The sequence below is a fragment of the Wyeomyia smithii genome, chromosome 2, assembly GCF_029784165.1.
Source record: "Wyeomyia smithii strain HCP4-BCI-WySm-NY-G18 chromosome 2, ASM2978416v1, whole genome shotgun sequence".
NCBI classification, from domain to species: Eukaryota; Metazoa; Arthropoda; class Insecta; order Diptera; family Culicidae; genus Wyeomyia; species Wyeomyia smithii.
Genome location: NC_073695.1, coordinates 270,527,786 through 270,768,823, shown reverse-complemented (window position 1 = coordinate 270,768,823; position 241,038 = coordinate 270,527,786). Strand labels below are relative to the sequence as shown.

The window sequence follows — 241,038 nt, the reverse complement described above, 5'->3', positions numbered from 1 at the left end:
ATGACATTCGCGAAGAAATAATAGTTATCTGATAACTGAAAATAGAGATATTATTCACCAAACTAAGTAAAACATGAAAAAAACTGTGTAAAAACTAGGTATGTTTGAAGATGTTTTTCTGCATACAGAAAAATACATTAAAATACTCTTTTTGAAATTTATATATTATACATATACTACATGCAAAATTTTGACTTTTTGAGCATGAGCTCAATTCGCCTGTAAATTGAATTATTTTTTCAATAAAATGTTCGTTGTTCCTCCAACATCTGCAAATATTTTCTTGCAGAAGAACTTATGTTTTAATTTGGTGCGAGACGAGCACAAAAAAATTACATTTCTGATGTTTTCGTAGTTTTGTGAATAGTAACACATTACGGGATTCGAAATACTTTTTTACTTTTACCAAAACTAGATCTTGGGACATTTGGCTGGAGGAAAGGCCACATTTCATTGGTTTATTCTTTTTTTTTAATTTCTACGTAGTTATGTGAATTAAAACGTTAACTTCTTCTCAGACGTGTTCCTTGGACACCCACAAACATTTTCGTTATAAAAAATTCACATGTTATCTCTTTAGATATGATTATAGAGGAGAACTAAGCATGAATGGTCACGCTAAATTCTTCTTACATTGATTTCTTTCTTCTAAAAGTTACATAAAAAGAGGTTTTACTGTGAACGATCGACGAATATCCGGTTATCACCCGAGTGTGGTATATTCGGAACTGGGATGACCCCACATAACATTTCCCAAAATAACGACTTCTGGTTTCAGAAAAATAATCTAAAGTGGTATTTGGCCAACCATTTCAATACTTTCAAAACTTCCGAACTCCATACGTCATTTTGAAATCCGAAATGGCAACTTCCAGTTTCTGTAAAACATCCTCAAATCACAAAATGCAATCCAATATGGGTATTTCCGTTTTGTGCGTTCTCAGAATGTTAAAGTACTTAAAGTGATGATGGACGTATAAGATGTGAAATACTTTTGAAGTGAGTTGTGTTAATAATGCAATGAATCATAAAAAATGATTCCTAATATTGAAACTTTTGATCCCGAGCATCGCCGGGAACGTTCAACTAGTATTATATGAAAAAAAAAAACAAAACTTGACAGCAGAAAGCCAAAACCAAGTTATATTTGTTCTTTTAGGGGCCCCGAACAATCCTAAATTCATCGGAAGTCGATTGGAGATTGGAGAGACAACTCTGCTTGGCGCATTACATTTCAAATTTGTATGAAGATTTGTATAAAAAAAAACAATTTTTTGCATTCTCCATTCTAAAGAGTTCAAAACAGCTTAAACAATACGTTTCATGACTTCAAATGGAAAATTTTTTATACCTTACAACTTTGCTGAAGACACTAAAGAGCTAGGATGCTATAGAAAATGCTATAGCTGTTCAAAGTTTAGTATGTCGAATTAACTAACTGCTGAAAATCATTTTTTCTGCCAACACAACCAGTGTATCGGCGTTAGTCAGATTTCCATCAGAGGGAATCTCTGAAACACGTTGTAGATCCTACCTACGCCAAGAAAATTGACCTAAATTTATTTGCTTGATCTAGCTGAGTGTATAAACTTGTTACGACAAGCACTTGTTTCGACATACTCAATTTTGAACAGCTATAGCTATTCTTAGGGACACCCTAGCTCTTTAGTGTCTTCGACAAAGTTGTTAGGCATCTAAAATACTACTTAACACAATGTAGTGTAATAATAGACCATTATTGAGCTCTCTATAATGTTAAATGCAAAAAGAAGGTTTTCCTATACAAATTTTCATCCAAATTTGAAATGCAATGCGCTAAGCGAGACAAAACCGATCGACTTCCGGTAAGTTTAGGATTGTTTGGGGCCCAAAACGAACCAAAAAACTTGGTTCTGGAAAATCGATCATTTTGCCTCACCCTAATATTTATATATGGCGCTAATAAAACTTTATCCGGAAGGTTAAACCACAGAGAACAGACTAACAAGCAAACGATAAAAGTGTGTAAAACAGTCTGTGTGCGCAAAAATATACCCTCCGACATCCCTCGTCATGCTGAATGGTAAAGTAAAGTGTGATGTCGCTACCGTCGCCGTGGAGCGAACGGTATAGCAAATATATATATAGCATTATTTATTTGAAATTTTACAGCATTCAGCACAAAAAAGTGCAACGTATATGAACGCAACTCATCTAAATAAAAAAAGTATTCAATCGGACATGAAACCGAACCATAGAGGTTCCGAAATGGCCTTTTATGCTACAAAAATCAGTTTTTGCGCTGAAGAGTCGTTCAAAAGAGAATCGCGTCTCGGATAACATTTTTTCCCTGAATATTTTTCTGTTTTCCCTGATATTCCCTGATCGAGAATGGATCCTCTAACTATCCAGGTTGCCACTTTAAGAAAACTTTAACTTCAAGAAAAAGACTTTTTTTTATTTTGATTCGCGCATGCCCATTGGTTTTTTGAAGTTGCTATGCTAAGTTACGACCATGATGAGTAGAACATGGTGCAACGGTTTGACCCAAGAGTAGGCGCGGGGAGAGGAAGCGTTTTTTCACTTTGGAGGGTTGGAGACGAAGCATCACTATGCAACAGCGAGTAACTTTTTCGTGTTTGTTGATACATCCTTACTAACTAGGCAATTGAATACCGCAAATTCAGGTGTTTTTAGTTGAAAATTGTTTCTTAAATTGATGAATATTGGTAGCAAGGTATGTAGCATTGCCATATTTCTGATTTAAATGCATCCAAATGAGATATTATGAGATGCGATAATTTTTATGCTTTAGTTGTTTATAAACAAACCTACTCGCTGGCAATTTTTTTCCAATATGACCGATTCTGCTTTTGACATATCGTTACACCATGTCTTTATACATCTTGGTTACGACGTTGTTGTATAGGGGCCGTTCCTAAACCACGTGGTCATAAGAAGGGGGACGGGGGGGTTCGTCAAAAGACCACGAAAGACCACGCACGGGGATGGGGGGGTTGACGAAATGACCACGTGGTCTTTTGCCTGATTTATAATTTATAGTTGCCATCAAGTCAAGAATGAAGCTTTTGCATTTTAGAAAACACACTGTGGCGAAGCTAGACCGACGAAAATAGAGAGAATAAACCATCTTCAAAATCCGATGAATTGGGTCCTAAAGGCTTTTTCGAATGATATATAAAAACTGGTATAGCTTTAGGACCCAATTCACCAACGAAAAAGATGAGATTTTCTTTTTTTTGCAGCTAAGTGTGTTAGGGGCTTTCGCAACCATTTCACAAAGAATAGCAATCTCACTCGAGCCGGAACTTGAACATAAGACTACTGACTTGTTAGGCCAGTATCGAACCTCAAGAGCTACTAGGAGAAACTTCCGGTCATTAGGACAATCATCAAATAACACGGAATAAAAACGGTTGATTTTTTTCAATTGAGAAGGGGGGTTGCCGTGACGTGACGTACTTCTTCTGGAGGGTCATCAATGTGTTACAAAACGTGACAAGTGGGGAGTAGGGAGTAAAATTTGATCACAATTTGCTTGACGTATTTAATGAATGTCGCCTTATCTGTCTCAATGTTCAGTAATCTATTAAACTAGTTACCTTGCTGCTTTTGTTTGTCCGCCATGAATTAATAAGGGTACTGGCTCATTAAAAAAAATAAATTGATAAATTAAAAACTACTTTTGCAAATATTTTTCTTCTGTACGATCCAAAATCATTACACAAAAGTTTAGTAAACATTTATATGTTCCATATTGTATAGAAAAAAATATATTAAACGATGAACGATATTACAATTCCGAAAAATACTCTGATAAAAGCTTAAAAACAGCTGTCTGTGTACATGAGTATACCACAGACAAACAGACGTGCCACTCGATGACAATTTCATCGACCAGAAAATAACGATAATTCTGAAATTTCGCTTAGTGGGCAAAAATGCCGCTAGTGTCGCTATAAGTTAGCGTGCACACCCATTTGCAAAGACAAAAACCGTTCTACGAAAATAAGTTAGTAGGTAAGAAGCTTACATGGTGGCGCATGAGTGTAACGTTTTGTAAAAGACGAACATTTTTCAGGATTTTTGTTCGAAGAGGCACGTCTGTTTGTTTGTAGTTACACCATAATTTAACAATGTTTACAACAAATTCACATCAAATATTATTGTCTAGAACATTGCACTTTTCATTTGTACAACATTATGGTTCTTAACAATTATTATTTCAGCCACCGACATTTTTCTGGGAAAATTTTCGGTGGTGGATTCAACAACAAAAAACGTTGTTAAAACATGGTGATGTTAGTCATCACCAAGCTCTCAATAAAATACCATATTTTTTATGGTTACAACGAAAGATATTGTCCATTCTCTTATCTCACCGCAAAATATATGGTGCATTTTTTTTTTCAGACCTTAAATTTGTATCTGTGTTGACAATTTGTGCTGCATAGGTTGACAATTGAAAATAGGGAACAAATCAACACGACGACAACCCTGGCGATTTAATCAAACTCTCGCACACACACTGTATTTAAAAGCCCGTTCTGGTGGTGTCGATAACAAATGCGGACTACAAAGCGAGAGAGCATTCAAACATCACGCAGCGAACGTTTCTATCGCCACTGCTCACGCCAACGCGAGAGCAGTCGTTCGTGACGTCGTCCATATCCGAAAAAACTGTACATGCCGCCAGGCAGCAACACACACACACCCATGGTCCACTTACAACGAAGGGAAATTTTTGTTCCCCTCTTGAATCGGAACGGGACAGCGAAGAAAAGAAATCCATCAATCGCGATCTGAAAATGGTAAGTGGCTTCGTCGTTAAGCCAACGGTGGTGAGTTTTGTGAAAAATTTAGGACTAAATCCGGCGTTAAAGTGAAATCTGGATCCGGAAAGTGTGGTGCAAGGTGAGACACAATCGATTTCGATAGTTTTACACCCCGAAAAAGTGCGATTAGAGTGTCAAATGTGGTTTTCAAGTTGAGGTTTCTCTAGCTGGTGCGATGCAGCGAAATGCCAGCCAGCATGCTAAAATGGGGGGTTTCCAATGGTGCTCACTGTGAAGAAGTTCTTCGCTAGTGTTGAATTTTGAAAATCGAATCAGAAGAAATAATTTGGTATGAATAGATTGTTTTGCGTGAAAACGAATGTTTCAGCAAAATTGAAATCGGATCATTTTGCGAGGTGCCTGTATTGTGAATGAAAACTGGCTTGAATGGAAATTTTTGCAAGGCGTCACCATTTTCATGCGTAATTGGGGCATGACAAGAGCAAAAAAGCATACCTTCTAAAGATCAAGATACCTACAGTTGAACCTGTGTAATCCGATCGACCAGGGTCGAATAGTTTAAATGTTTTCTGATTCGTTAATGTTGTGAAACTATTTGATCGTACCACTGTTTTTGCTTCGAGTAAATTTTCAGCGTAATTTCTTGTGTCGTGGTAGCTCTTAGACTTATTAATGGCATTAGCGGACATACTGTTGATATGCACTGTACCTACCTGTCGTGTTTTTGTTTTGACATAAGGTAACTTAAGGGTGTGTAAGGGTTCGAGATAACTGTATTAAAATTAATTGTGCTTTTAAGGAAAACATGTAAATTTGTATATTGACACTTTTTGTGAAAATCATTTGATTTTATTCGCATTTCTGTTTGCGAAAAGAATTCAACTGAGAGTTTCTTTCACTAAAATGTAGTAAATATTAAAATAGCTATAAATTTTTAATTGTTACCAAAACTTTCCTGGTGATATATTTTTGAGATCGTATGAATTTAGCTTAGATATTTGACCGCGAACATTTGCTATAAAAAATAATATCTAACGAACTTGATATGGTTTATGATTGTAAAGCATCTACTTAAATTTTGTTTATATAGACAATTTCAAAAATCTTATCAATCTTAAAGCAAATGTATTATTTTCACCAGCCACAGTCTTTCAAGTATGCGGTTTTTCTCATCACCTTGTGAAAACAAAAAAAAAAGATAATATACGGAATAAAGTACTAATCTTTGTTTATCTGCTTTTTTACAGTTCAATGCACTAATTCATCGCCACCAGGAAAGAAAGCAATTGGAAAAGTGTTGTGCTTTTGTCGTCGTAGAAGATTCCAGTGATTGTTTGAGTAGTGCGTGTGGAATTGTTTAGAAAAAAGGAAACAATTCTGGGACACTAGCGGGAGTATTTCCGAAAAAAAAAACAGAAGGAAAGTTTACCGCAGGCAATGCAGAGTGCTGAAGACACTACAAATCTTATGGACACCGAACACAATAATGCGTCGTTGTCCGCGTCGTCGCCACCTTTGAGTAACGCCGCCGTTGCTGCATCCCCTGTTACTGGATCTGGTACTGTCGGTTCCGGCTCCGGTACCGCAACCGGATCCGGTTCGGCGCCGACCGGCCGTACCGGCGAATCGCTGGAATATCACTGCCGTATGCTGGAAGGTACCCACCGTCGAGCCTTCTAACAGAGACTCGCACAATTCTCTATCTTTCTCATAAGTCTTGACTAAAACAACAAAGCAAAAACCACTCGTCTCACGACCGACTTTTTAACAGCAGGAAGAAAACGATTCTTAGTTACATTGTTGATTCTGTATTGATTAAGTTCAGAGCTTTAACTTTATCCGAATTTCACTTTTATTCTGTAGACATACTGAAAATAGTTTCTGTGGTTTCGTTTTGTATCTATCCTTGAGATTAGTTTCTACGAACAGTGTTCGATATTGTTTTTGAATGCAGGCAACCTTCCCAACCAGAGTGTGAATCGAGTGACGGTCGCATATGCTAATGAAATTTTATTACCCAACAGCAGCGTACAACGAGCGATGTGAGTGTAGATATTGCTAAGCGGTAGTACATGCGTGGACACAGTTTGAACTCTAGTTTGCAGCTGGCGGTACTTTGGACTGTATAGATATTTATTATGTAATTATGCCGGTCATATCATGAATATAACGTGCATTTCTTATTTGCAATATTATTCAATACTCGCGTGAGAGGTAGTCTACCAAATTGAGAAACAAAACTTGTATTTAACCTTAGCCCGGAATGCACATTAAAGAGAAATGTCACGTGAGAAAAAGACATAATTGAAAAGGTGTCATGATATATTGCAACCTGTGTTAAATTTAAAAGATAATTTTTGATATTGATCTGGTTCAAAGCTCGTGTTATAGATTTCAGTTGGCATCGCATCACTAGGATCGATAGTTTTCGTTGTCTGGTTCGCCATTCGACATCATCATCTGCATCCTGCCTGTAAGGAAACTACATCCTGGTCACTTTGGCTTCAATTCGATTTCCGTTGCAGCGACAGTGTTGAGAAGACGAACTTTGTCATCTGCTAGTGTTTATCTCATCTACAACAAAATGTGAATCGATCGAATGTAGTTCCGGTTCGTCCTTCTGCTTTTAAATTATTAATGCAAACAGTGCCGTGTGTTCGTATGCCAGCCGATCGAGTCAATTTGAGCTGGTTTACCAAGTATAGTGATAACTGGACGTGTTGAAAAGCAATCGTTTGTAGCATGAGATATATCAGAAGAAAAAATAGGTATTTATTAATCCAGCTAACATCGCTGCAATCGTCTTCGACAACAAAAAGAAAAAAAGATAAATAAATGGTGAAGCAAGAACTGTGTTTGAGGGAGGAAAAAATATGGCCAAAAAAATCATTAAAGTATAGTGAAATCGAAAAGCCAATGAACTGTGAAATTGTTACACCAAAAAAAAAATGGGTTATATCGGGTGATTCACAACAAGCAGTCGTGTGGTGATGATGCCCAACCACCCTCAATTTGAAAATATGAGCAAGTGAATGTGCATAAAAAAGATGCAAAAAAGCAATTAGCATCGGCATCTATTGCAATTATTTCCAAGTGTTGAGTGTCTCTTGATTTCAGCATTACCGCGGTATTTGTATGCCAAAAAAGCATCCGATGTTTGTAGATTGCAAAAAATAATGAAAAAAAAAATCAGTGCACCGTTCATGCGCGAATCAGAGTTTCAAACAGTGTCTACAGTGTATAACCGGGAATGACTGGGAATGCTATAGTGCTCTAGATCAGTGGAAGCCGCAGAAAACCTCACCAGCCAAAAGGGCTGGCAAAAGGATTCCCTGATCTCGTCTATGCTGTCTCAGATCTTCGGAAAGCAGAAAGTGGCTTACATGCTTTGTGCGTTGGTTCGGTTGAAAGTTTTGTGCATACACCAAAAAATTGTTCCAAATCTGGCGTCACTCGTCGTCGTTGACAAACGTGTGAGCTCCACGTGTGTGGGTGGTTTTATTTGGTATGATTTATAACAATTATTTGATATAATGAAAAAAGGACAAAACCACTTAAAAGCAGCTAGCTGCTGTGCCAATAGACGTTACATTTTAGCATTCGATTTCAGATCCCCAAACCCTCTCAGAATAGTTGTTATATGTACTATGTCCCCATAGTTATACCGAAACATACAGGCTTTCCTTCATAAACCAGCTTCTCTATCGTATCGAATACTTTTTGTTAATTCATCAACGCTTAAGGTCCACTACACAACATTGGTAAAAAAAATGAAAATATAAAAATGTGCTCATACCACAACTCAACGACAACATAATGCGCAACTATTATTTACATTTTAAACACGAGAAATATGATGCAAGGTTTGAAAAAAATGTGAAATTATTTTGTTCCTCATTCAAACGTTACTTGAATATCGGTGCCAAAATATTATTCAAAATCTGTTTGATCGGGTGCGTGATAGTTTTAAGCCTCATTTTAGACCTAGAGATATTCCTTGCGGAACTTTGGGAAACTCTCTTCGATTTATAACGAAGTTTTTTTTACATTTTTCATGATATTCTTTGATTGTGAGCTAGACAATTTTTTGAGCTCTCGATTTGTACCAAACTATAAAAACTTTTATAGGCCCCTGTTACTGAAGACGAGGCGAGCGGCGAGTAACTCATCTGACTAAATTTGGTATTGCAGATGGCGTGTCGGCTCTTTTTTTTAATATTTCCCGCGCAAGAAAAAAATGGTAATAGTAATTATCATGTCATAAAATTTGTATACATTATCTTAGTATTTACAATTCACATCCAAGAATCAGGGTGGTCAGCGAACCTGGAAAAACCCCTAATACGTAACGCTAAACAACTTGACCCCCTTCAAATTTGCAATTTCGAGCTAACATCGCAGTTACGTAACTGTCTCTGCTACCCTCCTCCCCTTATGTAACAAACAATAAGTAAGGCCTCTACCAGGCTGAACGCCAACGCGAGTGATCGAGCGAGATTTTTGCCGTAGGTTAATGAACAGCTCTACTTACGGCTGTTTATTTACCTACGGCAAGACTCTCGCCCGATCGCTCGCGTTGGCATTCAGCATGCATGTGTACGACAGCCATTTAGCCGAACTTTCTGAGAGACGTAGTTCTACGCCAAAATAATTTAATTATAAATGTAATAAATTCTTACTATTGCAGATAAAATTACGTTAGAAAACCACGAAACAAGTTTCTTATTGAAACTACGACATTTTCTGCAGGTTACATGGAACCAGAGGTGACTCGTGGCTCTTGAACCTACCTTTTCAACTACAGATTCAGAAAACCACAGTTAGGAGAAGTAATCAAAACCATATCGCGAAAAAACGCAATTCATTGTCTTCGGTACTAGTGAAAATAAAATTGAAAATTATTAAATTATAAATATGAATTTGGGTTTGAAACTTATTTTTCGCCTGACGTCCCCGTGTACAATGCACAGGTTGCACCTATGGACTAGTCGCTCCTATATGGAGCCCTGTGCCCTTTGTGTCTGGGGTCGAGCTACATTCCGCAGCCATACTAATACTAATTTGTTCCTTTCCAGTTTAAAAATAACTAAATCTAAAATCTTATACAAGTGTTTATTATTATTAATTTTTTGCGTTTCAAATCCGTGAAAAACATTTACTATCAACCGGGGATTTAAATTGAAAATCCACTGGCCACCCTGAAGAATCCTCAATTCCATAATCTCTGGTCAAGCTGTGTTTTTTAATACACCAGTAGACGCGATTCCAAGCATATTTCTTCCATGTTCTACGCAAGCCTTATGGATGCTAACCACTCCTTAGGGTTGCCACTTCGCCGAGCAAACGCGTAGTTTCCAGACTAGCAGAATTATTTTCTACTCACTCTTGAAACGGAATAAGCTCAAAACATGAACGAAAACCTGCAATCAACTTAGATGGACAAAGTGTTTTTAAACCCTACGCACCCCCTGCAATTTAGCGAAGTATTTCTGCTTAGCAGATTCGTATCCGAAGGGTTACAGAGTCCGCTTTGGCAAGCAGGTGGTCATGTGGTCGAGTTTTAGTAGAATCAAACCATTCAATGTCAAAGGACTTTAATGAAGGGATTTTTTCTCAGCTCCTCCACACAATATCATAGCTTCACGTCAGACTAAAAAACTCTGATCTGAAGCTTCGGAAGTTTCATTGATTAATAGCATGCTTATACGCTGCAGTCGCTTACTTGAGGCGATGACAATATCGATAGAAATGATAAGAGATAACAAATTCGAAGGGAAAACAAGCACCATAACTCGAAGCAGCTTACTTCTCAATAAATGACACTGCATGAAGAGAAGCAAAAAAAATGCGAACAATGAAAACGTTCGGACATACCACAAAAGATCAAAAAGTACTAATCGCGTGGGATCCATACAAAAAATCGTTCTCGGCTGTAGTTTTGAGAATTTCGCCAAAGGTGATTTTAAGGCTTTCGGATACCCAGCAAATCTGTACAATCTACTGGATTTCATTGAAATATTCAACTGGCATTATCACAAAAATCGCCGAACTCGATCAATTTTGTGGAACAATTTTGCGCAAATATATTTTTCCTCCTGCAGGGCAAAGGACTGCTCTGTTACTCGGATAGTTGCTACAAGAATTGTTCGCTACCTGAACACGCTTTAGTTGAGCTTCCTTTAAACTGGGCGCACGCTAACTGAGACGATTCCCAGTTAAAAAGACAACAAACGTCTACACACTCAAATGGTATAACCTGGAGGGACGTTAATACTTCTAAAACAAATAGAGCGGCCAGTAAACCAGTATAGCCGAATAAAGCAATTATTCTCTATAAAACTTCAATGTTTGAAATAAAAATGTTTAAAAACATATTTTCTGTTTTTTTATTGCAGAGTATTGCTTACTTTTTTGCATAAAATCTCAGGTGTTTTCTTGATTTACCATACTAAAAATAATGTGAATCAACAATCAAAAATTATAAAGGGTACAGTTGATTCAGAAAATATAGCCAAGGGGTACGCGGACGAAAATAGGTCGAGAACCGCTGAATTAGAGTATCCTTTCGGGACATCCTAAAATGGAATTTCCCGGGAAATATCAAATTGCCGAGATTCCTGATTCCCGGAAGGTATTTTCTGTAATAAGAATCTAATAACATAACTCTAAGTGTTAATAGAGTGTATTGAAAAATTTTGACTTTTGCCTCTATCGGATTTCGGAAAGTGGAGCCTTAAAGTAAGGGGTTTCAGCTTTTAACCGATAAAAAATGCAAAGGAATTAGTTAATGAAAATGTCGAAATCGAAACCCTGTTTTTTGGTGCCAATTGTTTCAGAAATGAAACGTCGAGATCTGGTATTCTCGAAAAAATTTTAAATCGACTTTCCAAGACCAAATAAAAATTCGAACTGGAAGAGTCCTCCAGTCATAAACCCAAGGTATTGATTCAAACAAGTTCTTTTTTGAGTTAAAACGTCGTTTCATGCATTCCTGAGACATTTTGCACAAAAAAATCAATTTCAAAAATATCATGAACTTTTTTTTCAATTTTGCATGAAACTTTTCCCGAGAAGACGAATTATTTGAAACCTACCCCTGAACGAAATTCGAATAAAAGATAAAGAATAGACCTAAATGCTTCTATTCGTAAATGACTATCCATTATCGCTCGCTCTTTTTGACATTGAAAATAATTATCAGTTGTTTTCAAAAATTGATCGATTTTTTTTTTGTAAAAATGTTTTTTTTATGAATCCGAATCATGTTTTTATTCTCTACTCCCATATGATAAAAAATCCAAGTTAACCCGAATCAACCGAATCATGCCCTATAGCATCATTTAACACATTGAACATTTCTCGACCAAAAAAGAAATTCAACGATATTTCCATCTTTCGGCGATACTTTATTAAATTCCAAATGATGCCGATCGACAGAAAAAATCACATCAAATTAGATTGGTCTTGTACGTAAACACAGTAGCTAAAGCAAAGCAAAGCCTTGGTGCTACATTCCGTATCGGAACTCGACCTTCTGTTTATTATATACACAGACTTTGCAGCCAACTGTGAAGTGTACAGGACAATTGCGGGTCTAGCGCTACGATCCTACTGACACTAGCAGTCTCTCCGGAGCCGAGACTCGAACCTACGACGACTGGTTCGTTAGGCCAGCATCGTACCTCAAGACCAGCTGGAAGAGAAACTCTGTAGCTATCCAAAGTTAAAAAAAAAAAAAAAATATTCACGGGGAATTGTGGGCTGATTCGAGTTGAACAAATCGTTACTTTTCTACTTTTCTTCGCAATTTTTCTTTTTTTTTTCGGAATCCCGGGATTTCCCGGAAATTGAATTTTTGTTTCCTTGGATCCCGGGAAACTGGAAACTGTCGGGAAATGGATGCTCTTGTCTTAATCCCATTTACAGAAAAAGAAAGAATAATTTGGCAACTTTCAAGTTGGGAGAAGCACAGATGAAGCTGTCCGAGCGAACTAAGTACCTAGGTGTTATGCTTGTCCTTAAGCTCAATTTTTTTTTCCTTGTAGAAGAAGAACGCAGTGCAGTGACCATTGTTTGATCTATTGTGGTATGCTTCACCTTACTCTAAGTGCTTACGAGCAGGTACATCACTATTTGGCGAGTTGATGTCCTTGCTACATTGCACATTTATCCCAGTTGAGTAACGCACTTCGTATGAAGTTTATTACCTCACCAGGACTTTCCCTCCAAATTTCGGTAGGTTCTATGTGTCCCTTACCAAAGATACGCAATCTGCGTTGTATTGATACTCGGCATTCGCAGAGTATATGTTCTGAAGTTTCGCTTTCGATGCCACACAGGCGACATTTATCATCATCAAGTTTGCCTATCTTTTTGAGATCTGTGAATGTTCTCAAGTCTTTCTTATTTAGCCTAAGCAGCACGAGGCTCTTCTCGCGATTTGGCTCTATGAATCTTTTCGATTGTCGTAATCCGCTTATGACATCCCAGTTTGCTTTCATGGTCGCTTTCTCCCATTCACCGAGTTCAGATTTTAGAGCGCTCGGGGAGACTCCACAGAAAGGTTCTGGGACGACAAAGTTAGTAGATGACCCTTGCCTGGCTAGTAAGTCGGCCTTCTCGTTTCCTTCGATTCCACAATGACCAGGAACCCAGTATAAGTTAACCTGGTTTTTCATAGCTAACTTTCGGAGCGACAGGATGCATTCCCACACTAGTTTAGAGTGGCAGAAAGGAGAATTCAGGGCTTTAAGTGCTGCCTGATTATCACAGAAAATGCAAATATTTGCGTGTCGATAATTTCTTTTCAGACACGTATTCGTGCATTCCATTATCGCGTATATTTCCGCCTGGAATACTGTTGGCCAGTGTCCCATGGGAAAAAATTTTTTAATTGCTGGTCCTGTGAATCCCGCACCCGCGGAACCATTCATTTTAGAAAAATTTGGGTTTGCAGCAATACATTTGGCAAAAATGGGGATTCTAACCGAGGATGATTTTCTAATCAAGGATGATACTCGGCAATGGTGAGACTTAGGCCGTTTACATACTGGCGTGTTCTGCGTTGCGGAGACGATTCGCCTTGCCGTGGGTTAATGTATAACGCTAAGTAGAGCTGTACATTAACCCACGGCAAGGCGAACCGTCTCCGCAACGCAGAAAGCGCCAGTATGTAAGCGGCCTTAAAGTAACATATGCTTCGTTAATGTGGTAGCCTATAACTTCACAATTATCAGCTCAAAAAAAACCTAGATAAGCTATAATGTGTGACATGCCTATCTACAACTGGAGCAATGACCAGTGCACCATCTAAAGCCTTAGAAGCTATTTTATTCTACCTTTGCATCAAAATGCAAAACTTGAAGCGGTAAAAGGTGCTCTCAGGCTCAAACGTGTTAAACTTCTTAGAAAGGGGTGAAACGCTATTGAAGCCACAAATGGCCGACTTCGAGTCGAATTTTCAGAAGCACAAGACTTGGTAACATTTAATGCGTCACTTGTAAAAACGCTATTTTATGTTCGCTTCACTGCAGCAAACATAAAATAGCGTCTTTACAAGTGACGCATTAAATGTTACCGAGTCTTGTGCTTTTGAAAATTCGTAGCGGTAGCTCCAAATAGGCAATTTGTGGATTCAATACCGTTTGCCCTTATAGTTTTCCAACTAAACAACTTAGTAAACATGAATAGAAACTGGATGAAGTCTAAGACTAATTCAATGTTCCCTTCAAAGTGATTGAATATAATCGCAGCGTATGGGACGAAGGAGGTCCTAAAACTCGTCCAGAATCCCTCTTTTTATATACAGATGGCTCTAAAATTGGTGGATCCAGAAATCCACGTATAAAAGAACTGCGTTAATTCAAAAATTTACGTAATGTAACCACCTAGAAAGGTTTAGGAAAAAAAAAACGAGACGCTCTACGACCAGTATTCAAAATTGTCCTTTTTGACGGTCATTTCGGATCTTTCGAAGGGCGGAGGGTTTTTTTTTACTAAATCTTTCACTCAATAAACACTAAGATGTTGTCGGTTCCCAACCCGCGTTAACTCGAGAATCCGCCTTTTTTGAATGCGGTATCGCGTGAAAAAATCGCGTTAATTAAAAAATCCGCAATTTAAACAATCTTGTAAAAAAACCTGACTACATGTCAGTCGAAGTTAGTATTCGGCCATTTGGGTTTGTTTTCAGAAACCGGAAGTCGCCATTTTTGGACATCTTGGGTGGTTCTCCGGTCTCTAGATATCATTCGAATTCTTAAAATACCGTTATTGGATGGTTTTCGACCTTGTAATATTTAATTTTTGCTATGGCCACTGAAGTCTGTTCCAGAGGGACCCTTTTGATAGCATATGACCATTACATACAAAACCATGAAAATGGCATGTAGGAAGCATTAGATGAACCAATAATTGTAAAATTTTGTTCAAATATTCATTAAATTGCTCAATTTCGGAACATATCCCCGGAAAACCGGACTTCCAGCAATAAGAAAATTCTGATACTGATTTCAAAGTAGAAAATTCACTGAATCCTTTGGTGCTAAAACTATCGAAATGTAAGGAAAATTGCAAAAGTTACAAGAATTTCAATCGTCGGGCATGTTAGGTAGTTTGTTTTGTGGAGTTTTTTTTTAAGTAAGAGCTTTAGTTTTCTGATTGACGAAATCGTCATCTAGTGACACGTCTGTTTGTCTGTGCTCTTACAATTGCTCACACAGTCAGATTTTGTTAGGCGAGTTGCTTTCTTCAATAACTCAAAAACGGTACAAGATATCGACCTCATTCCAATCACGTTTTCCGCTTTAGGACTGAAGTAATATATCAGTTTTAAAAAAACATTTTCGGTATAAATACATACTAAAAATGTACAATACAGGTCGGACTCGATTATCTGGGATTCGATTATCCGGAATTCCGTCCATATGAACAGATTCTTAGAAAAGAGCGAAAGAACAAACGGCTCACAAAAAACAACCACGGTTCTTTGAGCACACCAGAGCTGTTTGGTTCGCGCGAACCCGAAGTTTACCGAGACAACACGAACTGTCAACGCTCGGGAATCATTGTGAACCATGAGCCGTTAATATGAGTCGGTTAGGAACAGTGAGTGAGCGGTTCAGAGCCGCTCGCTCTAATAAAAGAGCCTTTTCGCCACCCCTAGAATAAAGTGAAGTCAATCAATGTTTGATTTTTGACGTTGACTAACGTCTATATCAAAGTTAAGCCCCTGAATTTGAAAATCTAGTAATTCAACCAGGGAAAACCAGAGAAAAGTGGTCAGGTTTTGAGCGCTTATTTTGCAGTCATCTATAATCAGGTTTTCGAGGTTTTGGCATCAATCGATCAGAAATTGTTTTACGGTTAAATTTATGTAACAAAAACAAACCATTGTTTGAGATACACTATTGAAAAATTGGTAATTAATATCGATTGTCTCAATCATACCGCGCAGTCAATCACTACCTCTCTTCCCAAGCACAGTCGACACTAACGGATACAATCGATCTGACTTTGTTGTTATTGTTGTTGTCACTTTCTGTTTCCGATGTTTATGCTGCTGCTAGCGGAAAAAACCTTGCAAATATGCATCTTTTTGTTGATGTTAATTTTACGACAGCGGCCGGCGGCCCATCATTTTAATTCCAAAACCGCACCAGTGACATGCGGACGCTAGGTGATAGCAGCTGAAAGGAAGAAAGACAAAAGAGTACCGGTCATCTCGTGCCGGTTTCACCCGTAATGCTGGTGGCTTTTAGTAGTAAATGGCTACTGCAAAACACCTAAATGGCCGGAATTCTGGACGGACTAACCAAAAAACAACAATATAATCGGCAACTGGCACCTTTTGGTGCCTCAAAATTGTAGTACAGAAGCGGCTAATTGAATTTTCTGTTTTACCAAATGCTGCTGCTAGCGGAAAAAACCTTGCAAAAATGCATGTTTGTGTTGGTGTTAATATTACCACAGCGGCCGGCGCAGCTTTCAAGAAACATTTGTCTCTACCATTCCATCATCTATGTAGCCCCTCCTTCTTTCTAATTATCTGACGAAGCCTTGGTATAAAACGTATCGTTCGAACATTTCACCCCATCAGTTTCATTATTAAACCGTACCGGATACATACGGACGCTCGGTGTTAGCAGCTAAAAGGAGGAAAAACAAAATAGTACCGGTCATCTCGTGCCGGTTTCACCTGTTATGTATGCTGGTGGCTGTTAGTAATAAATGGCTACTGCAAAATACTAAAATGGCTGGAATTCTGGACGGACTAACCAGTAAACGAGAATAATCGGCAACTGGTACCTTTTGGTGCCTCGAAATTTTATTACAGAAGTTTTGTAAAAGAAGCGTTGCAATTCCCTCTACTATTTGCTTCAATGGAATATATATTTTTTTTTTATAAGAATACGGTAGTCAACGTCATGCGGTCGTGTCTTGAACACCACCCTCCTACTTTATTTTTCTTCTCGAGACATCATTATTTTCCATATTGCAATAATTTCTGGCTACGCCACTGCATCATACAAGTAAAATAAAAAGAGAACAATTGTTTTAGGTTCGTTGATTACAATTTTTTTGTGATTCGATTATCCGGAGAGAACATTCACTCCTTATAATTGGCAATGTTAGGTAAGAGGAACGAGGCTCGGTATAGTAGAGCAGTAATCGTGTAAAGGGGGAGGGATAAAATCAAATTACTCACAAGCACGAATAAATAATAAGCATGCCACTTCTTAATAGCGGTATTTGCTAATAATAGAAGTGCGAGATAAAGCACCCGGGCATATCTCACAATAGATGGAATGTCAGGGAATTCAATTTTCGACCAGGGAAATCAGGGGATATCAAGGAAAAACTTTTTACCGAAACGCGATTTTTTTCAAACGACCTCTGCACTAAAACGGATTTTTTTTTCAGGATAAAAGTGCAATACGGAACCTCTACTGTATGATTTCGTATCCGATCGAATACTTTTTTCCACAGTTGCATTTTTTTGTTTTGAATTCTAAAAAATATCAGGGAAATTAGAATATAGTTCAGGGAATTTAATCAGAGCTGTCATTTTTACTATCAGCAACAAAATATCAGTTGAAATTGAAGGCTGTGAATATCGATTTCAGCACGAATGAGCTGGAAATGAAATTACTTTCAGGTTCAATCGGTTGACAGTGGTAATACTGACTACTGCGATTTCGCGCGCGTTGTGTGGTTTTAGCAATGCTTATGTGTTTGAGAATGTAGATGCTGATTTACTTCATCGGCTTTATGCATTGGATTGGCTCAGATCAAATATATTTAACATGTATCCTATAGAAACATATCATATTTTTCACTGATATGATTTTCCCTCCCAGCTGGTCTGGAAGTACGATGAAGGCCTAATAAGCCAGTCGTCGTAGGTTCGAGTCTCGGCTCGGGAGAGCCTGTTAGTGTCAATAGGATCGTAGCGCTAGCCCCGCAATTGTCCTGTACATTTTACAGTTGGCTGCGAAGTCTGTGTATAATAAAACAAAAAGACGAGTTCCGAATTAGAATTTAGCACACCAAGATTTTATGATTTTAAATGAGAATTGACACGGATGGCACTCAGTATCAGTCTAAATCTGAAAGAATGAAATTGCTGTTGTGTGATATTCATTTTAAAGTTTCTAAATTTCGCAGCTCTGAATTTGATTTTGAAAACTTTTTTCGCAACCCTGGTGGTCGCAGTGAGCAAGTCCATACAGAAAAAATCACCTATTTTTATAAAAGTGGGCTACTAAGCTTAAATATTAAGAACAAAATATAAATTTATTAATAATTTTGTGTGGTTAATCACAACTGGTAACTTCCCAACACTATTGGAAATGTGTGATAAAAATGATGAGGATTTATCATTCGTAGGGATTTTATGGAAAACACCTAATCTAACCTAATTGTTTTCTAATTGGCTATAAAGAGAGCTCATCGTAGCGATTGAGGATTGCAACGATTTTTGTCGAAAATTGGTAATTATTTTATTTTACATACCGTGGTAGCTTTTAATGTTTCAACAACAGTAAGCCTACGTAATTCCTGTGCTTCCATACTATTTATACCAAAGAGGGCGCATCAAAATCATTTTCAGAATTTTAATCTAAACCCTTTAGAGCGTTTGTTAAACAACGATTTGATCCGATCGGGACAGCATAAAGAATTGGTGGTCCAAAGATTTCTTCGTAAATCAAAAGTTTATTCTTTAAACAAAGTTTAAAATTTTTGTTAATAAGAGGATATAGCATTTTATATTTCTAATGCACTTTGCCTGTTTGCTTTCGATTTTTTATCGTAAGTAGTCCAAAAACCTTGCCATACCAACTCAAAACAACCCCAGTCAACTTGATAACGTGATTATTGCATGGCTTGAGAGTTCTAGGTTTATGAGGAAAAATGATCAATTGAATTTTATAAGCATTGGGAGAAATTTTCCGCTTTTGCAAGTAGAAAAAGACAATATGTGAGCTTTTATGCAATCGACTACATACCTATATTCTACTACATATATTCGAAGACTTTTGCCTTTTATGGAAATGCTTGTGCCATCACAGAACAATGACTTTGTGCATCCGGAATATAAATCAGTAATATCTGGAGATCCCAAAACTGAACAATAAGACAGGAAATTTATCGAATTTCGAATGTTGGTCAGACTTGGATCAATTAAGCATTATTTTGAAATTTTGATTATGAAGCAGCTTTAGTAGAAAAATAATATAGTCTAGATATACGAAGCTGTAAAATCAAGAAAAGTCAGGGAATTTAGTTTTCGATCAGGGGAAAACATATTTAAAAATTTTTCACTGGGATTTCAGATCTAGATCACTCATCTACGTTGCGCTTTTTTGTGCTGTATGTCGAAAAATATCAGGAAAATTATTATATATATCAGGGAAAATCAGGGACTTTGAATTTAAAAACCTTTTCGCCAGTCTGCAGTCGTCATAAGATCAAATCCCGGCTTAGGAAGGATTATTAGCATCAGTAGAATCGCAGCGCAAGCCTCGCAATTATCTTGTCGACGTCCAATAGAAAGGCAAACAATCATACATTGGCCTTTACAACAAACATCACTTAACTTTCACCGTAAAGTTCAAGTTGATCTGCACATGTGTCCGATTTTGTCTTCAGAAAGTAGAAGACAGGTACACAAATCTTGCATCATGTTCCTCTACATTCTTTTCCATAATCATTACCGCTCTCCACAGTTTGTTATCTTCGTCTGGTTGTTAACATAATTTTGCAGAAAACAACAACAACTAATCATCTCTTTTCTTTGTGTGTTTCAAAATTCACAGAAGAGCTTCAAACGATAAAGGATTCGGAAGCAAAACTTAAGCAACAGTATGCCGAATCTCAGCGCCGCGAACGTATTCTGGCACGGCGACTTGCCGTCAAGGAGCAGGAAATGCAAGATTTTGCCGTAAGTGTTCTCGACTTTCATCTAGTACCAACCGAATGGTTTCTAAACAAAACAATTCTTTTAAATCCACAGAGTCAGATTGCCGAGCTCAAAACCGCCCAAGCACCGGGCCAAGCTGCCCTCCGGTCTGCCCTGCTCGATCCTGCCGTTAACATACTCTTTCAAAAGCTCAAAAACGAACTTCAGCAGACAAAGGCAAAACTGGAGGAGACACAAAATGAACTGTCCGCGTGGAAGTTCACACCCGATTCCAATACAGGAAAACGGTTGATGGCCAAGTGTCGCCTGCTGTACCAAGAGAATGAAGAGCTGGGCAAGATGACATCCAACGGACGGTTGGCCAAGCTGGAGCACGAACTGGGCCTGCAGAAAAAATACAACGAGGAAGTTAAGAAATCCCAACTGGGTAGGTTATCAGCTTTGAAAATGATTGATAGAAATTGCATTTAAATAATTTGAATTTTCTAAATTTCATTGCAGAATTGGATGATTTTCTGCAGGAAATGGATGAAGATGTCGAAGGTATGCAGAGTACGATTGTGTTCCTCCAGCAAGAGCTCAAGAACACTAAGGAGGAGAAAGAGGTTCTCGAAAAGGAAGTGCTCCAGTTGCGCTCGTACGTCAATGGCGGTGCGATCATCAGCGGCAGTGGTGGTGACGATTCCACTCCGATGGAAACGGATCCGGATCCGGCGTCCTCGCTGTATCTAGTGAACGGAAATAATAATGCAAAGTTGAAGCAAAGTTCAAGTGAGCAATCAGAATCGTTGTTGGTGTATCAAAATCGGACGCACTGTAGTGGCAATAGCAATTCGGGGTTACAGTTACAGAACGGTGGTGATGAGTTAGTTAATGAGCAAGATCAAACGAGCGGCGCCGGCGGTAACAATAACAGCAGACTTAGCGGTAATAGTAACTCTAGTACTGTTAGTAGCAATAAGAAAACAAACAACAGGACTGCTAAAACGGTTGGTGGTAAAAAGCGAAACTACAATGAAGATCAGGATGACGAGGGTGCAGCGGGTAGTGAAGATGAGGAGGATAGTGGTCACTACGAGGAGGGATCCAACAATGGTAAGATGTTGGCTCCTGACAGTGTCGAGCCCTCGCAGAATCACCAGCAGCCGCACGAGGAAGAACAGATCATTGCCAGTAGCAATAAGCGCATGACACGATCAGGTAAAGGTAAAGCTCCGCCCAAAACGACGGTGAGTGTGAAAAAGTTACGTCGGGCATCGGTACTTTCGGCAGAGCCGGCTGACGATGACGACACTGCCGAGGGGTTTGCGTCCAACGGGGCGAATTGAATTTCTTAACCACCATTTTTAACGATCCACCAGGCGCCACTGAGCGAGTGCGCGCATAACGACGAGAGACTTCCGTTCTTTCCGGGCAATGAAAATGGCATACTGTTGATTTTTTTAAAGCCGAAAGCACGCTGTCCCGCGATGAATCGAAAAACAGGATAGAATTAGGAGCTGGGATGAGAATCCTTCTAAAGTTATATGCGAACACTCAAACACAGATTGAAATTAGAGCTCTAAGATTACCTTATACAATAATAGTTATTGTACATTTGTGGATGCGATGCGGACAAGCAATCATATTGTGCCGCCCTACTGTCATCTTCGGTTAGTAAGTAAAGTAGAGAAAAAGAAACACGGAATCATAGAGAGAAGATAGTGACATAAAATACGTTTCGTACGACCATAAACACAGTGGAAGTTTTATTTTCGTTTCGTGAATGAACATTTCTAAACAGCTAAGAAAGTATAATTTAAACATACAATGGTAAACCGAGAAAAAAAAAACAAAACAAACTTAAAAAACAACATGTAATTTAAATTATTTCGAAAAGAATAGAGATAAATTATTCGTACAATCAGTGTTTTGTTGAAATAAGGGCTTTCTTCCGAAGAGAATAACTTTTTTATTACCGAACAAATCCTTATCTTTATTGGCAACAGAAATAAAAGCACGCCTAATCAACAACGGTATTCTCAATGATAAAGGCCCGTGCCAAGTTGCGAGCACACGCCAACCGCAGCAGCTTCACCAAATCGTCCGTGCAATTGTTCAGCAAATTTGAAGAAAACTTCGCGATCAATGCCTGTTGGTCGTTGCCCTCGTCGTCACCGTCTACGTGCATCTTTTTACTGTCCGTGGCCTTCAGCTGCTCCTTGCGTTTCTCGATCATCGGCACCAGGTCCCACTCCAGATGGTGCAGGATGGTATATGTTTCCTTGGTCGGAATGACGGGCTCCTTGAACTCCAGCAGCGGAATGGTGTCCGCTAGCAACGATGGCCAGAAACTAGAATGGAACGAGTATACGGATTAGGGTTGGATCATCGCATAAATAAATATTTTTCTATCTGGTGCTGTAGAGATTTTGTCGAAGTATATTAAAAATCGGTCAAAGGATCGCCAAATTTAAATTGAAACAATCGGGTTAAATACTTCTGCATATTGATTACAGGATGTAATGGCTTTGATCAATCAACAATTCAAAAAAAGATGATCTGAAATATTTCCCTATTTTTTTACGACGAAGAGAAATTTAAAAATACGTTGGGAAAATTATTCCCAGGATCATTTTGGTATTTGGTTTGACATTCAAAGGAACGAATAAAAAATTATAGTAAATTTTGACATGAAACTGTCACGAAAAAAAACCTTTTTAAAACCATTGCAATCACAAGAAAGTGGAGATCAGAATAATATACTGAAATAATACTCACTAGTTCGGTGTAATCTTCGAATCCAGCAGATTTATAAGCAGCTCAGCTGCCTGCGCGAAGGATCGCTCCCGATAAAACTGACGAAAGTCGTAATATTTTACCAGAAAAATCAACCGTGGCGAAACGAACATCTTCGCGCCAATGTTAGCGATAACATCCTCGCACATAATCTCTCCATGGTTACAGTAGTGTTCCAGAAATATATTAGCTACCGCCGTCACGTAAAAACTGTCCCTCGAACGAATCGCCCACTCCATAGCGTTACCGTACAACCGATTTGCCAGGTTTCTTTTGACAAGCACCTTGCAAATCTCACTCTCAACCGAGGTGAACCCGTACTTCTTCGCCGCACTGATCAGCTTCATTGCCTGTCGTTCGTTCTTAATTGGTATTCTGGCCAAAAGGGCTTCCCTAGCTCCCAGGCCTTCCGTGCTGGAAAATTCCAAATAATCAAGTCCCGCTTCCCACAGGAAAGCTTTCCGAGACATCAACAGGCAGCCAAAATCATACAGCAGCGATTCGCGGAATTTCTTCTCCGCATCCTGTTCGTCATTGCTACCGGTTGAAAGTGTCAGATGGCCACAGTGATACAGCAAATCCACCAAGTGTGTAACAAACCATTTGTTGTCACAGATGTTCTGAATATTATGCAGAACTTGGGGAAGATTATTCTCCATTACTGAGAGTATAATTTTGTCCAAATATTTATACGTCGGATTTGACCCTCCGGTACTGATCCACTGCGAAAGCCAACTATTCGCAAATGTTCCAAGTTCATAATACTTGCATGTTGATTCCGTATAAAACAGATATCCTGGAAAGAACTCATACCAGCAGGATGCATAGCGACACTGTTCTGTCCAAGTTTTACGATCGCCAATAACAAGCTAGAAATAATCAACGTAAATATTATTACAAATCTCCACCACTCAAACCTACCTTAATAATCTCCTCCAGCTCGGGTTCCGAGGCTAAGATACCGGCATCAATTTTCGACCGTGCATTCGCTGTCCAATACTGCCACTGAGATTTAAACTTCTGAACCGATAACCCTCCGTACACACTATAAACCGGCATCGTTTGCAAAATCTGTTCAGCCACCTCGAAACCTATACTCTCCGAGTTGGTGTGCAGCTTGAGCAGCGCTCTAGCCACATTCAACTGACCCTGAACGATCAAACCCTTAACCACCGGCCAGTAGTCATCGCTGGAATCAACTTCCCGTCCCTGCTGGAGCAGCTCGGTTGCTAACCGCTCCGCAGTGGGAAAATGAAAACGAACCCAGTCCAGCAGGTTAGCGACCACGGCATTAACCGAGCTTGCATCGATGATAAGGATCTCCACTAAATGCCAAATACATTCTACGGAGTAGAAAATAGTTACGTAGTTCTGGTACTGCTCGGGATCTCTAAGCTTAGTGGTGGTCAGTAAGTCCTGCAATTTCTCCAAGCAAGCTCGGATTGCGCTCCGGTAAGAACGCGATATCTTCAGATAGTCAATTGAAGCAGCAGGCGTGCTATTCTTCACAAGCTGCAAATTCAGGAATACGTTACTGCATTCCGAAACTAAACTGCGTAAGATAGGTTCATCCAGAATAAAATTCGACGTCAGATGGTGTACATTGACGGGTAACGTGTTCGCGGGACGCTTGTTGATGGATTGCAATAATTGATTGCTGTAGGCAGTAACCGAAATTTTGTCCTCTGTAATCCAAGCTGCCGTTAGTCCGTGTCGCGCCCCGAGATTGCAAGGAATGGTCTATTGACACGAAGCATCTTAGGAAAAATACTGAAATTTTCAAAAAAAATACTTACGAATGTGGAAAAAGGTTCTCTAGATGCCATTGTAGAAAGGTTCACGACGTGAAATTCGAGTAAGCAATCCGGAATGATATAGAAGCCGAGCGGTAGCGGATATTTTCTATTTGATATTTACGCTTGTGATTGTTAATTCACAACGTTCACAACGAGGTTATGTTTACATGGATCTGAAAGCTACGGGGAACTGACTGCCGGGAAAAAACACACAGCATACACGGAAAAATTTTGCCTACGAAATTTTCTACATAGATACGTGCATCTTCAGGCTAACCAATTGAACAGCGCATTATTTTACATATTTGTTTTTCTCCATGACTCGCTAGCCACTGTGCCTTTCGAAAGTGGCATGTATGTCATAATAGTTGTAATATTCATGAAAATTACAAAAGAAAAGGTGAGAAAAAATAACGCTTAGTTATAGACCATTCTACGAACAGATAGGTGTCACGGATACGTGCGTTATGTCAGCGGTTCCGAGCATTCTGTCGAAATTTCATTCGAGAAATCAAGAATATTTTAGGGATATGACTATTGTTTTATAACTTGATAGGAAGTGTCAAAAGCAATACATATTCCATTGACTTATTTTTAATTTAAACAGAAGAACCCTTCGAAAAAAATTGATTTTGACATCGACCAACTGTAAGTGAATTTAATAGCGAATTTTGTTATTCCACGGGGTTAGTGCCAACTTTCGGGTGGAATAAAAAAACTATCTCGATCTACGATCTAAAGCCTTGCGTTGGTGTGCGTGAGATCATGTGCAATGTAAACATAAATAAGGCAATCCACGAGACAGTTGCGATCAGCTGATTTCAGTCTGTTTTCAACTTATGACAGCTTTACGTATATTCGATCGGTCGCAACTTGGATGCAACTCGGATCCAGAAGCGTGAAAAACAAATGTTATCCGATCGGTAACTTTTGTATTGCGGATGCCAATCCTAAATACAACAATAACAAATCATTTTTGATATTATTGCCGACATTAAAAGATTTCTGTTTTGGTCATGTTTTGGTTTTGCAGCTTGAAAAACAGCAACAATAATAAACGTACAAGCATTGATAAACCACCCGTGGACTGCCTTATGCTGTCAAAATACTTTTTTCCATCCCGCCATCTCTGCTGCATCCCGCCAATACCTTTGCCGCAGCAATTATTTCTTCTCTGCGTTCCACGATTTCACTGCACAGGCGACAACACATTTTTCTTTTGTTTTCAGCATCACCCGCGTATTTTGACCGTTTTGACAGATACGATGTAATAGTATTGGTGAACCCACTCGCAAAACTGACAAAAATCACAGTGCGAACCTGTCTGTTTTGCAGGCACTCCCAGGTCAAAACTGGGTCAATATCGAGCGAATAAAGAAGGGTTTTGACAGCAGTTAGTACGCTTCCAGGTCAAAACGAGGTGAGCTGGTGGAATAAAGAAATTCGCTATAAGACAACCCTGTCGTTAAGCAATATCATGACCCAGCAGGGTTGATATTTGTTGACACTCTTGAGTGAAAGTGAAAAAAAGCATCCATAAACGTTATTTTATTACAATCCTTTCAGAGTTCTCCCTTCCCGCTTTTTGCGTGGAAGTGAACTGTCAAAACACCTCATTATATTTCATGCGATGAAAGCATGATAACAAAATCAGTTTATCAGTTAACGGAGATTGTCAAGTCATCGGTCAGTGTCAGTGAAAAAGTGTTTCGGTGAGGTTCATTTTGGTGGAGTGGACTGTTTGTTTTTCTTTTTCGCTTTGAAGTGAAGATCATTTGGTTGGATTTGTCGTCAAATTTTATTCCGTAACCGTGAACGATGCGCGCGATCTATTTCATCTGAGTATAACAGCACGTTACTATGACGAAAATCTAGTGTATCTGAAAGAGTGTAGCGATCATTGGACGTGAAAATTGAAAATGATTGGCTGTAATTTCCGAAGAATTTTGCTGGCGAAAATGACTTTTATCAGCACTGCCCAGGAATGTCAGATCATTTTTCAAATGTCTTCACACTTCACGAAAAAATGTCTTCACACATCACAAATCTAAAAACACAGTCGCCAGTGAAAGCTAGAAAAATTCCCAGCGAATACATGAAATCGGGTGCGGTTAATCAACCGACTTCCTCACACGATATCTGCGAAATTGAGACATATTTTGACATTTGGCATCCCTGTCATAACACGTGAATCAAGGTTATATTTTCCACAAACCATAAGAATACATGTTACTTTGTGCCCTACTTACCAGTTCATAAAAATTTAAAAATATCTACCTTCAATTTAAAAATCAAAGAAAATCGTAGAGATCTACGAAAAATTACGTACACTCAAAATATTTTTCACATTATTGTTACGGGAAATTTCTGTCATTTTGGTTGATTTATGTGGCAAACATAACATCTACGTGAAAATCACATGCATACTATGTTTTATCACGTAGCATGTACGTGAACTTGGCAACGTCAAACCGAATGTCATTAGAAAAAGTACTGCGTGAACTCTCTGTGCGAAGATATATAGCAATGTTGTCTGATTCAGTCTTTGAACATAAAATCGAATTTCCCGATGGCTTGCAAATAGATAAGCTTTTGAAAAACCATAAGAATTTGACATCGAGTCTTGAGCTTACAGATCTCACACAGACTTAGTTCAAAGGTCGAGGAGTTACCTATACATAAACAGCTTACAGTAGCTGTCGTCGGCCAATGTCGTAATATCAGTTTTTATATCGTTTAATTCATTTACGAATTGACGATTATGCATGCCAGTGCGATTTATCGAGCAACATATTTTTGAAAACATATTAGGGATTTTCGGCTCATATTTTGTCTTTATCACCGTTTATGAAGACAAAATAAATTCTCGAAACGTTGGAGAAGAAATAGCGACACTTTCGTTTTCCCAATGCTTGCTGACTGATGAGCCGAAAACCCCTTATACATTAAACATTAGTCACAGTCGAGAGCATTTTCCGATATTTCTAAAAAATATTTTCTGTCTCTTAAGATTTGGGAAAACCACATTAAAAAATTATTCGTTGTATGAAACGTAGTAGCTATCAGATAATCAAATGCTTTTCATTTTACCGGTAGTTGAATTTTACGTGAAACTCACATGAAATCGCGCATGAAATGCATATGTCTGGTGTATAAGATTCACAGGATAAATCATCTCACCAATTCATGATGAAATCAAATGACAATCACGTAAAGTCTACGTGAAAATGACAGTGGAAAATACTCACATAACTTTTTCGGTAATTATAACATGAAATATATTTTGAGTGTATAACGTGAAAGATATTGTGAGTGTAGTGTCTACAGAAAGATCGGTTATCAAACCCCCTCTTGAGTTCGGAAACGCCTTGTAAAATTGTAGACTGTCGAAGAAACCAACAGAACAGTCAGTTTTTTTACGCGAATTCTTGAATCACCGCCGTTTGTTACACGGTTTTTAGAGTTAACGCGTGTTTGTAACCAAGAACGTCGAAGTGTTTTTTTGAGTAAAAAAAAATCTCCGCCAATTTTAAAACAACATTAAATACTGGTCGTGGAGCGTCATTAGTTTTTTCCTTCTGAATCCTTTCTTGGTGGTTTACTTAACGCAGAAAACGAGTAAATAACGAGTATTTTTATGTGGATTTTTTATTTAACGCGATTTTTTACATGGTTTTCGAATTGACGCGTTTTTTACTGCCGTAAAATGCATATCAGTCCCATCTGCGAAATTACGTACAGAAAAATCAGTGATAGAAGAACTAAATTGAACTAAACTAAAACGAATTCACAGGAATGGTTGAATTAATAACTATAGTCTTTCATTTTTTGCCGGTTTTGGAGTTTTTTTCCGGAGCTTTTGGAGTGCACCTGTGTTGACCATTGTAATCTGCAGACGGTAAACTCTTCTGTTTTATGCTGTCTGTTCCGTAACTTCGTAACATTCGGCAACACTGCAAGTGAGTTTTGACCGTTTTGACGTTACGACGACTGCGTTATGTTTATATTAAGGCTGTCGAACAAAACAAAATAGCAGCAAAAAATACAACGACCAAGTTTTTATTTCATTTTACAAGAAAAATCAAATTGCTAATGACGACAGTTAAAGAAAAATCCGAGAGTGAAGGCTTCGAGTGGTCACCGGAAGATGAGGTGCAACTGTTCTTCGCCATGGATGGCCTCAAACCGGTCGGAATCAATCGACACTTTATCATAGTATGTATAATGGACCGGCTTTCAAAGGCACTCAACAGGGAAATCAGCAGTGAAACTATCTGGTCCCATCTAAGAACAATGTACAACCTAAAGGCACTGGACGACCTTGAGCAGCTTCCGTTCCCAAACGAGGAAAGTGATTTTTGCCTCCCGGAAACAGATTTCTCTTCCATAATGAAACGTAAATCGATCGAAGAAACGAGCGCAGAGGACACTAAGAAATCAGATCCAACTCCAAAAATATGTAATTATACCTTTATTACAAAGTTAAATAAATAACTGAAAAATACAATTTTACCTCTACCATTCTAGCCAAAGACAAAGAGCAGTCGGACAAGGAAAAGGATAAACTAACCGATAAGGAGAAGGATAGCAAGTCAGCAAAGAACAAACCCGAAATTGTTGACAATACACCGAAACGTCCGCAGAAGCGCACCCGTGGCTCGATGTCACTGGAGCCAAATGTTGGCAGCCCCGCAAGTACACCACCGAATGTACAAAGCACCAAAAGGAGACGCATTTAAATTGCCATAATAGCTGTAGATGAATGTTTACTTTTATTTCACTGAAGATCTAACTAAATCTTACTAACAACACAAGTATCATACGCTATTATCTGTTAGAATAGACGAGAATGAATATACATTGCGAGCACAGGGTTAGATATGAAATTATCACTATACTGTTTAATTGTACAGCTTTATTTGTATTTGAATACTAACAAGTGCAACGAAAATTCGATTGCACTCAAACAATATTGTTTTTCTCTTGTTTTACGTCGATTGAGTTAAGATTTCATTTTTGCTTTCATATTTGGGTTCAAGTTATTCATCTTAAGAGAAATCAATCTGCTATTATTCATAGATATTTATCGTATTTTGGATTACTCAAATTTATTATGAAACAGCAAATTGCAAATATTCTTCATTTGATATAAACTCATTAATAGGTTACATGTGGCGTAGAGATGATGTAATATTTCTTCCAACAGAGGATATTGGGAGAATGGTAAGTTGCTAAGTTATTGAGAGTGGGGAAGTGTTAGATATTTTCTCTCCTCCCAAAATTGAGGGCGTTGACTATCTACTCATGTTTTGGGGGAACAGGTAAACCGAACAAAATGATTATCGTTCCCAAATTCAAGTAAATTAGGTTGGAATACATGCTGCTAGTTGGAAAACTAGTAATAAATGTTTTACGGAAGTATGTTATACTTGATCACGAAATTCATGATCCATGTGTAATCGAAAACCAAACTTTCGAGTAAAGTGCCTTTACTTGTATTTGCCAATTGCGTGACGGATGTGACTTCTGTATAGTTACTGGTTATTCATACACAATATCAAAAACTGACTGGAGTGAAATACGGCTTCATACCGGCCTACGAGCGGAAGTAAAATACGAAATTTATTCCTAATCGAAACCCGCTAGAATAATCGTACAGGCGGCAAACGAAGCAACAGAGAAGGGTGAAGTGTAGGCCGTATTTTAATTAATCGGCGCTTTTAATGTATGCGACACAACAAATCAAGAGTACAGATTGCGACATTTCTGAACCGTCCCGGCCGATTCTAGCGTCAATGAACGTAACAGAGGAAGAGGATTGACTTCCTTAGCCGAACGACGGTGGGGTTCTTGGACTGCAGGGTCCGGCCAACAACGGTGCAGAACATTCGCGCTGTTTTGCGTATTTCGTTATAAGTAATCGATAATGATTAATTCACAACGCAATATAGGGTTGCAACTTATTCAAACTTTTGAGGCTCCATATTGGTTCTATTGCTTGAAATTATCAGATTCAATAAGGTGAAGTTTGATCAAATATTTTTATGGGATTCTATCAAACAGCTTGCTACATCAATTTGAGTAACACAAACAAAACTACCAAAAACTTCATTGTAATGTTATGAGCCAATTTGTCTAGAGAAAGACTCTGTCCATGTACTTAAGCGATATTCGAATTAATTAACTGATAATAGGGGAGAGAATAAATTGATCGGTGAGTTGGTAATGGTAATGGTCTGTAGGGGTTTGACCGTCTCAGCGCGGTTAAGAATAATTGTTAATGGACCTCAAAAGTGGTGTTACCTAATTATATATACAAATATTTGAGCTAGCGCTTTTTTACACGCATTAAATGACCAAGTTAAATTTTACTCCTGTATCCATTGGATGAAGAGGATGAAAGTAATGTTTCCTAATTAGGCTAGTCTCCGAATCAAAGCAATAAGTTTCTCTACTGTTTGATTTTTTCTTAATTTATTTCAAATTAATCTAAACATTTCTGTGAAATCAGATACGTCCTAATAATTTGAACGACATACCGGAATAATGCAAAATAAGTTTGATTATGCGCACTCATGTTCACCGCCCAGAGCCGCACTCTCGCGCGATTCGCTCCGGCCGAGCTCGCGCCTTTGCGTTGTATGGCGTAGCGTAGCTCTGGCATGAAGCCGATAGCGTCCATAACAACTACGCGGAAGGAAAGGGGATTCTCTCTTCTCGCGAGCGCCGCTGCTGTGCCGTTTTACCAGTGATATTCATTTGACATTGAGAAACCTAGGTACCTACTAAGCAAGCAAAAATTGCCTCGCACGAAGGTGCTTCATTCCATCGCGTTTCTGGATACTCTAGTGCTGCTAGTCCTTAATCTTGTGCCAACTCGGAACGGAATCCTTGTGCCAACCAGTCAGTCGTTGGACAGCGCTTCAAGGATTCGTACTCTACCGGCTTTCCATTTTTCGCTTAGTAAAACTGTGTTCGGTGTCGCTGATTGTAGTGCTAACAAGTGCTGATAATTACTGCTTGTCTGTTCCACTCAACGTTCTACTTACGTTCTACTCAAACAGTCGTGGTTTAGTGCATCGAGATGTCCAGTAAGGTGCTCTTATCCAAGGATCCTATCTACCAACAGATCCAGGAATATTACAAGAAGCATGGCGCTTCCATTAATATCAAAAAAATGTTTCAAGAAGATGACATTCGCTTCGATAAGTTCAGGTGAGTCTGATTGAACCAGATTTAGGTAATGTGAGAGTCAAGGCGAACATCTAGATACATGCCTACACGCAATAGCTGGTACGTTTGTCACATTTGACCCTCTCATGGCCTTTTAAATAAAACATAATGGACTGTCTTGTCTGTCGATAGGCGCTAAAAATAGATTTCGTTTTTCTGTGTGATTGATTTCAGTTTGAAACTATCGACTCCGGCCGATGGAGAAATTCTGCTGGACTACTCCAAGAACCGTATCACCGATGATGCTTGGAACATGTTGCTGGAGCTGGCGGAGTCACGTGACGTGGTCAAAACCCGTGACGATATGTTCAGTGGTGAACGAATTAACATTACTGAGAACCGTGCGGTGCTACATATTGCACTGCGAAATCGGTCAAATCAACCGATCTATGTTGATGGTAAGGATGTAATGCCCGAGGTGAATGCCGTACTGGCGCACATGAAGGAGTTTACCGAGCAAGTACTTAATGGTGTTTGGCGCGGTTATACTAACAGGAAAATTAGCGATGTTGTCAACATCGGTATTGGTGGTTCGGATCTAGGTCCGTTGATGGTGTCGGAAGCTCTGAAGGCGTACAACACCGGCATTCGTTCCCACTTTGTGTCGAACGTTGATGGTACGCATATAGCGGAAACGTTGAAGAAGCTTGACCCAGAAACCACACTGTTTATCATCGCATCGAAGACCTTTACTACACAGGAAACCATCACCAATGCGACCGCCGCCAAGAGATGGTTCTTAGAACGTTGCAGTGAGAAGGAAAACGTCGCCAAGCACTTTGTCGCTTTGTCCACCAACAAAGAAAAAGTCGCGGCTTTCGGCATTGATACCAAGAACATGTTCGAATTCTGGGACTGGGTTGGGGGCCGCTACTCTCTGTGGTCTGCCATTGGTCTCTCTATCTCGTTGGCGATCGGTTTCGATAACTTTGAGAATCTATTGGAAGGTGCTCATTACATGGATCAACACTTTTTGTCGGCTCCACTGAACGAAAATGTAAGCATCCGGGGATTGATTGTTGATAACAAATCTTGACGAAATTATTGTTCACTACACACAGGCTCCGGTTATACTGGCGCTAATGGGTATCTGGTATTCAAACTTTTACGGTGCCGAGACGCACGCTCTGCTGCCGTACGACCAGTATTTGCACCGATTTGCTGCCTACTTCCAGCAGGGCGACATGGAGAGCAACGGCAAGGGTGTCACCAAGGCCGGTGAACGGGTCAACTTCAACACCGGTCCGATTGTGTGGGGCGAACCGGGAACTAACGGGCAGCATGCATTTTACCAACTGATTCATCAGGTGAGTTCGATGAGTTTAAAACCCGGTTTTGAGAAAGAACTTGAACCCTCATGAAGAATTTCGCAGTTGAAGTTAATAACATCATCATCACATCATATATGGCGCGATTCCGAAACGCAACTTTGAAATTGAACAACCGTTGCTTGCAAATATTTAAGAAAACAAACTTGATTCTGATATGGAAATGTGCACTGTCATGAAGCATATTGCTTTCTAGTTCGATAATCATGACTAGATTTCTCACGCACGTTAACGATAAGATGATATCAAGACTGTCGTAATTGAAGGTCAGATCTTGAATCAAATTTTTGGGAATGGAATCGCTAAAATTAAACTTCGAAAAATAGGATATGAAAACAAATTTTTGCAGTTTGGTATCCATTTTTTTGCAGAATAAATAATTGGCACCAACCGCGTTGAACTTCAATATGATAATTGTAATACGGAAGCTCTATGCATGAATATCTACTAATTTTACTTTTAATTGAGTTTTTATTTGTTTTCTTACGATTCTATCGTTTTTCCGATTGATATTTTCTGTCTTATTTTGTATTAAATCAAGAATGTGTCATCTTTAGAGTTGTTACATCCATTCAAAATTACATTAGTAACATTTTGAAAAATTCCTCACGAAAACCTTTCAGACTTTTGTAACACAGTTTTAGTACAAGGTTAATGTTAAATTTTTGCTAACGATTCGATAGATTCTTCGGAAAATTCCAAAAAAATATATTCTAAACGCTAAAATTCAGTTAGCGATTTAGCGATTTCGCTAATTTTTGAGCTGGTTAGCGAAACTGTTAGCGTCGCTAAAATTTTGGCCTTCGAAACGCTAATCGCTAATTCGCTAAATTTTGTAGAGTAGCGACAATAGAAATATATAGAAAAACTGTGAATTGCTGATGGCGTACGTAATTGCTTCGAAAGATGAACATACTTTAATGCGAAAGTTATTTTTGTGAGTTTTTTACCCTAGAATGGAGTTCCAGTTATCGTACAAGCCACAGGAGCATTTTGAAGAACAAGCACAAGGTCTAGATTGAATTTTCGGCACATTAAAAACTTTGGTAAATTGCAATGCGCTTGAAATTATGACAACTTTGGTTCTACTTTTCCGATTCAGATAATAATTGAATTTTTATGAAAACATTCCTAAGAGTATCTATTTTCAATGCAAGCTAAATAACTTTTGTTATTCTTGTTTTTACAAAATCAAATATGAATACCGTTTCGTGAACCTCTTACTGTAAATAGCTTTAAAAAGTAATTGTTTCGTTTGTTTAACCAAAACAGATCAAAGTGGTCCAAATCTGACAAAACACGAGCAATAAATATAACGATTTGACTTTTTACATATTAAAAAGTTAGCGATTAGCGAAAGTTCCGCTAATGTGGGTTTAGCGTTTAGCGATTATCGAGCTAAATTTTCCGGTTAGCGACTTAGCGATTAGCGTCGCTAAATTTTCGGTTAGCGGTGCCCACCACTGGTGAACAATGACATACGGTCCCGGTCCGTGACTGGTCATGCAACGTAGTGTAGTCATGACGTTGAAACATGACCGTTGTATGGAAGCCACATAGATTTTCCGGATGCAGTGGATAATCCTGTTGATGAGTTGCTTTGTGTTCTCGGTTTTCCAATTATGTTTGTAATGAAGCTCAGTAAAACGAAAGAATTTTCGATTGGATAACACTGCAAAAGATTTGTCGTGCTCGGGCCTTCTGACAAATCTGGTATATCCTGGCTCTCCAGAAACATTAGCATTTTCTTGGCGTAGTGCGATGATGCTTTCTTCGACCAAAACACGTATTCTCCATACGAGAAATGCATTCGAAAAAAGGAAATCAGTATTTCTGCGAACACTCTTGCTGATATACTTCCTGATTAATGGCCAAGCCACTTGGTTTGACCTACAGCTTCGAAACTCCCTTATCGGATTTCGGAAATTTGATCTGGAGGTCTGGTTTTCTTTCTACACACTATTCCCTCCTTCTTCAAGGTCATGCAGATGTATTACTTCGAACAACGCTGCTTCTGTAAACGAAAATGCGTTGTCCGGTTATATTTTGTACAAATTGCTAACGACATTTAGTAACAATTTTATTTAAAAAAATTAACCCACGGTGTCAGATTTGAGTTATATTTTGCAATGCGTTTGCATTAAAAAATGGAAATTTTTTTCGGATGATGATAAAAAAAACTAAGGCAGATGATTGCGTTTGACAAACTTCCCATGGAGGGTAATCACATTTGCTTACTTGCAAAAAAAATCCACACACTTGTGAGCAGCATTCCGGCAGTTAACCGGAACAATCGCCATGGCGAACGAAAACCTGCGTATAGACAAGTTTTTGAGTTTTTTCTGCGTTTTATTTATCAATTCCTTCTCATTTTGGGCGATAAATTGTTGGAGGTAATCTTAAGCTTCGGGTTTGCCCAGAAATTCTCGATGAGACGCAGCTGGGAGACGTTGGGCGGGTTCGCCGACATGGGAACCACATCGATATTCAGTCCTCATGGTATTTCTTGATGAACGACGCAACTTTTGGCAGGCACTCCATACTATAAACTTCCCCGTTCACGGCTAGTCCTGAGTGAGTCTGGGAACCACAGCAACACCTTCTTGGAAAACTTGGTGTGTGAAATGAACTCAACCTCGGAGCTCACTTTCTTCGTAAGGGAAGTAAAATGCGGAGCGCCCTGCCAGTCGTTGCCATCCAAGGTGAGATAGGTCTCGTTGTCCATCACCACCACCACGTTGCTATTCGCCGGGAAAATCGACTTGACCAGCCAGTTCAGCCAGTGGACAGGACTGCCGCTTCCTGACATGTATGTCCATGTTCGACAAGTATTTTTTCACTGTTTGGCCGGTTGCACCGACTTCACGTTCGAGCGCACGCACCGATGAAGCCACCTTTCCCTCGGTCCTCCTCTTCAGCATCTTTTGAAGCTACTTGTCCGTTATCGGCTGGCTGCTAATCTCTGGGACACCGAGTACTCTCCGCCAGATCTCGCTCCACCTGGTCTACGCTCCTGCGCCCCTGCTCGTCTTCTTCCTTCCGCAAACACCATCTTCGCAGGGTAATTGTCCGGTATTCTTGCAACGTGCCCTGCTCAGCGTATCCGTCCAGTTTTGGACACCAGTATTTACTGGGTTCGCCGTAGAGTTGCGCGAGCTCATGGTTCATCCTTCGCCTCCATATTCTGTTCTCCTGCACGCCACCAAAGATCGTCCTGAGTACCCGTCGTTCGAAAACTCCGAGCACTCGCAGGTCCTTCTCGAGTATTGTCCACTTTTCATGCCCGTAGGGAACAACCGGTCACATGAACGTTTTGTACAGGTTACACTTCGTACGGGGGCTTAGTCTGCTCGACCGCAATTGCCCATAGTAAGCACGACTTCCGCTGATAATACGCCTCCGGATCTCACGGCTGGTATCATTGTCCTCGATTACCAGTGAGCCAAGATAGACAAACTCGTCGACTACCTCGAACTCATCTCCGTCGATCGTAATGCTTGGTGTACTGTTTTGCCACCGCCGCAGTTGTTCTATCGACAATATCCATTTCATCAGCAAAGCAAACGAATTGACTGGATTTGTTGAAAATCGTTCCCCGTGTGTTGATGTCCGCTCGATTCATTACACGCTGTAGCGCAATATTGAATAGCAGGCACAAGAGACCATCGAAGCCCCCTGCGGGATTCAAATGGACCCGACAGCCCGCACACAGCACTGCGTCCAATCTACCGTAACCTTTATTAGTCTAATTATCTTCCGCGGAAAGCCGTTTTCGTCCATGACCTTCCATAGCTCTTTTCGGTCGATAGTGTCATACGCGGCTTTGAAGTCGATGAATAGGTGGTGCGTGGGGGTTCTGCATTCACGGTACTTCTGGAGGATTTGCCGCATGGTGAAGGTTTAGTCCGTCGTAGACCGTCATTCTACGAGGCCGGCCTGATAACTTGCCACAAATCTGTTGTCTAGGGGTGAGAGGCGGCGGAAAATGATTTGGGAAAGCACCTTGTAGGCGGCATTTAGGACGGTGATCGCACGAGAGTTCCCAAAGTCCAATTTGTCACCTTTCTCATAGATGGGACAGATAACCCCATCCTTCCAAAGCTCCGGTAGCTGTTCTGTATCCCAAATTCTTGCAATCAGCCGGTGAAAGGCCTGCTTTTCCTGACCCATCTTTATAAGCTCCACTCCGAGACCATCTTTGCCAGCCGATTTATTGTTTTTAGCTACTTGATAGCATCCTTAACTTCGCCTATCGCTGGGGCTGGTACGTCTTCTACGTTTGTCCGACGGGATCGCTCTCTCCGCCGCCATGGTCTTCTGCCTGGGGGCCATTCAGGTGTTCGTCAAAGTGCGGCTCGCGGAACAAAGCCTTTGCGGGATGCGTTGAGCTTCTGATAAAACTTTTGCGTTTCGCGAGAATTTTGCAGCTGTTCCAGCTCTGCAAACTCCTCCTCCTCCAAGCGGCGCTTTTTATCTTGGAAGATTTGGTTTCGCTCCATCTTCTGCTGTCTATGACTTTCAACGTTCTGACGAGTGGCACTGCGCATCAGCCAAGCTGTTGTAGATGCCAGAACGGGTATATCCGGCGTCCACAAAGTGCCGCACGATGTCCGTTTTCAACGCGACGGGGTATCGTTCTTTGAACGCGCACACTTCTGAACGTAGTAACTTCACTGTTTTCGCTATGAAGGTTAGAGTTCAACATATAAAGCAAAGCAAAGCCTTGGTGCTACATTCCGATTCGGAACACGACCTTCTGTTTATTATATACAGACTTCCCAGCCAACTGTTAAGTGTACAGGACAATTGCGGGGCTAGCGCTACGATCTTATCGACACTTACAGTCGAGCCGAGACTCGAACCTACGACAACCAGCTTGTTAGGCCAACATCGTTCGAGGCCATCTGGGAGATGTCTAAAATATTCATCCTATTTTTTTATGCCTATCGGTGTATTGTTTGATGTTGGTCAAGAATTACGAGTATTTCAAGAAAAAGGAATAATTTCATAAAGAACAGAAAAAAGAACAAAACTAAGGGGCGTAAATTCTACATAACACATTTCATTTAACATCATTAGAATAGATTATGTTTTATACATGTTGAAATCCAGGAAATGCTCCAAGCCTTAACTCACAAGATTAAATTCAATCCTGAAGTCTCTACCAAAAGTTCCATACAAACAATTTGAAGCAAATTTTAATATTTTCATTGAAAACATTAGTTAATAAAATAAATTATTTTAAAATTTATGAATTTTAACGTTTTTGGAGTACAAAATTTAAAGTATTTTTCAATAGTTCATAGTTCGGTTTGAGTTTGAATTTATACGTAGATTTTTTTTAAGTTTAGGATTTTTTTTCTCTGCTTGGATTAACCCGACTCTTTAAAATTTCGAAAAATATCATCACAGTAAAATTCGTCTGCAAGGAGAACCTGTCAATGAAATGTTCAGATACTTCCAAGCACGTGCACGTGCCACTTTTTAGCCGTTTCGAGCAGTTGTGTTGAAATGATCCTGCATTTTTCCACAACCTCTGCGGATTCCTGCTCTCAACTGTACATGTCAAAGTCACACATTTCAATTCGCTGTGACTATTCATTTCCTGTGGATGACTTCTTAAAAGATATAACCCTTTGATAACCGAAACAAAATTAACATAAATTCTGTGAAAATATCCTCACCCGCTGACGAAATGTATAGCCATAATCAGAATATTATAACACGCAACCCCCGTCAACAGCAATGCGTTATGGGAAGCAAATCCAGGGCCGAGAAGTTACCATTTCGCGCTATTTTATTGCCAAGAGTTAATCAGTAACCACGTTCGTTTGCACCATGGTGTGATTTTTGGACCAGTTGTACGATACACTTCCAGTAATGGATCACACCTTCACACCACCCCAACCACAATTCGCCTCAAGTGGCCTGCGGTCAACGTCTATGTCAAGTGAAAGTTACAACAATTCTCCCTCGCCAGTACGACGAACCAAAGGTAGACCACTTCAGACTGCTTTCCACTCCACTCTCGCATGGAAGAAACCCATAAAAACTAATCAAAAATTTACTTATTGCGTTCACTTTGCTGTAGCAAAAAAAAAATAAAACCTTCGGTGGTAAAGTTTGGCGCCTTCTACCAAATAACCTCCTGATTGCCAACATCGATTTATCGTTCTTTATCGTCCTTTATTGCCAGGTTTTTTTATAGCAATACAACATGTTAACGACGCTTTTTTTCCAGGGCACTCGTCTTATTCCGTGCGACTTCATCGCTCCGGTCATCACCCACAATCCGGTAGAGGACGGTGCGATGCACAAGATATTGCTCGCTAATTATCTGGCCCAAACGGAAGCCCTAATGATGGGCAAAACCGAAGACCAGGCCCGTGCCGAACTGGAAAAGGCTGGAATGTCCGGCGAGAAGCTCGAAAAACTCCTACCGCACAAGGTTTTCACCGGCAATCGTCCGACCAATTCGATCCTGGTGAAGAAAGTTACCCCGTTCATCCTGGGTGCCCTCATTGCCATGTACGAGCACAAGATCTTCACCCAGGGTGTCATCTGGGATGTGAACTCCTTCGATCAGTGGGGCGTCGAGCTGGGCAAAGCGTTGGCCAAAGCGATCGAAGTGGACTTAGCGGACAGCAACTTAACTACCTCGCATGATTCATCCACCAACGGACTTATCAATTTTATCAAAATCTACTGGGAGTAGAATGCTTTTTGTTGCTTGTTGTCACATGGTTTTCGAATAATAAAAGTAGTTTTTTTTTGTTTTTGCGTAACACTTAAAGTATGTCTACATATTGCATGGTAGAACTGTTTTGTTTGGGTTTTCTGCGAAAATGACGGCGCTAAGATTTGTAGTAATCTCAAAATTTGTGACCTGCACACCTGCTAATCGTGCAATTATTCACAGGCAAAATTATCGCTTGAAAAATAAATACAATACACATGTTAAATGAACCAGTTTAAAGAAAAACAATCTTTGTTAAAATTTATGGTGATGATATCACTAACCCAATGTCTAACTTCTTGAAAGAATCGTGTTGATGACCAATTTAAAAAGATTTGCATTACTGCAGTGCTCGCGTGTTATGGAACAGTTGTTTCTCCAAATAAATGCATCTTTTGTTGTGATACCTTAGCTACCATTTCGACACTTTTTGCTGTTACCGATTGACAACATAACTGCACCTCGAAGTGAGTCTGAGTTAATTAAAAATAAAAACTTGTTTCATTTGAATATGTAATTAGGACAGTAAAATGGGTTTCTTGTATGTTGTTGTTGTAATTTCATTCCTTCACATTTTCAAAATAACAGTAAAGTCAACATGAATGTCGTCTCTTATATTTTCAATATTTCTTTCATGACATTAACATAACATCGTAAACATTGGTTCAACTTCCCACACCATTCCAATACGTCCTGAATAATCCGATGGAAATTAGGACCAATGAAATGGGGCGATGAATTGTTACAGTACCAGTCTACAGTGAGGCAGCTTCATGAAAATGCTGGCCAAGCAAAAAATGTGATGTTGAAATGTGAGAATAGACTCGTGCGGCTGTCAAACTCCATACATTTTCCATCTACCATTCATTGATTCTGGTACCAGCGTTTCTGGTACCCACTTTTTGGTTGGTTTGCCCTAAAACAAATGGAATAGAGTAAACGTCCCATAATTGTCGGTAGACTTATTCTCGAATAAATATCGTTTTAGGTGGAAAAAACAAGAACTCAACGTTTGTTTTCAGTACAATGTGCACTTTTAATGAAAAATATAGGTTTTGTAAGCATTTGAAATGAAATATTGACGCCGTGATGAATTTATGATTGGTAGGCAAAATATTGACGCCCCCTGTTGTTTTATAAGTACTTCTTTTGTACAAGAAAAATTTTCCGCCGATTTTACAGCTTCAAGATATTTTGATCGTAATTGTTCTGCCTAGGCGTTGTCGTTCGGCTTCGGTTCCGCAGGCTAATACCCCACGTGTTGATGTCAACTCGATTCATTGCACCCTGCGGGATTCAAATGAACATGACGATCCACCCGGAATCCGCACACGGCACTACCGGCCTGATAGCTATCCACTATTCTGTTGACTGCTGGTGAGAGTCGGCGGAAAATGATTTGGGAAAGCACTTTGTATGCGGCATTCGGGACGCAAGATAATTCCCACATTCCAATTTGTCACCTTTCTTATCGATAGAGAAGATAACCCCATCCTTCCACTTCTCCGGTAGCTGTTCTGCAATAAGCCGGTGCAAACAGGTCACAGGTGTCCGGGCCAAGCTCTTAAACTCCGCTCCGAGGCCATCCTTCCTAGTCGATTTATTGTTTTTCAGCTGTTTGATGACATTCTTAACTTCGCCTATCGTTGGGGCTGACTCGTCTTCTATGTTTGTCGCACCGACGGGATCACATCCTCCCCAGCCATGGTCCTTTGCCTGGGCGCCATTCAAGTGTTCGTCGAAGAGCTGCCTCCACCGTTTGGTCACTTCACGATCGTCCGTCAGAATACTACCATCTTTATCCCGGCACATTTCGGCTCGCGGCACAAACCCTCTGCGGGATGCGTTGAGTTTCTGGTAGAACTTCCGCATTCCCTGAGAATGATGAAGCTTTTCCAGCTCTGCATACTCCTCCTCCTTCAGGTGGCACTTTTTTTTCTGTTCTTTTTTTTTGCTGTTGATGACTGTTAGGATGGTGGAGGAGTTTTCTCCAGCTAGTCCTAGTCCTCTCCCGGTGGCGCAGCTTCGAGCGGATGCGCGTACTTTTCGGTGACGCTAGACTACTTCAGTCGCGCGAGATCTAAGCGGGGCGGGCGTCGCTACGAATGTTTTTAACATCAGAGAGTTTTGGGCGCATCTTAACCATCACCATGTAGTAGTCCGAGTTGACGTTAGCGCTTACTCAAACCAGTTTTATTATATTAGGGACTTATTTTTATTTGAAGAAGATTCAACAGGGGTACTGTAGAATTCAGATTGAAGGAAGGGTATGTGGTGGGGAGCCTGAGAATAAACCCATGCTGAAATCCTTTAACAACCAAATGGCCTGATTCTACTAAGATTCGAATCCACGACCACCCACTTACTAAAGCGGACTCTGTAACCTTGCAACTACGGAGCTCCCCTGTGATCACTTTTATCTGTCCAGCTACTCCTATCCCAACCTCCTCGAGGTGCGACCAGGATACGAGTAACCGTGGTAATCGGTACCTGGGAAGGAGGGTCGTACGCAGTTGTGTCCCCATGTTAGGGGCCTCTAGTACCTAAATCTTTTGCTCGACGCAGCACGTTTTCAAGACAACATATTTGTTGGCGTACCTGCAATTGTGACTCAATGGTTCAAAAATGCAGGTTGGTTTAGTAAATTTTGACATTAGTCTTTATCGAGGACCTGCTGCGACCTGTCACTTCTAGCGAGAACGTCCCTATTTCAACCTCCTCGAGTTGCTAAATGGGATACGAGTAACCTCAGTGATTTAACCAGAGAACAGCGATGGAAGTCGCAGCCACTCAAGAAGTGCAATCACCGGAGACGAGATATCGTTAGTTCCAAGTGGTGGACTGCCCATAGGTAAACGCATAAGAGTCACACTGCCAAAAACGTACAACTGAGTAAAACGTAGTAGACGCAGGTAAACCATAGCATTTTTCCTTCCTATGGATTCAATCAAAGAAACAAAAATTTAAAATAAGCATTCATCCGAGGTAAATATATTTGTGCAGAATACTTTTATATGCAATAAGGTTATTGTTGTTCCGATCAGTACACTTTATTTAGTCTTTTAATAAAAGTTACCAGATTTTCTGCTAATTGGTTTTAGCTCTGAGCCTGTTATGCGTTTATTCGTAACGTGGGACTGACCAAAATCACTATTTTTTCATCATTTTAGCAACAAACCTAACTTTTGTTGTAAATTTTCGAGAGCACACGAAATGTAAAGCAGTTTCTAAGGTTTATCTCAAAAGTGATGAAAACTCACATGGGACTGTTATGCATTTATGGGCAGTGAATGTGGTGTCGATTTCGTCATGTAAGGGAAACCGATCAAGCGTTATTATCATTAGTTAAAAGCTGAGGCCTCACCAGTTACTACTTATGCGTGTTAAGAATCAAGGGTAGATTTTTCAATTGCAGCCTGATCAATTTATGCACACAGAAAATCGACAAACCCGATGATTTAACATTTTATTATATTGTGCTGGTCAAATAAATGTTGTGTGAACAAAAAAAACGATGATTTGAAAGAGGAGTTCAAAGATCTCTTCGATTGAGCAGTATCCAAAACATAATATAAATATCGTCACCAGGGACGCAAAAGCACATGTTGAATAGGATTAGCTCTTCCGGTTCGTGTTCGCACGATGGTAGCAGCAATTTGTATAACACCTACATGCCAGATGAGGAAGACTTATCGGGAGGCTGGAGCATCCGAAAAGAGTCTCTAACAACGCAAGAAACACGAGCACTGCTAACGATCTTTTGCGGAACCTGGGGTTTGGCTCTCAGGCACGACACTAGGAGGTTTTATGAGGTAGTCAACAAAATCCGGAAATAAAGAGAGAAATTGAGGAAGATGGACAAACTGTATGAGAATGAGGTCAAGAAAGCTTGTGGAGAGCTTAAAAGCCACAAAACAGCTGAAAAGGACGGAATTTTAGCCGAAATATCCAAAGTCGGTTGGGAGCAGCTGTTGCATTGCCGCAGATAGAACTTTTTACAGAAGTTTCTGTCCTTGAATAAAGAACACAAGTGCTCCGCAAATCTATTGAACTGAAAAGTACTTCGTCGATGTGGAAAGCTGACAGAAAAAAACATATCTTTATTTCTGCGGTTGGTTTTAATTTTGATCATAAACACCGCGGAGTACTTGCGAATGCTTCACGGAGCACAAATTGGGAATGCCTGACCTCTCCGTTGTCCGATCTCTCAATGAACCGGCGCGAGCTGGTTTGCTGGCTTAAAAACCACAGCGACATAAGGGACCATACTTAAATGACGTAGCATTTATGGGGGGAAGGGGGGATATCATCATCTTGTGACAAGGGGGAAGGGGGGGTTGTAGTGAAATCGACGTAGCATTTTTTTCAAAGACTGATTTTTTTTGGGGGAAAAATGTATACTAAAACATTTCACAAAGTATTGCAGCGAGATCTGCCGAAATGTTTTTATCTGTGCCATACTGAAATCTTCTAAAAGCTCTGCTACATAAACAATCACTTGGATTTCCAAACACACAATCTGTTTTGAATACAAAAATCGTTGTTTTTTTGTGGCTTCAAATGTGTGTCTGTGTTTTCTGCAGACATGTATCATACTACACACTTAGATATTATCACCGAGTACGGTAAAATAAATTACCGAGTTTTCAACAGCTGAGATCTCTGTAAAAATCTTTGTATTTATTTATTTATATATTTATCTCGGTAATACATCAAAACACCGAGATTCTGTAAAAGCAAAAATCAAAAATCTGTCAAACTTTAACGAGATTCTCGGTAAAGTTTCGCCGAGCTACTCTGGAATTCGAACTGTCAAATTATTACGAGAACTTCGGTAAAATTCACTGAGGTACATATTTTGCGATTTTTTTTAGATAACCCAGGATATGATTAAAACGATTAAATATACAAATTAATTTAATAATTACTAAGTCAACTGATTCAATTAAATACAGCATTGTTGAAAACTGGAGAGTTTTATTGCTTCCAAGAAATAAACAAACATCTATCACTCTGCAACTTCCATCCTGCGAAGAGTTGATAACCTGGAAATTGAGTGAAGAAAGAACTAATCGTTTTCTTCGAATTTTCTTTGCAGCAAAAAAACAAGCTCTGAGAAGAAATAGTGTATACTCACTCAATATTTTAGTTAATCAGATCATTGCAGATTTTTTTTTTAATCAGCCGCAAAATCTGCTCCTTTTTTTCTAAATCCGGACACGAAAAAACTGTTAGTATGTGTCCTGAAACACGCGTTATTCTGACAGCTCAGTTTTAAGGAATCTCGTTAAGAGCGTTTTTGTTCGACGAAATCTCGGTTAAATAATGTCAGGTGTCCGAGATTCGGTATTTTAGTTTACTGAACTCGGAAGTTTTCGGGTTTACAGATTTTTTCGGTAAACAAATTTACGATATTGCGGTAAACACGTTGAGTTTTCGATTTCTCTGTAATTTTTTTACCGAACAACGGTAAACTAAAATATTTTTAAGTAGTTCGGCATTTTACTTTACCGAGAAAGCATTACGCAGTTAAGTGTGTAAGTTGTTTAAACATTTTTACTCCTTATACCAAAACAAGCCCTTGGAAGCAGAAGATGCAGTCACGAGTCTATAAGTTGTGAATAAATTGAATTGGACACAGTTTTTTTCAAGTATTTTTTTGTATGCATGTTACTACAGTCAGGTTTTTATTACGCGGGAGATACGTACCTCGTAAAAAAAACCGCGTAAAAAACCGCGTTAAGAAAAGGCGCTAATTCAAAAATCCTCGTAAAAAAACCGAGTTAATTCATGAATCCGCGTTAATTCTAAAATTTGCGTAAAGTTCACCAGCAAGAAGGGCTTTGAAAAAACCTGAGACGCTCTAAAACTAGTTTTTAAAATAGTCCTCTTTGACGGTCATTATGGATCTTACGGAGGACGGTGTTTTTTTTTTTTTTTTGGACTAAGTCTTCTACTAGATAAACACTGGTTCCAAACCCACGTTGTTTCGAAAATTCGCGAAAAAGTTTTTGAATTAGCGTGGTATCGCTTAAAAAAACCGCGTTAGTGCAAAAATCCGCGTAAAAAAACCTAGTAAAAAAGACCGCGTATAAAAAAACGCGTAAAAAACCTGACTACTTGTATTTTTGTACGTTTTTTCAGAAGCGCAGAGGGGGGGGGGTAATCGAATGCTACGTTTTTTTTCAGGGGGGGGTTTAGTTTTTGTGACCAAATGCTACGAGGGGGTAGGGGGGGGCTTGAAAATCATGAAAAAATGCTACGTCATTTAAGTATATTCCCTAAGTCGAAATCGCTACGATTCAGGAGGTTCGGTAGCCAAATTCCGGAGAAAGGAAATTCCGTGCAGTAGATCCTATTGCACACTTTTTTCAAGTACCACATCATCAACTACAGTTTAATCAACTCTTACGCACCGACAAATGACAAATTCGATGACGTCAAAGATGACCTTCGTCCGGTCGTTGGAAGGCATAGCCTTCACTCATCAACCAATAAAAACAGCCTGAAGCAGATTAACGCGGCCTGAGAAATGGCCATATGTAGCTCCTATTTTCCACGTTTGAATATTCGAAAACACACCTGAAGGCATCTAAATCAAGAAGCCTGCTTCTAGATCGATCATGTACTGATCGACGGTCGGACTTTTCGGATCTTACTGTTGTTGGGTCTTTTCGGGGACCAAACATTAACACTGACCATTTTTTCGTCGTTTGAAGAATCCGCGCTGGGTTGTCGAACGTGCTGAAATCTCGCACAGAGAGCACGATTCGCTTCAGCACACAGCAGTTGAAAGCTGATGTACTGGCACTCTGGCAGAAGAATACGCCAGAGAACTAGATCAATGGATCGCGGAACAGCAGTAGGAACGAGCGCAAGACCTTGATGGACTGTGAAGTAGTATTCACGGTGTCATTGAAACGACTGCGAGACAGGTGGTAGGTACGACGCGTGCAAGACAGCGTTACGGCTGGTTTGATGCTGGGTGGCAGAAAGCAGAATCCTAGCTGCTCACTGCGGCTACGCTTCAGAACAAAGAGAAATACAGGGAGGCAAGAGCTGCCGAGGAGCAGGTGCTTGCCAGCGCAGGAGACAACTGTGCTAGAGACAACGTTCGGAGCTTCTATAGAACAGTCATGTTTAATGGCATGGACGGTAACCTGCTTACTGATAAACCAACGGTTGCAACCAGGTGTAATAAGCATTTTCGGGCGCTAATGAACCTCCTTACCGAGATGAGTAAAACAGGAACAGGCATGGTATCCCGGCCGAACTTTTAAAAACGGGAAGCGAGCTGCACTATGCGACCTACCAGGTCATGCTGATGATCTGGGTCAGCGGTTTTCAACCTGGGGTACGCGTACCCCTGGGGGTACTTGAGAGCCTTCAGGGGGTACGCGAAAAAAAAATCAGTAATGGCGGACAAAGCAATTTTTCTTTAAAATACTTCATATGTCGTTCAATCTTACTCTTAAAACATGACTGTAGTAAGCAAACAAACCAAAGTTCAATTTGTAACCTGAAGTAGACTACCACAACATGATCTACCACTACTCTCTCCCACTCTGCGAGAACATTCCAAGCGAGGGGGTACAATCGATATGAAAAATATCGCTAAGGGAAACGCGGACGAAAAAAGGTTGAGAACCGCTGATCTGGGTGAATGAACAAATGCCTAACGACAGGTTTGAGGGCCTCATATGCCCAAAATACGAGAAGGGCCATCGATTGGGTTGTTGCAACTATCGAGGCAATACGTTACTCAACTCCGCATACACTCTCCCGTATCCTGTTCTTCGGATTGAGACCCTCCGTCGGCGAATACCAGGCTGGCTTTCAACAGGGGCGTTCCACGACGAATCAAATGTTCACCCTGCAGATCCAAAAAGTTCCGGGAGTATAATTTGCAGACTCACCATCTGTTTGTAGACTTTAGGGCGGCGTACAACTCAGTGAAAAGATATGAGCTGTGACAGATTTACCCTTGAGGGATCGGAACCATGCGTACGGATAGCTCCACAACTTGTTATTCAACATCGCCTTTGAAAATGCGGTACGAAGAACCAAACGTGCAATCACTTAATCTCACATGGTTCTTGGTTTTTGGGCGTAAAGTCCTGTGATCGACACTTGGCGGTAAATTGGTGGGGCACAGACACAAGAATCACGAGTTGTACCAGTATACAAACATGCTAATATAGTGAAGGTAACACAGCGTGGCAGGCTTCAGAGGGCTGGACGTGTGGACAGAATGCCTGACGAGAGAACCGCCAAACTATCTTCTGCAGAGAACCAAGAAAAGGCCGTCGACTCCGTAGTAGACCTCGCACGGTGGAAGAAGATGCACGTGTATGAGGTGGCTGGAGAACGACCGCTCAAGACATGAGAAGCTGGTCATCTTTTTCTCGTTCGGCCCTAAATCGGTGAACGGTCTGTCTGCCAACAAAGTAAAGTAAGGAAGTACACTAAAGTCGAAACAGCGTAAAAAACCGCGTAAATTCCGGGATCCGCGTAAAATCCGAAATTCGCGTAAATTCCGGAATCCGCGAAAAACACCCGTAAAAGTGACCTTAGTGTACTGTTTTACACATCTTTTTCGAATCATTTCTCGAATAGTACAATTCTGGGTTTGACTCGTCGAATTGCTATCACGTACTTATTTATCAGTCTCTTGTAATATGTCGAATCGCTTAGATGTTTTATTCTCCCAAATTTTGCATGTGCATTACTTCCTTCATCCTTAATGTTTTCAATTCTTCGGAGTACCACGTACAGCCTTCTTTAATTTAGAAACTTCTTTATTTTACCATCTTCGCCACCGATGCTTCGAAGGTATTACTGACTATGGTATTTGTTCCATGATGAGATAGCTGCCCTTCAAACTATATAAAACGATTTTTTTTTCGTTTTAAAAAAAATGCGAATTTGAACTTTGACGAAGATTGAATTTATAACGTTCAAAGAAAACGATTTCCCACTGTGCGCTTACGGCAAGGATTAGATTTTGTGAGATTATATTTATTAGCACCGCACGAAATAAAGCCAGAATTAAACCCCCACACGAAAGCCATTCAACGGTTTGAGAGGTTTGATATAATCAATATAGAACTGGGAGACGGGCAACCAATTGTGAGTAGAATTTAAAAGAACCTGCTTTTCACGATGGTAACCGACCTTGACCGTACACTCCGGTCAATTGAAAGCAATGAACAAAAGGAACTTAAAAGCTCCTGGAAATAATTAGTCCTTATAGCGGGCACATTTCAAACTCACGGTCACATTGGCCGCTTATCTTAGGTTTTCTTTGTTCCCGTAGAAGCCATTTCATAAGTCGCAAGTCGTCAAAGGAAAAGTGGATATTTGCATGTGTACTTTTGATGGATAGCGACATACCAATGTGCCACACACTAATTGCTTTTGATAAACTTTTATAAATAAAGCTTTGTGCTTTGTACAGTAAAATGAAAATTGTGTTTGCACTCCCCCTCCTATTTAGGAGGTCCTTAACAGTTGAAAATTTCTCAAGTGAGTCATTTCAAATAAGTAGCAAAATTGAAATTGGCGAATATCAAAGAAAGTCAATTTTCGTACAGGGGTGTAAAAAGAAAATTAAAAACCGTAAAATGGGATCAAATTTGTCCCTAATGCTACTAAAAAGTTGGTTAGATTTTCCAAGCCAAGGGCCAAGAGTCAAATTCCGAATGTGATTACATTACATTTCGCGAAATTATGGTGCAGCCGGGCTGAGTGGTATGCTAATGCTGAATCGATTGTCTGCTAAATGTTGCTGTTGCTGTGAGGTCGTTTTGTTACATTTCTAGTTGTCTTATACTCTATAAATCTGTCGTGAAATACGATTATGAATAATATTTACCTATTCCGATTCAAACCATGTTTCGGAAAACACATACCGTTGAGCTCTGATCTAGCATTATTATCACATTATGCCTCGCGAGACTAACCAAAACGTTATCTCCGAGTATATATGAAAAAGGGAAGTGATATTGTGGGCTACGAAAACGGATGCCATAGAGCAAACAAAAAAAAAAGAAACCACTTTCGTTTGAACAAGTTGAGCACAAAACTGACTTTAATCGTTTTAGCTTTATGCCATAACGCATCTGATTCTACATACTGACTGGTTGATTCTACCGATTCTATCCGGTTTACAGGCGTTGTGTTTTATCATGTTGGTTGAACTTTGTTTCGATTGTAAATAGTACTGTTTGGAGCTTTTTTTCTGGCGTGTTTTTCCACTACTTGGCTATGGCTTTCGGTGCTAGTTATGCACTAGAGTTTTGGCGGTTGTTTTTTAGGTAGCCAAAAAAAAAAGGAAATTTTTTATAACATAGCTAAAATACTAAAAATATAATGCCTGTGTTGCGAAATAAATGCATGATCTGACCGCCCAGGAAGTTACGTTATTACTTGCTAACTCTGGCAGTTGACGCAGGATAACAAACCGTATATCTAAGCAATTTCTTGGTGTCATTAAGCAAGGCTGTGCTGTACGAAATATATTTTTATGCGATTAGTTCAACGATTCCAGATTACAAAATTGATGATTTTGTTTTGTTTGGGTACGCATTGTTTTGAAAATTAAAATAAAAATATTCAAAACCAAGCTAAGGAGCATGACAAATACAGCAAGCAATGTTTTAGATTTTCGGTTTCAGTATTAACGTAAAGATCATCATGCCTGCCAGAATAATATTGTAGAGTTTGTATTCTATGTTTTAAAAATGTAGCACTTCTGGATATACAATTTCCGTTTAATTATATTCATATATAAGGTTCTTATTGCTGTTCGAAGCTGATACTCGCTCTGATGGTTAAACAGTTCACAGATTGCGAAGTTTCACGCATAAGCATACCATTACTACTTTTGTCTGACACATTACTAATAAGCTGAATAAAATTTCACAGAGCCAAATTTTAAATAACTGTATCCAAGCGGACACCACAATAGAGGGCAATAATCGTAATACCATTTTAATAATACCATGTCTATACGTCGCACAAAAAAACTTCATTGAACTGATTCGCGCATTTATATATAGTAAACAGATTATCGCAGCAATACAGAGACGAATTATTAAACAGCCACACGTTCTCAGGGTTTATTTACTTAACAATCGCTGGCCGCTTAAGGTAGCATTTTTATTCACTTTTTTCGCTTACTATAATGGGCTTACCAGCTTCAGTATGGAAATATTGTATACTTGGCTATGATTTAAAGCAATAAAATTTCCTTCATGAAATATCCCTCACATATTCCGGCACTATGTGCTCCCATGTGACCGGTTCCGGTTCTGCATCAATCTCGACTTCACATTATTCTTTTACATTGTAGTATCATTTTTTGTATATAATATAAACTTGTTAATAGGTGAATTTTTATACACCGTGCTTTTACCCGGAATAAATTCTTTACTGCCAGTCTTTTTTAATCTCGAAACTCCAGTCCCATTTTAGGTGCTCGTTTTTGTCATCGTCGGTGAACAGTGAAGTGACAGAGTAGGTGCCCCGAGCCATCATCCCGGAGGGGGCCTCCTCGAAGGGGGTAGTGTAACTTTGTATTTCCTTTTTCGGCGGATAGGAACCAACCATCTGCGTCATTTTGTCCACTGTGGAATGATGAATGAATCCAACGAGTCAAAATTAAGAATCGCATACAATGGTTTTATGTAGGTGCAAGAAGCTAAGTGACGAGCAATTTCGAATATTCGTTGACTAATAAAAAGCAAAACATTTTTTAAGACTGAAAACATGTATACCAATTTCGGTTTGCCTTGAAATAAATGTTTAAGAGCTGAAATATGAATCATACCGAGTAATTTGGTTTGATAGACAAATGAAAATATGTCCTTATCATTATTTATCAATATTACAGAACCGCGATTCGCTTGATAAAAGTTAATCGTGTGCTAAGTCGAATGCACACATAAAAGCGAAAAAACAGAGATAAGAAAACAAAGTACCACTCGTGTACAGAAACCTCAACTGGTGCCAGTTTATACTAAAGTCATGCGTTCATTAACGATATCTTACCATGAACCGCTAGGCGTTAAAGTTTCCCGAACAAGCATGTGGGAGGAGAAGTATGAATTGTTTCAAAATGGACAAACATTGAAAGGAATTAAAACTTCGATGAAATAACCCATTCAGGGAAGCTGCTACCGAGCTTCCGATTAATAAGTTCAATATTCCATCAATAGGATAGAAGCTGTAGCAAGCACTTACCGGGCACAGCCATTCGGTAGGTTTTCTGAACGTATTTCAGTCCATGAACAATCTCTCGCTGAACGATAAAGTCGATCCTAATTTTATACTGAATACCCTCCTTGATAACAAACACCTAAAATAGTTAGTTATAATATATCACATTTTCCCATAATCACTGGCAATAATCTTACATTCTTTTTCAACTTAGATATATCACCAGACAAATCAAGTTCCATCGGATCTCGATCGGCAACCAGAAGTGATAGTTTTTTCACGATAACCTTTCGCGGATCGGAAGCATCTAAAACACGAATCGAGAAAACTTTTCAGTACGAGAAAGCATTTCATTCATGTTAAAAAGTACCGTAGATAATCTTCTCCGCTTGAGCTTCACCCAGCAGAGCTTCTTTGTATTTTCGTAAGCTTTCGTCTTCTGCATCGGCGGCCAAAATTTCCTCGATCGTTTTTTGTGGAGGCGGCTGATAGTTGGCATCATGTTCCTCACCTTCCACGTCCACCGCATCCACTACTGGCTTCTCTGCTGACATGCTGTAAAAGCGAAACAAATCTTGTTATCAGTATGTTTCTATCCATTTGCACCTTAATTTTCTTGTTTTCTAACAAATCAATTTCAAAAAAACGGTAGCTCTTATTGAACATCAACTACACCCGATAGGATCTGTTATGTGTAATTAGCAAAGTAAATTCAAACGGCAAACACCCGCTCATGGAATGTCTGTTTTCCTCAAGCCGACAGATCTAATTTAGGATAATGACGTCTCGACCTCTCGTGTGTTTTGCATCCAGACCTCCTGCCCGATCCCACCCATTCTTCCCAGACACTGCTGTTGCTTTGCCTTCTCATTCCCAACCCCCCACGGAACAATCGCTATCGATGAGTAATCACTTAGGGATCATAGGAAATTAGGATTCCGCAATTATATCGTACTTACATTATACGTTAGCGACTTCGAACTGTCACCCGCTGGAGTCCGGTTGAATCGGAGGTCCACTTCCGGTCACTTGTTCACTGCTTTGGAATTTTTTCGCTCACTTTTTTCAAAGCAAGTAGAGCGTGATTAATCATACAATAATTTCAGTTCAGTCCCCTGCTGCTGCAGTAGTACCTCCGGCGATGATGGTAGCGAGAATGAAAAACACAAAACACGTTGACTCTGAACGGATGAACCGCAAATCAACAGTCGTACAATCAAACAGAATAGTCCGAAGTAATCGGTGCAAACGCGAAATAGAAATTAGACAACAGAATACACGCAATAAATTTGAAAATAAAGATGCACCGTCGGCTTTCAGAACTGACTTTAGAGATCTTTGCGAAAAATATGGAGGATGAAAAAACGTTTGACAGACCGCGCGAGCGAGAAGACGAAAGAGCGAACGAGCAAAATATTGTCATCGAGCGAACACGGCGGGCAAGTTTTTTTGAGTCTTTTTCAAAGTATATTTCAATTTCTGTGGTAACAATTTAGCTTTTGACAACGAACGTGCGCATGAATAGACTATTTTACGAGACGTTTCCAAACTCAATTAATGAATGAAATTTTGACAGAAAGCTCGGAACCGCTGACACAACACACGTAAAAGCAACATCAATATCTGTATAGTCCGAACTGTCTGGGTTATCGTTAATCCATATATATTATCGTCCGTTCATGGTTCATATTTATTAAGGATGTCAGTTCGTTAAATGGTCTATCGAATATTTTTATATTATTACAGTTGAAAATCGAAATAACGACTCGCAACTTTCGATTTTTTTGCCTTAGGGATCGTTCATATAATGCATAACGCGCACAAGAGTGGAAGGGCGATATGCAGCGAAGCATTACACTGCGGGTAGCAAACATGTGAAATTGCGTTAAGCCTGTAGTACACTCTTTGTCTAATAGTCAAATGTTTGACCTTCTGACATAATAATGGTCAAATTTATTTGACACCATGGTTGTTGTTTGCCCGTGTTTGCCCCATGTTAAAATTTGAGAGTGACAAACAATTATATTTGACCAAATTTTTATCTGTCAAAAAGTACCAAATATTTGACGCTTGGTCAAAGAGTGTACAGGCTTTAAGCCTGTATTACACTCTTTGACCAAGCGTCAAATATTTGTCACTTTGTGACAGATAAAAGTTTGGTCAAACATAATTGTTTTTCACTCTCCAATTTTAACATGAGGCAAACACGGGCAAACAACAACCGTGATGTCGAATAAATTTGACCATTATGTCAGAAGGTCAAATATTTGACCATTAGACAAATAGCGAATTTCTTTATTCCACCAGCTCACCTCGTTTTGACCTGGAAGCGCACTAACTGCTGTCAAAACCCTTCTTTATTCGCGATATTGACCCAGTTTTGACCTGGCGTGCTGCCCGAAGCGCACTGTGAAATTTGTCAGCTTCAACCCACCACCGCACGTGCTAAGTTCGTAAACAATTATCTGGCATCTCTTTCTTACTTGTGTCTTAAATGGCGATGACGTTTCATTATTCCTCGGCAGTTTTGCCCGCACACAGTGGAATAAAGAAATTCGCTAAAAGAGTGTACTACAGGCTTTACGTTGAGGTGGGTGAATATTGATAATTGTCAAATTCCGCGGCATGTAATATTTGAATGGTTCCTAATGAACAATGCGCATAATGTCGCATCTTGTGTGCGCATACTGGCAGAGTTTTTTCTGTGTGAAGATCAGCGCTGGCAGATTGGAAGACATGTCTTCATTTGTAAGACATTCATTCTACGATGAAGACATCCTCTTTTGCGAAGAGAAAACAAAGTGAAGACATTGGAAAACGTGTGATAGTGACCCGCTTTTCGCACAAGTGGCGACCTTTTTTTTTGCTCGACAGTTTTCGGTTTGCCGGTAATTTTTGTAACCTTTGAGCGGTTTTCACCTGACGCCTCGGGCGGGAAGACATGTGAAGACATGTTTTCGCGGAGCGTGAAGACTTTTGAAAAAATGGCATCCCTGGTGAAGATCCTCAATCAGTATGGTTTCCACAACACACACGATTACTCCATCAGAAAGAAGCAGAGTCCAAAACGTAGATGAGGTTAGCTGTCGAGAAAGTGAGTTTCAAAAGAAACGGTGCGATGGCCTATACACCCAACTTCAATGTGCCACCATTTTTGACAACTCCACCTTCGCAGTTGATAAAAAACGGTAAGATCAATCCGGTTGAGACTCATAGTAGATCAGTAGCATTTGCCACTGATCTGCGATAGCCCTTCTATCTTTAATTGTTCAACACTGCAAAAGGGCAGTAACCCGCAGTTTAAATGGACAATCGACGAAATAGCGTACTTAGTAGCTGTTAGTATACCAGAGGAAACGCAGTTCGTTTATACTCCCGATCCAGAAATGGAAGCCAAGGCACAGGCGACAATCAGTAAATATTTCAAAAAGTCTAATATAAGTGAGTAGTAAACTGGCTTCTTCGGTAACTTTTGAAATAACGGTCGGAGAAAACAAAAACAGGTCAAAGCAAAAACAAGACAATAAGAGCAATGCAATTAGGATAGAGATGTCAGCTAGTTGGCTCGCACCAACGCCAAGCCTCATATGCGATTGTCAAAATGTGCGGGATGATAAAAGCAACAGTATTTCCTTCCTTCTTTTTCGAATGCGACGTTAATTGCGAAATTTGTAGGGTTGCGTCGAAAGTCTGTTGGCAGGGTTTTCAACTGCTGCAAATCTGGTTTTTATTGGTTTTCGAACATGATATCCGCGATATTATGTAGCTGAGGTGATATCCGATGACAGCTCGATTGTGTGTGTTGGTCTATTGAAAAAGACTAAAAAAAAATGAAATGGCCTCGACAGCACGAATTGCCTGAAATCAGGTGATATGCGGTGTAGACGCAAGCTGTTCAACTGCATGCATGATGTTTCTAGCTCTGGATCAGAGAAGGACGATTTCCTTGACCAACTGGACCTGAGACCTTTGAGCCCCGCTCCCGTTATCCCCGAGCTAGATCGGGAAGCTGCGCAAAACTTGAAACGCTCACGATGCTTCGGATCTCAAGAAATTCATAACGATCCAGGAGACATCTCAATTAGCCCGGTTGTGGCAACTGGTGGTGGTTCAATTTCCAAGGGCTCAGCATCGCCATTCCCGCAGAAGGGACCCGCGAAGAATTGACCGAACTGGCCAGATCGGAGTGTGACCATGATGCGATTTACCACAGAACAGATATGCAACTTCGAACAAATCACTGCTGCAAATCCTAGCCCACGCTTTCGCATTCATTTCTTGCTGTTCCATCCTACATTGAGTTTACAGTGCATCGTACATACAGTTCGCTCCAATAGTTTGAACATGCATAAGAATCTATTCTTTTTTTTGCTTCAATGACCGGACAAAATGTTGATCATAAATCTATCAAAATCAAGGTAACACAGGATCGCATCCAAGAGATTTTTTAAGCAGAAATTAAGTGACAATTCACAATCAACATTGATAGTAAAAAAAATAATCTAAAAATCTTTCAACCATTCAAACATTGCTTAATAAATTTCCTTGGATCGTACACCGCACGACTGTTGAAACCGTTTTAACCAGTTAGTAGAATTACTTCAATATTTTGATTGAGTTGGAAACCGCGTTTCTCGACTAACGACAATAATTCCTCGTACCGTTTATTATACCTGATATTGCGAATAATGCATATCAGACGCGCTATACACAGTACTGCTTGCGATATTAGGTACAATGTAAAAAAACGATTGTCGTTAGTCAAGATTTTCGGTTTTCAACTCGGGCCACAATGAAATTCATTAAAAAAATGTGTACAAATCATGAACGTACGATTATCATGAAAAGGCACTCTCGCTATACAGCCAGTATTACACTCTTTGACCAAGTGTCAAATATTTGTTACTTTTTGACAGATAAAAATTTGGTCAAAGACAATTGTTTGTCACTCTCCAATTTTAACATGGGGCAAACACGGGCAAAAAAAACAACCATGATGTCAAATAAATTTGACCATTATGTCAGAAGGTCAAATATTTGACCATTAGACAAAGAGTGTACTACAGGCTTACCAGTACCGGGGAGAACAAAGAATTCTCTCGACGAAAGAGCGGCGAGAGATCGCACAGTTTTTTTGCTTTTTGGTTTTGAATGAGGACAAGAGAGACCGAAATAATTCTTCACCACGAGCAGGTATGAATGATACAAGTGAAATAAAATTTTGAGTGTAAAATGCGTTCTCCACCGCTAGATGTCGATACTTAAAATTAAGAGATTTTGTCTCGTTTTTGGTTCTTTAGTTGAACAGATGTGGTTGCGAGTAAATCAACACAATCAGATGTCAACAGTTTTTCTTTGGGCGAGGGAAGAAATGCCGATGACGACTTCGAACAGTTTGCTTTACACCAAATACACCAGCTACCAGTGTGAGCTGAACATATTGCACGAGAGACACGGAAGGACTCCCACCTCGGGAAAATTATCCGAGATTTGGAATTAGGCCGCAATCTAACTCAGCTGGGCTACAAGGCCCCGGAAGTAAAATATACGTTAGCCGCTAATTGTTTGCTTTTCGAGCATCGAGTGGTAATATCACCAGCTCTTCGACAAGCAATTCTGTACGATTTGCATACGGCACACATCGGAGTCGTAAAAATGAAAGGTTTAGCCCGTTCTTTCGTTTAATGCCTGGAATCGACGCCAATATCGAACGTACAGCGAAATCATGTGCGAATGTGCAAGTTTAGCAGCCACCACTGGGAGTACCAAAATGGTCCATGGGAGCGCGTTCACATAGATTACGCCGGACCCGTCTATGGTTCAATGTTGTTAATTATCGTCGATGCCTACAGTAAATGGTTCGAGGTAAAAGTTCCCCACTGGACGACAACCGCAGCCACTGTAAAAATTCTCGATGAAGTATTCTCTGCTTACGGAGCACCGATTACTATAGTGTCCGACAATTTCTGCAGAAGAGTGGAGTAAAGTTTCACAAACTTTCAGCGCCGTACCACCCAGCTACAAACGGCCAGGCCGAGCGATATGTCCAAACAGTGAAAAGGGCACCAAAGGCGAGGAACACAACACACGACACTTTGCAAACGAACATCAATGAATTCTTGCAGCAATACCGAAAGGCCCCTCACACTGAAACAGGAGAGTCAACATCGAAATTATTCCTTGGTCGAAATATCCGAACAAGACTGGATCTCGTCAGACCGCAAGAAGCAAGTTCCAAACTGGCAGAAAAACAACGAGCAGCATTTGACCCATCGTTTCGTTCATTTAGTATTGGTCAACACGTCTATTTTCTATCAGGAAATGCGGGAATGGACAAATGGATTCCAGGTACTGTTGTTACTCGTTTGGGCGATTTGCACTATTAAATTGTTTACAACGGAAAACGTCTGAAACGGCATGTTGATCAGATGTGATACTTTTAGCGAATTTCTTTATTCCACCAGCTCACCTCGTTTTGACCTAAAAGCGCACTAACTGCTGTCAAAACCCTTCTTTAATCGCTCGATTTTGACCCAGTTTTGACCTGCCGTGCTGCCCGAAGCGCATTGTAAAATTTGTCAGCTTCAACCCACCACCGCACGCGCTAAGTTCGTAAACAATTATCAGGCATCTCTTTCTCACTTGCGTCTTAAATGGCGATGACGTTTCATTATTCCTCGGCAGTTTTGCCCGCACACATTGGAATAAAGAAATTCGCTATTTCAGTGCGTCTTGAACTGTCCTACAGATCAGACGTTTTTTCGGTTGCTTGTGGACTGGTCTTTGACTGCCTATAGCTTCAAAGTTTGTGTTTTGTCAGTGTGTCTTTTAAAGACTACCTGAAAGTTATTTCCCATCAGTCTTTCTCAAGACTACCTACTTTTGAATTTAACATTTGTTTTAACTTTTTTCGTATCACCTGAAATGGCTGGACGGAAAAAGAAACCTCGCATCGCTGCGGGGAGGAAAAGAGAGGCATCTCTTTCTGACACATCGAGTGTCTGTAGTGACAATCCTTTTGATATTTTGCCTGAGCAAGAAGCTGGTGAAATGGAAGTTACCAATAATGAAACTATACAAAATATAAAATCTTCAAAAAAGGAGAAAGTTCCACCTATTGTGGTAACTATTTCTTCTGAATTTAATATATTCAAAAAGGAACTTTCAACGTTTGTTTCTGACGTTAAAGTTACCTATCAAATTGGCCGTAGAGGTGAATGCCGCTTATTAGCCGACTCAGTAAAGGGTCGTGATCGTCTTGTTCAGTATTTAACTGACAAGATGTACAAATTTTTTACATATGACACCAAGAACGCCAAGCCGTTCAAGGTTGTCTTGAAAGGTCTCACCAACGATCAAACCGTTGATGAGATCAAACTTACTTTAACAGAATTACTTGGCATAGCCCCTACCCAAGTAATTCAAAAACAAAAATCACGAGGCGAAAACAGTCAGAGAACTGGAATTTCCCTTGTTAATTATCTAATTCATTTTAACCGCAATGAGGTTAACAACTTAAAATTTTTTGAAAAAGCACATGCTTTGTATAAAGTGCGTGTAAAGTTTATAGGAAGTGTGGCGGAGGTGAAAAGCATATCACCCAATGCCGTACTTGCCAACGTTATGGCCATGGTTCCAAATTCTGTAACATGGACCAAAAATGTCTTAATTGTGGAGACTCTTCTCACAAAAAGGACACATGTCCTGTGAAAGAGAGTAAAAATTTTCGCTGTGCGAATTGTAACGGCAACCATATGTCAAATTTTTATCAATGCCCAGTCCGTTTAGCAATTGTTAAGGCAAGGCAAGGTAAACAAAATTCAATTTCTCAATTAAAACCAACTTCAAAACAAAATTCTCCAAGCGTACCAGTGGCGCATAGTTTACCTACTCCTTTGCATACCCGTTTAACTTATGCACAGGTTACAGGTAGTTCGAACATTATACCGCCTAGTGTTGGTAGTTCGAAAATGACCGTTAATATGGGTAAGCAAAACAGGCTAGAAAATAAGTGTACACCTATCACTCCAGCTAATATTGCTGCCGAAAATATTTTTTCTAATGTCAACTGCCTGGGGCCTATTACGGCAGGTAAACTTTCTTTTTTGCAACAGGCAATGTTCGATCTTATGAACGCCATGTTGCAGGCAAAATCAATGTTTGAAGCCATTCAAATAGGCACAAATTTTACTATTAAAATTGTTTCTAATTTAAAATTTAGCAATGATTTTAAATAAAACAATTAAAATATTAAATTGGAATGCTCGCTCATTGAAGGCCAATGAGAATGAGCTTTTTAACTTTTTAACAGTAAATAATGTGCATATTGCAATTATTACTGAAACATTTTTGAAACCTAACATAAAATTAAAATATGATCCCAATTACGTGGTTCATAGATATGATAGGATTCAGGGTTCCGGCGGTGGAGTTGCAATTGTTATTCATCGCCGAATCAAACATCGTGCTCTTCCCCATCTTGAGACGAAAGTTATTGAAACTTTGGGAATTGAAGTTCAAACTGAACTTGGGATTTTATTTATTGCCGCAGCATATTTACCATTTCAATGCACACGCGAGCTCAAAAATTATTTTAAAGGTGATTTACAAAAACTCACCAGAAATCGTTCGAAATTTTCCATAATCGGCGATTTCAACGCTAAACATCGTTCATGGAATAATTCTCAAAGTAATTCCAATGGCAAAATTTTATTCAACGATTGTTCTTCAGGATACTATTCTATTTTGTCTCCGAATAGTCCTACATGCTTTTCTTCTGTAAGAAACCCTTCAACAATTGATTTGGTGCTTACAGATCAAAGTCATGTATGTAGTGATTTGATCACACATGCTGACTTTGATTCTGATCATTTTCCAATAACTTTTCCTTTATCACATGAATCAGTTTTAAACCCTATGAGCTCTGTTTTTAATTATAACAAGGCTAATTGGGAAAGATACGAAACTCATATTGAGAGAAATTTCAATAATGAGCTTGATTTGCAAAACGAAGTGAATATTGATTCCGCTTTGGACGCATTAAAATGTGCAATTGTTGATGCCAGGAATTATTCTGTTCCAAAGACTCAAGTGAAATTTGATTCACCAATAATTGACGAAAATCTTCAACTTCTAATTCGTTTGAAAAATGTCCGCAGACGTCAATATCAACGTTCTCGTGACCCTGTTTTTAAAACTATTTATAAAGATTTACAGAAAGAGATTAAACATAGATTTACTCTTCTGAGAAATCAAAATTTTGAGACTAAAGTTGAAAAATTGAAACCATATTCAAAACCATTTTGGAAGCTGTCGAAGATTCTTAAGAAACATTCAAAGCCTATTCCAGTTTTAAAAGATGGTGAACGTTTTCTTGTATCCAATGAACAAAAGGCTCAAAGACTTGCTCAGCAGTTTGAAAGTGTTCATAACTCAAATTTGAATTTTGTGAGTCCAATTGAAAATGAAGTCACACGTCAATTTGATTTAATTTCTTCCCAAAATTTTTTACCTGCAGAAATAATTGAAACTAACTTGAATGAGATTAAATCAATTATTAAAAATTTCAAAAATATGAAAGCACCTGGTGACGATGGAATCTTTAATATACTAATCAAACATCTCCCTGAGAGCACAATGGATTTTTTAGTGAAAATTTCCAATTGCTGCTTCAAAATTGCATATTTTCCCAAATTATGGAAAAATGCAAAAATTACTCCCATTTTAAAACCGGATAAGAACCCAGCTGAAGTTTCAAGTTATCGACCAATCAGTTTGCTTTCTTCAATAAGTAAACTGTTTGAGAGAGTTATTCTTAACAGAATGATGTCACACATCAACGAAAATTCAATTTTTGCAAATGAACAGTTTGGATTTCGCCATGGGCATTCCACAACTCATCAATTGCTCAGAGTTACTAATATGATACGAGCTAACAAATCTGAAGGTTATTCCACTGGAGCTGCTCTTTTAGACATAGAAAAAGCATTCGACAGTGTTTGGCATAAAGGTTTGATTGCGAAATTGCAAACTTTTAATTTTCCAATTTTCCTAATCAAAATTTTAAAAAATTATCTTACTGATCGAACTCTGCAGGTTGTCTATCAGAATTCAAAATCTGATAGATTTCCTGTCAGAGCAGGTGTGCCTCAAGGTTCAGTCTTGGGTCCAGTCCTGTACAACATATTCACTTCAGATCTTCCTGATTTGCCTCCAGGATGCACAAAGTCATTGTTCTGCGATGACACAAGCATTTCCGTAAAAGGAAAAAGTCTTCGTGTCATATGCAGTCGATTGCAGAAAAGTTTAGATATTTTTTCTTCCTACTTGCAAAAGTGGAAAATCTCTCCCAATGCTTCTAAAACTCAAATGATAATTTTTCCGCATAAGCCTAGGGCTTCTTTCCTCAAGCCAAACAATAATCACGTTGTCAAGATGAATGGGGTTATTTTAAGTTGGTCCGACAAGGTTAAGTACTTGGGACTAATTTATGATAAAAAACTTATTTTCAAAGAGCACATTGAGAGTATACAAGCCAAGTGCATCAAATATACGAGATGTTTCCTCTCATTAACAGGAATTCTAAACTTTGTTTAAAGAACAAACTTTTGATTTACAAACAAATTTTTAGACCAGCAATGCTTTATGCTGTACCGATCTGGTCAAGTTGCTGTTCAACAAGGAAGAAAACGCTCCAAAGGATTCAGAATAAAATTCTGAAAATGATTTTGAAGCGTCCTCCTTGGTTTGGTACACTCGAATTACATAGACTTACTGGTGTTGAACCATTAGAAGCTATGTCAAATAAAATAATTAACAATTTTCGACAAAAATCGCTATAAGCTCTCTTTATAGCCAATAAGTTAGCAATTAAGTTAGTTGTAAGTTTACTTCCCCTTTTCTGACAAGTAGGTTTAAATCCCTACGAATGATAAGTCCTAATTGCGAAAGCAAACAAATCCTAACAATTAAAATTACAAATTTCTTACAGTGTTGAGAAGTCACCATTTGTGATTGGACACACATACTCATTATTTACTAATATTTATCATAAATACTTAAGCTACTAACAAATCCCCCCTTAAAAAAAATAAAAAAATAAAAATTCGCTATTTGAAAGCAATGAGCGCATATCGATACATGCAGCAAGTTCACATGAACAAACAGGTGTGGCATCACGTCGAATTCGATATCATGGAGAAAATGTTACGTCACAGGAAATACTATCAGATGCAGAATTCATCCGCGAGAAGATCTTCCGTTGCTTCCAGTACGCAAGACGCTCAGTTTTTACCACCTTCTAGCAGTCCGGATCAGCGTCAACAAATGTCGCCATTTGTTTTGCGTAGATCAGAAAGATACCGCCGTCCTTTTCCCCGTATTGGAAAAATTTCATTTAATGAAATTTGTTAGCAAATATTTCGTAAACATTACTTCAGTTTTTACAGCAATGTGCCCTCTTTCAAACGCTACCCGAAAAAAAAATTTACGATGTATGGTGCGGTGAGAAAAGTAAAAACACAATGTTTTTTATTGTAGCAATAAAAAACATGGTATTTTTACTGTAAGCTTGCACACGTTTTTTGTTACTAGCATGTTTTAACAACGTTTTTTGTTGTTGAATCTACCACTGACAATAATTTTACCATAAAAAACATCGTCAGTGACTTCTAAATGTATGGGAAAAGTGCCTGGAAAAATACTCTTAAGATACATAACAACCCCCCTTTTTCATGGTAAAAATGGCAGAAACAATGTTTTTTATTGTTCTGGACAATGATATTTAATGTAAAAATGATGTATTTATAATGAAAATTATAGTTAAATTATGGTAAAACTATGTACAATTACAGCAACTTTTGAGGTTTTTTTGATGTTATTTTTTTTTTCGGGTATTCACAGCATTCACACCATTGAAGAGTGCCTATTTTCAGTGTGGTGTGGCTGAGAAGTTTCATAATCATTGTTTGTTTCAACCAAATCACGACTTGTTCCAGAAATTATCCACGCATGCTTTATTGAAATCTGCCACAAGGTATCGTAATCTTTTTATGCCGGTACCTTACAAGTGACTAGTACCGCCCGCCAGTATACAATTTGAAACCGGTGATCAGGCGCCAAAAATGTGTTATATTTAAAATAAAAAAACTCAAATCTTTGAAAAAAAATCAACAAAATAGGAACATTTTTTGCTATCGTAATTCCTAAAGATGCCTATTTATATTAAAAAGTAAGTGATTTTCTTTTATTTCTATATTTAATTTGGGTGTAATGAAGTGGTAAGTGAATCTTTCGTGTATCATGAAGTAAACAAAATTAGATCTGTCAATCTGGCACAAAGAGCACGAATGTCAGTCAGTTCAGTGTGTCATCTCGGTCATCTCGCATGAGTAGATTGGTATCGTGTTTTTTCTCGTTCCGCTAACGAGTTAAGATTCTCCGTTGAATAAATAGATAACTCTTTTGAACTGTGTCTAATGAGAAAGTGAACGGCAACAATCCGATGGCTCCACCGAAGAAAACCTCAAAAAAAGACCGTACGGTGGCTGGTCCTGGTGGTTCTGGTACCACTACGGGAGGTTTCGGGGAACATAAGTTCAGTAAAAAACGACGACCGGAAGATGAAGCGTACTCGGCGTTAGCTAGCGGTAACATCGACGACGATGAAAGCACCATGGATGGGGAGTTCGTACCGGATGCGGCAACGAAAAATGCTGAAAAGATTGATGATGCCATCCAAGAGGATGAATATGGAGCAAAAGACTATCGCTCTCAGATGGAGCTAAAACCGGATAACGCATCACGACCTCTCTGGGTTGCTCCTAATGGTCACATATTTTTGGAATCCTTTTCACCCGTGTACAAACATGCACATGATTTTTTGATTGCCATATCTGAGCCAGTTTGTCGGTGAGTATTGGAAAGATTTGTTTTTTGTTCCGCTATGATGTTATTCAAATTTTTTTCAGCCCGGAACACATTCACGAATATAAGCTGACGGCATATAGTTTGTACGCCGCTGTTTCTGTAGGCCTGCAGACACATGATATCATCGAGTACCTCAAACGTCTAAGCAAGTGTACCGTTCCAGAAGGCATTCAGGAGTTTATTCGTCTTTGTACACTTTCCTACGGAAAGGTGAAACTGGTGCTTAAGCACAATAAATACTTTGTCGAAAGTCCTCATCCGGAAGTGCTGCAGAAGCTTTTGAAAGATCCGGTAATTCAGTCCTGTCGTTTGCGTCGAACCAACGAGGAGGGTGATGGATTTATAACACAAACCGTGGAAACAAAAGGAATCACGGCTTTTGGAACAACCAAGATTGGACCCACAACTGCTACAGGGGCGACAGCAGAAGGGGAAAAGCCCGTAGAGCCTGCTGCTGCGACCGTAGTTCCAGAAGATATTACGAACTTCTACGATAAAATGGACAACGAAGAGGATGAAGAAGAGGCAAATTTTAACACCGTTTCTTTCGAGGTTAACCAGGAGAAGATTGAGGTGCTACAGAAGCGATGCATCGAGATTGAGTTTCCTCTGTTGGCGGAGTATGATTTCCGCAATGATACAATCAACGTAGATATAAATATAGATTTGAAACCAGCAGCTGTGCTGCGCCCATATCAGGAGAAGAGCCTACGAAAGATGTTCGGCAATGGAAGAGCTCGTTCCGGTGTAATTGTTCTTCCCTGCGGTGCTGGAAAATCACTGGTAGGCGTAACGGCATGCTGTACGGTGCGTAAGCGTGCATTAGTTCTTTGCAACAGTGGAGTTTCGGTTGAGCAGTGGAAACAGCAGTTTAAAATGTGGTCCACAGCGGACGATAGTATGATCTGTCGGTTTACATCCGAAGCCAAGGACAAGCCTATGGGTTGTGGAATTTTGGTAACAACCTATTCTATGATAACACATACGCAGAAACGTTCCTGGGAAGCTGAGCAAACTATGCGCTGGCTGCAGGAACAAGAATGGGGCATCATGGTCCTGGATGAAGTACACACCATTCCAGCGAAAATGTTCCGACGTGTTTTAACGATTGTTCAGTCACACTGCAAGCTTGGGTTAACGGCTACCCTTCTACGAGAGGATGATAAAATTGCTGATTTAAATTTTCTCATTGGGCCAAAGCTATACGAGGCAAATTGGTTGGAACTTCAAAAGCGAGGCTATATAGCCCGAGTTCAGTGTGCTGAGGTTTGGTGCCCGATGGCTCCGGAGTTTTATCGTGAATATCTCATTACAAAAACGTCCAAGAAGATGTTACTCTACGTGATGAATCCAGCCAAGTTCCGTGCCTGTCAGTATCTCATCCGTTATCACGAGAAGCGTGGTGACAAAACGATTGTTTTTAGTGATAACGTATTTGCACTCAAGCATTACGCTATCAAAATGAACAAACCGTACATCTATGGGCCAACATCGCAAAGCGAACGAATTCAAATCCTCCAGAATTTCAAGTTCAACCCAAAGGTTAATACCATTTTTGTGAGCAAAGTGGCCGATACCAGTTTCGATTTACCGGAAGCTAATGTGCTAATTCAAATTTCCTCGCATGGCGGTTCGCGTCGACAGGAGGCCCAGCGTCTGGGTCGTATTTTGCGTGCCAAAAAGGGAGCGATCGCCGAAGAGTACAATGCCTTTTTCTACACGCTCGTGTCTCAGGACACCCTTGAGATGGGATACTCACGCAAGAGGCAACGGTTCCTGGTGAATCAGGGTTACAGCTATAAAGTGATTACACATCTGGCCGGAATGGACAGCGATGCGGACTTGTTTTACAAGACGCGCGAAGAGCAGGGCCAACTGTTGCAGCAGGTGCTTTCCGCCTCCGACATGGACTGCGAAGATGAGAGGATTCCCGGCGAAGGAGGCGGAGTGCCTAGGCCTGGGGCGTCCAAGCGAACCGGGGGACTCAGCTCGATGTCCGGTGCGGACGATGCTATCTACTTGGAGTTCCGCAGGAAGAAGGAACATTTGCATCCACTGTTTAAGAAGTTTCGGGGTTAGGGTGGATGTATTTAGGCTATGTATTTCTGAATAAATAAAAATGGAAAAAAATCAAACTGGTTGTTTTATTTTAATTTTAAAAACAAAAAGTAGTGCCTTCTCCAAGGTTGAGGGGCTTGACGGTTTTACAATTAGTAATATCTGGTTTAAATTCGTGAACTAAAATACTCTTTTCGGTTATGTATTATACGAGATATATCCAGTCTAATAAGGCCAGATGCTAGTTGCAAAACACCTCAAACGTTCTTTGAAAAGACTTTGACGGGCTTTTCGGTTGTAATCAAAATAAATAAGCAATAAAACTTTACCTAATACTGCATACAGCATGACCATTGTAAAATAATTTTGAATGTCTATAAAGCTCATTAGAATCTTACATTGTAACTGCCGTAATAAGACGAAGCTGAATGTTAATGATAATGATTGGGTGGAATGTTTGTATCATTTAACAATTTGATAAAAGGTCAGATTGATTGATCTCGTCTTTTACGGATTAAGCAGTTTTAATTGACTATTGTGGCAACTAAGACATGCTTTCTACTGAGGTGCCGAGAGGGCTCAGTAAAAGAAGTTTGGTATAGTAATCAGAAGATTGCGTTATCAACTTTCTCAAAGTCAACGCTCAACCAGTAGTTAGATATATGCGCGGTCGTAATTCAGACTTATTTACATTAATTTTTATTGTTCAAACCAAATTATTAATCCAGTTTCCTCTTTTTTTTTTTTGAAAAAAAAATGCGAGAAAAATCAAGAATTAGAGCAAACGAAGAATCAAGCAATTACCCTAAGGATTAAAATCAAACAAAGGTCAATGAAAGAGTGATTAAAGGTAACAAACATAAAACAGGGTAAGTAAAGGATTAAGGCACGGCAGGTATATAAAAAAGCAAATTACTATTACTATTATTATTACTATTTATCAGATGTTTCTTCTGACAAGAGTTTTAATGAATAAAAATATTTAAATATATGTGCAGTTGGTAGGGGTTGCCTTGAGAGGCCCTGGACGCAGACCGGCATATGAGACAAATATTACATACATATATTACAAATGGACGAAATTTATTAACATCAACCACAGTTACAACTATTATTTTTTTTCTTTTCATGCACCTTTCTGCAATTACTATCACTGTTCCCTTCGACTATCCACTATATTCAACCTTGTCTTACTACACTGGAGTCGCTTTTTACGCGGGTTGTTTTTATGCGTTTTTCAAACGGGATATTTTTACAATAATGCGGATTATTTTTACTCGATTCGGAAGATTATTTGTACGCGGTATCAAATAAGTTTAGTATAAATATATCGAATCTAATCTTTTAAATGCGGTACAACCAACCGCGTAAAAAGCGACCCCAGTGTATACGCATTCCAACGCAGAATTTATTTGACCTCTCGGGTTACTATGCTGCGATGCCAAATCTAATCTCTCCACTGGTACAGCATGGAAAGTGTTTAAGCACTGGAGACTTGGCCCTGGGGCCCCCTACTGCACCCGAAAATGAAAAATGAAAAACAAAAATTAGTGAGAAAAGACGAAGCGGGTTTTCCTAATTCCACTCTAATTTACCTTCACCGTAAACCTTCGTGCGAATTAGCTAAGCTTAGCTAAGGTAGACTGTTGCAGTCCGTAATTGGCCGAATCAACAAAATTGCAAAACGAACCAGATGAATGGTGCTTGGGGCTAGTATTACATTCTCATTGTGCAATTTTTATTGGTTCACAAAATTTCTACCACTGAGCAATAAGTTATTGGCAATAACGATGCCGGCCACGACCAAGAGGTGTACTACCTGGGAAGGAAAAGGATGATGATACTCGTTTTGTTCAGAAACCGCGGGTACCACTGCATCTCTACGAGTAGCACAAGATAGTAGTTGTGTTAATTAAAAGGGCACAGCTCTGGTCGAAATACGAATTACGATTTTGCATATAAAGAAGCCTATTGCTCTATAAAACCGATGTTTGTTGTAGTAGGATTAAGTTAGATATTATCAGGATTTGGTAGTTAATGAGATCGAAAATTTGTTTTAGTTTCGCGCACGGACGTATAATGATGAACATGAATGATGAAAGTCGAACACTGAACTTATGATCTTTGTCAGGTTTGTCTGATTTTTGGTACCCGGTATTTCAGGAACAATTCTTTAATTTATTATTTGCCTATCTGAGTGTCGGTATTAGTAAATTCTACAAACCACGCGATACAGATCAGCAGGAATCCAGCTGCCGTAATGCAATAATGTTGAACATGCTTATAAGGAATTACCTAAAAAACTAAGGAAAGAACGCTCTCACCAGCTATAATGCTATCCAAATCCTTTTCATTAAATCTCCATTTTGTGGCCTTAATTGTTCATATTTATCGATCTGTCAAGTACCACTCGGCTTATATATAGTTGCAGAAAGATAATCTTTGGATATTCAGTATCGGTGGCAACTGTTGGGGAACATCCTACTTATGGCGCCTTCCAGATCTTCCGAGAAGGGCTACAAAAGTTTTTACCTCAGGTTCAGATGTTTGGTTCACAAGTTTCAAGAGACATCACTTCTTAGTTCTAGCTTGATCTTCATGCACTGTCATACAATTCGACGGTTGCTTCTTCATAGCAGGCAATCAACACTGTTTCATCCGAAAACATTGAATTTTAAAATTTTCAACAAGAAAATTGTGACGCAGGAATAAATCGCATCCGTTCGCGTTCGTGGTTTACTTCGATCTTCTTCACCGTGAACCTTTGCGCGAATTTTACGAAAACGTAAAAAACCCTGCTAACCATAATGAAAAATGCCATGTGATTCAACATAAGTACGCTAGTCTCGATACATGTCTGGAAATACTTCTGATATGAATTTTACGATAAGGCCGTTTCTTAGATACAATTTGTTTCACTTTCCTAGTACTAACTCTGATGGGCCATTGGAAGAATGGTGCATAGTGGAGCTGCAGGGCGATCTAGAAGTGCGAGGAGATCTCACGATGGCTGGCCAATTTATAGGCGATCTACTGTACAATAAATATGGACAACCGGTAAATTTTGAAAAAAAAATGTTTTCTATAACCATATATAATTTCTATAAGAATAGTGCATCCAATGATTCGTTTGTTCTAGATTTTGATTATTGGTCACCACATACTGCACGGTCGGCTGCAAAAAATCGATAAACCGCTGCTGGTGATGGAGAAATCAGACATACACAAGCAGTGCCCCACCACCAAAAGTAGTGATGACAACGATGGCGGCGAAACGATGCTTGACATAAGCCAAGTAAGCCAACTGGATAGCTCAATTGCATCTTCCAATCGTACGGTTTTGGACTCAACGGTAGCAGTGGAACACAAAACAGTACCAAAAACGGAATATCTTGTTCGAGCCGTCGTGAAGCATAAAATTTTATTCAAAGCCCGCCCCAAGCCGATTATTGCAAACGTGTCAAAAAGTGTTTAGTATGTAAAAATCTTTTTTTTATTTTAGGCAGTTTATTGGTTAAAAACAAGTAAAAAAATAATGTTTGCCATATTAAAATCCATCTTAGAGAAATTCCATTTCCCGCTCGATGCCGACGAACTTCAGTTGCTCCGTTGGCCCGTATCTGTAGTCGAAGAACAGTTCCTCCCCCGGTTGAATTGCCCGCTTGGCGAAGATGCCAATGCGATGGTCACCGTTCACCATCATGACCTTGGCGTAGCAGTTTGGATTGATCGAATGATTCGCGAAGCGAATTTTGTTCCCTTTGCGTGTAGCGTCCACCACAAAATCTACAAGTAATTACGCAATATACTAACATAGGAAATGGAACTTTAATGTCACCAAACATACCGTTGTTCAAGTTGAACAGAAAACTGCACATGTACTTGTCGTAAACTTTGCCCCGCCGGTCAGCTTCGTCCTGCGAGATGATCTCACCACAGTACTCCGAGATGAATTCATTCTTTTGTGCACTCTCTTTCAAGAAGATACCCCAGCCGGCCACGTCCGATGGTGCCATCAGTAGATGTTTATCTGCAAAAGAATAAAAAAATCATCCAATTCTCCTTTCAAACCAATTCGAAAAAAAAACCCACGTAATGCTCGCTGCACGCTGACGTTTTTGCACGTTATCTTCGAAATTTCGTAGTGTTCCGCACCGCACGTCTGGCATAGATCAGGATCACACTCTCGAACGGCAAGATAGCATGGACACTGCTTGGTGTTGCATTGTGCCTTACACCGGCAGCCCGGAAACCGATTCTGGCAATCACTGCTACAGTTGCAAAACTTTTCACAGAAGTTTTGAGCCCCGATACAAGGGCAGTTCGCATCACACTGACCCGGATGGTCACACGGAGTAAAATTATACACGTGGTTCGAACTGGAATCTTTCTTCAGTTGAATCTTCCGACAGTGCATAGACCAAAGTCGATGCTTCTTCTTCTTCTTCCTCGGCGGAGTGTTATCCTTGTTGGCCTCAATCGGTGGTATATCGGCGGCTTCTTTCTGTGCGAACATATAAACCTGTTGGCAGGTCTTCATAAGCATCGCCTCCGCAATGGCGCAATAGTTGTTCAGATAGGTTTTCTGTAGTGTACGGAAAAATGATTTATCCGACCCGTTCCACTCCTCGTCTGCCACCCCAAGCAGACTCAACAGATTAGCGGAATTATTAACAGAGTCATTAGTCGTTCGCTGACCATTAGACCCGCCATTCGTCCCTTCCTTAGAACTACCGAACGGTGCCTCTTTACTGTATCGACTGCTATCGTTACTATCTTCAGAGCTGGCTTCGTTACCGGAATCCATCGGAGTTTTATTTTTATTGTCCACCGCTAAACGCTCCTTCATGCCTTCCTACAACCGATTGATAATTATTATTTGAACTTAACTTAATTCGAACACCTTTGAATCTTACCAGCAGCATATAACATGACGTACTGCAGGGTTTCGTCGATTGCTTCAGTTCCGGCCAGCGGCGCTTCTGCAGATTAGGGCCAGGGTGACAAGCTTGCAGACCTACGACGAATGTTGCATTCGGAACGAGACAAACGGGAAAAAAGATTCATACCTATTAGGTTACAGCGCACTAATCGAAAACCTACAGTATGATCACGGTAGAATTTAGTGTACTAGTAAAGTTGATTAAACGTATGAATTTTGTGTGATTGATTTATGATGGTTTGGAAAAGATGGGTTAACACAAGTGAAGCGCACGGTTCTGTGCAAACAACGAGCATTCCTATGAACCTCGGTCTGCTTTGCTCCAATTCATGTAAGAACCAATTCATTGTGAAACACAATATTCAAGTTGAATGAGAATACAGCAAATGAATGTTATGAGCATGTGTAAAATTGACAGTCTGAAGCGATGGCGTAACATCGACGCACATCTTTGAGGGAAAGCAATGAGATTGTAGTTATCGAATCTGGTTTAGGAAGATGATGCAAAGATTTTTGTTGAAACAAAAATTTTGAAACGCGTTTTATTTAAACTAAACAACTATTGTTTTACTAGAAGAGTTGAGTTTTGAGCTGAGTATCAGATCTTTGTCGTTGATTTTTTTGTTTGTTATTTATAACTTACGATTCGGCGGCTCGCCAACAAGTGGATTTCCTGCGGCGCCACATGAGCAGTGTTTTAGTACACGTGTTTTTGTGATATATTTTGATTAGGAGAAAGAGATTTGGGAGGATCGAAATTTGAATACAAAAATGTTTAGCCGAAACAGTAGAGCAGAATGTAAACAACTTCTAAAACGCTAATAAACAGTGAATCAAACGCCGAAATTCATATTGAAAGTTGTTTGGCAAATATGCGAAAGATACTTACGATGCAAGAAACAATCATATTTGAAACAACGTCGACAAAAAAGAGTGTGATAGGAATGTAGTGTTTGCTCACGGGACACGGACTCGGCACGTTGTCCGTCGATGTTCGGAGTGCACTCGGGGGGTCGCTCCGGATCCACACGCTCTGTTAGCTCAATGTATTTTTCCCGCAGCTCTTCTGGTGTTCCATGATCAGGAAATTGGGAACTTATAGCTTGGAAAATTATCGGCGATGGAAATGGTTTCTCATCGATAACTTCTTTCTTTACTACAACGAACGGCTCTAACTTGAACTTCGGCAAGCTTTCATCTTTTGAAATGTCGATAACATTGTCAACGTCTTTATCAGCTTTAGTTTTATTTCTAGAACTCGACGGCACCGGTTCTTTTGGTGCAGTTTCTTCAGGCACTTTCACTGTGTTCTTGGTCGATTTAGAACTGTCATTACTGTTAGAATCTACATCTCGTCCAGTGTATTGCATCAACGCATGGACCAACTCCACAAAAATCGAGTCATCAATAAAGCTACCCTCCTTATCACCATGCACTTTCCCATCGTAATTTTTGATGAGCTCTTCGATGAATGAACCGTCCTGATCTAGTACTTCGTCGCCCATGTAAGGAATATTATGCAAAACAGTTTCATCTTCTACCATAAAGTTTTGCTGGGTTGGAGCCCAAGTGTACATTGTTGGGATCGGCGTTACGGCATTGATTACCCGGATTGGAACGGTCTGATGAACTCCTTCATGATTAACCACTTCCGACTTTTTCATGCATTCTACATGCGGAAGCTCGGAGTCGTTCTGGGTCCAAACAGCATTCGTTGTTAGCCAGGAATCGTTTTCTTTCACCAGAAGATCCAGTAACTTTTGGCTGTATGAATACACCACAAAAATAACATAAGAATCATTTTTCTTGACGCCATATTCAACAGAGATCCTCACCGATTGCGATTCCACGCCGATTTCACTTCGTCTGACCGCTTGAGCCGCTTGCTAGCACGAATTTTAAGATACTCTGATTTGACTCGCTTCTTCCAATCCAGCGTTAGTTTAGAGCGGCTTGTCATGTTAATTCACTTTCCACAGCACAAGATAAATAATTAAAGTAAAATACAGCTTTTAGCAAATGACGCGCTAATTTCTAACTTTTTTCAGGAAAAACTTTTTGCATTATACAGCAACCGCGCTGTCTTCTACGTCTTCTGCTTGACATCTGTTGGGAAGGAAAAAAATCAAAGAGCAAAAAAACACAAACATTACGAGAACGCGCGCAACCTAGGTGGCAAATTTCGAAATTCTGTTTACAGCAGAACGTGTTGCATTTTTGATCGCTCGAAAAAAAAAATACCAAAAGTGCGACGAGAACAGAGAATAGACCATTTGTAGAGCAACATGTTTCTTTCAACCGCCACGGCTTATTAAACATGTTTCATGATATGTCCTTTACACCATTTGATAGCGGAGAATCTAATCTAGCTTTTTAAATACAATCCACTTTGGGAATAGTTACTTGAGCTGAACTATTAAACAAATGAAAAGTCAATCAAGAAAATCGCTGAAAGTAGATAGATCCTTTTGACATGTTACTCTACATTTTACGAACTGACAGGTGTCACGGATCCTGCTGATATTGATGCTGCTTTACGTGCGTTATGTCAGCGGTTCCGAGCTTTCTGTCAAAATTTCATTCATGAATTGAGTGCAGGAACGTCTCGTAAAATGGTCTATGTTCTTCATTGTACTACAGCCGAAATTCGTTGGTTGGAACACAACTGCCATTCAACCAAGGGAATGGTATGGTAGCCTTCAAGCGTTACGAACATCTATTTTTGTACCGTTTATCCCAAAACTACTTTCTCTACTGTCACAGTTTGCTTCACTTGGTTTTGGGAAACAATTAATGTACTAAATATCACTTAGAATATCACATACCATGTAAAAACCTTAAGAAATTGTTCAAAACTGTCTGATATGCTATCAATAATTGCAGTCAACATGAAGCCGGTTTGCCCGAATCAACATAAGAGAAGGGTAAACTGACCATTTTGCGGGTGCCAGTGCCAGTGATGTTGGTAACGCGTCGAATGTAGAGCAACATGTCAAAAGGATCTATCTGCTTTGATCGATTTTTTAATCGATCGGTTTCTTTCAACCGCCACGGCTTATTAAACACGTTTCATGATATGTCCTTTACACCATATGATAGCGGAGTATCTAATCTAGCTTTTTGAATAAAAAAACACGTTGGGAATAGTTACTTTAGCTGAACTATTAAACAAATGAAAAGTCAATCAAGAAAATCGATGAAAGTAGATAGACCCTTTTGACATGTTGCTCTACAAATGCATGGTAGCTGACAGCGATGCCATCCCCGTGCATTCAACTAGCGAATCGTGTTCGTTAGTTGGATGAACTGACAACTGGGCAAATTTTTCAAATGGGGAGCGCCGATTGTTTGTTTTCTTCCTGCTATGGAAAATTTCCTAATTTCATTGCGGTAAAACTATATGCCAAAGAAAATGAACTTTGCTCATCTGTCTTGCTGCTGTAGTAAATATTTTATGTATTTTGTCAATACTTTTTATACAAAAATTCCAACGAGAAGTAAAATGATAAAGCGCAAGCACATCACTCTGCTTCTTGCCTAAAAAATGTAAGATTGCTACGTTGGATAATTCCGGTGAAGGCGTTGAAGAAGTAAAAAAAACAAACAACCGGACAGTAAACCTCTAAATTACACACAAAATCGTATAAATTTATAACATGTACTTTTCAAATTACGCGGTTGATTATGCCAGAGATGATCTGCATAAAGTGTCTAGTGAATAGCGCTGAGAAACAAACTTATTAGTGCTGAATGGATTAAGCGTAATAACTAAACATGTTTACAAATTTTTTTCAACAATAAATAATATAATTTTATTTTAGTAATATTTTTTTTCACTTTTCGGATCCCTGAAATGCATTTGAATGACGTTGAATTCTGACATTAGAGTGCTTTTTAGTTGGGTGACAGCCCAACTAGTGAACACCCAACGAACCTCCAACTAACGAACATCCAACGAGAGAATCATCATTGTATTGCTGTTAAGATAGATAACAGCTCTTCTTTTTATGGTGAATATGCAAGAGCAATGTTTTTTATTGGTTCGGACCTCGGTTTGGACAAAATATATGTGATGTAAAATTGAAGTATTAACAATAAAAAAAATTACGGTCTGTACGCAGACAGACATCCAAGCTGGAGTTAAATTGAACCAGAATTGAACCATTCTCGAAATATTCAATTTTCTTACTAGAATTTCAATCTTGTCAATTGGGTTGCTTAGCTATTCACGGAAACCTGATTTTTATATATCAGCTTAAAGAGTGTAATTTTCTGAGTGCCTACTCGCCTTCAGCTTGACCTGCGTCACAGAACGGAAGGTCAACTTCAGGTATATGATCAAACAGAAAGTGCACACAAAGAGGACTGAAAAATCACGAATGAATTTTCTTTGCCCTCAGCAATTTATATTTGTCGTGTACGTTTATGCCACTGCGACAGTGGTATAAAGTGGCATAATTTATTCGTTGTTTTGAATTGACGGTTATTTCAACAGTTTAACCTGTTTAATTCGAACTTTTACGTGCAATGCAAAAACGTTGTGCGAAAACAGCGAAGTTTCACATGTGTGCAATTTTTTATATTCGAAAACCAATAAAGTGGCATAGTGGAAGTAAGTAAAAGTATCAACACAAGCTATCTGATGTCCCGTACATGTTGGTTTGGAACACGAACCACAATCAATGCTATTTAAAACCGGGTGTTCGAAACTGTTAATGATGCAATTACATATTGCGAAGGTCTTCCTCTCACGATTGTATCATGTGTTAGCGACAGTTATTTATAAAAATTAGTTTGAAACTTTATCGTTGTCATAAAGCAAATATGAAGTGTTTTTTTTTTGTTTTTGTTTAAAGGGAGTGCTACTTCGTGTTGTAATGCCTTATGATCTAAAATATCTTATAAGCTAGAAGCAATTTTTTTATGCTCGCTGCCGACTACGAGCCGAAATTTTATAATATTGAATCAATACCTTAGTCGGATTCACGGATTTCTGGTGTTTATATATCAGCTAAAAGAGTGTAATTTTCTGAACAAACGTGATTTTATATCATTGTCCTTCAATTTTTTAATGAAGAATAAAAATCGCATAAATGACAGTTGGTACATGGGCGAACTGATATTCTAGCGATTTTGAGCAGATTTTGAACTGTTTTAAATCGGAATTTTGAAACCGGAGGATAACGATAGAAAATTAATAAAAATCATGATTTTATGTGATAGAATATTTTTAAAATCATGATTTTATTTGAATGTGTGAATGAACCGGTTCTTAGAAAAGAGCGAAAGAATGAACGGCTCACGAAAAAGAGCCACGGTTTTTTGAGCGCACCAGAACTGATGGATTCGCGCGAACCCGAAGTTTACCGAGAAAATACGAACTGTCAACGCTCGTGAATCATTGTGAACCATGAGCGGTTCATATGAGTCTGTTCAGAACGGTGAGTGAGCGGTTCAGAGCCGCTTTTGCAAAAGAGCCGTTCCGCACACCCCTATGTGAAGTCTTGCTCTTCCGCCTAAATAACACAGTTATACATTTTGCCAAAGCCAGTCGACATGTTGAGCAGGAGTGCGAATGAAATAGCTTGTCCCCGGGTCGTTTCACACCTCCTGATTTACTGGTCTTATTTCGAAAAATGCACACGAAAAAGCAGGTCTTTTTTTACACAGAGTTCTATTCCACAAAATCAATATGCGTCGAAGCGAAACTAATTTAGAACACTTTTATATTAAATTGAAATAAGTCATAGAATGATCTTTCACATTATGTGGATGTAACCAATATCTTCTTTTCAATGGTAGAACAAAGGATTTAGCAAATAGCATATGCAATCTCTCTGGTGCAGCGATACTATGTAAGTCTCAGATTCTAAAGCACAGCAAAGCCTTGCTACTACATTCTAAATCGGAACTCGACATTCTGTTATACACCGACTTCGCATCCAACTGTTTGAGTGTACAGGACAATTGCGGGGCTAGCACTACGATCCTACTGACAGTGTCAGTCTAACACTAACAGTCTCTTCTGAGCCGAGACGCGAACCTACGACAACTGGCTTGGTAGGCTAGCATCGTACCTCAAGACCATCTGGGACGGTTCGAGATCGCAGATTCAATAAGCATTCGAATCCTAATCACTTTTCGTGACGGACGCAATTTAAATATTGCTTTCATCCCCGTACCTTTCAGTAATAAAAATTTGCAAATTTCCAGATCGATTATATTATTCGTACTCATACATCAAAAGTGTAATATAAAACATCTTTCAAATGCTTGTGATAACCAGTATTGCTGGGAAACTTGAGAGAATTTAAAAGTAATAATATAGAATAAACATATAACCGCATTAAGAGAGTGCACCTGTAGTGTTTTCGCTTGGCAGATTTATACCAGTGTGTATGACAGATGTCAATAAAAGAAGTATAAATTCTATTTATTTTCCGATTGAAATACGTTCTTTCCACCACAAGGGAGCGGTGCAAAATTCACTGAGCACTAAGCAGTTTTCAAATCACAGATGACCTTCCGTTCTGTGCCTGCGTTCTCGTCGATCCACTTCCTCACTTTATCATTGTTGGCCCGTTTACTTGCTCGTGTCCGGACACTATCGTTCTTCTCAGACGCATCCAGTTCAGCCTCAATAAGCTTGTATTTTTCTTCGATGTATTTTCGCTCCACTTCACGCTGCTCGTTCAGCTTTTGTACCTGCAACGCAAGGCGAGTCGATCTTACCACGGATGACACAGTGCGTATAGATGATACATCTTGCACACACAAACGACAGCTCCATTGTCGATCGGCTATAGAAGGCGTAACTCCAGCACAAGATAGATGCCACCATGCATCACATGTGTCGCACTGGACGAAGTTATCATCGCTGTCCGGGCGTTCGCAATTCACGCAGCTCGATAAGTCCGCATTGGGTGTATTGAATACATTTGTTATTTCGTTATCGGCAGCTGTGCTATCCATGATCGATCGTTTATCTAAAAGATTGTTCCGAAATAGCGGAGTTGTATGAGGAACCGAGTTCTTTTTAGCAGCACGCAGTTTTTTAGCGAATGCAGCTTTTAGCTGTGAAATATTTATATTTAGTTGATTTTTTTAATATAATCCAATGCGACTTACATAAACGGTCTTTCCTACAATAATACAGGAAAAATTCTGCTTTTTCTCCACTTGGCGGTAATCTCTGCTCTGACACAGTCTGTTAGGTTAGATTTTATTTTATATGACTTATTTTTACTTACGTATTCGTACTCAATCCTATTTCCAATCCTATTAATTCTATTGTATGACTAATTTTATTTAAACAAATTTTAATTTATCTTTAGCTGTAATTCACTGTTTAAATTTTGACAATAGGTTGTGGTTCGCAAATTCAGTCTTCCACTCGACGTGTATGCAGTTGGTCTCCTAGTTGTCGTCTGGTGCTTCCGCCCGCTTGACAGCTCCACTTTCGTTTTGGGTAGCAACTTCACTATCGGAGATATTGGTAGCTGGCATAGCAGTATTGACAGAGCCAACACTGAGCAAAACGTGATTTTCGTAAATGTTATATCATATCATTGTCCTTCACACTTAATTTATCTCGGTAAACTTTCCAACAGCTGATCAAGCTCGGCGAAGTTTTTAACACATGTCAGCAATATATTTCGACGAACATTCAGCAAATGCATCGATCTACAGTAAACCAGCACGTATTGACATTTTGTTTGCCAAAGTTCTTGAAAATTCTGCCGAAAACTTGTTGAACATTTCGCCGAGTTTATCAGCTGTTGAGTTCTTGGAAATAAAATCTACCTACTCAATTTATCTCGGAAAACCTCCCATATCTTTTTATTTGTGACCAAAATACACTTTAAATGTTGTATGTGTTACCAATACCTGTGAATATTTCGTGTTATTACACACCTAATTGATGTGAGCAAAAGTTCTGCTGATCGAAGTCGTTGATTTTTTGACAAAGTCAGCAAAATACTTCGATGAAATTTCGTAAATTGAACTTATTTGTTGTAAACCTGAATATCTTCAAATTCGCTTTGCTGAAATTTTGATTTTGATGCTGATTCTTGTTTTTATTCCTTCAAACAACATTTTTGGCAACGCTGCATTCAGACGTTCTAATCAGAGATGCCAGATTGGAATACATGTCTTTTATTTGAAGACATTTAATCTGCTGTGAAGGCATTTTAATTTGCGAAGATTGAAGACATTGAAAAATATGTGTGGTGGCGACCTATTTTTTTGCTCGATATCTTGTGGTTCACTGGTAATTTTCCCAGGGTGGTTTTCACCTGACATCTCGTGGGACATGTGAGACATGTAAAGACATTTTTCCAGAGGGGATTCACTGCTGTCAAATTTCATGTATGTGTGCGTTATCGCAGATCAACTCTGGTCCATGACGTTTGTAACTATGAACAATAATGAGGGAAAAATCGCTACACAACACATTCATGAAAGCTTACCGCGATTTCTCGAGTTTTGAAAACAAAAAGTACTAATTCCATAATATTTCACATCGATCAATTTCATGACCAAAAAGAACAAAAACCAAAACAAACGCTATGTTGCCGAATATGTTGGTTACATGATGTTTGACAGATAGATCCCCCCGGCATTTTTCGCAGATCGTGAAGACATTTGCAAAAATGACCTGGCATCCCTGGTTCTTGTACTCCTTACCTTTTCTTTCTTACGTCGCCAAAGCTCTCTACAGACAGAGCTATTAGGTACAGGACACCCTTAACCCCAGTAGTGAAGCAAAAGATTTAATTTCGCGTAGTGTTACTGTATCGATTTCGATTCCATGTAATAGCAAGGGTAATAATAATGTATTTTAAAGCGTAGTCTGTGTAGCGAATGTGACCGGCGCAAAGTCTAGTTTAAACGTTATCCAGATCCCATGATGTCGCCTGTAACTTGTACCCTCGTCTATAATGTGCTGAACTTAAACGATCCAAACGTCGTAACCTTTGTTTTTCATTTTCAGGCTGTTTTTTTTTTACTAAACTTGAATTTACTATATTGTCCAATTGAATAGTTAATTATCTAAATTGTGCATTTCTGAAAATGCATTATGCCGTGGAGAATGAAGTGATTTTAGTCGAAGATGATTGGGAACAGCAAATAGCGAAGTCCACAACCGCACCAATTGTTTGTCCCGGCCCAAGTCAAAGACGCCGAGCAAGCAAGCGTTCCCGCAACGGCAAGGTCATATCAAGTCAGGAACCAACGGAAGCTGTCCATGCTGGCAGCGTCCTCACGTTTGGGCATCCTGCAAGTAACGGATCGATGCCTATAACAGACTCAATAATTGTGGATGGGCAGGATGTGTTTATAATACAAGAATTAGAGGAAGATAGTTCACAACAGATGCCTGTGTTTGAATTACAAACTGATGGCGAAATAGCTAACTTCCAGCCATCAGACGAAGAGACGATATCGATGAAAGATGTCGACCCGCTAGAGTTATCAGATATTTGGAACGATCTCATTACTGCCAACCAAGAAATTCTAATCCTTCTAGAACTGCAAGATTTAAAACATCACATAGTAGATGCTCGGTGTATTGAGGATCAAATGAAAAATATGGTACATAATTGCATCAAGCGTTTGGTAGATCAGTAGTTGAATGATTTAAATTTGTCTCATTTTTAGGTTTGTGAATATTGCCCTCAAGTTTTTTCCAATAACCGGATTTGGAATCAGCACATAAAGAAGGTACACTTCCAGACCGAGCTCTTCGAGTGTGATTGCTGCGATGGCAAGTTTGAATATTTTTCTCGATTTAAAGATCACCTTAATGGGCACACCGGACAGCGACCTTACCAATGTGACGAGTGTAACCATCAGTATGCCTTTCGTATTGGCTTTTTGGTGCACAAAATTTTAGAGCACATGAAGTTGCACGGTGTTTATGTGTGCCCCAAATGCAATTTGGATTGTAAGAATGCTCAGCATTACAAATTACACATAGCAAAACACATTGATTTTACACCACACAACAATCCTGGAACAGCTGTTCCACTGGATGGTTCTCGAACGTCATTCAAACGAAACAGTCAAACAAAGGAACCAGTATTGCACGCCCAAAACAGTGAACAAAACAAATTTCTCAATGTGTATGAAAGTTTTTCTAAAGAATTAAAAAAAGTAGCTCCAGTGGTTGAGAAAGTACGTAAACGTAAAGCGTAGATTGGTAAGTTTTCATACAGGAATTGTCCTATCGTCGGGTGAAATTCCCAAATAATCTTCAATACTACATCTTCAAAGTTGCAAAGAAAGCGATTTTCTTTTATAAATTGTTCGTTTGTCAACCAATAGGCTGTAAATAAAAATAACTCTAAATATAATATTTATCTAACGGATTAATTGATTAACTAGCCCAGGGTTGTAGATGACATCCAGATTTTAGGTTTCTCAGAAAATAATTCTACACAGGATTCTTTTTTCTCTAACAAAACTTTTTAATTCGAAGTATTTGGTATAAAATAGCCACAAAGAGTGTGGTCATCTTCTGTTAATAAAAGTACTGAAGAAATTGTAAATTAATTCCTTGTTGGCATTTATTCTGTTTGATAAACAGCAAAGTTTTAACTGTTCTAAAACGTATGACTTTCAGCATGTTTACGTTGAGGCAGACAGAAAACAAAATAAGTGATACACGAACTGTAACCATAAAACAATTAAAAAATCTAGCATGTGTATATGGTAATACCAGCTCTAGTAATTTTCCAGTAAACTGATTGCAATTACTAATTGATAAGTATTCAATACTACAATAATGCCTACTTAGATGCTAACATACTTTCTTACGGTGTTATCATAGATCATTGGTAAAAAACTACTATACTATTTACTTAGACGATTTTAGATACCCGAAAAGTGGATGCCAGTTCTCCAGTCAAAGTACAGATTTGCGTTGATAAAATCCCAGTAAGCCGTCATGTGGAAGCCAATATTGCTGTAGACGAAGACGTATTCGCTTAGAGCAAATAACGAATAGACTGAAATGATACTTATGTTATAATAAATTTTAAATGCAATCAAGAAACAGTTCTACCTCCCGGTTCGCAGTAAGTATTGTGCCTGACAAAGAAATATACAGCTAGTAGAATCGATAAGAGATTTGCCAAAAACAATCTCTTCTTGAATTTAATTGACTTGCGTTCTGAAGCGGTCATCATGTCCCCCTCACGAGTTGCACGGTTTATTACTATTAGCACCACCATGTACAGCATTGAAACGATCACAAAAGTGCTAAAGCAGAATTTGTGCACCTCTGCAAACAGTAGAAAGTAAATACAAAAATGAACGAATATACAACATGAGCTAACCTACCGTAATTAGAAACAGAGGTCCACATTGTTAGCCCGACCAGAGAGCTAAGTTCGGTGATGTTAAGAAAACAAGCCACATAGGCAAGTTCCTTTCGTCGTTTCCGTAGTAGACCGACATGGAAGTCTTTGTACAAAAATGCAATCGCGTACCTAGGTAGGGCATGAATTAAAACAGAAAATTGCCAGACAAATCGCTGAGGCTGGTAGTTTCCGATAGCGGCTGACAGCGAAGGCAGAAAATTGTATACCATACAGTGGGTTGAATTAGCCTGGTCAAAGTTGTACAACAAGGACCATACAACGCAAAAAAGAAATCCAAGAACCGGAAACATCACCGTAATGACTGCCAGCCTACCGAAGCGAATCCGAAAGGTACTACGGGCGCCAGTCAGCTCCGATGCGCTAGACCCAATAAGCTCGTACTGAGGCAGCATTTTGAATCAGCTTTTCAGTTACAGCTAATTTGAGAAAATTTCTCGGGGGGTCATATTTTCTAGACACACACGAAAAGCACTAATCTCCGCTAACTACATTTTCCATTTGAACGGGCTCTATTCTACAAACGATTACAACAAACTTTGCAAGCAACTGTCAGTGGATGATAATGAAAACAATTTTCATTTCTATGCAGTGATGCCATACATTACTACACTAGAACTGCTCGAAAATTGATAAAATCAAAGTCAAAAGGGTCAAAGTCTGCAAAATATATCATCACTTGAAAGATGTCTGCGTCGTAGATGCCGTTTTGGTAAAAATCAGGAGCGTCTGATGTTGAATCTTTGATGCGAGCTGGCTAGAAATTTTCCATTTTCTTCCATCTGAACCCGTGTGTAAAGAAGTCATTTAAAATTTAGCAGCGATGAAAAAAAAACGCTTCTAACGAACACCCCAACAAACATTTGGGCTGAATAAAACAGCTAATAATTTTAAAATAGCTGAATAAAGTATGCATACAGGTGAAACGGATTGCCACAACGCTCAGGTTGATTTATCAGCTGAACAAGCAATAAATTCGGGTTAAAAAAAACTTGTGACATACTCCACGCCATTATTTAATTGTTGGCTGGTTAAGCGCTATTTCGATTTAAAAAATAGCTATTAGACAACATTAATCAAACACTAAACGAACTGGTTGAATAAACGCTTCTTGATACTCCCCAAGAAACATTTTTTGGCTAAATAAGCTCTATAAGCTTATAACTAATATTATTCAGCTGACGGCTGAACATATGTCGAATAATGTATTTCTAAGTGTTTAATCAGCTTTTAATCAGTCGGTTCTAGAGAGCTAAATCAGCTACCTGTTACATTCGGCTTCCTAAATAGCCGACCACCGGCTTAATAAGAAATAACTCAGCAATTTGAACAACTTTTATACATGCTGATCGATTCTGTAGAAGCGATTATTCATTCTTTGTACAGCTTGTATAAAAACTCTTTTACAGCCAACAGCAGCTTGCTTATAGTATAAATAAGCGTCTATATGACAATTCCATGGCTAAAATTGTACATTCTGTTTTTCTGAAAAAGTGCTTTTCAGCTTATTACAGCTACGACTAATATAATTTAAAATATATATTCGTCTAAATTAGACAATTTTTTTATTGTATAGGCGATTCGAACACATCTAAATCTTTCGATTTTTTGCACTTCTGCGTGTATTTTCCATCGCTTGTTGTCTATTATTGTTAGTGAAAATTACCTTTTTAGTATCCAATTCTCCAATTCCGATTCCAAAAAAAAAAAAAAATACTCGAATCTCGAACTCATGCTCATGAAGTTCCTGGTAGAACACGTTGCCGATTCGTTTATCTTGACATACATGCATAGGTATCGATTTAACCCGTACATATATTTCCAGTTTATTTCATAAAAAGTTCTACATTGGCTGTGTATATACTGAATTGTAGCTGAAAAAGCGCTTAAGCATTTGTATCCCTAATTGTAGAAATTGTAGAAATCATTGCTAGTTTATCCACTTCGTAAATATAAACAAACAGTGCAAACGAAAAATAATGATAGTTTTTGCAGCACGGCTATCCGTACCCACTAATATTAAAACTCTACAGTGCCTTGTATTAAATCGACCAATTATAGAGAGCCGTCACTTTGACAAAACGTGTTCTATCGTGTTCAAGGGTTATGATACAAATGCTGAAGCGCTTGTTCAGCAACAGTTCAACATATGTACAGCCAATGTAAAATTGTTCATGAAATAAACTAGAAATACATATACGGGTTAAATCGATACATATGCATGTATGTCAGGATAGACGAATCGGTACCGCGTTCTACCAGGAACCTCATGAGCATGAGTTCGAGATTTGAGACTGGCAGTAAATTAATTGGATACTTAAAAGGTAATTTTCACGAAAAATAATATAAAAATAAACGATGAAAAATACACACAAAAATGCAAAACATCGAAAGATTTGGATGTGTTCGAATCACCTAAGCAAAAAAAATTGTCTAATTAAGACTATTATATATTTTGAATCATAGCTGAAATAAAGCTGAAAAAGCACTTATATAGACTATAAGCAAGCTACTGTTGGCTGTAAAAGAGTTTTTCTACAAGCTTTACAAAGAATGAATAATCGCTTCTACAGAATCAATCAGCATGTATAAAAGTCGTTTAAATGGCTGAGTTATTTCTTATTAAGCCCGTGTTCGGCTATTTAGGAAGCCAAATGTAACAGATAGCTGATGTAGTTCTCCAAAACCGACTGACTGAAAGCTGATTAAACACTTAGAAATACATTATTCGACCTGTGTTCAGCCGTCAGCTGAATAAGATTAGTTATAAAAGCGCTCATTTAGCCAAAAGATGTTTCTTGGGACAGCCGCAATATTCCCTTTCTCTACACTTTTTCTCCCACCTCACCGCAACACTGCTGCTGCTCACTCATATCCGATCGACTAGCGCTCTTAACTATCCTGTTTCTATCGTAATTCTTTTACGCTATCATTGTTCTTTTACAACACGCCACGCATTGAGAGAAAACAGGGGCCATAGGTGCAACCTGTGCATTGCACATGGGGACATCAAGTAAAAACCAAATTACAAATTCATATTTTTATTGAACGTTCACTGGTATTCTTGCACTTTATACACAACCCTATTTTATTTTGATTGAATTAAGTGTAACAATACCAAAAATTGTAGCATCTGTGAGACGAGATGACGGTTTCCGTACATCTCCAAAGCGACAGGTTCAATTTCATCCAGCGTACCGATGCACTCATACATTGTAGCATCTGAGACGACGGATTCCGTACATCACCAAAGCGACAAGTTCAATTCCATTCAGCGTACCGATGCACTCATACATCCATAGATTGTAGCATCTGTCAGACGAGACGACGGTTCTCTCTCGTACATCTCCGAAGCGACAGGTTCAATTTCATCCAGCGTACCGATGCACTCATACATTCTGGCATCAAAGACGACGGTTTCCATACATCACCAAAGCGACATGTTCAAATCCATTCAGCGTACTGGTGCACTCATACATCCATAGATTGTAGCATCTGTGAGACGAGACGAAGGTTCTCGTACATCACCGAAGCGACAAGTTCAATTTCACCCAGCGTACGTACCGATTCGCTCATACATACACAATTATGAGCAGCATGTCACGTATGCTTTCACATGGGCGTTGCGTTGGAAGGTTTTTTGACAATTCAAGCAACAATGTTTTCGTTGCATGACCATTTAACACATTGCACGGGAGTTTCTCGTATAGATAGAAATACACTGCACGGTTTTTAGTGTGTGAGTGACTTTCTTTCAACGAAAATTATTATCAATGTGCGACAAACCAGTTGCACCGTCTTTCTTGTGAATGAGTGGAAGAAGAGTTTGCTTCACATATGGCATCGAATATACGAAAAGAATGTGCTGTGGAAAATATTCTTTCTCGTCCTTTTTCTGTGCTCTCCATAGAGGAAAAGTTGCTCGTAGTGAAAATGAAAACTCATCAGCCTGAAATCATTTTACATGAAATCAAAAAAATCAATGACGAGAAATTTCAACCGATCGGCCTATTGCGGCCACAAGTGGCTTTGTGGATCAGAAAAGTTGGATAAGCTATACTGTTGGCCGTGTTTGTTATTCCAGCGTCATCAGAATCGTGGTGTATGGTCAAAAGTAGGATTTACCGACTTGAATCATCTAACAGCTGCTATGAAAGTTCATTCTTCGTCAAAAGACCACATTGATAACACCATGTCTCATAAAACGTTTGGACGGATCAGGATCGATGAATCTCTGGACCACACGCGTGAAGTTGCCAAAACGAATCACAATGCCCGAGTAGCTAAGAATAGAAAAGAGATGACAACGCTCATTGAAATCGTTTGTTATTTGGGCATTCATGGGCTGAGTTTCCGTGGGCACGATGAATCAAAACATTCTAATAACAGGGGCAACTATAAAGACCTGTGCTCATTTGTAGCACGGCGTGACAGTGGTTTTGCAGAGTTTCTGCACCAATCAAACGTCTTTACGGGAACATCGTCTGTAATTCAGAACGATATAATCGAAAGTATCGGAAAGTTTGTCCTGCAAGAAATTGCCAAAGAGGTAAATTAAGCTCCCTACGCTGCAGTTTTGATGGATGAAACGACTGATGCAGGACGGTTAGCCCAGCTCTCCTGTGCTCTACGCTACGTTCAAAAAGACGGTACGTATGAAACATTTTGGTCTATTCGATGACCTTGAGTCTCTATTTGTTATTTTTATGCTATATTTTGCGTGTATTGGTTAGGTATGCCGTGGTTAGGTGCGTGTATACAATTAGGTATGCCGGTCGAACGGTTTGTTCGTCTCTGTGATGTTAGTAGCAACAAAACAGCCACCGCACTTGCGGCTCAAGTGGACTCGATTGCTTCGGATTTTGGTTTGAATGGTGACAAAATAATTGCTCAAAGTTACGACGGCGCGATGGTAATGTCAGGCGAAATTGGAGGAACACAAGCTTTGGTGAAAAAGAGCTTTCCTAAAGCTGAGTTCATACACTGCGAAGCCCATATCCTCAATCTCATGTTACTCCATTCCTGTTCTGAGGAAAAACGTACCTCCAAATTTTTCAGAACGCTATCATCTCTTGCAGGATTTTTTTCCCAATCAACAAAACGGAATGAAGCGTTGAGAAAGCATATCAATTCAAAAATTCCTAACGTTTGTCGTACAAAATGGTCATACAATTCTCGTTTAATCAACGTGGTTAACGACAACTACACTGGCATTGTGACCTGCATTGGAGATTTATATCTGGAAGATTCAGATTGGGATACATGTGTTACTGCCCGTGGTTTACATGGATTTCTATTGGAGTTTCAAACAATCTTTCTGCTAAAGGTTTTTGCTGCAATCTTCACTTTTACTGACGTGCTTTACAGTGTGTTGCAGCACAAAGATTTGGATGCTATAGAATGCAATACAAATGTTCAATCTTGTCGCACTGAGATTGAAAAGTTGAAATCAGTCGAGCATTTTGAAGATTTGTATGGGGCTTGTGTTGAGCTTCACGGAGGTGATGACAGTTTGCGCAAAAATCCAAAATCCTCCTACCAGACATTATATGATACGATATTGGATAAGGTGCTAAAAGAGTTGGACCATAGATTTCTTTCGCTAGAATCCATCAAATATGTTGGACTACTTAACAGCTCAAAGTTTGGACAGTATAGTGAATGTTTTCCCAAGCAACTATTCGATTCACTCGTAACATCATTTGGCCAGTCTTACGATATAGCAAAACTAAGCAACGAGTTGAAAGTTTTTTATTCTAAGGTCGATTTTAGAAACAAGTCGGTCAAAAAAATGGCATTGATGATAGTAGAAAATGGACTGGAAGATGTGTTTTCCGAAATATTGAAGCTGGCAATTTTGATTCTCACATTAACAAGTACGACGGCCACCGTAGAACGATCTTTCTCCGTGCTGCGTAGAATTAAAGATTATACGAGAACAACGATTGGAGAAGATCGCTTGTTCTATCAAATGTCGATGACGATTGAAAAAGATTTTCTAATGAAGTTACAGCAGAAGCCAAGTTTTCATGAGAACGTTATTGATTTGTTTGCTGAAAAGGTTGGACGTAGAATCCCTTTGTTTTATAAATAATTTTTGTACAGGTAGGTTTCGAAGCCACGAGTCGCCCCTGAGAGAAAAACACAATGAGCGACGCGGACAACTCACTTCTAATAGTTGGTTAATTCAGAATTGAGCCGATTCAAGTTTAGTGGTAACGTGTACAGATCATGAGTTGTACAGCTTAAGCTAAAACGACGATATATATTTTATATATTTTAGGCAACTTGCGTCCTAACGTTTAACACGTTTTTCTGAAATTTATGTATTAGCTAAGATTATAGCCCTCATCGACAAAATGAAAACAAAAGTTGCATTCCAAAAGCTCAAACTCAGATTATAGCTATCAGATTGTAGCTATTCAATCCTTTCTGTGAATTTTGGTGTCCCTAGCCATTACTAACACGCATCAACTACAACAAATTGCTCGCCGGGTTCGTCGCTTCAAAGGGAACTCATTCAAGTAAACGGTAATGGATAGGGACACCAAAATTCACAGAAATTGTGGAATAGCTATAATTTTTCGTTTTTTCCCGGTTTGAGCTTTTGGAGTGAACCTGTGTTGACCTGTGTAAATTTTCTGAGCAAAACGTTGCTTATTTTATTTCGCAAGTATGTTTGTCTGGTTCTATGCAGATTTTTTCATTTTCGAGCAGTCATTTTTTTAATCTGGCATCCCTGCACCAAGCTGGCGTTTTATTGAAGATTGTCATTATTTATAAACATTGACCGCGTACTAGAAGCAAAAAGTACAAGCATATTCCTATTTTTAAACCGTACAGTGCAAAGAACTGGAGATGTCCTCTTCGCCGGGGGATCACCGCCATCCGTTTGAGTCACCAGAGAACAAAGATAGTGCCCCGTTGTATCACAGTACCGATGGTTTTATCCCGCTTGGTTTCAGTACACCGCAACACCGTAACACCGCACAGAATGACAATCTAGGTAGAAACTATTATTCTACCCAGCCAAAGTATATGTTACCGCGACAAAGAGGCCCCCGGAACCGTGGTAATTTTCAGCAACAGCCGCCTGGTGGTGCAGGTCCACCGGAAAAATCATCTCCCGGAGGTGAAGATGGTTGTAGTTTTGCTCACCACCCAGAGCAGCACAGGAACTTCAAGCAGCGCAACTGGAAAGGACAAGATTATCAACGCAACCGACACCCCCAACAGCAGAGACGAAATAGGTCTGGTTTTGGTCATCAAGTACGGCTTTAAATGTAAAACTTGTTATAAAACTAGCTAATTATATTTCTATTCCAGGCCAGGGACAACTACCGTAATGATATTAAAGACTACTTTCATCCTTCGATGCTGGAAGATCCATGGGCACATTTAGAACAAAAACCTCAGCCGGATAAGGCGAGTTGCGACTCGAGTGATGGTGGAGAAGGAGAAGCAGCTAGCAGCGACGTAGGCGAAGAGTGAGAGAATTTCTAATCGATAAGTACCTGCCGTATGATTTCTCAATCAAAAAATATCATAAATATATTCCTTTTTAAAATATTTCTAATTTTAGAACAAACTTTTTTATATTTTATCTAAACTAGAAACAGTCATTTTGTTCGAGGCCCACTATAGTCCGGTAGAGTCTCAAAGAGGTCACTCCTCCCAAATTCAGCAAAGACAGGTCAACTGTTCACTTAGCGTAGATTTATAAGAATGTCCTAACCAAAGGAAGTCTAAAAAATCCAACCAGCTAAAATTCATCGAATTATAAAATAACATTCGAAACTTTCGTAAATTATCGAAAATAATTTTTAAAACCAATAGGATCATACTTCTCCATTTCTAAAGGTCTGGGCGAAGGGATTACAGTAAAATGACTTGCCTTGTTACGCAGAATTTCACTATTGCACTCCAAAAATGAGGACTTATATAACACATACAGTAAAGTTTTTTACGAAGCTTTCTACGCGGGTTGGTTTTCTTCATTATTCAAAAACGTTGCAAGATATCGACCTTATTCTAATCACGTTTCCCATTTTAGGCCAAAAGTAATCATATATGTACCCTTAAAAACAGTTTTTGGATTGGCCGAAAATTTAAAATATGTATTGCATTTTGGTTTTAGATTGACCACTATTATATTCAAACAAGGTTCAAACTTTTTAGGACGGTTTCTTCGTTATACTTTCAACTCAAAAAAAGTCTGTAGTGTATATCAATGAGCTCAGTTTCGATAACAACGTTTTTATTCCAATAGAAAATATAATTTAACAATTTTCGAAAAGTTGCATAAAAGATTTTAGGAAATAACATGCGAACAAAGTCACACATTGATGCTTTTTTAACCAATTTCGTGTTTCATTCCGCCACAGTGCTATAGGGCAACTGGCGCTGTGTGCGTGTTGCTCGCCTCTGTTCAGTTTATGTTTGTTCAGCTTTTCCCGTGTCGCCGTTTGCGAGCAGCTTCAAAGATCGCAACACGGACACAGTTGAGTCAGTTAGCTGGAGAATGTTGTGACGCGAAGTTGGTTCTCGAGTGTTGTTTGCCCGCTGTCCTTAATGCCGGATATGTGATTGAACTGAACCGTGTGTTGTACACGGCGGCGTTGTGTTGTGTAGCTCTGAATTGAAAATGTACGTTCCCCGCTGAGCCCATACCAGTACCACCGCTGGCGCTCGGGTAGGTTCAAGTTGTTCTCGCGATCGTCTTATTGCTCTGGTGTTACTACTCTTATTAAATCGGAAAAGAAACTATACTGAGTACTCCGTTGCATATTGTGAGTGAAATCATGGATTCAAGTTCGCAGTGCCAGCGCACGGATAGTTTGGGCGGTGCTTAAACAACTTTTACCCTATCCGTTCAATCAATCACTTTAGTGTTGTTGATAATGATTGATCATTTTTTATCAAGCAGAGAAGTTCTGTACATCAAAGTTACCTGTTGATTTTATCCATTTAATTGATAGTGTCAGTATTAAAGTTTTTTCCAGTGCGAAGGGAAGAAATTGTGAATTATAAACGTCTTTATTTTATTTTAGTTTATTTTTCTAAACTCAAGGTATTTATTTTGAATAAAATAAATTTTCAAACCTGATACAGTGATTTATTACCGGCCCAACATGAATGTGAAACTAAAATCGCCAGTGTCTGATTGCTGCTCCCAGACTTCATAACCACACACATTCCTGCTGAATGATTCTCGGAATTTGAACACCAACGAGCGGTACTATATTATCGCAATCTAAATCCAGTGTGTTCTTTCGTTCTGATCGCTCAGTTTGGACGGTTCTACTGCCGTTCCACAGTGTGTGTTGTTCGCCTTTATCGTCGTGTTCTTGCGATGCGTTCATCTGCGGTGCCCTCTCTATCGTTTGAGCCGTTTGTTGCTTTGCTGCTGCTGGGCTGTTACACTGATTCTAGAAAGTAAAGGCAGAGGAGGCTTGTTGGAAAGCGTTTTCACAAGCTACCAGCGTTGCCAGAGTGCATCAAAGGTAAGCTTGTTTTATTCGGATTTAAAACGTTCTTTTAAACCCGCTATGTCTAAAATTTTACTGCTAACTGTTCGAATGAAGCAGTTCTTACATTATACTTTAAATAATTAGCTTCACTGTGAAGCTAGTTGCTCTTTTAAAGAAATTCCAAACTTCGGATTAGAGTGCACTATTTTTTTAGAGTGTATGTTTTTTTTTTGAAAAGACAAAATTATTATCTACATCTTTGCCGAAGACGTCACACCGATCAAACAAACGTTTTGGTTTTAAAAATATTTGTCATCATCGATACCTTCCATAATTTTAAAATAGCTTCTCAAAGTTTCTGCCAAATCAGAAATGACAAAAAAATTTTTTTTTGTAGAACTGCTAATTTTTAAAAAGCAATTGCAATGGAGTCTAGCACTTAAGAACAATCACACGAATCTTAAAACTTATTCGCATAAAACTACTTCTTCGAGTTTCTTTTTTCCAACGAATAATACGAATGGTTTTATAACCTCTCCTGTTTTTAAAGAACAATATATTTAAAGAAAGGAACGAACCGGCTGACAGCATGGTTTCAAAATCACCGTGATCGAAATTAGTGTAGGCAATATCTCCACAAATAAATAGCTGCGGTTATAAACAAACGCGAGGGATAGCAAAAAGTGCATATTGGTTGGCTATGACGAAAATTTGCACTCTTCCAAATGTATCATAGCATTGAAAACAATTAAAGAAAAACGAAACACAAACAATCGTTGATTGAGCAAAGGGAAACTTCAGGAGGTGTGATAATCGGCTGGACTGGAACCACGAACAAGGACCAACCGGTTTCTGAAGCGTGTGCGTGTGTATCCGTTTATTGTGCAATGTACATGAGTAAAGGACTCTGATCATTTCTATAACAATGTGAGAGAAATCCATTCAGTTACACTCGGTTCATTTTACACGCGGTTAAACATGATGTAAAATTTTAAATTTTTGTTCATGGTAAAGTTATATTATTCCCTTTGGAAAACTGTTGAACAGCGTTGAAAACCAATGCAATGTATCAGAATGCACCCGCGATATTGTTATGGTATTGGTTCAGCCAGAACCGGTCCTCAAACTGCGTGTCGAAATGGTCTCGCAATCCACTGCATTCATGAACATGCTGGTCCCGGGCGGTGGGTGCACTGCTCTGCGACATGCGGCACAAGAGTTAAGCGATTCCCCCTACGGCGGCGGACCTTTTCTGGCTACTTGTCTGCAAATGGTTGGAGCGTGGTGTCAACACACGGTTCCATGTTAACGGCCAATGTAGCATGAAAAGCATACCATTCGAAAGCTCCAAATAAAGGTGTGGGTTCTGATTGCCGTCGTACAATGATGGTTTCAAAATCAATAGAATTTAGGTTACTATTTTGTTTTAGGAAAAGAACTTAATATTCGAAAATGTCTTTCGTCTGTGGTTAAATGAATTTCACAAATTTTTGAAAATATGTTTTTGTGTTCTGTCCGGAAATCAGTATTGTCTGAAAGTACAACTCCAACGTCCGATTCACCTCGGTATGTTTATTGGAATGTCTGTGATGAAGGAGGAAATGCGCGGGCGCAGTAACTGCTGCAACCGTTCCGGCATATCGCCTGCTCAGTACAATGATCTGACAACTAGTGCGTAAATTCCACTAGCAGATGCACATCGAATGTGTCTCTAGTTTAGATCTCACCAAAACAGACTGTAGTTTTTTACGATTTTCCCATGATAACCGCTATAACCTTCGCGCAAGAGCAAGCATGGTTTCGAAGAAAGAGAAGAACAGCGGAAACTGAACGCGTCCGGGAGTCAAAGTTCATTGAATTATCATCAGGGAGATTTTTTGTTGTCTGGCGTTGGCTAGGAACGAAAAATTAGTTACTCGTTGTTTAGTTTTAGCTGTAGCGCTCCGATGTCTGATATTTCTTTAGCTCTATACAAAACAAAAATGGTTGTAACCAACAGAAATAAAGGCTAGGAATGATGTCGAGTGGATAAAGGTTTTATATTGTCCTTCAATATGTATCCTTAATCAAAAGTTATGAGTCAAAATTGATTATATGCCAGCTTTTAATAATTAGGTTTTTGAGCAAGTAACGTTTTGTCGTAGAATGCGTCTTACTTTAATAGGGTGAAACAGCATGAAACTTTAACAGAAATCAAGATTCCAAATGCTTACAACGTTGTTACCACTGAACGGATTTAAGTCTTTGATATCTCGAGAACGAATTTCTCTAGTTTATGAAAACAATTTTTGAAATATTTTTTCATAGTTGAAGGTTAAAATTCATAATCAAGCGCGTGCCCACAATACAGGTCGGACTTGATCATCCGGAATTTTATTTTTCCAATATATTTTTTTTTGCTTCTCAAGATTTTAGCCTTTTTCGCTTAAGAAATAATTTCTGGTTACGCCACTGCATCATACAAGTAAAATAAAAAAAGGAAATATTTATTTTATGTTCGTTAATAGCAAATTTGAATATTTTCCTTTGATTCGATCATCCGGACAACTCGATTATCCGGAATGAAATTTATTTTGATGTTTCGGATAGTCAAGTGCAACCTGTAATATAATCCAAGCACGATTTGCAGCCAAAATTATTGTTTTGGTGTTAAATTGTTGGTTTTCTACTGAAAATGATTTTGTTATATAAGAAAAGTACGTAAACTGAGGCAAATTTTATGTATTTTCGAAAAACAAAAATAACTCGTTGATATAAACAAATTAATAATTACAGTGCTTGTTCGATTTTATTGCGGTCGAAAAATTTTAACGTGAATTTGTCGAAACCGTGAATTTAGCGAAATAATAAATTCTTTATATTTTTGCGCTTTCGTAGTTCAATGGAATATAAGTTCAAATATATAAGATACAAACGAATATACATCAAATAATTAGTTCATAATATTTATCTTGATTGCCCTGTCCAGAAATTTGAGCTCATAAAACTATACAAAAACGAAAATCGAGCGTGAACTTGGCGAGTAGTGATAAATACGACTGTTTATAAAATCGAAAAAGCACTGTATATTAATTGTACGTTTTCTCAATGAATTTGGGCCAAATTGCTACGGTCTACGAAGAATTTCGTTGAGTCACCCAAAAAATAAAAAATTTGCAAAAAATGAAAATATTTCAATCATTTTTTTCTACAAAAATGCATTTTTTCGAAAACTTTTTTCTATAGATTTTTGAAGGGAACACAAACAAGTCAGGAACTGTACTTACATTTGATGATTTTGATGGTCAAATTTAGAAAAACTCAACATATTTTCTGTGTGGCCCATGGCAGACTCTGTGGAGTTACAATCCATTACTTTCCCAGTTTTATGAAACTTAAACAACAAGCTCTTAATTGTATGTAAAAATACCATAAAAGCTTTAGTAGAATTTTTTATATTCCAACATATTCAAAATAACTATTTTTCTTCATTTCTGAAATCACTAACTTTCGAAGCGTTTTTCAACATGAACCGTTTTATGTATCTAGATTTTGTTCAGATCAAAAACTAAAAATCATGTGTAAATATCATGTACAAATATGAAGGCGCCTAAATAAAAAAATTCGCGTTTTAGTAATGTAGGATGCTCCTCTATATGGGAACCGTCTTATGTGCACTCTAGCAAAAAGATGATTTACTGAAAACCGGATCGAACAGTAGCAAGCAGACTTCCTACAGCGCAGCAGGCGACGATTTTAGCAGCCAACTGTTTAGTGCACAGGATAATTGCGGGACTAGCGCTACGATCCTACTGACACTAACAGTCTCTCCCGAGCCGAGACTCGAACCTACGACGACTGGCTTGTTAGGCCAGCACCGTACCTCGAGACCAACTGGAAAGTCATTGCTGAATATTGCTAGTAGTAATTAAAACATTGAAATCTTGCTTTTCTTCTTAGTGTTCATTTTTCGACCGCAGACGGCAAGAGCAACAATCGAAAATGTTTTCATTAATTCACTATTTCCTCGTCTTTTTTTTTGCCCTGTGGTTAGCGATGTCGATCGGCTAGCTCCCTCACACGGTTTCCGATCAGGTCGGATTCGGGTTCGAGCTGGAAATTTTCTTGACTCAGCACTGGGGCACGGTGTATCGTTGTACTTATCCTACAACATGCAAAATGTGCCAAAAACAATATCGATAACGAATTCTCTCAACTAATTCAGTTGATCAAGACCGCTATTAGCCCCCCAGGCTAGCGTGCGATATTATTGCTATGTAATTGTCTTGATCTAGCTGTTCAATTTGTATTACACATACTAAACTACTCAATAACAACAACAAATAAATTTCAAACACTAGCCCGATAGGTAGAATATGATCGATCGCGTTTAATAAGAAAACAATTTTAGCGACATTTTAATCGCTTGAAATGAATAGTACTGCATATTTCATAATTTGCAAGGTAAGAAAAATCAGCACTGCTTCCCTTTGAGCTAATGTATTTCGTAATAGCTTTAGCTTCGGACTCAACGTACTTGGCTAGCTCTTCTGGTAACAGCAATAGTACGGGAGGCTAAACTTGGCTGCTCTACCGCTTGTCCATGACCCGCTTGAGTCCTTAATGCCATCTTAATGACGAGTTTGTAGACGGTTGAACAGTTGACGAAAAACAAAGGCTCTCGCATTCTCACAATAGATCTACGATTCTGGTCGCAGTGAGGAAGTCCATACTGAAAAAAAAGGCACTCGCATATCGTTCGTCTTTATACCTAAAAAACGACGGGCAGCGTAGCCCAACTTTATTTTTTACTTTCTTCCATAACACCGTGTGCGTAGCCCCGTCCACTTGTCGCGTTAATCCTCTCCGTAGGTGTTTAAGACAATCGCACGGGTTTATTTCAACACATCATCATTCATTCGTCCTCTGACTTTCGCGCGACTCGAGTATATATTTTAAAATCGGTTCCAGTTCATATTTATTCTTCGTGTTTCTCGTGACTACGTTACTACCACGTGGGAGGTAGACGTAGAAGCAGACGCACAGCCAGTCCAAAGGCTGATGACATACTGAGGCGTAAAACGAAGCGAAGCAAAAAGCGTCGCAAAAGCGCCTGAGCTATTTCTTCGAACGTCTATGTAAAACGCTCAAACCGGTCATACTTAAAGCGCATCGACGCGTCAGTAGGGGCGGCGAAACAGAACGAGCACACTGCTCTGACACGCTTACATGTACGTAGTAATGCCCTGACTATCTATTGATCTGGCGGCTACAATGTACTTTGCTGTGGAAGTGTTGGAATTTGCGGGAAACGCTGCTAGAGATAATAAAATTTGCCTAGGGAAATGTTCTTCCGAATATCCAAGCTGTTATGCCTCCGAAGAAAACAAGAAAAAAGCATTTTCGAATAGTTCTCAGCTCTTCATAAAATTAATTCAACTGTCCTTTCAGGGACGATTACTTGATTTCAATTGAAGCAGTCAACGAGTTTTTTACATCTTAGTATTATACGGTACACGTGAGTTTACTATCAATAAAAAATTAACACAATTCTTGAACTAGCCACATTTAAAAAAGCCAATTAAAAGCATCGTAAATACCTACCTATAAGCCAGAATAATAAATATGTCTGCGATCAATTTTCTGAATGAGTTTATCAACTTCTCGTGCGAACGTGTCTGGAATAAAACCTATTTTTTATAGATTGCCAACCAAAAAGCGTATTATCAAAATAAAAGCGTTTATTCGTGACGTTTGTTCTTAAATTAGTCAGTTGAGAAATTTGCATCAGTTGTTTTGTTTCACAATTTCGAGTTGCACAAATCAAAATACTTGATTTGAACAAATAATAGTACACTTTATGACTCATTAATAAAACACTCAACAAAGCGTTTATTAATACCAACCCTACAAACAATTGCGGTTTATAACAGCTTACTAGGCTGTAGCTCAGCCAAAAACCGTTTAATAGTAGCTTAACAAGCTCTAAACCAACAAAATTGTTGCCTGACAGTGTGCGTATTCTACGTCAGTTATGCGGTCGTGTCTTGGATACAACGTCCTTCTATTTGACTACCTAAAATTGGCAACAGTATTATTTTTCCAATAGATTTTGAGTCAAAATTAAGCTTCTGTTTAGGATTTAAAGTTCAACCTGGCGTGTCTTAGGACTAGAGTTTGGATTCGACCAACGGATACGAGAGGGAATATAATTTCGGGATTTCGTTTGGACTTTGGGCGTAGATCACGATTTCAATTTTTACCGAATTTTAATTTTACTTTTATACTCTAACATGTACGTTGGCTACGAAGTCTGTCAGTGTCAGAAGGTCAAAATTTGGATAGCGGAATATAATCTCTACAATTTACGTTTTAAAATTCAGGCGGACTGGGACTTGGTCATGCAATGGGATTTAAATTTCTTGATTTGAAATTTTTACTGAGATTTTGAGTTAGGCCGGTCTCAGGCTGATTTGAGTTGAAATTCAGATTTTGACGGAGTCTTGGGTTTAAACGAAAATTTTATTCGATTGAAGATCAAGAAGATCATAAAATTAGACTAAGATAGAAATTCGGAATTGTAAATCGTACATGGACCAGAATCTAGAGTTGGATCAAAATCCAGGGGTGGCATTGCGCAGCTCGATTCGAGCAATTTTCACTATTTCGAGTACGTCACATACTGCCAGTTTTGCTTTAAGCTCAAAAGGGGCTGTCATTGTCATTTGTCCTTTGGCTCATCTAACCCGCCAATTCGAAAAAAAAAAATAATAAAAACGAAACGTAACGCCCACCAGCGATCATTTAGTTTTGTTCGAGTTACTCGAAACGAAATGCGCATTGTCACCCCAGATCTGCATTTGTTTTTTTGAACGGGTTTCTTGATTTGTTCTTGAACAGTGTTTTACTGACTGAAATTTGTATTTTTCGGTGGAAATCAACACCCGGATTTAAGTGGATTCGGACTCCAGTGTTTAGTCTTTAATGCATGTTTAATGATGATGTTTAATGCAAGGTTTCCAATAACTTTATTTATTGTTAGGCGCATTTTTGATGTATTAAATGAAAATTTGGGATCGAATAATTTTCACATATAGTGTATCAAGCAATTAGTGCAGGTCATAATACTGTCCATTGAAGTTAAATAGCTCGTAAGAATATCCTGAGTGTTGTTACTGGCTGTACTGTTCTTGCTGTTTTACGAAAACAGAACTTTGAATGCATTCGAAGGCTTTCAAAACAAAATGGGTATAGTTCAGTTAGTTTCTTCACCCCGCTACTTCTATTACTCTGCTCATTGGCTCTGCTCATTGGCAGATTCCCAGAAAACTGATCCAAACTTCTACGCTGACAAGAAAACTTTTCTGCAACATCCGTTATCCCTGTGCAGTGCACTTTGCCATAAATTCGAAATAGGTCATCAAACTCCCATTTGCATCGCGTCCCAGCAACTCCCGGTGGAATGCGTCGCGGCCCGGAATATGGCCATTTTCATGAGACCACATAAATCGGGCCCACCAAGTGTCCAAAGCGGAGAGGATCGAAGTCTGGAATGCCATGGCAATCAATCTTTCTCATCTCCCCCGGGTCTTGTTAGTGTGCGGTATATGTACAATGTTGGTGGTTATATTGTGACCAATGAAAGTCAAAGAGAGGGAGAAAAAATAGAAAAGAATGTTAATTCAAAAATATTTTCCATGGCTATTTGTTGCTGTGTTGTCCAGACTCCAGAGTAGAGCTGCACTGTCTCCGGTGGAATCTGCCCTCAAAGGCTGTTCTGATGCGTTTGATATTTTGTCTTTGACGTTGCGTATTGATCCATTTGCAGATGAATTGAATGTTTTTTGTTCTTCGGATATCGGTTTAGAAATTTTGGGTACAAATTTCAAACGTTTGGAACCAACACTACACTGAAATATTTTTGCTAAGAAAATGATTGGAGCAAGAGAGCACAGTAACGACAGTGCCGGTTTTTAACCGGGTAAAGGCGGACACTTTTGTAAGCGAGAGGGCTTCACCTTTCCGGAGATTAAAAGATCTATAGGCTTTAAACCTCGAAGTGTTTATCGAACTTACGACCGTAGGTTCAACATCAGGAAGCTGGTAATGCTAACTCTAAACATAGAAAGAGCCGGTTTTGAGTCGCGCTTTGCCTGAAACCACACTGGCCGAAGTCTTCCCGTTCCTACGCATACTGCGAGGCAAGCCGCCGTTATGTCAACAACCGACAGAAGCCAGTAAGACTGCATCTACTGTAGGGAAATAAATTTCGCGTCTTCGGTGGCAGTAGGCAGAGTGGCATCAAAACGGGTGGCAAAGCAAGCGTGCGTTCTGTCTTTCGCCACGAAGCATTTACCGCGAGAACCCACTTAGAGGTTAAGTGTTTTTTAGTGTATGGTAATATTAGAAGAAGTGTCATTTGAATTGAACAAATAGAATTATTGTTGCATTATTTCGGATTTTCGGTGAAAAAAGGACTGGAATTGAATAATTATTTCGTGTTGATGACGAATGTGCGAGTTCCATACTTATCCTGATTGTAAATGTGACTTTCAGGACCATTGTTTTAATTTCTTAACACTATTTTCATGCACCTTTCAGTTAGTTTTATTTTCTCAACGGCAAAGTCACAATCTTGAAATTTCAGCAAAGCACCAAGAAAGAAACGTAAAAGGGGATAAATATCACTGATGTACCGATGACAAAATTTGAGGGTGGTTCTCTATGAAACTCAATAAGGGATAGTATTGGGACACACTGACACTGTTGACTTTTGGAAAACTAAGACATTTTTCAATAGGAACTCATTAATCGTCGACTTGGCAAGCAGAAAAAAAAACTCGAATGAGTATTTCTTTGGCTACCCTAACAGAATCTTCTGTGTGCTTTGTTACCGGTAACATTAGGCTGCAACGCTGTACATGGGAACGTGGGATGAAGACTGGAAGTATCATGAGGATCCGGCTTCGGAGTTGCATTTGGGGAAAAAGCAGACTGAATCAGCAAGAGCATGATGTTTGTATAGCATATGGTGTTACATCGAGCCATGAACGATGCTAATTTGTTTGCTTTTCAGCATAATCATGTACATGTGACTGCCTCGGCACAGTAGCGGAGTAGTGGGCGATTGAGTCTGAGTCATTTGTGTGAACTTTCGAGCGTTGTGTGTTCCGGAACGAGTATCCACTCTCAAAGAGTCACGGTTTTTGTAATAAACTTCAAAAAATAGTTCAGACATACTTGAGTCAACAAGTCATAAAGGCTCACCATCTTGACAGTTCTCAAGAAAACTTGCTGTTGAAGTTATTTTTTTTAATTAAAACAGTTTCATATTTTAGTGAATAATTCCATACACCAATTCTAAGCATTTTTTTTCGATTTTGTTTATTACAGCACAACAACAGCTATCCATTACATTGATCCGGTACACGTTAATGCACCGCATAGTGCAGACAGAAAAAAATCATCACCTGCAAAAAAAAGTTAACTACGTTGGCAGTTGGTTTGTCGTTTCGCGACCGTTGCTAAACGCGCCCGGTGGCAGTGACCGCTAACACTCGAAATCCACTGCAAATCGATACGCAGCACCAATCATCCATCGGCTTTCGCTGTCTGTATGTCAGGAGGAGCCCCGTGAAACCCCAACAACTGCGAGTCTGTCTGTGCTCATCAGTTTACTGAAATTACCCGAACCGCTGGACGGACAAAATGGGCGTATAGAACTAGGCCCATACATATCGGGTTTGGTTATTGAACTGCGATGAATTTTACGTTCCACATCAAGCCCGACGGTGAAGGCGAACAGACACTGAACACCACTCGTGTGAACGATAGTAAGCATTCGATTGACCGCTCATAGTGTGTACGGGTACGACCGGTAGCGGCTGGCTGGCGTGGGTGGTCATCCGGAGCTCCGAGTCCCATCTCCATTCATCGCCATCGCCGGAAGTGAGAATTTAGCTTCTATTTCGGTGGTGAACGCTGTGAGCATTAATTGAAAGTAATTGTAGTTGTTGTTTTGTGTGTGTTTGATTCCAGCTTATTTGCATATTTACGTGCTGTGTACGCAGCAAGAAAGTTGGAAGCGCGTGATTCTGATGTGTTATATGTTGTGACATGCTATAAGAGCATAAAAATTAAATTCAACCGTAACGATCGAAAAGGTTCCATTCGAAGGTGTAAATGTTGTGCTTTGTGCTACCGTTTTAAGCAAGGCCTGTGTCTTGCATAATTTAAACGCAAAGCTTACGTAATTGCTGATGAAGCAGAACAAAATTATTGAGTGCTATGAATGAGCCAAATCCTACACGTGTATGCAGTAGTGTTTTGTGGATAATTTCCGTGTTATAGTTACGAAAACGTCGTAAACCGTGTAACCCCCGGCGACAGTTCCTGTCCGAAAATGGGCTTGGCATCGTCGAAAGCGGCCAACAGCATAGCCGCCAGTAACGGGGGCGTCGGTGGTTCCAAGTGCGGCAGTTTGATCGTCGGAACGCACCATCCGGATATTCAGCAGCCGTGTTCACTGCTACCGTCACCGTCGAGTGGTATCAGCAGCATCGATACATGGAAACCGTCCAGCTGTCACGTACGGCAGGCCAGTATCCGGTCACGCAATTTGCAGCCCATGCCGGACATTGGCGAGTTAGATCGGCGGTTCGCGAAAGTTCTGGTAAGGATTTTTTTGTATTAATTTATTTTCATCAAATGTGCAAATTTGATTTATCAATATTAGCGCATATATTATTGACGAATATTATTACACCCAAACACTTACCGAGTCTCATAATTGTATTAGTCGTCACATTCCCTGACTGTTTAGTTCTTTGTTTCCCCTATGGAACGGGAGTTGTCTTACGTAAATTGATGTATTCACTCAGCCATTTCAGTGACTGGAGGCATCGCCAGCTGGAGACCTTCTGCTCCTTCAAAAACAAATATTTACACGTTTGCTGAAGCTGCTGCTGGTGCTGCTGTCGTATACTGAACAAGGGAACGATGAACGCAAGTAGCTATGGTTAAACGAGGAATACAGACTTAGGCCACTAAACCCAATCGGCACCCGTGTGCTTTAAGCCTGTATCAGACTAACCGTTGTAGCGGTTGACCGTTACCGTTCCGTTCCTTTTCGACCAATCAGAGCACAGCGGTCGACCGTCGCTTGTTGTTGTTGTAAAAAATAGAATTATTTCTATTTTTGCCGCCAACCGTTCCCAACGGTTGGCGACTACTGTCATTGACATGGCGAAGGCAAACGAATCTCTTCACACCTACACAAGATCACATACAGAGACTTGACAAATGAAAATGTGTGCTTCTCTTTTTGGCACACACGACAGCCAGTCAAAACATTGATAGCACCGGCAACGCTGGTTGGCGATGTCAATTTTCGACCAACGCACACTGGCAAAAATGAATCCAAATTTCCACTAATTAAAAGCCGCTGGGCTGGATACCTTCAATTTAGCATTTCTTATGTAAAATTGGTCAACAAATTGATTGGCGATGGTTTCATTTTGGACAGGGCACGGGAAATGGTCTTTTTCGCCTCTTTTCACCCTATTTTTGCGTATTTTTGAAAATATAGACCCTTTCCCGTGCCCTGTATAGAATGAAAATATCACCTATCGATTTATTGGCCAATTTTACATAAGAAATGCTATATTTAAAGTATCCAGCCCAGCGGCTTTTAATTAGTGGAAATTTGGATTTATTTTTGCCAGTGTGCGTTGGTCGAAAATTGACATCGCCAACCAGCGTTGCCGGTGCTATCAATGTTTTGACTGGCTGTCGTGTGTGCCAAAAAGAGAAGCACACATTTTCATTTGTCAAGTCTCTGTATGTGATCTTGTGTAGGTGTGAAGAGATTCGTTTGCCTTCGCCATGTCAATGACAGCAGCCGGCAACCGTTGGGAACGGTCGGCGGCAAAAATAGAAAAGATTCTATTTTTTGCAACAACAACAAGCGACGGTCGACCGCTGTGCTCTGATTGGTCGAAAAAGAACGGAACGGTAGCGGTCAACCGCTACAACGGTTAGTCTGATACAGGCTTTACGATCTTGTTTAGGTTGATATTCCAGCGATCTCGGCACGGCACCGTATAGAGATGTTAGCAGGGCCGTTTGTGCATGAGTGTCTCGAAAAGTTCAAGAAGCTAGCGATGCACTTAAAAGCATTCAAAAGGTTTTGACAGTATTCGAGTGGGATCTGCTAGTTCGAAGTGTGTCGTTATATTGCACTCACAGAGAAAATGCGCCGCTAAATATTGTGGGTAGACCTTTTATAAGTGTGCCACTACTTACCTGCGTATAATAGCTTCTTGACAGTATGACGTTTAGCTCTTGATAGAAGTTACGTAAAAGATATGTCGATGATTCACTAACTAATTCTGAAACCAGAAAAGTTTTAATTGGTAGCTGTAGAAAAATACTATAACTACTCCAATCTATCACCACGTTGAACACATACAAGTGAAATGTAACTTTGTTTAATACAAAGGTTTGTTTGCCATGTACGAACAATCACCTGTTTATTTTGGGTAGCAAACCACAAATTTTGACTTCTCAAAATAGATTAGATGTTATTGCTAACTTATTGACTATAAATTGAACCGTAATTCGTAGCAATTGAGGATTGTAACGGTTTTTGTCGAATATTCGCAGTAATTTTAATTGACATAGCTTCTAATGGTTCAACACCAGTAAGTCTATGTAATTCGAGTGTACCAAACCAATTTTATTCTGAATCCTTTGAAACGTTTCCTTCCTTATTAAACGACAAGTTGACAGAATCGGTACAGCATAAAGCATTGCTGGTCTTAGAATTGGTTCGTGAATCGAAAGTTTAATCTCCAAACAAAGTTTAGAATTCCTATTTATGAGAGGATATAGACATCTCGTACATTTAATGGACATTGCTTGTATACTATCACTGTGCTCTTTGAAAATAAGTTTTTCATCGCAGATTAGTCCCAAGTACTTAACCTTGTTAGACCAATTCAAAAAAATCCAATTCATCTTGATGACGTGATTATTATTTGGCTTGAGAAAAGAAGTTCTAGGCTTATGAGGAAAAATGATCAATTGAGTTTTAGAGATATTAAGAGAACTACATTAGTAGAACTCCACTTTTGTAAGCAGGAAAAGAAAATGTCTAAGCTTTTCAGCAATAGACTGCATATGACACGATCACTTTCTCCTTCTACAAAAATGCTTGTGCCATCACAGAACAATGATTTTGTGCATCCTGAAGCTGAAGCAAGAAGATATGAAGTACAATATGTTGTACAGGACTGGACTTACCACTGAACCTTGATGTACACCTGCTTTGACAAAGAATCCATTTTGAATTCTGGCAGTGAAGTTGCAAACTTCGATCAGATAAGTATTTTTTTTCAATTTTAATTAAAAAAAAAATGAAAATTAGTGTTTACCAGTTTTGCAATCAAATCTTAGTGCCAAATATTGTCGAATCAATGTCTTGAAGAACAGCTGAAGTAACGTCGAATAGACGAAATGACTTGTTTTACGGGGAATGCCAGCAAGCGGTGGAGAGAAAAAACTAGCTATCTAAGCATCGTCACAAGAGAAAATGCGGCCGAATATCGACGACCTCGAAATGAGTTAACCACGATTCTGAGGAGAAAGAAATACCAGCAGGAGTACAGTGATCGTAATGAGCTGGAGCAACAGTGTCGGGCTAATGACATGCGCAAGTTATACGAAAAGGGAAACTAATCCCGTAAGGGCTACACACCGTGTCCAGATATGTGTAGGGACCACAAAAGATCAAACAATGGTCGCAGTGGTCCAAATCTTATAAAAAATGTGTAGGGAAATTACAAAAAATGCGTAGGGATTAGCACCTCAATAGCAGAGCAACGGAATGAAGCGGGAGGAAAGTTAACATTGGAGTGCCTACAAACGATAACAGCGTCTCAGTTCCCTATATTCTGGAGATTAAACGTGAAATTGGGCCAGTAGAGAACAAACGAGCCGCAAGTAAAAATGGACTACCGGCAGACCTTCATAAACACGGCAAAGAGGCACTAGCAACGGTATTCCACTGTGTAACTTCCAGGATTTGGGAGGAAGAGAGACTACTAGAGGAATGGATGAATGATGCCCGTGGCATAATGTTGACCAACACTACCTACAAAATCATCTTCTAGATTCTGCTTCGCCGTCTTTCTCCTCTAGCAAAAGGATTCGTACAACGTACAACGTGTCCACACATCATGATTTCGTGGACTTCAAGGCAGCGTATGATACAGTCGATAGTTGGTACTACGGTTTCCGGATATATTGACACGATTTATCAAAGCTACCCTCGCTCGAGTGATGTGTTACATGGGTGTATCGAGGACACTCGCAAATCCCTTTGAAGCGCACAGATAGTTGAGACAAGGTGATGGACTATCCTGTACGTCAGCGGCTCTCAACCTGGGGTACGCGTACCCCTGGGGGTACTCGAAAGCCTTCAGGGGGTACGTGAAAGAAAAATCAGTAATGGCGGACAAAGCAATTATTCTCTATAATACTTCATTTGTTGGCCAATCTAGCCCCTAAAACAAGACTGTAGCAATCAAACAAGCTACAGTTTAATTTGGAACCTTAACTAGACTACCACAACATAATCTACCATTACTCTTTCCCACTCTACATGAACATTCCAAGCCAAGGGGTACAATTGATATGGAAAATATCGCCAAGGGGTACGCGGACAAAAAAAGGTTGAGAACCGCTGCTGTACGTTATTCAACGTTGCTCTTGAGGGTGTAATTCGACGAGTGGGAATCAAAACAAGAGGCAAGACTTTCAGCAAAGGTAGTCAACTCATATGCTTCGCAGACGACCTGTGCGAGGCAATCTACGCCAGAATAATAAGTAAGAAGACGACGTGTTCAAGTTGGAAATCTGGCTTAGTTTTGCCTTCGCAGAACGCCTTATTGTGGACTTGAATCCGGCGATGTTTGAACGAAAAGTGTTGCGGACAATATTTGGTGGAGTACAAACCGAGAGTCGAGAGTGGCACAGGCGTTTGAATCACGAGCTGCAGGCATTATTTGGAGAGGCCCCTGACGAAGAACGGAGAGCTGCAGCTGCGATGGGCCGGACATATCTCGAGGATGCCGGACGACAGTGCGGTAAAATTGGTTCTTTTCAAGGATCCCACCGGCAACAGAAACAGAGGGGCTTGACTAGGTTGAAGCGGGTCTGCGAGTGTCGAGACAACTAGGAAATAAGTAATGAGTAGCCCAGTTCTAATCTATTCTGATGGATTGAAATCTGCGTCCAACAAAGCTTGGCATTAGCAGACCAGAATTTAGCATTTAGGCAGACGCATAGTTAATTTTTCATTAGATTGCTACTAGAACGCATCAATTCCGTTGGAAACTGATCGAGTTAAAAGCACTTGAAAATAGCCAATTTTTGTTGCTTATTTCGATCTTCGCGTTCAGTTTTCCACCCCTATGGAAAACCTTTTTTAAAGACGAAGTTCCACGTCAAAAAAATGGCAAGAAGAAGTTTATAAACAACATCCGCTAACAAGTGTGGCAAAGTCATTTAAACGCCTAACAGATTTCAAGATATATCGATCAGAGACTGGTAGCGTCCTAACAAAATCCAATAAAAATCTAAACATGAAGATACCTCCAACTAGTGTTCGATATCGCATCGGGTGGAGTCCAGAAAGACCGGTTCGCAGTCCAATTGGACCGGAACATGCAACATCCGATTTTATTTTTGAGCGGAACCGGTAACGCTACCGGGGTGCGAGAAAGTCCGGTTGAAAAAAGTCAAACGTAATTCATAAGTGATAAATTTACAGTGCAGGTTCTTATATTTACATTATTACAAAAATCATAGTCTGAATTGATGTGACAAATTTTGAAGCCCTGGAGATTAATTCTAAAACGTTGTTAATAAGACAATCACAACTTTCATTGCTCTGTTAATTGTAATTTCACATTCAATTTTTCACGGGAACCCTCCGAGCTGTCAAGAGGTACGACGGTAGCCTAACAAGACAGTCGTCATAGGTTCGAGTCTCGACTCGAGAGAGACTGTTAGTGTCAGTAAGATCGTGGCGCTAGCCACGCAGTGAAGTCTGTGTATAATAGACAGGAGGTCGAATTCCGAATCGGAATGTTGTAGCACCAAGGCTCTGCTTTGCTTTGCTTTTGTGACACAATCACAAAATAAAATAAAACAAATGGAATTACTTTTACTGTTTACCCTTTTTCGAAAATATTTAAAAAACATCCATAAAAAATGTAAGTGATGTTTTTTTCGGATTTAAAAGTTTTTGTGTTTTTTCGGAGGTTTCGAAAAATAGGCTCATTTTTATGCAGGTCTCGAAATTTTCTTACTTATACTGGACTGACAGGTCCCTGTTCGAGTAATTATCAAAATATAAGTTCAACTTTAATTAATTAATGTATTTTACACTTGGTGCAACAAAAGCCTATTACAACTCAACATTAAAAAATGTAATTCAATAGCCTTTAGCAGAAAAACAGTAACACCACCTACAAACATTTTCTTAGGAAACCAACCAGTAGAAAAATGCAAAATCGTAAGGGACCTAGGCGTAACCTTAGACTCCAAACTTACATTCATAGAACATTATAATACAATTATCAACAAAGCAAATAGTATGCTGGGCTTTATAAAACGCTTCGGCCACAATTTTCAAGACCCATATACAATCAAACTATTATATATAACATACGTCCGACCAATTCTTGAATACTGTAGCATTGTATGGAATCCCTATATTGCCACACATGAAGAACGCATTGAATCTGTCCAAAAACAATTTCTTTTGTAAGCTAAATTGGACATCATTTCCCTTACCATCATATGAAGCACGCTGCATGCTTATAGACATACAAGCACTTAAAGAACGCCGCGATCTTTCAATGCTTTATTTTATCAATGACATTATTTCTCAACGCGTGCAATCTACTCAATTATTATCACAACTAAATTTTTATGCACCCAGTCGTCAATTAAGAAATCGTAAAATATTTTCGGAAAATTCTCACAGAACAAATTACTCAAAAAATGGCCCAATAAATCGCATGATGCGTTACTATAACCAGCACTGCGAAAATATCGACATCACCATGGGCAGAAATCAAATAAAAAAACGACTAACTACTGGAAATAATGTATAGAATATAAGAAAACATTGTATTATTATAACTGTAGTCTACATTTGCTTGACGAAATAAATAAATAAAACAACTGATCATTTCCCAATTTATTTTGCAGTTTGTAACAGCATAGTTGATGGGTTATTAACAAAAAAAAAAGAGTTTACCTATCTTGAAAATGACTTTATGACAAACCAGTCGAACAAAGATGTACATCGACTGAAAGGCTCATAACTTATATAACTCTTTGGTCGATATGAGATACCTCTTAGGTTCTATACAGAAAACCGATCGCGTTTTGGTGAAACTTTGTGAAAATTTTTCAGACACAGAAGACACATACCTGGAAAATCAGGGAACGTCAGGGAATTTATTTCAGGGAAATCAAATATTTCAGGGAATTCAAATCAGGGAAATAAGGGAATATCAGGAAAAACTGAAAAACAATCAGGGAAAAAATTAACCGAGACGCGATTCTTTTTTTAGCCAAAACAGTTGTTTTTTAGCGTAAACGGCTAATGCCTTTACTGTTTGGTTCATATCCGATCGAACACTTTTTCCACTGGGATTTTAGAGTTGCGTTTATGTACGTTGCAATTTTTTGTGCTGAATGCTGAAAAATATCAGGGAAATTAATGTGATACCGCCCATCTTCAGGAGGAGAGTCCGACTGGTTACAACTTATTTATACGTTGTTCGTATACATCAGAGAGGAAAGAGATGCTACAAGATACTCAGCTTTGTTATGTTGAATAGGCAGGATGTGATGGGGGGATCGTCTTCGTTCATCAGCAGTTCAGCCGAATTACTTATGTCAAGCGATTCCCAAGCATTACTTTAATTGTTAAAAAACATTAGACATTGTTTGCAACAAGCAGCATATTTAAGCTTCAGGATTCAAAATGGCGTTTTAGGTCGACTTTTGGCTTCTGCAGTATCATGACGATACCCAACTGGGTGGTAATCGCCATCTTGGATTCAAAAATTGCATATGGAGTCAATTTCTGCCCTCTGAGTGTCATTCAGGTTCCGGGAAACGCATGTTGGATTTGGTCATTTTGGATTGAAAAATGGCGCCTGGAGTCGATTTTGGCTGTTGGCAGAAAACAAATTGACAGTTTGATTATTCAGTGTAGTTATCTTTATGTTTTCAGCTCTGTTATGATGTTTACGTTTGAATTTCTTTCAACTTATCACGAACCCATTTTATTCTCAATTTATGAAAAGCATTTAAAAATTGATTTTAAAACATCACTGAGCTGCACAGCCTGAATGCAAACAATTAGATGATGTACAAATGCCATTTGCTAAATAATAATAAGCTTATATAAAAAAAAAAAAATATCTTAAGACCATTACCAAGTAGGATAAAGGAACAAAAATCAAAAGCTCAAGAGCTGGGAGATTATTACTAGGAAATATAAAACTGTTTATGTACGAGCTGCTGCAAATGTTGTGTTTGTTTCAACTCTAATTCAGAATAGACGTTATATCGCTGAAATATGTTTTTTTTGCAACGCAAACCAAGTGTACAAAATCGCACGTGTTTAGTAGAGGTTAAAATTTTGGCCGTATACATTAGCGGTAAACGTCATCCGTTCGTCAACAGCAGTGCGGTAACCCGCAGTCATCTGCGGTTGTAACTGATTCCGTTTCATGGTACTGATGCCTCGGTCTTCGCCCGCACCCGATCGATCCAACAAACTTTCCAATTATTCACCATCAACCTCACTGCCACACACTGCATTGAAGTCTTCCCTGTCTGCCACAACCATTCGCTGCCAGGAAATCCGAAATGCTCTATTCCCACGCGCTACGGTTACTTGCAACAACCAACCAAACCCTGATTAGTCAACGTGCGGGTGGATTATTTAATTAAAATGTGTCGTTTCTACTTTCTCCCCTAGTACAACTCCTCTTTTTTATTAACCCGACAATCGTTCCTTTACATTAGATCAAGCCGTCTATCTTTCGGGAATTGATTTGCCCTTGACTCTGTGTGACGTCTGCGAAGAGGAGGGTCCCGTACCGACCCAAACGCTACTGTCAATCTAGCGCTGCAGGGCACATGTGTTTTTGTTCCGTTCCGTGCCAAGTGCGACGGATTTCTGTTCCAGTGTGCATTACTACTAAACTGTCTGTCAGCGAAGTTTTGATTACAGGAAGTGCTGCGCCATTAGTCAGAAATGTTCCATGCATTGTAGCTGATGATGCTATACGCGCCAGATTGTTGCGTTGACAGTGTAAAGTTCTGGAATTGTTGGCAAGCCGTGATATAATGCATTGTCATATTTCACCGTCACGGGTAAAATGAGTTGCGTGATAGTGCACTGCACACATTTTTTTTAAATGAAAAGGACCCCTTCATGCGCTATTTGTTCAGTTTTGATGGCTTGGATTACCAGACCGGAGGAGGTATCGCATTGATCCGATGTGAATGCGACCACAAAAATGCACTAGAAGCGGTTGTGTCGATTGAATGAACAGTAGTGCAACATTTATTAAGAATGTATTAGCGAAGGTTTTTGAGTAAAGGTTAAAATTTAGTATACTGTTTTTGTTACCTCTATTTAATTAGCAATGCAAACAATCACCAATACTTCAGGACTCATAAATTGTTGAATTTCGTTACATGATTTGAATAATCATTAAAATTTGTGTATGACGACGGTATATTAAGAAACCAATAGAAAATGATATCATAAAAGCAAACACGTTGCTTATGGTGAAGACTAGAAGCCCTTTATAAATTTTATGTATGTTACGCGTTTAGCATTTATCTACGAGTCAATAATTCATAACAATAGTGAGGAATTTAACGCGAAGCTCTCTATGGATTTTGCATCCGAAAAGAATTGTCATCAGCTTGAGGATTTGAAGTGAAATTTTCCTGATCAAATATATAAAAATATGCATAAAAATTGACCTAAATGGATTTCGTTATTTTTATGCTCAATAAAAAAACCCACGCCGGTCATACATAGCCTGTCATTTTGCATTCGGTGCATTGCCCAGGATCTAAACCAGTGGTTTTCAACCTTCTTCAGTTCATGCACCCCCTTTTGATAATTTTTACAAGCTTTTCCCCCCCTATGGGCACCATGAAAGAAAAGCTGTAGTAATTAAAAAATATAAGGCTTTTTAAACTTTAATTTTGACCAGGTTTCAAGCAGGAGCAGGAGAACACCAATACACGGGCATACAATTCAGCATCTCTTGTGAAGGTGTGTGTGACGATTTATCGTTAACAAGCACACTTGAAAAAAAAAATGAAAAAAATGTCGCACCACCGTCAATCACAAAAGCCCATTACATGTGAAATTTTTCCACTCGCAATTCCCCCCCTGCAACGGTTAAATTCTCCCCTAGGGGGGAATTCCCCCCCGGTTGAAAACCGCTGATCTAAACGCTTGTAAAAACACCGAGTATATTATGAAACCAAATCACGAATAATGCTTTTCAACGATATGCAGCTCATCTTGTTGTGCAGCCCGGTGACAGGCTGGTACAGTTTCCGTTCAAAGTTGACCGCCGAAAGGAGAAATCGATAAACAATGCAGACTTCGTGCATGACGCCCTCGCGGCAGCCCGAGACACTCGAGGCTGGGGCTTTCGCTTTCAATAAATATTTAAACACAGTTGGTATGCGGCCAGACACAGGCCAATGAATGGCACAATAGTTCATAATAAATATCTGGTATGACTCGAATACACTGATGGCCTAAAGAATCCGGCCGGACCGGGTCGGTAACAAGGGGAAACAATGTTTTTTTTCACGATTGCGATCCGTAGTAAAACGTACAGAGTGGCGCTCGTTATTGTTCTTGCGAAATGACTGATTGTATTCATAAACTGTACACTTTAGTACCTGCGAGAAAATTGCTTTTTTATACCGATATTAACATATTGCAGTTGATATGAGACTTGTCGTCGAAGCCACGTGCTTTATTTATGAACTTTTTTTTTAATTTTTCAACATTTCATGTGATCTAAAATGACTTATTATTTATAAGAATTTTACTAATAGTAAAGGTCAAAAAGGTATGTATTCCGTTGAGGAGCTAAAGATATTATCCAGGCATCCTATCTTTAGTTCCTCAACATGAGCAAGACTAAACCTGCAAATCGAATGTGGCTATTTCAATCTTCAGTAGGAAGCAACATATAAATTACTTTAACTGCTCCTAACCTGTAAATGTGATAAATAATGCAAATGTTTCCATTCAAAGCAACGAAAACTCTACCAAACCTCTGGCACTACACTGATAAATCCTAATCTGTCTTTTGCTCACTATTACCTTAACGTCCAAAACAAAATTTACATAATTAAGCCTAGTCGAAAATAGCGGGTGTTCTTTTTATGCAAATCATAGTTTTGAAAGGAACTTAAACCTATGCCAGGTAACAAGAATCTTGAAGAGAAACACAGCGCCAATCAAACGTGCGTAAAAATAAAGAAGCAAAACGAAACTTCTTATACCATTTTGTTCTTAGAAACAACAAAATAAGGTTTGTAATTTGAACTCCTAGAAAATTTCCGTCCCTTCGTAGCAGCTGGCTTCGACATAATCTTTATCGCTATTAAATTGTGATTCATTTGATTGAAAAACAGTATCTTATCAATACACTCTGTATGACATATGGCCCTATCGTGAGGCAGGCTTGGCTGATAAAGCTGTCTTGAAAGAACAGTTCCTCGACACTATAGAGGTGACCGGAGGCATTTGTTCTATAATCACGGCACATGACTGAGCATACATTGGATTACTTCCGCAAAAAGTTTAGGTAAATAAACGGGGCACACACAGGAGGGAAACGACACAATGAATGAACGAAACAGACGATGAGGAGAAGGAAACGACACATGAATAGACACCATTGAGACTGGCATTCATCTATCTAGTATCTTCTGTCAAGCTAGGTTTCCTCACTTGTGAAGCGAGGCAGGGTAAACAAGCGCATGTTGAACCCAACAAATAAGCTGCCGTATTTCGTTCGAGGGGACTGTTAACACCAGAGATGGAGTGCGTTTCCAGGGAACGGCGTTAGGGTCACACACTATTTCCACACACTACTGCATATTGTGTGTATCGACAATGGCAGAATGAAGTCGTCGTCGTAGGTAAAAATTGCACCAGATGATAGCAGGGATGAAACTAACCAGGTGAAAAAATAGAACGTTATTAAGAGAAGGAATCAAACACACATTAGTAGGTGTGTACAATAGATATAAAATGACACACAACTAGCTTTCAACTGTGAATGCAGTAGTAACAGCATAAATTCAATTGAGACTGTGAGTACTATAAAGCATTCACAGGTCAAATAGCAAATCGGTTTTTCCCTGTTAAAGCTAGCTTTATCAAGAACTCTGAACAAATGAATAAGCTCCATCTCGGTGTTGGCTTGACTTAGAAAAAAATGTTAAGTAGGCAATATGTTATTGTACTTCCGGAGAAAAACGATAGAAAATTATTCAATCAGTCGCCGGATAAATTCGTGAACTTTCATTTTCTGCACACACCTCGTCCACCTCAGCGGCTAGTTTGTTGCAATTGCTTGCCATCTGTGCAGCATCCCGCTTCACCTTTGCAGTCTTCTTTATTTTCCTTCTGATTATTTCCCAGCACTTTTCGGTTGGGCGGAATTGGGGGTAATTGGGTGGGTCGATATATTTTGTGATGAAATCCACCTTGTTGTCACGGTAACACTAAGCAACCTCCCAGTTTAACAGGTCTTCTGTGTGCTCTAATAAACGGTAGAATTAGCTTTTTGAGCCGCTCTCACTCGTATCGTATTGTTCGTGATAAAAACTTTGGTTTTCCACAGTTGCAAATTGCTTGCCAGATGATTAGTGTCCATGCCAATTTATCAGTAAAAACAAACTTGAACATAACCCTGTGCTGTAGCGAGAAAAATTTTCTTTCCGGGAAGCTGCCCAAAATACATCCTTCACGTATGTTTCGTCGTCCATGAGCAACGACTTTCACCTTACAATTTTCGAGCGCATGTTAAAGCCACTGGGTTTTGCTTTAGCGTCCCGTTGGGTTGTTTACAGGTCTCCTCCGAGCGATTTCCCAAACCGAGAGTCCTAGGTTTGACTTGATTGCTCACAATACCTTCCGGTTCAGCTGCCGATCGTATGTTCCACTACGACGCTTTATCGGATCCTTCCAGGCCACAGTCATTCGTACTAGGAAGCGTTTGAGCACATCATACACAGTTGATTGAGTGAATTTCAGGGCGGACCACGTCGAATGTCTTTATATTTCACGTGTCGAGATGAAAAAGCTGTCAAGACATTACAAATCCGACCACCAGGGGCTCTGCTTCACAACTGCCAATATTTCCGGATTCTAAATGAAGTAACCTTTACTATTTAAGAATAAAAAATTCTTACCATTTTGTTTTTTTTTCTGTTTTTAAGTTTTCATAAGGAGTATTTTTTTTTTACTTCAACTAAGTTTACCAATCCAATCCGGATCTGAATATGTATTCAGAGGAAAATGTACACCGAAAGAATCATGATAAAATTATTTTTTGTAATTTTTCTCGAATAGTGTCATCTTCGATATACCTTTTTTAAAAGAAAGTATAGATTGCAGGTGAAATCTGCTAAAAATTTACTCCATACGTAGTGATGAAGGAAAAGCAAAAAAAAAAAAACGATTTATCAACGTTATAAAAATAAACCAAGGGATCCAAAAAAAACTATTTTTTATTGGCAGTGGTGCTAGATAGATTATTTTTTGCGTTGAAAAACCGAATTTTAATTTTTTCGGCAAATGCAAAATTTTACTTAAGAAACACCTATCAATAATTTGAGTCAATCTCCAGATACAACATTTTTATGAAAACACTTAGGTTTCTCAATGTTCATCAATCATACTTATTTGAAAATGTCTGTCAACTTCCTAACCCAAGGAATGATTTTTAGGATTTTCTGGTCATTAAGGAATAGAAAAAATCTTTTCTTTTTGGCAGCCATGTCGCCAGCTGTTCCTCCATTCAATGTAGCATTGGATCTTTTAATCAATTGACGGCTCAAGGAAAGAAGGGGAGGGGGTCAAGGAACCGAAATACTTCGAAGCAAAAGGGGCAAAAAATACGCCGTAATGGGTACATTTCGTACGTTTTCAAAAGTGTCACTTTTTATTAATCTAATCACAATTCACAAAATGATATGGCTATCCAATTCCCACTGTTATTATTTTTTGAGTCTCGCAGTATTATGGGGAGCATTGCTTTATTAAAGTTTTTTGATATGAGAATCAATTTCTCGGGTTGTTCTTTGGGTTAAAACGTTGAACCTTAAAAATTCAAATTTAAATTGGCAGCATTTGCTGAAAAATGTAAACTTAGTTTAAAATACAAAAAAAATCAAACTGGCAACACTTCCGGGTAAAAATGATTTATTTCCTTCAAAAATCATCTATCTGTATTTTTTGGTCGTTTTACGTCTACATATTGGAAGTAAAACGAAGAAAGGGTTTAAGAAAAAATGCGTTATTTTGTAACAAAGAGAGGGGAGGGGTCCTAATTTTGAACGATTCAAAAATCGGGATTTTTCCAAAGTGATCCTAGATGAGGCCGCATCCAAGTGCTATAAACACCACGTATGGAATGATTTCTATATTAAACTCTTTAAAATTTTACCGTTCTCCATTTAAAAGTTGCAAATTGCACATTTTTCAGTAAAACAACTATATGTGACAATCTTTAAACTAAAAATCCAATTTTTACCTTTCTCAAACGCTAGCCGCGATCAGACACATACAGAGGAGTAGAACACAGACTTTGGGAATCCATATGCACATTTTTGTTAAATTGCAAACATGTACAGTAGGGTGGCAATGGGTGTATGAAAAAAAAATCACCATCATCTACCACCATCATACACCAGATCTCGTCGTTTCATGCATTTTTAACATTTGGCGTCGAAAAAAAATTTTCGATTTTCCAAACTTCGTGCACTTCCCCCTTGGTTAATTTTCGAGGTTCGAAAAATCAAAACTTTGAGCGCTTTGAGACAGCCCTAAACCATGTCCGATTGAGCTGAAATTTTGCACAGTTTTTTTTGGACCAATAAACAAAATGTACATGGTTGGTTTTAGAAATTTGACATGACCCTTTTCGCTGCCACCCTAATGTACAGTAACTGCTAATTATTATCAGAATCTCTTTCTACTTGCGCAGACTTTTCATAATGTTTGCAGTTTTTTTTAAGTTAAGTTATGTGTTAGTAGTTTATTTTGCACGAACTTGGATTTTAAGCATTATTTTCTTGGTTTTTGGCAATTTTTTTAATTTATTTTCATGTATCATCAAGTCAACTGAAACTTAGCAAAATCATATTTACTGCATTATTTTCAATGTTTCCCCAAATCCTTACTATTTCTCAAGTTATTGACAATAAAAAATAAAATTTATATTATTTATAAACGCAAAATTATCAATACTGGAAACACTGTACGCAATATCTGATGATGTCATTCAATTGAAATTTTCAAAACCTTTAAAAATAATGTCTAACATTGTCTGTATCTCTTAAGGTCCCTGAGATATAATAATTTTTTGAAACGTGGAAAATGATGTTCTGTCCGAAAAGTCAAAAAATGATGACGCCTCGCTATTGGCGGGGAGTGCACAGTGGTTTGAAGCGCGAAAAACGTGATCGTCAGCCTTTTGAGTATAAAAATGCAATTTAAATGCTAGAGTGTATTCGACAAAATTGTTGTAGATAATAGGGGCATTTTTTGAAGCAAATGAATTTTTAATTAATTCACCTAATTTTTCTAAACTAGCAAATTAAGTTATCAAATCAACATGGAGTGGCACAGTGATAGACAATGTAGAGAAACTTTACTGAAGACACTTTGGTTTTATCTCTTGAAAATCGACCACATACAGGTAGTTTTATAAACAGACATTCTTAAAATTTCTAAAATCGAAAAATACCAAATAACTTTTTCTGATGTGATTTTAGAGGCCTGCTATGTTCTAGACATTGTTTCATATTTGAAAAATACATCATTCTGCACAACATAGCTTGGGTGAATTTTTTAAATTTAAAAATGGACTTTTTAAAACTAGTTTTTTTTTTTTTTGAAAAGCTGCAAAAAACTTCAAAAACACCAGTCTACTCGAAAGATGGAAATTAGTACTAGTTTCTCCAGGTAGTTTCACTAGTTTATTACAGTCTCTTGAAGACTTGGGCGTTGGTAAAAAAATTGTTTTTTTTTGGTTTTTCAGCGTTTTTTCATGTTGTATTTTTCTTCATAGATGTACAGAATCGAAAGGAATTTTGAATCAAAAATCTATTTGCATCAGAAGATGCTCCTGAATATCTATAAAAACTTTGTCGAAAACACTCTAGCATTTAAATGGTAATCGGAGTAGGTCGATGCATTTGCGTGATCACCTTGGTATTTTTTTTAAGGTGGCGGGGAAATTTGCGAACAGACACCTGAGAAGAAAACTCAGAGTGTGGGGATGAGATGTTGGGGTAGTTACACTCCCCCAAACACCTACTGATCCCTGTCCCGAACCACTAACACTCCTCCAGTTTCCAGCCCTCGTTCTCCCGGAACGACGGTGAGTTTTACATCGGGGAGTGGCTTTTGTGTGTGATGCATCCTCTATACTCTTATAACCTCCTAGCTAACTACCTGTAGAGTGGTAGTTAGCTACCACCCAGACAACCAGAAGTCACATAAGATTGCACGGATTACCTCGTATAAAGTTCTATGGCACATCAGTATCGTATTGCTGTATGAACAACGTATGTGTTTAATCGCATATGGTGTTATTTTGCGAACTTCTTGTGATGAGTGTAACATACTCGCATAGTAATACACATAAACTCATATCATCACAGTATCACGTATCACGTCGTACGCCATATAAATTTAGTCGCAAAAGCTATCATTTTGTATCACCGTTAATGACTAAATTCATGAAAACAAGCCTAGATAACTAAAAATCGCAAATGGTTGCACGGGTTACCTCGTATATAGTTCTATGGTACATCACCATCGTATAGCTGTATGAGCAACCAAGTATTTCATCGCATATGGTGTTATTTTGCGAACTTCTTGCGATGAGTGTAACATACTCACACAGCAATACAGATAAATTCATATAATGTATATTCAAACTTTTATTAATTCCACAAAGTGATGAAAATACGCGAAAACCAAAAGTCTCATGTTAAGTCGCAAAAGGCATCATTTTGTAACACCGTAAACGACTGAATTTAGGATAACTAGATGCTGCTAATGTTTGCACAGCTTACATCGCACAAGATATTATGATAGATCATTAGCTTGTATGACCAATGTGAATGTTATGTCCCTTAAGCTGGAAGTACAAAGTCAGCAGAACAAAGAGTTAATAGCATGAAAATTTAGTGCTCATTCGATGCTCATTCAATGCCATATCGCCGAATTTAATGCTCCATCATTTCTTTGAAAAATGCTCTTGTTTGCTAGCTTAAGAAAATAGCTAGCAGACAATATACGAAAATAGCATTTTTAGTCACAAAACAGTTCTATAACGGTCAAAAACAATTAATGCTCATTTAATGCTCTTGGAAAAACCTGATTTTCACGATAATTTTATTGATTTTGTATGAATTTTTCAATAATATGATAAAAACATGATAATAGACGAATAGCATCAATTTTTTCAAACATTTCCTCTGCAAACAATCAGAATCCTTTTGATACGGTTAAATACCAAATAGATGCTTCCATATGCGGTCAGTTTAAATAACTTAGGTGCATTTTTCATTAAATAATTTTTTTTTCAAAAATATTGTTCTGTTAGCTTAAGAAAAAAGTTAGCAGAACAATGGCCAGAAACAGAATTTTTAAGCAATAAACTGTTGTAGAATGGTCATAATTATTTAATGCTCATTAAATGCTCTTGAAAAAACCTGATTTTCATGATAATTTCATTGATTTTGTATAACTTTTTCAATAATATGATAAAAACATGATAATGCATGAGTAGCTTCAATTTTTCCAAACATTTCCTCTGAAAGCAATCAGAATCCTTTTGATACGATTAGATACCAATTAAATGCTTCCATATGCGAGCAGTTTTCATAACTTAGGTGCATTTTTCAATAAATAATTTTTTTTCAAAAATATTGTTCTGCTAGCTTAAGAAAAAAGTCAGCAGAACAATGGCCAGAAACAGCATTTTTGAGCAATAAACTGTTGTAGAATGGTCAAAATAATTTATTGCTCATTAAACGCTCTTGAAAAAACCTGATTTTTATAATAATTTTATTGATTTTGTATAAATTTTTCAATAATATGATAATAATATTACAATACGTGAATAGCTTCAATTTTTTCAAACGTTTTCCTCTGAAAACAATCAGAATCCTATTGATACGATCAGATACCAATTAAATGCTTCCATATGCGAGCAGTTTCAATAATTTAGGTGCATTTTCCATTAAATATATTTTTTTCAAAAATATTGTTCTGCTAGCTTAAGAAAAAAGTTAGCAGAACATTGGCCAGAAACAGCATTTTTAAGCAATAAACTGTTGTAGAATGGTCATAATTATATAATGCTCATTCAATGCTCCTGAAAAAAACCCGATTTTCATGATAATTTTATTGATTTTGTAGAAATTTTTCAAAAATATGATAATACATGAATAGCTTCAAGTTTCCCAAACATTTTCCTCTAAAAAATAATCAGAATCCTTTTGATACGATTAGATACCAATGAAATGCTTCCATTTGCGAGCAGTTTCAATAACTTAGGTGCATTTTTTTTCATTAAATAATTTTGTTTTCAAAAATATTGTTCTGCTAGCTTAAGAAAAAAGTTAGCAGAACATTGGCCAGAAATAGAATTTTTGAGCAATGAACTGTTGTAGAATGGTCATAATAATTTAATGCTCAATCAATGCTCTTGAAAAAACCTGATTTTCATGATAATTTTATTGATTTTGTATAAATTTTTCAATAATATAATAATAACATGATAATACATGAATAATAAAGAACTTAAGTTAATGTTTGTGTACATGTAGCAAAATCAGCCTCGCGACGCCTCTGGTGACGCGACAAGGCTCGTAGGCCGAAAACACACCTGCGCGACCCACGCACATTGGGGTATTTGAGGAGAAAAGTTGGAAACAATTATTTTCATGCATAATTTCGATGAAATATTTATATACAGCAGTTATTTTGTCTTTAAAACGAATAAAATAATTGAAGTATGAATTATATCTACGTAGCAGTGATAAATAACTTCTCTTATGCAACGTGGTAGGTTTCTTGTTGAGAATATTATAGCGACTGCTAGAGCCACATTTGATGGAAAAACTTCTTTAGGCATATGATCTAGCGTAATCTACTCAAAATCATTCAAGTTTTGAATTCATTAAATATTTTTCTTTAGAGTGGCTCTCGCTTTAATTGTATACCATATAGAGCAATTTATTGCATTTATTTGGAAGGTGAGAAAGTTTCCTACCAGATACAATCTTTGCGTATTCAAGTATATGTTAAAAATAACATTTTGGAAGCAAATATGTCTGGGGGCTGTTTCAATCGTATTTTGATGTTTTTTCACACAGTAAAATATGATTAACATTATTGTTTTTAATCGGAACATAAGGTTTAACCAAATTGACCGCTCTGCAGTTTGTTCTTTGATACCAACTCTTTATCTGTTTTAGTTTTGAGAAACTGCAATATTAATGAAACATGTTCAGTAGAGTTTGGGTAAAATGTTAACAGGCAATTTCAAATAAATATGACTGTTTTATATTTTATTTGAAAGCACCTGTCAGTATTCTTCGGATGTCTTACGTTTACAAATTGTAAGAAAAAGAAAAAATAAGAGTTTTGAATAAAAAACGTATCATTTTGCAACAAAGAGGGGGTCCCACAGAGCGGAAAGAATTTCTATCGACACCAAAATCGGGATTTTTACAAAATGACCCCAGATGAAAAATACCCACAACTTTGAGCAAAATCTGTGATGGCCGATGCCAAGTTTGTTCTGTTTTATGGTCACTTTGTATGGAATGATCCATATACTGCCGGGAATAAAGTCTAGATATATCATAAATGCGCAAACATGCGCAATTTTTTTTTCTGGACGTGTTTCAGGAAACTCATATCTACTAGAAAATGACTTTGTTTGTGCTCAGAAATGTCCAGAACATTGAAAAAACCAACTTTGAAGATTAATTCGGAAGGCAAAATTTAAAAAATGGTCAATGCTTTATATCTACCCAATAAGACACCGAACCATTGATCTAAAATGTTCAAAACTTACTGTATACCCTTCATTTGACTATCCATATTCGGCACAGGTAGACTATAATAATCAATAATTAAAAATGACATCGGAAAAATCAATAATTATGTATCGAAATTGTCTCTCGCTTTTGGTTGACAGGTTCACAGCTATCGTGAACCAAAAACAAAACAAATTAAAACAAAACAGTTGCCATGTGGTACCCCCACTACCTATGAGTTTAGTAGTGTTGACTATGGGGGTTTAATAATAAATTCGATTTTTGCAATTTATTCCAACTTTTGCCCTCAAATACTCCTATGTGCCACGCCGCGGAGTACTAGAGCTGTATATCAACCCGCGGCAGGACCCGCCAGTATGTTTTCGGCCTACGAGCCTTGTCGCGTCACCAGAGGCGTCGCGAGGCTGTTTTTGCTAGATGTACACAAACATTAACTTAAGTTCTTTTTCCGCAAATTAAAGAAGAAAATCAAACAAAAACGTTCCATACTTCGAATTAAAAGGTTTTCGCTAGCATGCTCACTTGTTTTTTTTTTAATTATTTTTATTCTTCGATAATTGCATGAGTTTGGATATTAGGTAACAGAGTACCTGTGCAGTGCACATGTTGTACAGGTGGATCCTACGCCACTGCGCGTCACATGGAAGTGGGAATTTATTTGCGACGTACACAAAGATATCTCTCGTCTCAACAAAACGAATGGGGTGCATGGGCGTCGCGTACATGAGACAACTCGCGCGCAAAATTCTCGTGAGCCCGTCACTTATTATGCTTTTGCGATGGTAAGAAAGAAATTGATTTTGCGCAGAAGGATAAAGACAGGAGATTTTATGCAACTTGCTCACCAGTAGGAGTAATAAAAAAAGTGAATAGGATATTGAAGCATAGTTAATATTTTTGGACATTTGGTGGATGAAGCTGACACTGACGTTAGAGTGTGTGTTCATTAATTCAGCATGTTGTGTGTGCACCGTGTGCACAATTACGCAAAGATTTAGTGAGCTTTTAGTATTTAAACATCTTATAAACGTTTACAAAAAGGGAGAGGGAGATTCGACAAAACCGCAAGGTTTAAAAAATAATGAATAATGCAAAACTTAAAAATCAGTTGAAAAACATCTCACTGATATTCTAACAGTTGAACCTTGCCTAAGCAGCAGAGCTGGTAGTGGTCAACGATGTCAGAACGGGTTATTTTAGTGACTAAATTGATGTAAAACGTGACCAAATAGTACCCAACAAATTGAAAAAAGGGACCAACAGTTGCTAGAAAATAGCCAGAGAAGCTATTGTTATAGAAAAGGGAAAAATCAGGTTTTTTCAAGAGCATTATATGAGCATTAAATTATTATGACCATTCTACAACAGTTTATTGCTTAAAAATGCTGTTTCTGGCCAATGGTCTGCTAACTTTTTTCTTAAGCTAGCAGAACAATATTTTTGAAAAAAATATATTTAATGAAAAATTATTATTAAATTATTGAAACTGCTCGCATATGGAAGCATTTAATTGGTATCTAATCGTATCAAGAGGATTCTGATTGTTTGCAGAGGAAATGTTTGAAAAATTGAAGCTATTCATGTATTATCATATTATTATCATATTATTGGAAAATTTATACAATATCAATGAAGTTATCATGATCATCAGGTTTTTTCAAGAGCATTGAATGAGCACTAAATTTTTTTGACTGTTATAAAACTGTTTGTGACTAAAAATGCTATCTTCGTATATTGTCTGCTAGCTATTTTCTTAAGCTAGCAAACAAGAGCATTTTTCAAAGAAATGATGGAGTATTAAATTCGGCGATATGGCATTAAATGAGCATCAAATGAGCACTAAATTTTCATGCTAATAACTCTCTGTTCTGCTGGCTTTGTACTTCCAGCTTAAGGGACATGTGAATGGTTCATCGCATATAACGTTGATTTGCGGAATCTTGCTACTACTGCTCGCTGTATTTTTTTTTATTTGAAGGTGATTTAATCGCACGTTTCAATAAACAAATACGAAGGAATGCATAGCGAACATCGCATAAATATCTGAAATAATTTGCTAATGTTGACTTGTGAAGTCGCATAAAGTAATAAAAGAACCCGTAGTGTATATTCATATATCGCTTATAGTTTCGTTTCAAATCGCAAGTATGAAGTTGTAGAGTGGCGTTAAATAATGGAACAGCTCGTTTATGTTATCAAGCTTTAACACTTAAAGTCGCATATATGAACTTTTTTCATCGTAAAAGTTTTTTGATATTTTGGAAATGCACGCATATCACCTCCACTTTTGCGCGTATAAGCAACATTAGCAGCATCTTGTGCGATGAAACTATCACGTATAAATGCACGTACAATGCGATGACTGTTTGCATTATACGCGTAAATTGGTTGTCTGGGCAGCTGATCACCTTGGTATGGATTGACCCATATGCTTGTTACTTATAAAATTAACATGACCTGAGAACAGATGTCCATAAAAAATGTATTTGGAAATTTGTTAGAATTTGTTCATAACATTTTACTAAAAGTTTTCTTAAAAACATAAATTTTTTGAAAAACCTGGATTTTTTTTACGCAATTCGCTCTCACTTCTACTATGACACCCTTTAAACGGATTAAAAATGGGTTAAAATTCGTAAAATCTATTTTAGTCGATCAAGATAATCCATCTGAGTATCTGAGCTGAAGGTACAGCCAAATTTACTTTGTGCTGCAAAATGGGCAATCGTGAAACCTCTATTTTTGAAGCAATCCTCAATAGGAAAACAGCGAAGCATCAATTATTCACCCGTAACCTTCCATTCGTGATTTACGTTATGTGCAATGATACCTTCCAAATATGAACAAACGGGCATCAATCGATACCAATTGAGCAAAACATAAATGGTGTATCACTTTTGGACTTGTGCCATTCGGTATTGGTTCGGGTTGATGTCAAACGCGAAATCGTGTTCCGTTCAGGGTAGTGCCCTCCTTTCGTCTTTGATTGCTCTGAATGGCGGTTTAACTAGCCAGAATTGATGGCAATAAGGGCAATAATTGAATGCAATTATCTGCGCCGAATCATTCACAGTACATCTGATATCATTATTGTTCACACTTTCGAACGATTTGCAAACTTTAAACATGAAACTTGGAAAATATTAAGGAAGACTATTTTTCCATAAATAATATGGATAGGAAAATTACAAAATCACCAGATATCGCTGTCCCTCGTTCGATTGAGGGAGTCAAAAACAATCATCGTAAACATTCAAAACCAAGAGCGGAAATCGATGGTTAACCACCATGAAAGGCAACTCAACACATTTTGTTCATTTTATTCTCCGCGATATGAATAACACGTGATTGTGGTTTTATTTTCCAACGGAAACAGTTGAACCATGTTATTTTGGAAGCAATAAATGTGACGGAAAACATTTGATAGAACTAATCACGCTGCAGACCGAACAACGTTTAAGTATACTACTTAAGGCACCACTTTCATTTTGCTTCAATATAAAAAATGACGTAATGTACACCAATTTTTTGTGAGCTGTAAGGGCGCAACATTGTTAAGTATCGCTTTTAGTCGATTTGCATCGGAAGGCTCGTGCGGATCTACCTTCACTTATGCGTAGCAGCTTGCGCAGTAACTTCCAAAAACGATTAGCACATTAAAGCCCTACAATTGAAGCGCAATCGATGCACGGAATAGGTAATGCGGTAGCTCTAAGCCGCAAAACATCTGAACTTTCAATCGCTTGAGCTTAATTGGTAGCTGGGCGGTATCTCAATCACGACTTCCTGTATAGGTTACAACGTGTTGCAAACCGATTTGCGCATAACGGGGCAGCTAGACCGAGAAGAAGGTTCATTCACGAAAAAATCTTCGAACCACAACTATGGATGAAGCTGGGAGAATCGAAAAGCTGAGCGGAACGTGTTTTCAGGAAGGTCAAACCACCCGAACCGTGACTCAGCTGCCAGTCGGTCTAAGTGGTGTTTGTTTGCAAATGTAATCGCGTCAGTTCTCCTACAGACTGGGGTATGCAATCTCCAATTTTTAATGCAAATTTCTGCGGGATCAATGCGGCAGCAATTCGTCATGAATGGGAACTTGAATTGAGTTGTTTTGTGAGCAGGATTACGTCAGTCTGCCGTGTGTCTAAGAGAAACTCGACCTTTGCGATTCAGTGGATGTTGTGCGCAGTATGATTAGAGGGATTAGTCTGACCTTAGATAAATTTGCCTATTTTTGTAAAACATATATAAATTGTATAATAATGTAATGTAAAAATATCCATACTAGGAAATGCCCAATTTTATTACTAAGCGAAAAAAAAACTTGTTTTTTACCACAAAAGGAAACGGCTAGCAAAAATATTTGACTTGACTTAGAGGCGGTTTTTGCAACAAACTCTGAAAACAATAAAAAAAAGCTTTTTTTGACAACTTGTTTATTAATATTGTATGTTTACGTTTAAGCGTGATCAAAATCTAATTCAAGGGGCTTTTTTCTTACTTATTTTTTATGTCCAATGTGAATGTAAAATTTCACCAGAATTCCACGACTAAAACTATTCTTTCAATTATCGCGATAAAACGAAGCACAACAGTGATAAATAAATGTTTGCTCCACATGATTTATGAACGTCTGTAATCGAGAGAAAAAGTGCATTGTTAAAATGTGCGATTATATTAAGTACAATTGACAATGCCGAGGATGACCCTCATTTTCAGTTGGAGAGCTTCGTGTATCTTTATTCGCTCGACAGTTTTCAGTTCATCTTTGTTCAAATGTGCAGCCAGCTTTGCTGTAACAATCACAATTAGCAAAACTGCCACGAACAGGAAACGATCGATGTCGGAGCGGGAAAGTTTTTCCTTTTAACGGCGAAAGCTTTTGCCCCCTTCCATTCGACTGGTTTGAAACCGTTTTAAATTATTTTATGCAGTCAATACAACTTTCCTCACCAGCGCTATTAGTTTCGTCGGTGTTCTGTGCATTTCTGTATGTAACGACGAACCATTCGGTCGCCGCCACAATGCTGCAATCAATTAGGATTATTGTTCAATTTAATCCATTATTTCGCTCTTTGTTTTGATCGCTTCAAGATGTATGCACCTTTATGATGGTGTACATTAAAGCCCGCACTCGAGTTGAGATTTATCTGCGTTATTTGCTGTTCGTGTTTACAGAGCCGCTTCGCAAGCTGTCCTTATATCGTTATGTAATTTTACTGTCTAGGATCGATTGAAGTCAAGTTGAAAATTGTTTATGTTGTGAAATGTAATAACAATCAACCATTCGATTGTGCATTTGTTTTTTTTTTTAATAATTTGATGGTGGACAGATTCAAGTTTCGTGATCTAGAGTATGTCATCGAAAACTTTACACTATCGCAAATCATTTCATTCAATTTTGTGTCGTTCAAAATGTTTTTATTGTCTGTTCGTTCGATGCTCACTGTACAACCGACTGAGTGTGGGTGGCTCCAGTTAAATTATATGATACCGTTAGAGGAAACGGCTATATTTGTGATTTGATATTTAAATCATATACACCAAACAAATTGATCAATGTATCAAATTCGATTACGGTGCATAGCGCTTGGTGGTCTGATTTTACGCATCATCTTATATGCGAAACGAATTTGATGTGGGCTATGCGATCGAATTACATTGTTTCGATGATAACAATCTTTATTTGCTTCGCTGCTGTGGGCTGGTGGCGTTTGTGGTAGTTTGAATCGTTTTTAGTAAGTATGCTAACGCGTTCATTGCGAGTAGCTTTTCCATGCATTTTATTTTCATATATTTTATGTCGGCCAAATTTTTTCAACAGTCAAGACAATATACGTTACTAATGACTTGAAAGATCGAGAGTAATATTATCAGCACTGTTGCTCTCATAAATCATTATCAAGTTGTTGAATATGTATGCTTTTCGATTCGACAGTTGACTATCATTTGTACACGGCTGTTGTACAATCGAGACTTGATTTATTTATTTTTCAGTCGCATAAGAAACATTTTTCATGTCAAGTGCTACACGTTGTGCGTTGTCTTCTTCACCGGTCTTCACGACCAGACTCTCGTAGTTATTAACTGCATTACACAATAATCTGTATGTACGAAGAGTGATGAACGATCCGATACAAGCGAGTACGTACTTATTAGAGGGTTATATGTCATAATCATTTTATGAATAGGTCTTTATTACTCCGGTAATTAAAGCGGGCAAAGGAGAGTGGTTGGCAGTATGGCCTTGATTTTTTTTTCAGCGCGGTGCGTTTCCTAACCAGTTCGCACAAAGCGAAAGTAATTGTTTATCCTATTTTCATACTTTCAACATTGCTCTATCAGCTGTCTATTTTCGTTTCTTATAACTAGTATGAAAACTCTTTTTATTAATCTTACAAGCTATCACTCTTGTCACGCTGTTATCACGACGATAGAAATTTGCATCAATTATTGTAAGGAACTGGCGATCTTTCTTTGATTCAATTGACTGATCGTCATCCACCATAGAGTGTTATGCCTCCTACGGCCACCATCACAATGAAGCGACTAATGCGTCCACCTTCATGGGAAGGGATCACGAACAAGGCCTACAAATTGAGTGTACTGCTGCTGCGGTGCGGCTGCTATGACGGGTAAGCAGGAAAATGCGCCAGTCATGAACTGGTAATAAGGGTCTTATTTATGGGTCACTTTGTTACTACAGAGCGATGATCATCGCAAACCCCTCCAACCATACTGGGTAATACTCCAGCGCTAAACGTAACGATTAATGCTCTGGATGCCGACAACAAAATGTTTCAGACAGTATGCCTTCGCATAAGAGCTTGATTCGTTGTGAGATAGAAAAATATTACAAAGAGAGACGAAGTCGGCTATCAAAACAATAGAGGTGTACTGTAACGCTGTATAGAATGTGTACAGGGAAAAGAAAAGCGGAGATCGCTTTGAAGCTCGACTTTCCTCCAGAAGACCGCATCGTATTTGTAATCCGCCGGAGAAGCAAATACCAGTCAAAGGAGAGGATAATAAATGAGAACGATAACGCGAGCTTTGCCATTGTCTGAATGCGCAATAAATGATGTTAAACTCGTAGAGCTACTAGCCGAGGTGACTGTTGAAAAAGTGATTGACCGGTCGTCATGCACTGCTATTACTTGTTTTACATCGTTTGCTTTTGTAGAGTTAGCAAACTGTAATCAGCAAAACTTTTTTTATTTACTAACAGAGCTAACAAATAGTAATTTTATGTCGCGAGTTTTATAGATTTTGCATTATATGAAGGTTTAAACGTAATGGGGAAACATGTCAATGAGTTAGTTGTAATTGTTTATATGTATATTATCAAACTTTGCTTAGTTCATTAGTTGACACTTTCATTTAAAAAGAAAAGTTATTTCGATTTGATTTTGATAAAATTGCTTTTTTTCTTCGATTACTCATCATATTTTGGACACTCTGTCGGATAACCTGATCGGTCATTTGAACAACCATCTCTTTATATCATTCTGAGTAACCTTTCCAGAAAAGTTTATCATAAAACAAGAAACTGAATTTGCTAGGAAACACACCTCGGTTAGTGACTTTATTGTACTTTTCTTCTGAAAGCTGTCCATAATCTGTCTTCACGCACGTTTCATCGTCCACGAGGATACATCCTTCGTACTTCGTGAGAATCTCATTGTACAACTTCCGGGCATGTTTTTAACCACTTGATTTGGCTTTAGTATTCTGTTTGAATGCTTACTGGCCCGAAAAGATCGAAGTCCTTAGCTGACAGTGAATTTCTCAGTGATATCATAAGCCGATAGCTCTAAGTTTGTCTTGATCGTTCTGAACACTTTCGAATGCAGTTACTGATCCTTATGTCGAATTCGTTTTTACGGCAGGACTATCCCGTCCCGGACTACGCTTTGCAGGTGAAAAAAAAAAAAACACTTTCCGAGCAGTTGCAATGGTGTGCGTAATACCAGAGGTAACTGTCGCTTTTGTTTTGGTTTGGTTATCGTCATAGACCTTCCTATCTGCGCTAGTATTAGTGGCCGATTTCACTAATAAAAGTTTTATTTTTGGTTGCAAATAATCAAACACGCTGGTGGTAACAAAAAATTTCTTCCTGCCCCGAACTTTTTTTCAAGTTGTAAGCCGATTTTTAGTTTTATTTCATCTATTTTTCCACTAAAACAATGTTTGTTAAAACGGGTAACACTAATGACCTAGGATTCATGAGTGAAATTTTTTTCGAAATAGAATATCAGCTGATTTTTTTGGTTGAAACCAATCGATTTTATAAAGATACACGACTAAGCCTGTATTGGTGAGATCTTGCGTAGAAAGCTTTATTGTCTTTTATCGCATTTGTGCTACTGTACGAAAAATTTGCCAATTTACTGAAAAATGACAAAATAACAAAATAAAATAAATAAAATTCAACCTGATGTTTGACACGCGAAGAACGATAATCAAAGCAAACCGATTTTGACACATTTATTTTTTTGATTTTGACACATACGTGTGAATGTGTTGGTGTCTTCAAAATTGCACTCTGTTTCTTGCGCGGACTGTCCGGGACAGAAAAACTGTAGTTCGGGATAGTCCGGAAAATGTCAAAAAACAGTGATAGGACAAAGTGTAGTTCGCGGGGTAGCTACACCGCAAAAACGAATACGACATTAATTTCACTACAACGCTTGCTATGATCTTGCCGATCGATAGTAATGTTTAGGAACCTGACCAAGGGTGTGAAGAGTAATAAGTTTTGTTTCTCTTTTTTTCGTGCCCAATTTTCTTTTACCCACTGCGACCAATATAGTTTTTTCATCATTTGTGGCATTGTCCGAACGTTTTTGCTGTTCGCACATTTTTGTTTATTTTTCACCCTTTTGCAGTGTTACTTATTGAGAAGTAACCTGCTCCGTGTTATAGTGCTTTTTGTCTTCTCATTCAGACTTAGTAACCTACTTCCTTCCTTATCGACTCTATCATGTCCTCCTGCAAGTTACCACTATAACAGCGTATAACGTGCTATAGTGTCTATGATATAATCGAAGTTTTAGACCAGTAATTATTAAGTCTGGAGAGAAGATTTTGTGTGGAAGAGCCTGAGAATAAACCCATGCTTAAAGTCCTTTTTGCCAACGAATGGCTTGGTTCTACTAAGATTCGAACCTATGACCATTCGCTTGTCAAAGCTGACTCTGTAACCTAGCAGATATGAAGCTCTTCAGTGCCCAAACTTACCTTTAAATAAATGCAAAAAAATATTTCTCTGCGTCACTTTTTTGCTCTCAAAAACAAAAAAACCGAATAAAATACTAATTTTAAGCAGCTGATGAAGACACTCACTTCAAACTATTTTTTTGACGAAAAAAATTGACAGAGAACATTCAAATGAGGACTATAATAACGATAATAGTAATAATTACTAACAAAAATATCATAATTCAAATTAATGGTTTTAGATCACTGTTTTTAAAAATGTCATGTAAGACTTCGAAAATAACATACGCTTCCTTGGTATGGTAGCCTCAAACAAAAAGGTCACTACGAGAACAAGATTAGCAAAACTTCAAAGACTTGTGTGCAATGCTAAAACTGGTGCAATAGGCAGCATTTCATCGAAGGTTTTGGATGCAATTCTTTGCCTGCTGCCTTTACATGAATTGATGGAATTATAGGCAGAAAGGAGTATTCTGCGGCTTGAACGTATTAAAATGTCTTACCGGGTGATCCTGTTGGTCACCTAAGTATACTGCAATGCTTCAAAAGAGGGCCAGTGATGGGTATGAACGGAGACTAAATGGAACCTATGGATAAATTTGATATTTCCTATAATGTACGTAAAACATCACGTTCCGACTGGAAGTGCGGTCCAAAGGCATTCTTCACGGATGGCTCAGAAATCGGTTCAAAAACTGTTGCGGGAATGTTAGGTCCTGGAATACAGATATCAGTGGCAATGGGAAACTGGCCAACTGTATTCTAAGCAGAGTTTTTTGCTTATAATCGAATGTATGGACGTTTGCTTGAAGGAAACATATAAACATGCAAATGTTTGCATTTTCTCTGATAGTCAAGCGGCACTGAACGCTTTATGTGTCTGCAAATGCAAGTCAAAAATCGCCTGCGTAAACTGTGCCATATGAATTCTGTCGATTTGTACTGGGTTTTAAAGTACAGCGACGTTGATGGCAATGAAAAGGCAGACGAAAGGGCTTAACAAGGTTCCAACTCGTACTTTGTTGGACCGAGGCCATGCTTGTCTTTTCTCCTCAGAAAACCTCTAGAGTGCAGGAGAACATCTTGCACTGTATAAACAACTGCCACACTAAAGAGCAAATCAACGCTTATGCTAGAAGAGAGCGACAAACGATTTTTATCTGCTGAGCTTCCTGAACGCTCTGCGGTGAAATCAGAAATCTCTCTCTTGCGAGACAATGAACTATGGTGTACTTTCTCACACGTGTGGACATCACGCACAATAATTACACTGCAGAGCTATCAGCGGTGCGTTTCACAGTTGGTTTCTTGAGCATGGCAGAAGAGGAAAAGAGATTGGGAGAATAAAAAAATAGACTGCGTTGCTCGTGCCGGTCGAATTTATTCTGGTGAAATTCGTTTTCGCAGTGTAGCTACACGAGGACTACATTTTTGCCCGGTAGGTTTTTTTTCACCTCCCGGACTACTCGCCAGCGGACACTGTTGTGTACTCTTGTTTCTATCAGATGTGGGGTGAGCTGGAAGTGTGTTTGTCTCTCTGTAAGCTGGTTGAGACACTTTGGAGTGGAGAAAGAAGCAGTGTAGTGAAAGCATTTGCTACACGCAGGCACATACTGGAAGGGAAGTGCGCGGTGAATTTTTTCTCCTCTCCTTTCACATACTGAGGAGAATGACAAGCATGATCGAAGCCCGAAATCTCAAATCGTACAAAAAATAGAACTTAACTTCTAGGAAGAACAACAGGTAACAGCTAGTTGGATGGCTGTCAAAGGATGTTACTGGTCGATAAGGATAATAACGCCTAAAGCAAAAATTACTAACTAGCTCTTAGAGCTCAGTAAAAGGGCTCTTTGTACCTGCACAGGACAATAGTCAGCAGAAAAAATTTGATAGCTCCATCAGTCGAACTCTAACCGTGATGGCGAGAACAATGAAGCTACTCCGTTCAGAAGTGTGCGCGTTCAAAGAACGGTACCCCGTAGCGTCGAAAAAGGACATCGTGCGGCAGTTTGTGGACACGGGATACGCCCGTTCCGGCTTCTACAACATCTTGGCGCTATTGGACAACAATCAGAGCATTGAAAGAAAGCCCGGTTTCGGACGGCCGTAGACCCTGAGCCACAAAAAGCTCCAATGCTGAAGAGGAAGACCGAGGGAAAGTGGCTACATCGCTAAGCGCGCTTGGCTGGGAGGTCAGGGCAACCGGCCAACCAGTCAAAAAGTGCCTGGCGAACATGGACATACATGTCAGGAAACAGCAGTCCAGTTCACTAGTCTCGGAGCTACAGGCAATGACGCAGCGGCAGCGCCAGAATAATATGGTCAAATCGATTTACTCGGCAAATCACGACGTGGCGGTGGAGATGAACGACGAGACATGTCTCACCCTGAATGACAACGACTGGCAGGGCACTTCGTATTTTACTTCCCTCACAAAAGAAGGAAGCATCAGGGTAAAGCTTCCTTCACACACCAAGTTCCCCAAGAAGGTGCTGCTGTGGCTGACCATCAGCGAGAAGGGGATGTCAAAGCTGCTCTTCTTTCTAATTCTGTGCTAATAGATGAAACATTTCTACGTGGAATACACTTGCGTTTCAGTTCACAGCACAAAATCAAGTGTCTTACACATCGGTTTGCGGTGTCATGCATACCAAAATCAATCATTTTACACTAAGATTTTAATGCATACACACGTCACATGCCAAAACACGTTAAAATACCGTTTATTGACATTCATATGTAAAGAGCATTAGGAATTAGCGTGCGATTCATTTTCAGTGTACAACTTTCTTGAATAAAACATTCCCCTATCTCTTAACACAGAAAAAGTAGTTTTCTTATTTTTAGTATCGTAAATTTTTCATAATTTTTGAAAATTATGCGATTATGCGGGTCTTTCATACAAACAATTGTTTCGAGGGCAATATTAACTAAGTTCTACCTTTTGCCTCATTGGACCACCGTGCAGTGGTGTACTGTACATGAGCGAAATCAAATTTCTAAGCAAGGTTACTTACAACCCAGTGAAATTTAGTCTACACATTCTACCTGACTTGAAGCGTGTTGCGGTATCAGCCAATCACTCGATCAAAAGTGGGTGGCCGCTCATCCTATATGGCGCATATAGCAATGGGAATGTACTACAAGAGTTTTAATTAATGGACGCAGAAGTCTGATTTCACAACAGGAAAAAAGACTACCATCAAGTGTTCCTGAACTGACTAAGGCAAAACGTAAGGTTGAAGGATTATACACTAATAAAATAGCTACACTAAAGGCATATGAGCCGTTGCGAAACAGAGTGGTTTAAAGACCATTTTTTTCAAAAATGAGTTTTTTACATAATCCGCATCTACTCAAGAAACTGAAGTCAGGAGACTAGAAAAATTTCGAAAAATCGAACTTTAAAGCTGATTTATACCAGATTGAAATTTCGTCCGAAACAGAATGGCCATTCTGTTTCGGAACAGAGTGGTCTATGTACATAAATCGAGGTAATACCATCCTGTAACATGTGACATGTAACATATTACATGTGATATGTAACTTGTCACTTGTCCTGTAACATGTTGCATGTGGTTTGTAACATGTTATACGTAATGTAACACGAAAAATGTAACATGTCAAATATCATGTAATAAGTAACATTTTGTGTTACATGTAATGTTACACGTCACATGTTACATGTGACATGCCATGTACATCATATAACATGTGACACTAGCCATTTTGTACGTCGTTAATGTCATTTTTATTTATGTTTATGTACATAGACCACTTTGTTCCGAAACGATACGAGGATTCCAGTAAAATATATATGAAGTCAGAGTGGTCTATGTACATTGGTATGATAAATTCACTTATTTCGCCAAAAAAAGGTAATTTTATGTATTCACATGTTAAACCGCTTCATAACCTTTATATTAGAACATTTTGTTTGAAAGAATCCGTTGAACAGATTTTCATTCAGAGATTTTTCGAAAATTGCTTCTCCTGAACAATTTGCTCGATGGCACATAGACCATTCCAAAAAATTTAAAAAATCCACATATATATTAATTTACTTTTCCTGCTTATTATTTTATTCCTGACCATTAATGGCACCTGGTTGCTAGTCGAAAAAAAAAACATGAGTACACCATTCCCGCTTATCTCGTCGTGTAATTTTACATCCTGTCAAATGCGAAAATGGGTACGCTTTGTATACACGCGTGCCTTTTCAAACGTTTTTTTTTCTTCATAAGCTTCACCATAAATAGAGCAACCGTCAGTGTTGTACCGGAATCAGCGTGATGAACAATATAACGAAAATCGCAAAACCTAATGAAAGAGCCGTCTGCTTTGTACACCCGATTGTGTTCAAAACAAACATGAGTCCTCCTGGCTCGCGTGCGATCTTATCAATACGAGTAGCTGTATAATGCCGAAAAATATACCAACATCTGCCATCCAAATTCAAATCAGAGCGCTGTTTTACAGCAAAACGCGTTCCAGTCCCTTCTGCAGGCGGCTGCTTGATCATCTGCTGCGAAATTTGCGTGTGCGTACGGAGGGCTCGAGCAGCATAAAGAGCACGTCAGGGAACTAGCGTGTACATTCTCCGACACAATTTCCCCATCATATTTGCGCCCTCCCTAAAGTGTAGTCATCATATCTTAGTTGTTTGAATGTACTTCACCGTCGAGAGCAGAAATCGACGACATCCGGCAAGGAAGTCTGTGCTAGGGTAGAATTAATACAGGCATCCCGAAAAGGCAGTTATTTGGTTTGGTGGCGTTTACCTATAAAACCAAATTCGATTGGAAAAGTTTCTGAATCTATTTCTTCCGTCAGGTGCGTGTGTGTTTCGGTGTATCTACCAAGAAGCAGACGACTCTTGTACGTGACTAATGGTGTGGCTGGAAACAGCCGTCAGTGTCCGTTTTAGTAGATGATTCAAATGTGGCTATTCAAACGCTGCTGACTTTGTCGTGAATAAATTATAGTCAAGTGCTTGATCACGGTCTTGCGAATTGATGATCCTCACCTTCGACACCAGCGCCTGCTCTGCGTTGTATGCCAGTGTTCCGAATGAGTCATTTTCGTTCGCTGATGTCAGAGGCAGTCGGACTTGGCACAGCAAGAACAGACCTTCTGTTATCGCTCGAGCTCAATGTGTGGAATATTATACAATATACGCTCGTTATATTTGTAATATGCAAGTATTATCATGTAATGGGTTTCCTATTCATACAGTGCGAACTCTGCCCCGAACAATGATCCATAGACAACAAACAAACTTTGACTAATTCTAGTAAGAGGCTTCGAAACCAAACTGAACTATATAAACTTTATTTTGCAAAAATTTCCCAAATTTATGGAGCTACCAGCTTTCTATCACAGGTCAGCGCTGTGCGTTTCACCGAGTAATATACAAACTCGTTTACTCGCAAACTAATCCAGCACTAAATATTTTATTAGAGTTCGTAAACACAGAAACAACCGACAATGCAGTAAAGCTACACTTACAGTGAAATCTGTAAATCGAAAACATCCGTGCTGAAATGGAGAAAAAGAAAATCACGGCGATGAATAACATGCCCGCTCAGCTTAGAGCTAACCCCTGTTTGTTGCTCTATAGGAGCAGAGAAAACATCGATATCTACATTAAAATACCCCAATACTGGTTGTTTCATATCCAGCTAACCGGTTGAATCGTGTAACGATGAACCAAAACAAAATAAAAAGTTCAATTCAGATCACGTTTTGTCATTTGTAAATCACTGTTTATAGCTCTCCCCCCGGGGCGAACTGTAGCACTCTACTAATGTTGATGCTGATGCCGACTTAATGCTTTAAACAAAAGTTAATAGCTTCTTGAAGACAGACGTTGGCAGATAATGTACTAACGGCTTCCGTTTGGTGTACACCTTGTTGTGTATATACAGCAGAAATGAATTCTGGAACCTCAAATGATTACAAATCTGATGACTCATCATGTAGAAAATTAGAATTAGAATACATCGAGGTTTCACTGCATTTCTATACAATGTGTTTCCGTCGCAATTTGGTGTATTTTTTTTTTTTACTCTCGAAGGCCAGACTTCCTAGTTAGTAGATTCGCTCACGGTTTATCGCGTGTCAATGAGCTGTCAGTTTTCTGCGTTCTTCTGTGCACCGTCACGAGAAATGAGCTACTATACTATTCACGACCACTGAACGAAACTTGACCATCACCCAAATAACTATGGCGATATTTAATCGATATAATCCTATGTCGAGCCTTATAATGATGCCTGAAAAAAATGCTTTACGTTTGTACAAAAAAAAAAACAACACACGGCTAACAATAACATATTTGAATTAATTCACCTTGTGAATCAACTTTTTGTGTGCTAGCTAATAGGGTGCTTAATTGCTTCACGAAATTGTGATGATGGGAATAATGATGACTGTATCGAATCAAGTATTCATTTTCGATTGATGAGTTTTCGTGTATTTCGACGAAAATCATCATCACGTCATCAGAACTCGAAATTATTTGTTAGAGGCTGCCTTAAATAATCGCTAACATTATTCACTTGTCATCGATCTAAAAAAATCTAACCAATGATTTATCACATCAAATTAAGCCCACCATGGGTTATAAATTATGGATCCTCAATATAGATAAATTAAACATAGTTAATATATGTAAATTCGAAATAAAGCCATATAAAATTTGAATTTTACTGTCGCAGAAAACAGGTTGATGGCGGCTACCAAGCAAAACCATGTCCACTCAACGGGACCACCAATTTACGTACTAATCTCCTTATAATGATAGCATTGTGATTTTTTTGCGCATGCATTCTCACCTCTGTTCTGTTTCTTGTTTTTTGCTTGCAGGCTTCCATGGATTTACCGCCGGATAAAGCGAAGCTGTTGAAAAACTACGACAACGAGAAGAAATGGGATATAATTTGCGATCAGGTAAATTTAATACGGATTGATGAGCGTTGATTTCGTACGGTTCAGGTGTAGCGAAACGTTACATATGGCATTGGTCAATCACTTTTGCTTCTTTGCGTGTTGCCGTGTAAGCCTCTCCAGGTGGAAATAAGCTGTAATTTTTTTTGGTGCGACGACGGTCCATCCGCTATGCGAGCCGCCGAAATTGAGAGCAAAAAAATTCACATAACTAATGTGAATGGTGGTCATCGGTAATCGGTTTATGCCGTTTGTCTGCATTAGGCTCAGATCTGTCATTTAGCAGAGATTTAAAATTGGGTAGTTTCTTTTGAAGTAGAATACTTCTCTCAGGAAGTTCGGCTACATAGGGATGTGAAATGAAAATCTAAAACCGAAAAAAGTGAAAAATATGTCCAATTTCAAATGCTAATAAATCGGTTAGTATTCGATGGATTTCCTTCGTTCTTGCAGCAATAGATTGGAAAATCTTCTAAGATTCTTCCCAAAATAAGATAATTGTAATTTTATTATTCGAACTATTGTACTATTATAAATAGTCAAGCCTTGTCAAAACGAAAAATTCGACCTCTGATTGGTCGTTATATGCTTGCTTCCCAAGCACGGTCGACAGGATCATATACCTTGCAATTGAAAACATGCTCCTGTCGACCGTGCTTGGGAAGCAAGCATATAACGACCAATCAGAGGTCGAATTTTTCGTTTTGACAAGGCTTGACTATTTTCAATAGTACAATAGTTCGAATAATAAAATTACAATTATCTTATTTTGGGAAGAATCTTAGAAAATTTTCCAATCTATTGCTGCAAGAACGAAGGAAATCCATCGAATACTAACCGATTTATTAGCATTTGCCTGTTTCAGCCGGAGCCGCTCATAATAGTTCTAGACAGCGACAACAGCAGTCGTCCCTCCGTAGCAGCAGCACTAGCCCTGTGGTTGGTCACCACGTCTCGGTTTTTCTCAGCGTGTGTCGCCAGACAGCCATTATTCCCCCCGTGTTGGGGCAGCATGAAGATTGCCATCAGGAAATCCAATTTTGGCAATCAAAATGCCTTTTTGAAGGCAAATAAACAAGTCATTGAAAGTTAATAATTTTTGTCAACGCAAGCAAGTATTCTGTGTTGCATCCTAGCAATTTAAATTTGTCGCACCCGTCTTATTTACTGAATGTGAAATAGCTTCCACAGTGCATGTTGTCCGTGTATCCTAATTCCCCCAATGTTAGGGCAGCTCAAAGGTTGTAATTAGCAACCGATTTTGAACAGCAAAATGCTTTTTTGAAGGCAAATAAAAAAATAATTGAAGGTTAATAATTTTCTGGCATCAACACAAGCAGACATTCTATGCGGGATGCAACCAAATTCTGTTGTAGTTGTCTAATTTTTACTTTATTTAGTAAACTCCCCACTGTAGGGGCAGCGCAAACGCTGCGATCAGCATAACCGACATTGAATAATAAACTGCCCTGTTAGAACGCATTCACAAAAGCAGTTAGTTCGACTATGCAGAGCTAATATGAAGACGATTCAATCAATCAGCGTAAACAGAATTTCGTCGTCTCCCAGCTGCCAAGTTGCAACATGATGCAACACGCAACAGCGAGCAAACGAAATCTCTTGATGTAACAAACCGCAATAAGATACGGGTTAAAACCGTTGCGTGTGTGAGAGCACCATCGGTGTTTATTCGCTGGATACACTATCTACTGTCTACCAGCGATGGAAAAAAATCACCTCTAGCGATTTTGAATACATATAAAGGAAGCCTAAGGCTACTGACATACTGAGGCGTCAAATTAAGCGAAGCGTTGAGCGTTTGAGAAGCGGAATAAACAGAAGCGTTGAGTGAAGCTTCCTATGACATACTGGAGCGACTGGAGCGAGCGATGCAAATGCGTTGTGTTGTCATATTCCTAGATTCCAGCAGCGGTTTCGTTTAAAGGAAATATGAATTCTTCCATTGAAGATTTGTTTGCTGCTTCAAGCACAGTAAATCACGTTTTTAGTAAACATAGAGATTTTTTTATGAAGTAAAATAATATTTCTGAAGTCAGTTGCGCTACAGACGTAGTAAAAAATATAAGAAATTATTCTAAATTTTAAACCCGCTGACCCCAAGTAACGTTCAACTAGTTTATGATATCTGTTCAGTATGTTAGGCATGCAATATCAATCAAAAATACCAGTCTTATTTTTCTGACGACCTGAAAATTTTTCCCGATATTTTCTATATTTAAGACCAAAATAAAACGAATAAAAAGCACCTGGCGATATCAGGTTTAGTCTGAACATGGTATTACTGCACTAACATTGTTTATACATTTTAACATTTTGTTAACCGAAAATGTATTCTATTTGCTTTTTTTCAATTACCAAACCAAAACAAAGCAAATGTAAAGCACCTCGCGATGAAGATTTTGTCTGAACAAGGTATTACCGCGTAAGTATACGCGCGTCAAAACACTACTCGTTCTGTTTCGCCGCCTCTACCGACGCGTCGTTGCCGCTTGAGTATGACCGGTTTGAGCGTTTCATATAGACGTTCGAAGAAGTAGCTCGAACGCTTTTGCGACGCTTCTTGCTTCGCTTCATTTGACGCCTCAGTATGTCAATAGCCTAAGATGCGTTGACATCGTCGTCAGTATACGAATAACAAAGTATCGGTGTTGGTTCACTCTCTTTGCTTCCTTTTTTACGATATATTGCTTGTCGTTAGCGTACACCACAACATATGGTTCTCAATGTGCACAACTCGGTATATGAAGTAATTCGTCTCTGTTACACAGAGCGATCAGATCTTGTTATGTTATTACCCATGAATAAGATTTATTGTCAGAAAAAGAAAGAAAATGACAATGTATGCTCTCCTACTCTCGCTCAAGTCAACCGCTGCCGAAGTAGTCCCTTCCCCACACTTTCCTTCTCACCGCACCACACCTCTGCTGCTGCTCAGGCGACATGCTATTCTTCTGCTGCTATTCTTTGTTTCCCTAACGACCGGCATATGGAGAGACAAACGCAACGAGCGAATCGCTTCTCAGAGTAGATGTAGTCTAGTCATGTGTTAATTTTCTCCCAGAAACCTACGCACCATATCATCATTTCATTATGTGTTGAGAGGATTCAAGTTTAGTCGCGGTCTGTAACAATTCATGATGTGTACATGTGGAGATTAAACGATGATTGCATCATATTCGTTTCGTTTCCATCACTGCTGTCTACTGAACGCAATAATCTGCTTACATGCGACACGGGGACGGGAACATTTTCTTCAACGAAGCTGCACAACACGACACAAAACATGTTATGTTGTTGCTTCAATGAGAGTGCTATCGGTCCGGCTCGACAAGAAATCATTTTTGTGCATCCGTGCTACGAAACTGAGGAAAAACTTTAGAAACTGAAAAAAAAGGTGAAGCTTATCAAATGATCGCTCTGAGCCGGAATGAAGTCACACATATTTTTCAAGTTATATCATTCCACCACGTACGTAAAATAATTCATTCCTATTTTCATCCCTATATAAGAGCCTGTTTCAGCCGGAGCCGCTCATAATAGTTCTAGACAGCGACAACAGCAGTCGTCCTTTCTTAGCAGAAGCACTAGCCCTGTGGTTGGTCACCACGTCTCAGGAGCAGCGCGGTTTTGAAGTAGAATACTTCTCTCAGGAAGTTCGGCTATATAGGGATGTGAAATGAAAATCTAAAACAGAAAAAAGTGAGAAATATGTCCAATTTCAAATGCTAATAAATCGGTTAATTTTCGATGGATTTCCTTCGTTTTTGCAGCAATCGATTAGAAAATCTTCTAAGATTCCTACCAAATGCATGAAATTGCAATTTTATTATTCGAACTATTGTACTATTGAAAATTCTTAAGCCTTGTCAAAACACAAATTTCGACCTCTGATTGGTCGTTATACGATTGCTTTACCAAGCACGGTCGGCAGAGTTATGGACCTAGTAAATTGGGAATGCATCATTTGGCCTATATAAGTGCTTCATCAGATAATAAACAGACATTTCATCGGATATTAAATTGAACTACCGAAATTTGAAGAACACAAATAAATATTTGAAGAGTTGATATTTTCTCGTTTTGCGCTATAATCCAAAGTTAATTATCTTCATCTACATGCATACTCTGACTATTATTACGTGTTTGCGTCGCTTAGTGTTTGGCTACGGTTATGCAGTACGCAAATAACGGCGCGATGCGATTCGGCAAGACGAAATGTGTCGAAATGTATAGCTCTACTTCGCCTTAAAAAGAGCTGTACATTTCACCACGGTAAGGCGAATCGCATCGCGCCGTTATTCGCGTTCTGCATAACCGTAGCCTTTGTTCCGTTCCTGTTTAATGATGTCGTATTAAATGTACATATTACAATTCGGCAGCACTTCAACTTCTCATTTGCACAAAATTTAAAAATATTCAATGAACTTCATTCAAAATATCAAACAAAAAGAAATTACAATACTGCCAATGAACGGTCAACGTTTATTTACTAGAAAAAATAAATGACACGCAAGCAGCCAGGTTATCTTTCTTGTAAAAGTATTCTACTTCAACCATGCGGTCGTGGCTTTGCATACAACCTTCCTGTGATTTTTTTTCTTTCCGTTTGAAGCCGTTTTATATATATTGTTCTTTTTCCTTCTGTTTTCACATTTAACGTATCTCTTCTAATTATACTCTGCAACATTTTTCTAAAATAAAGTTTGGATAGTTGTTGAGTGTTGCGCTTCTTTTTTGTATTTTCAGCTTTACTCCAACTGAGTGATAAAAATGTGAAAATTTCCCAATAGACTTTTGACTCTAGACGAGAAAATGTTTTTTTTTATCTCACTCTTGAGTAAATTAATCACCAAACCGTTCAAATGAAATCAATAAATGGTTACTTAAACTACCGAAAGCTTTTCGAAGCGATCTACATTAATGAAATCAATTGTGATGATTTCGAGTTGCTATCATCACTATCTTTCAGAGGAGTCTTTACTTTTAAGAAACATCGCAAGGGTTTGCCTTTACGATTCACTTTCTTTAGTTTTAGTTATTCGTTGCTAAGCACAAGATAACTGCGGAAATGATTATGTCGATTAGGCTACATGAAAACAGCAGAATCAATTCCTTCAAATACATTCGAAATCATTGTTTCATTGTTCCTCAAGACCAGTTGGAAAGCCTATTATTAAATATATAATTAAACAAGAATTCATGAATTTTAGATAAAATAACAACAATGTTTGTTCTACGAATACGAAGGGGAGTTTCCTTAATACCAGTCCTATATTGAATATAAAAGACTGCAGCACCTCAATCAATGCAGGTTCTCATCCGGAAAAATGAGGTGTCAGCCGGCTACCAAATTATCTCCAACCGGGCGTGCACGGTCGTAAACGGAGGCTAATCAAAGTTTTAATTAACGATCAATGATTATTTATGAGCTTTTACTGTAATTTTACTCGTTTTGGGCTAATCTAAAACGACGTTGAGTTATTCACGCATCATTATCCACGCTGCTTCCAATGTTAAACTTCAGTAAAATGACAATCAATTGTTAAAAAATATGCATGACATTTTCGTTTACATTCTTTGGCAATATGAAACATTAAAAAACTTATTTGGTACGTGGCCACCGTTAAGGAGCAAATTTTACCAACGAACAGAAAATTATTACATTTAATGATGCTGAACCAAGATTGCAGCGTTAATAATGATGTCAATTACCGGAGCGCCGTCTTTAAGCTGTATCTGCACAACAGTTTGCTAATAGAGTCTGCTTTGCGTTGGCGTCTCTGAGGCGGGCAAACTAGTAGAACATAGACTCGTTGCATAATGTTTTTGCCGTTGAATGCTGATGCTATAAAAAATTATCTTTTTCAAACAATCAGACCGTCGCCCTACCTAAACGCACTTAGGTGGATCACAGATCACAGGTCGTACATAAGATGCTTGAGGTTCTGTAATCCGTACATGTTAGATTCTATGTGTTAAAAGTATTTTCTCTTCCAGTTTTTAAACCCATATACACAGCGTTCACGGTAGAACGAAATCTAGCCGGTTTACCTCGGGCTTGATTGGCCATCGCCGATTACTGCCCCGTTAAATCTGCTCAGTTCAAAGAAACAAAGCCGATTCGAAACACTTGAAATGTTGTTTGGCTTCGGTGATGTGGAAATTATTATATTGCCGCTGAATATGATTCACTTTTCAAGGCGGCTTAACAAATTTAAGTCGACGGTGGTGAATACTCTCAACGAAAAGTTGAAACATTTCACGAAATCAGTGCTTTATCACCTACGTCAATGTTTGATGGGTGATTTTTTATGATTTTCTAAATGATGCTGCTTATGAGGTGCTTAGGCTGAAAATTTCAATCTCCAACACCTTTGAAGCGCGTACATCGACCGGCACAGTTTTACACCAGCGCTATTGGCGTGCCAGCGAACAACAGAATGAAAGGCCTTTGCTTCATATGCACTGCCATTATCCAATCATTGACAATCGCTGAAAGTGTACTCTGGTGCAATGCGATTCCACTGCATTCCAAGTTTCAATTGCTTGCTGCAATGTGCACTTTGTGGTATCAGCGTTTGAACGGCATAAATTGTCTGGCAAATGAGCACAGTTTGATAGAATCTTTTGACATCATTGTCCATCATGCGTGATACTACCCAACCCACATATGCTTGTTAAAAAATGTAATAAATCGTTTGTGACCGGTTTTTGTGTGTGCGTATGATTGTACCTTTTTATTCAAATTTAAGTGAATAGTACAACTGCACTAATAATCCCGAGTAGGACGAAAGAAAACTGAAATTCAAATGTAATTTCTTGGTGTTTGGTTTCGTTAATGCTAGTATCAATTGAGCTCAAACGAATGGGTTGCCCTCGAATTCCAAAGAATAGAAAAAACTCTTTCGCCAAGCTCTGCATCATCCTTTAACGTATTTGATGATGCACCGCAGCAGTTTGATTCATAGAAATCACCATTCATAATTATGTCAACGAGAATCCGAGAATTCTATGATAAAAGCATTCAGCTTGCGGTCAGAAAGCTTGGAGCCCGAACTAGACGGAATCCCATTGGGTGTAGCGATCAAATATGCTGACGCTTTTGGTGAGTAATTGCCTTTTATTTAGAAGTTATCTTTATCGCAATTGTTGACGGTTTCGCTGGAATTTCTTAAATCGGTCATGATGTTTGATACATGTTATTATAAAGTGATCTCATTGTATGTTTCCCTAAATCCGGTTCAGCAAAGATTTCATTCGGAGCTGAGAAACCCGGGAAGCTCGGTAGCCGCAAGGTTTGACAAGCGGGTGGACGTAGGGTCGAATCTAGTAGAGTCAGGTCATTTTGTTTGTCATCATGGATTTACTTTCAGGCTCCCCAACAAATACCCTTCCTTCAAGCAGAAATCTACAATATCTCTGTTGACTTCAAACAATAAGACTCCTTCCTCTTGACATAATAAGTCCCTCTTAAAATAAATCTGACCAGAGAGGAACCTTAGGTGAAGTTCATTCCAAGGGATTGTAATTTGGCGATATTGGTAGAATGGAAAGAGAAAAGTACGACCGCCTCTTCCTGGTTGTCTGCTTAAAATTGTTTTGTGGCTCTCTCGTCAGGCATTCTGGCTACATGTCCAGCCCACTGAAGCCTGCCCCGCTGTATATAGTGAAGGTATCACTATATCAGCATGTTTGCGTACCTGGTACAGACCACGCTAGTTTTGAGCGAGTTTGCATACTACGGGATCTTAGCTGGTTACGCAGTCCGTAGAAGGCCCTGTTTGCAGCTGCAACTCGTCGTTTCACTTCACGGATATGAATCATTGCCACATGTCACAAGCGTACCTAGATAAACCAATTCATCAACCACTTCAAATCGTTCTCAATAAATCGCCACTTCAGCACCAACATCACCGGATCACTTCCACGCTAGTAATCCTCACACGCTTGTTACATTGTTCAATGTGAGTTTCAATACGTACAGCCTAACTGCAAGGAATAGGATAGGTCGCAGGTTGTGGATAGCGAAACGGCTTCCAAATATGAAGGGTAGGTGGAGTACAATGAATTGAATCCCCGAACAAGCAGCATGAGTTATTAAGGGCCTGGAGATGCGTAGTGAGCTCTACATTATCTCTTTTAACGACTCCTAAAAAGCGAGTCGACGCCGCCATAATCCTCTAAACTAAAAAAGCGTTTGATCTCCAGGAGAAGCTGCCAAAACAGTGTTTTTTCTTAACATGCAGCTGAGTATGAAAAGCTGTATCTCGCCAGTTATACCTAAGATGGCAACCCTGTCAGGAGGATGTAGGTATCGCGACCCCGGAAACCTCTCCTAATCACGAACAACGAAATTAGAAATATGGAACTGATGAATCGGCAAAGACCTAGTCTACGAACACGGAATCAGAAAACAGTAGAGCAGTAGTAAGCTTAAAACGAAAGGATAAAATCTTACGCTTAAGCACGCATATATATATATATATATATATATATATATATATATATGATAAGCGTGTCACTTACTTCAATAGTGGTATGCACTGCCAATCATATCAAGTGCAGGACAATATCACAATAAATCGGATGTATCTGGTCGTAGTGATGTGTCCATTAGGGCGTCCGAAAATTGCATCAAGTCTGGATCTCCTTTCCAACGGATAGATTTTTTTTAAGAAAATAAATTGACGATAAACAAACCGAAACAAATTTTTCCTCATAGTTTGGGTCTTAAGGATCCTGTAAGAAATATAAAAGGATCAGGTTTCATGAAAATTTGAATTTTGGATTTAACATAGGAAAAACTGATTGAACAGTTGAAAACATCGTTTTCTATAGCTGCCTCCAAAGAAAAGTTTGTTCGTAACATCTTTTCCTATCATATGAAGCGTGAGCCCTCAGGATTCCAGACTTGATGCAATTTTGGGACGCCCTAGTGTCCATACAGAGAAAAAACTGTAATCCTTGGCCCCCGCGTAGATCTTTTGTTACAAGATGCGTTCCATCTCTAATAGCGAATTTCTTTCTTCTACTGCGTCAGGGCAAATCTGCAAATGCCAGATAATTGTTTACGATAATTGTTTACGAACTTAGCACGTGCTGTGGTGGGTTGAAGCTGACAAATTTTACAGTGCGCTTCGGGCAGCACGCCAGGTCGAGACTGGGTCAATATCAAGCGAATAAAGAAGGGTTTTGACAGCAGTTAGTGCGCTTCCAGGTCAAAACGAGGTGAGCTGGGGAATAAAGAAATTCGCTATAAGATTGCTGAGTCTGAGTATGGTTTCAAGCGTTCCAGAGCGATGGGATTCTTGTATCCCGCGAAATAATAATTTAGATTGTACGCCATCTCTTGCAACTCTAAATGATTCGATATTCCTACTAACGTTAGATTTTTTTTAGGCCACAACAGATAACATATGCAACGTAAAAACAATATTTCTGTTTAAAAATCAGATCTTTCTATTTCCGTACATGCAAAAATCATTCGAAAATTTTCAGTTTACGTTTTTGCTGCAGAAGCATTCAAAAATCACAAATTTTCATTTATTTAATTTGTATAGGTTTAAGTTTTTGAAGGCCATTACAGGCTACTTACTTGACCTACTCAAATTTCAGATCACTTCAGCCCAAAATTACATAATGTTTGGAAACCTAGAGTTTTTTTTTTTGAAAAAAATTCTAGCACTTGAAATTTTACTAATATTTTATGTCTCAAAATTTCCTACGGATTCTTTAGGGTTAAAACTACGAGTCAGATTTTTTCGGAGCAGTTCAAAGTTCTAGTATGAATTATATTTGTTAAATTTTCGAAAAATTTCATTTTTTACGTAGAATTACGTCTTACGGCAAGAATACAGGGGGTAGATAAAATAATTTAGGCAAACAAAATTTTGTCAATTTTTAAACAGTTAAAACTTAACGAAAAATGAATCCATTTGGATGAAATCGGCTTCATTTTACTATTCTAGTTTTCAAAAATTACTAGGGAATTTGACTGGACCAACGGACACCGGAAATGTTCCGGATTTTGGAAGTGTGTCAAAATGTGCATTCTTGCAACGCGTCTTGTTTCTTACAGGTTGATTACCTACGTCTTTATTGAGCAGTGTGGATGGATGTTGTTTGTAGATTTCTAAACTTTCAGATACGTCCAATTTCCATGAATTATTAACGGGGCGAAGCAGGTACGCGGCTGTGTTCCATGTTAGTTGCGGCATACAACAGAGTGAAGTAGTTTGGCCTACTAATTTCAGTTTAGAATAAAAATCGTTTCAATAGTCAACTGATTTTCTCTTTGTTGCAGGCAGTTTTATCTTCAACTGTATGCTTTTGTCTTCATTTCGTGATCAATCTTGTCACATAGTAAGATGTATCTCCTATCATAGAAGTTTTATGAAACGTAGATTTGGACAGAAATGAGAAACTGGGAGCTCTAAAACTTTTTTATTCGCTTCTTGAAAACTTGTACACTACTAGCAGTGCAAATTTATTTAGGTTTCGCGTACGTAGCGTGATTCTGTGACATTGATTTCGTTGTATTTTAGTAACGCGTTTAAGGGGAGCGATCCTCAACTTTATCAAATTTTTAAACTATTGCACCGAATACCATTAAACTTTGCACATAAGAGTTTTTTTTTAACTGGACTTTTCCGGACACTAAAAGCATTACTGGTATGGTCAGCCTGGACATAAACAAAAGTTTAAACATTCGGAATACACGGGTGGTGAATGATTAACGCACGTTCTGCACATATATATTCGCGGTGTTTGAAATTGAAGATACATCTTTCGTCATCGTAATTAGCTCGTAATGAGGTAAAGCGGGTAACTTTTTTCGATTCTATCACTTACCTCGGTGACACAACCTTTCCTTTCCGTCGCAACTGTGGAGATGCAGAGGTAAACTCTGTTTCCGAAAACAACAGCTGCTAGAAACTCCTTCCTTACAACATCCTTCCTCGTCCTAACAATCGTAAGGACATGGCCGGCGCCGTTATCGATCCATACAAAGCGGTAGCTACTAAATTGTCGGTGTACGTGGTTCCTTCACTAGCTCAGATCAATCACGGAGAAGCAGCTACGAGCAAGCAAGCAAGCTCAAGCTCAATAATATAATTCAAATCAATTTTATTATTAAATTACGAATTAAAGTCTTCAATAAAAGACTTACTCGATGAACTGTTTTCTGTTTAACTGAAGGTCAAGTTGCGAGTCTAAATGTAGTACCGAGGCCGTGCGCTGAATATAAAGTCAACATTTACCTTAGAAAAAAATGATATCGGAAGATACATCGGCAGTGGCGTTCAGAGTATCGCCAACACTGTGACCAGTAACCAAAGACACACTAATCACCAATTGGTGACTCTTATTTTGTGTTTGTAAATTAGCGATATCTCAGTATGTTAATTATTGGATGCGAAACTGTATCCTTCAATATTTATTCGGCGTTGAAACGTTTACTAATAAATCACTAAATATTTGTGTTTAGGTAAAAATCATTCAAACAAACATACCGGCTATAAACCTCATGATTTTTGTGCATCTGTAAATCCAGTAACAAATTTGTGACATAAAAACAACAACAACAATAACGCACGCTAGCCTGTGGGGTTAATAACGGTCTCGATCAACTAGATTAGTTGAGAGAATTCGTTATCGATATTGTTTTTGGCACATTTTGCATGTTACAGGATAAGTACAACGTAACACCGTGCCCCAGTGCACAGTGGGGAATCGCTGGCCACCAGCTAAAAAAATTTTTTTTTGTTAGCTGTTTCATAATATTTTTCCTTTATTGCTATAACATTCAAGTGTCTAAATCCAAAATTTGGGCGCAATATCATGAAATCTGAATTTTTTATGATTTTTCAAAGCTTGGCGAACTGACGTTTTTTGTCATTTTTTTGAAAAAAAGTGGACTACTTTGAAACGCTCTGTAGCTTTTATGATAGCTTGGATTTTTTTGACGTCAAAGAAAAAGTTGTTGTAAATATTGTGCAAAACAAACCCTCTTCATTAGATATGGTAAAATATGGTCATAATAAGCCTGACACTAGAAAAAATTAAAAAAAAAACCTATTTTTTGTAGAAAAGTAGCTTAAAAGTTTAGTTGCCGCAGTTTGCCACGGTTGTGACTACATTCAAAATTTAGGTAAAAACGTAAGCTTTCAAATGCACACTGTCCGCTACTGCGCAAAACTGCGCAAATTGTCACTTTAGTGAAAAAAACGATAGCAGTTTTGAAGTAGAATACTTCTCTCAGGAAGTTCGGCTACATAGGGATGTGAAATGAAAATCTAAAACCGAAAAAAGTGAAAAATATGTCCAATTTCAAATGCTAATAAATCGGTTAGTATTCGATGGATTTCCTTCGTTCTTGCAGCAATAGATTGGAAAATCTTCTAAGATTCTTCCTAAAATAAGATAATTGTAATTTTATTATTCGAACTATTGTACTATTGAAAATAGTCAAGCCTTGTCAAAACGAAAAATTCGACCTCTGATTGGTCGTTATATGCTTGCTTCCCAAGCACGGTCGACAGGATCATATACCTTGCAATTGAAAACATGCTATTTGGCCTATATAAGAGCCTGTTTCAGCCGGAGCCGCTCATTATAGTTCTAGACAGCGACAACAGCAGTCGTCCCTCCTTAGCAGCAGCACTAGCCCTGTGGTTGGTCACCACGTCTCGGTTTTTCTCAGCGTGTGTCGCCAGACAGCCATTATTCCCCCCGTGTTGGGGCAGCATGAAGATTGCCATCAGGAAATCCAATTTTGGAAATCAAAATGCCTTTTTGAAGGCAAATAAACAAGTCATTGAAAGTTAATAATTTTTGTCAACGCAAGCAAGTATTCTGTGTTGCATCCTAGCAATTTAAATTTGTCGCACCCGTCTAATTTACTGAATGTGAAATAGCTTCCACAGTGCATGTTGTCCGTGTATCTTAATTCCCCCAATGTTAGGGCAGCTCAAAGGTTGTAATTAGCAACCGATTTTGAACAGCAAAATGCTTTTTTGAAGGCAAATAAAAAAATAATTGAAGGTTAATAATTTTCTGGCATCAACACAAGCAGATATTCTATGCGGGATGCAACCAAATTCTGTTGTAGTTGTCTAATTTTTACTTCATTTAGTAAACTCCCCACTGTAGGGGCAGCGCAAACGCTGCGATCAGCATAACCGACATTGAATAATAAACTGCCCTGTTAGAACGCATTCACAAAAGCAGTTAGTTCGACTATGCAGAGCTAATATGAAGACGATTCAATCAATCAGCGTAAACAGAATTTCGTCGTCTCTCAGCTGCCAAGTTGCAACATGATGCAACACGCAACAGCGAGCAAACGAAATCGCTTGATGTTACAAACCGCAATAAGATACGGGTTAAAACCGTTGCGTGTGTGAGAGCACCATCGGTGTTTACTCGCTGGATACACTATCTACTGTCTACTGAACGCAATAATCTGCTTACATGCGACACGGGGACGGGAACATTTTCTTCAACGAAGCTACACAACACGACACAAAACATGTTTTTTTGTTGCTTCAATGAGAGTGCTATCGGTCCGGCTCGACAAGAAATCATTTTTGTGCATCCGTGCTACGAAACTGAGGAAAAACTTTAGAAACTGAAAAAAAAGGTGAAGCTTATCAAATGATCGCTCTGAGCCGGAATGAAGTCACACATATTTTTCAAGTTATATCATTCCACCACGTACGTAAAATAATGCATTCCTATTTTCATCCCCATATAAGAGCCTGTTTCAGCCGGAGCCGCTCATAATAGTTCTAGACAGCGACAACAGCAGTCGTCCTTCCTTAGCAGAAGCACTAGCCCTGTGGTTGGTCACCACGTCTCAGGAGCAGCGCGGTTTTGAAGTAGAATACTTCTCTCAGGAAGTTCGGCTATATAGGGATGTGAAATGAAAATCTAAAACAGAAAAAAGTGAGAAAAATGTCCAATTTCAAATGCTAATAAATCGGTTAATTTTCGATGGATTTCCTTCGTTTTTGCAGCAATAGATTAGAAAATCTTCTAAGATTCCTACCAAATGCATGGAATTGCAATTTTATTATTCGAACTATTGTACTATTGAAAATTCTTAAGCCTTTCAAAACACAAATTTCGACCTCTGATTGGTCGTTATACGATTGCTTTACCAAGCACGGTCGGCAGAGTTATGGACCTAGTAAATTGGGAATGCATCATTTGGCCTATATAAGTGCTTCATCAGATAATAAACAGACATTTCATCGGATATTAAATTGAACTACTGAAATTCGAAGAACACAAATAAATATTTGAAGAGTTAATATTTTCTCGTTTTGCGCTATAATCCAAAGTTAATTATCTTCATCTACATGCATACTCTGACTATTATTACGTGTTTGCGTTGCTTAGTGTTTGGCTACGGTTATGCAGTACGCAAATAACGGTGCGATGCGATTCGGCAAGACGAAATGTGTTGAAATGTATAGCTCTACTTCGCCTTAAAAAGAGCTGTACATTTCACCACGGTAAGGCGAATCGCATCGCGCCGGCATTCGCGTTCTGCATAACCGTAGCCTTTGTTCCGTTCCTGTTTAATGATGTCGTATTAAATGTACATATTACAATTCGGCAGCACTTTAACTTCTCATTTGCACAAAATTTATAAATATTCAATGAACTTCATTCAAAATATCAAACAAAAAGAAATTATAATACTGCCAATGAACGGTCAACGTTTATTTACTAGAAAAGATGACTGACGCGCAAGCAGCCGGGTTATCTTTCTTGTAAAAGTATTCTACTTCAACCTTGCGGTCGTGGCTTTGCATACAACCTTCCTGTGATTTTTTTTTCATTTTTTTGAGGTTTAAATTTCATCCAGGATTAATTTTAATCATAACCATGATACCCCATTAATGGAAATTTATGATATAGAACTCAATTCGTAAGAATAAAATAAATATTTGGGTAAAAATTACAAAATTTATCAATTAAAAGTTATAAAATAAGTGTTAAATAAGAAAATAGAAAACAAATCTTCATGAAATTTTAATCATGTCAAACTTTATCACTTTCTGCAAATTTAAAACAATATTAAAAACATTCAGACCTTTTCAATATATGATCATGAAACTCGCTAAACTGATTGAAGTGTCAAATACTATCAGCAAATTCATACCATCAAACTCCGGCTAACAATAGCCCGTTTGAAGATTGCTTTTGCTTCACACTTGTTTGCATAAGCACACATTTTGCTTTATGAGAAAAAAAGCAAAAAACAGTCGTTGCCCTCCACATCTTTCGTATTCATTTAGAACGTTGTGTCATTCCAGTGTCTTGGTTTTCAAATTCATAAATTCGTTGAATTTTATTATGGAGCCTTCAACTTCAGCGGCACCACCTAATTCAATGTCTAGTAAGTTGTCAATTCATGGTGTTATACATGTATTTAAATGTCCTCTTGCAACCATAGAAACCGGATTAGGAAGATAACAGATGTATGAATTAATGGAACATCGAACATTACTAGCAGAAATGAAAATTGCAGCGAAAGACATTTCGCCTGCTGATAAGTATAATGAACTTCAAATTTTCTGGAAACAATTCAACACGAGATTTTAGCGATCGCAGCGAAAGATGATGATGCTGATGATGATTTTTTCAATTTGTAATTAGTTTGTATTACTTATGTTGTTTTAGTTTTAAAAAAAAATTATATATATATATATATATATATATATATATATATATATATATATATATATATATATATAAATATATATATATATATATATATATATATATATATATATATATATATATATATATATATATATATATATATATATATATATATATATATATATATTTAGGCAAAATTTGTTCAGTTCGAGGGGTCGTCCATAAATTACGTATTTTTTCAATGGGGAGGACGCCCGAGGCACTACTAGTGGTCGAAGATCATATAATTCTATAAAAAAAAGAAAAAAGTGCCGAAAAATATTAAAGATTGAATTTGGTGCTTTATGGACGGCCCCAAACAAAAAATGGATGCCAAATTCGTGTACAGCGCCCCAAAATTATGTAAATACTAAGTTTTTGTCGCATTTATCGACACTTTTTTTGCTTGGCCAGCCTTTGTATGGAGTCGCCCCACTGTGCAGTGCTGAGTCGAGAAAATTTACAGCTCGAAAAGATCCTCGACCTGATCGCGAACCCGACATCACAGCCGTGAGGGAGCCACGGGGACCACACAAATTTGTGATTTTGTGACACCATTCTTCTATTTCCAGAACTTGCAAAACAGGCTTCAGCATCTCGATTTTTTATTCTTATTTATCAACATATTTCTAAAGGCTCTGATGTGTAATTTGTAGATTGAATTCAAGTATCGCTTCGCAACCTGAATAAACTTACTGGAGCTTAAGTTTATGTCATGTGAATTTCATCGCATTTTCTATAATTCTTCTCCGCGGCGCCTAATATAAAGATAACCGATCTCCGAGTGTACTGCAATAGCTTCTATAAGTTATGTGAATATTCTGTACCGTTATAATAATAATGGATAGTTTAAGTAGCACATGTAGGATAAGAATTTAAATCTTCCAATTATTCTACCGCTTCACCACTTACATACTGGCTTTTTTCTCGCACGCCACTAGTGAATTTAAATAAATCCACCGGTAAGCTCTAGCTAATGCGTGTAGTTATAACATTAAAACAATACTGACAGTAACGCAGTGTCTGTGGAGAGAGACGGTGGGAGATGGGTGAGAAAGCTCCACGAATAATGTCAATGTCACGTCAGCTATAAATGCTATCGCCATAAAAATGCAGAATTACCTACCTACCTCGCAAACTTAAACCGCAAACTTACGCGGCATGCCAAAACGGGCAACACTCACACAAATTCAGACACACGCAACGCAGTAGAGATTATGGCGTTTCCCAGGGAAGGTTCCTCGTCCGGGTTGGTCAAGCGTGACTGGCTTGCGTGTTGAGATGTTTTTTTTTTTTATGAATATTGTCGTTCCCTGTTCCATTTGTTTTTTTTTGCGTTATTCAATGATTCACGATTCTTTACGCATGAAGCGTTTTAAAGTTGGTCATGGAGGCCGATGATGAAGTATAGATTATAATAAATCAAAACAAACGAGAACGATGGTGTTGTTAAATAACTTTGAGTTAGTTTGTGTAATGAACAGAATGGATGTTTACATTGGTTCGACCTGAAAAAAAACCTCTATTCGTAATAAAATAGAGATATTAATCTTACTTAAATTACCAAACATTAACCAATATTTTTAAGGAATGAGCTAAAGATATAATCACTCGTGTCTATCACTAAGACCGTATGTTGGGTTTCACTTGCGTTACTTAAGCTTCGTCTCGACCGGTAACCGGTATGTGTAACCAAACTGCGATATATATTCACTTAGGATATCTTGGCAACGGTTTCTCCACGTTTCGCCGTTGTTGTTTCGATGCCAAATAGCGATGTTTGTTCAGTCATCGAGGATGTTGACTCACTGCGTGAAGTTCCCAACCTCAGTCTTCTTTTTTGGCCCTCTTGTAGCCAGACTGTAGACCAGCCTCATTCATAATTCCGACCAGACGACGACAGCGGCGGACTATACACAAGTCGAGTGTTTACTGCTTCAAAAAAGTTGGCGAAAACTCAAGCAACGAGTTTTTTACTGCAGAACTCCCTTTTATGGGAGAAGATTTTATTTTTAGCAGCTTTGATGTATGGTATGCCTGTCTGCTCGGAGGTCTTGATTTATCATAGTTGGTGGTGTAACGAACGAAATGAGAAAATCGTTATGTGTCATTGTCTATGATGCCAATGCCAGTGCAAAATAGTGTGCATAAACTGCGTGATTTTATATTTTGAAGAAGTATAACAAGTCCCCAAACCCCAGCAGTCACTTTTTAGTACAGTTCCTTATATTACTGTTAAAAGATTTCATGCGTTTTACGACTTATGAGTTATTCTAATAAACAAACCATGGAGGAAAATGAATTCGCACGTAGGTGGGTTACCTACGAGTGATAACATTGTTTGCTAAGCTGTGACAGCATGCGAGCAGCTAGTTAATTGCATACTGATGCGATGTAAAAGTAATGGTACTCCTCAACCACTCCAGCAGCCACCCCAGAAGCGGCGGCAGTACGTGATTAGTTAGTGTATTTATCGCCTGCTTGTTTCTTGATTAACTCTTAACATACGCGAGACGCTATTGCCGGCTGTAATGGAATACTGAAAGTGAAAAATATCACGATAAGCAACTGCATCTATAATAAGCACAATGATGTAATGTACTGTTTTATTTTAGCCCCTGCGATAGCCGCTGGTTGGGAACTTAAAACTATATTGCACCCAAGAAGCACACAGCCAGCAAACAGTTCATAAATAAAACATTACGAATGTAAGGCTGGTAGTGCTTCTCCTATACACGATCGCTCGTAGACCCTTTATCATCTGAATTCGATGGGAAAGCGTTACTCATCGCATAGAATTGAAAACTGTTTCATGCATCACTATTACGTATTTTTTACACTCCTCTCTCTTCCTTTCTGTTGCAGGAAATGGTTCACGCGAAAGATCCTCCAGCTCACTATCTCACCAAGCTGCGAACTTACCTGGATCCTAAGGCCTCACGAAGTCATAGGGTAAGCATTTTAGCGTTATTATTCAATTGAAACGGTTAGTCATAGTATTTAGTTGACACGATATACAGTTTGAATTAAATTAGTAAAGATTGCATTGATTAGGTGATTTGTAGTCATCTTGTGATTTTGGGAATGAATGGTCTACTACAGTTCAAAAACCAGAGAATATATTAAACGGACACAAGTAAACTAGAAATTAGCCGCGCAGGAAAATCTTATTACAGGTCGGACTCGATTATCCGGAGACTCGATTATCCGGGGGCCCGATTATCCGAGGCTCGATTATCCGGAGAAAATGGCTCGATTATCCGGAGTATTTTTTTTTCTTCTGTATTTCTATAATGTACTTTTGCCTTCCGGATCATTGGGAGTTTCGGGGTTGTTCAAAATTGTAACAACAATGCCCCGTTCTGTTTAGGTAGTTCGTTTTAGGCAGTTTTCTCGTCGTTCCTTCAACCAATTCTTACTCAACAACCTCCACAAGCAAGGTATTATGGTTTTTAGTTGCCGATGAGGACTATTGGTCAACCGGTTTCGAATTTATGGCCGGAACATATTTCTGTAATATAATGGCCATGATCAATGCAGTACTTAGAACCACAAAGTGGCCTGTTTCGGTGGTGTTCCGGATACTTCTGGATTATTGAACCAAAACTCATCAACCGAAATCAATAACGATTTGAAATCCGTAAAAGGAACTTTCATAAATGACGTAGCATTTGAGGGGGGTGGGGGTGGTTGCAGTTTTGTGACGAAATGTGACGAGAGGGAGGGTGGGGGTTCAAGCCAAGCTACGTAGCAAACATGAAACTAAGAAAAAAATTTGGATTTTTTCCAATTGTTCTTTTTTATCACTGTTTTTTCTGCTTAGGGTCATTTTTATTCCTTCCTTGTCTTTTCTTGTTCATTAATGTCTCAAGGTATGTTTTGGATAATAAAATTTGCAAGAAAAAATATATGTGGGGGGGGGGGGGGTTGTTATAAAGCTACGTAATTATCTAAGGGGGTCCTTACTTTGTGACGAAATGCTACGATGGGGGAGGAGGGGGTCAAAAAAACCTGAAAAAAAGCTATGTCATTTATGGATGTTCACAAAGTAGCCCATTAATGGTAATATCGAGCGTCTAGGTCGTTATAGGTCACTTAGGAAACAGAATAAAAAATCATGAGTGTTGTCAAAATCGAACAGGGTCTGTATATGTAACACCTCAATTCTTCTTAATATTTAAGATAATAAAACAGATAAATACCTAAATCAAATCAAATTCTATTATATTTTCTGGAAAATATTTCCTTTAATCTCTCGAAGCAAAAGCTGTTTTTCTAATGGTAGTTTTGATTTATTTTATTTGGTTTTTACATCTTCGAGATCATCAATTTAACATAATTTATTATTACGTATGTATGTATAATAAACGCCGACAAACAGTCTAAAGACAATTTTTAATTTATTTCGTCGGCACAAGTATTGTGTACAACATACTTTAATAGAAAACTCACTGTTCTAAATGAGAGATATTAAAAATAAAAAATTGCTCGATTATCCGGTGGATTCGATTATCCGGAGCGAAATGTTTTTCAAAACTCCGGATAATCGAGTCCGATCTGTATTATATTTATTACTAGCTGACCCAGCAAACTTCGTCCCGCCTATTTTAGTGTTTAATTTAATAATTTTAAATATTCCAAATTCATTGATTCCTTGCGATTTGTTTATATCATTTGAAATGATTGGTTTAATTGGAATGACAACATCCTCGACTATTGGTTTTTGTACATCACCTCTATTCCGGAAATATATTGTGTGCATTTTAGTTATTTTCGTTGTTTTCTGAAAGTGGTTATCTTCGAATTCAAAATGGTGTCCAGGCTCAATGCTTGGCTTCTTTACATCATTTCGATTACGGACATATCCATATGTAGTAGTATTCGGTTAATTTCGGCTGTTTCCCAGAAGTTTCCATTTTACAATTCAAACTGGTGTCTGAGGTCAATTTTTGGCTCCTTGCATCATTCTAGATCCGGTGATACTCATATTGGGTGATACAGTTATACCTCGATATAAGGCAACTTTATTTTTATTTTCGTTACGTTATACAGTAATCACCCGATTATATCAGTACCCGATTTTATCTGCCCCCGATTTTATCACATTTTTCACCCGATTTTATCATCATAAAAAATTTCATCAAAAAAATGTCAGGGTGAACTGATTTTCTATTACGCTTCAATATTTAAGATATTTTTCATAATTCTGTGTATCATTCTGGATGTAGTTCACATTAAAAATTCAACCGATGCACAATGTTACATTTTGCTGTTTTCGTGCGAATAGTTGAATAGTGATACAAATGTTTATTATAACCATATAATATTTTCGGAGAAGTTACAAAATATTGAAAAACGCATCTTTTGATGCAGAAAGCTGGGTGATCAATCCTCCTAAAAGTGAAATCGAATATTTACTTTTTCATTAGATGAAGATAGACGCTTGGTGTCTTAGGCAAAGGTGATCTCAAAACAAGAAACTTTACAGAAGACATCATGTTTCTATCTCTTACATATTGCAAGCAACATAAAGTTTTCTACGAAAAGGCATTAAAAATTGTTATTTACATTTTAAGATTTTTCTGGTTGCAATATGTGAGAGATATCAGCATGTTGTCTTCGGCAAAGTTTAGTGTTACGAGAACATCTAATATTTTGCTGATGGTACTGCGCTACAGAAAAGCAAGTAATTCGTTTTACTAATTCAAACAAAAACATGAACGAATAAAAAACTTAATTGTAATTTTTTTGCAACTTTACATCGATTTTTTTAGGTTTTTAATTTTTTAGGGTTTGTTCAGAAAAGTTTTAGGCAACTGAATTATCTATCTAAAAAAATGTTTTAAAAAAAATAGTGATTTTTTATAGTCACTTTTTGTTTTTGATTTTTTTTCAGTACTGGATCTCAAATTGAATTTTTTAAATATTCTTTATAAAAGCTCAGACAGTTTTTTCAAATTCATCCCTTGACAACTTTTCTCTATCTTTTGTCATTATTCAGATATATCGATTCATAAAAAACAACTGCAGCTTTTTTCATATGTTTGTACAGATAAATTTTCCAAAAAAAATTAAAATCACTGATTTTACGTATTTAGTTATTGATTTAACATCTTCAATAAAAAAACCTAAATTAATCCACCTAGCGGTCAGACTCAGCCTTTCTCATTCAAACTCATCATTTGTGAAAATAGGTTTACATGATTAGACGCGGGGGCCTAGTGTGGTTGGTAACGTCTCTGCCAACCACGCTCGACGCCTGGGTTCGAATCCCACCGCCGACATAGGTGTCGATGGTTGTGAGGTGGCGTGATCCACTCACAACCAACCCAACTGGTCTAGATTCAATCCTAGCCGACACCGGGAGATTTTCTGAGGCGAAAAATCTCTGGGATCACGCCTTCCATCGCATGAGGAAGTAAAGCCGTTGGCGCCGGTCCGTTAATAAACGGGTCGTGAGTTAGGGTCCTGGGTGTGGAGTCGCCTCCCTGGGCGTCGATGATTGGCCACAACAGTGGCGGAACTAGACCGACGGAAAATAAGCGAGAATAGAAAAAAAAATACATGATTACTTGAATCCAATATATATTCACTCTTTGGGTTCTAAAATATTGATGTTGTAATTGAAGTATAAAATATGAAATTTGACGTAATGTTAGTGCTCAAGACATAGCGAAATAAAGAAAATGACTCTTAATTTCGAACAATTTAATAACGAAATCTTTAAATTTCTTTTCATTCTGAAACTTTTGAACCACATATTGAATTATTATGAAGTTTGTTATTTGTTAATTTGAGAGATGACTCGTTTGTATGACACTTATGTTCAAATTAGTCGTGTAATACTTGAGATAATAGACTTTCGTTTTTTTAACAATTTAATACATAACGGTGGCAGCCAAACTTTGAAACCACGTGTTCAATCATAATTCATCAGTTAACCCTTAACTAGCCCGTTCATCTAATATCAATATTGTTCAAATCGGTTGTGTAGTTTTTAAGATAATGAAGTTTCGTGATTTTCACATTTCGATACATTACAGACGAAGTTACAGTCCGATTACAGCAAAATTCAATAGGGTGTTATGAGGCAGCTAAACCTTTCATTTGATACTAATTCTGTGGAAATCGGGTCAACCATCTCTGAGAAAAGTGAGTGAGCCCAAGTAGTCTTCAGAATATGTTTCTTTTCATAGCTGGATTTCACATTTTTAAAAATAACAGGCAAAGTAATAATCCGTTTGCAAAACAAATCAATAGGGTCTTATGGGCAACAAGACTTTCCATATGACACTGATTTTATGAAAATCGGTCCAGCCATTTCTGAGAAACATGAGTGAGATTAAATAGTCTCCAGAACACGTTTCTTTCCATAACTTCTGAACCACATGTTCAATCTTCATAAAATTCAAAAGTTAAGGGTTTTTTAGGTAGCCCGTTCATTTGAAACCAAATCGGTTGTGTAGTTTCTGAGATATTGATGTTTCGTGATTTTTACATTTTGATACATAATCTCTAAACTAGAAATCAGATTACAACAAAATTCAATAGGGTCTTATGGGGCAACTAGACCTTTTATTTGCAATTAATTTCATTGAAATCGATCCAGCCATCTCTGAGAAAATCGAGTGAGATTGAGAGAGCGTTACACTCACACAAACATACACAAACACATACAGAAAATGCTCAGCTCGTCGAACTGAATCGAGTGATATACGGCAATCGGCCCCTTTGGAGCACTTTTATACCTTTAGTTTTTGCAGTGATTGCTATACCTTTCTAGGGGAAAGGCAAAAAGTGAAATGATAGAAATGGCTTTTAATTTCAACTTCAAACCCGAGCAAGGCCGCAAACATTGAAATAGTACAATATCAAATTTAAATGATGTTGAGGCCACATATTTTGATCGTAGCTGTAGTTTTAAACAGTCTGCGGGTTACGTTTCTTTCTATAACTTTCAAACCACATGTTTAAACATTATTAAATTCATTGTTTAAGGGTTTAAAAGCCCATTAATTTGAATTCAACCACATAGCTTCTGAGATATAAGAGCGATTTTCACATTCTGACGCAGCGCCAAAACTAAAAGTTTGATTTCAATGGAATTCAATAGCAACCTAAGCGGCAAATAGACCCTTCATTTGACACCAAGATAGAAGGAATCGGTCAGAACATCTCTGAGAGAAGTGAGTGCGAAAAAAAAGGTGCTAGTAAACACGTACACACCCATACTCACACACACATATACACCTATAGATGCATACATGCAGAAAATGCTCGATTCGTCGAACTGAGTCGAGTAGTATACTTTTCTACCTTTTAATTAGCCAGTGATCGTTAAGAGAAGGTCAATATGTTTACTTTCATTATGTGATTTCACATTTTTATGAACGACGGACAAAGTTACAATCCGATTACAATGAAATTCAATAGCAACCTATGGGGCAACTAGACCTTTCATTTGACACTAATTTTGTGAAAATCGGTTCAGCCATCTCTGAGAAAAATGAGTGAGTTTAAACAACCTCTGGATAACTTTTCTTTACATAACTTTTGAACCATATGTTCAATCATAACGAAATTTAAAAGGTAAGGGTTTTGGAGATTTGCAACCAGTTTTATTGAAATCGGTTATGTGGTTTCTGAGATATTGATGTTTCGTGATTTTTACATTTTGATACATAACCTCTAAACTAAAAATTCGATTACAATGAAATTCAATAGCAACCTATGGCGCAACGAGACCTTTCATTTGCAAGTAATTGAAAATTGGTCCAGCCATCTCTGAGAAAAGTGAGTGAGAAAAAAAAGTTGCACATACACACACACACACATACATACATACATACATACATACAGAAAATGCTCAGTTCGTCGAAAGGGGTCGAGTGGTATATGACATTCGGCCATTGGGACCACTTTTATACCTTTGGTTTTTCCAGTGATTGCTATACCTTTCTAGGAGAAAGGCAAAAACTAAATTTTAAAAATTTCCCGATTTTATCCCTATTTTATCACGCCAAAAATCATCAGGGTGTGATATAATCGGGTGATCACTGTATTTACTTGATTGGTTCTCGAGCTGTGCAAAATTCGTATTTCATTTGTAAGGGACCTCTCCCTTGTAGAAGAGGGAGGGGTGTCAAACCATTATGGATGTATTTATTATCCCTTAAAACATCCACCTGCCAAATTTGGTTCTATTTACTTGGTTAGTTCTCGAGATGTGCAGAAATTTGTGTTTCATTTGTATGGAACCCCTCCCTTCCAGAAGAGGGAGGGGTGTCGAAAAAATGTGGACAAATTTGTTATTACTAAAAACATCCACATAGCAAATTTGGTTCCATTTGCTTGGTTAGTTTTTGATATGTGCAGAAATTTGTGTTTCATTTGTATGGGACCTCTCTATACCGCCACCCGAAGTTGCTGCGCTCGTGCGGTACTGCAAGGCCACCAACAAGCCGTTTCTGATCGGCTGCGATGCCAACGCTCACCACACGATCTGGGGCAGCTCGGACACCAACACCAGGGGTGAGTACCTACTTGAATACCTTACTTCTAACGATGTCAATGTATGTAATGCAGGGAATAACCCCACGTTTATCAACGCTATCAGACAGGAGGTCCTTGATCTCACTCTGTGTAGCGCCTCTATTTCTGAAAGGATTAAAAATTGGCATGTCTCCGATAAAACTAGTTTGTCGGACCACAGACACATCGTTTTTAATATAGAGGCTAACCCTCTGAAAAGAGAGCTGTTCAGAAATCCTAAGAATACAGATTGGGAATCCTTTAAGGAACACCTGATCGATTCACGAACTTTCGGTTACAGCAACATTCGAAATTCAGTTGACCTGAATTCGGCAGCAAATGATCTACAAAACAGAATCATGGATGCTTTCGACGCTAACTGTCCACTAACACAGCGGTCAGTATGCCGTGACGTACCCTGGTGGAATGATCAACTTAGTGACCTTCGTCGGGAAACTAGGCGGTTGTTCAACAGGGCAAAAGTCACGTTTAACTGGGACGACTACAGGGCGTCCCTCATTAAGTACAACGCCGAGCTACGCAAGGCTAAACGGAAATCCAGAGTTAGTTTCTGTGAAAGAATCCAAACTCTGCCGGAAGCTACAAAAGGCGATGTCCAAAGACCATACTAACGGTTTAGGACAGGTGAGGAAAGAGGATGGATGCCTCACTGTCACTACCAAGGAAACGCTGGAGGTTCTTATAAACACCCACTTTCCTGGATCGACAGAGACCGAAGAACTGAATAGTGATGGGTCGCGGCAGGACAATTCGAGACATATGGCGGGAGTCCATCCTGCTGGCCCGTCGACTGTTCACGGAAGCTTCAATAGGTTGGGCTCCAAGCTCATTCGACCCTATGAAGTCTCCTGGTCCAGACGGCATACTACCCATCTTTCTACAAAAATCGGCCGCAGTTATCATGTCCGAACTCATCAACCTCTTCAGAGCCAGCTTTATCCTGGGCCATATTCCGGATAACTGGCTGAAGGTGAAGGTAGTGTTTATCCCCAAAGTTGGAAGAAAGGACAAAACCCTACCTAAAACTTTCAGACCCATAAGTCTGACTTCATCGCTTCTCAAGTTGATGGAGAAAATAATGGATAAATATATCCGTGATGAGTTTCTTAAAGACTCCCCGCTGAACAGGAACCAACATGCCTATCAAAGCGGCAAGTCAACAGAAACTGCTCTTCACAGCTTAGTGACGTTGATTGAAAAGTCCCTGAGTTATCAGGAGACGGCGCTATGTGCCTTTCTTGATATTGAAGGGGCCTTCGATAACACGTCCTCTGCATCAATTGATACGGCTCTTTCTCATAAGGGAATCGACCAAACTTCAAGGAACTGGATACACGCAATGCTCTCTAGCAGAGTGATCACAGCAACCTTGGGAGATTCGTCTGTAACAATGTCAGTGATCAAGGGATGCCCGCAAGGAGGAGTTCTCTCGCCCTTGTTATGGTCACTAGTTGTCGACGCACTTCTCAACAAGCTTTCACAGCTTGGTTACGAGGTCATTGGATACGCCGATGACATCGTCCTCATCGTCAGAGGTAAAGATGACGCAACTCTGTCGAGCCGAATGCAAACGGCTCTGAATACCACCATGTCATGGTGTTTACAGGAGGGTCTAAACATAAACCCCTTAAAAACAGTCCTAATTCCATTCGGCAGACGAAGGACGATCTCCATCACTCCTCCAATACTGAATGGAGTTAGACTGGGCTTCAGCAATGAAGTCAAATATCTCGGAATTATTCTGGACAAGAAACTGAACTGGTCTACACAACTGGATCATCGCTAAGAAAGCGATCTCAGCGATCTGGGCCTGCAGAACTCTGTTCGGTAAGACCTGGGGACTGAAACCAGACTTGGCACTCTGGTCTTACAAGACCATTGCCCGACCAAGAATCACCTATGCTGCCCTAGTGTGGTGGACTAAGGTGAACGAAGTGACTGCGCAAGCCAAACTCAAAAAAGTTCAATGACTTGCATGTCTTTCGGTTACCAGCGCTATGCGAACAACTCCAACTGCAGCCATGGAAGCTATGCTTTGCCTATTACCTCTACATCTTCATGTGAAAAAGGAAGCAGAGCTTGGCGCTCTAAGGTTGCAAAGGAGGAAAACCATACTTGAAGGGGACCAAATCGGCCACCTTCGCATACTTAGGGAGTTCAAACTAACTCCGCTATTAACCACAGTCTCCGACTGGATGGACGTTAGAACCAACATGGATATTCCATATAGAGTGATTGAAACAAACCGCTCTATGTGGAACAATGGAGGGCCTAATCTTCCACCTGGCATCGTCAGTTTTTATACGGACGGCTCGAAAATGGGATCCCTAACGGGATCTGGTATATACGGACCCGGTATCAGGGAAACGTTTTCCCTGGGAAAATGGCCCACCGTTTTTCAAGCAGAGGTATATGCCATATATATCTACGCAAAAATATGTCTGCTACGCAACAACAGACATGCGAAAATCGGTATATTCTCGGACAGTCAAGCAGCACTACTAGCACTTAAGTCCGTCAAATGCGCTTCCAAACTTGTTTGGGAATGCATTGAAACTCTACGGGAACTTTCCCGACAGTATTCATTTTTTCTGTGTCGGGTGCCCGGACACTGCGGAGTCGAGGGTAATGAACACGCTGACTACCTAGCAAGACAGGGATCAGCTCAGCGGTTTATTGGCCCCGAGCCGTTTCTGGGTACGTCCATTTCCGCTATCAAAAGCGAACTACTAACTTGGGAAAGGCTAGAAATAGTATCCCAATGGCAACAGGCACAGGGTTGTAGACAAGGCAAACAGTTTATCTATCCGAACCCTGGAACCGCCAGAAAGCTACTTAGTCTAAATCGTAGTGACCTACGGATAATCACGGGACTCCTCACCGGACACTGTCCCGCTTTTTATCATTTAAAGAAAATCGGCGTAGTGTTGAACGACACCTGCCGATTCTGCAAATCTGAACCAGAGAGTTCAGAGCATTTGCTTTGCTCTTGCGAAGCTCTTGCTTCCTCTAGGTACAACTTCTTAGGAAGTTACCTTTTAACTCCATACCAAGCATGGAGCTCCAATCCCAAGCAGGTCATTAGTTTCATCAACTATGTTGTACCTAATTGGGGTACAGGTTTACAACAAAACAGTTCTACTCCTTCAATGAGTACGAACAATCCGTAACCTGTGCACAGCAATCGGGGCCCGCCACAAAAGACAATCAGCAAGAATGTCGCAGTGGCATTTCAGTACCCAGTGCCCTTCAGGCATACCGAGATAAAAAGATAAAAAATAATAGGACCTCTCCCTTCAAGAGGAGGGAGGGGTCTCAAACCATCATAGAAACCTTTCTCGGCCCCTAAAACCCTTACATACAAATTTTCACGTCGATCGGTTCGGTAGTTTCCGAGCCTAGTTTTATCTGACTAAAACACAAAATAAAAGTTATACACAGTCGAAAGATTTTCACTTCCAAAATGGGTTAACGTGATCTTATTGCCAAAATTTGTGTGCAGTTAAGTTAGAACTGAATTGTGCATACACAAGAGAGAGAGAGAGAGAGAGCGAGAGAGCGAGAGAGAGAGAGAGCGAGAGAGAGAGAGAGCGAGAGAGAGAGAGAGAGAGAGAGAGAGAGAGAGAGAGAGAGAGAGCGAGAAAGAGAGAGCGAGAGAGAGAGCGAGAGAGAGAGAGAGAGAGAGAGAGAGAGAGAGAGAGAGAGGAGCGAGAGAGGGAGAGAGAGAAAGAGAGAGAGAAAGAGAGAGAGAAAGAGAGAGAGAGATAAAGAGAGAGGGAGAGAGAGAAAGAGAGAGAGAGGGAGAGAGAGAGAGAGAATCTGAGAGAGTGCTGCCAGCCCCTCAGTCGAGTTGAGGCGAAAACTGCTCATTTGCAAAATTTGAATTCGCACTAATGTGTGGTTATTCTATTAAAAAGCGCGCTAAGAAATGACAAAACATCTGCTAAAATTTAAATGAATATACTGATTCTGAATATTGTTCTGCTTCTTTCGAGCCAGTACAAAAAAATTTTTTTTCGTTAGCTGTTTCATTATATTTTTCCTTTATTGCTATAACATTCGAATGTCTAAATCCAAAATTTGGGCGCAATATCATGAAATCTGAATTTTTTATGACTTTTCAAAGCTTGGCGAACTGACGTTTTTTGTCTTTTTTTTAAAAAAAAGCACATTACTTTGAAACGCTCTGTCGCTTCAATGATAGCTTGGATTTTTTGACGTCAAAGAAAAAGTTGTTGTAAATACAGTCATACCTCGATATAAGGCAACCTCGATATAACGTAACTCGATATAACGTAACTTTTACCTTGATATAACGTAACTTTGAAAATGTTTTGAAATTGAAAATAAATGATACAGCAACTGTTTTCGGAGTATAAATTGCTTCAAAAAAGTGTTTGTAGTAAGTTTTAAAATTAATGAAACTAATGCAAAAATTGTTCTAAATGGGCATAAGAAAGGTTTAAAAATACTAATAGGTGATGGGAAATAGGTTTTCATGCATCCTTCAATAACAATTCACAGTCTTGCATCAATTAGAAAAAAAATTTTTTTTGCTTGTTGAAATCTTCTCTAAATGGGCATAATAAAGGTAAAAAAATACTGATAGGTGATGGGAAATAGGTTTTTGCGCATCTTTGAGTAACCGTCAACAGTCTTGCATCGATTAGAAATTTTTTTTTGTTTGTTGAAAATTGTCCTGAATGGGCATTGAAACGGTTTGAAATTACTGATATGTGATGGGAAATAGGTTTTCACGCATCTTTGAGTAACTTGTGTATCAATTAAAAAAAAATTTTGCTTCTGAAAATATTTCTAAATGGGCATAAGAAAGGTTTAAAAATACTGATAGGTGATGGAAAATGGGTTTTCGCGCATATTTGAGTAACCATTAACGTTCTTGCATAAATTAAAAAAAAAATTTTTTTTGCTTCGATATAACGTAACTCGATATAACGTAACGAAAATAAAAATAAAGTTGCCTTATATCGAGGTATGACTGTATTGTGCAAAACAAACCCTTTTCGTTAGATATTTGTAGAATTTGGTCATAATAGGCCTAACACTAGAAAAAAAAAGGTGATTTTTTGTAGAAAAGTAGCTTAAAAGTTTAGTTGCCACAGTTTGCCACGGTTGTGACTGCATTCAAAATTTAGGTAAAAACGTAAACTTTCAAATGCATACTGTCCGCTGCTGCGCAAAACTGCGCAAATTGTCACTTTAGTGAAAAAAGCGATAGCAGTTTTTTTTAAATTTTTTTAAGGTTGAAATTTCATCCAGGATTAATTTTAATCATAACCATGATACCCTATTAATGGAAATTTATGATATCGAACTCAATCCATAAGAATAAAATAAAAATTTGGGCAAAAATTACAAAATTTATCAATTAAAAGTTATAAAATAAGTGTTAAATAAGAAAATAGTAAACAAATCTTCATGAAATTTTAATTATGTCAAACCTTATCACTTTCTGCAAATTTAAAACAATATTAAAAACAATCAGCCCTTTTCAATTAATGATCATGAAATTCGCTAAACTGATTGAAGTGTTAAATACTAGCAGCAAACTCCGGCTAACAATAGCCCGTTTGAAGATTGCTTTTGCTTCGCACTCTTTGGCATACAAAAGTAAAGCACACATTTTGCTTTATGAGAAAAAAACAAAGAACAGTCGTTGCTCTCCGCATCTTTTCGTATTAATTTAGAACGTTGTGTCATTCCAGTGTCTTGGTTTTCAAATTCATAAATTCATTGAATTTTGACGTAGGACTACGTCTTTGTTTCCTATACTAGATTACACTTTGTGAAATTGAAAATGAAACTGGCAAATGTTGCGTCAGATTTCAAACGGTTATAGCAAGCGAACGACTTAATGCCTCTTAGTCATTTATATGTCGGTGGATAGATAAAATGTGTAACAATTTTTTGAAATTATGTTCAACATTGTTGCTTTACTGTTTAATGGTGGAAAAAGGTGAAAAGTTCCAAGGTCAAGCTTTCACATACGTTTCCCTCGTTATTGGCTTGCTTCCCAAGCACAGATAACAATAACATGGACGAAATAAATTCCACTGCCTACATATTTTGACTCAACAAAGTGTTTTGGTTTGTTTGTCTTTGTCTAAGCTGCGTGGCCACGCCTTAATGGTAAAAATCTACGCTGAACTCGATACAAAAGACTGCGTGTGGAAAATTCCGCTTCAGTTCAGTTTGTTCCACAATAGCAAGTGCGGTGCAGCTGTTAAAGCTTCGCGACATTGAGAAACGAGAGCTACATACGAGTCAACTTCCAGGCACTGCGGAACATGTTACACCTTTATTTTGCATACGGCAGCAACAGTTACCATCGTTCGCTGCAGGATATTTTGCTGGCACAGCTACTGGAGGGCACAGCGGAGAGCAAATTTTATGCGCGGCCAACAAAATAATCGATGCTACCGGTGGTGGTGTGATCATCAGCATTCTGTAGCATACATTTCGAGCTGAAGATTATGAAATCGGTTCTTTCCAGAACTATAAGATGATGAAGATAAGAGTTATGAGAAATTTCACATCTACTACTAGTGTGAAATGTTCATCTATTTCTAAATAATCATTTTTACAATAACGACCAAGGTGCACCAGAGATAAACGGTAGTGTTGCCTATGAATAGTTTATCACAACAAGATGTAACACTCATTTCAAGAATTTACACTGCAAAATTGAGTGATTTTCCGGTTTAATTGTTTGTTTGTGTTCACTCGAACACCGTTATCAGTCAAATATTAGAAACGAAAATTAGGTTATCTAAGAACCAGAGTGATTTGCGCATCGGGAAAGCAAAAACTTTCTTTTGATGCGTATGAAAATTACTCAGTAGTATCGAAGGTGTTTTGGTTTGTTCCTCTTTCTCGAAGCTACGTAGCCACGCCTTAATTGCAAAAATCTGCTCTGAACTCGATACAAAAGACTGCGTGTAGAAAATTTAGCTTCAGTTTAGTTTGTTACACATAAGCGAGAGCAGTGCAGCTGTTAAAGGTACGCGACATTGAGAAACGAGAGCTGCATACGAGTCAACTTCCAGGCACTGCGGAACATGTTACACCTTTATTTTGCATACGGCAGCAACAGTTACCATCGTTCGCTGCAGGATATTTTGCTGGCACAGCTACTGGAGGGCACAGCGGAGAGCAAATTTTATGCGCGGCCAACAAAATATTCATGGTGCGATTATCAGCGTTCTGTAGCACGAATTTCTAACTGAATATTATGGAATCGGTTCTTTTAAGAACTTCAGATGCTTGAAGATAAGAATTATGAGAATTTTCGCAACTACTACTAGTGTAAAATTTTCATGTATTCATGCATCGTTAGTTGTAAAATACCGACTATCAAAAATAAACGGTAGTGTTACCTATGAACAGCTTAGCGCAGCATATAATAATATTTAGTTTAGCATATATTATATATTTAGTCCTACGTCACCATTTCATACAACTCCTAGGGCTGTATACCTTGTAGTATTATTATGGAGCCTTCAACTTCAGCGGCACCACCTAATTCAATGTCTAGTAAGTTGTCAATTCATGGTATTATACATGTATTTAAATGTCCTCTTTCAACCAGAGAAACCGGATTAGGAAGATAACATATATATGAAAAAATGAAACATCAAAAATTACTAGAAGAAATGAAAATTGCAGCGAAAGATATTTTTTCCTGCTGATAAGTATAATGAACTTCAAATTTTCTGGAATCAATTCAACACGAGATTTGAGCGATCACAGCGGAAGATGATGATGCTGATGATGATTTTTTCAATTTGTAATTAGTTTGTATTACTTATGTTGTTTTAGTTTATTAAAAAAAAATATGTATATAAATATATATATATATATATATATATATATATATATATATATATATATATATATATATATATATATAAATATATATATATATATATTTAGGCAAAATTTGTTTAGTTCGAGGGGTCGTCCATAAATTACGTATTTTTTCAATGGGGAGGACACCCGGTGGCACTACTAGTGGTCAAAGATCATATAATTCTATAAAAAAGGAAAAAAGTGCCAAAAAATATTAGAATTGGATTTCGTGCTTTATGGGCGGCCCCAAACAAAGATTGGATACCTGATTCGTGTTCAGCGCCCCAAAATTATGTAAATACCAAGTTTTTGTCGCATTTATCGACCCTTTTTTTGCTTGGCCAGCCTTTGTATGGAGTCGCCCCACTGTGCAGTAGAACAAGGTATTTTTCAAAGAAATGATAGAGCAATAACTTCGGTGTTATGGCATTTATTGAGCAATGAAAGAGAACTCAATTTTTCATATCATAAACTATTTGTTCTGATGACTTTGTTCTTCCAGCTTATTCGCGCAATATTTTAACTAACGCAACTGTGGTCTTTGTTACACCTTTTGGCTCAAATTCGACGTTTTTCTTTATTGGCGACTTACCACAGAGATGATTGCTCATTCTTCAACTAAAAGCAGAATATTCACCAGATTATATGCTACAAAATACATACCCCAGAATCGCTCGATCATTGTAATTCTGGAATAAGCTTTTTCAGTTTTGCCTTGCAATACTGGGAGTTTTTAGCGCGAGCACAAGCGATCCGATTACCGCTATACATACTTCGACTGAGCTGTTCGGTGATGTGTGAAAGATTGACTGACGTTGTCGTAATTGAACACTGCATGTATCTCTCTGGCCGTGAGCATACGCAAAAGTGTTGCAAAGATCAAAACAAGTGTCAGTTCCCGATGATGACCACTGGTGCACTTGCATGAGACTGAATTAGGATGCAGGATGGGGTGTTACCAGGAAGATTGAAACGGATGCCGTATGCGTATCGGTCAAGCTGATCAATCACTTCGCTTGAGTGCGCATGTTGGAGGATGGAAATCGGTGTCTGTTTTCTATCACCGTGAACGGTCGTAGGGAATAGACAGGCAAAGCTAATCTATTGCTGAATAGTAATGACTGATTTGTTTGGGACGTTATTTACCGCTACTGAATCACTTTCAAGAATTTTGTTTGCTTGGCCATCTTATTTTGGATTAAATGACAAATGTTTCTATTTTTCCTCCACAGAAACGAAAAATGGTCGGCGAATCAACGTCGACACAGGTCTTGCGAGATTTGGAAATCTCACTGCGCACCAATCACATCGAGTGGGTGAAAGAGTTCCTGGACGACGAGAATCAGGGTCTGGATGCACTGATTGACTATCTCAGCTTTCGGCTCGCTATGATGCGCCACGAGCAGCGGATACAGGAGGCCAAATCTGAGTCGGACGAGGGTTTAAATCCAAAGGATACCACTCTGACATCGTATGGAAGCAACGAAACGAACCACAAACTTGGTTTGAATGGGTTTATACGACCCGGACTAGGAGATATGATGGATAGCCCCAGTATCCGGCGGCGGTCGAGGCATATAGCTAAGCTGAACATGGGGCTAACGACTGATGATATTCATGTATGCAACATGTGCATGAGGGCAATTATGAACAACAAGTATGGTTTTAATATGGTGCTCCAGCATCGAGAGGCGATAAATTGTATAGCGCTCAGTTTGACTCACAAGTCATTGCGAACGAAAGCTCTGGTATTAGAATTACTAGCGGCGATCTGCCTGGTCAAGGGTGGTCACGAAATTATTCTATCGGCATTCGATAATTTTAAGGTAGTCTGCTCCGAGCAGCGTCGATTTCAGACACTCATGGAGTACTTTATGAACTACGAATTGTTTAATATCGATTTTATGGTGGCTTGCATGCAATTTGTAAATATTGTAGTACATTCCGTAGAAGATATGAACTACAGGGTGCACCTGCAGTATGAATTTACTGCCCTCGGTCTAGATGAATATCTGGAGAAACTTAGATTAACTGAGTCCGAAGAGCTTCATGTTCAGATATCGGCCTATCTGGATAATGTGTTCGATGTAGCCGCACTCATGGAAGACAGTGAAACAAAGACTGCCGCCCTGGAAAGGGTTAACGAACTGGAAGATGAACTTGGTCGTGCTTTAGATCAGGCTAGTGAAATTGAGAGGGAAGCTTTGTTCAAAATCGGTGAACTCGAATCGGAACTAAGTCAAACACGAGCAGAACGAGATGATTTGTTCAATAAACAACGAACGGTCGAAGAGGAAATAACGAAACTAAAACGAGCACTCAAGGAACACGAACAGGAATCCAAAAGCCGCCAATCTATGCTGTTGGAGCTTGAGAATTTCACGAAGACTCTCCCGAAGGGCACTTCGATTGCGGACGTCTCCAACCTCCTGGCAAAGGGTGGAAAACTCTCCGAGCTCAGTCCCACGAGTAACGGAGCAGATAAAACCGCTCCACCGGTTCCACCACCACCAGCACCTCCTGCAGCGCCTATGCCTCCACCTCCACCTTGCCCACCAGTGCCACCAGCTTTGCCAAACCTGAATGGCGATGCTCCACGGGCTCCTCCGAAACCCCCCTCCTTCATTCCGCCTCCACCGGCTGGCCCGGGCGGTTTCATGAACTTCGGCGGCGCCATCCACTGCACCGACGGTGCCATGACTATCAAACGCAAAGTACAAACCAAATATAAACTGCCAACGCTCAACTGGGTTGCACTGAAGCCAAATCAGGTACGCGGAACCATTTTCAACGAACTAGACGACGAAAAGCTGCATCGACAGATCGATTTCATCGATTTCGAGGAGCGGTTCAAAATCGGTATGGGTGGCCCACTGACCAACGGCAACTGCGATATGGACGGACTCTCAACATTCCCCAGCAAGCGATTCAAAAAACCCGAGCACATATCGTTGCTAGAGCACACGAGATTAAGAAATATTGGTAAATATTAGTTAATGGGTTTTTATATTTGTTCGAAACCTAACGGTTCTCTCCCTCTAGCAATCTCTCGTCGCAAGCTGGAAATGCCCGTAGAGACAGTCATCAAGGCAATCAATCTCCTCGATCTCAAGCAGCTATCATTGGAGAACGTTGAACTGCTACAAAAGATGGTTCCCACAGATCAGGAACAGAAGCTTTACAAAGAGTATGTGATAGAGAGGAAGGATCTGAATTTGCTTACGGAAGAAGACAAGTTCATGCTGCAGTTGACCAAGGTCGAGCGAATTTCCTCGAAATTGTCCATTATGAACTACATCGGAAACTTTTTCGACAGTTTACTTCTTATCAATCCGGTAAGTTATTGTCCTAAGTATAAACTGGGTATAGTGTACCAATGTGGTTTTCTTCAACAGCAAATCTACGCGATTATTTCTGCTTCGTCTTCGATTAAATCGTCGAAAAAGTTCCGCTCGGTGCTGGAAGTAATCCTAGCGTTCGGAAATTATTTGAACAGTAGCAAACGGGGTCCGGCGTACGGATTCAAGCTACAAAGTTTGGACAATTTGTTGGACACAAAGTCCAATGATAAGCGAATGAGTTTGATGCACTACATCGTAGCAACCGTACGGCAAAAGTTCCCGGAACTTATGAACTTCGACTCTGAGTTGTTCTGCATCGACAAAGCAGCACAAGTTTCACTTGAAATTCTAATTACGGACGTGAGTGAGCTTGAGAAGGGTATGGAAGCTGTACGAAAAGAGGCTGATCTGCGAGGCAAGGGCGCACAAAATCACGTGTTGCGGGACTTTTTGAATAATTCCGAAGAAAAACTAAAAAAGCTTCGCACGGATTGTAAAACAGCGCAGGTATTTTTCTTCAAGAATCGAAAAGCAGATCCGATTCCAATACTAAATGATTCATTTCTTTTAGGATTCATTTAAAGAGTGTATCGAATACTTCGGTGAATCATCTCGGAGTTCGGATGCCAACGCATTTTTCTCGCTGTTGGTGCGGTTTGTCAGAGCTTTTAAGGTAAATATTGATATTGAGCATTCATTATCATAAATCAACAAAATCGATCTCCCATTCAGACGTGCGATCAGGAGAACGAACAACGACGTCGCCTCGAGCTGGCTGCGCTGCAAGCCGCAAATAAGAAGGATGCACTGGAAGAGCAAGTCGTACTGCGGAACAACAAGCTCAACAACCAGAAGAAGCAACAGGTATGCTCACTTCATCATGCATTAACGCAAAAGAATGCTGCCACGGGCGGTAGCGCTGTTACCGTCGGTGGTAGCAGTGGCAACGTTAGCAGTGCTGGCGATGCCAGTATTCGATTGTCCAGTACATTCCTACAGAATCTAACGCAAATGAACCGGGAATTGCAACATGTATTTAACACGAATTCGCTGATTAGTTAACCATAGGTTTGATGAAAAAAAATGTGTGTAGCTTGTAATAGACAGTGTGATTAGGATGTTTTTTTTTTTTTGTTTAGAGTTTGAACTGTGTTTTTCTATGTTTGCGCTATTTTTTAGAAGTTTTTCGGTTACTTCAACAAGTATTTTGCCCGACGACACTTTGGGTTTTTTACCGACACATATTTTAGGCTTGGTTACGGTTTAGACTAGGATACAAACCCCTTTTGAAAGGTTTGCTTTTTTGGTTGCGGATGCTATCGATTTGACGTCTTAATTTCGTATATGATTAGATATATTTCGCTGTTAATATTGTTTTGCTTCACTGAGTGTAGTTACTGTTGTATAATATTATGTGCATAATCAGGTCTATGTGTGTAACTGTAGTTTGTAAATTTACTATTAGTTTCTCCATTGCTATATTAAATACACTTTATATTCATAAAACGTGCTTTTCGCTCATCGTACTTACATGTTCTAGACAGATTGATCATTTCAACAGCATTTTAAAGTTTCCTTCGTTTAGTAAGGTATGTAATTAACCATTGTTTGTTTTAATTATCACATTTCGTTCGTACGTCAAGACCGAAAATGAGCTGCGAATATCCTGGAGTTCGCTTTCTGTGGCTGGTGCTAGTCAAGCGAAGAGCTCTTTACAAAGTGTCGTTTTGAAGAAAACCAGCAAATCTGATCCGAACCTATTTCAAAAGATGCTGACTAGAAGAAAAAGACTTTGGGACACGATAGAGAAGTCTTAATTTCAACTTTTGCATCGTGGTGTTATATATTTTACTGTACAAAAAATCATATTTCGTATCAATCTTACCCATACACGCGTTGCTGTTTGTCATTTGAGGTTGCGATTTTTCCGCATTTTCTGTTACTATCGTCTTCAAAAAATGATGGAAGTTTTTTATACAATTCTATCAGTTGAGTCAGTTGACGAATTCATCTAACAAGATTAACTACATCAATAAAATGATGACTTTCAGCCTGATTTGTTTTCACATAAGAACCCCATATAAGCTTGCTTGTGCATGAATCCAAACGCTTTGTAATCCTGCACGTGCAAATTGCACTCATCTGTTAAAAACACTTAGAAAAAACTAGCACTATGTATCGTAACAAACTGTAAATTAAGATAAGTTTAAAAATACTTTGCACATAGACAGGGTGGTGACTGGTAGAGAATAAAAAAGCGCCGATTTTTCGTGCCAATAATCCATTGAACGGGGCAATTCTTGCTAAAAAAATGCTTGTGGCCATCTTCCTCTCCTAGGAGGCCGTAATCAACGAACTGAAGACGAAAACCAACTCGGTGCGCGAGAAGAAACTGCTCCAGCAAGACGAGGTTTACAACGGTGCCCTGGAGGATATTCTACTGGGTCTCAAGAACGAACCGTACCGCCGGGCGGATGCCGTCCGGAGAAGCCAGCGCAGGAGAATCGACAGCAACCGGCTGTCGCGGACAATGGAAGAGCTTGAATTCTAGCGCGGCGACGGACAGCACGAATAAAAATGACAACAAAAATGTGATTGATTACCTTTACGATTCCGCACAACCTTGCACAATGTATTTGCAACAAACAGCCACTATGACTCTCACTTTATGTATACTGCTTATCTAACGAATGAGCTTAACATACTCTTTGAGATGATTTTTCTTGATATGTGTATATACACTCAAAAGTTTATAGTCATAGGTTAACTGTGAAGACAATGCTGAAGACAGTCTTTAGAAATGTTGTTATTTTTTCTCTACTCGTAAGTAGGTTTTTGTTAATTATATTAATTCAGCATACATTTTAGTAAAACTTTCATCTCTTCATGTGTACATATTTTACGGAATAATATTTTATCATGCTATGATAACGAACGAACATTTCAATATGGGGAAAGCTCGTATGCACATAATTTTATTATACAATGAAATTGAAACAAAAGAATCTTACAAATATTTAACTTCCCATTTTGTTATGCCGAAAAAAAGTCCACATCTTTACATTTGTCGGTTTTTACTGCTGATTTTAGGACAGCTACAGAAAAAATGCGAGTGCAAAAAAATGAGTTTCGTAAATACAGCAAAGAAAAATAAAATTTTCTGTTCAGAAACGCTATCCGCTGTTTTTAGGAAATTTTTTTTATTAAAGTTTCCTAAATGACTGCCCGATTGAACTAGTTTTTACACTCTCGCTCAGAGTTTCTAACATTATACGAGCTAACAAACGTGATATGATTGCGAAATTGTTGGCTTCAAAGTTTCTAACCTTCATAAAATGTTTTCAAAAATATATTTCACTGGTCGAACTAGAATTTATAATCTGGTTGATTTTCTATCAGAGTAGGCGTGTCTCAAAATAGTGATGAAAAAAACCTAGAACTCAAACTGAAAAAAAGATTTTAGCTTCCTAACCGTTGCTGTAAATTTTTGTGCCCCAGACGTTTCAGAAGTGCCTGTAAGTAAACGGAGACACCAGGCGAGCAATCACTCTGCGGCATTTTGATGTTCTTTCGAGACGGCTAGGGGCATCAGAATTCACAGGAGTTTGCAGTTTGATCTGTAGGCAGAGCCGGATTTAAGGGGGGGGGCCGGGCCCCGGGCCCCCACATTTTCAGGGCCCCCACAAAACGAGAAAAGTACTTTTCTCTATCTAAAAAGGAGATTCAATCAAAAATTTGAGCAGACCATTTCAATTTGAAACTTTTCTTCAGTGTTATTTTTTCGCGAGTGCCAATATCACAACTACATCCATAAGATCCTTCGATTCTCTTGGAAAGACACACATTAACACACCATTTGAATCGAACCAGCGCGCATGGGAGACCAAGCAGGAAAGAAAATACATAATCCACAAGTTTTTTTAATGCATTGCTGTTGATTCCGAAAATAAGTTTACTTGTCCGAATCAGGGATACCGGATTTGCGTTGTAAAATGCAGATTTTCAGAGTCCGTGTGCAGATTTTATCGACCTGCAGATGTGTGTAGTTTTTTCCTAGTTTCTGTAGATTATTGCCAGCGTAGCCTTATATTTGCGCAGTCTTACTCTACTTGTGTGCAAATTTTTGCCTGCGGATCGCATTTTTTTTTTCAAATTGCGGTAGGTTTTTTTCAGATATCAAGAAAAAATTTCCGGATTTCGAGCAGTTGCAGACATCTTTCGAAAACATCTGGCACCTCTGGTCCAAATCATTCAACAGCTAGATCTGTCTATAAACAGTGAGCAAGAACCGAATTTATTATTACATTTATTCAAAATGAGCTGTCACCACAAAACCCCGCGTATATCAAAGTGGAGCTCGAAAAAGATGATTACATGAAGAAAAAAATCAAAAACTCGTTAGTGCCTTGCAAAAATCATTTTATTTAAGGATTTATTTGTGCCTAATGATCTCGAACGCAACTGGAGAAAGGTCTTTTTCGAAGATGAAACTGATTGAAAATAGGTTGCGTACGACTATGAAGAGTGAAAGGCTGTCAAACTTAGCATTGTTAAGTTGAGAGTACAATATTCTGAAGGAGCAGAATGTTGATTATTCAATCAATAAGTTCTCTGCAAAAAAAAAACTCGTAAAAAAATTCTATCAAATTTTTGGTAACTTTTCAATAACAAATAAATGTTTTTAACTCGTACGATGAAAAAACGGGTTTGTTTTATTTTGGAGCCTCCACTGAAAACTGGGCCCCGGGCCCCCACAATCGTAAATCCGGCTCTGTCTGTAGGGTTTAAACATGTGTTGAGTGTAATTTATAATGAATAATTCAAACTGCAAACAGACCGCTCTGTTCGAAAACAGCTTAGCGGAAAACTCTCTTCAGAATGACTGCCATTAGCTTGAAACTAAATATCGGTAGTTAGCGATTTATAACAATCAGGAAAAACCTTATCGACCTCATCAACGGCATATTTGACAGTTTTCTTATGTAGTTTCTAATTGAAATATATTTGCAAGTAATACTTAACTGTGCAATTTTTTTGACAGTGATGAAATAACATAGCAGGTAAAGCAGAACAAAATTATGTAAGTAAATTTATGAGTAAAAATTATGGTTCTATGTAAAAAATGGTTGCCAACCGGTTTATGCTAATATCAACGGTATTTCTAATAGGTTAGCAATACAATCTATTATTCGATTGTAAACTACCTTCAGATAGTTTTAGCAGAAACTGGATAACACAGTAAAAATAACGGTGGTTCGTTTTCAAAAAACGTGAAAATCCTTCTGAGAGCTTAAACTGCATAAAATGAAAGATTATAGCTTTTTAAGCATTCCTGTGAATTTGAGTGTCCGTAGCAATGACAACTTATTCAGACAGGTAAATTAGATTTACCTTAAGCGAACGTAGAAGCGACGAACCCAGCGAGTAATTACTCTGCGGCCTTTTGATGCACTTCTGCATTTACTAGAGGTACAAAATTCCCAGGAATGCTCGAAAAGCAATAATATTTTTAGGGTACCATGGAACGGGGTGAAATTGATCAATTTTTGTAACAATTTCCAATTAACTAGCTTCATGTACATTTTTCCCGAAATAGTATAATTTTAAAACAAGAACTGGTATGTGCTCTAGTAAACCTCTATGGCTATTGGTGAAATTTCTATCGTCTACCTCATGAAATAAATTCGATAATTCTATATGGTACTATGAGGTAAATTGGGGTGAAATTGATCACCATTGAAATCCATACATTCTTTGGCAATGTGCTTTTTTTTCGATATGCTAAAGATAAATGATGATTTCTTTGCTGAAAAATATTATTTGCAGCTAGTTTGGAAACAAAAAATAACGATATTTCTGGTTAGAATTTGTTTGTTTTGATTCACGAGCTGCTTGTTGCTAAATTTGCTCTTAATTGATCGTCGTTAGACCGATTTCAATTCGGTTGGTTGCAAAAGCTCAAAAAGTAGCTCTAAAATTAAAATCTTTGTGGTTTCCTGCGAATTCATCAGTATTTCTTTAATGATATGGAATGATTATTGTTGAAAATTACATTTTTTGAGCTTTTATTAAACTTTACTCACTTCTCCAAATTTAACGTAATTAACCCTCAACTAAGATTACTTTAAGTAAATTCAATACTTTTTTTTTTGTTATTTGGAAACTGGTTTGATCAAATTTGATTGAGTTTTGACTGAGTTAGAAAATTTTTTCGAAAATATGAAAAATTGCACCGGGCATGCAAGGGTTAACTTTGACAGGTATGTGAATCATGCAAAAGTTGTGTTTAAGGACACGTTAACATTGCCTAGTGTTGTAAGAGCAATATCTTTGATTAGTATTTTTTATCACGAATTTTCAGGTGATCAATTTCACCCCACTGATCAATTTCACCCCATTCCACGGTAACTTCTTTGAGCTTTGGGGCAATTTTTGTTCAATTTTGCCGACTAGTGTAGTCATTATTTTCAATTTTATCAATTTGGATGTGTTTCTCAACAAAAAAATATTCTTGTTCAAAATTCAAGTTAGCAAAAGCGAGGCTAAACTGTTTGAATTACTGTGGGATTTTTAACATTCATTGCTTTAGTTCAGTTGAGGTCTGATTCTTTTTACTTAGTTTGGTGATTTACGTGTGAGAAGCTATATGATAGTCGGAGACTGAATCAGTTTGAAACAAATTTGAATTGTCAGGGAAAATTTTCTGAAACATCAGCAAAAATCAGGGAATTTGGTTTGAGGGAAATTGAGTCGCCACCCTGACAAGGGTTTTCTTATAACAGACTAACACCTTGTTGCATTTTTGTTTTGCCTTTCTGACTGGGCCGATGGGTCACCTCGCGGTTTCGCAGCCTTCTGCAAGCCCGATGGCCAAGTTCGATATTTCATCCGGTCCGGATGCCTTGCTCACCTTTAGGAAGTAGGCGATCACGGTGAGTTCCTCATCCGTAACCTTTGTCTGCTCCTCAACCTCTGCACGACTGCCGTCGCTCATGAGTTGAATGTCTGGTATGTTGGCATATCATCCTTGATCTATGTTTGAAATACTGGAATATCTTCATTTGATTTTTTGTAAAAAATACATCAACAGGCCTTGTGGCCCAAATGATTTTTTTATTCTAAAAGTTACCTGCTAGTCGAAGGATGTAGCGTAACGATTAAAATGGCGCTGAAAACCAGTTAGGCTATTTCGCAACATACGTGATCGAACATAAATGTAAAGTTGCTCGAGAATCGCCTAACAATCTACCCGTGCGATCAGCACGTCGGAATCGAGTTTTACCCCGATTACATCCCGATCTCCCACTTGGTCTCGAGGTAAGATGCTGGTTTAATAAGCCAGTTGTCGTAGAATAGAGTCTCGGTTCGGGAAAGACTGTTAGTGTCAGTAGGATCATAGCGTTAGCCCCGAAATTGTCCTGTGCACTAAACAGTTGGCTGCGAAGTTTGTGTATAATAAACAGAAGGTCGAATTTCGAATCGGAATGTAGCACCGAGGCTTTGCTTCGCTTCTGCATCCCGATGAGTTTGCAGGGTGCAGGGTGTCTAAATCAACGAGTCTGCATCAGTGTTCTTTGCTTGCTAGTCGAAAGGGATCGTTCCATGGCAGTCTTCAAAGAGCAAAGCGAACAAATCTTCGATGGACTGACTCGATTCTGCTTGAACTGTATTCTAAATTGAAGCGCACCAAGGGACAATACAAAGCTTTGAGAGAGTGGATTTCGCTGAAGTTTTTGGTGATAACGTGTGTATAAAAACTGACGAAACTATCCATGCAGCATCAATCATAGTAACTCATGAGTCAGCAGGAAAAAAATAACAGTTCTATCTGTCGAACTCTATAACCGTGATAGCGAAAACAGTGAAGCAACTTCGTTCAGAATTGTGCGCGTTCAAAGAACGATACCCCGCTCTTCAGAAATAGACATTGTGCGGCTCTTTGTGGACACCGGATTCGCCCGTTCCGGCATCTACGTCTTGGTACCATTGGACAACAATCAGAGCATGGAAAGAAGCTCGGTTCGGGCGGGCCGACGACCCTGCGTGACAAAAAGCTCCAAACGATGCTGAAGGGATAGACCGAGGGTAACAGTTAAAACGTACCTGGCGAACATAGACATACATGTCAGGAAGCGGCAGCCTCGTCCACTGGTCTCGGAGTTGCAGGCAATGGCGTGGCGGTGGTGATGGACTGGACCAGAATTTGTGTCAGGAATTTCATCGTTTTCAAGAATCGGTCTGTCGTTGGTCCACTACTCGAAGCGATTGCAGCGAAGAAGATGGACCGGCTGAATATCGATGTAGTTCCCAATTCGGCGAACCCGTCCAACGTCACCCAGTTGCGTCCCATCAAGAATTCCTGGGCAAACCTGAAGCGTAAGATCTTTTAAAATCTGTCCATGTGGTATGTGGATGGCCCCTTAGGTATGAGAAATAATTTCGCGTGGAATTAATTTTCAAAGTGTGATTTTTGCTCATAGTATCTTCGTGGAAGCCTCCAAGATAAATTAAAGCGATATCACAGACTAACAGACGTAACACTGGAACCTAGCTCCATCGCCACAAAAAACGATCATTTCAAATTTCCAATCGAATAACAGTCATCATATTTTGGGGTTCCCCATTTGACACATGCAGTAACGCTGGCGCTGATGTCCAAATACATGACGCAGCGTGGACATGACAGCAGATGATGCTAGTGTTACTAACGTAAAGTACTGGAATCATCCGAACGATGATTTTATTGAAAATTTGTTCGAAGTGTTATGTCTGTTAGTCTGTGGCGATATCATTTCTCATCACATGGTTGAATTTGCAACAGCAGCATGCTGCAGCAGTATTGCTAGTAAAATTCAATGGTGAGCCGTTCGTCAGATATTCAATCAGTCTGGGGTGAATATAGACCGTTCCGATAATTATAAATACACTTACGATCAACCGTCATTTCAAATAACGTGCAGTATTCAACCAAAGTTGGCTGCGTCCTGTTGTTTACATCCAAAAGAAACAGATGCTGTCATTTTTTCTAACATTTAGTGCGAAATTTTGAAAATGCGTGGCCTTTCTCCCGAGCAAAGAAAGCGAATTGTGCACAAGTGGGGCACCGTGAGTGGTCTTTCTAGAAGAAAATTTGCCAGAGAAGAAGGTATAAGTGTCGGAGCAGTTCAAACCGCATTGCGGAAGTATTGTGAAGAGTGCACATTTACTGATGCCCCAAGACGTGGTAGAAAACCCGGGGCTGTTGATCCCACAATGGACAAAAAGGTTAAGGAATACTACAAGCGGCATCCTTCAGTATCAGTACGAGATATGGCGAGAAAGCTTGGAACCTCTGCGAGTAACGTTATGCGTGCCAAGGGAAGAATAGATCTGCAGACCCGTCGGAAGCAGAAGCAGCCAAAACGAAATCCAAAACAAGTTGAATCTGTGAAACCTCGGAAGCTCGGAAGCTTTATGACAAACTTCTGACCAAAAAAAATGGGGTGTGTTATCATGGATGACGAAACCTACATAAAACTGGACTGTAAAACTGCCAGGACCGCAATTTTATACATCACCGAAGGGAAAGGATGTCCCTGGACCAGTGAAAGCCATTTACACCGAAAAATTCGGAAAGAAAGTAATGGTTTGGCAGGCCATTTGTGAATGTGGGAAAATATCTCGTCCATTCGTTACGAATGACACAATGAATGGTAAAATTTACGTGAAAGAGTGTTTGCAGAAAAGATTGTTACCCATGGTTAAGCAGCATAACAATCCTCCAATCTTTTGGCCCGATCTTGCTTCCTGCCATTACTCTAAGGATGCACTAGGGTGGTATAAAACAAATAATGTCACATGTGTCCCAAAGGAGATGAATCCTCCAAACGGCCCTGAAATTCGTTCTATTGAAACTTTTTGAGCTTTGACCAAGGCAAAGCTGAGGAAATATGTCAAACCAGCGGACAATGTTGAAAAATTTATAAAAGATTGGCTTAAAGTGGTAAAAATGGTCGGAGAACACACTGTGCGAAAGCTTATGAGTAGTGGTGAGAGAAAAGTTAGAGAACTCGCGTATCCTACGAAAAATAATCCCAACTTGAATTGAAACTGGAAAGAAAACACTTATTATCTATATTTCAGAATAAAATGACCCGAAAAATCCTGTATTTTTTGTTTTATTCAAGAAAGAAGATGTATTTATAATTTTCGGAACAGTCTATATCTTTTTTCACAAGCGCTATGCGGTCTTCAGAAGAGTTTTTCTCAGGAAAATTTTCTATAAATATCATGTATTGATATATTTTTAGGAGCCAACTGGGCATCTCTATAGAAAAAGTTTTGAAAAAGTGGTTTTTCCCATATATAATCTAATGGAAGCTTTGAAAATCGGGCGTAAATCGGGCGTTTTACCGATCGATCTGAAAAGTATTTTTCTGCAGGTAAGCTAATATAATTACCCTCGATAGAAAATTTATCAAACTGAATTATCTGTCTAAGTTTTCGTTATCACCATCGTAAAAAGGCAATTTCATTAAATGCAAACATTATGCATTTTGAATCTCAAGTTATTGCTGGCTTTGTCGACGGTGAATGTCGTGTGTTTTTTGAACGTTAGGTTTGAGTCAAGCACAGGCCCGGATTTGAGGGGGGGGGGGCAAAGGGGGCAAATGCCCCGGGCCTCCCAATTGAAGGGGCCCCCCTTGTCCTAGGGCGACCTTTTTTTTGCTCGTCACGTTCCAGAACGTTACCTCTAAATGTTTTAAGAAAGTAAGGCCTCACAAACAAATTTGCCCCGGGCCCCCCAGCTTCTAAATCCGGCCCTGGTCAAGCAATACTTCTAAGTTTTTGACACAGTTTGTGCGTTGCACAGGTATGTTAGCTTAGTTGTAGCTGAAAGTCAGTGGACTACGCTTCCTAGAGAATGTTATTATTTTACATTTGTCAACACCGTTCTGCAAAAACGGCAAAAACCAATAACTGCTTCTGGAGTGATGCGGCATCTGACGGGCCTTTTTTTGCATACAGCTTTAGATCATCAGCAAATGACAACCGAGGCTTTTGGAGCCAGGAAGTGACATTGTTCAGGTAGATTATAGACATCAATGGCCCGAGATGGCTACCTTGCGGGATTCCGGAGTGAGTGTGGAAAGATGTCGATGAAATCCCGTTACTGTTCACTGCTAAACACCGATTGGTCTGGTACGATTGAAACCAGTGGAGTTGTTGGCCTTCGATACCGAGCTTTCCAAGCTTCGGAACGGCGATTCTATGGTTCAATTTGTCAAAAGCAGCGGAAAGGTCCGTGTAAATAACGTCCGTCCGAGACTGGTTATCGAGGCTGTCCGTTACTTAGGATGTAAGCGTTAGAAGACTAGTGGTCGATTAGTCTTTCGATGATTCGCTTCAGCATCGCTCCGCAGGCACTAACATGCCTTTAGTCTTGGCCATTTGGGTCCTGTAGGCGTCACCCTACGGGTTTGTATTGGCACTCGCGCATAGCCTCTCAAAACAAGCCCTCTTGTAAATCCGAATGCTGCACGGTGCTCAATCCTCCGTTCGTCGGTTCGCGAGCGTTGCATACTGCACGGAGTCAGTCCACCAGTATACTGGAGGAGGTGGAGGTAGGCTGACGAGTCTTAGGAATGGTGGTTGCTATACATTTGGCAGAGTATAACATCGAAAAATCAAAAGCCGGATCGGATTGTTTACATTAACCCTTTCTTTACCACAAGGTTTTTACTCAAAAAAAAAATATCGAAAAATAGGTTTTTAGCGAAAGCGCTTGAACAAACCCTTCTTATTTTATCCCAAATTATAGTTTGAACGAGAATCACAATGGTAACAACGTGATCGCTCGTCACATGCTACAGGCCAGTGAGCAACACCATCTAATCTGGAGTTCAACTCGGGAGCTTTCAGCGGAAGTCGAGATTTTTTTACAGGCATCTGTTTCAGGGGTCGACCTCTACGCTTTACTATTTGTTTTCTACGCTGAATGAGACAGTTTGCAATTTCGATACGAAAGTCCAGCAACGTAATTCTGGTTTCATCAAGTCGCGTATCGTGACGTCGGTATTGTATTGAAGGCATCGATGTGCTATTTCAGTCACTCTTTAGAAAACAGCACTTTGAACGATAATTCTAAATTTTCAAACGTGCTTGGAACAACTTCATTTTTGTTGTTATTCGCCCAGTGGTGCTCTGGTGCACCAAGGTTTGAGCATTCATAAAACTGGATTAAAATAAGAAAAATGACTACAATTTGTTTTAAGGAGTGTTGTGACACCTAATTAATAAGAGAATATTTTTTGCACGGATCAACAACAGAATGGTGATACCTAATGAACAATAGAAAATATTGAATTATTTTTCGAAGAAAAAAACGGCACTTTTTCAAATGTTTGATACTCGAATAAATTATTGACTGTACATTTTTGGATAATTTTTTGCCGGGACATAAGTTAGGTGTGCAAGAATACATTTTCGAAATTTGAGCGAGATTGCTAAATAATTCGTAACGATACACACATCCAAACTTGTGGTGCTCTAGAGCAACCATGGTAAAGAGAGGGTTAATTTGATCTTCCGGTTAGGATTTCGCTATTGCGCTTTACCCGACCGGTATCGTACGCCTGCGATTGTGTGAAAACTATTTGGCCTTCGGCTTCGGAATGCAATGTCTTCCACCCACGGACGGTTGGACTCTTGTCTCTACCCGTCGCTTGCCGCCTCACGTCCTCATCTAAACTCTAACGAACCCACTGGTGGGCGCGATGGGTGTAGCCATCAATTACCCTCTAGTTCGTGATCAGCCCTAGGCTAGAGAACGTCACGACAATAATTGACTCCGCACCATTTGCGCTTCCAACAATATCTGAACTCTGGTTCGTACGACTTCCCTACTCAATAGCCCAAGCGTGGGAGTCCAACGGCTTCAGGCTCGTCTGCTCCATAGTTACGAGGTCGTACATTTCGATAGACCAGTAGAGATGGTCGGGTTTGATGTTTTTCAAACCCGTACCCGACCCGAACCTGAATTTTTTTTCGGTCGAAACCCGAGCCCGACCCGAACCCGAAACTTTTTTTTCGTTCAAACCCAAACCCGAAAAATTTATTTCTTTGAAACCCGGAATTGTGAAACCCGAACCCGAAATTTCATAGATTTTATAGTCGGGTTTCGGGTTTTCATACCCAAACCCGACCTGAACCCGACATTTTCAAACCCGAACCCGACCCGAACCCGAAAATATTTTTTTCACAAAACCCGAACCCGACCCGTACCCGACACTTTCAAAAAGTTTCAAACCCGAACCCGACCCGAACCCGTCGGGTACGGGTCGGGTTCGGGTTTGAAAACCCGAAACCCGACCATCTCTATAGACCAGCACGGCGAAGTGCAACAACTGCAGTAGGATGTTCTGTCCACCTTGGCAAATGTGTATGCTCGGCATCGCGTTTCCCGTCCACACCATGGATTTGGGAGGGTCACGCAGTCTTTTACTTTATGGCCTGCATCACCGTAGCGAATGTCTAATCTATCTTAAAAGGTTTTCAATACTTTACAGTTGATAAACAAATTGAGTACAGTTGATGACCAAATGAGCAACTGGTTGAATTTTCATAGAAATGTAAGAAATTCGTTTGAGAAAGTCAGAAGATGTTGAGAAATGAAATTTAGAACACGTTTAGTTTATTTTTACATTTTAAGTAGAAGTAGAAGCCATCAAACTCACAAAGTTTCACTGAAATCTGAGAGGAGTTTGTCTAAAATCCTTCTTATACAGCCACTCGATGTATTCATAACAGTTGAACACACTTCTTGCGAATCAGTTCACCTTTAAAACATTTAAACTCTCATTACTCATCATCGATCTGTTGCTTAACCGTAGATAAATGTTTTTAACTCCAAAATTTCAAGTATAGCGGTTAAATTTTGATCAAAGTTTAGATGCCAAGTACAAACAGTAGATAAACTTTAGAATTATAGGTACAAGTGTTAGGTGATTCAAAGAGACTACCAAGATATCACTTTTAATGAATGGCGACTTTCTTTTAGTTCCTCAAAAGCTGCCGCAGCAGCCCAAATACCATTAATATTCTCACGGTTGTTTATTTATAAATTGATTTTTTAGTCGTTCCTGTTTTCTTTTTTTATAATGAGTGTAACCTAAGCGGACTTTGATTTCACGTTGATATTTTCCTCGTGTCATATATGTGTGGCATCGCGAAATGCAACGTACGTAGTGTAATTTTTGTTTTTATATTGTGTACACTGTACAATAGTAGGATAAAACAATGCGCCAGTTCAGTCTACGCACCGTTGAAATCAAGGAAGGCATTTGAGATGAGAAGTGTGACAAGAATTCCGGGAGGGTTGTTTGTACTTTCATTTAGTTTGTGGATCCATACGTGTGAATGAAAACATAGCGAGTGTACAAATACGGCCAAACCTCGTTCCATTTCATCATGCTGTGTGACACAAAGAAAAGTTCAAAACTGAATGGAGAATGTATAGAAGCTTCGAGTGTGCAACTCAGTTCAACTCCTAAACTGTATTTGTTTTTTTCCGACAACAAAAAATAAGAAATAAGGCTTTGTCTCTATATGCTAATCAATCGATAACAAATTTACAAGTTGATAGGGCTGCTCACCTAGGTCCTTGATATTTTCCATATTCCGTTTACTCACTATCTCATGTTTATAAGTTTGTGTTTTTGCACATCTTAATTATTTATCGCTTCAGTATTTTCAATATACTTACATTTAGTACAGGGTTTTTTACTAACTTTATTTTCTATACACTATTTCTTTCCATTATGCACATTTTCGGTTCTCTTTTTCATAAAAATAGAAAATAGCAGCTGTCCACTGTTTAAGTCTATTGTTTCTTCCTCCCTCAAAGAAAAATATGACAAGCATTGAGAAACTGGTGGGCGCAGAATCATTAAAATTAAACCGAACCAGTTTCCATCTTGTCCTGATCCCTCGCATAACATACACATTCATTGTTTCTATGAGCCTATTTTTAGTTTTGTTCCGAACTCCAACCAAAACGGAGCAAACCACTTAGAAGCTGAAATCGTCTGTGAGAGGCGACAGATACCAGCAGGAAACCGAAGCTTCCCCCAAAGTAGTAGTGACATACGTCGCTACTCACCGTTGCCATTCCTTCCGCCAGCGGCACTTTATTGTCAGCAGGGCAGAATGATTTCGTTTGCTGATCGAACCCCATTCGCAATCGCTTTGGGCATGCGTATACAGTTTCGCACTCTCGGTAGCTTAGCCTAACTCTGTCGTGCCGCTTCCACCGCCAGCTGCTCGAACAGGCGCCCCCGCGGCACAGGAGGCTGGTTTCAGTAGTGGGGGTTTACCGGGCGGCAAATTTGCGGCCGACTCTTGCTGTTCGCGGAGTTGCCTTCGCCTTTTCTTGCTCCACAGCTCGTGGCAGTCCTGCCAGGTTGGTAGCTTGGGGGGAGGAAGTCTGTAAATAACGAACGACACATTTATTGGGAGTTACTTTGGAGTGAAAGAGTCGGTAAACCCAGGGGCCTATAAACGTCAACATTTTGCCTACCAATCATAAATTCATTATGGCGGTAATATTTCATTTCAAATACTTACAAAACTTATCTTATTCGTTGAAAGTGCACATTGTACTAAAAACAAATGTTGAGCTCTTGTTTTTTTTCCATCTAAAACGACATTTACTCGAGAATAAGTCTACCGAAAAAATGGGACGTTTACTCTATTTCACTTGTTTTAGGGCAAACCAACCAAAAAGTGGGTACCAGAAACGCTGGTACCAGAATCAATGAGTGGTAGATGGAAAATGTATGGAGTTTGACAGCCACAAGAGCCCCCTGGGTAAACCCAATACTCACTGGTCGGGCACAACGTTCTTAAGCCAAGCCGAATTGAGCGCTGCCTCGGCCGTTATGCGTTTGTCCGGATCCAACTCTAGCATTTTATCCAGCAAATCGAGACAGGACGCCGGCAGGAACACAAAATCCTCGCGAATCTTTCGACGATACTGCTTCTTGGCTTTGAGCGTGTGAAACAGGGGTAGCTTGATAACGTTTGGCCATACAGCCGGCGTCGGTGTTCCACATAGTCGTGAAATCATCTCCAGCTGGGCGGGTTCTTGGTTCGCTTGGAAGAGAGGTTTTTTGAGAAACAACTCGCCTAGAATGCAACCACAGCTCCACACGTCAATGGCAGTGCCGTATCGTTCTTCACCTAGCAGCAGCTCTGGCGGCCGATACCACAGTGTGATCACCTTATTAGTGTAGGGTCGCTCTCGGTTGTCCGCGTTGTACAGTCGTGCTAAACCAAAGTCAGCTAACTTCACTTCCCCTCTAAAAAAATTAAGATAACGGTTAAAAACTTGGTTTCAAATGTGCGACACCAAAATACGAACTTATTGTTCATCAGAATGTTAGAACACTTAATGTCTCGATGCAGAAAATTTTTCTTATGACAATAGTTTAGTCCGTCCAGCAGCTGCCGCATGATGCTAGCGTTGTTTTGTTCATTGAATTCAACCATTCCGGATTCGAGTAAGCCCATCAGATCGTGATCCATGTACTCAAACACCAGATAGAAGGACCCCTTGTCCTTACGAAACTCAAGCGCGTCCTGTTTGTCAGTGACAATTTCCCGCAAGTTTACAATATTCTTGTGATTCAACTGACGCAGAATCTTAATTTCCCGGACGGCCGTTATGGGGAAACCTTCCTTCTCGTGCTCGAGGCGGACCTTTTTCAGCGCTACTAGCTCATTCGTCTCCCGATCCCGTGCTTTGTAGACCTGTTGAAACATTCAGTTAGCTCAGCTCGAGATAATACACAAGCTTTCTTACCTGTCCGTAGGTTCCCTCACCGATTTGCTCGATCATATCGAACACATCGACGCACCGTTCGCCCCAGTCTTTACCACCGGAGGCTGACATGGGTCCGGACATATTGCGTGAGTACCGCCTGGTTAAAATCCTTGGTCGCCCTCGCGGTTTTTTGCTCGGCTTGCCATATTTACTGGATTTTTTCGTCGGTGTGTCCGATGGTGGCGGAGGCGATCCGATGTCATCGTCACCGCTAAGATCTTCAGAACCTGGCACCATCGGCGGCATGGGTAGATTGAGCAGACCTTTCTTGCCGGATGAAGCCGGTACCGACGATGACGTACTCGAGGACGACGAGGGAGTTTTATGTTCGTTACTGCTGCGCTTATTACTACTACTGCTACTGCTGCTTCTGTGGTGATGATGAGGATGATGGTGATGATGATGACTATTGTTGAAGTTTGGCATTGTGATCGCTCCCGTCGTGGTGAGAGTGGGAATTGGCATCACCTTCATCTGGGCACCAGCCACCGGACTGATTTGTCGTGGCGGACTGGGTGTTTGAGCACCTTCTAACTCAGCCACATTCACTCCCGGTGGCATTGGTAGATTCGTGAGACTTTTTGGTTTAACGAGTACTGTTGCTGGCTTCGACTCCAACCCTGCGGAGATGGCGCTTGTCGCCGATTCGGTCGATTGACTGGCACTTTGATTAAGACATTCGCTGCTTTTACTATTCAATATCACAGGTATTCGTGAGTCACAACTCGCCCCATCCTCGGATGTACTGCCCACTATTGCCGTTGAGGACGATATGTCTACGATGTCTTTGGATGCTGGCTCTGACGTTTTAGACAGACTATCCGACTGGTCCGGCATCGGAATGTCCGTTACGCTTACATCCTTCATTCCGTTGGCACTACCAGCACTTTCATCCGGGGCCAAGACCACACAATCATTGGACATACTATTTTCGTTAATTACCGTCACATTGGAAGCCGGTCCCCCTTCTTGGCCTTCCTTCTTCTCTAGAATTTCCTTCAACGTTTTCAGCCGCTTGTGTTTGTCTTTTATCAGTTCCGCAAAGAAACTGGTGTCGGTAATTTTTTCCTTGATGTCGAATTTTTTCGCTGCTGACAAATCCGAGAGGGGAGAACGTGACCGACTGTCACTCGAATATCGTCTGCTAGAAGGCGGCGACCGTCTTGGACTTCGCGAATGATGCCTCGAGCGAGCCCGACTGCGACTCCGATCGGGAGAGGGACTAATGTAGTAAGTCTTGCGAGCTCGTGGTTTGGATGGCGAACGACGACTGCGATTACGGTGAGTAGTAAATGGACTGGGACTTCTGTAATGATAAAAAAAGTTAAATAGAAGTTCAGCAGTGTATTAAATCCTTGAATACCTCCGGGCTTGATCTCCCCGTCGGTCGTGCTGAGACCATTCCGGTTCCCGCCAAGCATATCGCTTCTCCTTCCGATAGTAATCTTTTTCCGGAGGTGATCTATCCCTTCGTCGTTTTGAGGGTGGTGGCGTGTACGGTTTATGTCGGCCATCTGTGGAAACACACGAGACTAGCTTAGAAAGAGCCCAACTTAACGAGTACAACCACCAGGAAAAAATTCTTACTTGGGCTTGGACTCCGTCGATTGGTACCATGCCTGCTGATTGATTGGCTCCGACGGTATCGTGAACTGCTACTCCGGTGGGTTGGACTGTCACTTATGGGTATGGGACTTTCATGCTGCATTTGCTGCTGCTGCTGTTGCTGTTGATATCCCGAGAATCCCTTCTTCATTACGAACGGAGGCGTGTGCGGAGACGATACCGATTGGTACAACTTTCGAGTCGAAGCTCCACGACTCATATGCGGGCTGCGCCCTCGGGATGAATCACCATACGGACTGTTAATCATTCGGCTCGAGGGACGAATAGGGGGTGTTCCTGCAAGAAGGGAAAGCGTCGAATAGTGAGTGATTAAATTTAAAACGCTTTTTGCTATAATTTCTATTATGCATACAGAATGAAGACACATCCCATATTTAATGTTTACGAGGTAAGTTGCCCCACCTTACCTAGGGTCAGTGCCGTTTTTGAGCGTGAAATAACTTTTTTTGAGATGGCGCTTATATTGCATGATGCGTACATACATAACATCAATATAATCATCTGAAAAGTAGATCCTTCAGTTACGAGATATTAAAAAAATTGCCTTAGGTGACCCATCTTACCCCACCTTACCGTCGATAAAAAAAAATTCCCTGTTCAAAATGAAATCATCTACAATAATGCAGCTAATTGATATAATACAGAGGATTTTTTCAGGACGCTATGTTTATTTTTAATTCCCCACTCAACTGTATCGTACATTGCCTTGAAGTCTTTTGCGCAAGCTTACGACACTGCTAGTGTAATTCTCAAAATTAGTCAAGAATCTGTCGCAAGTTTCGCTTTTCTCGAAAACTACACAGATTCTTGCTTACAAAGGATCCTTGTAAACCGTAATTTTTGATCCAGTATAATTCACTCGACTTCTAGGAGTTAATCGGACAGGCCATTCTATTGGTTACCGTGGAGTTTTCAGCTCTGCACTGCTCAATAGGTTTTCAACTTATAAGAGCTTATTACCGAGAACGAGGTGAGCTACTCGCCTTTATGTACGGAAAAGAGGATGAAAGAAATAATATTTATAATGTTATAATTTGATCAAATTCATTTGACAGAGTAAGTGTCTTAATAAATAATACTAGAACAATGTCATTTAACGGTCACAAAAAGGCTACCTAACTCGAATTCTATTTTTACAAGCTGCACCAGTCATATCAAAATTGAACGCATCTGCCACTGATTTAAAACTGGCCGACATGGAGCGTATTGGGTTGAATTGACCATATTGTGCATTGCGTTGAGGCATAGTCAACAGGGATCTTGGTCTAAGAAATCGTTCGGAGGTATATATCCAGGTGGTCGAAGATTTCCGGATTTACCAATAAACACAGCTTGCGCCTCGAATCATCTCTGCTTAAGAGTTTGCCTTCCTAAAAGCCGACAGCGTTCAGTGTAGGCTGGCAGATTTGAGAGATTACGCCAAGGGAGGAATCTCAGCGTATATATCGTACCAATTTATGTTGCACGGAGTCAACTCTAGCAATCGAGAAGTTCTGGAAGGAGCATAATTATAAGATAGACCGCACTAGAGAGAAATACAGCGCTCTAAAACAAAACGGATCATGCAATTCGTTGGCTATCTTAAACATGAATCCGAGTCGTCGATTAGCTTTAGCGATAATCGCGTTGCAGTTCACGCAGATTTAAAATAACTCCAAGATCTCGAATTGGCGTTATTCTAGACAGTCAAAAAAGGTTGGCTTCTTTGTCCGATACAAGGGAACGACTGTACATTTCTGAACGCTTACAGGAAGAAGGTTTCTAGCACACAATTGGCTGTAAATAACCACGAGTTGCTAAAGCTCAACGCAGTCCGCATAATTTCTTACTACTTTAGAGATTAATTTATATTGTAAATATGCCTGCCGTTTGTAACACTGAACACTGGTTGGGAAATGGTTGGACACGTGTAACTTGAGACCCTAATGCGGACATTCCCCTCTGCCCAGCAACTCCTATCCCAACCTCCACGTGGTGCCGACTGGAATACGAGTAACCATAGCGGAGATCGGGTAACCAACCCTCGGTGGAAACTATGGTCGTATGCTGACTGGGAAAAGGGGTCGTACGCGGCTGCATCCGACGGATTTCGCGCCAAATCGTCTCAAGGATTGGCAGCACCCTCTCTGAATTGATTGAAACTTTTTGAGTGTGAAGACATCACCTAATTAAGCATCTTTGCATACTTACTTTTTCCAAAATTAGTCTAGACTGTCTTCTGAAAAGGGCGAAACTTTTTTTGCCGATGTTTTGTAAATCAATATAATTCAAAAACGGCAAATTCTACAAAAAAGTGTTCTATAAGTAACTTTCAGGAAACTGTCTGGATTTTCATAAAAAAATATGGGAAAAAATAAATATCACGTCCTACACTGAAAAAAAAGGCAATTTAAACACAAAACATCGTTTTAAAATAAATGGTCATCTCAGAATTGGCTAAATTTTTTTTTGGTGAAAGACAACATTGTTTGCTACATTTCGTTCATACATCGCAACTTGAGCATATTTAAGGAAAAAAGTTATTCTCTGAAATAAAAAATGAAAATGCTACTAAAACCAAGGTACATTATTTTTTTTGTGCAAAACACCTTGATAGAATAAAATACATATCTTCAACGATAATAGAAATCCCGAGTTGTGCTCTCGTCGTGTTCGGTCGCAATTTCATTTCGATCTCGATGCCGACCAGTTAATCGCCTTCAAGGTCACCGTGCATTGTATTGCGTGTGCACTGCTGCTCGTTGCCGTCGTCTATTGAAGACAAAGGAACGCATCATCGCCTATTACTACCGTACGCCACAGACTGTACGTTGTGTCGCTACTGCGAGAGATCCAGTACCCGGCGTACTGCTGTTTGGCTGTACTGGTGCTGCTGTGTGGCTGGAGCGGCTGCAGCTTCTGCTAGCGGACTCTTGTGTGAAGGACTGGAGATTGGCATCGCCCGTGCGCTGATTGCGGTGGAGAGCGGCTGCAGAAGATAAGTAGTTTTTTTTCTCTTGGTTTTTTTCTACAATATTATTTGTTGATTGGCATTTTGCGTGTGTGGCTTACGCATCCAACATGGACGACGAACGTGGGGATGAAAACCCGCTCGTTCTACCGCCTAGCCCTCCAGGATACAAAGTTCCAAAGGTTAAGAATGGAACCCCGCAGGAAGCTACCCATCGGCTTAAGCAGTATCCGGAGGGCAAAGTTGGTATTGGGGCTGTATTTTTCCGGCCGAAAGTGAAAGCATTGAACACAATGCAAATATGTAAAGATCTGGCACGGTTTACAACCGTGACTGAAATTACCAAAGTACGCCCGAATAAGCTGCGTGTTTTGGTGTCCGACCTCAAGCAAGCAAACGAGATTGCTGCTTGTGAGCTCTTCACGCGGGAGTACCATGTGTACATTCCAGCTCGCGTAGTTGAGATTGACGGTGTGATCAGCGGATCGAGTCTGACTGTCGAGGACCTGTTGAAGGCTGGAAAAGGCTTTTTCAAGGATTCTAGCCTTGAACCTGCCAAGATACTTGAATGTACGCAATTACATTCAGTATCGCTCGACAAGGGTGTAAAAACTTACACCCCTTCAGACTCTTTTCGCGTGACTTTCGCCGGCTCTGCTCTGCCGAGCTATGTGCTCGTGGACAAGGTGCGTCTGCCCGTGCGCTTGTTTGTACCGCGGGTAATGAATTGCCTCAAGTGCAAACAGTTGGGCCATACGGCCTCCCACTGTGGCAATAAAGAACGTTGTGGCAAGTGCGGAGAGCAACATGCGGATGACGCCTGTAATAAGGGTGCTGAAAAATGCCTCTGAAGTGACTGATACTAAGAAACAAAAAAATGCTGTAGAAAATCCGAAGCAAACTCCTCCGGGATTGGCAAAACTGAATTCAAATAAGGAGTTTCCGGCACTTCCAGGAACATCAAAAAACCCAACTGTTCCTTCTTTTGAAGTAGAATACTTCTCTCAGGAAGTTCGGCTACATAGGGATGTGAAATGAAAATCTAAAACCGAAAAAAGTGAAAAATATGTCCAATTTCAAATGCTAATAAATCGGTTAGTATTCGATGGATTTCCTTCGTTCTTGCAGCAATAGATTGGAAAATCTTCTAAGATTCTTCCCAAAATAAGATAATTGTAATTTTATTATTCACACTAGTGTGCTATTAAAAATAGTCAAGCCTTGTCAAAACGAAAAATTCGACCTCTGATTGGTCGTTACATGCTTGCTTCCCAAGCACGGTCGACAGGATCATATACCTTGCAATTGAAAACATGCTATTTGGTCTATATAAGAGCCTGCTTCAACCGACGCCTCTCATAATAGTTCTAGAAACGACAACAGCAGTCGTCCTTCCTTAGCAGCAGCACTAGCCCTGTGGTTGGTCACCACGTCTCAGGAGCAGCGCGGTTTTTCTAAGCGTGTGTCGCCAGAGAGCCATTATTCCCCCCGTGTTGGGGCAGCATGAAGATTGCCATCAGGAAATCCAATTTTGGAAATCAAAATGCCTTTTTCAAGGTAAATAAACAAGTCATTGAAAGTTAATAATCTTTGTCAACGCAAGCAAGCATTCTGTGTTGCATCCTACAATTTAAATTTGTCGCACCCGTCTAATTTACTGAATGTGAAATAGCTTCCACAGTGCATGTTGTCCGTGTATCTTAATTCCCCCAATGTTAGGGCAGCTCAAAAGTTGTAATCAGTAACCGATTTTGTACCGTAAAATGCTTTTTTCAAGGCAAATAAAAAAATAATTGAAGGTTAATAATTTTCTGGCATCAACACAAGCAGACATTCTGTGCGGGATGCAATCAAATTCTGTTGTAGTTGTCTAATTTTCACTTTATTTAGTAAACCCCCCACTGTAGGGGCAGCGCAAAGGCTGCGATCAGCATAACCGACATTGAATAATAATCTGCCCTGTTAGAACGCATTCACAAAAGCAGTTAGTTCGACTATGCAGATCTAATATGAAGTCGATTCAATTAATCAGCATAAAAAGAATTTCGTCGTCTCCCAGCTGCCAAGTTGCAACATGATGCAACACGCAACAGCGAGCAAACAAAATTGCTTGATGTTACAAACCGCAATAAGATACGAGTTAAAACCGTTGCGTGTGTGAGAGCACCATCGGTGTTTATTCGCTGGATACAAAAATCAAATGCGAATTGTGGAATAATTCGTCTAAAGGATATAGGGAAATGGTAAACCTGAACTGAAAGGCGTGGCCTACTACGTAGCACCCTACATTCATTAGTCGGAAGGTGAACTGGATGGACCGTCCACAACGTTGACAGCAGATATCAGCACTCAGCAGTAACAGAGGATAGCAGCGGGTTGCGCCTGTAGCTGCCTTCAAATTAAAAAAATCACTTGCCCTGTGGTTGTTCACCACGTCTCGGCCTCTGCCAGGCTGACTTTCGTCCGATAGCGGCGATAGCGCTAATACGGTTGATGCATTTGCCAACACTTACTCCAGTAAAGCCGTGTCTAATTTTCAATGTGAAAACACCTTTCTATTGTGTTGGCCGTGCGCATTAGGCCTCTGCCAGGCTAAACGCGAAAAGCGGCGCGAACCGATTCGCCCGGCCGTAGGTTAATGTACAGTCGTAAGTAGAGCTGTGTAAAAGTATTCTACTTCAACCTTGCGGTCGTGGCTTTGCACACAACCCTCCTGTGATTTTTCGTCCAAGATTCAGCCAGAATCTGGACTGCTGAAGTTTTCAGATATTGTGGACTGGATTTTTGAAAATTTCAACATAACTGATCCTCTTAAAAGTCTTCTGCTGGCATTTCTACCAACAGTTAAAACGTTTTTGAAGCAGTTGACTGCTTAATGGCCCCTACTCGCAGCGATCGTATCCTTCGATGGTCATCGGCTGAGATGAAGGATTCTATCTCTATTTTACAGTGGAATTGTAGAAGTATCATCCCCAAAATTGATTCATTTAAAGTTTTGATTAATAAGCATAAATGCGATGCATTTTCCCTCTGTGAAACTTGGCTCACTTCAAATGTAGATCTTAGCTTCCATGATTTTAATAAATTTCGCCTCGACCCAGACACCCCTTACGGAGGAGTACTTCTAGGGATTAAGAAGTGTTATTCCTTCTATCGTATTAACCTCCCCACGGTCCCAGGCGTCGAAGCTGTCGCATGTTAAATGACAATAAAAGGTAAAGAGCTTTGTATTGCCTCAATATATATTCCTCCCAGAGCACAGGTTGGGCAACGGCTGCTCTTTGATTAAATAGAACTTATTCCCTCACCACGTTTGATTTTGGGAGATTTTAACTCTCAAGGCGTGGCTTGGGGTTCCCCTTCTAATGATAACCGTTCCTCTTTGATCTATAACCTCTGCGACGACTTCGACATGACAATATTAAACAACGGGGATATGACACGCGTTCCGAAACCTCCAGCGCGCCCCAGTGCTTTAGATTTATCCTTATGTTCAACATCGCTACGGTTGGATTGCATATGGAAGGTAGTCCTTGATGCCCACGGTAGCGATCATTTGCCTATTCAAATTTCAATTGATAATGGTTCAACTCGCACGCGATCAGTTGATATTCCGTATGACCTCACACGGAATATCGATTGGAAGTTATACGAGGAAATGATTTCAGAAGCGGTCGAGTCGATTCAACATCACCCACCACTTGAAGAATACAACCTCCTCGCGGGCTTGATTCTCGACGCCGCGTTGCAAGCCCAAACGAAGAAATATCCCGGCGTGACGATCAAAGAACGGCCTCCCACTCCGTGGTGGGACAAAGAGTGCTCCGATGTCTACACGGAAAAATCCGACGCGTTTAAGGCCTTCTTTTGGGTGAAAGGTCAACCCGACGACTTTAAGCGGTATTTGGAGCTTGAGACCAAGTTCAAAAGCTTGGTCCGAGCAAAGAAACGTGGATATTGGCGCCGGTTCGTAAACGAAACGTCGAGGGAGACATCGATGAGCACTCTTTGGAACACAGCCCGAAGAATGCGAAATCGTATAACGGTCAACGAAAGCGAGGAGTCTTCAAGTCGGTGGATATTTGATTTTGCCAGGAAAGTATGTCCGGACTCTGTTCTTGCGCAAAACTTTGTTCGCGATACGTTTCCGGGCCACGATGCGATAGAATCACCTTTTACGATGGCAGAATTTTCAGTTGCCCTCCTGTCCTGTAACAATAACGCGCCTGGGTTAGATAGAATCAATTTCAACTTGTTGAAGAATCTACCAGGCAATGCCAAGAGGCGCTTGTTGAACTTGTTCAATAAGTTCCTGGAGCAAAACATTGTACCGCAGGATTGGAGGCAAGTGAAGGTGATCGCCATCCAAAAACCGGGAAAACCAGCTTCTGATCACAACTCTTATAGGCCGATTGCAATGCTATCCTGTATCCGGAAATTGATGGAGAAAATGATACTCCGTCGTTTAGACCATTGGGTCGAATCAAACGGTCTACTATCAGATACTCAATTTGGCTTCCGCCGTGCCAAAGGAACGAATGATTGTCTTGCGTTGCTTTCTACAGATATTCAGCTAGCCTATGCTCGCAAAGAACAAATGTCATCTGTGTTCTTGGACATTAAGGGGGCTTTTGATTCCGTTTCTATTGACATTCTTTCGGGTAAACTTCACCGACAAGGATTTTCACCAGTTTTGAACAATTTTTTGCATAATTTGTAGTCCGAGAAGCATATGCATTTTACGCATGGCGATTTGGTAACTTTTCGTATTAGCTACATGGGTCTTCCCCAGGGCTCATGCTTAAGCCCCCTTCTTTACAATTTTCATGTGAATGACATTGACGCATGTCTGGCAAATTTATGCACGATAAGACAACTTGCAGACGACAGCGTGGTCTCTGTTACAGGAGCCAAAGCTGCCGATTTGCAAGGACCATTGCAAGATACCTTGGACAATTTGTCTGCTTGGGCTTTACAGCTAGGTATCGAATTCTCTCCGGAGAAGACTGAGATAGTAGTTTTTTCTAGGAAGCATGTACCTGCTCAGCTTCAAACACAATTAATGGGTAAAACGATTTCTCAGGTTTTGGTACACAAATATCTTGGTGTCTGGTTCGACTCTAAAGGCACCTGGGGTTGTCACGTTAGGTATCTGATGAAAAAATGTCAACAAAGAGTGAATTTTCTTCGTACAATAACCGGACAATGATGGGGAGCCCACCGAGGAGACCTTATAAGGCTTTACCAAACAACGATATTGTCTGTCATTGAGTACGGGTGTTTCTGCTTCCGCTCCGCAGCAAACACCCATTTAATCAAGCTGGAACGATTGCAGTATCGTTGTTTGCGTTTTGCCTTAGGTTGCATGCATTCGACCCATACGGTGAGTTTGGAAGTTTTGGCGGGCGTTCTCCCATTAAAAGACCGCTTTTGGGATCTGACTACTCGTATTCTCATCAAATGTGAGGTTTTGAACCCCTTGGTAATTGAAAATTTCGATAGGCTAGTTGAACTTAATTCTCAAACCCGTTTCATGACTGTGTATTTCAATCACATGTCTCAAAGTATAAATCCTTCCTCATACACCTCCAATCGTGTCAACTTATTAGATACTTCTGTTTCTACTGTGTTTTTCGACACATCCATGATGGAAGAAACTCGTGGAATCCCGGATCATCTACGCGTGCAGCAGATCCCTAAAATATTTTATAACAAATATAAAAACAGCAACTGCGACAATGCGTTTTATACTGATGGATCACTTCTCAACGGGTCCACTGGCTTCGGTATCTTCAACAATAATTTTACCGCCTCCTACAAGCTCGATAATCCTGCTTCTGTTTACGTCGCAGAATTGGCTGCAATTCAGTATACCTTAGGGATTATTGAAACAATGCCCACGGACCATTACTTCATCTTTACGGACAGTCTCAGTTCTATTGAGGCTCTCCGATCGATGAAGGATGTAAGGCACTCTCCGTATTTGCTGGGGAAAATACGGGAACATCTGAGTGCTTTATCCGAAAAATCTTCTCAGATTACCTTAGTGTGGGTCCCTTCTCATTGTTCCATTCCGGGCAATGAGAAAGCGGACACTTTGGCTAAGGTGGGCGCAACAAACGGTGATGTTTATAACAGACCAATTGCCTACAATGAATATTTAAAATTTTCATAAGGGAGAACTGGGGAGGTGGCTACACAGCATTATCCCCAAGGTTTCCACCAAACCTTGGTTTCGGGGGTTGGATGTAGGACGAGATTTCATTCGCATGATGTCTTGGATTATGTCCAACCACTACGGGCTAGATGCACATCTCTTGCGTATTGGGCTGGCGAGCAGTAATCATTGCGTTTGTGGATTGGGGTATCAAGACATTGAACACGTGGTTTGGGTGTGTGCTGAATTCTGCGGCGCCAGATCTCTACTTTTGGATACCCTCAGGGCTCGAGGAATACAGCCCTATGTGCCAGTTCGTGATATTCTCGCTCAGCGAAACTTGCCATACATGCTACATGTTTATAGCTACTTGAAGAGCATCAAGGTGCCAATTTAACAGCGAAACAAAAAAAAACATGTTAGTTTTAGTATTAGATTTAGTTTCAGCTCGTAGTCGGCAGCGAGGGTAAAGAATTTGCCTTTAGATTATAAGATATTCTAGACCATAAGGCATTAGATTCAATTGGCTACGTGAAACATTAATTTGTATTGTGCCGTGTTAAATAAATGTGAACAAAAAAAAAAACGTTAATAGAAAAAATACGGTCCATGGGTTATGGATGAATCGAGGCACATTTGTGCTTCTTGTCATATCAAAAATAATTGATTTCATGAAACAGAAAATTATTTTCTCAAAAATTATTTTTATGTCAGATGGAGCAGCTGCTCATTATAAAAACAAAAAAAAATTGTGAGCCTGTGTGATTTCAAATGAGGGAAAAATTAGAAGTAGAGTGGCACTTTTTCGCAACATCACATGGGAAAGGTCCCTGTGACGCAATCAAAGGTACTCTCAAACGAATGGCAAAGAGAGCAAGTCTTGCCCGAGATTACGGAAATACTATTAAAACTCCAAGAGAACTTTACGACTAGGCAGTTCAACAAACAGACAAATGTATAACTAAATTAAATTTCTGCTACATATGCAAAGAACAGTACACAAAAATGTCAGAGGAACTAGAAGAACTATTCAGTCAAGTAAAACCTATACCTGGGACACAGAAATTTCATAGTTTTGTACCTTTAAGTAATAATCAAATAGCAGTTCAAAGATATTCTAGTTCAGAAGATGACCCAAAAATATTTACTGTATTTAGTAGTGGTAAGAAATAGATGCTAAGTGATTATGTTTGAAAATAAAACATTTGAATTATAAAGTAAAAAAATCGATTTTTTCTTCCACATTAACACCATTTCCATGGGTAAGTTAATCAGGTAGGTTCATAAGATGTGAGAAGCATTCATATCTGTAATATAATGAACTTTAGGTACATGCATACACATAATATATTGAAATTAGGCATTGAGCTTTACTTGTTTTAAATTGTTTAAAACTAAAATAATCAAAACAAAACATTTCAATATTTCATTCTACCAGGTTGTTTTACACTAAAAAATACCTTAGTTTTAGTTTGCATTTAATTTTTTATTTTTGAGAATAACTATTTTTCCCTTAATATGCTCAAGTTGCGATGTATGAACAAAATGTAGCCAACAATGTTGTCTTTCACCAAAAAAATTTTTAGCCAATTCGGAGATGACCATTTTTTTTAACCGATATTTTGTGTTTAAATTGCATTTTTTTTCAGTGTAGGACTTGATATATAATTTTTTCCATATTTTTATGAAAATTCAGGCAATTTCCTTAAAGTAACTTATAGAACACTTTTTTGTAGAATTTACCGTTTTTGGATTATATTGATTCACAAAACATCGGCAAAAAAAGTTTCGCCCTTTTCAGAAGACAGTCTAGACTAATTTTGGAAAAAGTAAGTATGCAAAGATGCTTAATTAGGTGATGTCTTCACACTCAAAAAGTTTCAACCAATTCAGAGAGGGTGCTGCCAATCCTTGATACGATTTGGGATGAAATCCGTCATCCCCATATTAGGGCCAGCGTACAACAGTTTCTGACCCGGAGCGGGCGGCTGAATTTTGGAATGCTGTATCCCGCCAGCTACACCAAAGATAGCAGCCGCATCAGCTGGATGTAGATATCGCGACCCTGGTAAGGTAGCATACCGAAACCTTTCTTCAACCACGAACAATGAATTTAGAAATACGGAACTGATCAATCGGCAAAGAACTAGGCTACGAACTCGGAAAAAGATTAAGGTAAACGATTGGAAATTGGATACTTGGAACGTCCGATCTCTCAATGAAGCGGCGCGGGCTGGCTTGCTTGCTCGAGAACTACAGCGGCAGGGAGTCGAAATCGCAGCGATTCAGGAGGTTCGGTGGCCAAATTCCGGAGAAAGGGAATTCCGTGCAGTAGACCCTATTGCACGCACTTCTTTCAAGTACCACACCTGCTACAGTGGCGGCAGTGCTGGGAAATCAGAAAACAAAAATCATCCGGGAGGGGATGATCGGATATGTGTGTTGAGGATTAAGGGCAAATTTCAACTACAGTTTAATCAACACCTACGCACCGACAAACGACAAATCCGATGAAGTCAAAGATGAGTTCTTTGACAAGCTTGAGCAAATCTATGGCGAGTGCCCAAAACACGACATAAAAGTCGTCATCGGAGACACAAAAACACACAGGTTGAGAGAGAGGAATTCTTCCGTCCAGTAATTGGAAGGCATAGCCTCTACTTGTCAACCAGTGAAAACGGTCTGAGGTTGATAAACTTTGCCGCAGCCAGAGGAAAGGCCATAAGTAGCTCCTATTTTCCACGTTCAAATATTCGGAAACACACCTGGAGGCATCCAATTGGAGAAGCCAGCTCTCAGATCGATCACCTACTGATTGACGGTGGGCACTTTTCGGCACGGCAGAGAGTGACAGATGAGAAGAGCCGCGCCAGAAGCCGCATGCTCACTGCGGCTACGCGTCAGAACAGAGACAGGTACAGGGAGGCAAGAGCTGCCGAAAATAGAACCCACCGTCGGAAGAAGCGCGAGTACGAGGAGCAGGTGCTCGCCAGCGCAGAAGACAGCTATGCTAGAAACGACGCACGGATCGTCTGCAGAACAGTCAACACGGTCAGAAGCAGGAATTTCCCTGTGCAGGTCATGTGTCAAGGACGGCAACCTGCTTACTGATAAACCGACGGTTGCAACCAGGTGGAAGAAGCATTTTCAGGCGCTATTTAACGGTAAGGAGCCGGATGAGCAGAGCAGGAACAGAATGACTATTATGAGTGACGAAAAAGCTGTGGAGCCACCAACACAGGAGGAGGTGAAAAGGCGATTAGTGAGCTGAAAAACGGCAAGGTCGCTGGGAAGGACGGAAACCCGGCGGAATTTCTAGAAGTGGGAAGAGAGCGGCTGTACTATTCGATTCACCAGATAATCCAACCAGAGAATATACCTTGTCTATAAGAATCGATTGGATAGTTGCAACTTTCGAGGCATTACGTTGCTCAACTCCGCATATGAAGTGCTCTCTCATATCCTGTTCTTCAGATTGAGACCGTTAACGGGGTGGAGTCGCCTCCCCGGGCGTCGGTGATTGGCACAACAACAGTGGCGGAGCTAGACCGACGCAAAATAAGCGAGAATAAAAAAAAGTACATGGTAGCTGGTAGGGAGCGTGGGAATATTCGTGGTGTTGGTGTAGAAATTAACAGTGCGCCCCCCGTTTAGCTCTAGCGTTTAAGTATTTCCGCTGTCAAGCACACACACACTCACACATTTCGTTATCTTTCTATTCATTCCAACTTAAGACACTGTGAGACGTACATGTTATTAAATATCGTTCTTTTCTAATTTATTTCCGTGGTCTAGAGACATCTTTTACAATCCGAAACCCCTCCACAGTTGGTGCTGAGGTGGAGATAAATGGGGAACGATTTGAAGTGATTAATGTATTCGTTCAACCTGGTACGCTTGTGGCATGTGACAACGAAATGATCCAGCTGCAAACGGACCCTTCTACGGACTACATAACCAGGTCAGGTCCCGTAGTTTGCAAACTCGCACAAAACTAGCGCTATAAAAGACGCTGGTACTCCCGGTGGCCCTTTATGGACATGGAGCATGAACGCTGAAGAAAACTGATCGACGAATGCTCGGAGTTTTTGAGCGTAAATGTCTGCGATCGATACTTGGCGGTAAATTGGAAGATGGAGTGTGGCGCAGACCCTAGAATCACGAGTTGTACCAGGTATACAAGTATGCTGATGTAGTGAAGGTAATACAGTGGGGTAGTCTTCAGTGGGCTGGACATGTAGCCAGAATGCCTGACGAGAGAGCCGCCAAAACTATCTTCAGTAGAAAACCAGGAAGAAGCTGTCGACTCCGGGGTAGGCCTCGCATGCGGTGGAAAAAGATCTGTTGGTGTACGAGGAGACTGGAGAACGGCTGCCAAAGACAAAAGAAGCTGGACAACTCTAATTCGTACGTCCCTAGACCGGTGAACGGTTCGTTAGCCAACAAAGTAAAGTAAAGTAAGTTGTAACACTGAAGAAATGTTCGAGATGCCTAAGCTCCGTAAATTTTTTTCGATATAGAAATTGTTGTCTACCTACAAAAAATAGACTTCCGGAACCTTAAATCTATGTTAATTTGTTCAACGCTGTAATACTGGCACATACAAGATCAAGCGATTATACAACTTTATCCCTGGTTCTAGTTAACTTATTTGCGACAAAAACAAAAATTCTACAACTCTTACATATTGCAAACTTTTAAGCGACTCCCGAAAAAGTTCCACCTCCAATACTCACCAGGAGACAACGGTGTTAGACTCTCGTCGTTTCGCACTGGTGTGTACGTTTTCTCATAATCCGGTGACTCCTTCAGTGGCGGTGTCAGCGACTCCATACACTCCAGCAGTGAATCCTCACTTTCCGATATGGTCTCGATGCTTGAAATCGATTTTGCCCTCTTTTTCTTTCGTTTCTTGGACTTTTTATTCTTCTTGTGCTTCTTATCCTTTTTGTTCTTTTTTCGTTTCCGGCCAATCGTTTCTTCTTCCTCTTCCTCCTCTTCTTCAACAATTTCGTATTCTTCCTCCTCTTCGACCATCTCGTCGTCCATGAGCTCAACACCGGGTTCTGGTTCCGTGTCCTCAGCCGGTGAAGCAGGGGGCTCTAAATGATGATGGTGCCGCTTCAAAGCCTGTTTCATAGAGGAAGTATCGGATGATATAGAATTTTTACGTTTGGACCGAAATGAATGCGAATGCGACGATTGGCTCTTTGGCGACGTGGCAGTGATGCTAACCCTTCGCCCACTCTCCGTAACAGTAACGGAACCGGCTGGAGCGCCACCTTGCGTTATTCTATCGACGTACGAAGTAATTGCAGTCACCATGGCGTTAGCGACCACGCTGGTTTCAACGGTCGTCAATGAATTTATAGCCGAAGATGAAGCGGGAAGCGATGAGCTAACACTACCAGATCGTTCATGCTGAACAGGAGCGGAATTTTTACTATACAATTTAACGGTTGTCGCGGCACTTTTCTCGTTATTACTGATAATTCTACTGATATTACTGCTAGAATCATTTCCGACAGGGCCGGCGAAGGGTGAGCCACTGCCATCGGTTTCAATCTCGCCTGCTTCCGGTGCGGAGAAATCTTCCGAACTTACATCGGAATATTCAACAATTGCTTTGGATGAACCGCCACCATTGCCGGTTCCACCACGCCCGCCGCTGTCGCTGCTTCGTCGGTAGCCTTTACTTCGTCGATCGTCGGACGAGGATATTTCTTCCTCACTGGAAGCGTGCCGTCGCTTCTTCGCCTTTTTGCTCTTTCTCGAACGCTTCTTTCCATGTTTTGAACGTTTCGGACTTCGTTCACGATCCCTGTCGCGTTCGCGTTCCCGATCCCGTTCGCGATCCATATGATAGGGAATATATATATGTGTCGGAAACAAAGACTAGTTAAACTGGTTTTCTGTCTATTGGTTGGAACCTTTCTACTCCCACTTGCAAGTTGCTTTAATTTGTTTGCACTAAACTACTTTGGTAATTAGATTACACTTCGTTGAACTTCATATACAACCTATTCGCAGTGAACAGGCGCTTACTGCATATTTTATATCAGTAATAGCTCACAATGCTACGCATATAGAGGTTTTATGTGTGTTATCACTTTCACTTGTAATATTTGGGTTTCCTTCCTGGACTGTGTGTGTTCAGTCTGTAAGTGTGTCTCACATCATTGTTAGCCACATCGAATGTGAAACCGCGAGTCCTCAAGGCTCTGGAATTGAGGTGAAAAAAAAGAGAGACAAGAGATGCATTTTAGTACTTTATTGGATGTTCGAACCATTGTTAGTTAACCGTATCCTATGTTAGTTTGTGAGGTAAATGCGTATGAAGTTACTTGTTTAATGTGATGAATCCTGGTGCAGTACTTCAATTCTAGTCGTATTTTTCACAACTCAGATAATGTGTCATTCTAGATAGGAGCATTATTTTTGGAATGTAGAATACTGGCTTTTACAGGCCAGTCATCGTTCAAACCGTAATGCAGTTGAACTTTTATTAATGTCGTAATCATAGAAAACCACCTTCAAAATCCGTTCCCACTAAAAACTGTGACTTGAGCCATATTACCAAAAGACATTGGCATCCACAGCAAATGAAATTATGATAGGACATAATAGATTCTTACCGGCTGTTACAAGAACGTGCAATAACCTACAGGCGTGTTTGCATTAATCAGAAGTTACTTATTTTGTTCTGATTTTTTGGAACAAACAGTACTACGAGTTGAGTTGAAGTTGAAGTAAATTCTTAGTTAAGTACCGATACGACTTATTTCACCGTGGTGTTTATGTGTGTATATCAGCACAGAGACCAAATTCGGATTGCGTTACTGCGATCGGTAGCTTGATCTACTGCAATGGTATTCAGATGTTTTCTGCAACCAGCACTTCAATTTCTTCTAATTTGGTATCGAGTAGCCGACATGTTTTTTTTCTTGGTTAGCTTTAGCTTTTGTGTAACATCCATGACGTAGCGTTAACAAATAATAAATCCATGTGTCGCTAGATAGCTAAAATGTACAAGATTTTCATGATATGATAATTATAACCATCATAACCTACGTGGCAAAATTTTAACAACAGTTTTAATATCGAATATTGGCTTACTGCTCTAACGCAGACGTCAATTCGACTCGGGCAAAATTGTTAGCGATAATATTGGTGTGTGTAGTGAGGAATCAACATTCCTACTTAGAAGGTAATGGTAGTGCAAACGATGACAATTAGCACTTTTTTGCTGCCTTGTACAGTTGTGTACGGACTTCGCAGCCAATTTAAGTTTACTTTTGGCATCCTCATTACGAGAAAGCCAAGATCATATCAGTAGCTCCATCTTTTCACATTGGCTAGCATAGTTGTATGCATAAAAGGATGTGATATTAGATTAATTAAATGTAAATAAAGAAAAGTTTTTCCCAAGCACACATTCCAAGTCCGACTTTAATGATTTTCTCTAATACATGTTATAATTCATTTAAACTAGTAGAAATGGTTTAATACTGAATGCTATTCACCAGTGGAATCGAACTATTAGTCTTACCACCCATGGTTCTAGGGCAAACTGCTTACAGACACTTCTAGTTTTTGTAAAGCAAAAATACTAGATAATAAGATTTTGATTGTTGCACAATAATATGAGGATTCAAGTAGTTTTAATCGTGATTGAACATGTTTTCAAATAAGCTTGTTTTATTCGCTCTGTTTCCCTAAATTACAGCTCAAAGAAGCACTACACGAAAGATATATCTATTACGATCTTCGACCCGATCTTCATCGGACGAAAAGGCTATTTTTATAAATGAAACAATAACTACAATAGTTTCTGAAGAGCAAGTTACTTAACTTAGTATGATATTACAACCGGCAAATGAAAAAGTATTTCCCTTGAAGTCCAAATAAACATTAGATACATATTAATGAGAGCATTATATAATTCGAGATAAATATTTTACCAATAAAAATAAATAATAGGTAAAGTTTAAAATTCTTGTTCAATTACCTTTGATACCCTATTATCCCGGATGGTAGAAAACTTCTAAATTCCCAACCTGCAAAATCAACATTCTAGACGACTAGATTAATACGCTGTTATCGTTATCTTCCCAATAAGCTTCCCAGCAGTGGAAAATTAAACTTGAACTTCCAAAACAAACTGTTTCAAGAGGAAAAAACATAATAGCCAATCGGATAGCAACATATCATCCTCTGGTGCACTCAGTAGAACACATCGAGGCTTGGCTCTATTAATTTTCACTATTGGTGGAAGAGCTACAGGAAGCAGAGAAGCTTCGAAATGTCAAATTTGCACATTCTTTTCGGTAAGGACAAACACTTTGAGCGATTAATAGAAAATTGGCAGCAGGAAAAAAACCATATCGATTAGACACGACTTACCTCGGTAGTACCGTGGAAACATTTTGCGATCAATCTCGACGGACGACGGATGTGACTGCTGGAAGGATTTCTGCACGAAAATTCTCACCACTGTCACAAACGCTATGCACTTTCCGGAAGTTGAAACACATTCACTGCTGTCATTGGCGTTATCCAGCAGTAAGGCGGCTGTCGCCCTTATTTCGCAGAACCATGAAAATCCGGCGCACTATTCCGATACTTTTCAGCACGTAACAAACTGGCAATTTCCACACGCACTTTAACTATACACTTGCTTCGTTTCGCTCGAAATGTCTTCCAGAGTGTTCCCGTGATGGCTCACTGCTGTGGCTCTTTTCGATTCGATCCGCAAGCAGAAAATTTCCACTTTTCAAACTGATTTTATCCCACAATAACGGGATCTATTGCAAAAATTCTACTATCAATTTGATGTTCGCGACTTGCCCTACGCATACAGGCCTCTTTCAATCATTTTCAAACGAGAAAAGTTAGCAAAAATTTCATTGGAAAAATCAGAAGACTTTTTTCTTCGTTCTGCAAATTCAGAGAGAACGACATACGATTACGATGGGCGAGATCGTGGCCGTCGTCGTTGCTCGTTGTATCGTAGTGTGCAAATGAATGAGGCAATAGCGGAGCGGTCGCAGTCGCAGATCAATATGGCGCTAAACTTGCCTTATGTCTCGCGTGAGAGAAAAGGATGGAAAGGAAAATTGACATAACAGCAGTACGATGCAATCGTGAAATGCGCAGGCAAGTGTGATAATAACGAACGTCACAAAGGCAATACACTCTTGCGAAAAATTATTGACAAAAGCAGCAAAATCATTTGAAAACTTTGTTCATCTCGCAAATGAGCTGAAAAAAAGTTTACCTGACACTTTACCACGTGGAACGAGAACCAAAACAAACCAGTTTTGACACATACGTGTGAATGTGTTGGTAACTTTCTACAGTACACTCTGCTTTTTTCGGATGTAGTCCGGGACAGAAAAAGGGTATTCAGAGACAGAAAAAGTGTAGTCCAGAAAGTCAATGAAACATTTAGGAACCATTCAAATATTACATAACGCGGAATTCGGCAATTTTCAATACCCACCCACCCCCATGTAACGCAATTTTACATGTTTGCCACATGCAATATAACGCTCCGCTGAATACCCCCCCCACCCCCTAGAGCGTTATGTATTATTTGAATGATCCCTTACGGTGTCAAAAGTGTCGTTTGAGTGTAGCTACACCGCGAAAACGAAAACGACATTAAAAATCGAAGGATAATATAAAGTTCAAAATAATCACATTTTGCTCAGAAAATTACACTCTTTCAGATGATATAGAGTTCTCCAAGCTAAAACATACAAACACTACGAAACGGCCCGCTTCACCCTGTATATTGAAATTTGTGAGAGTGTGAATCAAACTCGGTAGTTTTTTATGCTCTCTTTCAGATGACAGTTCTCACAGGTGACAAAAAGTTCTTACAGCTAACAAAAAATAAATCGAAAACAGTACACTAATACTAACGCACCTGGAGAACTCTATATAAAAATCAAAAATCCGTGAATAGCTGAACCACCCAATTACGTAGTTAGATAATCGAAACTATAAATTAAAACTAACTTACTCTGACAATAGGGTGTTTTGGGGGTATGTATATTATATTTTCTCTTAATAAGAAATGTCACAAAAAATCATATTCCACTGACTTTTTTTATTTTTAACAATAGAACTCTTAAAAAAATCGCTTTCGAATGTTAACAACTGTAAATGATTTTAAGACAAACCCTGCCTTCAAGAAATCATGACACAGTGGTGCCAGGTCATTTTTCACATGTCTTCACACTCCATAAAAAATATCTCCACATACAAGAAATCTGTAAACACGGTCCTCCATTGAAGGTTGAAAACCTCACAGAGAACAATATTGTTTTAGGATTGACAGCGATCTGGTAGTTAAATTTACCATATGTATTTCTTGTCAAAATAATTACACTTTTATTTGAGACAACTGTAGTGTAGTTAAATTAACCGTGAAATTTCAACAGCAATCTGTGGTTAATTTTACGACAGTTTTAGCCCTTGTTATAGCTTTATAAATCAGTAGAAATAACTACAATTCACTGCAGTTGTAGCGCGACTAACTGCACCTTACCCACAAAATAGGTCTGACAGCGTATTGTAGTTGAACTTACAACTACATTGTAGTTATTTCTTTCCTTGTTCGATCCGGTAAAAAAATACGCCATTTCTAAACAAACATTGTTTAGTGGTGAGTCATTTTTAGTGCTATGGTAAAAATTGGTTCTGTCTATTTTGTTTAACAAATTAGATAAATGTGAATCCGCAAGCTGCCCAAAATGGTGAAACCTTTGTCGACGACATGCTCCGTGACCCCGAATACATCGCCGGTAAGTAGAAAAATTGCAAAATACTCCACTTCTTAAAACCTAGTGTCGTGACGCTTGCTAGACCCAGCCGTCTCCATTTTTTCCAATTTTTGTTGCGAAACTGAATACACATCCGTACTCCAGAACTATAGTTAACCGAATGAATCTTCGTTCGTCACATCATCGCAACCAAGCCCTCCCGATGATCAGCGTACTACTCTCACATTCTCTGCCTCTCTCTTTTCACATCTATCGCTTCTACACATACACACACACTCTTACAAAATCATCGACAGCTGCGGTGCAGAATCCATTAGAACACCTAGGCCGAAAGCTGTTTGTTTTCTCTCTCACACTCGCACACACTCTTAACATACAGATTCCTTCGTTTGACTCAGATTCTCGGTGAATAATTCGACTGCGCGGACGCTCTACTCTAAATGCATTCATTAAGATGTTTCAGATGGATCGTAGCCAGTACAACAGGGATGCCTGTTTTGTTTGTTGGATTTCTTTCGACTCAATCTGAAGATTTTTGTTTTCCATTCTCTGTATTCTCTACAACTAGTTCTGTTTTTTTTTTCTTATGTCAGAAGCGGATGAGAATCCTGCGCTTCGGTAACTCATAATCGATTCTTGGGGACTGAATCCTGCAATATACGCTATACAGATCGGTATGAAACGTATTTGATTTATGCACGATTACACAACCCAAGTAACCAGTGAGCACTAAATCATTGCCCTACAACAATACTATATTTGATTACAGAATTCTGGGTAAGAACTTATCCTGACCTAAATGCTTGTATACATCTGATATAATGTTAAAAAGGCGAAACAGCGAGCTGATAAAGTGCTGCAGGTGGCAACCATTGATATGCATCACTAATGCTGATTTGAAGCACCCATGAGATTTCTCTTTTCTGACATGTGTGTTAAGAAAACAAACGAAAAAAAAATTTAGAACCTTAATTATTTGGTGTCTGGAACGAATGCAAAAAAATATTCAGAAGTGATACATATGGTTTATTTTTTGCATGTGTTCTTCCTCAACATCGTTTGGAATTCAACAGGGACTTTTTTTCATCTTCTGATATTGACGGTTCAGGAACCACGAGCCCAGGAGATATAGATCCTAGATCCAACTCACTAGTTTGCAATTGTTTTATTTTGGATATTTCGGAAAGTTTCATGCATTCATATACCTGAACTTTGCGTCAAAAATTCTCAATTCCCATTCTCACGAAAATTCCCACTTCTCCATTTACATAGAGTATCCACGTTCTGTTTATTTTTAATTGACCCCTCGATATCAAACATGATATAAAGCTATTTGGCATTAACAAGGATGAATTAGTGCTAATAAAATGCTATCTCCTAATGCTTATGGTTACTTGGGGTATTTAGGTCTAAGTTTGATATAAAGAGAGGGGTACCCAGAAATGCAACGATAAATACTTTGTAATATCGAATATTGGAAATATTTCGCAGTATATCAATAGTGTCTTGCCTCTAGGAAAGCCCCCCAAATAATATTGGTAAACACAGGTTTTGCCCTAGAGGTCAGACTGAAGAAAAAAAATAAATGAGTAGAAAACTGTGAATCTTACTACACCAAATAAAGGCGCAGCTTATTACTTTTAAAGTGAAATTGCAGCTTGATTAAAAGAGTTCGATGCTTGGTATCAAAGAACAACTTGTAGACTTCGAAGCATTAAAAAAATCAGTTTCAGCTCAATCCGAAATAAATGTAATTTCGTAAATTTTACCCTCCGGAACTGTCAAATGACGTAATCATGCAATGATCTTTCATAGTGAATTTCTTTATTCTACTGCGTCAGGGCAAATCTGCCAAGGAACAAAGAAATGACATCGTGTTTAACCACGAAAGCAAGAAACAAATGCCAGATAATTGCTTACGAATTAAGCACGTACGGTGGTGGGTCGAAGCTAACAAATTTTACAGTGCGCTTCGGGTAGCGCGGCAGTTCAATGCTGGGTCAAAATCAAGCGAATAAAGAAGGGTTTCGACTGCAGTTAGGTTGCTTCCAGGTGAAAACGAGGTGAGCTGGTGGAATAAAAAATTTCGCTATTATTAAACGGGTTATTTCTGACTTATTATGCGCTGTTAAATTTTAGCGTGTATAAATTATTTCGGGCTCCCTGACGAACGTCACTGTGACGGTTATTTTGTGTGCCTTTTGCTCGTGTCGTCTGCGTCAAACTTCGTGACTTTTGCTCATTCAAAAACCGCTTGGTTCGTTTCTAGTTTTTATCTGCTAATGACGCTTCTGTTTACCAATAAAAAATTGTTTATCCGGTGAATACTCAGTTTTAGGTGCAAAACTAGTTAAAGTTTTATTTTTCTACGTTTGAATTCGTTGAAATATACGAGTCTGTTAAGAAGAGAATTTTTCTAGTGGTATTTTTTTATATTTTCGAGTACGAATGATCTATGACGATGCTGGATAACTTTGGTGAACAGATAGAGGTTTGTCAGAAGCTAACGATTTTTTCGCAAAACAAACTAATATTTTTGTTAAAAATGCAGGATTTTGAGGTTTACGACTTGCTAGGTAAAGGAGGGTTTGCTTGTGTTTATCGAGCGAAATGCCGACGCACCGGTATTCATGTTGCGATCAAAATGGTAAGGAATTTCCCGCTTCCGTTCCGGATCGTTGCGCAAGAGTATCTTTCTTTTTTAGATCGACAAGAAAATGATGCAGTCGGCAGGAATGGCCAACCGTGTCCGGCAAGAAGTGAGCATTCACTCACGCTTGAAACATCCATCAATATTGGAACTGTATACATTTTTCGAGGATGCAAACTATGTGTACCTAGTTCTAGAGCTTGCGGAAAACGGTGAGCTTCAGCGCTATTTGCGAGAAACCAAAAAAACTTTTAGCGAACATGAGGCTGCCACGGTTCTGAAACAAGTTGTAGAGGGTCTGCTCTATTTGCATTCTAATCACATTCTACACCGCGACATGTCACTGGCTAATCTATTGCTAACCAAACATATGACACTAAAAATTTCGGATTTTGGATTGGCAACACAATTATCGCGCCCTGATGAAAAGCATATGACACTCTGTGGGACGCCGAACTATATCTCCCCAGAAGTAGCTTCTCGCGCTTCACACGGACTCCCGGCCGACGTTTGGGGCTTGGGGTGCATGTTGTACACATTTTTAGTAGGGAAACCACCGTTTGACACTGCAGGCGTCAAATCTACATTAACGAAGGTAGTAATGTCCAACTACAATGTTCCAAGTTACATTTCTCAAGAAGCGCGTGATTTGATTGATCAATTGCTAAAAAAGAATCCTGCCGAACGGATGAGGTTGGAGCAAGTTTTGCAGCATCCTTTCATGCGCAAAGCTCTCGATAAAGGTCATTCTAGTGGGACAACGCTCGCGTCAACCGACAGTGGTATCATAACTATGTCAAGCAGTGGAAACCGGTCAAATATTCCTTCAAGTCACTGCCAAGAACGATATCAGCCAATGGCAAATCACCAGATGCCTCTACGTTATCAACCGATAAGTGAACATGAACAGCACTTTCAGGAAAGCATATTGCCTCCTCGGTCCCGATCGGCGTCCTGCCAGGAAACATCTGATTTCTATTCTGGTTTAAAACCTAGCTCTCGTGTCAACTCTGCCGCTGGTTATCAACAAACTAATCAAATATCGTTGCTGCAGCAATTTAATAGTCTAGAATTGATGGAAAAATATAACATCAACAAAGCAGAGATTGAAAGTGTTGGTCGATCGAACTCTGGTGGCAGTTTACAGCAACTGCATGGGCAGCTGGACTTCCAGCCTCAATTGGTGATGGGTGCTCAGCAAATCTCTTTACTAGATGCGAAGCAAAAATCAGCTTCTGTATCAAAGTTGTATCAACTTGCGAGCGAAATTCAACCACAATCGGCTAACTATTTTTATTGTGACGAAAAAGAAAACCGTCCCAACGAGCAAGTTGAAACAGCTATGAAAGGTGAACAAGTTTTGCTGAATCCTGGCAACTATGTAAGTTGATCGTTTGTTTCATCGTAATCCTTCTAACGCTTCAAATTATTACAGGACTTTCTTGATCATTTTCAGTCAAGGGAAAATCATAACGCTTATCAAATCGCACCGCGACAAAACAGTCCCAAGCAGCAGTCAAAAAAGATGCTGGACGTTCCACCCTTGACTACTACTCGTCTTCTACCGAACCGTCATAAGACCAAGAATGCAATTCTTAGCATTCAATCAAATGGTGAGGTTGTACTGGAGTTTATCAAGCATAAACCACGCTACAGAGAGGAACGAGTGTTTGACGTGTGTCGAATATCTTCTGATGGCCTTCGGTTCGTTCTGTACCACCCTGACGGTGGAAAAGGGGCTCCAGTTAAGGATGAACCGCCTGATTTGCCAGTTGGTGGAGCGGACAATATTTTCAGCTACGAAAATCTGCCGGAGAAACACTGGAAAAAGTACCTGTATGCTGCCCGCTTCGTACAGATGGTTAAGGCAAAGACACCAAAAATTACGTACTATAGTGAGAAAGCCAAGTGCCAGCTGATGGAAACGCTAGAGGACTTTGAGGCTATGTTTTACAGCGGTTAGTAAGCATTTTAATTAAAAAATTAGACTAGCTGGAACAATTTACACCCATTGTAGGAACAAAAATTGTAAAGACATCACAGGAGGGTATTCGAATTGTGGATAATAATGGAAAAACTGTGACAAATAGTGCCAACTTAAACCCCGTACTGAACATGGAATATCAACATTTCCAAAAAACACTCGAACACTGTCTAAGCATTGATCAGACTCTATCTGCGATTCGAACCGGAAACACATTTCCGCTTATCATCGGACGGCGGCCAGCGTCGGCGGCTTTGGTTTCCTCTAAGGAACCCCACAATCAATCAAATCCCTGCACTCCACAAACACCCATGAGTCCCCATCAGCTGTCATCATTCGCAATGTCTGTGAATTCTCATGATTCAGAAGCGTTGCACAACAGACGGCCAGTAACGCGCTCAAAAACTGCGGGTAATTTTTCCAACGTGGCCATCAAGAAGTGCACCATTCCGGGCATCGGCACGGCGGTGCAACTCTCACAGGGCGTTATTCAGGTGCATTTTCTCGATGGTGCAGCGCTGTCGTTGATTCCGACCGAACAGGGCGGTGGGGTGACTTTTTCGCCCAGTTCGGGAAGTCCGCTTCAGCATTATGCGACCCAGGATGACGCCTCGTTACCGCGAGCGTTGCGTGACAAGATTGCCTCAATGCCCCACATTCTGCGGCAGTTGAATGCCACGGTGGCACCATCAATTCCGTTCAATTTTCTCGAGGGTACACCAAGGACGCCGTTGACGCGGTTTTTGCGATAAACAAACTAAGGTAAGCGTATAACACAAGGCACTTTTTGGAGTGGAATTGGTTGGCGGAGAGATTGCGCCGTGTACTGTTACAGGAAGTACAAACCCTATTTTAAATACCAGTTGAACTGTGCTGAATTTTGTAATTTATTATATATTTTTATAAATAAAATTCAGAAGCAAATAATATGTTTAAATTTTTGAAAACATTATTCTCGAGAGATGAAGATATTATTTTTAATAAATAAGTAGTCTATAAAAAAACACTTCAGAATGAGGTTTGAATGCAAAATTATAGCTTATTTTGTGAAAAAGATGAACCCCAACCCTGAGATTGAAAACCTCTTTGATAAAGATTACGAAAAATATATACTCCAATAAAATTGAAACAATACAAATATCGTGAGGTTTTTGCAGTTTAAAATTGCTTTTTATTATAATTACCTCGTGATGCTTTTTCTTTGAGAAGATCGAAGTACATAAACCACGAACGCGAATGGTTGCGATTTTTCTCCTGCGTCACAACTTTCTCGCTGGATATTTTTAAATCTGTTTTTGGTTAAATAGTGTTTCACAAATGCCATCTGCATTGGTTGACTGTCTAGTTTGTTGAAGTTAATTTTTTTTTTACTGAAAACCGCCAACGTTTACTTCCATATCTAACTATGAAGAAACAGCCGATATTGGTCAAAATACGGGTCGGTGCACGAAGATCAAGCTAGGACTAAAAAATGATGCCCGTTAAAACCTGGGAGGTAAACATCTGAACCTGAGCCAAAAGTTTTTGAAGCTCTTCTCGGAAGATCTCGGAAGCCAATGTACAACGATTTTTTTTCTTTTTTTTTTATATGCCCAGCTGTAGCGTTAATACGCTGGAATCTAAGGCTGGGACTTTGAGCGGAATCTAACAGCATTACAGAAGAGCGTAGCCATGTTGCTTACTTCGACACTGCAGCCTTACCGCTATCTGAAAGATTCCAAGTTTGGTTTCGGATTGTTTTATTGGTTACTGTTGCACTAGGCCCAAGTTATATAATGAATGTAAGGTCAAAACCTCCAGGAGCAATTCAACCTGACAAGACCAAAGGCACAGATGAACAAATTTACTCTGGACTGGAGGTTCCAACGGTAAATATATGATTTGAATGGAGAACGTACCTGTTATCACCGGTTCATATTACCGATTTTACCTCACATACCACAGTAGTGTTGGCTATACCTTTCCAAGCCATCCAACCGTTGGTACTTATGTCGGCAGTCTTCCTCGTGTTCTTGGTCGTTCCTTCTCACGTCTGCTACCTTTATTCATGCCGTCATCTGTCCTCGATCGCTCTCTTTGACATGTCCCATGCAAAACCGTTCGCGTTTCTGCCCTATGTCATGTACCTGGTTCTTTTCGTTGTTCTACTGCGGCAATTTTCATCTCGCAGCCGCAGAACGATAAAAAAAAGAGAGAAGGGAGTGGATTCGGGTTATTCGCGTTGAGAGATTTTGAAGGCTGTTCGCACCTACGTGAACACTCATATGTAATTGTCAAAATGTGCGTGATGACAAAAGCAAAAATATTTCCTTTCTTCTTTTTCGCATGCAAAAACTAAACAAATATCAGCAACACCGTCAACGAGAATTAACAACAAAACCAAACAGTACAATCAACACACATCCACATTTACGCTGTCAACATATTTTAAACCCTTTAACCACCCATAGACGCAAGGGAAAAACGTACAACTGATAACGAATTTCTTTATTCCACTGGGTCAGAGCACACCCGCCCCTGGAATAAAGAAACGACCTTGCAACTCACAACGCAAGCAAGAAAGACATGCCAGAAGCTGACGACGTTCAATGCATGGGGCATTGGTATACCGAAATTAACAAAAGTTACGATGCGCGATTAACTATTTTTGAGGTGCCAAATGCGCGATAATGGGTCGAATCAAAGAGAAAAAAGAAACGTTCCGACAGCTGTCAGATTGTAACTGGGATTGACATATGGGAATAAAGAAATTCGCGCAGTTAAAATAGCTGATGTTTAGTGAAGAAAAAAAAACACACACATGTATATATATAGAAAAATGATAATATGAGTAGTAGTAGTAGTTGTGAAAGGAATTAGAAGGGTTAGTAATGCTACTTTATATCTATGAGTGCAATGGGTGGACGTCAGTCACGAGGTTTTGTTAGTAATGTTAGGGTTAGTATAAACCTCGCTTAAGCCCTACCGACCCCGCCAGTATTTAGTTTTGTTAGGTCATGCGAGACTAAAACCAGCGGTGTGATAAGTCAAGCGTAATCAAACATAACGAATGCTATTATGGTGATTATTGAATATTTAGTTGTTACTATTATGTTATTACTATATTATTATTTATATTATTCAGCTGGGCATAAAAAATAAAATAAAAAATTATTATCTATATTATTAGTTGTCTAATCAAAAATTGCGTTAGGAAATACGCTTGACAGATCACCGTCAAGTCCTCCACCCATGGGTAGGGACAACGATTTTTTTTGTCTGTAGCTTTATCCAAGCCGTGTGATACTCGACAGATTATAGCGGATTGTAGATGAGAGTGTTCTTTTTTAGCTTAGTATTTCGCTATAATTTTGTTTAATATCAATGCAGTACGGCAGTTGGATTCCTGCAGATCTGTATTGCGCTGTTTTTTAGAATTTATCAATACCGACACTCAGACTTACAGATTTTCCTAGAATACCGAGTGCCACAAATCAAATTCATACAAAGGGTTCAAATTCATCATACAAATTTTCAACTTTCCGATCACCCTGCCTACCACGGCAAATCCTGATATTAAGCTTACCTTATCTTACTAAAACAAACATCGGTTCTGATCGCAGAATGGGCTTCCTCATGTTCAAGTTTTTAATTTGCGTAATACAGCATCATTTACCAAAAAGTGATCAGAGCTATGCTCTTTTTTGTTGAAACATTTCCTATCCTGTGATACTCGTAGAGATGCAGTGGTGCCCGCGGTCTCGAAACAAATCGAGTATCATCATCCCTTTCCTTCCCAATTATTACCGCCTTTGGTCGTGGCCGGCGTCGTTATTTGTCAGTTGTAAAAGTATTTTGAACCAGTGTAGAATGAAATGTGAGAATGTAGTATGCCAGATAAGTCTGGATTTTGCCAGATTTCTGTTTGCGCGCCAGACAATCAGATTAACCTCAGAATCTGCCAGATATTTGCCAGATTTCATCCGCGTCGCCTCGCAAAAAGGTCATTACTACAAGATGGGCCGTGCCTGGCCTTTATCTACCTACACCCGGCGAGAGCAAAAAGAAAAGGTTATCACTTTTATTTCTGCCAGGAATTTTATCCAAAAATGAGTGACAGATTTTTGCCAGACTTATTATTTTCGTTTTGCCAGATTTTATTCAAAACTTAGTGGCAACGCTGACTGCTAGTCCCAAGCACCATTCATCTGGTTCATTTTACATTTTTTTTCGGTTCGTCCAATCACGGAGTGCAACTACGGGCAATTTACCTAAGCTAAGTTAGATATTGATTTCTCTTTGAGTTAGTTTAACGAAAGAAATCAGAACTGTTCATTTGAACCAAAAAGTTCAATTCCTAAAACGTTATCATTTATTTTATTCATGTTTTTTTTGTAAGATTCCGGTACAAAGACTAAATGCTATCTTAGAATACGAACATCATTGTTGGAATATTTTACAAAAAATAATCTGTTTTTTTTTTCTCGAACGGGTTTGGATGATGAAATGTAATGATGTAATGATAAAAAGTGATGTCAATAAAATTCACGAAAACGAAACATACTATGAATATATTAATGAGTCAGTATGGTAGAACTTGTAGTTCAGAATGTTTACCACTTGGCATTTGCGAGATAGAGAAAGCATTTTCACATCTAAGATACATTGGAATAGAATTATTGTAAACAGTTATAATGCGATAGGTTCGTTTAGTTAATAAAGCAGCATTGATTAGATGATTGTAAATGGAATGGAATTCAACAAATACTGATTAAATACTCGAATTCACGTAAGGTTTGATTGTAGAGGTAACAGTATGGGTGGATTAATAGAATGCGATTATAGATGATTATGTTGATGATAGAAGAATGATTGTGTAATATGTTGCATTGAATTGTTAATGTCTCAAAGATTTTAGAGGTTATTATAAGCCTTCATATTGGTGTTTCTATCAAAACTGTAAATATACACGCAATCTCCTTAGTACGGGGTGTGAACCTCTTTTCTAAACAACCACATTAATTTCACTACCTGGGAAACAATTTTATTTCACTTCAGTTTAAGACCGCCCTAAGAAACCTTACTGGCGTTTACTCATGTTACGTGCAATTCCTATTTTTGCATGTTCCATGATGTTAGGCTATGTTGACGTGAGTGAGTTCTGCAGTTTTTCTTAGTTGTTGAGCTACTTTCTCTGTATTGTTATGGAATAAGTAAAATATATTTACTCTGCATCTAAACTTTGTGGTTTCTACGATATCACACGGTGTTGTAGGTTGGTCAACTTATGAATGCAATCTTCGTTTCTGTTATTTCGTGTAGGAAGCTGCGGGGTCTATTCTATGCTACACTTGCAAAGAGTTAAAGGTTCAGGTTCTGGATATGTTCTTGCTGCTTTGAATTTTGTTTAATGCACGAGTCCTTTAAGTAAAATTGATGTTCAACAACAATGGATTAAAGGCCCTATTTCACAGTCACCTCAACTAGTGAAAGGTAAATTTGCGATTTAAGTTACCTACTGACTGTAGTCAAGAAATAACTTTGAAAATCGCTCCAGTGAGTAAACTGTCAGTTAGGTGAGATGTCTGTATGAATAATTTCATAATGCGATTGAATAGTGGTAAGTGTGATCTGTTTAAGCAACTTACTTCGATGCAAATCTCCGTAAACATAGTTCCGCGCCCTGATATTTGCGTATCTCTGTACTACTGAGTGTATACACGGTTTTACAAAAAAAAAAGATTATTGTAGGATTGTCAGCCTTATTTTGTGTTGTGCTTTCGTATTGTGTCGTTTATGATCTTCGATTGTTCGTTTACTGGTTCGTTTAAGATAATGAACGCTTACAAATATATTAACTGGATCCAGGAGTACTCACATTGAGCAGTTGAAAAACGAATGGAATGATATCAATTGGAAAATGGACGGACAAACTTATGTCAATTGATCAATAACTAGAACGCAAAATTTTAGGTGTGAAACTATATCTAAAAACCTACGCTATGCAAAAAAGAAAGCTCAACTTAGAAGGAAAAAAATCATAACTACACTTAGTCGTGTAACTAAGAGAACTTAAACGTAAGTTGCTCGTAAATCACCACAAGCTGCCGATCATCAGGTGCTGTGCTCAATATAAATCTCCTGGACGGTATCCTAGAACCGATCCTTGGACGCAGCCGTGTACTCCATTTCGGTCAGGTTTTGTATCTCCTGCAGCTCTTGAAACTTTTCATGGTCCCGAATGTGGGCGTAGTTAGCAGCCAGACACATCAAATAGTGAACCAAGCTCAGAATAATCAACAAACAGCTCACCGTTGCCAGGATGAACATAATTTCACACTTTTCGACTCCGTCTTTACAGAAAGCTTTAACCTTGCTTTGCTCGCAAATGTTCATGTCCTCTTGTTTTACTCCCGCCGGGAACATAAAATCTGTAATGACGAAGATAGCTTTAAAAAATGATTGATTATTACACGAATCAGAACTTACAAAACTGAGTCAAATCGATACAATTCCGATGAGATTGCACATTCGGATTTTCGCACATTTTCCAAAACACCGTGAACATGAAGGTGACAATACCCAGGAAACAAAAGATCACAATCCAGACAATCTTCAGCAAATAAGTGATACCCATAAATACGGCACAGGTAATGCGTCCACCAACGCGTGAGCCCCACGCTCGATAGACCTTGTACCGGGTGGCGCCAGTGGCGAGGAATCCAACAAACAGAATCATCAACCCGAGGGCAGCCATCGACGCACCGATAACCACGAAGATCAGTTGTACTGCTTCAATCCTGCAATTGCACGAATGCAGTGAGTTAGTTGGGATAATCTGCGGAACACTGTATAAGACTTACCACACCAGTCGAAGATGAAAAACCTGATCTAACATGATAATCGCTAGCGAGGTGCCACGATACATTGTGCCGCAGAAGATACCCACACCGATAAGGCACATGACAGTCGCTATCAGCGTAGCGTAGGGCACTCGGGTCATACATGATCGGCAGCAGTCCCCTAAAAAGATGAGGGTTCCGTTGGAAATCATATTACAATTTACACCACGAATTTCGCCCTATCGATGAATTTGACAAAGAAATAAGCAAGAGATATTTTGCTGCATTAATGACATATGCATTGTGAAATAATAGTATTTGATGTTATTTTTGCCAAAACTAGGCGACAGGTAATAGGTAGCGTTAATATCGATATTATTTGACTGTTTTGTTTTGACTAACGCAAATGAATTGAAGTGCGATTTTAAATTGAGAAACATAACATTTACCATAAAGTATGTAAAAGAAAAAGTCAAATAATGTGGCGAATACTTGACAAAGTAAAGTTCATGTGTAAAAGAAAATAAACCGAAAAACAGGTTTTCTAATGTCGTTTTCGTTTTTGCGGTGTAGCTACCCCGCGGACTACACTTTGTCCTATCACAGTTTTTTTTACATTTTCCGGACTATCCCGGACTACCCTTTTTATGTCCCGGACAGTCCGCGCAAGAAACAGAGTGCAGTTTTGAAGACACCAACACATTCACACGTATGTGTCAAAATAAAAAAAAAATGTGTCAAAATCGGTTTGCTTTGATTATCGTTCTTCGCGTGTCAAACATCAGGTTGAATTTTATTTATTTTATTTTGTTATTTGGTAATTTTTCATTAAATTGGCAAATTTTTCGTACAGTAGCACAAATGCGATAAAAGACAATGGCGATAATGACCAAAACAAAAGTGACAGTTACCTCTGGTATTACGTACACCATTGCAACTGCTCGGAGTGTTTTTTTTTTCAGCTGCAAAGCGTAGTCCGGGACGGGATAGTCCTGCCGTAAAAACGAATTCGACATAATTCTCTTTATTATTTTTTCGCGAAAAGTCGAATTTTCGTTTTCGTTCGAATTCATTAAATACCGGACTACTTCGTGATAAAGACGAATAGTCGCCATGTTTTCCTATCTAGTTTCACTCTTGTCACGAAGTAGTCCGGAATTACTCAAACGTTCGAAAATATAAATATTGTTTCCAAATTTGTTCGAACAAATTAATTTTATTCACGATCGCACATAGAAATAAGAGTGAAAGTCAGCAGAACAGCTTGTTAAAAGTGTAAAAATTGAGTGCTCGTTCAATGCTCAACAGATCAATATGAGGACTCATAAAGCAAATAGAGCATGTGTATATGGATGTTGACTTTTTCTTTACAGAATTGACAACATTAAATTACCACTCGTGGTCTGCAGACTTTGTACTTTTAGTCTATATGACATGGCGAAATGAAATTGAATGTGTAGAATATATTTTAAACATTGGAAACAAACGTAGGCCCAACACTGCCGTTGTCTTCCATAAGTCGGTGTTAATGTATGAACAAAATGACAAACTTTTTACAAGCGTGAAATTTAGTAAACCTAGTAGAAGACTTGTACTATAAAGCATAACATAAAAACAGGACTATCCCAAAAAGAATTTTTACCCACTAACGCAATAGTGGACCATCTGTGTGTGCAGAGTGAACGATGAGCGATTCGACAGAAAACATCTAGATGACTAATGTGCTCGACGATTCACAATTCCACACGTAAACTAGTACCTAACTGGGGTAGTATCAAAAGCTTGGGTATCAAACCTTTCGACCGCCGGCCGTGTATCGTGTTATCAGAGTACCGATCTACTGATAAGTTAGATCGATAGGCGAGGCTCCGTCGGCTGAGACTCCTTTGCTGCGGCTGTGGATATTGTCCGGACTCGCGTACTCCCTGTCCATTTTGTGCTTTGTTCAATGTGTTGTAAGCCCTTGTAAGAGTTCCATCGTCATCGAAGTTAGTTTCCAGGAGAAAGTCATCACGAATCTGCTGTGAAGGTACGCGATTCCGCGATCCCATTACACTACTGTAGTACTTGTTGCTGTTACTATCGGCCCTTGTAGCCTGTTGCCTCTGCGATAAATATTCACTTACTGTTCGCACTAAACCCGAGGTTGCGTTGTGTTAGGTGTCCAGTTTCCAGTCAATTAGAGCACACAAAGAGACCCCGTCGCAGTAGTTGTAATCAGTCCAGCGGAACGCGTGACACATAGAAACAGATGAATTCGTGGAATACTCATGTACGAGAAAGCGTATCATTCAACGCTTATGTAGTATAGAGTATTGGCTTAACCTAGATTAACAGATCGAAAGCACAATAATAGTATTCATTATGCTTTCTTTGCTCCGTACAACCCCACAACTTTAGTTTTCACGATTTATATCAGTAAGATATCAGAACCCTTAAGCCTATCTCGATTTACAGCCCTAACTATTGCACTAAACACAAATTCAAAGTTACACCAGATGTTCGGCTACGTTGGCGGTGAACTACACTGTTAATTATGCTGTTTATTGATTAAATGGCATTTTTCGAATCTATTTCCATTAATTAAAACGAAATTTCACTCCTACTATCCCTAACACACAGTTCATCTATCAAGTGTTTGCTTCATCCCAGCCAAGTTCCTATATGCTATGCTGGTATGTGTGCATGAATGGAGAATTTAGTATCTTCACCACTTAACTTCACACACCTACCACTGGCCCCACCTTATTCAAAAGAACGTTCGAATATAACATTATCAGAACGAAGCTGATGCTGATATGTTATCAATATCCTGTGTTATCACTTTTTTACGTTCACTGTTTATACATACCCATTTTGGCTTCACAGCAGTATTTTCGCAAAAGACTTTATCAGTGGCAGTGTCTTGTTTGACGCCGTCGAAATCACAGTCGCTGCGCTCTGGAAATTCAATTTTATATTTTCACAGAAGATCGTACTAAAAACTACAAACTTCTTCTGCCACTGCACAAAACACTGCAAAAACTAAAAAGGGAGACAGTATTTCGCATCAAACAGTGCTGATAATGGGACTTAAATTAACGTTTTTCGCCATAAACAAACGAAACTCATCCGACATAAACCTTTTACATGTTTCAGCAAAAAAATATTACATTGACGTTTAATTTTTAGCTCGGCGTTGAATTTTAGTACATCGGTAGTGTGATTTCGATACACGTATCCCATAAAAAGTTTTGCGTTTAATTGAATCACGAATTCAGTAGAGCAACTAGCTTTTTTTTATTTTTTCTTTGATGCTGAAAATACGAAATGATCGTTTTATCGTAGCGTAGCTCTCGTTTTTTATTATCTGTCTCTGTAGTTGATAGTGTCTGTGGTATTTAATCTATTAGTTTGTAAACAAATGTGCTGTCGGTAGCTAACAACAGAGGGATGTTATTTTTACCCGAAGTTAAATTGCATGTGAGTAATTATAGTGCAAAACATGCACATGCATATTTATATCGGATAATGCATGAATGTTAAATTCATTTTCTACGAAACGTATTCTGAGTTCATAAATAACAACCTTCCGGCAACACTTCTATTCATAATAGACCGTTTTATAATTTGCCCGAAAAAAATAAAATCAAAAAAACCTTAAAAGTTGCTGTAATTGTACACAGTTTTACCATAATTTAATTATGTTTTGCATTGTAAATACATCATTTTTACAATAAATATCATTGTCCAGAACAATAAAAAACATTGTTTTTGCCTTTTTTACCATGAAAAAGGGGGGTTGTTATGTATTGCGCACTTCCCACCAAAATGGACTGCACACTTTGAAAGTGCAACAACAAAGAAGTGTGCATCAAAGTGCTCATTGACACTTATGAATTCATTTTCGCGACGGTACCACACCGTTCCGGAAGTTACAAGGTAAAAAGTGTAACACGAGTGTAGCCATACCGCAAAAACGAATTTACCATCACCCATTTTGACAGCTTACTTTCATTCGTGTGCGGCAGTGCTGCCAAAAAACAATATTAGAAAAAAAGTTATAAAAATATTGGAAATTTAAAAAAAAATCTTGTTTGTGGTTGTAATAATTTATTCATGTACGGACATCTAATAAGTGTTACGCAATACATTCAATAAATTCCACGCTTGATTGAATATTTAAAAATAATTAGTTAGAGTTTGAATCAATCAGGGGTGACATTGCGCATTTCGTTTCGAGCAACTCGAACAAAACTAAATGATCGCTGGGGGCGCTATGTTTCGTTTTTGTATTTTTTTCGACTTTGCGGGTTAGATGAGTCGCAGGACAAATGACAATGACCTTTTAAGCTTAAAGCATAACTGGCAGTATGTGACCTACTCGAAAATAGCGAAAATCATTCGAATCGAGCTGCGCAATGCCACCCCGGATTCCAAAGGAAGTATATTAGTGTTACTCCATTTTTTCTGGCAACAAAAATGCACAGATTCAAACTGTGCTTGAAGAAGTGAGCTGAAAATCCAGTAGTCAAAGAAATAAGGAATATCTCAACATCATTTTCCAGGCACTTTTCCCATACATTTAGAAGTCACTGACAATGTTTTTCATGGTAAAATTATTGTCGGTGGTAGATTCAACAACAAAAACCTTGTGAAAACATGGTAATAACAAGAAACATTCGCAAGCTTACAGTAGAAATAATATGTTTTTTATGGTTACAATAAAAATATTGTTCATTTGCTGTTCTCACCACAAAATACATCGTTTTTCAATTTTTTTTTCGGGTGATAGAAGATAAAGTATTTCCTGATATTGACGGTGGTCTCATTGTGGGGGTCTACTACGAAAGGCTGAAACTCAAAAGGCTGAAACACGAAAGGCTGAAATCCGAAAGGCTGAAATCACGAAAGGCTGAAATCACGAAAGGGTGAAATCACGAAAGGCTGAAATCACGAAAGGCTGAAAGCTACATAAGGCTGAAAACACGAGAGGCTGAATCACGAAAAGCTGAAAAATCATAAGGCTGAAATTCACAAAGTTCATTTTAAAAAAAAACACTCGCGGCCTACGGCCGACTCGATTGTCCGAGATGTATGCTGTCCTTACTCGCTATCGCTCGTTCGGACTAAACTAGGGGATCACCCCTATGAGTCAGTAGACCTAGGAAAACGAACGAACCTATACAGTGGTGATTTCTGCGGGGGGGGGGCTGCCCCCCCGCAGTGGCCGGCGCTTCCGACGGCGGGTCGCCGGCGCACACTCGCGGCCTTCGGCCGTCTCGCCCTGAATCATCTAGGAAACGTGTACAAGAGTCAAGTGTGTATAGATTCAAATGTTGCCGAAAATTAATTTTCCATTGCACAAACCAATTAATACTCAAACATTGAACTCTGTCACATGATAAAGGTTTATTATCCATATGTCCGAAATTTTCAACGGTTAGGATTCAAGTTACAAAAGTTTCAGCCTTTTATGTTTCAGCCTTTCGTTCATTCAGCCTTTTGTGGTTTCAGCCTTTTGTGCATTCAGCCTTTCGTTATGAAACATACTTTTCAGCCTTTCGAGTTTCAGCCTTTCGGGTTTCAGCCTTTTGAGTTTCAGCCTTTCGTTACTAACCCCATTGTGGAGTGCTTTCTGTCAACATTTCATTCGTGAATTGAGCAATAATTTGTTCTGAAACATCTCGAAAAATGGTTATTGTTCCTGCCAATGATGATGGCGCTAGTGTTGACCACACTGTTTAAGCTCCGTGCATTGTGGGGCATAAGTTGTCACACGATTCAAGTAAAAAGTTTTTTTAAATGTTATTTTTAAATATAATAATAAACTGGAAACAATAAAAGGGTTATTAGAGTAATTTAATAGGCTCACTTTTTAGAAAAACAAACTTGAGTGAATCCACCATTGGTGACATCTGATACTATTTCGAATTTAGAATTATCCAGAATTATTTGAGACATATCTGTACGTGACTGTCACTTGGAGCGTAGTTGTAGTTGCTTAGTTTGGGTTGGAATGAAAGGGAAAATATCCAAATGTCCAGAGATTTCAAGCGCACAAGGTTTGCTTTTAGTGTGGTAGAATATGCGTTTTACAGAGTTTCGTTTATTGTAAGAGGCTTAGAACATTTTAAAAAGAAGTATAAATGAGCTAAGGGGCTAGACATTATTATTCTCATGAAAAATATTTCGATAATACTACATGATATTGTTTGATACTTTTGTATATTTATCGTTTTTCTCACAATTGACATCCTTCCAACGATAATGAAAAGTCAATGAGCTATGATATAGAGAGTGGAGTGCTCAAAAATGAAACGATAAATACTTTGTAATAATAAATGTTGGAAATATTTTGCAATATATCAATAGACTTTTGCCCCTAGTGAATGAGTGCAAAAAAAATTTCAACTGAAAAAAATCAAACGAAAACTTCTAGGTATTGCTTGGATGAAAATCAAAAATTATCGTATCCCGCATAATCAATAACCATAGCCGTTAGATAATGCAGATCGTTTAACGATAACCCACACATTTGTGACTATATCCCGAACTAGTTGTTAAGCAAGTTTTATGGTTATTGATTATGCGGGATCGCTATCATAGAACCTAACAAATGTTATTTGAAAGATTTCATGGGAATGTACTAAAAACTCTGATGACACATCGAAGAACGTCAAAACGGTCAAAACAGAAAATTAATGTTTTGCTGATCTCGATTTCAGCTGCTTGGCACTCTCGGCAGTACATCCAGTGTGCTTAATAAAAGTTCATAAAATGTCGCAGCTATCTACAAGTGTATTGAAAAACACGCTTCAAAATAGTAAATTTAGTTGTTTAAAGGTGAGCTAAATCAAATAGTATTGACGAAGGGTTTTCGCCTAATAAACCTGCTGCCCAAGATGATTACGAAACACTTAGTACATATTTCATTCAGGTTCATGCTCAATGCAAACACACGGCTGCTACGCCGTTACAGAACATCCGAGAGCGGCTAGAGAGTGGCCCCAGCTTTCAAGACTTTGTCCAGAACCCATCGTACAATCGGGATGACTGGAGCGAATACGAGGGAAAATTGAAACGCGAGAAGGGCGAGAATGAGCGGCTCAGATTACCACCCTGGTTGAAGACGAAAATACCGATGGGGAAAAACTACAGCAATATTAAGGAACAATTGCGAGAACTAAAGCTGGCGACCGTCTGTGAGGAAGCAAAGTGTCCCAACATTGGTGAATGCTGGGGTGGTGGAGAGCATGGCACGCAAACTGCTACCATAATGGTAAGTCGTTGCTATATACAATGCGATAAGGGAAGGCACGGTTTTACTTTTATTTTCATTTGGGTTATCAGCATGTGTACAACAAGCTACGATGGTTTTTTTTAAATTTCATTTTAACACATTTAAACTGATATGTCAACATTTGTAGTTGATGGGTGATACTTGTACGCGTGGATGTCGCTTCTGTAGTATAAAAACAGCTCGTGCTCCACCTCCACTGGATCCAGCGGAACCAGTGAATACAGCGACTGCGATCGCCTCCTGGGGTCTGGATTATATTGTGCTTACCTCAGTTGATCGAGATGATTTACCTGATGGGGGATCAAACCATATTGCGGCAACCATTAAAGAGATCAAAAAGCAGAATCCCCGCATTTTTGTTGAGTGTCTTGCACCGGATTTTCGAGGTGACACAGAGAGCATTAAAACTGTAGCCCTTTCCGGATTAGATGTTTACGCTCATAACATTGAGACAGTGGAATCATTAACACCGTTTGTCCGCGACCGTCGAGCCGAGTACAGACAAAGTTTGAAATGTCTCGAAAATGTAAAGGAAATAAATCCAACGTTAGTTACGAAAACATCGATAATGCTTGGACTCGGTGAAACAGACGAACAAATCGAGCAGACTTTGAAAGGTGAGAATCAAACTGTTCACTTTCTTTGCAAGTGAATTCGATTTCATTCTATTTTCAAGACCTTCGTACGGTTGGTGTAGACTGTTTGACACTCGGCCAGTACATGCAACCTACCAAGCGGCATCTCAAAGTCATTGAATACGTCACACCGGAGAAATTCAAGCATTGGGAAACACGTGGAAATGAATTAGGCTTTTTATACACCGCCAGTGGTCCGCTGGTGCGTAGTTCATACAAAGCGGGAGAATTTTTCATCACCAGCATACTGAAGAATCGTGCACAGGAGGCAACTAGGAAAAATACTCCAACCGATTAAGGTTTTCCTCCTAAGGCGGAAAACTCACAATGAAATGAATGTGCGTGGTTCAACATATCGCATTAAAAGATTGTATATTTAAATAAAAAAACCTTTTTTAGGAACGATGCTATTTTTGCTGGAGCTGAATAAACTAATGTGATGCAATGTATATGCTACAATTTAGTTGATTTTTTTTTAAATCGCTATATGCTATACTTGGAATGTATAGGAAAATGAAAAGAGAATAATATACTCTGTTGATGCTTGTTGAATTAACCTTTAGATTTGGTTGACCAAATGTCGGTCAGTGCTCGAAAGTGTTCCTTGATGTTCTTGCAAAGTCCCTATATAACTGTTCCAATCAGCGAGAGCAATCGTACCCAGCTTTAATAATAAAACGTAGCTTTGCATCTAGTGGGATTGAAACGCTATGCAGTCGTTCGATACAAATAGCCATGCGTCGCCTTTTTTCGGATAGATGGGTGCGCTTTGTATCTCATGGAATTTCTGTTTTTTTTTTTGTTCATTGAAGAACAAACCTTAGTTACAGAAAGGATCTAATTTTATATATTTACATTTATTCTTTAGTTTATTCACATGTCGTGCGGATGATAGTATGCAGCAATAAAATGTCTACTTTTCTTCGACTCTCTGGTGGTTATTATTCAATAATTTCTACTAATTGATCTGTTTACCCTTTCTTTTGACATGTTGTTTGAATCTTATCCATACAACACGCATGTTTCGTTTATCGTATGCAATCAGGATTAATTTTTTCGCCGCTGGCTCGTATTAATGTAGATTTTAGCATTCTTACACTTTTGTATGGGTGATATTTATTTGCCTGTAGACGATCATCATGCTATTACATAGTGAAACGATTAGCTTATACGGAGGGTGTTTTATCTGTTTATTATTTTTCATGTGTGTGTATATATGTTCAATAGGAATATAAATAGCGTACTCTCTATCATTTAAATATATATTTGCTCTATAGAATTCAGACTCTGACAGATATCATACCCATAGAAAGCTACTAACTACTGTTATTGTTTTAATGTATTATTTTGTGAGTATAACTTTATATCTCTCCCACAATATTATGACGTGCTATCGGTTCTTGTATTGTTGCTATGTTGTATTCTTTTCTTCTCCTTTAAAAAATCGTATGTAAAAAATGTAGGATTTGTGTGGTGGGATAAACATGAATCACTAAAACGTTTCTATCAAGCAATAATGAATGATCCTGCTGCGAAACTTTTACGATGACGGGGAAATCTACAAATAATTAAAAAGTCTAAGGAAGCGCATGGTACTGTCATAAATGACGATATTGTTGTAATGGAATTATTTGGCTAACTCACTGTAAAAAAAAATTTAAAGAAAATATAAAGAAAAAGCTTTCGGTGCTGTCTTATTTCTTATTATTTCGTGTGTTTTTTTTTTCTAAAGTTGGTGGTGACTATCATACTTTTATAAGGATTTGGATTCACTAGAAAAGATGTGGAAGGTTTAACTTTTGTCTCCAATAACAATATTCAATTAGTCAAATTGACAGGAGCTTAACTATTTATGCAAAACAATTGAACTGGGTAAGAAAATTTAGTGGTGAGACGTAACTACGAGGAAGTTTTTAAGTTCTTTCAACTACACTGGTTTTGGTCGAATATCTGTCAACCATTTTGATTGAGATAATATTAATTTTAATATTGAACTGCGTCACGAGACCACATTTTTATCGCTAACGAAAAAAGGGAAATGTGTTGGGAAATTTTAAAAAATACTGATATTCTACAGTACGCAATGTTAGTGTCATGTTTAATGTTGTTTAGGTTTAGCTAACTCTATAGTTATTATTCTGCATGTTTTTCTGAATGTTGTGTTTCTGTTGCTATAAAATGCGGCCGTTATCAAATTTGTTTGGTTGGAGGGAATTTTTTTTATTTATTGTTTGCCATATAGTAGTTATTTCACAGTTTCTGTAAAACAATTTTCTTTTATATGCTCGAGAAACATCGAATACGGAAAGCCACTGCGACAGTCTTACTGATTGTCTTTTAGAGCAAATTTAAGTGTGTCTGCTGAAGCTAAACTAATGTTTATTTTGTCGTTATACGAGTCGTATGCATTGCATATTGTGTAGAGGAAAAAAAACTTATCACTTCAGAGTGAAATTGAAAATAAAGCTGAATACAAATTAGAAGGATTCTTTTCAGTAATTAGAAATACTAGGATGGCCCAAACATTGAAAATATGCTATGCGAATGATTTACGTTTGGTTTGTTAATATCTTGTCCACTTTTTTGGAGAAAACTTGCATTAACGTAATTTTTAATTATTCATAAACAAATTTTATGAAATACATTGCACAATAACAATAACATTTAATTGTAACTCGAAGCTTAAACTTAGTTTTAAAATATTGTGCGAAGAATATTGTTTATCTTAGTAGCTGATAATTTCCGCAGCTCTAACAAAATCTGAATAGTGCTTATGAAGAATAATTGTGCCGATGTTAAGCGTAAACATAAGCATTCACTAACGATTGCTATTTGCACTAACGCGTGTAACTTAAGAATCATCATCGTCATCATCAATGATAGCCTGTTTGTCGACGCTCTTTCGGCTCACCCTGCCTTTAACAATTTTGGTCACGGTTACCCTGGCACCCCCTGCTAGGCCAGCCGAATGCGTGGAACCCCAGCCACGAACTGCCTCCTGTGTCGACATCAGCATTGAGTAGGAAGTTCCCAGCTCTCCCTCTTTGCTGTTGTGGATGCCGTACAAAAAGTAAACCAACATGCCAATCGACAGCCAGATGAAAAAGCGAAACCACGTAAGGAAGCTCAAGTGTACCATCAGTTCGATGTTACAGAGTATGCTCAGCGCAGGAATGTATGGCACCAGAGGCACCTTGAACTGAAGCCCTCGAGTGTTCTGATGATGAGCACTAATAACCACGATACCTACGGTGAATACAATACATAAAGAAATTACGAAGCGTGAAGTGCATAATCATACTCACATGCTACCAAACAGAATAAGAGAAACCCATACAAGCCCAGGGCCCACCAGGTTCCATTATACAGCTCATCCCACGAGGCCTGTAGTTGGAAGCAAATCGCAGCACTGAGAACGCAAAATAGTAATACGGCACCAGAGCAAGCGACCCCAGGCTCACAGCGACCTAGAAGAGGTTCCAACCAACGGAACTGCGGACGCAATCTACCCGCCAGAGCTATTTCAATCATTTCACTAGTCGGTGACGACGGATCCACAGCACTGGAGTGGGATGAAGATGATGCTGCTTCTTCCTCGTCTGTTCCAGGTGTATCGGGAGTCAGATGAACAGTTTCTTCCACCGAAATCGGTCTGTATCGAAGCACAATTACGCTAGCACTCACGATTGTGTACGCTAACAAAGTCCCAATGGACATAAATTCGACTAATTTTTCCAAATCGAACAATAGTGCTAACAACGCTGAGCAAACTCCAGAAACTGCCAGATTTATTAGTGGCACTTGGGTTTTGGTGTTAACTTTTCCGAAGCAGGAGAACAGCAATCCATCACTTGCCATCGCATACAAACATCTTGGTAGTGCGAACAGCGATCCAAGCAATGTAGTCGTCATTCCACAGATAGCACCGGTCGAAATCGCATACTTTGCCCAAGAAATTCCACGAACGCCGAACGCATCCGAGAGCGCTGCAGCCGGATTGATCTCGTTGTATGGTATCATAAGTGTTAATGCAGCACTAACCAGCACATATCCTATAGTAACCGCACACAACGACAGGATGGTTGCCAAGGGTATAGAGACACTAGGGTTTTTGGCTTCTTCCCCTGACGTAGCAATACTATCGAACCCCACAAACGCATAGAAACATGTAGCAGCACCAGCTAACACTCCGCCAAACCCGAATGGGAGAAATCCTTGATCCGGTAGAGACCAATTCTTTGGGTTTGCATACCAAAAACCAAGCACAATGACCAACAACATGACAGCCACATTAACTGTTGTCAATATACTATTTATCATAGCGGTAGCTTTTACACCCGTGCCCAGTGCAACGGCATAGCTCAAGCAGACAGCAAACGCCAAAAAGTCCGGATATTTTGCCAACAGTTGCTCATGCATCTCTCCGGTGATCTCCATTGTAGTGTTGGCCACAATATTCCCCAGCATAGAATCGATATACCCGCTCCAAGCACGAGCCACGGACGCTGCTCCCAGCATATGTTCCAGTATGATATTCCACCCGATCACGAACGCCCAAAACTCCCCGATGGAAACGTACGTGTAAACGTACGCCGATCCAGCCTTCGGCACTCGGGTTCCGAATTCGGCATAGCACAGGGCAGCCAATAACGACACTAATCCGGCTAGAATGAACGAGAGCACTATTCCGGGGCCAGCCATCTCGTGAGCCACCGTTCCCGTTAGGACGTATACGCCAGCACCGACCATGTGACCAATACCTGTTGAAAATGAATTTAAATAGATTTCAAATGTTTTTTTTAAGGTTTAGTGGAGCTACTTGTCCTTGCAAGTTATTGATATCGAAATAGTTAAGTCATATTATATATAAGAATGTTATTGTTAGTAGTGTATTAACAATAATAAGTTTTATAAATGGTTTTTCGTGGCATTACTTTTTAGGGTCACTTTTAAAGACGTAATTGTTAAACATATAAGCGCAACAGTGCGATAGTTTTCTACCACCCACATAACATACATAATAAAAAATTGATTTTTCGCTTCTCGCAGGAAAAAATAGCGACGTAAAATAATCGTGCGAGCACTTCTGCATCTTAATTCTTTTTCTTCAATCCTTTTTTTTATTGTTAAATCACCAGCTTGCACCTCACACTTACCTAGCAAGGTGATATCGAACGTGTTCAAACACCGATTCAGGGGAGTTTCCATCAAATCCGCCGGCAGCTGTTTGGTCCGGTTCATTTTGCTGCACAAACCGGACATTACGTGGCCCAGAATCATCCGTCTAGCGCTGGGCATCGCAAGGTACACAGGGGAGCCGAAAAGCTCTCTGCCAGGATGAGCCGTGTCCATATGGTAGCATGAAAAAATGATAAGATGTTATCAAAAATTCACACCTGCTCCGAAAACAGACTAATACGCATTTTCCAAACAGTAATAAGCTAACACCGTAAAACTAGAGTTACAACCGTTAGAGTAAGACACCAAAAACCGGAAGTTGTCTGCTACCTGATAGGGGTAATTTAACTTTTTTTAAATTTTCACTGGAAGTCTATCACCAGCAGCCAGCACAGCTGATAAGGGTACGAAATTGTGCTTTTGTCAGAGCCGTCTGGCCAAGGAAACAACTTGTTCGATTTTATCGTGTCTCAGGAAATCAATTTCTGACGACAGCATGCTTCGATCATGCGCATTTGCAATGGCGGTGCAGCTACGCGCCACTGATAAGATGAATGAAAGCTATTCGAAGGGAAAACAGCAACAAAGGGTGCGTTCATAGGTTTGGTAGGCATAATAGGCTACCATCCTTATTGTTGTTTCCGGTCGTATCTGACTTTTGCACGAAAAAATCTATATTCGAACAAATTTGAAAATTGTGTTCTCATTTTCAATTAGGTCAACAAATGGTTCATGTTCAAATTGATCTGCAAGAAAATGAACATATAAAATTATGATACTTTCTTCAGGATGATATTTATTTCTAGCCCTTCAATTACTTGATAGATTGAACCGAAACAATTTTTAAAATATCATTGAGATATGCATGTGCCATACGTTTTGAAACACGTTTCAAATTGGGTTTAAATCGAAAATGATCTAATTCTTTGATATCCTCCAACATAAAGTATGCATTGAATAATCCTAACATGCAATTCCAGTAATTTTTATTATATAATTATGTAAATTATACGTTTTCGCAGCATTGTTATCTTGGACTTCGAATTACAGTGAAATAGAATGTCGAAGATAATTATTTCAACGAACAAAAAAGGAAATTTATTTAAAGATATGTTGTTACATCGAGAGTGCGTCTGTTACAGAAGAAAAAAAGTTTTACTTATACTCTGCGCGCATTCGCAGTGACCACTCACACAGTCTCGCTGCTTACGACTCAACAGTGTGTGCAGAAGACAGGGCTGCACACGCACCGCACGTACACTAGGGGTGATACAATGATTGTCTCTCCAATACTCCTCCTCAATCAATGCTGTCACCACTGGTTTCCAATCCCATCATGTCGACGAACTTTTCAAATTTGGTCGCACCAAGTGGTTTTGTAAGTATATCAGCCACCATATGCTCCGTTGGACAATACTTCAAGTTCAACACCTTATCGTCACACAACTGTCTAACGAAATGCGCTCTAGTTTCAATGTGCTTTGAACGCCGACTTGTACGTTCAGAGCTTGCAAAAGTTATGCAACTCTGATTATCTCCTAGCACAGTCACAGGCCCTTGGCAAGGTTCACCCAATTCCTTTAGTAGACACCGAAGCCACACCAACTCCTGACTTGCTTCGCTGAGCGCCACATACTCCGACTCCATCGAAGACAGTGTTACACTCGATTGCTTCCGACTGCACCATGAAACGGCCGCACCAGCGAACATGTACACAAAACCAGTGGTAGATTTCCGAGTACGAATATCACCCGCCCAATCCGCATCGGAATATCCGACTAGGTCACCACCACCAGCATTGTCATACCGCAATCGCCAATTCTTGGTTGCTTGCAGGTAGCGGACGACTCGCTTCGCAGCCACCCAGTCCGCCTCTGTCGGTGAACTCACTCTTCGACCGAGTATTGATGCACT

General features: G+C 39.2%; 17 protein-coding genes across 35 annotated transcripts; 10 read left to right on the top strand and 7 right to left on the bottom strand.

The window, feature by feature from the left end:
- Nucleotides 1-4,755: 4,755 nt before the first annotated feature.
- On the top strand, nucleotides 4,756-22,120 carry LOC129721247 (pre-mRNA-splicing regulator female-lethal(2)D). The gene is made up of 5 exons (XM_055673577.1): nucleotides 4,756-4,914; nucleotides 6,044-6,453; nucleotides 20,114-20,238; nucleotides 20,311-20,644; nucleotides 20,719-22,120. Exons 2-5 carry the CDS (start codon nucleotides 6,234-6,236, stop codon nucleotides 21,543-21,545), a joined length of 1,506 nt encoding a protein of 501 aa, XP_055529552.1. The 5' UTR covers nucleotides 4,756-4,914; nucleotides 6,044-6,233; the 3' UTR covers nucleotides 21,546-22,120.
- Nucleotides 22,121-22,181: 61 nt separating this feature from the next.
- Nucleotides 22,182-24,970, bottom strand: LOC129722207 (nuclear pore complex protein Nup75). The gene is made up of 4 exons (XM_055675494.1): nucleotides 24,792-24,970; nucleotides 23,917-24,735; nucleotides 22,978-23,864; nucleotides 22,182-22,550 (listed from the first exon to the last, which is right to left on the bottom strand). The coding sequence occupies exons 1-4, from the start codon at nucleotides 24,819-24,821 to the stop codon at nucleotides 22,220-22,222; spliced, it is 2,067 nt and encodes a 688-aa protein (XP_055531469.1). The 5' UTR covers nucleotides 24,822-24,970; the 3' UTR covers nucleotides 22,182-22,219.
- A 3,807-nt stretch (nucleotides 24,971-28,777) lies between these two features.
- On the top strand, nucleotides 28,778-29,743 carry LOC129726037 (MRG/MORF4L-binding protein). The gene is made up of 2 exons (XM_055682598.1): nucleotides 28,778-29,250; nucleotides 29,319-29,743. Exons 1-2 carry the CDS (start codon nucleotides 28,884-28,886, stop codon nucleotides 29,528-29,530), a joined length of 579 nt encoding a protein of 192 aa, XP_055538573.1. The 5' UTR covers nucleotides 28,778-28,883; the 3' UTR covers nucleotides 29,531-29,743.
- Nucleotides 29,744-31,498: 1,755 nt separating this feature from the next.
- Nucleotides 31,499-40,314, top strand: LOC129726036 (glucose-6-phosphate isomerase). The gene is made up of 4 exons (XM_055682597.1): nucleotides 31,499-32,006; nucleotides 32,199-33,021; nucleotides 33,086-33,331; nucleotides 39,594-40,314. Exons 1-4 carry the CDS (start codon nucleotides 31,876-31,878, stop codon nucleotides 40,065-40,067), a joined length of 1,674 nt encoding a protein of 557 aa, XP_055538572.1. The 5' UTR covers nucleotides 31,499-31,875; the 3' UTR covers nucleotides 40,068-40,314.
- Nucleotides 40,315-50,145: 9,831 nt separating this feature from the next.
- On the bottom strand, nucleotides 50,146-53,669 carry LOC129724632 (rho GDP-dissociation inhibitor 1). Its single transcript, XM_055679684.1, has 5 exons — nucleotides 53,267-53,669; nucleotides 52,678-52,862; nucleotides 52,505-52,614; nucleotides 52,332-52,446; nucleotides 50,146-51,715 (listed from the first exon to the last, which is right to left on the bottom strand). The coding sequence occupies exons 2-5, from the start codon at nucleotides 52,859-52,861 to the stop codon at nucleotides 51,519-51,521; spliced, it is 606 nt and encodes a 201-aa protein (XP_055535659.1). The 5' UTR covers nucleotide 52,862; nucleotides 53,267-53,669; the 3' UTR covers nucleotides 50,146-51,518.
- Nucleotides 53,670-64,385: 10,716 nt separating this feature from the next.
- LOC129723018 (chromosome transmission fidelity protein 8 homolog) lies at nucleotides 64,386-70,814 on the top strand. Of its 2 annotated transcripts, XM_055676942.1 has the most exons (3): nucleotides 64,386-64,536; nucleotides 70,220-70,349; nucleotides 70,432-70,812. In XM_055676942.1, exons 1-3 carry the CDS (start codon nucleotides 64,517-64,519, stop codon nucleotides 70,765-70,767), a joined length of 486 nt encoding a protein of 161 aa, XP_055532917.1. In that variant the 5' UTR covers nucleotides 64,386-64,516; the 3' UTR covers nucleotides 70,768-70,812. The 2 variants fall into 2 exon arrangements, with proteins under 2 accessions (XP_055532917.1, XP_055532916.1); XM_055676941.1 differs by lacking the exon at nucleotides 64,386-64,536 and having other exon boundaries at nucleotides 70,134-70,349; nucleotides 70,432-70,814.
- On the top strand, nucleotides 64,657-67,369 carry LOC129723016 (general transcription and DNA repair factor IIH helicase subunit XPB). Its single transcript, XM_055676938.1, has 2 exons — nucleotides 64,657-65,216; nucleotides 65,276-67,369. The coding sequence occupies exons 1-2, from the start codon at nucleotides 64,810-64,812 to the stop codon at nucleotides 67,311-67,313; spliced, it is 2,445 nt and encodes an 814-aa protein (XP_055532913.1). The 5' UTR covers nucleotides 64,657-64,809; the 3' UTR covers nucleotides 67,314-67,369.
- On the bottom strand, nucleotides 70,763-74,341 carry LOC129723017 (histone-lysine N-methyltransferase E(z)). 2 transcript variants are annotated; one of them, XM_055676939.1, is made up of 7 exons: nucleotides 74,070-74,341; nucleotides 73,124-73,998; nucleotides 72,878-72,907; nucleotides 72,209-72,309; nucleotides 71,385-72,147; nucleotides 71,140-71,322; nucleotides 70,763-71,078 (listed from the first exon to the last, which is right to left on the bottom strand). In XM_055676939.1, the coding sequence occupies exons 1-7, from the start codon at nucleotides 74,192-74,194 to the stop codon at nucleotides 70,852-70,854; spliced, it is 2,304 nt and encodes a 767-aa protein (XP_055532914.1). In that variant the 5' UTR covers nucleotides 74,195-74,341; the 3' UTR covers nucleotides 70,763-70,851. The 2 variants fall into 2 exon arrangements, with proteins under 2 accessions (XP_055532914.1, XP_055532915.1); XM_055676940.1 differs by lacking the exon at nucleotides 72,878-72,907.
- Nucleotides 74,342-80,951: 6,610 nt separating this feature from the next.
- On the top strand, nucleotides 80,952-82,603 carry LOC129722707 (myoneurin). 2 transcript variants are annotated; one of them, XM_055676388.1, is made up of 3 exons: nucleotides 80,952-81,060; nucleotides 81,138-81,831; nucleotides 81,898-82,603. In XM_055676388.1, the coding sequence occupies exons 2-3, from the start codon at nucleotides 81,310-81,312 to the stop codon at nucleotides 82,432-82,434; spliced, it is 1,059 nt and encodes a 352-aa protein (XP_055532363.1). In that variant the 5' UTR covers nucleotides 80,952-81,060; nucleotides 81,138-81,309; the 3' UTR covers nucleotides 82,435-82,603. The 2 variants fall into 2 exon arrangements, with proteins under 2 accessions (XP_055532363.1, XP_055532362.1); XM_055676387.1 differs by having other exon boundaries at nucleotides 80,987-81,831.
- A 79-nt stretch (nucleotides 82,604-82,682) lies between these two features.
- LOC129722482 (post-GPI attachment to proteins factor 2-like) lies at nucleotides 82,683-84,189 on the bottom strand. Its single transcript, XM_055675931.1, has 3 exons — nucleotides 83,581-84,189; nucleotides 83,303-83,521; nucleotides 82,683-83,246 (listed from the first exon to the last, which is right to left on the bottom strand). Exons 1-3 carry the CDS (start codon nucleotides 84,011-84,013, stop codon nucleotides 83,110-83,112), a joined length of 789 nt encoding a protein of 262 aa, XP_055531906.1. The 5' UTR covers nucleotides 84,014-84,189; the 3' UTR covers nucleotides 82,683-83,109.
- Nucleotides 84,190-90,385: 6,196 nt separating this feature from the next.
- Nucleotides 90,386-91,206, top strand: LOC129721938 (M-phase-specific PLK1-interacting protein). Its single transcript, XM_055675071.1, has 2 exons — nucleotides 90,386-90,887; nucleotides 90,945-91,206. The coding sequence occupies exons 1-2, from the start codon at nucleotides 90,477-90,479 to the stop codon at nucleotides 91,107-91,109; spliced, it is 576 nt and encodes a 191-aa protein (XP_055531046.1). The 5' UTR covers nucleotides 90,386-90,476; the 3' UTR covers nucleotides 91,110-91,206.
- Nucleotides 91,207-91,842: 636 nt separating this feature from the next.
- LOC129721937 (formin-like protein) lies at nucleotides 91,843-179,206 on the top strand. Of its 10 annotated transcripts, none has more exons than XM_055675061.1 (11): nucleotides 91,843-92,310; nucleotides 92,730-93,121; nucleotides 102,461-103,739; nucleotides 139,613-139,696; nucleotides 158,294-158,380; nucleotides 174,082-175,831; nucleotides 175,892-176,184; nucleotides 176,245-176,697; nucleotides 176,762-176,863; nucleotides 176,923-177,054; nucleotides 178,529-179,206. In XM_055675061.1, the coding sequence occupies exons 3-11, from the start codon at nucleotides 103,470-103,472 to the stop codon at nucleotides 178,739-178,741; spliced, it is 3,384 nt and encodes a 1,127-aa protein (XP_055531036.1). In that variant the 5' UTR covers nucleotides 91,843-92,310; nucleotides 92,730-93,121; nucleotides 102,461-103,469; the 3' UTR covers nucleotides 178,742-179,206. The 10 variants fall into 10 exon arrangements, with proteins under 10 accessions (XP_055531036.1, XP_055531042.1, XP_055531045.1 ...); XM_055675067.1 differs by lacking the exon at nucleotides 92,730-93,121 and adding an exon at nucleotides 92,669-92,688 and having other exon boundaries at nucleotides 103,106-103,739; XM_055675062.1 differs by having other exon boundaries at nucleotides 92,013-92,264.
- An 11,060-nt stretch (nucleotides 179,207-190,266) lies between these two features.
- On the bottom strand, nucleotides 190,267-212,824 carry LOC129722990 (cyclin-dependent kinase 12). Of its 2 annotated transcripts, XM_055676896.1 has the most exons (9): nucleotides 212,188-212,824; nucleotides 209,389-210,005; nucleotides 208,521-208,914; nucleotides 194,639-194,953; nucleotides 194,415-194,565; nucleotides 193,031-194,357; nucleotides 192,590-192,978; nucleotides 192,054-192,527; nucleotides 190,267-191,653 (listed from the first exon to the last, which is right to left on the bottom strand). In XM_055676896.1, the coding sequence occupies exons 2-9, from the start codon at nucleotides 209,641-209,643 to the stop codon at nucleotides 191,452-191,454; spliced, it is 3,507 nt and encodes a 1,168-aa protein (XP_055532871.1). In that variant the 5' UTR covers nucleotides 209,644-210,005; nucleotides 212,188-212,824; the 3' UTR covers nucleotides 190,267-191,451. The 2 variants fall into 2 exon arrangements, with proteins under 2 accessions (XP_055532871.1, XP_055532870.1); XM_055676895.1 differs by having other exon boundaries at nucleotides 208,521-210,005.
- A 3,980-nt stretch (nucleotides 212,825-216,804) lies between these two features.
- LOC129721683 (serine/threonine-protein kinase PLK4) lies at nucleotides 216,805-220,214 on the top strand. Of its 2 annotated transcripts, none has more exons than XM_055674553.1 (5): nucleotides 216,805-217,065; nucleotides 217,126-217,221; nucleotides 217,280-218,605; nucleotides 218,681-219,182; nucleotides 219,242-220,214. In XM_055674553.1, exons 1-5 carry the CDS (start codon nucleotides 217,030-217,032, stop codon nucleotides 219,958-219,960), a joined length of 2,679 nt encoding a protein of 892 aa, XP_055530528.1. In that variant the 5' UTR covers nucleotides 216,805-217,029; the 3' UTR covers nucleotides 219,961-220,214. The 2 variants fall into 2 exon arrangements, with proteins under 2 accessions (XP_055530528.1, XP_055530527.1); XM_055674552.1 differs by having other exon boundaries at nucleotides 216,806-217,065; nucleotides 218,660-219,182.
- A 3,302-nt stretch (nucleotides 220,215-223,516) lies between these two features.
- On the bottom strand, nucleotides 223,517-229,187 carry LOC129721684 (neuronal membrane glycoprotein M6-a). 3 transcript variants are annotated; one of them, XM_055674554.1, is made up of 5 exons: nucleotides 228,881-229,187; nucleotides 227,825-228,163; nucleotides 226,051-226,210; nucleotides 225,677-225,987; nucleotides 223,517-225,618 (listed from the first exon to the last, which is right to left on the bottom strand). In XM_055674554.1, the coding sequence occupies exons 1-5, from the start codon at nucleotides 228,882-228,884 to the stop codon at nucleotides 225,341-225,343; spliced, it is 1,092 nt and encodes a 363-aa protein (XP_055530529.1). In that variant the 5' UTR covers nucleotides 228,885-229,187; the 3' UTR covers nucleotides 223,517-225,340. The 3 variants fall into 3 exon arrangements, with proteins under 3 accessions (XP_055530529.1, XP_055530531.1, XP_055530530.1); XM_055674556.1 differs by lacking the exon at nucleotides 227,825-228,163 and having other exon boundaries at nucleotides 228,881-229,185; XM_055674555.1 differs by lacking the exons at nucleotides 227,825-228,163; nucleotides 228,881-229,187 and adding an exon at nucleotides 227,044-227,815 and having other exon boundaries at nucleotides 226,051-226,573.
- A 3,508-nt stretch (nucleotides 229,188-232,695) lies between these two features.
- LOC129723463 (lipoyl synthase, mitochondrial) lies at nucleotides 232,696-236,430 on the top strand. 2 transcript variants are annotated; one of them, XM_055677695.1, is made up of 5 exons: nucleotides 232,696-232,854; nucleotides 232,949-233,290; nucleotides 233,439-233,928; nucleotides 233,988-234,284; nucleotides 234,346-236,430. In XM_055677695.1, the coding sequence occupies exons 1-4, from the start codon at nucleotides 232,789-232,791 to the stop codon at nucleotides 234,242-234,244; spliced, it is 1,155 nt and encodes a 384-aa protein (XP_055533670.1). In that variant the 5' UTR covers nucleotides 232,696-232,788; the 3' UTR covers nucleotides 234,245-234,284; nucleotides 234,346-236,430. The 2 variants fall into 2 exon arrangements, with proteins under 2 accessions (XP_055533670.1, XP_055533669.1); XM_055677694.1 differs by having other exon boundaries at nucleotides 233,988-236,430.
- On the bottom strand, nucleotides 234,771-239,643 carry LOC129723461 (cationic amino acid transporter 4). 2 transcript variants are annotated; one of them, XM_055677693.1, is made up of 4 exons: nucleotides 239,366-239,643; nucleotides 239,103-239,275; nucleotides 237,252-238,706; nucleotides 234,771-237,192 (listed from the first exon to the last, which is right to left on the bottom strand). In XM_055677693.1, the coding sequence occupies exons 2-4, from the start codon at nucleotides 239,242-239,244 to the stop codon at nucleotides 236,798-236,800; spliced, it is 1,992 nt and encodes a 663-aa protein (XP_055533668.1). In that variant the 5' UTR covers nucleotides 239,245-239,275; nucleotides 239,366-239,643; the 3' UTR covers nucleotides 234,771-236,797. The 2 variants fall into 2 exon arrangements, with proteins under 2 accessions (XP_055533668.1, XP_055533667.1); XM_055677692.1 differs by having other exon boundaries at nucleotides 239,455-239,643.
- Between the last annotated feature and the right edge of the window lie 1,395 nt (nucleotides 239,644-241,038).

What these genes read in the sequence shown, in the direction of transcription:
- LOC129723017 (XM_055676939.1), bottom strand. Translation starts at nt 74,194, where the DNA reads ATGACAAGCCGCTCTAAACTAACGCTGGATTGGAAGAAGCGAGTCAAA. An exon ending in TCGGCGTGGAATCGCAATCG is followed by an intron (nt 73,999 to 74,069) that starts GTGAGGATCTCT and finishes GTATTCATACAG; the next exon opens with CCAAAAGTTACTGGATCTTC. An exon ending in TGTTGGCGAGCCGCCGAATC is followed by an intron (nt 72,310 to 72,877) that starts GTAAGTTATAAA and finishes CATTCGTCGTAG; the next exon opens with GTCTGCAAGCTTGTCACCCT.
- LOC129721938 (XM_055675071.1), top strand. Translation starts at nt 90,477, where the DNA reads ATGTCCTCTTCGCCGGGGGATCACCGCCATCCGTTTGAGTCACCAGAG. An exon ending in GGTCTGGTTTTGGTCATCAA is followed by an intron (nt 90,888 to 90,944) that starts GTACGGCTTTAA and finishes TTTCTATTCCAG; the next exon opens with GCCAGGGACAACTACCGTAA.
- LOC129723463 (XM_055677695.1), top strand. Translation starts at nt 232,789, where the DNA reads ATGTCGCAGCTATCTACAAGTGTATTGAAAAACACGCTTCAAAATAGT. An exon ending in CGCAAACTGCTACCATAATG is followed by an intron (nt 233,291 to 233,438) that starts GTAAGTCGTTGC and finishes CAACATTTGTAG; the next exon opens with TTGATGGGTGATACTTGTAC. An exon ending in AATCGAGCAGACTTTGAAAG is followed by an intron (nt 233,929 to 233,987) that starts GTGAGAATCAAA and finishes TCTATTTTCAAG; the next exon opens with ACCTTCGTACGGTTGGTGTA.
- LOC129721683 (XM_055674552.1), top strand. Translation starts at nt 217,030, where the DNA reads ATGACGATGCTGGATAACTTTGGTGAACAGATAGAG. An exon ending in ACTTTGGTGAACAGATAGAG is followed by an intron (nt 217,066 to 217,125) that starts GTTTGTCAGAAG and finishes TTAAAAATGCAG; the next exon opens with GATTTTGAGGTTTACGACTT. An exon ending in TTCATGTTGCGATCAAAATG is followed by an intron (nt 217,222 to 217,279) that starts GTAAGGAATTTC and finishes TTTCTTTTTTAG; the next exon opens with ATCGACAAGAAAATGATGCA.
- LOC129723461 (XM_055677693.1), bottom strand. Translation starts at nt 239,244, where the DNA reads ATGCCCAGCGCTAGACGGATGATTCTGGGCCACGTAATGTCCGGTTTG. An exon ending in GTTCGATATCACCTTGCTAG is followed by an intron (nt 238,707 to 239,102) that starts GTAAGTGTGAGG and finishes CATTTTCAACAG; the next exon opens with GTATTGGTCACATGGTCGGT. An exon ending in CTTATTCTGTTTGGTAGCAT is followed by an intron (nt 237,193 to 237,251) that starts GTGAGTATGATT and finishes TATTCACCGTAG; the next exon opens with GTATCGTGGTTATTAGTGCT.
- LOC129726037 (XM_055682598.1), top strand. Translation starts at nt 28,884, where the DNA reads ATGACGACAGTTAAAGAAAAATCCGAGAGTGAAGGCTTCGAGTGGTCA. An exon ending in AGATCCAACTCCAAAAATAT is followed by an intron (nt 29,251 to 29,318) that starts GTAATTATACCT and finishes CTACCATTCTAG; the next exon opens with CCAAAGACAAAGAGCAGTCG.
- LOC129726036 (XM_055682597.1), top strand. Translation starts at nt 31,876, where the DNA reads ATGTCCAGTAAGGTGCTCTTATCCAAGGATCCTATCTACCAACAGATC. An exon ending in CGGCTCCACTGAACGAAAAT is followed by an intron (nt 33,022 to 33,085) that starts GTAAGCATCCGG and finishes CACTACACACAG; the next exon opens with GCTCCGGTTATACTGGCGCT. An exon ending in TTTACCAACTGATTCATCAG is followed by an intron (nt 33,332 to 39,593) that starts GTGAGTTCGATG and finishes CTTTTTTTCCAG; the next exon opens with GGCACTCGTCTTATTCCGTG.
- LOC129722707 (XM_055676388.1), top strand. Translation starts at nt 81,310, where the DNA reads ATGCATTATGCCGTGGAGAATGAAGTGATTTTAGTCGAAGATGATTGG. An exon ending in AGGATCAAATGAAAAATATG is followed by an intron (nt 81,832 to 81,897) that starts GTACATAATTGC and finishes TCTCATTTTTAG; the next exon opens with GTTTGTGAATATTGCCCTCA.
- LOC129722482 (XM_055675931.1), bottom strand. Translation starts at nt 84,013, where the DNA reads ATGCTGCCTCAGTACGAGCTTATTGGGTCTAGCGCATCGGAGCTGACT. An exon ending in GACCTCTGTTTCTAATTACG is followed by an intron (nt 83,522 to 83,580) that starts GTAGGTTAGCTC and finishes TACTGTTTGCAG; the next exon opens with AGGTGCACAAATTCTGCTTT. An exon ending in TACTTACTGCGAACCGGGAG is followed by an intron (nt 83,247 to 83,302) that starts GTAGAACTGTTT and finishes GTATCATTTCAG; the next exon opens with TCTATTCGTTATTTGCTCTA.
- LOC129721247 (XM_055673577.1), top strand. Translation starts at nt 6,234, where the DNA reads ATGCAGAGTGCTGAAGACACTACAAATCTTATGGACACCGAACACAAT. An exon ending in TCACTGCCGTATGCTGGAAG is followed by an intron (nt 6,454 to 20,113) that starts GTACCCACCGTC and finishes CAAAATTCACAG; the next exon opens with AAGAGCTTCAAACGATAAAG. An exon ending in AGTTAAGAAATCCCAACTGG is followed by an intron (nt 20,645 to 20,718) that starts GTAGGTTATCAG and finishes ATTTCATTGCAG; the next exon opens with AATTGGATGATTTTCTGCAG.
- LOC129723018 (XM_055676941.1), top strand. Translation starts at nt 70,146, where the DNA reads ATGTCTGGAAATACTTCTGATATGAATTTTACGATAAGGCCGTTTCTT. An exon ending in ACAATAAATATGGACAACCG is followed by an intron (nt 70,350 to 70,431) that starts GTAAATTTTGAA and finishes CGTTTGTTCTAG; the next exon opens with ATTTTGATTATTGGTCACCA.
- LOC129722207 (XM_055675494.1), bottom strand. Translation starts at nt 24,821, where the DNA reads ATGGCATCTAGAGAACCTTTTTCCACATTC. An exon ending in GAGAACCTTTTTCCACATTC is followed by an intron (nt 24,736 to 24,791) that starts GTAAGTATTTTT and finishes TCGTGTCAATAG; the next exon opens with ACCATTCCTTGCAATCTCGG. An exon ending in AGCTGGAGGAGATTATTAAG is followed by an intron (nt 23,865 to 23,916) that starts GTAGGTTTGAGT and finishes GATTATTTCTAG; the next exon opens with CTTGTTATTGGCGATCGTAA.
- LOC129721684 (XM_055674554.1), bottom strand. An exon ending in ACACGGCCGGCGGTCGAAAG is followed by an intron (nt 226,211 to 227,824) that starts GTTTGATACCCA and finishes TCATCTTTTTAG; the next exon opens with GGGACTGCTGCCGATCATGT. An exon ending in TATCGATTTGACTCAGTTTT is followed by an intron (nt 225,619 to 225,676) that starts GTAAGTTCTGAT and finishes TCGTCATTACAG; the next exon opens with ATTTTATGTTCCCGGCGGGA.
- LOC129723016 (XM_055676938.1), top strand. Translation starts at nt 64,810, where the DNA reads ATGGCTCCACCGAAGAAAACCTCAAAAAAAGACCGTACGGTGGCTGGT. An exon ending in ATATCTGAGCCAGTTTGTCG is followed by an intron (nt 65,217 to 65,275) that starts GTGAGTATTGGA and finishes AATTTTTTTCAG; the next exon opens with CCCGGAACACATTCACGAAT.
- LOC129721937 (XM_055675070.1), top strand. Translation starts at nt 103,470, where the DNA reads ATGGGCTTGGCATCGTCGAAAGCGGCCAACAGCATAGCCGCCAGTAAC. An exon ending in GGCGGTTCGCGAAAGTTCTG is followed by an intron (nt 103,740 to 139,612) that starts GTAAGGATTTTT and finishes TTTTGCTTGCAG; the next exon opens with GCTTCCATGGATTTACCGCC. An exon ending in ACAACCAGAAGAAGCAACAG is followed by an intron (nt 177,055 to 178,528) that starts GTATGCTCACTT and finishes TTCCTCTCCTAG; the next exon opens with GAGGCCGTAATCAACGAACT.
- LOC129724632 (XM_055679684.1), bottom strand. Translation starts at nt 52,861, where the DNA reads ATGTCAGCAGAGAAGCCAGTAGTGGATGCGGTGGACGTGGAAGGTGAG. An exon ending in AGCGGAGAAGATTATCTACG is followed by an intron (nt 52,615 to 52,677) that starts GTACTTTTTAAC and finishes TTCGTGTTTTAG; the next exon opens with ATGCTTCCGATCCGCGAAAG. An exon ending in CTACCGAATGGCTGTGCCCG is followed by an intron (nt 51,716 to 52,331) that starts GTAAGTGCTTGC and finishes ATCATTCCACAG; the next exon opens with TGGACAAAATGACGCAGATG.
- LOC129722990 (XM_055676895.1), bottom strand. Translation starts at nt 209,643, where the DNA reads ATGGATCGCGAACGGGATCGGGAACGCGAACGCGACAGGGATCGTGAA. An exon ending in TCTAACACCGTTGTCTCCTG is followed by an intron (nt 194,954 to 208,520) that starts GTGAGTATTGGA and finishes CCCTTCTTGCAG; the next exon opens with GAACACCCCCTATTCGTCCC. An exon ending in AACATTCTGATGAACAATAA is followed by an intron (nt 192,528 to 192,589) that starts GTTCGTATTTTG and finishes TAATTTTTTTAG; the next exon opens with AGGGGAAGTGAAGTTAGCTG.